At 36.9% G+C, this 233,544-nt stretch overlaps 1 protein-coding gene across 3 annotated transcripts; it reads right to left on the bottom strand.

Annotated features, from left to right (window-relative positions):
- Positions 1-36,881: 36,881 nt before the first annotated feature.
- Positions 36,882-229,353, bottom strand: BMPR2 (bone morphogenetic protein receptor type 2). 3 transcript variants are annotated; one of them, XM_014784748.2, is made up of 13 exons: positions 228,972-229,353; positions 123,779-123,949; positions 122,674-122,844; positions 76,413-76,523; positions 75,321-75,412; positions 73,191-73,421; positions 72,339-72,453; positions 68,136-68,296; positions 67,277-67,424; positions 61,561-61,697; positions 49,457-49,629; positions 45,963-47,239; positions 36,882-44,402 (listed from the first exon to the last, which is right to left on the bottom strand). In XM_014784748.2, the coding sequence occupies exons 1-13, from the start codon at positions 229,045-229,047 to the stop codon at positions 44,152-44,154; spliced, it is 3,114 nt and encodes a 1,037-aa protein (XP_014640234.1). In that variant the 5' UTR covers positions 229,048-229,353; the 3' UTR covers positions 36,882-44,151. The 3 variants fall into 3 exon arrangements, with proteins under 3 accessions (XP_014640234.1, XP_087291755.1, XP_087291756.1); XM_087435629.1 differs by lacking the exon at positions 228,972-229,353 and adding an exon at positions 157,554-157,707; XM_087435630.1 differs by lacking the exon at positions 228,972-229,353 and adding an exon at positions 157,554-157,707 and having other exon boundaries at positions 36,882-44,399.
- Between the last annotated feature and the right edge of the window lie 4,191 nt (positions 229,354-233,544).

The raw sequence follows: 233,544 nt of genomic DNA, 5'->3' as shown, positions 1-233,544 counted from the left end.
TAATTTAATCAGCTACTTCACAGTTCCCTGGTGTCGGAAAGATATCTACTACCTTACAAGTCTGTGAAGCGCCATAGTTTACAAAGGACCGTATTTGATCCTCACAATCACTGTTTGAGACACAACTGGACCAGCCATTCATCTTTTTGCCTAGTGGAGGGAACAAGTCTTTGTAGTATGGGCAAAAACATCTGGAAAGCAGGCAGTAACACCAATTGTAAAATACCTCAGGGGCTCCTCCCTAAGATAAAACAATGGTGGACCCATACCCCACATACTCACCTCTCAGGTGGTAATGCCTGCCCATGACCTCTTTTCTCTTTACTACTTTATTAGATGTACATTCCAGACAGATTTCATCTTGTAAAAACGTGGGAGTGGAAGGCACGGTATGATTCGCTCTGGACCTGAAATTCTACTGGGTACCTGGGCACTGTCATGGAAAGCCTTTGAAGACCCAGAGAAGAGATTCAGATCCCAGATCCACCACTTACTCTGTGACCTCGGATAAGTCACTAGCCAGTTTCCTTATCTGTAAAATGCAGTTAAACAATACCTTCTGCTTCATACAATGGTGATTGTTAACCAAGGGTTAAATGAGAATGTGGTGTGGAGAAGTGCTCAACACCCCCAGAGTCCCCATGTGGTTCAGAGGCCCACATCTCTCCTGATCACCCGCTCCCCTTTCTCCTTTCTCACCCAGCACAGAGAGAGGCCCCAAACCCTTAGCCCAGTAACCTGCCTTAAGTCGGCTGCTGCTCTGGATACACCTGACTTCACTGCCCATCCCACAACCTGGAGTGAAGGCAAAAGCAGCTTCTCAGGAGACAGGACACAAGGGAAACTGCCAACCAGATCCCTGCAGAGAGCTGTCTGCTCTTAAAGCAATGAGTAAGAGAGAAGATAAGCCTTTAAATAAGATGTCATGGAAGCCGTATCTAGCACTCTGTCCTGTTGATACATATTTACTGAATTAACCAAGGGAGTTCAGCAGCCCTAGTGTCTTAGGCTTCCTAATCAATTACTTTTGATGTCACCAAACTAGAGGCCTGTTTGTTGGTGGCGTGAGACCTTCAGCTTTTCTGAGCTAAAGTACTGATTTCAGCACAGAAGTTCATGAGATCAAAGACTTAAAGTGTTCTTGTCTCAACCATGAGTTCACCTTTTGCTTCTCGTCACATTTCCTATAGAAACTCAAACTCCACAGCTCCAGGAAATGCCTCTTTTTCATCTTATTTGATAGCTTACCTCCTCACTCACCAGTTTGGGGCTTAACTTTAAACAAATGAGAGCGCTTCAACTGAAGCAGGCATTAACCATTTCAGCCCCCTTTGTACTAATGGATATTTGTGATGACTTGTAAATGAAACTTTGAAGGTATGAAATCATCAAAGAATGCTAAAAAAAAAAAAAAAAAAAAAATGCTTGGATACCTTAGAACTCTTCAGTCTGTTTTTACGATTTAATGGCAATGCATGACAGCATCATTTACCCATGCCTTTGCTTCATTATCTGTTGTTGAAGATTCAAACAATGTGCTTCAAGGTGGTGTATTGGTCTTCAGTTTGCTAGTTTATCTATGCAGAGAGTCCTTGTGTTTCAAAGATCAACAAAATAAACATGTCTCCCTCTGGTTTAACCCTGTTCTTCTTAGGATGTAATTCAAATTTTCCATTTTCTCTCCAAGGTTGAAATGTGACTGTGTGAAGTTGAAGAAGCAACATACTGGAAGTGGTTTGTCTGTATTTAAACTCCAGAAGACAAAATTATTGATGGGCTTGTTTGTTTCTGCACTTTTTCAACTCTTTAAAATGATCTTGTTATGGTAAAGGAGACTGAGTTTTGAGAAAAGTTTATCTTCCTGTCATTTTTTTCTTCCTATAGTTTTAGTAGAATCATCTGTATCTTTTTATAAATCTCTAAAATGTCATTGAATGGAACATTATGCAGCCACAAAATGATAATTATGAAGTCATAAATTCCTTTCACTTTAAAATGGAAAAAATAAAAATTATGCATCCATTATAGCTGCAACAATACAAAAGTTTGTATGCATTATGAGCAAATATTGGAGGGTAAAATACTGGTAAGAAAATAAAATAGTCATTTTTTGTGTGTGTGAGGAAGATCAGCCCTGAGCTACCATCCATGCTAATCCTCCTCTTTTTGCTGAGGAAGACTGGCTCTGAGCTAACATCTATTGCCAATTCTCCTCCTTTTTTTTTCCCAAAGCCCCAGTAGATAGTTGTATGTCATAGTTGCACATCCTTCTAGTTGCTGTACGTGGGATGCGGCCTCAGCATGGCCAGAGAAGTGGTGCATTGGTGCGCGCCCGGGATCCAAACCCGGGCCGCCAGTAGCAGAGCGCGCGCACTTAACCACTAAGCCACGGGGCCAGCCCAAAATAGTCATTTTTAAGATGGGATTTTGGGAGGTGTTTTTCCACAAGAAATGTTATTATATGATTTCCTAATAAAAGGGGAGAATTATCAGAACTTCAATTGCTGAGTGATGTTCTTAAAATCTGACTGCTACTTCACTGAGACTTGCCTTAGACCATTTCCTCAAGGCCTTCCATGGCACCACACATTCCGGTTTTACTCTTACCTCTCTGACTGCTACTTGGTCACTTTTGCTGGCTCCTTCTCCATCTGACTCTTAAATGGTGAGAGGACCTCCGGACTCTATCTCAAGCCTTTCGTTCCACTCACTCCCTAGAATGATAGATTCATTCATGCCCGGAATTCCACTGACCATCACGCTGCCATCCATTCAGCTGCCTGCTTGGCGTCTCTCCTTGTATATCTCACAGGTATACCTTGTCCACAACTAAATCCATCATCATCCCACCACTCACCCACCGACAACACCTGCTTCCTCTTCCACTTTCCCATTATCTCAATAAACGGTGCCACTGTCTACTCAGGGGTCTAAATCAAAAACCTGGAAGTCATCTTGGCTCTCTCGCTCCCTCTCCTGCAAGTCCAATGAATCACTGTATCATAAGGACTCCAGCTTCTAAATCTCTCGTGACGCTGCCACTGTTCTCCAGACCCACCGTCTCTCTAGCCACGCCGCTCTCTTCTCTGGCCTATGCTCTTAGGCTAATCTAGCCAGTCTCCCGGGGTCGTCTCTGCCCTGGTCTGCTTCTCCAAGCCCCCTATTCCCCACCTTACTCCATTCCCCACATATCTATGGTGGTCTTTTAACAGCACAAACTTAATCACCTTACTCTACTGCCTAAAGCTTTCCGCTTCTCTTAGGATGAAGCTCCCAAGCCTGAGGCCACCGCCATCCCATGGCCACCTCTTCCTCTCTAGGCTCCAGCCACTCTGGTCTTCTTTGGTCTCCCCCACGTATTCCCTACTCTCATCCTGAGGCTTTCACACTTGTTATTTCCTCCGCCTAGAACACTCCTCACTCTCGTCACTTGGCCAACTCTTGATCAGTTTTAAGATCAGAGAGGCCTGGATTGTCTCGCTCCTCACTTAAATTAGCTTCCCTGGGTTTACAGTAACACCATACTTCCCTGTTGAAGTCATCATAACACGGTTATCTGTTCAGTATCTGTATTTCCTTCTCAATGTTAAGCTTTACAAGAGCTTGTTCCCTCAACCAATAGTCACTGGCAGGCTTCTGTGTGCAGAGCACCGTGAGAGGCATTGGCTCTACAGCAATGAACAAACCCACAGGCTCCTTGTCCTCTTGGACTTACATCTGCTGGAGACAGACAATGAGCAAGAGGCATGTGTGCACACACACGTAACCACACACATGAATAAGTTATCAACTGCAAAGTTCTATCAAGGAAACCATGGAGTGCCATGGAAGACAGGCAACAAAGGAGACCTAGCTAAGCTAGATAGGTCTTTTTGAAAAGGTGACACTTAGGATGAGACCTAAAAGATAAGAATGAGCCATCCATGGAAAAAACATCCCACATGGGGAATAGCTATATAGAGACCAAGAAAGGAAAAAGCTCTGTGTGTTTAAGGAACCAAAGGGGTTCAGCAAAGTGTCAGCAAACGGGAGAGTAGTTCGGAGATAAGATTGGAGATAGAGGCTAGATGATACAGAGATTAGAGCAGATCCCAAAAATAAAAATGAAAAGCAATCTAAGATTTACTGAAATCTATGAAATAAGTGCAAAAGGGAAATTTCCATGCATGGAGCTCAGTAAACGTGATAAAAAAAAGTCTTGATCTATCTATCTCTCCAAGTTCCACTCACCGCACCACAGCAACAGTCTCCACTCTCTCTTCTCCCTAAAAGTTACCAGGCCAGACCTGGACCTGGCTCCTCCTTCTCTGGCCTCATTCTGTCACCTTCAGGAGTCGGTTCCTGCTGCCTGACCCTACCATTTCTGCATCTCTACCAATTTATCCTGATCAGCACGACAGAAGCCCCAGAGCCCGGGGGTAGAGTCTTCCCAGAAAGGTATGAGAATGAAAGAATACTTATATTTTCAGTTTCGTTTGTGTTTGTTATCGCTGCTGTTGCTGTTGCTTTCATGCTGAGAACCCGCTCTGGCCACTGTGTAGAGAATGGCTCGTGGGAGCGAGAAGAAGCAAGGAGAGTGAGAAGCCTACTGCAAAGAAGTCTCAGCAAGGGGGAGGGCAGAGAGGAAAGCAGTGGATGGATTCAAGATTGGCCTTCTGGGTAGCGCTGATTTGCCTTGCTGGTGGTAGCAGGTGAGTGAGAGGAGCCATCAGGGAAATCCCCCAGGTCTCTGGCTTGGACATGTTGGTAGTTGGTCTGTTTATAGAAATGAGGAAGAGAGGAGGGAGGAACAGCCTTGGGATCGAAATCAGTCTAGGTCTGGACGTATGTTTGAGTTTCCTGTGAATTATTTAAAAGGAGTCATCGAGAAGGCAGCTGTGTGTATAAGACTCAAGTTCAGAGAGGGCAGGCCAGGAGGTATAAATTTGGGAGTTTTCAGCACATATGTTATTTGCAGCTGTGTGAGCAAATCAGCCCACCTAAAGACTTACCACTACTTCGCAGCCTTAGTACAGTGCCCGGCACATGCCAAGTGCTCAGAAACATCGTAACGTAAGCCCCCGTCTGCGTTCGGCACCCTTGTATCCTCGTGCCTCGCACAGTGTCGGCACACGGCAGGCACTCAGTCATTTCCCGTGAGTGGAATCAATGATTTAGCAACTGGAGCATTCACAGCGGTAAAACAGCCATCTCAATCCCGTGTCTCTTAGGCTCCAAAGACAATTTGCTCTCACTGTAGGATGGTACTCTGGTTCAGCAGACAGTCTCCACGACCTGGTGAGAAACACAAGGACATGGTATCCCTATTATTTAAATGAAGAAACTAAAGAGGTTACATGGCTTGCCTAAAACTAGAACCTGGGTCTTTTGACTCGTATTCCAGCAGTCTTTCACCATAGTAGGGATGACTTTCAACAGACCAGCAGCTGCTCTAGGTATTTTATACCTACCAATTAACTTATGCTGTGAAGAAAGAAAAAAAGAAAAACCAAATAAATTAGGTTTGGAATTGGTGAGTATTACCACTTACAATCTTCTACTATTCTGCCATGCAAGCTTTTCCACTAAGATTCAGCTCAAATACCACATGGCCTTTTCCGGTTCCCAAAAGCACGGTATTGGCTCCTTCCTCCCGTTGTTTATTGAGGTTGTGCTGTCAGAGATATGGTTCCCATTATACCAGCAGTTTTGTATCTTTTCAGAAATTCTTCAATCTTTGTACCAAGAGACACATTAATGAACAAAGGCGTGGTATAGAACAGTGTACACTGCCCATAGGGCTGTTCTTTCCTTTTTAAGAATTATAGTTATGTAATGCTTGTATGTGCATGCATAGAATATTTCTGGAAATTCTCCCAAGAAACTGGCCTCTGAAAAGAGGAACTGGGAGGGGTCGGGGTAGGAAGATGTTCTTTTTTATGCATACTCTATACTATTTTTGACATTTTTAAAGCATGCTCATGTATTCATTTTTAGCAAAAAAACACTTTTTAATGTAAAAAAATTAATGTCAACATTATTTTGGTGAACGCTAAAGTTTGAAATTAGGATTTATAAATGATAACTGCAGTCTTATATAAGCTTCAGTATCCAAAATATTTCTGTATTTTGTTTAGATTGACTAATATTGAGAAAGTTGTGATCAACAAAGATAAGTAATTGCAAATGATAACTGTTCTTTTAATTGCTCTTCAACTAGGAGATTCAGAAACTTGAAACAAGAGTAATGGAAAATGTTCACTGGAAAAAATAATAATCAAGTGGGGAATAGATGGAGATTTGGATGACACAAAAATGGCAGAATATTGATAATTGTTGAAGCTGGATGATAAGTATAGAATTGTTCATTATTCTATTGTTTGCTTTGTATCTGTTTCAAAGTGTCCATAATAGAATGTTTTAAAAATTGGTTTGCAAAAACAGCCAACAACTGCTCATGTGGTTTATTATAAAAGTCAGACAAACACAGAAAACTTACAAAGCTCTAAAGTCAAGGATCTTCCAAACCCTATCCACCCTGCCTGCATGTTGTACATTTATTTGCTGTTGCACATAGAATGTACATCAAGCAGATGAACCTGAACTTTGTTGTATATTTACTTGTGCTCAGCACATATGTGCTGTGGCTGCATAGTCACCTGTAGATTTTTCTATAAGCAGACATATGCAGACTGGATTTTAAAAAGGCAAATGTAAAGCTACACCTTTCTAAGTAATGATATGTTTACAAGAAATTCAAATATATGCTCAGAAATGACAGGACACAAAAAAGTTTACCTTACAGTAGACAACTAGTGGTGGTCCCAATGTATTAAAAGTTATTATATTAAATTAATTGATTTTATTACTAGGTTTTTATTATTAGGTTTTTTAGTATTTAAAATATATTTTAAAAATGAAAATCAGAGCAAACATTAATTCCACCCCTGAAGCACAGGGCAGTCTAAAAACGATTCCACTAGACTGTGGTAAACTGGAAGGCAGGAAATATATTTTATTCATCTCTGTCTCTCCAGCACCAAATACAATAGTTCAATGAATGAATATTGTTAATTGAAGGTATGGAAAAATTGATTTCTAAGCCCCAAAGTAATCTTATTCAAAATTCATCTGTGTTGATTTTTCTGAGTACACAAAGTCCATCCTCATTATAAACAATTCAATACATAAACTTTTAATTAGAAAATAAAAATACACAGTTCCCCAGTCTTTCATTTTTCTATGTACAAAGTAATATATATTTATAAGAATTTTTTTACTTTATTTTATTTTGTTATTATTATTATTTGTGTGTGTGTGTGTGTGTGTGTGTGTGTGTGTAAGATCAGCCCTGAGCTAACATCCATGCCAGTCCTCCTCTTTTTGCTGAGGAAGACTGGCCCTGAGCTAACATCCGTGCCCCTCTTCCTCCACTTTATGTGGGACGCTGCCACAGCGTGGCCTGAGAAGCGGTGTGTGGGTGCGCCCCGGGATCAGAACCGGCTGCCAGCAGCGGAGCGCGCACACTTAACCACTACGCCACGGGGCGGCCCTGAGAATTTTTTTTACTTTAAAAAATAGGATCACGTTATGGATACAAGTTTTCAAAGTTGTTTTTTGTCCTTTAAACATGGTATCTAGGACATCTTTTCATTTGGTGTACATCTAGATTCTACCTCATTCCTTTTAAAGGATACATAGTATTCTATCATTTGGCAGTACCATAATTTAACCAATCTCCTACTGATGGACATGTAGGTTATTTTCAGCTTTTTGATATAACATACAGTGGTTTAATGACATCTTTACACTTATACTTTGCATTCTTGTGAGAGTATTTTAAATTTAATGTTGTATAAAGCAATTTGTATACACAGATTAAGAAATCAAACAGCTTTTAGAAGGCGGATTTTCCTAAGTAGTCATTTGCTTCATTTTCATTTGCCCTTCCCAAACCCTCCAAAGAATTGTTAAACCTCTCTGGAAATGATTAGTGGTTTGTTTTTCGCTGAAGGACATCCTAATGGAGCCTTCTTTTCTCCTGCTGTTTACACAAGATTGGTTCTAGAACTTCTGCATAGCTGTCAGCCTGGGATTTCCCTTCACTTCTTGGCTGTGTATTTATCATGTACCCCAACCCAGGGTCTTCCACTTTTGTTTATTTCCTTGTTTACTCTTTGGTTTTGTAAAAGCTTCCTAAGAAAGGGTATAGAGAAGGTAAATTTTTTGAGACATTGCATGTTTGCAAATGTCTTTACTCCATCCTTACGCTTGATTGATGATTTGGCTTGGGAAGAATGCTTCCTCAGAAATGTGAAGACCTTGCTCCCTTGTCCTACAGCATTCCGTGCTGCTGCCGATCAATCCAATGCCATTGTGATTTCTGATCCTTAGTATATGATCTGTTTTTTCCTCTCTGGAAGCTTTTAGGATCTTCTCTTCGTTAATGGTATTCTGAAATTTCATTAGGCTATGCCTTATGTAGGACTTTTTTTTTTTTTAATTCCCTAGGATGGACACCAGATGTCAGACTGGAAAATGTTATTGTATTATTCTTTTTTTGTTGTTTTTTTTGGGTTTTTTTGGTGAGGAAGATCAGCCCTGAGCTAACATCCATGCTAATCCTCCTCTTTTTGCTGAGGAAGACTGGCCCTGGGCTAACATCTGTGCCTATCTTCCTCCACTTTATATGGGACACCGCCACAGCATGGCCTGACAAGCGGTGCGTCGGTGCACGCCCGGGATCCAAACCCAGGCCGCCAGCAGCGGAGTGCGTGCACTTAACAGCTACGCCATGGCCGGCCCACATTGTATTATTCTTTGATAATTTATTTCCCCTCACATACTAGCCCTGCTCTGCCCTGAGAAAATGACCCCTGTGGACTATAGACTGTGTCAGCTGGTTTCTGGTTAGGTTTGGCCAATGTGAGATCAGATCACAGGAAGAGAATGAAGTCAGAGTGTTTCTTCCCCGCTGTACCCCTGGTGTAGAGCTGCATCTCGGTCAGTGGCTCTGTCTCCCACTGGGAGGCCCTTCCTCCTTGGCTCCAGTTCTCACTGGGCTCCTCTTCACCACCTCCTCCAACCTCGCCCCCTCAGCCCTGGGAGTGTGACAGCCCCTCATTGTTGCTGATCTGTGGACACTATACACCTTGTCTGTTCCCCTAATCCTTCCTGCTCACACTTCTGTAAGTAGTCTCTTTGTGAAAATCTCTTTACCTAAACCATGTGGGGTGAATTGGATTTGCTGTTGGAACTCTGACTGTTCTCTCTCTCAGTCTCTCTCTCTCTCTCTCTGTGTCTCTGTCTCTCCATTTTCCGAGAAATATTGAGCTTCCTGGTCTAACCCTCTAATTTTCTCTTGTATTTTCCATTTCTGTGTCATCTCTTGGATCTACCTCCTGGGAAATTTCCTTGTCTTCATCTTCCAACGCTTCTATATGTTTCTTACTTCAGCAATCATGTTTTTCATTTCTAAGAGCTCCCTTTATTCTCTGATAATTCCTTTTAATTATAGCTTTCCATTGTTGTTTATTCATGTTTCATGGATATAATTTATTTTCCTGCGTTGTCTCTGTTTTCCCAAAATTCGTTTGTTTTGGTGTCTGCCTTTCATGACGGAGACATTCCTCAAGTGTCAAATGACTTTCACATAATAGCTGATTGTTGGCTCCATGTGCTCAAAGGGGGCTTGTCCCTTGGTGGGCTTTATTTTGGGGTCATCAAGCAGGAGTCCACCTGCTTCATTGTAGGGCCATCAAATGTCATTTCTCTCATGCTGTTGAATTTTTCCAGAAGAGAATCCACTAATTTCTTGTCTGGCATTCTTGGAGCCAAGTGCAGGAATAGGCTGAGCAGCTTCAAGTTCAGAATAGACGTTCATTTAACGGGAATATTTTTCTGGAAGAAATTCCTTGAAGTGAAATTGTGGTATCCAAGGGTATGCCTTTTAAAATTTGATAGATTCCAATGCAATTTTGGAATCACCCAAATAAAAAAGTTTAATGTGATTTAACAGAACCAAGCAAATGCATTTTATATGCTTTAAATGTCAGCAGAATTTAATAAAGTACTTTCCTTATGGAATTAATGTTCCAAGAGGTAAAATAGACTGAAATAAATTCTTCTTTTCCCTGGGTCCTACTTGGCTTCAGAATTAGTGCTAACACAGGCTATTTGAAAGATTAAATTTTTCATTTTCTGGAAAACAAAATTAGATTCTCCAAAAAAGCCATGTGATTGGTATTGTAGTAGAGGAAAAAGGAAACCTAGAAAGAGGTGCTTGGCCTCATTTATCCATAAGGACCTAAGGAAGTAGCAGCTAAAAAACAATTGCTTAAACCAGATGATCTTAGGTAATTGATATTTGAGTTTATGACTTAACTGTTTGTGGGAGATCTGATCTCAGGGTAGTGATTGCTCTGTAGGTTTTGAGAATAATTAGGGCAAGAAACTATTCAACCACACTCCAGAGAGAGGCAGGCCACAGAATATGAAGATAAGTTACTTCTAGAGTCCCTAAATTATACCCAGGTCATAACTGACCTGTAGGATCTAGCTCTATGCTTATCAAAGTAGGTTTTTCCTTTTTTAAAATTGCTGATCATCTTACCTCATTAGGTTGCTCCATATTTTGTCCTAAATTCCCCACTACATAGCAGACAGTAAGAAACTCTACATAAACTCTACTCCAGAGAGGCCAAGTCTCAGCCAGAAAGAGAGATTTCCCTTCCAAAATGATTACAAGGAGGTCTTTAAGTTTTCCGTCTCTATGGTGACAGCTTGATGGAGATGGTTGAGGACTGGTACACGCAATATGCCTTGCCCTGTCAAATTCTGTGACAACCATTCTACAGGAGCTCACAGACACCAATCATTGCTGTGTAATAGCAATCACTTTACCATTGCTGAACTGGAGCTAGGATGTCTTAACAGAGGGAAACGCAAGAGAGAGAATACATCCAATCTACATTGTACCTAACCATTCCTTCTTACCTATCCTTTTACTCTGTAGATATAGTTGAATTTTGCTTAAAGAAATGCAGTTGAATGCTATATATTGGCAAATGTACAGTCCAAGCACTGGTTCACAGTCAACAAAATTTGAGCTTCTACTATGTACCAGATACTGTGTTCTATTCAGATACTCACCACTATCAACAAGTATTTGTGAATGAGTGATTTTAAGAGCACTAGTATCACCAAGGATTAGCGCTCTCTTCTCTCAATTTCACTCAGCCATGCCAGAAAACAGAGAGCATTCAAAGGGCTGAGTGCTGAATCACTGCTCCTGTCACACACAGCGAGAAGGAGCCTAACCTCCCATTTATGTGTCTCCAGTCAGTTGGGAGAATTAACTGAGCCATGGTGTCCTGTGAGATGACTTAGGCAGCTAATATGTGAATAAACTTCACCACTTGCCCCTCCCATGTAGTGAAAGCAGAGGCCCACCCAGGCCTGGTAGTTAGAAAACTAAAATCAGACTCCTTGTTTGACTCAGCTCCTAAGTAGTCATGACACATGGAGCACAAAGACTTCTTCTTGGAGCTCTCTCTCTCGAGAGAGAAAAGGACTTCAGAGGACTAGCAGCTCTTTGACCTATGAACAATGACAATCACCTATCATGTTATTGTTTTATGGGGTTTTTTTCCAGCAATGTCCTTTTAAAATCTTCTCTACTAACTCCATTTTAAGTACATACTGTTCTGAGGGAGAGTTACAGCATAGATTACTTCTCACTATGTGCACAGTCTATTAATAGTAAGGATGAGAAAGAGGAAACCAAAAAGGAAGTTGAGTTCATGCTCAATATGTAAGTTAATAAAATGGCAATCCCACTCCTCCCTGTCCACAACCCAAGAGGCTCTGTACTAACCAAAGTCTTAGCTTCCCTCCTTTTCCCTCACTTCTAGCATGATTTTTCTTTAATGTGCTATAAGACTGGCGTTTCCAGTTAATTCTGGTCTTAGGAACTTCCCACAGTTTCTCATCACTTGCCTCAGTGTGACTCTACTGGTCCCTAAATCTTCTGTAACCCAAGAACGAAGGACTAGTGAGTGGTAATAACCTTAAACCAAATTTCCCCTTTTTCTTACTCTGGCAATTATAGCACTCTTCTGCCAGGACTCCAGATTCGAAGACGTAGGATGATGATAACAGTTTTGTTGACAGTTAACATCTGTTGAACACTCACTGTATGTCGGGCTCTGGGCCGAGCACTGTACACACTATAACACATCACACTCTGCAGCAGCTTCATCCGCAGGCCCTGCCGTCCCCGTTTCCGTGGGCAAGGGCAAGGAGGGCTAGCATTTTAAGTGGATTGTCCAGGAGTGTATGGCTAGTAAGCGCCACAGGCAGAGGGAAATCCCAGGGAGTCTGAATCTAGAGGTCGTACTTTCAACCTCTGCACAAGGATAGTTTTCTTCCCTACTTTTTGCCTTCAGAGATGCAGTCTAGCATAGGAGTTAAATACCTTTGGAGACAAAGTACCTGGGTTCAAATTCCAGTTTCTCATTTACAGTTGCATGATCTGGATTAAGTTATTTAATTTCTTCTCTCTCACACAGTTCTGTTGAAGTTTGAACTCTTAAATCATGTAACAAGCTCATAGAACACTCCCAGTGAATGTGGGCTACTGTCATTGTCCGAGGCTTGGTCAAGCCCTGCTGACTGGTTCCGTCTCATCCCTCCACTTCATCACCACAGCTGCAGCTCTAACCGGGCCCTGCCACTAACTTGCCCATCTTAGCTTATCTATAGCAGGAAGGTGAATCTTCCTGCGACAATTCCACGTGCCCTTTTCACGCTCGAGAACCTTCACTGGCTCCCTATCGCGAATGTTATCAGATCCAAATCCCTCAGCTTGGCCTTCAGGTGTATTTCTACAAATTCTCTTGTTAAGCTTCCTCATTCCCTCTCTACTCAAGCCCTTTTCACGCAGGTTGCCATGTGATTTTTTAGTTTGCATCTTTTATGTTTTCTGGAATATGACAGTGGGGCTGCCTTTAATCATTTAAATCCTTTGTAAAAATGTCCCTGGTTTCTCTAGGTAAGTATGTTAATATATTCAATTCAATTTGCAGTGACTATTCTTCTAAGAAACCTTTTCTGATTAACTCCACCCAAGCTTGATCATGCCAGTTAGCTTTTAAACATGTCTAGAAATACCCTGCATTATATTAATTTGTACTTGTTTGTGTAGTACTTTGTGTTTTTATGCATTCTCAAGTCTTCTCTTGGCAATTTTGTTAGTCCTCAAGGCCAGAGATCATGATTTTTCTTCCTTTTCAGCCTTTCCTTCATGCTTAGAGCAAGTGCTTCATAAATACTGTGGAGTGATTGACAGCATGAAATAGTCAATGCAGGAGAGTAAGGTCTGTTAGAGGCAAACAAAGTAATGTGATACTGGGCCTTATGTTCCTTTCAGTGCGGGTAACAAGTAGCTATGCGTTCTGCAGCTTTGCACATCAGGGCAATTTTCAGAATAAGGCAGGCCTCTTACCTCTGACAAACAGCACATCCTTTCAACAGCAGCCAGAAAGCTGATCTCTTGATTCTCCATTCCCTGGCGTGTAGGCATGTAAGGATGGGCTGCCATGACATGTCTAGAGGACTTTGCGGAGACAACACAAAGCCAGTAACCCCACAGTGGAAAGAGGAGTCAGGTTGCAACTAACTCCTCGTCCCCTACTGCAGCAGAGTCAGCAACCTGGCAGCCTTCCCTCCCTCTACTTAGAGAAAATGGTCCCCCTTCCAGGCACCGCCCTGGATCCCTGATCCTGAGGAGACCTTATGCCCTCTCTCCCATTTCCTCAAGAAGCAGAACAACATAGCATCCATGGATGCTGTCCAACTCTGGATGAGTGATAGAGGGGAGGAGGTCTAGAGATTTTCAAAGTAACACTTGAAATGGGACCCAAAGGAACTGAGTCATAGATCACCTTGAACCGTTGTGCCAATTACTTCTTTGGTAGAATGACAAATGGAAGATAACAATTGAAACCACTGAAATGCAAACTAAATCATTCCAGTTATACCAAACAGAGCAGAGAAGGCCTGTCAACATTCACTCAAAAAGGTAAGGGTGATCAAATTCCACGGGGCTTAGGTGTGGCCTTTACTTTAAAGGTGGAAAAAAATTTTAATTCTTCATAATTCAGAAGTGGAAACAGGTAGAACTATAGGATTTTAGAGCTCATGTTGTCCAAATTCCATATTTTATAAATGAGGAACTGAGGCCCAGAGAGGAAAATTAACTTTCCCAAGGCCACAGGAGTGGTGACACAGCCAAGCTGAGAGCTCAGGTCTCCTGACATTCCAGTACGAGGTACATCCGCTGAGCGGTAAAGACGCCTGCATCTGGGTAAGGCTCACATTCAGCTGAGGCCCAGAGAACATGAGTAAACATAATTCAGAAAGGAAAAGGTCCACGCCTACCATGCTGGGCCACAATACAACAGCCCATGTTTTTCTAAAAAGTCCAGTTTCTCTGATTTGCATGTTGATCTCATGTCCAAGTGGAAGAAAAAAAAAAAGCATGTGAAGAGAGAGAGAAAGAAGGAAAAAAGAAAAACAACACCAAACAGTATAACCTCAAGCAGAAGCAGTCGTCTTAGTAGCTCAGAGGTATTTGGTAGCAAACTGGGAGCCGGGAGGACCTGGATTCTCCTGGCTCTACCTCTGCCACTAACTAGCTTTGAAAGGTCATTTAACGTCTCTGGGCCTCAGTTTTCCATCTGCAAAATGAAGGCACTCTATAGTAAGTTATTTCTAAGGTCTCTTTTATCTCTAATATTTTAGAATAATATTAGAACAATATTCAAGCCTTGTGACAGTAACAGAATTTTATCATATCCAAGATTAGTAACAGCAAAATATGTATAAAATGAGGGTGGTGAGCAAGTAGGTGGTTGATTATGAATTCAATCAAACAGATATTTGTTATGTGCCTGCTCTATGCCAAGCCTAGGACTCATGGCCCATGCTCTCGAGGAGCTGTCAGCCTAGAGGAAAGACCTATAAGACTCTGTATTCCCAATAATCTCTTATCTAAGTGCTCTCCAGATCTGACGGAAGATCAAACAAAATACAGTCTGTTTAGGAAGGTTTTGCCGGAGGCACCTTGGTAGGCAACTTCCTGGTTTCTTTTCCCTTCTTACATGTCCGTCAACTCCCAGTACTGTGTTATAAGTAGTAAGACCTGACTGTCACTGCAAGAACCTGCCTGAAGAGCATTCCTAATTCATGCTCACTGGCCAGATGCATGGTAGGCCAGACACTGTAATATCAAAGCTGTTCACTGAGAGTGTTGTAAATAATAGATGTAAACAGTCATTAACTCAAATTCTATCCTGGGTCAAAGCAAAATGCTAGGAATCTGGAATTCATGCCCATTATTCTGCTCTGAAAATGGACAAATCCAAGTAGGTATCTGTTTGTTTGAGAAGTTGAGGGCAAGAAGTGGTCTATGGAAATAAGTGCCTCTGCAGAGGATTCTCAATTCTAGAGGTACTCTCAAGACTTGTCAGACGTGTCAGAAAGGTGCTTAACATAAGATACCCTCTCAGTATAAGACTGAATCTTCAAGTTCTGCTATTGTATACTACCTACTTACACAGGGTAGAGCGACACTACGTCCATCACCGCTGCGTGTAACAGCCAGGGGAATAGCTGCATTTCAGTTCACCAGACAACAACTTCTATGGCCGTGTAGGTCTACTAGCGAAAGCGAAAGCTTCGCGTGTGGAGTCATGCACACAGGTAAACTCGAATTACTTTATGTCTTAATTTAGGTGTTGTCCTTCTACTCCCACAGGACCTATTTTGTGCGTAAATTACCCATGTTACAGAAGTAGGGGAAAGGGGAAGAGAGGCAGGCCTAGAAGAAAATACTTGGAGTGGCAGGCCCAGCCTCTGAAAAAATAACATGCTTTAGAAGAAAAATATTTACAGTCAATTCTCCCATGAACGAGACATGAATAGGCACCCTCTGCCTCCTCAGCTAGAAATCACAGAGATCAGGACTCTGAACATATTCACCCTCCTCTCCTGGGGGAACCCACTCCATTTAAAAAAATGTTCTCTACAAGTTTGAAAATAGAGTTCAGAGCCTGTCTGGTCATAAGCCCTAAACCAAGATGAATCATTCAGTCCTAATGTCACTGGCTTCAGCAATGTCTTATGATTAAGCAAAAACCTTTCCAAACAGCCTCCAAAAAAGAATAAAAGTACACTGAGCACTTCACTGTGCATTAAATAAGCAGCCCGTTACTATACAGGGGCAAACAGAAACAGCGAAGAACACTGAGCAAGCTTTCCTACCCACTGGACGTCACCGCAGCAGCAGGAAGGCAGAAAGGGCTGTGGGAAAACCGCAGGACCGGAGGACCGTTCTCTGAAACCTGCCTCAGGCTCAGGGCGGCTCTCCCCTCGTCTTTCTTTTTGTGGGGTATTTGTGTCATCGGGGGGTTCTTTTAAAATATTGCACAAACTTGTGAAAAAATTAAAATGTACAATTAAGCAATAAATAAGTAAATAGAAATAAAACAAAGGAAAATCATCCGTACCATCCCCCAAATATAACTACCATTAACTTTCCAGCCATTGTTCTGTGCATTTGTATATATATTTCACACACAGAAAGAACAAGAATTGTACTACATATATTATTTTGTAGCCTGTTCTTTTTTTTTTTTTTTGTGAGGAAGATCAGCCCTGAGCTAACATCTGCCAATCCTCCTCTTTTTGCTGAGGAAGACTGGCCCTGGGCTAACATCCAAGCCCATCTTCCTCTACTTTATATGGGACGCCGCCACAGCATGGCTTGACAAGCGGTGCGTCGGTGCGCGCCCGGGATCCGAGCTGGCGAACCCCAGGCTGCCGCAGCAGAGCGCGCACTTAACCGCTTGCGCCACCGGGCCGGCCCCTGTAGCCTGTTCTTTTTGCTGAGCAACATACATCATGAAATTCTTTCCATGTCATAATATTTCTAGGGCTATTTTTAATGACAGTATTAAAAATTTGTATATGAACTAGAATATATGGATGTGCCATCGTGTGAATGCATCATAATTTATTTAACTAATTCCCAGTTCTTGGATTAGGATGTCTTATGGGCTGACTCATGTCTCCCTAGAATTTATATGTTGACATCCTCGCCCCAGTATCTCAGAATGTGACTCAGAAACCCAATTAGGGATTGGGTTTCAAAGAGGTAATTAAGTTAAAATGAGGTCATTAGCACTAACCCACTATGACTTGTGTCCTTATAAGAAGAGGAAACTTGGGGGCCCGGCCCTGTGGCGTAGTGGTTAAGTGCATGCACTCTGCTGTGGTGGCCCGGGGTTTGCAGGTTCGGATCCTGGATGCACACCGATACACCGCTTGTCAAGCCATGCTGTGGTGGCATCCCATATAAAGTAGAGGAAGATGGGCACGGATGTTAGCCCAGGGCCAGTCTTCCTCAGCAAAAAAGAGGAGGATTGGCAGTGGATATTAGCTCAGGGCTGGTCTTCCTCACAAAAAGAAAAAAAACGAAGAGGAAACTTAGACACAGATGTATGCAGAGGGAAGACTGTATGAAGATATAGGGAGAAGATGGCCGTCTACAAGCCAAGAAAAAACTAATCAGGCCAATGCCTTGATCTTGGGTTTCCAGCCTCCAGAATTGTGAGAAATAAATTTCTGTTGTTTAAGCCACCCAGTCTGTGGTGCCTTGTTATGGCGGCCCTAGCAAACTAAGAAAAGTTGTTTCCAATTTTTTCCAATTAGGAACATCCTTGTATTTAACTCTCTGGGCAAATGTCCAATTACTTTCTTGGAATACATTTCTACACAAGGATTGTTGGGTCAAAGGGTAAGTATCTTTTTGGGGCTTCTGACATGTATTGTCAAATTGCCCAGGCCAAGGGTGTGGTTTCCAGACTCTCCCAAGATCTCTAGTCTTCCAGATGCCAGAGTTTTCATAGGTTTTTCCTCTTTTTTCTAATTATGTGTTAATTTTCCATTAGGAATACATATTGATTTTGTTATAACAAAATATAGTCATTTTTAAAAAGCGGAAAGAGCCTTCTATAATATAAAAGATTTCCACATTTGCCTGAATTAAAATGAAGCTTACATGAAAAAGTGGTTTGAAGAGGCAAAACTGAAAGCTAATCAAGAGAATGAGAAGACAAGCCACAAACTGGGAAGAAATATTTGCAAAAGACATATCTGATAAAGAACTGTTTCCTAAAATATACAAAGAACTCTTAAAACTCAACAATAATAAACTGAACAAGCTGATTAAAAAATGGGCAAAAGGGGCTGGCCCAGTGGCGTAGTGGTTAAGTTCGTGCGCTCTACTTCAGTGGCCCAGGGTTTGGGGGTTCGGATCCCGGTCGTGGACCTACACACTGCTTATCAAGCCATGCTTCAGCCACGTCCCATTATATGAAGTAGAGGAAGATGGGCACGGATGTTAGCCCAGGGCCAATCTCCCTCAGAAAAAAGATGAGGATTGGCAACAGATGCTAGCTCAGGGCTAATCTTCCTCGTCAAAAAAAAAAAAAAAAATGGACAAAAGACCTGAACAGACACCTTACCAGAGTAGATATACAGATGGCAAATAAGCATATGAAAAGATGCTCAACATCATGTGTCATTAGACAACTGCAAATTAAAACAACAAGGAGACACCACTACCCACCTATTAGAATGGCCAAAATCCAAAACATTGACAACACCAAAAGCTGGTAAGGATGTGGAGCAACATTCATTGCTGATGGGAATGCAAAGTGGTACAGCCACTTTGGGAGACAGTTTGACAGTTTCTTACGAACTAAACATACTCTTACCATATAATCCAGCAATTGTGCTCTCAAATGAATTGAAAACTTATGTCCACCAAAAAACCTGCACACCGATGTTTATAGCAGCTTTGTTCATAATTGCCAACACTTAGAAGCAAACAAGAAGTCAACCAAGGATAAATAAACTGTGATATATCCAGACAATGGAATATTATTCCGTGCTAAAAAGAAATGAGCTATCAAGCTGTGAAAAGACATGGAGGAAACTTAAATGCATATTACTAAGAGAAAGAAGCCAATCTGAAAAGGTTTCATACTGTATAGTTCTAACTGTATGACATTCTGGAAAAAGCAAAACTATGGAGACAGTAAAAAAAATCAGTGGTTACCAAGTGTTAGGAGGAGGGAGAAATTAATAGACAGAACCCAAAGGATTTTCAGAGCAGTGAAATTATTCTGTTTGATACTATAATGGTGGATACATGTTATACATTAGTCAAAACCCACAGAATGTACAGCAAAAAGAATGAACTCTAATGTAAACTATGGATTTGGGGTGACAACGATGTGTGAATGTAGATTCATCAATTTTAACAGATGGACCACTCTGTTGTGGAAGGTTGATAGTGGGAGAGGCTGTGTGTGCGGATGTGGGGGGAGCAGGAGCTATATGGAACTTCTTTGTATTTCCCACTCAGTTTTGCTGTGAACCTAAAAATGCTATAAAAAATAAAGTCTATTTAAAAACAAACAACTAAAAGCTCATGGAGAGATGCATGTTGGATCAAGTCATTATTGGGAATCTGTCCCCCGCCAAACTTCCCATTTCAGTAATTCCTAAAGCCACCATTCTCCTCGTTACACAAGCCAGACACCTGGGCATCATTCCTAATGACTTCCCTTACTTCACTCTCCACTTTCATTCACTCCTACTGAAAACATATCTTAACGTTCTTTCCATCACTGTTGTCACTTTTGAGGCCAAGCCACCATTATTTCTTCAGGACTAGAAATAGTCTAACAGGTATTCTAGCTGCTATTCCTGCCAGATTTCAATCTGTTCTCCACACAGCAGCCAGAGTAACCTTTTTGCCCATCAAGCACCAAGAACACTAGCCTTCCTTCACCACTTTGCCTAATAGAGTTCTTACTCTCTCTCTGGATCTGGTTTATTTTCTTCATAGCCCTTTGAATTTTGTAAATTCTTATTTGTTTACTTATTCTCTGTTGATCTCCCCCACTAAGCCAGAAGCTCCATGAGAACAGAAGTTCATGTGTTCTGCCTTATAATGCATGTCAAACACCTGACACCAGGCCTGGCGCGTAGCAGGCAGCAGTGAACCAAGGGCGGAGCAGGGAGAGTACCCCCGCTTCAGGCGATGAGGGAGGCATCTAAAAACAATAATAAAAACCAACTCGGAGTTGGGTTGCTCTTTAATATCACCACCAGTCTTTAATTTTAAAAAATGTCAGTGATAGGATACTACCCCGCACCCCCCGCAAATTCTTCTCTTGATATAAATTCTGTAACAATTGTTGCTATTACTGAGTTTCACTAAGGAAAGCTTCAAATGAGCACATTTATATTACTTATGCTTCAATAAACATTTTATTTTACATAAAAGTTAATTCGGAGAATTCCCAGTTCTATAGCAGGATCTCAAGACATGCAGACTCAGAACATACAGGCATTTCAAGAGTAAGTTCACAAAAGTTTAGAATTGTTCTAGCCCATTTTGGGAGCGGTTCATATCTCAGACCCCTGTAGTACTACATATTCTTAAATTTAAACCATAGATTCAAAATAAATGATAGCATGCAACTGTAGAGATTAAGATACAGAATGATTTCTATTCTCTCACTCTACGTGATCAGTTCAAGTTTCATGCGTGTTTAAAATTTAAAACAGTGAAACAGAATGCACACTGCAAGATGTAACATTTTTATCTGGTTAGTGCATATTTTAGTTCATACATGAAATATTTTACTGAATTTGAATATTATCTTTACAATTGAAATGTATTCTTTTAAAGTTTTTGTTCTTGTTATTTAATAAGCTAAAATATCATTATTCATCAACAGGCCAATATATAGGCATGCTTTTAAAAATATATATTAATGTAAATTAAAAGTATCTATAACTTCTTTCCTTTTTTGTGATATTTATTTTACATAATCATATTATACATGATTATGTATATACAAAGTTCAATAAAACAAAGTTTTCACCCTCATATTTCTTTTCTGGCCATTATTATTGTTCATTTCATTTGACGATTCTTATTAAAAATAAATTGGTTGTATAGAGGAGGGAAGCTAAAAGATGATCTGCTCCAGGCTTCAAATACGTTAGCTATGACAATAACGGTAGGTGACCAAAACATATTTGTTGAATGAATGTATTAGTTGATATAAAGGTCACTAATACGTACGGATTTAATCTCTTTCCAAAATAACCAGGCTACTTACTAACTAAAGACACTGACAATTTTATTTCCACCTGGTAAAACCTATTTACTTACAGAAGACGCAAGACCAGACAAATCAGTTTTTTTCAAGAGGCAACCATATGTACCCAGAATATGACAATGAAGTCAAGGTTTGACCTAGGCCGTAGTCACAAAGCAACGGCCGTAAAATGACCCATAAAGTCTATGAAGTAAGCCACCCGTTTTGGAAACGCAGACTCCTGAGTTTACCAGGCAAAGGTGTAGAACTGTGAGAACGGAGAGGAGCACTGAATCTCCTGCAGGTAGCTCCCTGGGGAAAGATGGGAAGAGGGTTTTTTTCCAGCAACTAAGAGTAGGCAGCTTACTCAAACCACCACTTCCTTTCCCCTGTGACTGTGCCCTGCTGCGCTGCCAGGACAGTCAGTTCCCTACGTTTTGCCACTTCTAACTTCTGGGTAACAATGTAAGTAAAATGGATTTTGCCCTGCTCTAGGGTAGGGATCAAAAGGGGTTCTGGGCTTGGAGCTTTATAAATTCCAGTCACTGTTGCTGTTTTCTCAGTCTTAATTTGTCTGACTGTCTCCGTCTCTGTCTCTGTCTCTGTCTCTCTCTCTCTCTCTCTCTCGCTTTCACACACACACACACACGCACACGCACACGCACACACACGCAGAGGCAAAGAAATATTGTTGCCTAATCTCAGCTACAAAGGGGCTTTGGGTGTTGGCTCACACCTTTGAGATGTTGGTGCTGCCAAGGGTGGAGCTTATCTGAAAAATTCAAGGAACTGTTTGAATTATAAGGGAAGTTCTTGCTTTGTCTGTTTTAGTTGAAATGTAATCTTAAAAAATAAAGAGTCAGAGTCCAAATTGACTTAATTATTTTGAAATTTAAAAAGGGAGAGAGATTAATAAGTATGTTTCCTTTTTCCTTTTTTTAATTGAGGAGTTAATTTCCTTTCTATCTACCCACTATCTGTTTGGGGAGGAGTTTATTTACTTAAGCTAGAGGATAGTAGAAATGAAGCCCTTTAAAATTTGCTTTTGGGTGGAGACTTACTAAGAAAGGTGTAGGAAAGAGCAGTGTAGAATAACATGCCACAAAGTCATATTGTTACTTTCTATAAAATTGGCGGCTCTTACAGTGCTTCGATTTGCACATAGTTTACATCTCATCCTCTCAAATTATACAAGTGCATGTTAATTTGCATGATGTGTGTTACTGAAAACACTATTTGTACCAGAAGAGAGCCTATTTAAAAAAAAAAGTATTGGTGAATCCTTTTAACGGGAGAATCACTTGCTGTTCTATAAAGCGAGGTTTTCAGGTAGCAAATTTGCTTAAAGAGAGGCACACCTGTATACTGTATAATAAAACATACACCTTTTGAATTCTAGCCTGAATTTCACTCAAGTTTTGGTCTAACAAGCCAGTTTAGCAGGATTAGTAGCATCAATAATCTTCCCCAAAATAAAATTGTAAGTTATCCATTGTACATTAAAGTTGAAGGTGTTAAAGGTCTGATTTGGGCTCCCATAATTTAGGTGAACACAAATCAGAAAGGTTAGCAATAAATGAGGGGAGCATTTCAAAATAAGACGTGAGAAAAAGGCTAACAAGAAGGTGGAAGCGGCTTTCCCAGTTCGGAGAAAAAAAACACAGGGGAGATTTTACATTGACTTTGAAATTTATCTAGTTAAAAGCACATCACCAACCGTTTTCTTTGACATGAGCAACTAAAAGAATAACTATGCCAGGGTTACAAGCGGAAAAATTTTAGGTGAGAAACAGTCCCGACACGTCTTGACCTTGGAGGTGACGGACACTGCCACGAGCGCCTGACACCGTCAGCGGCGCCGGGGTCTCTGGTCCAGTTTGCAGGACGCTTGACTGAGAGCAAACGGTTTCTGAATGCCTCTTTTCTCGGTCCTACCGTTCTCAAAGGCTGAACTGAAACTCCTTCTGCCTTACTTCTTCTTTCTCAAGAGAGGCCTTCCTTTTCTACTTTTCCTGACCCTCTCTCCTACCAACTTAAAAAAAAAAAAAAGCATTAAGAAAGACAAGCCTCTACAAAAACAACCAAGCAGAGGTCAAGTGTGGGGTGATTTCTGATTACCCCATTTTGCTTGGTGATGCTTATATAATGAAAGTTCATTTCGGATTGAAAGAAAGCCATATTGGGACAAATTAACACAGCTTTAAAACTGTTTTTTTTAGGTAGCCATTTATCCCATGAATAAGTATTAGACCCTTATTCATGTGCAAGTTTCAATGGGAGATGGGGGAAGATGGAGAAATAAGGTAACGGTAGACTTCCTGTGGGAGAAGAAAAGTGCTCACCAGTGGAGCAAGCAGGGCTGGTTGCAGCCTGGGCTGCCTCTTCTCTCAGTTTATTCCATACGCCAAGCACTTCCTCTAGGCTCTTAGGTCCGTGTTACGACTGGGTTGGAAATTCCTGGACCTGGGGGCACAAACCAAAAGCTTACAAAGATTAAGAAGGTAATATAAATGGGTAAATCTTGTTAGGTAGGAGACAATTAGGAATTGCTGGGTTTTGAGTGAGTGCAGGTCCCAGCTAAAAGGCACTCAAATAAAAACGAATTTTAAATATTATGCAGGCCAAACAAAACACAGCTGGCTGGCTGAGTTCAGCTCTAGGCGCATCATGTTTTTACTGCTTTCCTAAGGAATAAGGATTCAAGTATTCCCCTCTTGTATGTCAGATATGTAAATGATACAGAAAATCCAAACCAATTAAGAGGACCATCTCGATAGAGCATGATTTACTGAGATTCTACATACCTTAGGAAAGGCTATTTCCAGAATTTTAGTCAAACTGTGAATTTAAACAATCCTGGTTCTGATTTCGTATTTCAGTTCTTCAAATCGGCTTCTGTATTTTATACAGAATATAAAATATTTTTATGTAAATTTCTTTGAAAGGGCAGAGCTTTCTTCCCCCTTAGGTCAAAAGTCAATTATTGCCCTTTTGGGTTCTTGCCAACACAGTCTATGTGAGAATATCATTCTTGATGTTACTAAGAATTTTCGTGTTGAAAGAGGTCCTGTTTGAAAACATGTGGAAGTCTTGAATTACTGTGTTACAGTAGAAACAGCTTTCAAATCCAAAAGGATTGCTGTTTGGAAAATGGGGGGAAATAATTTCTCTTTTGAGAATATGAGAAAATAGTGGCTCAGATTTAGGTAAAAAACAAAATAATATTGAAAATTATCCAACATTCCTGAAATGGATAACCTGAAGTCACACTTGAGTCAGATGTGATCTTGGATAGCTCAACACTCCCCTAATCATCTCGGGTATTTTGTTTTATCAGGATAGATGTAGTGATGTCTCATTCTTCCCTCACTATTTCGTTTTCAGCCTTAGTAAAGGAGATATGAGTAGCTGCAGTTACCACCTAAAGTTTCCAAATAAGTTATAATCAGGAAACTTTCTGTCGGTTTATACATCTGAAGGCATCTTAATGGAAACTTAAAGACAAAAAAGCTTTATAGTAATAGAAAAAATGGTACCCTTTTTCCTTCTTGTGATATACAGAGTAATACTGAAGGCTGTTTGACAATTCTGAATGTTGATAGGAATGCAATTTTAAGGTAGAAAATAATCAGAGGAGAGAAAATAATCAGAAATTGTTTCCTCAAAAAATTAAATATCAAAGAGGCCAGCTCCCTGGCCTAGTGGTTAAATTCAGCATGCTCCACTTTGGTGGCCCAGGTTCGGTTCCCAGGCACGGACCCACACCATTCATCAGCGGCCATGCTGTAGTGGTGTCCCACATACAAAAAAAAAATAGAGGAAGATTGGCATAGATGTTAGCTCAGGGCAAATCTTCCTCAAGCAAAAAAAAGAGGAAGATTGGCAACAGATGTCCGCTCTGGGCGAATCTTCCTCAGAAAAGAAATAAAGAAATAAAATAAATAAATAACTAAATATCAAGAAAGCCAAAGTCAATAATGGCTTAAAAAAACTAAAACTTGACTTTGCTTATAAAACGCCTTCACATAACTCTGCTAACCTTTGATAGGATCCTGGCAAATGCTAGTGTTCCAGGAACATGTTCAAACAACTCTGGATTAGACACATCTTCCAATGTCTCAGGAATTGTAAATTATATTTCACTGCAGGACTAAAGTGAAGTCATAACAGCGTTGTGTTTATTAAGTCCTGGCTTTGGTATTGGTGGTGTTCTAGAGAGAAGGGGTAACCTGTAGACTTTCTGCCTAGTGGTCCATACCTTCTCAGCCAACGCAAAGCACTGGGTTCTTCTAATGTAAATATTGTTTACAGAGCCTGTCCTGCCCGTTATTCACAATCAATAAGAAAACATTATGAAGCAGATTTGACAAGAGACATCTAGATACTGAAAAGAATGGAAAGGCCTCCAGTTGTTAGAACATGAAATAGGAGAGCCGCCTGGTGGTCAATGCATGGAGTTGCTGCTGGGCAGCCGAGAAAGTGATTTTATTGTTTTGTTAACATGACTGAGAAAGTAAGGAGTAAAAATACTATAGTAAAAAACAAAAAGATAAAAGCATTTAAATGAAGGACCTATTTTCCAAATCTACTTACTCTAACTCACTTTTTCTAAAACCATGCCTGCTGAATGTAGTTTATGGGTAACACTGGTACTCATTTACTTAAAATTCTCTGTATTTATATGTATACAGCACATCCACACATTCTCTCACTGCTTATCATTTTGGTCAATTTTAATCCTAAAAATGTGCCACAAATCTCACAGGATAACTTACTGAATGACCTGCCGTTACATTACTTTCAAGCACATAGAGAACTCAGATGAACTAAGAAGCCTGATGAATAGAAGTTAAATGAGAATCTACTTAAAAATTCTTAAAAAGACTATTTTGATATCAGTATATCAACCAATTAAAATTGGTGCTTCAGGGACAGAGAAAACTGATAAGACTCCCTCCCTGATGCAGAAGGCTGACAATCAAGCAAGAAGGTAAAGTGAACAAGGGCTATAAACTAGAGAGTAGGGGCAGAAGACAGACTGGAAAGGTGAGTAGCTGCTGCATGGCAGACAACGTGGAATTCCAGGTTGTGGAGTCTGAACTACTGGTGACCTGATGAGAGTATTGACGTGATGACTGGCAGCAGAGTACAAAATTGCTTGGAGCAGGGAGAAACAAAAAAGGAAGACTAAATGCCTATCGCAACAGCTCACAGTGGGGTTTTGAGACTCAGTTAAAAAGGTGCAGTGGGAGTTAACAGAAGGAGATAGATGTAGAGTCTGTACTTTAAAATTTTACTGAATTTTTAATTTTTACTTTTATAAATGTGAGAAAATGTGACTCCTAGAGGGCATCACCAGTGTCATGGATAAGTGAGTTCAATAACCTTATTTATTTACTTTAAAAACTAAATAAAATTTTTACCTTAGAAAACCCAGGTGGTTCTGAAGTTCTGCATGACATCTAAAGAGAATAATTCACTTTCTTAAATCTATTTCCCTTAGGAATTTAAGCATATCTTCCATGACATCTTACATAAAGTATTGATTAGTCCAACCTATGGAAAGGTTGCTAAGCAAAGGAAAACTTCCCTTTAATCTGTTCCATTTATTGCAGTTACAAAAAAAATTGAACACACATTTGAGATGCTTGTTTCCTTGAATAAGAAATAGTTTCTGGGTATTTTTTTAACCTTCCTTTCTAATTAAGTAGAGCGGGAAGGAAGAGCTCCAGGGTCGAGAAGTTAAGTTGGTTGAGGACTTGATGGGAGAGGGAAGCAAAAGAAGGTAGCTCCTTTTGGAAGACGACATATCTACAATCAACACAACCTCCTCACTATCTTTCCTTCAGCCACCATTTTAGGATGTCTTTTTGTTGCTGTTGTTCCTCCTAAGGCTGCTCTTGATACTCATTTTTATAGGGCAGGGACAGGGCCACTCCAAAATGTGCTAGTACAGTACTATGTGCAGCAAGTTGGTCTAATAAGGCACTCACTCAAAAAGATCAAATTGAACTTCTGTGTGACTTACTTAGGGAAGGCTCTGTTTTTGAAGGATTTCTACAGATAATAGGTGAAAGGTATGAACATATATATTTGGAACCAAAAATTTGAACACATCATGTCAAAACTGTTCTATTTTAAAAACCTATAAATGTAGTCCTCTCAGTTAGCTGCACATTCCCTGAGATTTTTAATTTCTCTGAAGGATGATCAGTCCTTTGCCAAATTAGAACATGGAAGTTATGGTCTTCATCTCTCCAATGCTCATCTTAGTGGTTCACTGGTCCCAATGATTTTCTTTAACCCTGACCCAATCTGCTTCCTCTTCCCTACCATCACTGACTGAACCTTGGGCCAGGCTCTTTTCTCTCACCAGTGCCATACTAGTCTCCATGTTTCTATTTTCAACTCCCTTCCTCTCAATCCATTCTTAATACCACCAGCTGAGTTACATAATCTGAAATTGCCCTGCTTAAATTCTTCCATTGACTTCCAGGATAGGTCTGAACTCTTAGCATAGCATGCTAGCCCTTCTGTGACACAGTCCCATCTGGGTCATTTGGGTTCCTCTGGGTCATGTCTCTCCATACTTTCTTTTTTTTTTAAAGATTTTATTTATTTATTCCCCCCAAAGCCCCAGTAGATAGTTGTATGTCATAGCTGCACATTCTTCTAGTTGCTGTATGTGGGATGCGGCCTCAGCATGGCCAGAGAAGCGGTGTGTCGGTGCGCGCCCAGGATCCGAACCCGGGCCGCCAGCAGCAGAGCGCACGCACTTAACCGCTAAGCCACGGGGCCGGCCCTCTCCATACTTTCACTTAGCTTTCACTTTCACTATACTTTTATCTAACATCCTCCCACTCCCCTGAAAAAGCTCCAGAGTGACATCAGCATAATGGCGGAGTGAGCTCCTCCCTTAGTCTCTCCCCACTAAGATACAATGAAAAGGACATTCACAAACCAACAGAGGACATTCACACAACACAATAGATGTCTGCGAGATCCATGCAGCCATATGTCTGAAGGAGGAGGTGCTGGACATCCTGGGAGGCAGTGGAAGGAGGTGAGGGGATCTCCTCTCCCTCCCTGAATGGCAGTGATCTAGGGTGCAGGACTACATGCAGAGGCCGGTGTGCGACTCAGAGAGGAGAGGGGGGAAAAGGCAGCCCTTTGCAGGAAAGCCTTCATTCTCGGAGTTGCCTCCTAGCCCGTGGGAATGCTCCACACCAAGGAGGCTAAGGAATCACGGGGGTGTCTTTCCCAAGCCAAGCAGCCCAGGAGGACAGATAGCAAGTGCAGAGTGGGAGCATCTGGGATTGCATGTGTGAAAGAAAGTGCCCTTCCCCCACCTCCCGCCTGACACACTAGCTTGGCCAGTAGGCCAGAGCAGGGGACTCCTGCCAGAGCGCCTGCATGCCTACGTGTGTAAAGCAGCAGTAGCCAGGGGGCAAATCCAGATGGGTTCCAGTTGGCACAGCTTCCAAAGGACAGGCCCAGCTGCTAGGGATCACGGCAGGCTCAGGATACACAGCTCCTGCCCCCAACCCGGTGGTGGCAGGTGGAATCTGCGATTAGATATGACCACAATGCGATGGCACAAGTCAACCCTATCAAATAGCATGAAGAGGTACATTAACACTCCAGACCAGAAAGAAAATGACAAGTGCCCAGAAATCAATCCTGAAGTCACAGAATTTTACAATCTAAATGAAAGAGAATTCAAAATAGTTATAAAGAAACTCAACAAGTTACAAGAAAACTCAGAAAGACAATTCAATGAAATCAGGAATAAAATTAGTGAACAGAGGGAATTCTTCACATAAGAGATTGAAACTATAAAAAACCAATCAGAAATGTTGGAGATGACAAACACAATGGATAAGATAAAGAAAAATCTGGAATCTTTAAATAACAGAGCTGACATTAGGGAGGACAGAATCAATAATTTAGATGACAGAAATATAGAAATGCTTCAGATGGAGGAGGAGAGTGAACTAAGACTAAAAAGATATGTAGAAATTCTCTGAGAAATATCCGACTCAATTGGGAAATGCAACATAAGGATTATAGGTATTCCAGAGGGGAAAGGGAGGAAGAAAGGAGCAGAGAGCTTGTTCAAAAAAATAGTAGCTGAGAACTTCCCAAACCTGGGGAAGGAGCTGGAGTTACATGTAAATGAAGCTAATAGAACTCCTAATTACATCAATGTGAAAAAGACCCTCTTGGGCCAGCCTGGTGGTGTAGTTAGGTTTGCGTGCTCTGCTTCAGCAGTCCGGGGTTCGCAGGTTCGGATCCCAGGCGTGGACCTATGCACTGCTTATCAAGCCATGCTGTGGCAGCGTCCCATATATAAAGTAGAGGAAGATGGGCGTGGATGTTAGTTCAGGGCCAATCTTCCTCAGAAAAAAGAGGAGAGTTGGCAACATATGTTAGCTCAGGGCTAATCTTCCTCACACACACACACACACACACAAACACACACAAAAGACCTTCTCCAAGGCATATATTAGTAAAAGTGGCAAAAGTCAATGACAAAGAAAAAATACTAAGAGCAGCAAGGCAAAAGAAAATAACCTACAAAGGAACTCCTATCAGGCTTTCAGCAGACTTCTCACAGAAACCTTATAAGCTAGGAGAGAGTAGAATGATATATACAAAATTCTGAAAGACAAAAACTTTCAGCCAAGAATACTCTATCCAGTGAAAATATCCTTCAGATATGAGGCGAAATAAAAACTTTCCCAGATAAACAAAAGCTGAGTTCATCACCACAAGACCCCCTCTACAAGAAATGATCAAGAACGCCCTCATACCTGAAAAAAATAAAAAAAAAAGAAAGGGTTTACAAAACCTTGAGCAAGGAGAGAAATAGACTGACAAAATGAGAAAATTGCAGCTCTCTATCAGAACAGGTTAGCAAATACTTACTTATAACATTAAAGATAAAGGGAAGGAAAATATCAAAAATAATTATAATCACTTCATCTTAATAACAAACTCACAACACAAAACAGAATAAGTTGTGACAACAATAACTTAGATGGGGAAAATGAAAGGGATGGAACCTGCTTAACTAAGGAAATAAGAGGCTATCAGAAAAGGTACTATCTCATCTACGAGATCTTTTATACAAACCTCGCAGTAACCACTAAACAAAAAATCAGAACAGAGACACAAATGATAAATAAAGAGAAAACTGAGAAAACCATCATAGAGAACCACCAAACTGAATTGGCAGTTGGAAATACATGGGACGAGAAATAAGGGAAATACAGAACAACTGGAAAACAAGTGATAAAATGGCAATATTAAGTCCTCATATATCAATAATCACTCTAAATGTAAATAGATTGAATTCTCCAATCAAAAGACACAAAGTGGCTGGATGGATTAAAAAACAGGATCCAATAATATGCTGCCTCCAGGAACATCTCTGCTCTAAAGACAAACACAGGCTCAGAGTGAAGGGATGGAAGATGATACTCTAAGCTAATGGCAAACAAAAGAAAGCAGGTGTTGCCATACTTACAGCAGACAAAGCAGACCTCAAGATAAAAAAGGCAATGAGAGACAAAGAGGGATAGTATATAATGATAAAAGGGACTTGCCACCAAGAGGACATAACACTTATAAATATATATGCACCTAATACAGGAGCACCAAAGTACATAAAGCAACAATTAACCTAAAAGGAGAAATTAACAGCAACACTATAATAATAGGGGACCTCAACACCCCACTTACATCAATGGATAGATCATCCAGACAGAAAGTCAACAAGGAAATAGTGGAATTAAATGAAAAAATAGACCAGATGGACTTAACAGATATATATATATATAGAACACTCCATCCAAAAACAGCAGAATACTTATTCTTCTCAAGTACACATGGAAGATTCTCAAAAATAGACCATATGTTGGGAAGCAAGGCAAGTCTCAATAAATTTAAGAAGACTGAAATCATAACAAGCATCTTTTCTGACTATAATGCTGTGATACTAGAAATCAACTACAAGAAAAAAGCTGGGAAAGTGACAAATATGTGGAGACTAAACAACATGCTACTGAACAACCAATGGATCAATGAAGAAATTAAAAAAGAAATAAAAAAATATCTAGAGACAAATGAAAATGAAAATACAGCATGCCAACTCATATGGGATGCAACAGAAGCGGTCTTAAGAGAGAAATTCATAGCAATAGAGGCCCACCTTAACAAACAAGAAAAATCTCAAATAAGCAATCGTAAAGTACCTAACAGAAATAGAAAAAGAAAAACAAACAAAGCCCAAAGTCAGCAGAAGGAGGGAGATAATAAAAATTAGAGCAGAAATAAATGAAATATAAACCTAAAAAACAGTAGACAGGATCAATGAAACTAAGAGCTGGTTCTTTGAGAAGATGAACAAACTTGACAAACCCTTAGCCAGACTCACTAAGAAAAGAAGAGAGAAGGCTCAAATAAATAAAATTAAAAATGAAAGAGGAGAAATACAAAGGATTATAAGAGAATACTATGAAAAACTATATGCCAACAAATTGGACAATCTAAAAGAAATGGATAAATTCTTAGACTCATACAACCTCCCAAAACTGAATCAAGAAGAAATAGAGAATCTGAATTGACCAATCACAAGTAAAGAGATTGAAACAGTAATCAAAAACCTCCCAAACAATAAAAGTCCAGGACCAGATGGCTTCTCTGGAGAATTCTACCAAACATTCAAAGAAGATTTGAAACCTATTCTTCTCAAACTATTCTGAAAAATTGAGGAAGACAGAACACCTCCTAACTCATTCTATGAAGCCAACATTACCCTAATCCCAAGGCCAGACAAGGACAACACAAAGAAGGAAAATTACAGGCCAATATCGCTGATGAACATAGATGCAAATATCCTCAACAAAATATTGGCAAACTGAATAGAGCAATACATTAAAGATCATACATCATGATCAAGTGGGATCGTTTAACATCTGCAAATCAATCAATGTGATACACCACATTAACAAAATGAGGAATAAAAAATCACATGATCATCTCAAGAGACACAGAGAAAGCATTTGACAAGATCCAACATCCATTTATGATAAAAACTCTCAATAAAATGGGTATAGAAGGAAAGTACCTCAACATAATAAAGGCCATATAGGACAAACCCACAGCCAACATCATACTTAATGGGGAAAAACTGAAAGCCATCCCTCTGAGAACAGGTACAAGACAAGGGTGCCTACTCTTGCCACTCTTATTCAACATAGTACTGGAGGTTTGGGCCAGAGCAATTAGGGAAGAAAAAGAAATAAAAGTTATCCAAATTGGGAAGGAAGAAGTGAAACTCTCGCTGTTTGCAGATGATTTTATATACAGAAAACCCTAAAGAATTCATTGGAAAACTATCAGAAATAATCAACAACCACAGCAAAGTTGCAGAGTACAAAATCAACTTACAAAAATCAGTTTCATTTCTATACTCTGATAACAAACTAACAGAAAGAGAACTCAAGAATACAATCCCATTTACAATTACAACAAAAAGAATAAAATATCTAGGAATAAATTTAACCAAGGAGGTGAAAAACCTATACAATGAAAACTATAAGATGTTATTGAAAGAAATCAATGATGATATAAAGAAATTGAAAGATATTCCATGCAAATGGATTGGAAGAATAAATATAGTTAAAATGTCCATACTACCTAAAGCAATCTACAGATTCAATGCAATCCCAATCAGAATCCCAATGACATTCTTCACAGAAATAGAACAAAGAATACTAAAATTCATATGGGGCAACAAAAGATCCCAAATAGCTAAAGCAATCCTGAAAAAGAAGAACAAGGCTGGAGGCATCACAATCTCTGACTTCAAAATATACTACAAAGCAATAGTAATCAAAACAGCATGGTACTGGTACAAAAACAGACACACAGATCAATAGAATAGAATCAAGAGTCTGGAAATAAACCCACACATCTATGGACAGCTAATCTTCAACAAGGGAGCCAACAACATACAATGGAGAAAGGAAAGTCTCTTCAGTAAATGGTGCTGGGAAAACTGGACAGCCACATGCAAAAGAATGAAAGTAGACCATTATCTTACGCCACACACAAAAATTAACTCAAAATGGATCAAAGACTTGAAGGTAAGATGTGAAACCATAAAACTCCTAGAAGAAAATATAGGCAGCACACTCTTTGACACCAGTCTTAGAAGAATCTTTTCAAATACCACGTCTACTCAGGCAGGGGAAACAAAAGAAAAAATAAACAAATGGGACTACATCAGACTAAAGAGCTTCTGCAAGGCAAAGGAAACCAGGAACAAAATGAAAAGACAAACCACAAACTGGGAGAAAATCTTTGCAAATCATATATTCGACAAGGGGTTAATCTCCAAAATATATAAACAACTCATACAACTCAACAACAAAAAAACAAACAACCCTATCAAAAAATGGGCAGAGGATATGAACAGACATTTTTCCAAAGAAGATATACAGATGGCCAACAGGCACATGAAAAGATGTTCAACATCACTAATCATTAGGGAAATGCAAATCAAAACTACAATGAGATATCATCTTACACTTGTTAGAATGGCTATATTACCAAGACAAAAAAACCACAAATGTTGGAGAGGATGTGGAGAAAAGGGAACGCTCATACACTGCTGGTGGGAGTGCAAACTGGTGCAGCCACTATGGAAAACAGTATGGAGATTTCTCAAAAAATTAAAAATAGAAACACCATACGACCCAGCTATCCCACTACTGGCTATTTATCCAAAGAACTTGAAATCAATAATTCAAAGAGATGTATGCACCCCTATGTTCATTGCAGCATTATTTACAATAGCCAAGACGTTGGGAGCAACCCAAGTGCCCAACAACTGACGAATGGATAAAGAAGATGTGGTAAATATGTACAATGGAATGCTATTCAGCCATAAAAAAGGACAAAATCATCCCATTTGCAATAACACGGATGGACCTTCAGGTTACGTTAAGCGAAATAAGACAGACAGAAAAAGACAAACACCATATGATTTCACTCCTGTGGAAGATAAACAAACACATGGATAAAGAGAACAGATTAGCAGTTACCAGAGGGGAAGGGGGTTAGGGGGTGGGCAAAAGGGGTAAAAGGACACATATATATGGTGACTGACAAATACTAATGTACAACTGAAATTTCACAATATTATAAACTATTATGACCTCAATAAAATAAAAAAAAAACAACAATCTTATAAGTGTGGATCAAAAAAAACCCAAAAGCTCCAACCTCTCAGGCATCTAGGGCTTTGTGGGTGCTGCAACTTCTGTTTAGAGGGTCATTGCTCATCTCTTGACTAACTCCTACTCATATTTTAAGACAGTTAGGAAAGTTGTCTCAAAAGGAGAAATTGCATCTGACTCATTAAGAGTGGATTAGGTATCCTTGCCATGTGCTTTCATAATACCCTGGAATTTCACTCTGTCACAATGCTTATGATCTGCACTATAATTTTCTCTAAATCTCCTGTGAGCAACTTGAGGGTGGGGCTGTGTCTTTTATCTCCTACTACAGTGCTTGCTACAATTAGGTGCTCAAAAATTTTTTTTTGATGCTGTCTGAAAAAGGAACTTACTGGTCACAATGGAAATTGTATTTTATTTGTGGTCTTGCTCATGCCCCAGTCCAATCACTCTCCTTTCTGATCTATCCTGCACACCTGTCAGTCCAAACTTCTTCAGATTACTTCTCTCAAGGCCCTTTCTTCCTAAGAAACTTTGGTCTCCCTGTTGTCTATGACAGCAAGTCCAGACACCTGCATCTGGCTTTCAGAAGTCTGACTATCTGTTTGGATCGACTTGTTCTGCTTTATCTCCAGTCCCTATTGCCCCTGATCTCCAGCCACTTCAAATATTCTGCCTTCACTTTTCCTATTGAAATCCCCCCCGTCCTTTCAAGACCTTCCTCAATAATCATTTCCTCACTGAAGTCTTCCTTGGCTCTTCAAATACATATGGAGCATATAGTTTACCACTTATTTGGGTACTTACATGTCATCTTCTTTGGATGGAACCATTTCCTGAGTAGGCCTTCTCTTCTCCACAAGATGTTTTAAATTCCTGGGGGGCAGGAATCATATCATACTTTTTGGTGTCTCTCAGTACAGCAATAATGATTCAATTTCAATGAAGTGAATAATGATTCAATAAATCATTATACCAATAAAATGAAAGCTGGCCAAATATAGAATTGGGACTTTAATCTGAAAAACACTGGAGAATAAAGGGGAAGATTAACCACTAGCTTGAGTTAGTCCATTGCAGAGAGGGATGTAAACTGGAAAGAAGGATCAGATAGGTGTAGGTGTATGTAAGAATAATTTTACTTGTGGTAAGTCGTTATTATAAAGGTTCAGCAGGTCATTATTACACACTTTACCCATGTTATATTTTCTCTAAAGACATTTAGTTATTATCTTGAATATTACATGGTGGGTTCTGTAGAGAACTGCAATGGTACCCTGTAACATTGTATTACATTTTAAGGTTGGGCATGTGAGTCCAAACGAAAAGGGTACCCCAAATCTATTATCCCTAAAATATTATTTAAGGTGACAACAGAGCCTATCGTGGTAGGCCATGCTTTGCCTCAAGCAAAAATTCCCTTGGCATCTTGGTAAGAGTGGTCCAGCACTGTTAAAATGTAGTCATCCTGCAGGGCCGGCCCAGTGGCTTAGTGGTTAAGTTCACGCACTATGCTTCGCGGCCCGGAGTTCCCGGGTTCGGATCCCAGGAGCGGATCTACGCACCACTTGTCAGGCCATGCTGTGGCGGCGTCCCACATATAGGGTGGGGATGCTGGGCCAGGGCCAATCTTCCTCAGCAAAAAGAGGAGGATTGGCAACGGATGTTAGCTCAGGGCTAATCTCCCTCACCAAAAAAAAAAAAAACAAAAAAAAGTAGTAGTTGTCCTGTGGATTGACACAGGATCCTGCTCCAGGATACTTAGCTAATACATTGAATTAATCTAGAGTCAAAAACAATGTGTTGCCTTCACAAATTCATCTTCTATTTTGACAAGGCATTCTAAAAATACAAAGATCTAACTGAAAAGATTATTTGATGATGTGAAGTACAAACACAATGTTAGGCCAATGTCTATTGTTTTGGTACCTGATAGCTTTTCAGCAGCCTCAAATTGCTTCATGTATGTTCCTGGCTACTCTATTTAACCACTGGGTCCTTTTCATTTTTATTTTTGAGTTTCTCTTGCCATAACCAGAGCATGAAAACTGTAGTTCAAAGCAAAATGGAAAATACATTAGAATCTCATCTTTACCAGTTCTGTAGCTTTAGGCAAGGTATATAACTTCTCTGAGCCACAGTTTTTTAATTTATAAAATGGGGACAATAATATGTATTTAGTAGGGTTGCTGTGAGAATTATCAACATATGTAAAATAACTAACACAGTACCTGACATATAGTAGGTGTGCAACTATTACTTTAACATTAGTTGATATTTTTTTTGATGTATCATACTGAGTAACGAAAGTCATATTAGATTGAACATTTATTATTCTGGTGCAAAATACTTAAAATATCACACTAACAATCATAATTTCTGGTGACTTCATAAAATCAAAAGATACAATTACTGTTGTCATTAATATGATCTTTAATAAATGGAATAATGCACCATTTTACAGCAAGCCTTTTTTAAACCGATAGAACTGTCTTAAAATCTCCTCCAACGTCTCTGTATCAATACAATCTTTTTATTTAGGTTTATATATATATCAAAGCATTTACTTACAATTATTCATAGAAAACTCTTTAGTGGCTTAATGTCAGCTTTCATAGTGGCATCCACAGATAATACAAAAGAAAAGTGATTTGCTTTATTTCATATTCACACTGACCCATCGAACACAACTTATACAGCATAGCAAGGTCTCAGACGGCTTATACAAAAGCAAAGTAACTGAGAGTAATTATTCATAAATTCATATATGATATTCTATCTGAATGAAGAGCAAAACACACCAACAAAAGATACCCGTTAACAAGAAAGAGGGTTCTGAGGAATTGCCAATATGTTTCAGCCTTTCTTATTCCAGAAAAGCACCCTCAGAATAGAATACTCTGTAGCTTGTTTCTCCTGTCCGTTTAGGAAAAGCATGGCAGCTACACGTCTCCATGTTTCAGCTACTACAACACCCTAAGAGTCAGTGTATTTCACAATTATCCACTTATCTTCATTTGAAAACTATCAACAGAAAACTAAGGATGATTCCAGCTTATACAAACACTTATACAATATAATCTCCATGGAAACATGACAAGGCATACAAAAACTGTTTAAATAAATAAATGTGACTAGAAAAAGAAAAGCCACAGAAGCCAAGCAATTCAATGTTAAACTGGGATCTATCTTTGAATTGCATCTTTTAGTAATTTAGTTTTCTTACTGTTAAGCTTCTTTAAAAATATGCTCCCCTATCACACTTGAGAGGATTGGTAATAAGGTGGAGAGCCTGAGCCAACAGACTGGTTACAAATAACTTCCCTGTGAGGGCTTTAAGTACACAGCATACCAATTTGAAGCTTGAACTTGTCTGATTGAAAGAAAAATTCTATTTGGATGTGACAGTGTGATAAACAGGTTACCATGGGTTACCCTCTCCAAATCATCCGAGCTATTACTAAAGCGATAAACGCATTAGTTCACTTTTAGAAGACAGTTTTATAATGTTAAATTACCTCTTGAGAAAATTTTATCTTAGAGGAACTACTTTATTAGGTTCTCCGTTAAAAAAAAAAGGAAACAATTTGTCCCATTACGTATAACCATTTAACCAAAGGACAGAAATGGTTTGAAGAAGGTGCTTCAACTCTAAGGCCTGAATATGCTGCAGCATGTGGCCAATTAGTTGAGTCATTTCCCTCTACTCAGTAATTATAGAATTGGGCAAGTTTTTATGATTAATGAAATCTGATATTGTCTGTGTAAGTTAAGTCAAATTATAAGATGAAACATTAAATGAACTGTGTTGCAAACACTTTAAATATTCAACTGGATCTAATTGTTTGCTAACAACCGAAGTTTTTCAATGTGCAAAGGGATGAAAGGGGCCCTGAGTTTTTAAGTAATATTATGTCTATAGAGTGAGTCTAAAACATGAAGATGTTTCTGAAATCTAAAATTACAAATAAAATAGAAAAAACCTACATGTTGCCTTTTAAAACAAAACAAAGGTTGTAGCTTAAAATACAGCTATTTGCTTAAAAATTGAATCATAAACTGGACGCCCTAATGATGTGATTTATTTCTAAAGAGTCCTTCTCTCTTAGCTAGATTTTAAAATCTGGGTTTCAAATTAAGTTTAAAAAATGAATGTCACAACATTTAATAGTTAACACTACAAACATCACAATAATAATGGAATTGGAATTTTCAAGGTATTATAGATTTATTGGGGGCATAATTTTAATATACAGCATAAATTCTTACTTTCAAATGTATTATCCATGAGATAAAATCCTAAATCATTTTCTATATGCACAAACACTAAACTTTAACCAGTCACTTAAAAGTTAACTGAAAGTTGTTGTAGTCCAGTCTATGTTGCAAAACAAAGATAAGTATTTCAAAAGTGGTCTGCAAAAATATTCATAGATAATACCCGATTATTGTAGGGTTTGCTTTTGAAAATTAATCTTGCATTTTGTGTTTAATATTTGATACAAAGAAATATGTAAAATGTTGTGGCTCAATCATAAAGCTAAGCTTGCTGCAATGTAGGTTAACAAATTTTAATGGCAAAATAATATACAATTCTGAATGCATGGCTTTTTAGTTATAACTAATGAGAAAATAAAATCATAAAACTCCACAATTTAATATAAAATGTTAGATAATACAAAACTTAAATTCAGTGCTGATTTGCTGACAATCTGATGGTTGGATCCATTGTCAAATGCTAACATCTTAATTCTCAATTCTATTCTATTAAACTATTACTTAACTGGAGTAATAAATTTGAATATAACATAAAATATAATTTTAGGTGTTCTTAAATACTATAAATACTTATTAAAATAGGACTGAGGAGAAAATGCTAAAGGAACCAAAGCAGTTTAGTCTGAAGATCTGAGACTCAGACGTTAATTGAGAAGCCTGAAGCATTCTAAAGAGTAACAATATAGGAGAGGATGACCAATTGCTTTCTTTTTTTACTACTGGATAAGAGAAATGGATGTAAAATGAAACAAGAGGGAAGCAGAATAGATATGAAGAAAACTTTCCTGACACAGAAGATTGCAGATAACCAAGGGATAAAGTCACACACAAATTAAGAGGTGATTGAAGGAAAGTAATGGATAGGTACACCAGAGCGCCCTGGGAGTTCCTCTTTTCTTGTATGTCAGTTTAATCTGAGAACCTGTAGAAAAGCCTTCTTTTGATAATATCATTTGTATAACTAGCTCAAACAGTGATTTGCCAGATTTACTTAATCAAGGAGTATGTTTAGGAGCAGATCATGCAAAGTAATTTTGGCTTAAGTTTGCATAGTTCAGAATCTAAAAGTTAAAATGAAATTTTATCTGCTGAAGAGCAAACTGACAGGAAAAGGTATGAATATTTAGAAACATCCCATCTGAAAAAGACTCTTAGGGCATATGAGGGAGTGTTACACCATTTCTAGAATAACAGGTCTAGATAATCAACTAACATGTGTATACAGATTTTATCTTTAAAGAGTTAGATTGGAAGATAAAGTAATAGATAAAGCAATCTGTGAACAGTTATGTAATAAGCTTTATATAACTGGTAATAAGTTCAACATAAATTTCTAAAAGGTTGTATAGAAATATAACCTCAAGTTCCAGGAGCTAACTATCTCCAATGCAATATTCATTTCCATAAATATAAAAAAAAGAAACAAGAAGTTTATTGAAATATTTTTTTCTATTTTAAATGACTTGGAAGAGAGAGGTTTACAGAGAATAGAAAGTTCACCAAATAGCTGAATCCTAACAGGTATTCTATTTGGCTTTAGAAGCCAAATTTGAAAACATTTTAAATAAAAATACTTGCCAAATTTTGTGATAATTCCCACTAAAACACATACTTGAGTGGTCCTTTCTTCATTTTCACATTCAGAACCAATGTACATTTTCTAGAACAAGTAGATACATGTAAGGAAGCTATACAAACTGCTTTCTCAAAAGGACATTATTCTTGTGTCCTTCCTACATCCTCCTCAATTAGTTCTCTGGATTAGTAATTTTCTAAAGTCACTAAAAGCAGAAATTTTCAAGATGGAGTCAAAGGATTGATGAGACTGAAAGTCCATGTTAAATTAATTCCTCCAAATCAAGTATAGAATCAATTTATGATAAAGTCTGTTTCCACAAGCCACCTTCTTTTTTTAAAAAACTTACTTTACCTTTAGTTCTGCAATATAAGAATGTTATGAGCGAAGAGAAGTGAAATGATTTTAAGATTAGTGATGGCAGATGTGGGATTGACTTTTGTCTTGAATTAGTGATTATTTCTCAAGCAACAATCAGTATAGACATGTCTACTCATCTTGTTATGTTTGCTTAACTTCTTTACTAAAGTTATTAAGGTATCTGGTTTGGTTTATACGCAAGACACAGTTGTGCTGGAATTTCTGACAAAATGTCAGTATTATTACACATCCTGTCATACAGCATGCAGGCAGTGTGGTATGGACAAGAGAGACATGGAGAAAGGTAAACCTAGGTTAAAATCCCAGCTTTGTCTACTACTAGATGTGGACTTCGGGCAAATTACTTAGCTTCTCTTAGCTTTAGTTTCCTCATCTGAAAAGTGGGAATATTAACTATAATCCTCATATGGTTGCTATGAGGATTACAAGAGATAGTGTATGTATATCCCAGCATTCAGTATGTAATAAAGGGTCAACTAGTATTATTTCACTCCTGTGCCTTCCCATAACTCTTTATACTGATATCAATTTTTTTTTTCGAATTTTGCATTTAAAAAGAAGGAACATTTTTAGGAATTATAATTAAATAATTTTTGTCTAAACACAATTCAAATCAAGTTCTTTCAATGACTAATTTCTAGTATATAATTAGAATAGCTAAGGGACTTTAAATATTAGACTTTGATTATCTATTATGATGCTTTTAAGGCTGTAATACTAGCTAGCAAAATGAATTTTAATATTTTTTCATTAACTGGCCTTTTATTCAAAAGGACTCAAATGCTTTTCTACAAGAAAAATTTTGTTCTAGCAGTTAAATATTAGCTTTAAGAAACACTATTATTAGATGAATAAAGTTAGCAAATACCTACTTTAAGTAATTTTGCTTGCTTGTATATTACAAGCAGACTTGAAAAGTAAATCAGTATGATATACAGTTTAATTTAAAATTTATTAAAATGATCAATACTTTCTACTTCTACTTTTTTAATAGTCTACTAAAAAAATTGGAGAAAGGAAATTGTTTTAAATATGCTTATATGAAATGGGAAACTATAAAGAGTTCTTTTAATTTGGTATATTAATTTTTGAAAGCATTTTATTATTAAACATCAAAAAATGTTGGAAAGCTTACAATCAACTGGCCCAAACACAAAGTATAGTAGAAGGTAAGATAACTCTTCTTCTGTCAGGAAAAGATGAGTTAGACCTTAAATGGTCATTTATCCTCAATGCTTCCAGTGGAGAAGGAATACAATTTATTTTGACTCAAAGATGTCCTACCAGTATTTGAAAATAATATCCTGAAATGCAGTTGAAAGACATTTAAAGGCAAGAGAACTAAGTGAAAATTTACTAGGGAAGATATAAATAATTTGTTACATAGATAAAAAAATAACTAAATGAAAAAAATTTTATGCCAGAAGACTGAAAAATATGTTAAGTGTATGAATCAAGAGAAGGGCCAATAAAACATAAAAGATGGAAATCCTGGGAACTAGTAAAATAATGTTAATTCTAAGAATTCAAATCTGTTCAGCAATCCAGTTGAATAGATGGTAAGTGTTGTAACATCTAACTCATAAGATCATAGCAGATTGCAAACAAGAGAAGGCTTATACACAAGTCAGTCATAAGTATTTTGGATAGCAAACTGGAAAATTTAGGCTATTTTTAGCTAAATGATAAAGACAGAGGAATACGAGTGAGAAAATATTGTTCCAGAGATAAAAACCTAAATCAGGAATTTGGGGATATGTGTTTTCCTCTTAGTTTTTTATCTTCCAGAGAAATCTTAGAACTTAATTAGATAATGTCTATTAAGTACTCTGAGAATCTGAAAAAAATAAGTGAGATCACCATTGTTTGCAAATTGATAGAAAATAATTTGTGCTTATAAAAAAAGTCCCTTATTTGACATAAAGTGCTTTATTTAAAAAAACTTGCAGAGGTTGTTTTAGAGATGATTATCAGTAATGAAAGAAGCAAAGGAAGCTTTAAAAAAATATGATTTGAAGGATACATGTTATCATTAAAAGGTATATTATAACATAATGTAAATAATAAATGCTGCTCACATAACAAAGATTATGTGAAAAATTAGCAAAAGAAGAAATTATGAAAATAGGATTTGTGAAAAAACACAAAGTTTTGATGAGAGAGGTAAGTCTCAGTCTGCTTAAAAATGACAGGTTTGGCAGCAATCCTTCCTTCCGCAGGGATCTGGCATGCCAGTTGAACGATTTTTCTACACGGTGTTTTAGGTCATGGGAAGAGGAATCATTTTCAGATGCAGTCAACAGGCTTTGCTTGGGAACAGAATAAAAAGATACTACAGATTCAAAACCATGAATTACTTTTGAAGTTATTTTAAACAGGAAATGTAATTTTATTTGAGTCAAAGATGGCCTATTCAGAGAATGAAGGCTATAACACTATATTGTCTTAACTATCTACCTACTTAAAAATTCCATATAAGTATAGCTGTATACGTTTTCTGATAAAAATGTGCTTCTTAAATAAATGTTGAACATGAACATACATATAAAAATAAAATAAAATGGAAAAAGGCTAATATTTGACTTCCTCTACTTTGTTCTACGCTCTCTTATGAACTTCCAAAACCAGAACCAAATATGTTTATTAAAATGCCTGGAAGGAGACATTTAGGATTTGGAAGGTTAAAAGAAATGGCATTTCAAATAAGGTTTTGGTAGTCCCTTCTTTAGAGCCCTTTGAGACAATTTTTCTGCATTCTCCATAAGGAGAAAGAAAGCAAGAAATCAGGTAGCTGCTTTCTGCCGTGCAAAAATTCACTGTCACAGAACTGACCAGCCCAAAGTATGGGGGATGGGGAAAAAATGTTCATATTATGGAAGAATGTGTGCTCTGTTAGGAAGAGAGCTTACAGGAAAGCTTATTTGTGGCCTATAGACTATTGCACATTCAAACAAAATACAAGAGAAAAGAATGTCCAAAAGATAATATGTTTAGGAACGTATCAACATATAAACTAGCTTGTGCCCAGAAATAAAACAGGGATACCAGACACCACTGCAGTCAAACCTGTCTTAATTTGCTTCTGTTTTAATGACCTTTAGAAACTGGTCCAAACTGATTATCAGCAATACATGTTTTTTGCTTTTTTTCTTAAAAAAATATTTTGAGACCACTTTTGATACACACACATATAATTCTGTGGTCATAGCAGACAAACATAACTTTAGCGAGACTAAACAAAAGTGCAAAACTTAAAAAAACAAAATTAAAAAATATGGAAGCATAAGCTAAATTTTTCTGCATAGCTGAAATCTATTTAAAGCAAGTCCTTGTTGCAGGGGTCAGAGGTGGTACTGACAGGAGGATAAAGCAGTTTTTTTTTTTAAAATGTCTTCTGCACGTTTAAAGGATGCAAAAAATAATTCCACTCCATAGGCTTGAAAATCTTTCACAGACAGTTCATTCCTATATCTTTAGACACCATGGTTGTGGCAGTGCCTCCTTCTGCAAGGTAAACAGCGGTGCTGGATTTGGAATGAACTGCCCTGTCACTGCCATTGTTGTTGACCTCACAGTCCAGTGGTTCAGTGGAGATGACCCAGGTGGAGGGGCGCCACCGCTTAAGAGAATAGGGAGTTTTCACACGTTTCTTGATCTTTTCACCAGATCCTGATTTGCCATCTTGTGTTGACTCACCTACTGAAAATAAAAGTACAAAAAATGAACTATATATTAAAAAACTACCAAAAAAAAAAAGTTAGGGTTGTAACATGAGAATAGATCAAATTAACACCTGCAGGAGGTACTAATGGACATTTCTTAAAATTCATGATGCCACACAATATTTCTCTATGTAAAACTTAGTGAACTTATTTTTGAGACTCTTAAAACCCAATATTTTTATAACTGGTTGGATTATTCTATAGGGCAAGGAAGAAAATATAGAAAAAACAAAAGAGAAAATTCAAAGTTCTCAGCTGTATTCTCAAAATCTTTTGGTTATTGGTAATGATCCTAACTTGGCAAAATGCATTTAATCATCCTACTTAATGCTCAAAGAGGATCAAACTTTAAAAGAATTTGGCATATAATATTTTCCAGAAGAATGACAGAAATGCTAGAGTACAAATTTTCTAGTAATTCCCCTTCCCATACCTGACAAGACATTTGACTGATATGGAGCCCTGCCAAAGGGTGTGTCAACTGGTCTACAATACAAGCCACTCAAGCAAGGGGCTAGATTCTACCGATTGACTTTTTTTTTTTTTTTTTTTTTTTTTAAAATTTTATTTATTTATTTTTTCCCCCAAAGCCCCAGCAGACAGTTGTATGTCATAGCTGCACATCCTTCTAGTTGCTGTATGTGGGACGCGGCCTCAGCATGGCCAGAGAAGCAGTGCGTCAGTGCGTGCCCGGGATCGAACCCGGGCCGCCAGCAGCAGAGCGCACGCACTTAACCGCTAAGCCACGGGGCCGGCCCTACCGATTGACTTTTGAGAGCTGAATTCCTTCAGCCCATTTTGTAGTCCTTGACAACAACCCCAAAACATGACTTTGTTTTCTTTCGTAAGTGCTGTAATATAATAATCTAAAAGAGAAATCATTGTGTATAATAATGACTGTTAAAGACTTTGGTGAGCTATCTTGTCTTTTGTTATAATCCATTTAGGGCCAGAAACCAAGTATCATTTGTTTAAGTTGCTAGCACCCATAGCACAGGAATGTGGGAGACTCAACACATAACTCTTGAAAAAGACGACACTAAAAAACCAAGAACAACTTTATAGTTTCTTTATAGTGACTTTTCTGAAATTTCCTCTGGACTTTTAAGATTTATTAAGGTTAGTCTGATAAAATCTAAATGTGTATATCATAGATATTAGTATGCTTAAAAAACTATTTCAAAAGTTATACTGGCATCATTTTACTTGGAGCTTTTAAAATGGTGAGTATTTATTTAATCTCAGCCATTCACAGCCAAGTATGTGAGTTGCATTATAAACCAGTAGCTACATAACGCAAATATTAAACTGGTAATTATTCTGACTATTGTGACATTATCTTTTTAATTATCAACCAAAAAAACAAAAAAAAATTACTTTTTTTCAACAAGAGTCTAATTACTTTTGAGGTCCAACCAAAAGGTGTACTTTGTTTCCAAAACTGGTAAAAATAAATAATTGCTAGTTTAAACACAATCTGATTCTATAAATGGTCCCAAAAGACAAGCAGGAGAGATTACATGATCCCTGCACTTACACTGCAAACTGCTGCCATCAAGGACATTTGTGGCTGAAAGATCCAGAGAATTAGGCCTCTGTGCTCTTCTGGGCTTTGATGGTCCAGGATCTGCTACTGTGCTTGGAACACACTGTGTAAGAGCATCTTGCTCTGAACATGGATTACTGTTGTTGTTATTGGAATTAGTTCGGCCACCTTCCAGTGGCCGTTCCCTCCTGTCCACGAGGCGATCCAAAACACCTTCATCATGGCCAGCCTGTTGCTCTCGTCTCAGTAAAGGTTCATGCTCATCAGGACTGGAATTAATATTCAGTCGGGTATCCTCACCAATGAATTGATTCTGCAGCATTTCTTGGGCCCTATGTGCCACTGTGTTGGCTGTCTGGCCAGGTACTGCCCCATTGGCATACTGGGTAGTGGCAACATGGGAGTTAATGCTGTGATTTCTACCTGCCACACCATTCATGGTGACCGTCACCACATGAGGTTCTGCAGCATTGATTGTATTCATCTTGGCAACTCCAGTTTCTACTTGTTTCAAGTTTGATTTGTGCTTGCTGCCAAATTTCAGCCGGGGCTCCTTTGTTGAATTTTTGGTGTTTAAAGGCAAACTAGTAGGTCTCTTAGGAAGGTTCTGTTGCTTGGGGAGAGGATAGATCTGAGCAGGCGGGACATCAGGAATTAAACATGCTTGGCCATTTGCAGCCTGTGTGAAGTCCTGCTGTCCAGTCACTTCTACTGCAAGCTTTATGAGTGGGTAAAGCAAGCTAGAACTGGTACTGCTCAGTGGGTCTGGCCCACTAAACTGTTTAAGAGAATGCTCCATGAGATTCTCATCAGAACTTTCCTTGAGGTTCTTATCAACTTCTTTTGGGTCCAGCTTGTTGGTCTCCAAGTCTTCTTCTGTCAGTTGTAAGCAGACAGGAGTTGGCCCAATTGGTTGTGAAACATTTGTGGCATGCAGATTTGTTTCATCTGGGTATGGCATCTCAGATATAGTGGTCATGCCAGTACTTGGAGTGAGGCCAGTGGTGTTTGTGGCTGTTGTGTTGGTGGACAGGCTGGTGACGCTTGTTTCGGGGCTGGGGATTCGAGCTTGTGCTTGCTGCCGTTCATAGTTAATTGAGTTTCGGTTCTTTTCCCCTATAGTCAAAGGTGTGCTGGACATCGAATGCTCGGAGGAAATATTCTTCACAATGCTATCAGTGTGATGGATAGAGTCTTCAATGTATGAAGAAGAAGAATAATCTGGATAAGGGCCAATCTTTGGCACACGCCTATTGTGTGAGAGGTTGCTTGAAGAAAGAAAAAAAGTGCCACATTGAGAATGTATATTTATGACACAGACTCTCGAAGTTGAACACCTCTGATTTTCAAGTATGAACCGTTTTTTATTTTATTCCTAACCCACATTATTCTAGAAGTTATTTAAAAATTCTAATCAAATAATCAAGTGTCAATCAACAACTTGTTAAATGCTGGTTTTATATGATTTAAGCCTACTGAAAAACCTATGTGGATCTAGATATGATTTTTATAGATGTTCATTATTTTTGTTTACATGAGTTAATTTAAAAATCTCTCCTATAGTTTTGTAACATTACCAAATATATCTTCATGAATTTTATACTTGTATAACCAGACATGAGTTTCATGAGAGGAGGAACCATGGTATATGTTTCTTTTATACTCCCATAATTCTAGATATATAGTGGCTACTTAAATATGTTACCAATTAAGTTGCAATGTCCAAATGGTAAAAAGAACATAAGCTTTTAGGTCGTTCCAAAATACTTCAATTAAAAGGCATAGTCTAGCAATGGATCATATCTTCCTGGGGTAGACTGAGCCATATCAATGAAAGCCCTAGACCCTAGAGTATAAGGCAGAATGGGCCACTCAGATAAAGGACCAAAGATTCAGAACTGCTCTCCAGTTATCAGGGTTCTTCACAGTCACTGTCACACCTAGACAGTGCGAGTTCCAGAGCACCATATGGTAATATATTCATGTTATTTAAAATAAAAGCCAGAGGTAGCTTTAACTAAAACAATCAAAGTATAAACATTGGGAACATTAGTAGACACAAGTGGTACAGGAGAAAAGCAGCAGCTAAAGGAGAAGTGCTATGAAGAAAGACTGATGAAGTTATGAGGGGAAGGTCAGGAAGGGGAAAAAGAAAAAAGCTCTTGTACTGCACAAGAAAAGGAAGTTAAGTAGGTATGGAGGGTAAGACTCAATACAATGAAACCTAGAGTGGAATGACTATGGGAGGAACTATGATTTAGGGGAAACTATTTAGCAATGACTGGAAATGAGAAGAAGCATGTAAGAAGTAGAGCTGAATGACCAAGAAGGCAAAAAATGGCCAAAGCAAGGTGGAGCATCAAGGGTTTCTTCTTACCAGTCAAGAAAAGTCTAAAAGCACTTAAAGTAAAAGTAGCTGACTCTTGAGAGAGGTACAAATGGCATACTAGAGCACATAGAAAATACGAGATAAGGGGAGGTGGAAGCAGAAGACTATCCTCAGATACGTATAAAGTGAGAAAATTTATATTTAGAATTCTTCGTCTCTACCTTCCTTGACTTTTTCACGTATAAAGGATAAGGGTTTATATGCTGAAGCTAATTCAACCCAAACATAAGTAGTGGAACCCAATTTTGGGCCTATAGTTCATAATACAAATTGCTCTATGAAACTAGAACAATTGATAACAGCAAAGAAAATGATTCAAGGATCAAGTGTATCTTTATCTCAATTTTCTCTGGTAACTCTTTCCTGGATGCTTTTCTGAAAAATTTTAACATGTATTAGCTAAAATGACAAATTTGTGGGAAGACTTTTCCCCCCAAATATGGAAGAAACACAGATGACACAGTCTGAAAGTTCCAAGTTTTGGGAATATTTTTAAAAAGCCCTTTTATTTAGAACCAAAAATCACCGTTCTAACAGAAATGCTTCATAAAATAATGTTCATGATGGGATGGAAAGACCTTACGAATTGCTTTCATGTAAAGGTAGGAGTAGCAGAGTCTATAAGGAAGAGCATTGAGTAGGAAGCCTGGAAACTTTAGTCTCCAGGGAAATAGTGGTTAGATACACAGGCAAGGTCATAGTTCCATTTCCTTTAAAACAAACAAACACAAAAGCAGGGGAAGGAGGAACAAAAACAAAAGATAAATGAGACAATATATGTAGAGGTGCTTATAAACTTTTGGGACTATGAAAATGTTTTTTAGTTTACCTTTATTATTGTAGGGAAGTTGGAACATTAATGAAGAAAGACTAATCTCTTCTACTATATCTTTAGATATAAGACAACACAGATTCCACCTTGTACTTATACCAAACAAAAATCTTCAGTAGAAGAACAGGAATATTGAAAGAAAAATTACAACCTTAGATTGTATGAGTTAATCATTGCACTATTAGATTGGTTTAGTAGTATTTATTTCCTATTCTCTGTTTGGTCTCAATATTCAATTCTGACTGATGGATGCCAAACCCTTACCGCTCATTCTGCATAGCAGTAGACATTGGATTGACTGTGGGGCTCACAGATTTGTTTCTTTCCCATATCATCATTAGCTCAGCCATCCTCTCCTCAGCACACTGTGCAGTAAGCCGAGCTTCTGCATCCTGGTCCCAACAGTCTTCGATTGTCTCCTTGAGTGATCTCACGGCCTGTAATAAAGTACATGTCAAACAACTTATCTTAAAAAAATAAGTATTGAGTTTTTTAGTGACATGAGGTAAAAGAAAAATCAGTTTTCTTTAACCAATATTTTACATAGCTATAATAAAATATTTTAGACTTCAGAGATTTGTAAAGGGTCACATTTCTCAAAAGGTGAGGAGCAAGTAAGCAAGCAAGCTATTTAACTTAACTCCTTGAAGAATTATCCATAAGAATGAAGAGCTGTAATAAGTTACACGTTTCTTCAAGGCCACAGGTTTACGTTGTTGTTGATTCACAGCACTGTTATTTCAAGCCATAGCCTCGAACTCCACTTCAAAAATAAGTTTTGAGTTTGATGGAATTTTGGCACCAGGCTATCTTCCATCTCTAGGTGAGCTTTTTCTCTTTTACTCCTAGTAAAGAGTGCTTCATTCCAACTGTAAAACTTAAACACTTGGCATTTTCTTTTTCTTTAAACTACTTTCAATAGCAGTATCAAAAGCAGTTCCATTCTGTAGTACTGATATATATCAGCAATGAACAATAGTCTCCCTTTGGGGAAAGTTGGTTTAAAAATCCTTTTAAAAAACAGATTTTTGTATACGTTGATGGACTGTCATCCAGAATCCTTTCAGACTTTTTTTTATGGATTTGTTTTTACCAAGCTTTTTGCCTATTGATATTTACACTTCTTGTGCCTTTAAAACACTTACTTGCAAAAAAGTAAGGCTAGGGTTGCCAGATATAACAAATAAAAATGTAGGATACCACTTAATTTGAATTTCAGATAAGTGAAAAATCATTTTTTAGTATAAGTACATTCCATGCAATACTTAATCTGAGTATTTTATCTGGCAAGCCTATTTTAAGCTAAAATTCTTATTAGCAATCTTGGCAACAGTTTTAATGTTTCCTAATAAATTGTGTTCTGTATCAAACAAATCTGAACACTGGACGTGCAGGAAATTTGATAATGCTCTTTCTGGGCACAAGCTCACTGCATATGGGCACCATGGCCCACCCCTGACACCATCTTCCCCACTCCCTTGGCTCTTCTGAGCTACTTCTGAGCTGCCTCAGTGCAGCATTGCTGGTTCCCCAATTCTGGCCAGAGCACAGATCAAAGAGTTTATTTTTTAAGGCTGAATTTTGAAATCTATTTTAATATATGTTCCAGGCTCTGACTGGTAAAAATTAATATTCAAATAACAGATAGGCATCAGTCAATTAAGAATCTCACTAAATAATAATGATCTACCTATTTCTAAAAATTTGGAAGACCTTGAAGAATAGATACTGATCATCTGGAATTTGAGGGGAACCGTGTACCTCCCTGAAGTGGAAGTTGGTGTTTATGTCAGAAATATAGTTGACTCTGTTATTTATGGTAGTCATATTCTAGAAAGTTGCTCTAAACACTGAATTACTAAACACTGAACCATTGCTCCTGGGGGAAGTACAGGGTTAGGTTCCTGTGAGCCTCTGGCCACAACATTTTTGTCAACTGATCAATATATAATCTTGTTTTACTTGTGTTTCTATTTAAAGACAACTTTTAAAATACATATTATCAATTTATTAACATTGCACTCATGGCCAATAGCACTATATCTCATCCCCTAAGGAAGCTAATCTAGCACACGTTTTCCTTCTTCATAAGGCACATCACAGCCTTCGTGTGCTTAGGAATACTACACAGTACTTCACCACTACACTTGGGGGCCATTTTAAACTGTGAAATCACCAAAAAAAAGCACAAAAATGTGAAAAATGAGGCACTAAAATTGCAAAAAGGACACTTGCTTACAGTATAAGAGATGAAACAAGAAGGCAGAGCACCTTTTTAGACCTCGGTTAAAAACGTACATCTGGTGACTCAAGTTTTCCGCTGCTTTGTGTATATCTATGAAGGACCATAAAAATGTTTTGAGTACAGTCATGTGCCACATAACATTTCGGTCAACGATGAACTGCATATATGATGGTGGTCCCATAAGATTAGTACCGTATAGCCTAGGAGTGCAAGTTTGCATAAGTATACTCTTATGATGTTTGCACAATGATGAAATTACCTAATGACACATTTCTCAGAATGTGTCCCCATCATCAAGTGACACAAGACTGTATTGATTTGGCGATTACAAATAAGTTTTCATAAGGAGTTGAATTCCAAATATGAAATCTGTGAATAATGAGGAAAGACTGTACAGGCATACCTCGGAGATATTGTGGGTTTGGTTCCAGACCGCCAAAATAAAGCTAATATTGCAATAAAGCAAGTCACATGGATTTTTTGGTTTCCGAGTGCATACATCTTTATTCTACACTGTAGTCTATTAAGTGTGCAACAGCATTATGTCTAAAAAAACAATGTACATACCTTAATTTAAAAATACTTTACTGATGGGGCCAGGACGGTGGCGCAGTGTTTAAGTGCACGTGCTCCACTTTGGCGGCCCGGAGTTCGCAGGTTCGGATCCCGGCTGTGCACTGATGCACCGCTTGTCAAGCCATGCTGTGGCGCGTCCCATATAAAGTGGAGGAAGACGGGCACGAATGTTAGCCCAGGGCCAATCTTCCTCAGCAAAAAGAGGAGGATTGGCATCGGATGTTAGCTCAGGGCTGATCTTCCTCACCAAAAAATAAAACAAAATAAAAATAAAAATACTTTATTGCTAAAACATGCTAATCATCATCTCAGCCTTCAGCAAGTCATAATCTTTTTGCCGGTGGAGGGTCTTGTAAAAAACGTAATATCTGCAAGATGCAGTATCTGCGAAGCGCAGTAAAGCGAAATGCAATAAAATGAAGTATGCCTGTATACAATGGATTGAAAACTGAATTGGATTTGAAGATAATAAATTCAGGAATCAACTGTAACTAACTTTTTGTGAAAAATATACTTCCAAAAACTATTTGCTGATTTACCTTAGTGGATTTTGATATTGGTTTGAAAAAATGAATTGGTCCCAAAAGTTATAAAACAAATATTTTTTCTTTTTCTTTTGAAATAATTTCACACTTACTTTTCTTCTCTTTCATGCCCTTGACATTCTGAAGATTATAGGCCAGAGGCGTTTTAGAACGTTCCTCAATTTTTCTGATGTTTCCTCGTGATTAGATTCAGAGTTTGCATCTTTGGCAGAAAATCACAGAAGAGATCCTGTGTTCCTCTCATTGCATCTTATTCTGTGGTCCAAATTTTGATTTGTCCCATTACTAGTGAAGTTAACCTTGATCAAATGACTGAGTTGGTATCTGCTAGGTTTCTCCACTCTGAAGCTCCATTTTTCCCTTTTGTATTCAATCAGTGCTTTTTCTATTTCAATCAGTATTCTTGAGGGGAAGTACCTAAAACCTCTGTAAATATCCTGTTCTGCATTCACCTTTTCACCCACTAGTTTTAGCATCTCTTGATGTTTCTTGGCTGAATTATTTCTATAATGCTTGCCAGTCACAATACATTTAAAAAATGATAGGGCCGGCCCGGTGGCGCAAGCGGCTAAGTGCACGCACTCCGTTGCAGCAGCCTGGGGTTCGCCGGTTCGGATCCCAGGCGCGTACCGATACACCGCTTGTCAAGCCATGCTGTGGCAGCGTCCCATATAAAGTGGAGGAAGATGGGCATGGATGTTAGCCCACGGACAGTCTTCCTCAGCAAAAAGAGGAGGATTGGCAGATGTTAGCTCAGGGCCAATCTTCCTCACACACACACAAAAAAGATAGTAAACCCATAATAGAAATATGGAAAAAGGGCACATAAACAAGAAATGCAAATGCCATATAAAATATGCAAAGATGCTCAATCTTATTTACTAATTTGAGTACAGTGTAGTAGTTAAAAATATTAATTCCAGCTTTGTAGTAAGAGCACCAGGTCAGCTAAGAGCCTGGCTTCAAATCTTGGCTCTACTACTTGCTGCAAATTAAAACAAGATCCCTTTTGCCTATCACACTAACAAAGATAAATAAAATTTTACAACACGAAGTGTTGGTGATGGGAAAGCAGGCACTTATATATTGTTGTTGAGAGTGCCATCGATTTGGAGGCAATCTGGCAAGAACAAATTTTAAATGTATTTACTCTTTGATTCGGCAATCCTACTTCCAGAATTTATTCCTCAACTATACTTATACATTTGCAGAAAATGCATGTATGAGATATTCACCACAGTGTCATTTATAACAGCAAAAGCTGGAAACTATCTACATGTCCTTTATTAGGGATCTGGCTAAAAACTTACAGTACAATGGATACTATGTAGCATCAAAAGAATTAGGAAGATGTATATGTTCCCAACTGCTAAGTAAAAATAGTAAGGTTAAGTGGGTATAGTAATTCTCATTTGTATGTTAGAAAAGGGTATAAAAACATATAGTCTTGAAATGCATAGAAATTTCTGGAAGTTTACTGAGGGAACTTAACAGTGCTTGTTTCTTCGGAGAAGCTTTTGGATGTCCAAGGTAAGTGGAAGAGTTTTCACTGCATATTTCTTGTATTGCTAAAAACAATTCTTTGTTTGAATTTTTACCAGATGCATGAAAAACATTTAATTTAATTACATGGCTTTTTTGAATAGGTAATATATGTATATGTCACTAAATTCAAAAGGTCAAAGAGAGAATACACTCTCCCTCCCATCCCTATCCACCAACCACCCATATTCTCTTTACAGACAACCAGTGTTACCAGTTTCTCGGGTATTCTTCCAGAGAAACTCTATTACTTTTTTATTTAAACACATACACACCACACACCACACACACAAATTTATAGTTTCATTCATGTTCCTAATTACTAAATATGAAGTACAACACAGTGAAGTGTACACACTGAAATTTTTCTAAAGCAAAGATTTGGACACCTTTCCACACAAAACTGAAAGGGACCTTTCCTTTTCAAAAACAGAGCACTATCTATTGTACAGAGTCCCATTCACCAACTGCTGGCCCAGAGGAGCTCAGAAACACCAAAATCCAAGTAGTTAAAAATTGAATATAGGCTGTTTTCTATATCTTGAGGAAATAGTGACATTGAATGAGGATAAATTTGTTACTTTTCATTATATAGTTGGGAAATAATTTGTTAAAATTCTTTATCAGGGGCGGGCCCCGTGGCTTAGCGGTTGGGTGCGCGCGTTGTGCTGCTGGTGGCCCGGGTTCGGATCCCGGGCGCGCACCGACGCACTGCTTCTCTGGCCATGCTGAGGCCGCGTCCCACGTACAGCAACTAGAAGGATGTGCATCTATGACATACAACTATCTACTGGGGCTTTGGGGGGAAAAAAATAAATAAATAAAATCTTTAAAAAAAAAATTCTTTATCAAAAATGAGACAGTGGGGGCCAACCTGGTGGTGTAGTGGTTAAGTTCAGATGCTCTGCTTCAGTGGCCCTGGGTTCACAGGTTTGGATCCCAGGCATGGACCTACACACTGCTTATCAAGCCATGCTGTGGCAGACATCCCACATATAAAGTAGAGGAAGACGGGCACAGATGTTAGCACAGGGCCAATCTTCCTCAGCAGAAAGAGGAGGATTGGCAACAGATGTTAGCTCAGGGCTAATCTTCCTCACAAAAAAAAAAAGAGAGAGAGAGAGACATAAAAAAATAAGACATTCATCGAGGCATTGTACTGGATGATGAAGAAAATCTGGTAAATAGAAACCCTGGTCCCTACCTCTAAGAAGTTTCCATTTTCAAGACAAAATCATTGTTGATGAATAATAATAGTAGCTGGGCTGAGTTCTTACTATATACTAGACTCTGTCCTAACTCATTTAATTCTTATATGAAGTAAGTATTATTATCATCCCCATTTTTCAGATGCAGGAAAAGAGGCCCAGAGGAGAAGTTAGGATACATGGCTAATAAGTGGCAAAGCTAACATCAAAGCCCAGATAGCATAGCTCCACGGTTTACAGATTACCCTAGGCTGACTGCCTCTAAACTATGCTGATAGAACACAGGCAGTTCCTAGTGGATAAATGGGTTCTGTTATAAAAGTTCCAAGTTAATTGTTTTTTTGAAGAAAATCTATTATAAGTTCCAAACAATGTTAAAATAATGGTTGGTAAGTCATTTACACAAGTAAATATTTAGAAGTAAACTATTAATACAAAATTGGGAAAAGGAAAAATTAGAAGAATAATTGAGAATTCAAAGAGGATGACTATAAACATGACTCTGAGGGTCTTAGAAACAATGATTTGGTCAGAGAAAGTTGTTCCAGAAATATATAACGCAAAGCTGAATACCCCAGAATAAGAAAAAAAGTAGCTAAGAGAAGATCAAGGAAATAAACTATACTGAAACAGGAGGATCAAGTCACCAATGGGGAGTTAAATGTCTTCAAACAAATACTGAGAAGGAATTTGATAATTTAGATGAAATGGACAAATTCCTTCAAAGACACAAACTGCCAAAGCTCATTCAAGAAGAAATAGATGTCTGAATAGTTCCTATACCTATTAAGGACATTAAATTGTAATTTAAAATTTTCCCATAAAGAAAACCCCCCTGGATGGCTTTACTAATGAATTCTACCAAACATTTAAGAAACGAATGCCAATTCTACACAAATCTTCCAGAAAATCTAAGAGGGGAGAAGATTTCCCAACTCATCCTATGAGGACATCAGTGAAAACGGCAGAGGAAGGACCTCCAGGGGACATTCCTCCTCAGAAGCACGAAAAAACCTGGTGAATCAATCTTACTGAAACTCTGGAAGTTACTCAAATGTTTACAGCAACCAAGTAAACTCACAACCAGGAGAAGAAAGGCCACTAACAGGGTAGGAGAACTTTGTGGTGTTTTAATTTAGTCTTGCCCCACACTCACCTTGGAGTGGTGGCAGATATGAAGATGGCAGCCTGTGTTCCCAATGTGGGTACCTGGTCCCAGAGGGAGCAGAGTGATCCTGTTCCCAAAGAATTATACTGTTTGTTCTGACACATCTATGAGTTCCCTGGAGGACCAATGCATGGGGCCTGTCTTTGTTTTGCCTAACTCAGAACTCTCTCAGGACAGAGAAGAGGCTATGAGTAAGTGGAGAACATTCCTCAAAAACATGGAAAGTCAAATGAACAAAATAAGTGCTATAGCCTGGGGAAAAATACAAAAGTTGAGGCACACAATAGAAATACCGAAAGTCACAGAGGAAAAGCTGGGGCATGAGAAACTGGAGAATAAGAGCTCTGAAAAGCTCCTGCATATAGGGGAACCTAGAAAAGCCATGCACAGGTCTGGGGCAGGACACATGCTCACAGAAGACCATAGGCTTCATAACTGCCTGGTGTTTAGGCTCAGCGCTAGCAGGAAGTGAAGGCTAAGGCAGAATTGCAAAAGGCCTGGATAAGTGTTAAAGGAGGGCCCCAATACAGAGCCAATCTGCAAAGACCTGGAGAATATTATCTTTTGGGGTTTTTTTTGTTTCCTTTTTGCCCATCATGATATTCAAAATGTCCAGTTTTAAACAAAAAATTACAAAGCATGTGAAGAAATAAGAAAGTATGCTCCATTCACAGGAAAAAAGAAATTTAGAGAAACTATTCCTGAGGAAATACAGTCACTGACTGGAGTTACTAGACAAAGACTTTAAATATGCTCACAGAATTAAAGAAACCATGGACAAAGAATTAAAGGAAACCAGGAAAATAACATCTCAACAAATGGAGAACAGTAATGAAGAGACAGAAATTATAAAAAAGGAACCACAAAGACCCTTCAGATCTCAAAAGTACAAAACCTGAAATAAAGAATTCACTAGAGTGGTTCAACAGCAGATTTGAGCAGAGAAGAAAGAATCAGTGAACTTGAAGAAAGAAAAATAAAAATATTTCCTCTCAGACTACGGTTTGTGTCATTCTCTAAACAGTGTTTTTATAAGGGCAGAGGGTTTTAATTTTGCTGAAGTTCAATGCATCAATTTTTTTTTTCATGGATCATACTTTTGGTGTTATATTTAAGAAGTCTTTGCCTAACTCAAGGTTACAAAGATTATCTCCTGTGTTTTCTTCTAGAAATTGTATAGGTCTATGATCTATGTTTGGGTCCCCGGCAGTTTTTAAAACTAGTTTTTACATTCATTAATATTTGGAAGATTTTGAGTTTTGCTACTACAAAAGTGTTTTTTAATTTCAATGCAACTATGAAGCAAAAAGGTCTTCTTTTAGACAAGAATATTTCTTTTTATAAACTATACATTTGCTGTCTAACTGTAGTATTGGATTATCATTGCAGAGAAGCAGTTCTATTCACTGTAGCACATTAGATTTAAATGGATCAGTTGGAAGTGAACCAAGCATTACTTATCCCTTACTTAGCAACCTAGTCTAAATGCGGAGTAAAAAGTTTTCAGGTAAATATGCATATGATGCATATCCTGTAATAGTAGGGTTGCCAAGAGATACTTCAAAATAATGAGTCCAGTTTCTCTGGTGAAATAAAACAATTTAAGGAAGATGAAGTTGTACTTTAGTAGATAAAATTTCACACAGAGATTTTTCTTTGAGAGATGCTCTACTGTGAGGCTGGCACACCTAATGCATCCTGGTAAAGGATTCAGCCTCTCACCTGCTACCAGGGACCTCTTAAAGATCTGTCCCAGTTCCCACAGCAGGGACTGCAGTTTGGAGGCAATCTTGGGCATACATGCTTGGTAACAGGTCTTCAATTGCCTCATACTTGAAGAAGAACTCAATCTCATTTGAAGCAGAAGCCTTCCTTGAAGGTAATCTACTGACAAAGATGATCAATGGAGAAAACAGTCAATCTCACTCTGTATGGAAATGTAACATCTCTCTAGCTGCTCTCTGACATGCCACCACCCATATAAGTCAGGATCCAGAATGAAAATATTCTCACCCTACCAAAACAACCTAAAATTAAAATGTGAAAATACATATTTAAATGATTTAAATTGCCTAATGAAAATTTTTTCCTTTTTGTTCTTTAACTATAATCAAGAAAATTATTCATATAAAGTCTCAAAAATTCCAATTTACACCTTCAGAGATAATCAAATTCCTATTACATTCCTAAAACAAGAACAGATTGCTATGGAAAAAGCAACCACCAAGAATTTCTAGATATTATAAATATGACTGTGGAAAGCAAAAATTTTTTTTTTTTTTTAAAGATTTTATTTATTTTTTCCCCTTAAAGCCCCAGTAGGTAGTTGTATGTCATAGCTGCACATCCTTCTAGTTGCTGTATGTGGGACGCGGCCTCAGCGTGGCCGGAGAAGCGGTGCGTCGGTGCGCGCCCGGGATGCGAACCCGGGCCGCCAGCAGCGGAGCGCGCGCACTCAACCGCTAGGCCACGGGGCCGGCCCAGGAAAGTAAAATTTTAATGAAAAGATAACTAATAGAATGGTAAAGGTGAAAAATAAACAAGTGATTTGAAAGGTAAAGCTGAGTAAATCTTGAACAATGTACAACAAAAAAAGATGGAAAATACAAGAAAAAAAATTGAGACCTGGAATGTCACATGGTCCAATATTTGTCTAATAGGAATTCCAGAAGGAAGAAATGGAAGAAAGGAGATAATTTTTTAAATAACATAAGAAAATTCCTCTGAATTGAAGAAATTTCTGAATTTTCAAACTGAAAATCTGTCCAGTGCAAAGCAAAATTTGTGAAAAGATCCATGCCTATATACATCCAAGTGAAATTTCATAATTCCAGTGATAAAGTAAAAGGTTTAAAGGCTCATAGAGAAAAGAAAACAAGAGGATAAAACAAAAAGACAAAAAGCAATAGAATGAGACTCGCTGGCATTGAAATTCTCATTAACATATACGGATGCCAGAGGACAATGGAGCAGTGGTTTCAAAGTTGTGAGGAAAATGATTTTGATCTTGAAACTATTACCCAGCCAAATTATTACTCAAGCGTGAGGGCAAGATAGAAACACTTATTTATTTATTTATTTTTGCTGGGAAAGATTTGCCCTGAGCTAACGTCAGTTGCCAATTGTCCTCTTTTCTTTTTTGCCTCTGCAAAGCCCCAGTACATGGTTGTATATCCTAGTTGTAAGTCGTTCTGGTTCTTCTATGTGAGCTGCTGCCACAGCATGGCAACTGACAGGTGGGTGGTGTGGTTCTGCAACCAGGAAGCAAACCTGGGCTGCCGAAGTGGTGAGCACCGAACTTTAACCACCAGGCCATCAGGGCTGGCTCAAGATAGAAAGTTTTTTTTTTTTTTTCTGCTGGGAAAGATTGGCCCTGAGCTAACATCTGTTGCCAATCTTCTTCTCTCTCTTTTTTTTTCCTCCCCAAATCCCCAGTACATAGTCATATATTCTAGTTGTAAGTTCTTCTAGTTCTTTTATGTGAGCCGCCGCCACAGCATGGCCACTGACACACGAGTGGTGTGGTTCCACGCCCGGGAACCCAACCTGGGCCACCAAAGCGGAGTGCACCGAATTTTAACCACTAGGCCATCAGGGCTGGCTCTAGAAACATTTTTGAACGTGCAAGGATTCATAATATTTACTACCCATGCACATACTAACAGACATTACTTAAAGAGGAACATCATCAAAGAAAAAATGATTTACAAGAAAGAAAATGAGACTTTTTAAAAAATGTTGCTTCATCGTAGAACCTATAAAGAAGCAAAAAAGAAAGAGAAAGAAAGATGGCAAAAAAATCAAAAAGAATCCAGTGGATGGTGACTTTTGAAACATTCTTCCTCAAGCAGCAGGGGCTTATAGTAACTAACATAGGATTTTTTACTTCCTTCTCTATGAGTCCAAGCACAACTCTGTGTTGTGCAGCGGATGACAACAAAATCATAATTCTGCACGATTCTGATGTTTTTATTTTATTTAAATTTTTAGATCAATCTGTAGAGAAAACAAATTAATAACAGATACAATATTACAAAACTAGGAGAGTGTAAATGAGAGATAAGAAATAAGAATAGATATAGTATTTAAAGTTATACTGGTAACCTCTGGAAGAGAAAATTAGAAACAAAAATCTCAGAACATTGTTAATAGGAGCTACTTCTGAAGAGTGGTGGTAGGCATAAGTAGTATTTTCCTTTTCCATTTACTTGTTTTATGCCTTTCTATTTAATTTGATTTTGTTTACCATGTATAGGCATAACTTTAATTCTTTTAAAAAATTGTTTAAAATAAGAAATACAAGGTACTGTGATCAATAAGGGATAATTCAATAATTATGATACACATATCATACAATGGAATACTGACCAAATGGAGACAAAGAGATACATCTATAGGTATTTACATGAAAAACTGTCCATAAGTAAAAAAAAAAAAAAAAGCTTCAGAAATGATAGTGGATAAGGAGATGACCCTACTTATGTAAAAAGAAAATTATATGAGAGAGAGACAGCATGGGTATGTGTGTGTGTATGTAAATGTTTGTAAGATGTTTTTAGTGCTGTAGCAACAATTTACTGAAATAGCGGGAACTTTCGAAGATATTTCAGCATTGTGAGCTGCATTTTTAATTAGCAGAATTTATAGGCTGTACATTTGTTTATTTTTAGTGTAGCTTAAATTTCTATTTTAATTTAATATTTAATTGAATATGTAAGTCTGCACTAATTAACATTTTTGGTACCACTCTCAAGAGAATAAGATGGCACTTCAATAATGTTTAACATATTAACATGTTAATTATTCCAGCTGTTACCCAATCTGGCAAACTTCAGACACAACAGTTAGTCTCTCTAAGTAGTATTTTATACTTGGAAAAAACTGAAACTGAACCAAAAAAGGGGACTTTTTTTATATTGAAAAATTTGAAAATGTAGAACATCATAAAAATCAAGTAAGTTGGATTTCTGGCATTAGACAACTCTAAAAACTACTAACATTATTAACAGTCTGTTTTTGCTTCAAACAACATTAAAACATATTCAGTTGTAAGTCCTCTTTTTAACAATTTGTTTTTTTCTTACCAGGCTATTTTCTTTCCAAGCTTCTGGGAACTTGGGTCTCTGTTTTTCCCTAGACACCAGAACCTGCATATCTTCAAAAGTGGGATGGTTTCCAACTTCTGTCTGAAAAGCCATCTGGTATTCTGGTACAGACTCACCTGTGTATTTTTTAAAAAGAAAGATAGAGTAACATTTTCAATTATGATAAAATGACAGAATAACAGGAATATTTCTGATACTAAGTAAGCAAAGAAATTGTGTCACAATCTTTTTTTTTTTTAACCCTTTCAGGCATATTTGGAAATCCTAAAGAGACTCTGTTGTGGGTTTAATGCATTATTAATAAATGCTTTACTTGGAATAGTCTCTGCTTGATGAATTAAATGGTAGTTTCAATGATGGATAGCTATTTTTAAATGGTTTCTAGTATTACTAAATGGGGGGGGAGATTATTATATATATAAAGCATACTTAATACTTGAAAATATGTCTGAATTCTTATCCCGTACAGGGATCAAGAGTGGTAAATATGAGGAGAAAGTCCAGGATCTAGTACAACAAACATGTCTGTAGAACTAAATATAAGTAGGTGGGGTTGTACAGTCACCATGTCTCATTATGTCATTGGTTCTATCATAGTCCATCCAGATTATATCAAATCTCACAAAAATGTTTATGATAATGGCTATTTGACATAAAAATCAATATACTAATTTTTCAAAAAATTCCTCTTAACAAGCAGTATCTAGATCAAGGATTTTTAAGTATCATTAACTATTTTACCATTGCTTAATAACCCTATTCATCACCAATAAGCACAATCAGCTGCTTGTGATGAGAGGCTTATGATTTTTTCAAAATGTGATCAAATTAAACTTAATAAACATATTAAGCCACCCTGAAGACCTCTGGGACCAACACTTAGAAAACCAATGGTCTAGTCAAAATCTTGGCAAAGAACACAGGAGAAATAGAAACTCTTCCTGCCTCCTTGGCCTTCTCCCCACCCCATTAAGATGGCAGGATAAATTAGAAGGAAGAACACCAGGATGGAGGATAAGACACTTAGGCTCTAATCTTGGCTTCGCCTCTACCTTGGAAAAGTCATTTAACTATTCTGTTTCAGTTTTCCTTTCAGCAAAATGGCAATGTCTGCCTTCCTTATCTCACTCACACAGAGATAATAGAAAAGTTATAATGACCCAGATAGACAGTACATTACGAAACATGTAATTTAAGTTTTATGTTTCAATTTGAATATTTGAAATATTGAAAACAACCTATAAATACTTGCCCTCCACCAACATTAAAAAAGATTTACAAAGATTAATTCCATAATCTATGCAGCATAGCCCAAATTATTTACAATATTGTACTATCTATAAATACAAGTGATATTTCACATACTCTAAACATTTAAGCAAATACTTATTTTTGATCAATTACCATCAACATTGAACTTGAAAGACAAAACTAAAGGATTTAATCCTGCCAGTTAATATATCACTTTCTTTCATGAAACCTCATATGATAAACCTCAACCCATACCATCTATGAACTCTAAGATATTTACTAGTATATTTTATCTGTCTCTCTGAGACATATATACAACACATATACATACATTCCAAGTGTTATTTATTAGTTATTTTTTCTTCAAATGCTGGTTCAGTAGAATAATTAAAAATTCACAATTTTATTTATTTGTTTTATTTAGGTCTAAATTATAATCAGAAAACTTGCTACATGAAATTGATACACAATCTTGTTTTGTGAATGGAATGACATTAAGAATTATCAAATTTCTACTAAATCTTCATGGTTCTAAATCTAATTGTTCAATAGATTCTTGTTTAGAGCTAACTTAGTATTAGACACTGGGGATACAAAGATGAATGTTAATGACATCATCATCAAGGAAGATATTAGAAGATATATTGGATTTCCTTAAAACTTTATAATCACTAGATTTCTCAAGGGAAGTTTTATAATCTCATTTTCTTTCAAATTGTCCAAAATAGATCAAATATCTAAGAATATCAGATCATTCCTTGCTTCTCACCTCATTTGCTACTTGTTAATTATGTCTCTAAGCAGTTAGGAACTTTTTTGGTCCCCTTCTTACATTACACGTGTTCTCTTTCTTCCTTTTTCTTTTTTTTTTTCTTTTTTCCCCCAAAGCCCCAGTAGATAGTTATATGTCATAGCTGCACATCCTTCTAGTTGCTGTATGTGGGACACGGCCTCAGCATGGCTGGAGAAGCCGTGCGTCGGTGTGCGCCTGGGATTGAACCCTGGCCGCCAGCAGGGGAGCGCGTGCGCTTAACCACTAAGCCACGGGGCCGGCCCTCTTTCTTCCTTTTTCTTTCTCTTGCTTTTTTTCTTCCTTCCTTCCTTTCTTCTCCCTCCTTTACGTAAATGTTGCAGCATTTCACTGTTCCTTTGTAATAAAGACACTTAATTCATTTATTTTTCTAATATTTTACAGAGAGAGGGAGCCTTCAGTACACAGTGTTTCCATTTAATAATAAAGCACGTACTGTATCTGGAGGTATACCATAGAAGTTTTAAAAAAATGTTTTGCAAGAATTTTATCATTATTATATGTTATTCTCTCTAGATTTATTAACATGTTTATGGGAATCCTTTTTTTTCAACTTCCACCCTATTTCATTCTTAAACTTTTTAAGAGTGCTCTGTATCCTCTGCCTGTGCTTTTTAATACTTTTCCCTCCCACACTCTAATATTTGTCCTCTCTGTTCCACAGAAACTCCTCTAAGAATACCAATGACCTCCTCCTACTCAAATTCAAAGATCATTCCTTAGTTTTATTTTTTTTTGATCTTTCAATTACGTCTATTGCTATCAATCCAGTTCTTAACACTGACTTCCAAGATACTATGATTTCTCAGTTTTCTCACTATTTTTCTCATCATTTGTTTCTTCTTTTTTTCTTTTTTGCTAAGGAAGATTCGCCCTGAGCTAACATCTGTTGCCAATCTTCCTCTTTTTGCTTAAGGTAGATTCACCCTGAGCTAACATCTGTGCCAGTCTTCCTCTATTTTGCACGTGGGTTGCTGCCACAGCATGAGTGGTGCAGGTCTGTGCCTGGGAAGCAAACCCAGGTCGCTGAAGTAGAATGCACCAAACTTCACCACTAGGCCACGGGGCAGGCCCCGATCATTTGTTTTCTTAACTAACCTACTTGGTGGGGAGGTCTCCCAATATTCAATTCAACAATTTTTCTCTCTCTTCATTTGTTCTCTTAGGGGAGTGCATCCACTTGTAAATTCTCAATTACCATCTTTATGTAGACAATTCCCAAATAATCATTTTAATCTTAGTTCTCTCAACATCCTCTTTATTCTTTTAAAATATTTCTTCAATCGTCTGTCAATATTCCATCCAAAAGTCTCCATAATTAGCTCATCTTTCCAACATAAACCAATATTTTTTCTTAAGTTCCTGGTTGCCACCTTCACTAGTTCTCAGATGTCTGAATATTTCTCAATTCAATAAACTTTCTTCCAGTTTCCAGAACCACAGATTCCTTCTCTACATTTTCTCTCACATGTGCCTATTTTTCCCCATTTCCATATCCAAGATTATAGGTATCTTAATGCAACTCTCCTTTTTTTTTTTTTAACAAACAGCCCCCAAATCTTTTTTTTTTTTTTTTGAGGAAGATTGGTCCTGAGCTAACATCTGTTGTCAATCTTCCTCCTTTTTTTCCTTTTTTCTCCCCAAAGCCCCAGGAGATAGTTGTATGTCATAGTTGTACATCCTTCTAGTAGTTGCTCTATGTGGACGCTGCCTCAGCATGACTTGATGAGTGGTCTGTATGTCCACGGCCAGGATCTGAACTGGTGAACCCCGGGCCGCTAAGCAGAGTGTGCAAACTTAACCGCTACAGCACTGGGCTGGCCCCTGCAACTCTCTTCTTTTTTTTAATTTTTCGCTCTGGTTAAATATACACAGCATAAAATTTACCATTTTAACCATTTTTAAGCGTACACTTCTGTGGCATTAGTGCATTCACAATGTTGTGTAACCATCACCACCATCCATCTCCAGATCTTTTTCTATCTTCCCAAACTGAAATTCTGTATCCATTAAATAATAATACCCTATTTCTTTTTCAAACTCCTTTTCGTTCTTTCTATTTCAATTCATCCTACATATCTGCTAAAATAATGTGCAAACAGGATTTAATTGGCTTTCCCTTTTCAAACATCTGATATGGCTCCTTATTATTGATTAGACAAAAAGCAATATTTATTCTTTGGAAGCAATAGTTGTTCAAAAAATGTTGCTGATGACAGTGTACCAATGCTGATATGAGAATCATTTTAGTCAAACATGCTTGTAAAAAAAAAAAAAATTTTGCATTAGGATATTTAAAAAAATCTGTGGCCACAAGCTCCAGTGATAGAAGTAAAAAGTTCCAAAAGGTCCAAAGTTCCAATACTACTGTGATACTACGGCATTTGCTGCTATTTCCAGAAAAACACTTCAATTGAGTACCCTGTACTTCCAATTAACTGGAAAATATACTTCTAAATAAGAACTGACAGACCTGTAGTTAATCTAAATAGTTATTAATGCATTTCATTATATTTTAGAATTATAAACTACTGTTAAATGCTCAGTTTTTTTTTTTTTTTTTAAAGATTTTATTTATTCAGTTTTTTCCCCCCAAAGCCCCAGTAGATAGTTGTATGTCATAGGTTCACATCCTTCTAGTTGCTGTACATGGGACTCGGCCTCGCGCTGGACGGAGAAGTGGTGCCTCGGGGCGCTCCCGGGATCCGAACCCCGGCCGCCAGCATCAGAGCGCGCGCACTTAACCGCTAAACCACGGAGCCGGCCCTTTGCTCACTGTTTTTAAAGCAAAAAAAATTCAACCCCATTATTAATCTCTATTTTTTTAAAATAGTTTCATTTCATAAATTTGGTTTTTTTGAATGTTTTGAATAAAACATTTTTCCTTTTTCTATGCTTTTATTGGTGTTATTCCTTAAGATAGAGACCATAGATATCAAATCATTTTGTACACCATCTAGAAGAATGCAACGCACATACTGGTAGCTAGTTTAAGTTTTTATATGACAATAATGACAGTGATGTAACCCTAACATAAGGAGAAAAACCATAAACTCATTTGGCTATTTCAATTAAGCCTCAAACAAGCATTCACATTAAATGAGTTGTTCTCTCATTGAAAGGAAGGAAGGAATGAAGACAGGAAGATAGGAAGGCAGGAAGGCAGGCAGGCAAGAAGGGAGAATAAAGAAAAAGGAAGAAAGGGAAAATGAAAAAAAGAAAGGAAGAAAGAAAGAAAAAAGCGTTCCAACGGATAATTAATTCACTGCTTCTAACTCTTTATTGGGTCAATTCAGGAAACACTGTTAAGTGTAGCTTATCAAATGCTCATGGAGGGCATAAGGAAAATGATGACTGCTAAGGCAGAGACCAAACTAAACACAGTTAGATAAGCTATTATGAGCCATCAATTTAATTGCACTCAGATGCAAACTTGGAATCTTTTTTAAAAAGTTTTTCCTGATTCACATGCTTCTGCTAATAGCATTTCTGAACACTAGATGGCAATGAACTAAAGATTTAAATGAAAGTAAAAACATACATAAAAGCTGACTTATTTAATATAGGTAGAAAAAGAAGATATGACTGCTTCACTTCAAAACATCTATCAATTTTTGACAGCAGTTCTCTTACCTGGGAAGAGGTCTGTACATCTCATAAATATCTCCCAATAGATTAGTCCAAGTGCATACATGTCTACTTGTTTCAAAGCTGATTCACAGTCCCTCAGGTTCACAGCTCCTTCTAGAACTTCTGGTGCCATATATCTGATTGTGCCAACCTGATAAATTAGAGTGATAATATTCCAAAACAGAATGTAGCATATTTTGAAGAGCATACATTAGACCAGAAGTTATACATAAATTGCATGTCAACAATATGTCAATGATATGTTATTTGACCCTAAGTATGTCACTGAACCTTTCTATACCTGATTTTTTATCTATAAAATACCCTTCTTGAATAAACTGTGGGTAAATCCACCCTACTGAATAATATTTATCAATCAAAAAGAATGAGCTAGACCTTCCTATGTATATCAATGTAAAAAAATCTGTAAGACAATGAGAAAACTGCAAAACAATATGTACACTATTTAATATTTTTAAAAATTCACAAAAACATATATACGTATGTATAGACATGTGTATGTGAATGCAGAGAAAAAGGTCAGAAAGGATCTGTTCCACAATGTAATAGTGTTGTCAGAAGGTGACTGTCCTATCTCAAACTTGGTAATTTTACACTTGCTTCAAAAATCAGTTCCTACAAACTTCCTCCTAGTGCTTGCCAAAAATGGGTTGAAATGGCAGTGATTTCCATAGCAAACTGATGAACTTTATGCAATGTCTTCTGTATTTCTTAATTTTGTAATTCCTAATTTGCTATAATTGGTAGCATATAAGGATAATTGTCCTGAGTAGTGCGTTTTTTAATGCAATTCATTATGTTTTCAAAGCATGTCAGTGTGATACCTTTTGTATTCACTCACCTCACTTATGGCTGCATTATCTTCTTCCCCTGGGCGCACCAGTCTATTTCCAGTCAGCCTCATGGACAATCCAAAGTCACTAATAACACAGGTTCCATCATTTTTCACCAGGACATTTCTGCTGTTTAAGTCTCGATGAGAAATTGCAGGTTTATAATGATCTGTTTGGATAATTTCAAATATTTATTAATGTTTAAGAAGCACTATTGGACATGAAATGAGCGTGCTGGTAATAGGGACTACATAAATAAAGAAGATAGTGTTATTTTTCTGCTCATTAATTTTCTAATAACAAAAAGAACATAAGAAATCAAAATTTCAACTCACAATCATCACTATTCTCATTATAATATATTTTACAACATAATTCCTGTTGCATGTGTAATTAATTAAGTTTTAAACATTCAGCTGCAACTAATAGCCAACATGCTGTTGCTTCTAATTTTAACACAATTTTTTTCCTCTTCATTTCTAGGGTAGCAAAAGGAGACAATAGAGAAAGGAATATTTGGTATAAACAACAACAAAAAAGTCAACTTATCTAAAATTAGTATCAATGAAAAACTGACATGCCTTCAAAATTTGTATATATATCTTATACTATTTGCCTATGGCTTAACAGATCAAACCTGTGACAGAACATCTCTGTTCCCTGAGGTTCAGCTATGTTTCTAAGCCTACCTCAGTTCTTCAAATCAAAATAGAAATAGTTTTACAATGGACTGGGAGAACAAGTGGCGGAGCTGGTATCTCTCAGCAAGATATGAAAATCTGTTTTCTGACTTTACAGAGAAGCAAAGCACTATTATACTCATTCCATTACTTGTTTATCACTAGACTGTATGCTCTATGAAGGTATAAAGAGAACATGTTTTACCTGAATTTGAAAGGCTTGGTATACAGTAAATGCTTCCTCACTGAAAGAATATCTAACCTAAGCACCACATCAAAAACATAACAAGTTTTTCCTCTCTATAAGGAAACCTTATGTAAATCTTAACCAAAACCATAACTCTTGAAATGAAAAAAAAATCCTATGGCACGATTTCTGAAATTTAAAATAACTCCCTAGGTATACAAAGAAATAGAGCAATCAGAACAAAGTCAATGATAAGTTTATTGAGTGTTTCTATTTAGGCACAAATAGACTCAGTATTTACACTTATTACTCTCATTAACGAGTATTAGACTGCAATTTCACCATTGAAACTAAAGAGAATAATGATTCCCGTGATATAAAAAAGAAAAATAAAGCAACAGCACAACTAGAAGAAAAAATAGTAGTTACTGAGTTTCTTTATCTAAGAGTTGATTTCTTTTTTTTTTTTTTTTTTTTTAAAGATAAGAGTTGATTTCTTTCTCATTTTCTCCCCTTCCGATTTCCTGGCCCAGCCTTCCAAAGCTTGTATTAACATGGCTCACCCAATCCCTAAAAGAGCTGCTTTTCTTACTCTGGATAAAACCACAACATAAGTATATGTGGTATAATCTCAAGTTGATATTTATATAAGAAATTATAGAGACACTGGAAAATGTTTGTACACTAATACCAAATCAATACTTAAACTAAAAGATCTCATACATCAGAGAAACCAGGCTAAGAATGGGGAGAACACGCAATGAGTCAATGAGACAACCAGAGGGGAAAATAGGGTACTACTTTCCACTACTACTAAAGAAAAAAGAGGAGAGGTAGGGAGCAAAGGAGGAAGGGAGCAAGGGAGGAAATAAGGGAAAAGAAGAGAGGACACCAATGCAAAGGGTATTACAGACTGCCCTTCTGAGACTTCTTTTCCCCTTAAAGTTCCCCTCAGTATTCATTTTAATCTGTTTTTATTTTGGGGGACAGGGTGTAGAGAAAGAAGTGGAATATACAATAATTTTGCCCTGGGCAGTAGCACTGCACTAGGCAAATATCTCAAAGGAAAGTAGGACATAGAATTATTTTAATTATGTTAAAAAATAAAACCTGAACAAAAAAATAGTCTCTGTGGATATTTATATAAACATAAACACACACACACACACACACACACACACACACACACACACACACACACAGAGCAAAGGACCTAGAAGGATGTACATAAACTATTTAATAGTAATTTTATGGTTAGGTTTGACTGACGTATATGTTCTTTTTTCTTAGACTTTTGTGTGTGTGTGGTAATAAGTTACATTGATATTATCACTAGGAAAAAAATTCATAGGGAGAACCAATTAAAAATAAATACACAGGTTCAACTCCTCCTTATTCTGAAGAAAAAACAGCTGAATAAATAATAATAGTAATATTCCTTACTACATAATTTCTATGCTAAACAGCAAAGTTACATCTGAAGATACTGGGAAGAATAGTTCTCTGAAAAAAAGTGAAATGACACTTTAAATGTTTTGAAATAGTATAGTATACTTGGAATATTTTTTTAATAACTAAGCAAAACCATAAATTCAAATAGTTACTATACTTTTGTTTTTTACAATAGCATATATATACTCAGTTTTACAAAAGCTTAACTATTTAGTGATAATATTAGGTAATGTTTGAGAGTAATATCTGCATTCAAATAAAAGTCATATTTGAGGGCAATCATTGTTTTCAGCCAGTGTTTGACTTGAAACCTTGCTGAATCATGCAAGCCTTGAAACGGGGGATTAGGATGGTATTTTAAGTTTGGTGCTAAGCCAGCTCTTTAAAGGAGTTATAATAATATTTAAGAGTAAGGAAATACACAGTCCAAATGGTTAATGTGCTAGAGCACTAAACTAAGTGCACCAAGATGCTGACACAGGAAATAACATTGGTCAATTCTGTATTCAGGAAAAGCAAGATGTCAAGATAAAAGAACTGATAAATTATTCAGGAGAAATTATTTATATATGAAGCAGCAGCTAGAAAAGATGATCTATGCTATTATACAAGGGAACAAAGATCTAAGAAATGGATACATTAAGGATTCTCTTCACTACAGAGGACAGAGAAACTGAAAAAACAATGTTCTGGTCTATAGTATGACAAGAAAATGCTGTAAGGGATGAAAGCTTGAGAAAGCACAAAGACAGATTTTGCACAGCAAAGCTAATTTAGAGGAGCCTGTGATGTGAAGTGTATTTTGAAATAAAGTGAGAAAGAAAATGTATTAAAGAGATGCTTTGAAGAATGAGCAAAAATGTGCATAAAAGCTGAAGAAAACTGTAGGTATAGTAAGGAACACAACCACACAGTTCCGAAACACTGGCAAAGACTGATTTCCCACCATGCATTCTCCTCTTCCTACTTAGTAACAGAACCCAATATTATCTGAGGCAGCAATGCACCCAGCTACAAAAAGACCTATATTCTCAGCATCCCTTGCAGCTAAGGGTGGTAGCTAAGCTAGGACTAAGTTCTGGGAAACAAAACATAAGCATAAGAGTGGGACTTCTGGAGGCAGAAGGGGCAATTCCTTCTACCTTCCCTCCCTTTTCCCTGCTGATTAAAATACAGCATGATGAATACTGAGGTGACCTTGAAGATGTAAGCCATATATAAAGCATAATGGAGGAGAAATATAGGAGCCTAGGGCTCTAATAATACCATGGTGCTGTCAAACCAATTTCAGACTGTCTCTCTAGTTTCTTAGAGAAAGAAAAGAAAAATTTGTTCTTATTGAAGCTTGTTATTCGCCCCCCCCATAGATTTGAGCAAACCAAACTCTAGCTCATAAAAAGATATATTTGGGTTTCATACTCAAGACCAACCAACCTATGGAATAAAGATACATGTGATGTTAAACCAAAAAACTGATAATGCATTGCAGTTCATTTAAATAAGCACAATAAATACAAGGAAAATATAACAGCCTAGCCACGAGGTTCTTAAGTCAGGTCCATAGGTGGACTTCAAAGGGTCTGAGAACCCCTAGAATCAAAGAACATTTTTTTAAAGTATGACCATATGTGTATCTTTGCAGAGAGAGTGTTCAGAGCTTTAATCAAATTCTCAACAGGATCCAGGACCCCTCTAGAGTCTTGAAGTTCTTTTTCTTATTCTTCCTGTTACATTTCAAATAAATTTCCTCATGCCAGATCGTTCAAACAACTGGCTAATAATAAATCTGCTATAATATAAAATATAGTTTCACTTTGAAGACATGAATAAAATTTCCCTTTGTGAATTTTGACCTCACATGAGTGTTATTCATCTTCCATTCATTGTCTTACCTCCTCGTGGTAATTCTGTATGAAGATAAGCCAGTCCTCTAGTCACAGAATGAGCCAGACGGCAAGAGCTTACCCAATCACTTGTATGGAGACTCAAATACTTGCATAGAGATCCCTATATAGAGGGAAAAATACAAAAAGAAAAAATAACAAAAAAGGGAATTAATTTACTTGAACATGAGGAGGTAAGTTAGCAGCCTTATAAAGGATTGCATACGTTAGGACTCCATAGAGATCTAATGAATTATGATATTTCAGAATCTCAACAGAGTTAGTAAGACATTTCTGTGGATAGAAAGAGGAGGAGGGGATGGAAAGGAGAATTTAAATATTATCAATTTTTATTTCTCCAAAATTAAAAATTATGCATGGTTATTTCATTTTAAATGCTTCTTTATCAAATTAAAATACAAAAAAAAGTCTTTCAGACTCTTTCTTTACATTGTATCTCTCACCAGTACAAATACAAATTATATTTTTATATTTTACAAGTAGAAAACAGAAGGCATTTGTAAATATGCATGTGTCAGTGCTACTCAAGGTGCTCATCCACAAACTACTTATTACCAGTCTGGGATAAGGAGCTTGCACCAGGATGAACGTCAGTCAAAGCACTGCTTGCTTCATCAAGAAATTATTGCTGAAGAGAGGGAGAGGGAGAGGGAGAGAGAGATGAACTAAACAATTAACTAGTGACTTAGCTGATTCACATTCTGGTGTGAAATCTTTATCTCATCACAGACCATTAATAACCAGTGTGCAAACCAGCAATGCTCTACATAACAGTGGTCCTCCTGAAAATCTGATTGACAGCTAATATAAATGTAAGTTTATTTTTTATGAAGAACTTACATTGGCATAATACTCCATCACAAGCAAATACTCCATGCGTCCATCTGCAGTGACTCTCTCATCTCCAACTATAAAGCGAGCAATGTTGTCATGTTCCATCAAAGGCACTCTGTAAATATTCTTCTCATTGATAAAATTCTGACGGTTTGCAAAGGAAAACACTTTTACAGCAACTGGACGCTCATCTAAGGAACCTTTATATACTGCTCCATATCGACCCCGGCCAATTAGCTGTAAATTGGTTTTGAAGAAAGCAAGATATTAATTCATATCACAACTAAAAAATCAAATTTACTAATTAATGAAGTATAAATCCATATGTATGCCACAGCTCTCTATTGCTTATTGTTCAAATTACTCCATTATCAAGAAGCTAATAAAGTCCATGTCTTAGATGGCTCAGGAAGCTCCTACCAGATCCAGCCTTCCCACAGATAACAACTATAAACTCTGAACAAAATTTGAAAAAGAAATCTAAGAGTGCTGGAGAATGAACAAATGGAGGTAGATTCTGAGGGGAGACAACACTTAGAAGAAAGAAATGACATAGAGTGAGCTACTGATTTTTATAGCTTTTAGCCTGAAAGCAGGCTGAAATCAGCATTGTGCAGTGAGCTAAAACTGCGATAGAAAATCCATAATCTTTCTGGCCTTAGGAATCAGAGTACAGAATTTGGGGCAACCACAGCTGTTGGAAAGTGAGGGAAGAATCCCAGAAAGAAGAATCAGAGAGGGGGAAACCCAGTGAATGCATGGGACAGACTCCAGCTAAAGATAAAATAACTGAAATGAGATTTGAGCTTCCGCCCAAGAGACAAGTTTGCAATTTGTCCAGCCAAGTTAATTGCCTACTAAAACAAACAATGAAAATGAACACACTTTGGAAGAACCTAACAGAACACAAGGGCTTCACAATATAACATTCACAACATCTAGGATACAATAAAAAATTACTCACTACACAAAGAACCAACAAAATGTAACCCATTCTCTTCATTTTTGGCTTCTGGGGATTTCTCTCACTTTTTACTGCAACAAGTTAGGGATTTATCATTATTTATTTAAGGATATTTGTTATATTTCATTCACTATTTCTAGGTTAAAATTTAACAAAGAGATAGATTACCCTTTAGAAAGGCTGTATCACTATATAGTTAAATCAGCAATGTTTGGGAGTTGTTTCTTTTACTCAGTCCAAGATAAAATCTTATGGTTTTAATTAGTATTTTTTTCAATTTAGTATGAAGTGGACATCTTATTATACATTTATTAGTCACACTTGCTTCTTTTGTGAATTGGCAGTTCATCTCTTTTGTCCATTTTTTTATGGATTGTTCTTTTATACTGATTTATACCAGCTCTTTATGAATTCATGTGTCAAAATAATTTTTTTGAATTTGGCTTTTAACTTTATTATATTTTTCTCCCAAATGGAAGCTTCTTAAAATATTGTTTTATTAATCAAATCTACCACATCTGTTATTTAACAATCTCTGGTTTGGGGATTATAGTTTATTTTTCCTAATAAAGATCATAAAAACATTCATCATGGTAAGACTTTTAACACACAATCTGAGATATTACCAAACGAAAATTAAATTCTACGGAATATATAATAGTCATATGTACCTATAAAATATATAATATATGCACAGACAAGAAATATTTATTTGGCATCTACTATATATTCCTTGCCTGGCAGATTCTTCTCAGAATTTCACCTGTCTTTATTCTCATACTCTGTACAAGTCAGTACTCAAACATCTTCTCCTTTCTAAATATACTTTCCATCTCCTTTCTAAATAAACTTTCTTTAATAACTTCCTTTCCAAAACTTGCTTATTTCCTTATCTGCCCTAGTTTTTTCCACAGCATTTACTACTACGTGAAATAATATACATTTGTTTACATGTTTGTAGACTCTCTCCCACTAGAATATAAGCCTCAGGAGGGATTATCTGTATTGTTTATCTATATTCTCAGTGTCTAGAATAGACCTTTGCAAAAAATTGATACTCAATAAATGCTCGTTGAATAAATGAATGAATGATTTAGTAAGTGAATGAAGTCACTGTCTCAGTTATACTACGAGAGTAGGAAGAACAGTCCATAATCTAAGAGCAATCTTACCTCCAACAGTTTCAGATTATCTAGGTCAAGAGAGGGCTCTGATGCTGCTGCCTCCATCATGTTCATACTGTGAAGACCTTGTTTACGGTCTCCTATAGAAATAGGAAAAAGAAGTTACTAATGTGTAGTTTTCTTAAAATGAAGATCTTTTTTTTTTTTTTTTAAAGTTTTTTTTTTTATTTATTTTTTCCCCCCAAAGCCCCAGTAGATAGTTGTATGTTATAGCTGCACATCCTTCTAGTTGCTGTATGTGGGACGCGGCCTCAGCATGGCCGGAGAAGCGGTGCGTTGGTGCGCACCCGGGATCCGAACCCGGGCCGTCAGCAGTGGAGCGCGCGCACTTAACCGCTAAGCCACGGGGCCGGCCCAAAATGAAGATCTTTATTACACTTTTTATTATATTAACAGTTAAAAACAAGAGCTACAGAAGGGTAGGCAGCAAGACTTATGCCTAATGTCAATGGGAGTAAAACTATGTACTAAGCCAGGAATCATCTATAAATGAAGATGAATGATGAATAACATGAAAGCTGAATTCTGGGAGATGGTTCCAACAACTGACCTAGTTTAAAACCCTAAAAAATTTGCATAAACATTAAAGAAAGTTTTATTAAAGTTATTCAAATGAATGAATGGGTGCTGATTTCCTAAAAAGCTCATCAAACCTAAAGTTTACTAGAACTGATTAGACATTTGACAATACTGAGGAATTACTATTCTTTTTTAGATGTGAACATGTTATGGTGGTTATATATATTTTAAGTCCCTATATTTCAGAGATAACACTGAAGTTTTTATAGATAAATGATATCTATGATTTACTTCAAAATAATCCAGTGGCATGGAAGAGTGTAGTGAGTGGGGCTATAGATGATATGTAGATGTGACAATTGTTGAAGCTGGGTGATAGGTATTTGGTAGATGTTTGAAACTTTTCATAAAAATTAGGAAAAAAAAGTTTGTTAAGAGAGAAGGATGAGAGCTACAGTAGCACAGAGATGTTTTTTACCACAGAGATTTTAAAAACAAGAAAATAAATTCTCATTAAATGGCATGTTTAATAAACAGTAGGATAAAAAGTGATATTTTTACCAGTCAGCATCCTGTATCCGAAGCATAAGGCAACTACCAAAACAGCTAATACAGAGACTGATGCCAAAGCAATGATTATTGTCTCATCTCGGTTAAACGGATGAGGTGGACCTAAAAGAAAACAAGTATAAAAATTTGGTCATCTTTTTTTTTTTAGTATTTTGTTAAATATTGACAGAAAGCTATATCAATATATAGTCAAATCAGCAATATTTTTGTATCAAAGGAAATGAAAGAAAAATATTTATTAATAATAAAATTTGGAATAATTGCAAATTATATACTTTTGTAACCATATAGATTATCTTATATAGATTTAGAACGCTGAAACACCAGTTAGTTGTGCTCCTAATTATTGAAATATCAACTATATCATGGAACAGCATAGACAGAATAGTATAATATTTAAGAGAACAGTCTTCAGAATCACACCTGGTTTTAAATCTTGACTATACCACTCTCTCAGTGGCCTTTAGCAAATTATTTTTTTCTGATCTTCAATTCTCTCATTTGTAAAAATTGTACTCTCTACCTCACAAGTCTTCCGTGAGGCTTAAATAGAAATCTGAGTATATATTATCTATGCCACAAATGATAGTTATTATGTTTATCAATATTAATATTATTATTATTAATAAAAACAGCATGGCTTTGTAGGCAGTTAAATCTGAACTGGACTAGAAACTCAGTTCTTCCACTTATTGTATGACCTTGGGAAAATTTCTTCACCTGTCTGAGCCTAAGTTTATTCACTTGCAGAAAGGGAAGACATATCTAAATCACAGAGCTATTACGAGCATGTTAACCATTTTATGTGTTAGTTCCATTCTGTGGATCAGATCATGTCTAGAGAAACACCCTTTAGGATGGATGCCCACAAACTGGAGCACATCCAGAAGAAAGCAAGTAGAATAGTGACAGTATGAGAACTGTGAAATGTGATGGGTAGAAAGAACTGGAAGTGTGTGAGGTGGAAAAAGAGAAAATTTGAGAGGATATAAGATAGCTGTCTTCACGTGGAAAAACGGACTCGTAGCTAGAGAGAATAAGAAGATTCAGTTAGTGCATGTTCACAGACAGCAGTTTCTAGCTCAGTATAGAGAAGAACTTATAGTTTATAAATAGAGCTGTCTAAAATGGAATGAGTTACCCTATGAAATAGCTGTTCATATTTTTTTAACCAGAGGTATTTATGTAGTGTTTGGTAATAATGACCAGAGGCTGGGCTTGATGACTGCTAATATCCTTATTTAATCATTCTTTACACTCAATCAAAATCAAGCATATCGTATTTTAAATCTTTCTCACTTTCAACATTATAATTATGTATTGTATCAAACTAGAAGCCTCTGTGGCAAAGAGTTCCTCTGATGGGCATTTCAGTTCTAAATGAATGCATTTGTCTCAGTCAAATTAAGCACAATTGAATTTTGAAATGTCAAAATAATATTTCTATAGAAGGATCTATTGAAGCACTGTAAAACTTTTAATCTACAAGACATTTATTGGAATTTAATAGACTTTAACATATTGATAATTGTACCTATTTTCAACATAAAGAATAAATTACAGGAAGAAAGCTACATATAAGAACTCATTTTACCATGAGATATCACTTCATACACACGAGGATGGCTATAATTAAAAAAAAAACCACAAAACAGAAAATAAAAAGTATCAGCAAGGACATAGAAAATTAGAATTCTTGTACATTGCTGGTGGAAATGTAAATGGTGCAGCTGCAGTAAAAGACATTTTGGAAGTTCCTCAAAAAGTTAACCATAGAATAAGACCCAGCAATTCCACTCCTAGGCATATTTGCAAAAGAACTGAAAATAAGTGTTCAAACAAAAACTTCTACAGGAATGTTCATGGCCTGACTAATCACAACAGCCACAAATGGAAACAACACAAATGTTCATAAAATGATAAATGAATAAACAAAATGTGGTTTATCCATACAATGGATATAAAAAAAGGTCACATATTCTATGACCCCGTTTATGTGAAATATCCAGAATAAGCAAATCCACAGAGACAGAAAGCAGATTAGCAGTTTCCAGGGACTGGGATGAGGGGGAAATCTGTAGTGACTACTTATCAGGTACAGAGTTTCCTTTCGAGTTGACGAAAACGTTTTGGAACTAGATAGAGGTAATGGTTGCACAACACTGTGAATATACTGAATGACACGCTTTAACATATTTAATTGTATGTTCTGTGAATTTTACCTCAATTAAAAAAAAACTACTTGATTTCAAAATTTGGCCAACCCAAAAGAGAAACTCTTATTTTCAACACACAAAAAACATAGATACACACACACACACACTATATAATAATCTATAGATTATTATTTTACTACAGATTATTAATTTACTATAGATTATTAGTATTTACTATAAGATATACACAAATATTTTACGTTTTATTGACTTATTCCGTTACTGACTGTCAGATCATTACTGACAGTCAGATACTTTGTTTTTTCTGGGTATCTGCAGCTTTCAACTATAGCATAAGACAATCAGTACCATTCCAGATTCATTATTATGGAAGCTGCAGTTCAATTAGATAGAATGAAATGTGATATTAGCAAAAGTTCCACAACAGAACAGTAAATTACTTACAAAGGCATTGCTTTTTTTTGTTTACACACATAAATCAAAAAATCTTTTTTTATTTTTTAAGGAAGAAAATAAATGTTTAACTTGGTAATTCTAAGAGTAGCATAGTATTTTGTTTTAAAAAATCAGCAAATAGATAACAAAAACAAATAACACTGCCACACAAAGCAAAGTCTTTTGAAAGTTGGAGTGAAAGAAGCAAAATCATACATCAGTACGATTCCATTCATATAAAGGTTTAAAAAGGGCAAAACCAAAATGTACTATTTGGTGATATATTTGTAATGCTAAAATTATAAAGTAAAAAAGAAACATTAAAGGTCATTGAAGAGCACTGGCAGGGAGGGACACAAAGGGGGCTTCTGCGGCTTCCTACAATCTTCTATTTCTTAACCTGGGTAGGGATTGCATGGCAGTCCACTTTATAATTTTTCCTCAAACAGAATAAATACGGTTCAGGCATTCTTTTGGAAGTTTGTTATATCTCAGGAAAAAAAATGAAAAATAAACTCATGATCAAAAAAATAAAAAAGGCACCACTAATGAGAGAAGACAATTATTCCTGGCTTAAAAGGAATTTTAAGTATCAAAATGACAAATGACTTACAATTTGGAAATTTAACTTACAGATGTTTAACATTTTTTGTTGTCGTTGTTGTTGTTGAGGATGATTTGCCCTGGGCTGGCAGCTGCTGCCAATCTTCCTCTTTTTGTATGTGAGCCGCTGCCACAGCCTGGCCACTGACAGATTAGAGGTGTAGGTCCATGCCCAGGAACTGGGCCCGGGCCACTGGGGTGGAATGCACCGGGCTTGATCACCAGGCCACCAGGGATGGCCCAAATGTTTAAAACTATTGTGAATTTATCTTCATGAATCCAAAATGTATCAGTAACGTAAACTAGTAATGAGATTATTTTTGTTTTACTATCTGCTGAGAATTTAGCTATGCTGGAAACACAAATTTAAGTCTTCTAAAATATGTCTTTCTTATTAAATAGAACAGGAATGACTGACTCAAAATGAAGTGGTAGATATAAACTACAAAGTCTATGAAATAAATTTGAAAATAAGCTGAAAGCACATAAGATGTGGCTCCCCAAAAGAGAGAAGATAAAAACTAAAATCTTGATAAACATACCACAGTTCTCAAGACCCATTAAAAAAGAATGCATCTGCACACATCAGAATGGCTAAAGTTGAAAAGACTGGTCATACCAAGTGTTGGAGAGGATGTAGAGGAAGCGGAACTCCTGAAACACTGCTGGTGAGAATGTAAATGAGTACAATCACTTTGTAAAACTCTCTGGCAGGATCTACTAATGCTAAAACCACCTCTTCTGAGGCCCAGCAATTCCACTCCTAGGTATTTTCCCAAAGGAAATGAGTGTACATGTCCATCAAAGGACATGTACAAAAATATTCTACCAGCTTTATTCATAATGGCCCAAAACTGGAATTAACACAAATGTCCATCTACATAAAATGAGATCAATAAATAGTGGTATATTCATACAATGAAATAACATACAGCAATAAAGAGTCAACTACAGACACGCTCAAGAATATGTGTAGATTTTACAGACAATATGTCGAGGAAAAGAAGACAGGTACAAAAGAGTTCGATGCTGCAGGATTCCATATATTGAAATTCTTAGCACCCAAAAAACTAAATGGTGATGATAAATGTGAGAATAATGGTTTCTCTAAGTGTAGAGGATATGGACCGAGAAGTAGTACAGCCCATATTGCATGGAAAAACTGTCTGGAATATGGAATATACTTAAAGTATATATCTTGAAATGGGTGGTAGTTTCACAGCAATATATGTCTACATATCTATACCTATATCTGTACCTGTATGTCTGTCTTTTGTCTGTCATCTATCTATCTATCTATCTATCTATCTATCTGTCTATCTATCACATCACATTAAATACGTACACTTTATGATGCACTACTTCAATAAAGATGCAAAAAAAAAAATCAGCAAATAATGCTCACATTTTATTTTATGGTCCATTAGGATCAAAAAAGAGAAAAGGTGGGAGATGACAAGTAGAAGGCAAAAGGAGAAACAAGGAGATAGTGGAAAATAGTGACATTTAAAGTAAAGTAGAGAGGCCCAAAGAAGACAGAAGAAAGGAAAAGAAAGACCAAAAGGGGTTCCATGGTGAATGCTGACTTGACATGGCTTGTTCTTGTCACATTCAGCATTCTCATATACCCCCTCCCCCTTAACACAGTTTCTCCTATTATTAATGTCTTCCATTAGTGTGTGCTATGGACTGAACTGCGTTCCCTTAAAATTCTTATGTTGAAGGCTTAACCCCAAATCTGACGGTTTTTGGAAATGGGTCTTTTGGGAGATAATTAGGTTTAGATGAGGCTGTGAGAGTGAGGTCCTCATGATGGAATTAGTGCCCTTATAAGAAAAGACAAGAGAGGGCTTACTTTCTCTCTCTCTCTACCATGTGAGGAAACCATGAGAAGGCAGCCACCTGCAAGCCAGAAAGAGAGTCCTCAACAGAACCCAACCATGCTGGCACCCTAATCTTAGACTTCCAGCCTCCAGGACTGTGAGAAAATAATTTCTGTTGTTTAAGCCATTCAGGTCTATGGTATTTTGTTATGACTGGGAAAAGGAGCAGAATGTGACCTCTCAAAATATGCCTCTTTGGCATAAGGATTATTTTGAGCTGGTTATTGTTTTTTTTTTTTTAATTATTTTATTGAGGTCATATTGGCTCATAACATTGTGTAAATTTCAGGTGTACATTATTATATTTCAGTTTCTGAATAGACTGCATTGTGTTCACCAACAATAGTCTAGTTTTTATCCATCAACATACATATGTGCCCCTTTACGTCTTTTGCTCTCCCCCCACCTCCTTCCCCTCTGGTAACCACTAATCTGTTCTCCTTAACTATGTGTTTATCTTCCACACATGATTGAAATCGTATGGTATTTGTCTTTCTCTGTCTGACTTATTTTGGTTAGTATAATATCCTTGAGGTCTACTTATTGTTGTTGCAAATGGCATGATTTTATCTTTTTCTAATGGCTGAGTAGTATTCCATTGTTTATATATGCCACATCTTCTTTATCCATTCATCTGTTGATGGGCACTTGGGTTGCTTCCACATCTTGGCTATTGTGAATACTGCTGCAATGACCATAGGGGTGCATAAATCTTTTTGAATTATTAATTTCATGTTCTTTGGATAAATACCCAGTAGTGGAATAGCTGGATCATACGGTATTTCTAATTTTTTGAGAAATCTCCATACTGTTTTCCATAGTGGTGCACTAGTTTGCATTCCCATTGAGCTGGTTATTTTTAAGAAATAACAGACACAGGAGAAGCTCTGAAAACCAAGTAGAAGTTACTCTTTTGTGAGAGACATTTACATTTATAAGGAAAATCTCCATTAACAAGGGTGTCTCCCTCTCTGTAACAGGAAGAGGAGGATGACTAAAACTCTAAAAACTCTTATCAATGGAGAAGGCAAGGACCATACCCTTGTTTACTATGCTTTTCCTGGTAACCTCCCATAACTAGTCCCTCCTGGCCCCCATCTTCTTTAGTTTTTAGCTGGAGATGGTATTTAAGGTGGTGGCTTGGGTGATTTTGGAGAGTTACTCGGTTTTCCTGGGTATCTCCCATGTATACAGGAGGTATACGTGTTATTAGACTTCTGTGTTATTCTCCTGTTATTCTTTTATTACAGGGTGGGTCTCAGCCAAGAACCTAGAAGGGTAGAGGGGAAATTACTTTTTCCTCCCTTACAGCTGCCTCAGCAGACTATAGTGTGGTACATTTGTTACAACTGATAAACCAATATTGATAAATTATTAACTAAACTACATAGTTTACATTAGGTTTCACTCTTTGTGTTGTATAGTTCTACGGGTTTTAACAGATTCATAATATCATGTATCCACCATTACAGAACATACAGGACAGTTTCGCTAACCTAAAAGTGCCCTGTGCTCCACCTATTCACCCATTACTCTCTGGCAACCACTAATCTTTTTACTATGTCAATAGTTTTGCCTTTCCCAGAATGTCACATAGTTGGAATAATACAGTATATAGCCTTTTCAGACTGAGTTCTTCCACTTAGCAATGCATATATAAGGTTCCTCCATGTCTTTTTGTGGCTGAAAATTTCATTTTTATCAGTGAATAATATTCCATGGTATGGATATACCACAGTTTGTTTATCCATTCATCTATTGAAAGACACCTTGATTCCTTCCAGTTTTTGACAGCTATGAATAAAGTTGCTATAAACATTTGTGTATAGGTTTTTGTGGGATGTAAATTTTCAACTCATTCAGGTAAATACTGACGAGCATGACTGCTGGATTGAATGGTAAGCCTATGTTTGGCTTTGTAAGAAACTGTCAAACTGTCTTCCAAAGTAGCTGTACCATCTTGCATTCCCACCAGCAGTGAATGGGAGTTCCTGTTGCTCCACATCCTTGCCAGCATTGGGTGCTGTCAGTGTTTTGGATTTTAGCCATTCAACAGGTTTTTTTAAAAATGGTATCTCGCTGTTTTAATTTGCAATTCCCTGATGAAATATGATGTTGAGCATCTTTTCATATGCTTATTTGCCATCTGTCTCTCTTCTTTGATGAAGTGTCTGTTCAGATCTTTTGCCCACTTTTTAATTGGACTATTTATTTTTTTATTGTTAAGTTTTAACAGTTCTTTGCATATTTTGGATACAAATCCTTTATCGGTTATATGTTTTGCAAATATTTTATCCTAGTGTGACATGTTTTTTCATTGTCTTGGTATGAGGGTATTGCTGGCCTTACAGAATGAGTTAGGAAGTGTTCCTTCCGCTTCTATTTTCCGGAAGAGATTGTAGTGAATTGGTATCCTTTCTTCTTTAAACATTTGCTAGCATTAAACAGTGAAATCATCTGAGACTGATGCCGTTTCAGAAGGTTATTAATTATTGATTAAATATCTCTAATAGAGGTAAAACTATTCGGATTACAAGTTTATCCCTGTGTGAGTTTTGGTAGATTGTGTTTTTCAAAGAATTGGTCCATTACATCTAAGTTATCCAATTTGTTGGCACAGAGTTCATAATATTCCTTTATTATCCTTTTGATATCTATGGAATCAGTAGTGATGATATTTCTTTCATTTCTGATTATTAGTAATTTATTTCCTTTCTCTTTTTTTCTTGGTAGGCTGGCTAGAGATTTATCAATTTTATTGATCTTTTTAAAGAACCAGCTTTGGGTTTTGTTGATTTTTCTCTATTAATTTCCTATATTCAATTTAACTGATTTCTGATATAACTTTTATTATTTCTTTTCTTCCACTTACTTTGAATTTAATTTGTTCATCTTTTTCTAGTTTCCTAAGGTGGAAGCTTTAGTAAATCACTAGGATTTATTATATATAAAAAAGGGATATACACAATTAAATTCAATTTCATCTAGTTAACATTTAAAAAAACCTGCCCCAAATTTTATCACCAATGTGACAGACAAAATATACTCAGATTTTTCATATAACAAGACTACTTGTTAACTGGATCAATAAAAATTCACAAGGCTACTATGAAACAAAAGTTTGCTATTTCCAAATTAGAAAGGCTGCATGTTTAAATGGGGGTTTTTGTGTTGTGTAATTCAAACACATATATGAGTTAATAAAAAAGATTCTTTAAGTCTACAGTATAAGAAAATAAAAATTAGGGGGCTGGCCCCGTGGCTTAGCGATTAAATGTGCGCACTCGGCTACTGGTGGCCTGGGTTTGGATCCCAGGCACGCACCGGCACACTGCTTCTCTGGCCATGCTCAGGTGGCGTCCCACACACAGCAACTAGCAGGATGTGCAACTATAACATACAACTATCTACTGGGGCTTTGGGGAGGAAAAGGGAAAAAAAAAGGAGGAGGATTGGCAATAGATGCTAGCTCAGGGCTGGTCTTCCTCAGCAAAAAGCGGATTGGCATGGATGCTAGCTCAGGGCTGATCTTCCTCACAAGAAAAAAAAAAGAAAAGAAAAATTAAATATTGAAAATTGTAATATTAATGTGACATTATGGATAAAACTATCTGCAAATGAGTAAAGACAACCAATGTTATAATTCCCAAAAGAATTAAACCACACTACTTATTTGAAAAGTGTGTTTTAAATTCAACCAGGAATTGGAAGTCATAAAAAATCTAGTTTTATTGAAAAACATCTATTTTTTAAACTCTGAAATATATGGACATTTTTAATTTTTTTTTTTTTTTTAAAGATTTTGTTTATTTTATTTTTTCCCCCCAAAGCCCCAGTGGATAGTTGTGTGTCGTAGCTGCACATCCTTCTAGTTGCTGTATGTGGGACTCGGCCTCAGGATGAACGGAGAAGTGGTGCCTCGATGCGCACCCGGGATCCGAACCCGGGCCACTAGCATCGCAGCGCGCGCACTTAACCACCAAGCCACAGGGCTGGCCCTAAATTTTAATAATATAAAATTTAAATTAACGTCCTTTAGTTTAAAAAACATTACAAATTGAAATTTAAAATGTAACAGAAGGTGTACTCTCTATCTTGAGAAACCACTATATTTAAAAAAGTATAGAATGTTTAACACAAATGAAAATTATTAAAGATTTTACATTAAGATTTAGCTTTCTAGGTTAGATAGTCTTGTTTTTACTACATTATGAAAACACTGTATATAGCTAAAGTGATGTATATTTTAATTTTATCAAAGTTTTATCACAAAATAGGAATGATAATCTTCCTACTCTGTATTTCTAGTTGCTAGATAGTAATTTCAACAATACCAAAATTTCTGGAAAAAGGAGAAAATTATGTGATAATATAAATAGTAAGGTTTCTAGAAATGTTGCCATTTGAAAAATTGTTGTTGTCACTGATATAAGCAATGAAACTTTCACAGTCTATGAAGAAAAGCAATGTCTTGAAAACACTACAAATGTTAACTATATGGTCTTTTTTTATTCAGAGGAAAGAAGAGATACTAAAAATTATGCTGCTTAAACTATGACAAACTATGACTTATCCCCTAGAATGTTTATTTTTTACTTATTGAAAAACCTCCTTTAGACTTATTTGGACATAGATTTTCAAAATTACTTCACATGAACTTTAAAAACAGAAGAAAAATAAACTGGTCTAGGTATCTATCCCTAAAACTTTTTCACATCCAAGTCTGATTTTTCTTAATATCTTTTTGAATCAGATGCCTATGTTCCCTTTTTCCATACATTTCTTTCTTTTTATTTAATTTAGATATAATTGACTATAACATTAGTTTCAGGGTACAACGTAATGATTTGACATACATTTCTTTCATATGTGCCATGAAAAACATTGTTAAGAAGAGTAACACAGGGCCGGCCCCGTGGCTTAGTGGTTAAGTGAGCGCGCTCCACTGCTGGCGACCCGGGTTCGGATCCCGGGCTCGCACCGACGCGCTGCTTCTCTGGCCATGCTGAGGCCGTGTCCCACATACAGCAACTAGAAGGATGTGCAGCTATGACACACAACTATCTACTGGGGCTTTGGGGGGAAAAAATAAATAAATAAAATCTTAAAAAAAAAAAAAAAAAAAAAGAAGAGTAACACAGCATTTTTTAAAAGAGTGCTCTCCATTTTCATCTTTGGAATTTTCTTCCCATACACTGACACCCTTCTGAGGATTTTAATGCAGGTACTTTCTTAATTATACCAGAAAGTGCCAATGAAAGACTGTTTGCTTGCTTAAGTTTTAATCTTTTTATTATAAAAACTTCCTACTATACACGAAAGTAGAGAGTAAATAGAACCTCCAAATACCTAACACTACACTTTAGCAACCATCAACATTTTGCCATCCAATGGAGAGTTTCAAACAAGAGAACTCACATGACGTCCTCAAATGGTCTGTTGACAGAAACATTGAGGGGTTGCTGTTGAGTGTTACTCCATTACCAGAGTAAAAATCAAGTCCACATGTGCGCAGGTAACTAGCATCATATTTAATCAATTTTAAAATACACATTAATCACATCCAAAAATCTCTTAAAGTGGGATGCATCATACAATTGATGGCACTTCATAATTATTTACTAGTGTTCTTTCTCAGTGGTAGAAAAATAATGGTAAGTCTTTCAACTGATGGCTTTTTAGATAAGATGAAATGATACATCACACCAGATACATTAAAATGTTTAAAAAAGGACCTCCAATTCTGCTTAGGGAGTAAAAAGACACAAGAGAATTTTGCTTCCATCCTAATAATAAGCCAGGACATCTTAGCAACAAGCCAGAAAACCTATAAAATCATAGCCTTTTCTTTAAATCTCACTAAGAGCTAAGGACACAGAGAGACCCAATGGATTAAATACTAGAATGTGACAAACCGTTTCTAAGAGAAGAGACCTAAGACTGCCTTTATCCTTGATGAGGCAGTGAGTGGAGAAGAACACCATAGAGGTGAGTATGAAGCAACAGCTGAACATTTAACAAATTCTTAAAGGCTGAGTACTGAATAGCATGACAGCTGAGAATACCTAGGGACTGCAGACACAAAGAAAGTTTGCAGTTACCTCCCAACTCTTTTCTACAGGCCTTCATCAAGTACTCACAAGTATGAATAGAGGCAGGACAAGAGAACAGAGAGAATCCTCTGAGGCATAGGTACACAGGGCCTGCTAAAATCTGAGGATAGGACAAGAGAGATGAGACAAACGTTCTGGGCACTCCAGGCCCTTACTGATTACAAGACAGTGTGCATCTCTGGCTGGGCAAGGGGCAGAAAAGTTTAGAGAGCTCTTTCCTGAAGTGCTGGAGTATAGGGCTTACCAAAGGCTGAAGGCAGAGAACTAAGAAATCTCACAAGCACTGAGATCCTAAACCCTACTAAAATGAAGGTTCATCCTGCCCTCAAAAATCATCTGAAACCTATAGGGAACTGAATCAAACTAAGGCAACAGCAAAGCCCAGATATAGCTCAGCTACAGACTACATTCACTTAGACCCTCAATTCTAGTGGCTAGACCCTCATTCTAGTGGCTTGACAAAACAGAGTGTATCCTTTTCTGAACATAAATGTTATTTATTTTAGATTCTTCTTTTACCTGCAATGTTCATTATTCAACCAAAAATCAAGATATGTGAAGAAGCAAGAAAATATGGTTCAATGTCAAGATAGGAAGCAATCAATAGAAACATTGCAGATGATGAAAATATCAGAGACTTTAAAACAACTATGATAAATGTTAAAGAATATAGAGGAAAAGGTGGACACATGAGTGAACAGATGCAAAATGTCAGATGAGATACAGAAATTATTAGAAAAGAGCCAAATAGAAATGTTAGAAATTAAATGTATGGTAGTGGACCTAAAAAACTCTTCTGATGTGATTATCAGCAGAAAGGACACAACTGACAAAAGAATCAGTAAACTTGAATACATATCAACAGAAATTATCCACACTACATCACAAAGAGAAAAAGAGAGGAGAAAAAAGAACAGAAAATCCAATATCTATGAGATAATATCAAATGGCCTAATATACATCACAGTAGAATGGGAGAGAGAGAAGAAATGGTGCAGAAGAAATATTGAAAGAGATAATACACAAGACTTTTCCAAAACTGATGAAACACATCAATCCATAGATTTAAGAAGACCCAGATAAATGCAAAAAAAATCTTACTGATGTACATCCTAGTCAAACTGTGGAAGATCAAAGATTAAGTATTTTTCCAATCCACATATAGCACTTTAAATGAGACTGGAATTACCATACCCACCTCTGTAGTCTGCTTCTTTTCAATGAGCATCATCCTGTATCATTAAGAACCCTTTAACACCCTAATTTAGGTTGTTTATACTTTATTGCTTTTAACAGAAGTTTGTGGGAGCTGGCCCAGTGGCATAGTGATGAAGTTTGTATGCTCTGCTCTCGCAGCACCAGCATTAGCAGGTTCGGATCCCAGGCGTGGACTTACACACCGCTCATTAAACCACGCTGTGGCGGCATCCCACATACAAAATAGAGGAGGATTGGCATGGATGTGAGCTCATGATCAGTCTTCCTCAAGAAAAAAGAGGAAGATTGACACAGATATTAGCTCAGGGCCAATCTTCCTCACCAAAAAACGAAATAAAACAAAAATTATAAAAGAAGCTTGTGAACATCGTTCTGTCTATTCATTGAGTAGTTCAAATCTTCTACCTGTTTATTGAATTTTTTACTGCTTATCAATTATTAGAAAGTTGTGTTAAAATCTTCTATTATAATTAAGAATTTATCTATTCTTTTAGTTGTGTCCATTTTTGGTTCATATATTTTAAGTATATGTATTATTAGCTCTATACAAATTTTAAATTGTTTTATCTTCCTGTTAAATTGAATTTTTGTCATTATGAAGTGACCCTCCTTGCCTCTGGTAATGTTTGATGCCTTAAAGTCCATTTGATTTGATACTAATATAGCTAATATTTGTGTATAATCCCCATCAATTTATTGTTTACCTTTCTGTATCCTTATGTTTTAGATGTTTCTCTTGTAAATAACCTAAACTATAATAGGATTATTAGTGTTTTTATTAAGATATAATTCATATATCATACAATTCACACATTTAAAGCATACAATTCAATGGTTTTTGGTATATTACATTATTAATTTTTAAAAATTGGGACAGAATACATATATCATAAAGTTTGCCTTTTTTTTTCCTTTGTTGAGGAATATTGGCCCTGAGCTAACACCTGTTGCCAATCTTCCTCTTTTTGCTTGAGGAAGAGTGGCCCTGAGCTAACATCTGTGCCCATCTTACTCTATTTTGTATGTGGGTGGCCACCATAGCATGGCTCATCTGTGCCCATCTTACTCTATTTTGTATGTGCGTGGCCACCATAGCATGGCTTGACGAGTGATGTAGATCTGCGCCCGGGATCTGAACCCCACGAACCTGGGCTGCCAAAGCCAAGTATGCCAAACTCAACCATTATGCCACTGGGGTGGGCCCTAAAGTTTGCCTTTTTAACCATTCATAATTGTACAATTAAGTGGCATTAATTACATTCACAATGTTGTGCGACCATTATCACTATTTTCAAAACTTTATCACCCTGAAGAGAAACTATGTAACCATTAAGCATTTTCCCCATTTTCCTCTTCTTCTGGCCCCTGGTAACCAACCTACTTTCTGTGTTTATATATCTGCCTACTCTTGATGTTTCATATAAGTGGAATCATGCAATATTTATTTTCTTATGTCTAGCTTATTTCATTTAGCATAATGATTTCAAGGTTCATCCATATTGTAGCATATAGGTTATCTTTTCATTTTATTGATATGTCCCTTTGAAGCACAAATATTTTTAATTTTGATGAAATCCAATTCATCTATTTTTTTCTTCTGTTGCTTGTGCTTTTGGTGTCAAAGGTAAGAATTTATTGCTAAATCCAAGTACATCCAACATAAAGATGTATCCCTGTTTTCTTCTAAAATACTACCGTTTTAGCTTTTATATTTAGGTTGTTGATCCATTTTGAGTTAATTTTTGTATATGGTGTGAGGTAGGGTTCAACTTCATTCTCTTGCATGTGAATGCTGGTGTTTTTAATTCAATCCAAACAATCTTTGTCTTTTAAATTGAATGTTTAATTTCTATTTACATTTAAGATAATTAGTGGTAAGTTACATTTAAGATAATTAGTGACATCTACATGTTTTTATGTACACTCTTATTTTAGACTATTTGCCCTTGCCCACCTGTTTTCTGGACAGTAGAAAGACCTGAGAATACTTTAACTTCATTAGTTACAACCCTCTCAATTATTTGTTATTGATGTCTTATATTTTAATACCTTTTTTTAAACTCCATGAACAACTATTATGAGCAAAGGTGTCGGCAAAGAGAACTTTCTGCTTTTAGTCCAAATTGGTACAACTTCTTTGGAAACAGTTTAGCCTTATCTACTAACATTGAAGATATACATATACTCTATGACTGAGCAAATCTTCTCCTAGGTATATACTTTGGAGAAACTCATGCACATGTATACTAGGACATACATTCAGGAATGTTCATCGCTGAATTATTCACAGTATACAAAAATTAAAAACCCAAATGTCTATTAACAAGAGAATGGACCAGTGGTATATTGTGCTAGATCCATACAACAGAATACTACATAGCAATAGAAGTGACTTACATTCATTATATTTAAAAACAAAAAACGCCAGAACTACAGCTTCACTCAATAACACAAACAAATCTTATGTTGTGTGAAGGAAGCAAGACACAAAAGAAGACGCTATGATTTAATTTATACAAATTTCAAAAACTGGAAAAATTAAACTATATTAAACACATAGACATATATCAGAAGATAGAGAAAGTATAAAGAAAAGCAAGGAAATGATTATCATAAGAGTCAGAATAATAGCTATCCTTAAGAGGGAAATATGAGTTGTGATTAGGAAGAGACACAACACAAGGGTCACCTGGGATGTTCTCTATCTTGACTTGGGTTGATGATACTTTATGTTGAACTGTCTATGTTTTATATGATATGCTTTACTATAAAATACTTATGCACAGAAAAAAGAGTGGAAGGAAATGCAATAAAATGTTAACAAAGATTATGAGTAATTTTTATGTATATATTTTCTACAATAAATATGTATTATTTTTATTTTAAGCAGAAGAAAACCCAACAACCATCATTTTAAAAGAACTCATATCTTGCTCTCTAGGAGTTCACAGTGTAGTACCAGTTTTTGTGTATAAGCTGTCGTCTTTATTAGCTGGGTACAGAATGTTCCTGCTTTGCTATAAATGAGGAATTATCCTCCAACATCCTACTTTTGTTGTCCCAGCTATTCTGAAAGTCTGAGTTTAGAAACGCTAGTATCTGATACATAAGATTTACTATAGAAATAAAAATTCTCATTAAACTCTATGCCAAACAAATTTAATAATAAAATGATAGTTTTCAACCTATTTTCCTTTGTCTACAAAATATAAACATATCACAGGCATCTTATCAATTTCAGTTTGTCACTTTTGAATCCCAGTTTATATTAAATAGCCAAGAGGTTTACCCAAAAGATAAGCTATCACCCTCTGCTCTCTCCTTATTCCCAAATGTTAAAAGATAAGATTACTAAAACAGGCACATAAAAAAATCAAATACACTGGGCTATCTACATCTTAAAAAAATCATCAACATAGGATAATCAAATGATTTCTTTAGAATAAACTAAAGAAGTAAATAAGGGAAGGGAGACAAAACCATTTAAAAGATGTTCTTAAGTACAGTTAAACTGTTTCACATAGTTGTGGGCTGTTGCAAAACCACTGAGGCAGATAGATCAGCCTGACATGAAACCAAAAGGTCTAGGATGCTGTTTATGAGCAGATTAGGGCTGATCATGAAGCCAACAAGAATACTGCAAACAATAGATTCTGTAAGGAATAAAAGCAGCTGTAAGTCAAAGAATGTTCCTCACATGTGTATGCCTGTTCAAACAGCAGCCTGTATAGCACTGTCTATATGTGGATGGCTTTTTTTTTTTATAGTTTTATTTATTTATTTTTTCCCCCAAAGCCCCAGTAGATAGTTGTACATCGTAGTTTCACATCTTTCTAGTTGCTGTATGTGGGACACGGCCTCAGCATGGCCAGAGAAGCAGTGCGTCAGTGTGCGCCCGGGATCCGAACCCGGGCCGCCAGCAGCAGAGCGCGCGCACTTAACCGCTAAGCCACGGGGCAGGCCCTGGATGGCTTTGTTAATGACATCTCCAGATTACAAAGCAATGACTAACATTAGAAATATACAATCAGGTTTTCTTCTGCAAAAGATCCATATTTTATTCAGCAAAATTAACAAACATGGCACTATTTTTAAAATAAATATTGGAATCAAACTCTATGGATGGCACCCATAAAAAAACAGGGGTCAGCAATCTAAATAAAAAGCCATCTTCTTCTGCAGTGGAATTCAATAGGTTTTGCAGTCATTATATGCTCTTCTACTACCAAAAGGAAACTTGAAATAGCTAAGATGAGAAGAGCTATACCCAATCTTAAAAATGGTAGTTGAGCCATAAACAAAGCTTGTAGGGGGTGTGATATAAACATGCTTCATAAGAACATAAGTGACAGTTTTACCTGTAACAAAAGGCAAGATAGCCTTGAGTGATATCTTCTCCTGTGTATGTCAGATGTAGGCAAACTATGAGAAAAACTACTGGGATAGAAATGAGAGGTACCACACCGTACACCTGGCCTAACTGAAGACCTTCTTAAGTAGGGAACTGGTGGCAAAGTCATATATTGATTATCTAAACCAATGGTGAGGAGTTGGAACTTAAAAGCTTTGAATAATCTTTAAAACAGAACACAGGGAAAGAGGTCTTTCCCCTTGACCTGACTCAACTGTTTAGCTGTGTAGGAAGAAACATGTGTACCAGGAAAATCTCTTTGATTGGGATACACAGCAGCTGGACTGATTTCTGAAATATGTGGGTTAAATAATTGCATTAATCAATTCATGTACATATAGTTTCTTTAACAAATGTACTTTATATTTCTCATTGAATATTTTAGAGATATCTAAACAACACACTCAAAACTAAGCTCCTTATCTCTACCTTTTTCAAAAAAAGGGTGATTTTCCTTGCCTATTGGCACCACTGAAAAATGATTAGTACAAGAGAGCCAAAAATGTTGAAAAAGAGGCCACTGAGTAACTACAATTAAATATGTTTTTTAACATGAATCATTTTGCATAAAATGCTCTTAAAAATACAATGTACATTTTTCCTGCCTTCCTAAACTATATGTTGGAGCAAATTTCTCTTCTCCATGACTAGGGTCATAATCTTGAGTATCAATTAGTCTATGGTGATATTCTCAGGGCCTATCAGGGATTCTCAGACCATTGAGTTTTTCTAAATTATTGCATCTACCATTTTTTCCATCTCATCCTTTGTCTGCTGCCTATTTTTGATATTGTCAATGTGATTGCCTTAATGTTTTTTATAATCTAGTTTGCGCTTTAAAGACAGATGGCCTAATTTTTTATAAATGAACGTAAAATGTAAGAAAACAGACTAAAAAGATTAAGGGATTTTTCTAAAAAATCATATGAGTTTTAATACAAAAATTTTGTAGCATCAATCTTGGCTGCTTATAGTGAAGAAACCTCATCATTACAGGCCTGGTACTGTGGCAGTCCATGAAATTAGACGTTATCAAGAGTCCACTGAAATTCTGATTCTCAAACTTCTCTTCCAGCATTTGGTATGAGACATTGCTCAGGATGTCAAAATAGATCTGCACTGCTAGAGCGCAACTATTGGTGCTTTGCAAGAGGCAAAGTGAGGCCTGTCTGGCTGGCCTTTTTTGAAGACATCAACCTGTGCACTATCCACGCCAAATTTGTAACAGTTAGGACAAAAGACATTTAACTAGCAAGCCGCACATGTGGAAACTGTGCTTAAGAAATACTATAACAAGAAACATTCCATTCTCAAAAAAAAAAATTTTTTTTTTCTCTTCTTGCTGTTATTGGTAGTTCTGAATGATAGCTATTTTTTCCCTATAGGGTCAAAAGGTACTTACCTAAGTATATGATTGTGTGTGGAAAATCAGGGGACAGAAGTCAGGTATTGGCAGTTTTTCCACTTGCATTTATATGTGAATTTTTAATATAAACGAGGTAATGTAAAGCATTAATGCAAGTCAAAATGTTTTAGTGAACAAGTTTCAGCAGTTCAACTTTATCACAGTTATAAATAAACCTGCTAAATGTTTCTAAACAATGCTAACATTTGGATTTTTAAAAAACAAATTTCTTACTGACAGCAACTAAGTGGTGTTTGTAGCATTTTTATCATACAGTAGATTCCCTCCATTCACTATACTTTTCTGAGTTGTCCTACATGCAAGTACATGTTTTTAATGTTGTTTGTCTTCTTTGCTGTTCCTGTAAGTTTGCTATTAAAATACACTAAACTATTTTTTTAAAAAGTGGTTATACAAGGTGACTTTTAAGGTTCTTCTAATTCCAAAATTCTAATGCCAAAATGAGTTTTCTAATGTTTTTTGAAGGCTCAGCATTCCCTTTGCTTTTAATCTCAAATTTACAATAAAAACGTAACATAACTTTTACATAAAAATATTCATTAACCCAAAATCTGAAAGATAAATTATTAATTCATATAACAGGGAGGATGAAAAAAGTATTAAAATAGATTTTTAAACATGTTAAAAACCATGCTAATGGTTAAGTATTTCAAATGAAAAACTTTCCAGGATATGTCATATGGTCTAAAAATATGAGATCCCTGAAAAACTGCCAGGAAAAATATTTCAATATGTGTTTTCACATATGTGTGCAATAAAGGGGGCCTTTAACCAGAAAACTCCTAGCTTTTATTTTTTGTTTCTTAAAAAAAAAAAAAGAGGACTTTTTTATACAAATATGCGCTATATATAATGCTATACCTGAAACCGTCTTGTTCCCCTGGCTCTAATAAATCACTTCTTCCTCCCTGTTAGCTTTCTCAGTTAAATTCTCAGCCAAATGTAAACACTGCTATGTATGCCTGTGTGCAATGGCTGGGCTTGTACAAGCAAGCACTTCCTGAATGCAGAACAGACAGGGAACGCTGTCTGCCTCATTGGAGCCTGGGATGTTTCTGTTTACAAATCCTGGAGCCAGGCAGGGGCCACTACTGGAGGCGTGCAGTCTGCTTCCTTGCTATACTCAGCCTTTGTCTGGGTCTGTGTCAAAGAAAGAACAACATTGTTGCATGTGCAGCAAGCAACAAAGGAAATCTTAAATATAACACACCAGTGGTCATGTTGGCTCCTTAATCTTTGACAACACCGTGTGCAAAGACAAATTAGGGATTAGGTTTTTAAAAAATATTTTTAAAGCAGTGTACTTTTCATAAAAGCTGAGAAAAACATTTAAAATCAAAATAATGTAATCAGAGTTGAATTCCTTAGCAAAATAATTCAGATTGCTAAACATCATTTCTGTAATAATGATATATTGTGCGGCTCAATGTTTTGAACAGATATTTTTACAAGGAATAAACAATGTTGATTTATTTTAATTAATATGTTTGGAATGGCAACTATACACTAATCATAATCAGATTAATGTTTATGTTTAATGTCCTAAAAAACAAATTGAGAGGAGGCAGATTTCTTGTTTGTTTTCTTTTCAAGTTGGTATTTTAAATTTAACATGCCTCATTAATCACTGTGAATAGATCTAGCTTGTAAGAAACAAACACAACAAATAACAACAATAAATAAAAATAGTTCATACTCTGCTGAGTCCAGGCATTTTATGGCTGAATTATAAAAGGAATAGTGGAAAACTAAGAGAGAGAGAAAGAGAAACAATCTGAGTTAAACCAAAAAAAAAAGGCTGGGGAAGAAAACACAGGATAGACATTCAATGCCTATATTTCTTAACTTCTAGTTTTGTAAGTATTTATAATTTTAGTTTCTTTAAAATAGCTGTTTTGTGATTAGAAGAGACTGAATTCCAGCATTTTGTTTATTTTATTAAAGAATGAATTAAAACTAACAAACAATTATATTTCATTAGAATAAAGTCATTAAATAAGAAGTATAAAAACAGCATTTAAGTAAATAAAGAATTTTTAGTAAACACAAGAAAAGAGAAGATAAAGACTAATCCGTAGACTATGCTACATTTTTAAAAAACCCACTAAAGTATAAAGAAAACACCATTAAATATGTTCTCAAAATATTTTTGGTATAATTCTACCAGGTCTTCATTATCTCTGTTCTGTTCAGATTTTGTTTTTTAGCTTTATACATAGACAAGATAAAACACAAAGTATTGTCACTCCATGTATACTTAATATGATAAAACAAAAGTACTGTCACTCCATGCATACTTAACACTTCTTAGAAAGCATCAATAACCTAACTGAGTACGAAAAGTCAATATGTGCCTAAATTAACACTAGAAAAATGGAAATCTAATCACTGCAATGTTTGTTATTTAAAACAACAACAACAAATAAAAATTCTTACAATACAGAATAAAACCAGAGTCAAATCACTCAGAGATCTCTAATCAATTTTCCTAACTGGTCTACAAATGATACTTCTAAATCCAGAATTCACACTGAAGACTCTTCTTCTCAGAAAATGACCACAAAATAATCTGACTATAAAAGTGGAAGTTATATCTTCCAGTCATTTGCTGACTAGAGAACAAAATATGAATTGCATTGTACAGATAACTCCCCTTGATTTGATGTTTTTTTTGTCTTATTTTTTGGTGTTTTTTGGTGAGGAAGACTGGCCCTGAGCTAACATCTGTGCCAATCTTCCTCTATTTTGTATGTGGGTAGCTGCCGCAGCATGGCTTGATGAGTGGTGTAGGTCCACACCTGGGATCCCAACTTGCACGGCTGAAGGGAAGTGTGCCGGTGAACTTAACCACTACACCACCAGGCCAGCCCCTGATTTGATGTTCTTTTAATTATGATAGTAACTGTGCTCACTCTTACAAGGAAAGCAAGAAAGATGTGTAGAGAAAAATAATTAGCTTTTTTCTATTAAATTTATGTTCATTTGTTTTCCAATTTTTCCAATAATTGTTTTCTTTCTTTTAAACCATTTTTTATTATAAAACATAACCCATATACACAGAAGTGTTTATAATACAAATGTACAGATTAGTAAATCATCATGAAGTAAACATTCATGTAGCTAACACCTGTGCAAAGAAATAGAACATCCAGGATCCCAAAACCTCCCACCTGCTCCTTCTTGGTCATAAGAGCCTTTCTCCTCCCCAGCAACAGCCACCATCTTAACTTCCATGATAATCATTTCCTTGCTTTTCTTAATAGTATTGCATTCTCTGTATGCTTAGTTTTGCCTATTTCTGAATTTTATATAAATGGAATTTTTGTGCCTTGCTTCTTTTGTTCAATAATATGTTTTGAACATCTAACCATGATGTGTGCAGATGAAATTCATTCGGGGTTGCTTTTCTATATAACAAATGCAGTTATTTTTCCTTGTAATGAGTCTGGGACTTATTATAATGATAATTAAAAGATCACTGTAGGGCCGGCCCCGTGGCTTAGCGGTTAAGTGCGCACGCTCCGCTAGTGGTGGCCCGGGTTCGGATCCCGGGCGTGCACCGACGTACTGCTTCTCCGGCCATGCTGAGGCGGCGTCCCACATACAGCAACTGGAAGAATGTGCAACTATGACATACAACTATCTACTGGGGCTTTGGGGGGGAAAAAAAAAAAGGAGGAGGATTGGCAATAGATGTTAGCTCAGAGCTGGTCTTCCTCAGCAAAAAGAGGAGGATTAACATGGATGTTAGCTCAGGGCTGATATTCCTCACAAAAAAAAAAAGATCACTGTAGGTAATCCCTATTAAGGATCATAGAAACATTCCACAAATGTATACATTTGGTTTTTCAGTAATATTTAGTACTTTTAAAGTCTCTAATTTTGGTGGCAAGAGAAAAATATTAAACACAGCAGACAAATAAAAAAAGCCTGCACATCCTTTTGCTGTTTCTAACGTTTTGGCAGCAGAAGCTGTAGCTAGCACCCAAGAAAGCCAGAGTTTTAATAAAAGATGCACTAGGGTAGGAATAGAGCAGAAAGAAAAGCTTGGAGATTGAGAGAGAGGATAGAGGGAAATATGCCTTACTGGACAGGGCTTTCTGAAATTAGAACTGTTCATAAAACCATCCTAAACACATATCTAAAACCACTGAAATCCTTAATGCATCTTCTCCATAGTTCCCATATTGTTCCTTTATTCCCTACCCTCAAAGCACCTACTGTATCTTATTTGACAGTTCTTTAACAGGCACCTTCTAAATATGCACATTTGGTCTTCCATGAAAGGATAGTAAAAGGAATAGTGTCTCCATCAGATCATCTGATTATTCTCATCCAAACTGTCCATAAATATTTGCTCAGTTCCTACAAACTCCACTCCTTAGATTGTGAGAGTAGGGAGGTAAAGTGACAGAATACCTAGGGCATTGATGAGGCCAAGGGAAATTTAGAGTGACTGTTGCTGGTACTACAGCATTCTCCAACACATTTCCCATCTCCTCAGCTCTTCTTTTTCCCAATCTCTCTCTTTTTACCTTTCCTTCTCCTTTACGTCTCTTTCTTTCTCCTTGCACATATTCCTGTCCACAAAACTGTCTTAGAGGTACCCACATGTCGTGCTTAGAAGCACTGATGACATTCTGGGCAATGCAGGAAGTTCTATTTTTAGTCCAACTCTTGGTTTTTAGTTCAACTCTTGGTTTTCAAACAAAAACAAAAACAGACAAAAAAAAATCTCTCAATTATCTTATGATCTCCGTGAGATAAAGGCGAGATAAAAGCAATTTAAATTTTTAAAAAATCTTAGTATTGTATCAAATTGCAAAACAAACCACATTAGTCTTTTTAAATGAGTGATTGTTCAATAGCTCCAATCTTTTAGATCCAACACTTCAAAAAATCACCAACTAAAAACACTGACCTAACAAAAAAGAAAAATTATTGATCCTTACAACTGACAGGCTATATACAACAATGTAGAAAATCACATAACTAAAACATTTGTATTAAAAGCTAGTAGAGTAATAAATAATTTTGATGTATACCATTTGTGGGTACATTCTGGATGTCCATTCTTAGATGCAACAGTTTTTACTTTAAAAGAAGTGAGGAATTTATAACATACAAAAAAAGAGTTGGTATTAAATATACAGGGGCTAAAAGAAATCTGCCTTTTAAGTTTCAAAAGTAACTCTTTCTGCTTTCTAAAATTCTCACTTCCCTATAATAGAAATATATCCATATTCTTGCCATAGCCTCATGGTAAACAGAATGTACCTTCCCACCCCTTGACTTTGAATTTGGCCATGTGACTTGCTCAGGCTGACGGGAAGTTAGCAAATATAAAACTAAGAGAGATCTAAAATATGCTTGGGTAGTTGTGTCTACACTCCTTGTAATCAAGTAATCTACTATGAGAAGAACTTATTCTGAGTAGATGCCGCCTCTTGATCCTGAGCCCCCGACAGAGAGGACCTGAACTGACCCTGCAGCTTAGAGCTGAGTCCAGCCTGTATCATGCAAATTGCAGCTAATTTACAGACCTGTGATCATGATAACATATGCTTGTCAGTAAAGCCACTGAGCTTAGAGGTGGCTTATTGATGAAGTATTATTGGCAATAGCTGACAAATATATGAGTATACCTACTACTGCCCATGTAACATCTCACAGATGTGTGCAGATATACACAACTTTCAGTTATCTAAAAATTAGACATTTAGGAATAATCGAGAATAAATTGTTTTTTAGTACTGCCCATGTTTTTCCTACAATTGTAGACATACTAACATCCAAACAGAAGAGTCTATAAGTAATGCCTATAACCTCACTAATAGCTATAGAATAAATTTTTAACATTGAAAAAATTAATTATATTTGTTTATTTAAGATAGAGCACTTCTGTTGTTTTGTGGGGTAAGACATGTAATACTCCCCAAACATCCACATTTTATTTACCTTTTGTGAGCTTCAGTTTTGCAAGATGGAAAGAGTTCTGAAGATTGATTGCACAACAATGTGAATATACTTAACGCTACTGAACTGTACACTTAAAAATGGTTAAGATACTAAATTTTATGTGTATTTTACCATAATTAAAAAAAAATAGTCTACGAAAATGGTTCTCCCTTTTTTGAGGAGACAACTTTTTATTTTTAAAATATCAAGGATCTATACATGTACTTAAAGACCAGAACTTGGTGACACAATTTCCAGTATTTATAAAATGCTTTATAGGTACTGTTAACACTTATTTCAGTGTATTTTTAATCTATGATAAAAGAAATAAAAATGTCAATTTCCTTTTCCTTCACTTCACAACACTGACCTCTGCTCAGCAGCTTTGGCAGCTGGAAATACCACGTGACTTGCTCAGTGGTTTGGCACTGAGATGTGTCTGATTAATTTTTTTTTTTTTTTTTTTTTTAAGATTTTATTTATTTTATTTTTTCCCCCCAGAGCCCCAGTGGATAGTTGTGTGTCGTAGCTGCACATCCTTCTAGTTGCTGCATGCGGGACTCGGCCTCAGGATGAACGGAGAAGTGGTGCCTCGATGCGCCGCGGGGATCCGAACCCCGGCCACCAGCATCGCAGCGCGCGCACTTAACCACCAAGCCACAGGGCCGGCCCTGATTAATTTTTTTTAAAGGGAAAAGAAGTGATCTTTTACTAAATAAAATACACTGTGGTAGACAAAATCTTCCAAAACATGGAATGGAGGCACTCAGGACAGATACTAAAAAGAAGTCCTTGGCAGTGAAATAATTGCAAACTACTGTTTTAAACATATGTATAAATTTCTATTGAAAAAATCTGTAAAAACCTCTTGTAAAATCTCATATAAAAAAACGAGTAGGGAAAATTCTATTTCATGGTAGCAGAAAGATGACATACAGAAAAAAATACTCCATATCTGAAACAGAAGGCCTGAATTCTGAATTAAACATCAGACTTTTAATTTCTGTGCCAATATTAATAGAAACCAAAATTAAAGAATGTCGTTTCTTTTCTCCATCTTAAAATATGTCAAAATAAGTCAACATGAATTTCTCTTCTTAATATATAACCATTCAGTTGTTGCTTTCTCATAACACTAAAGCAGTAGATCCTGTTGGGGAAGCCACTTTCACCAAGCCTGGCCTAGCTATGTCAGTCTTCCTATCAACATTAATTCATTTAACAGATGATTCAATATCCTGGAAATGCAGAGAAATGAGCAGAAAACATAGGGATACGCAATGAAATAGGTTGAGGATGTGTGGATATATCCTAGGATTGAAAGGTAATCAAAATAATTGGCAAAAGTATGAGAAAATTTAAATAATTTTAAAAATTACTTAAGACTTTATAGTACTTAGTAAACGAGTGAGGGAATAAATGCAAAGTGAAGTTGATAGCCAAAACATGGTCCAATGATACACATATTAGGGTGACTGTACCCCTGATAATGCAACTTCTCCTTGATAGTTTAATAAACACCATAGATTTGAGAATACGGATAGAATTGGGAGTAGAATTGTAAAGCTGGCAAAGAATACCTGGAAAATACTTCTCTCCTCCACCTTTTGCCGCAATTCTTACATGCATGTATTAACTCCAAAGCCCCCAATTTCCTGTCCCACGAACATTCCCCATTACCAATCAAATTTGCAAAGAAACGAAGCATTGAACAAAAACATAAAAACAAAATAACTTGTGCCCTTGTGAACCAATCTGAATTTCAGAAAAATGTTGGGTATCAAGCCATAAACAAAGATGATGAAACTAATCTAGAGATCACAGTAGTTAAAAGAAATATGGGATCACACTTTTCTTTCAAGCACAAGAAAATCTTTCAAATTCTTAGCTCTATTAGGTGCAACTGAAACTTCCTAGCATAAATGCCACTCTCTGGTGTACAGAACTATCCAAAAAGTCAGGTTTTTATCTGTTCTGCATTCATGCTATTTCTGAAGTTTAAATATCTTTTTTATTTTTTAATTTTTTGAATAGGTAATATGTTGACATAAATATCTTAAGATATTCATTGAAAAGTCTTCTTCACACTCCCAGCCCCCATCAACCCACTCTCCCCCATACACATACACTCATACATATACAAGTAACTACTATTTGTACTTTCCTGTGTATCCTTTCAGAATTTCTTTACATGTGTAGAAGCAAATTTGAATATGTGGTAACATCTACCCCTTCCTTCACAGTTTGCAATATACTGTGGAGATCTTTCTAAAGTAGTCCAGAAAAACCTTTTAATTCTTTTTTTAAGAGCTTCATACTATTCCATTATATTGTTGTACCAAAATCTTTTAATCTGTCCTCTATTGATGTACATTTAGTTATTTTTACTATTTTGCTATAATAGAGCAATGAATGACTTTGCTTACAACCATTTCAAATATATATGTATACATCTGTAGGACAAATTATCAGAGGTGGAACTACTGGGTTTGGAATTTAGAGATCCTAACTCCAAAAGAGCATAATGATTAAAAAATTAAAAATTTGATACAGTTCCAACATTCTGAATGTATTCTCTGGGTTTTTCTTTCCATTAAATGGATTAAGGAATGGAAAGTATAATATGCAGTGCATTTTAACACTTTAAAACAGTTGTTACTCACAAAACACATAAATGAACAGGAATGATCACATGTGCATTGTCAACCACAGTCCTGGGAGATCTCTGTATCTGTAATATCTGTTCCACTCAGTCTGTAATCACATGGATTGTGATTCAGTGACATTACCAAACAATCTGAACACCCTGCAAACCATGTCATTACCATGCACTGTGTCTTAGCTAATTATTTCTTATTTATTACCATGGCATGATTTAAAAAAAGGATAATCATTTTTAAAAAATGATTTTAGAACAACACAACCATTTGCATGCCTTGGGTGCTTAGACTTTCAAATACTTGGGCAACTGAGGTTAACTCAGGCCACTATATTATATTATATTATATTATATTATATTATATTATATTATATTATATTATATTATATTATATTATATGCTATGTAGAGCAGACTAAGGGTTGATTTATTTCCTAGAAGAAGTTATATAAACAAAAGTTCTTAAGAAATGTTGCTCAGAGATTTTGAAGCTGCCAAAGAATTTTTTAAAGATCTCATGCTGCTGCCCCTAGGAGTAGACGCCCATGGTGAGCCACAGGCATAGGGGTGGGCAAATGAAGTGGTGGAAAAAAGGGAAGCCCATGACAATATCCTGAGGATGTTTGTATATGTGCTTAAGAAAGCACATCACTACAGTCCAGGGGCTAGAGGCACTAAACTATGCCTGAAAGAAGGTACCAGGGAGCAGGTGGCAAAGAAAGATCAGGGAGCTGAAGGGCTGGGCACAGCTGGTTCTTGGGAAAACAAATAATGAGAGAGAGACAAAAGATTTCAGACTGGAGTAGAAATACCCCCTACCATTCATTTTTTGCCCTGGTCCATTTACTGTCTCTCTGTCAACCCCATTCTCCCAGAAAGTTACACTATGTAGCTAAGAAAAAACAATGTGATAGATATTGTGATACCTATTGTGATATGTAATAATTATAATAATGTGGCAGATAGATAAGACTGCCCCATAACACCCATTCTGCCTTCATTTTAGTGTGCCTTCCTGAAATGCAGAGGCTAGAAAGCAAAACACCTACACTTCCTAGACTTTTCTGCCGCTAGGATTTCAGATTTGATGTAGCTTCAGCCAACTGAATGCACTTATAAAAGATTTGGAAGGCAGAAGTGAAATGGATCCCTTCTTCTGCTGTTTCTAAAAGCAAACATAGCTGATGGAAACTTTTACTTTTTCTGTGGCTGTGTATTAGTTTCCTGTGACTGCTGTAACAAATTTATCATAACCTTGGTGACTTAAAACAACAAAAATTGATTCTCATGGTTCTGGAAGCCAGAAGTCTGTAATCAATTTCACTGGGCTGAATCAAGGCATCAGCAAGGGTGTGCTCCCTCAGCCTCTTCCAGCTTCTAGTGGCTGCTGGCATTCCTTGGCTTGTGGTTGCATCACTCCAATCTCTGCTTCCAAGGTCATATTGCCTTCTCCTATTCTCTATGTGTCAAATTTCCCTCTGCCTCTCTAAGGAAACTTCTGATGGCATTTGGGGATCACCCAGATAATCCAGGATAATCTCCTCATCACAAAATACTTAGTTTAATCATTCACTTCTGCAAAGATCTTTTTTCCAAATGAGGTAACATTTACAGGTTCCATGGATTAGGACCTGATAATCTTTGGGGAACCATATTTCAGCCTATCATATAGTGTATCAGCAGAGACATGTGTCCAGTCTCCCAATTCATGGGTACAGAAAAGAAGGTCATGAAGTATTCTGCTGATGCAAGGTGTGGCAGGTGTTGTAATATTCTGGAGATAGCAGCAGTAGTGGCGGTTTCCAGAATGTGATGGCTTCCTGATCATGAGAGTGGCAATATGGTTCTAGAGCAGTCAGCTTTCTGAGAAGAGATGTTAACTCCCTTGGCTTGGTTCTGTGGTGTGGCTTTGGAAGTCATTCCTGAAAGCTCAAGCTAGATTCTGTTTCTCTAGCCTAGTGGTCCTCAAAGTGTGGTCCTTGAAATCAACAGCCATCACCTGGGAACTTGTTAGAAATGCAAATTATTTAGCCCTACCACAGACCTACTAAGTCAGAAAATCTGAGGGTGGGACCAGCAATCTGTTTTAAAAGTCCTCCAAGTGATTCTGATTTATGGTAATGTTTGAGAATCACTGCTCATTTTTGGAAGCCTATCAACACTTCTGTAAGCAATTTGTTGTTCTTTCTCACAAAAACTAGCTAGGCTGGATTCTCTTTTAGGCAACTGAATCTTGACTGACCAGTTCAGAAAAGTATAGGAAGTATAATATCATCATTTGATGATAGTCAAATGCAGGCCAGTAAGTAAACTCTTCAGAAATAGGACATATGACTTTATATTGTATCCTCTGTATTAATTTCTGATACAGGGGCAGCCTCAGATATCATCCTTTACATTTATCTTACTTCATTTATTTTTGAACTATAACTCAAGTTTCATGGAAACCTAATCATTACTTATTATTGATACAAAAATTAACTATTGACTATCACAGGCATATTATTATGTTCAAATTCTTGTTAGTATTAACTCTGAAGTATGAACCTGAGATTACACAGAATTCTCAGTTTTCAGTCTACAAATTCATTAGAAGCTCCTGACCCAGGGTCTTCTTTAACTATTAAGTTCCTAGAAAACTATTACTAAATAGGGTAAGTTATTTTCAATGTTGGGCGAAAAAACTCTTGAAAATCACATTTATAGACTTACACATGTCAGGGTTTCTTTGCTTGAGTAAAATTTTATTTATAGAATATAATTAAAAATAGTCTGATCTTATGCTAATAAAAAGCTCTAATTAGGGCCAGCCCCGTGGCTTGGTGGTTGAGTGAGCGCGCTCCACTGCTGGCGACCCGGGTTCGGATCCCGGGCTCGCACCGACGCGCTGCTTCTCCGGCCATGCTGAGGCCGCGTCCCACGTGCAGCAACTAGAAGGATGTGCAGCTGTGACACACAACTATCTACTGGGGCTTTGGGGGGAAAAAATAAATAAATAAAATCTTAAAAAAAAAAAAAAAAAAAAAAGCTCTAATTAGACAGGTACATTTCTTATTAGGAAAAATAGGGAAATCAATTACAATAAGTATAATTTGTAGAGTACATACACTCTTTCCAAATGTAAGAACCATGGCAGTCCATAATAATACTTTTAAAAGTTCTTGATTCTAAGTGGAATGGTCCATTCCCAAAATGAGAAGAAAATGGAATAGATGGAGAATGTGGGCAGTAAGACTTCCATGTATGTTTCATTATTTAGTATTTCAAAATAATGCAGATATTTCAGAACTCATAGTGGCAAACAAGATAATTTCAAAAGAGATACAAATTCTGTGTCTGTTTTCTACTTTTTTTGTATGACATTAAGCTTTCCACTAGCATGGAGAATTAAGGGAATATATGTACTATATTTACATATATGGAATATATGTACTATAATATCCTTTCTTTCTCAAGACAAGCACTCTTTCTCCTATTGGGAGAGGCCTTTGAAAATGTATAGCAGGGCCGGCCCCGTGGCTTGGCGGTTGAGTGAGTGCGCTCCGCTGCTGGCGGCCCGGGTTCAGATCCCGGGCGCGCACCGACGCACTGCTTCTCCGGCCATGCTGAGGCCGTGTCCCACATACGGCAACTAGAAGGACGTGCAGCTATGACGTACAACTGTCTACTGGGGCTTTGGGGGAAAAATAAATAAATAAAATTATAAAAAAAAAAAAAAAGAAAATGTATAGCAGCATTTTTAAAGACTGTCACAAAGACATTTAGTGAGTGTAGACCAGGGATTTAAAAACCCTTCAACATTTGAGATAGTCTTGCACAACTAAGGTATTACCCCAAATGCCAATGGCAGCCCTACTGAGAAATGTTCTTGCCTTTGCCCTAGACACCAAAGCTCTCCTATAGAAAAAGAAATCTGGGAGAAGAAGGTAACACTACAGAACTTCTCATTAACACAGGACACTTTTTATATCTGGTGTATTAAAAACCTCTGCAGAAATTTGGGTCCGTCTTTAGAATACAAACAACTTATATCTTGAGTAGAAACAATGAATACTTTCGGAGTAGAAACACAGCTAGCTCCAAGTCCATACAGGAGGCTTGGAACTTCCTGAAGTTTTAGAGGGAGTTTAGCCTTGAGCAATAGCCAGAATCATAAAAAGATAAGAGAAATGCTGCAACATACGTTGTAATGCACCCCCAAAAATGTCATTTAAGTTATTCAAAGTGGGATATTTTATTGAACTTAAAAAAAAGCCATATTTAACAAGGAAGGAAATATTTTCACATAAATGTTAAAAAATACAGCAGTTACCATGTGCTTAAAAAAAAAAACTCTCTTTCAAGTATATAAGACCTAAAGAAAAGAACCTGATTTATTTTAAAGTCAAGCTCTACTAAGAAATGTCTTCTGTTGCTTATCATTTCACAGAGTATTAGTTACATCTAGGGTATTTTTAGAATGTAGGGAGACTGAATGTTTTATTCAACTAGCATAACCTACCTACGGATATTTCCTCTTCAAACAAGACATAATCAGGGAAGTTAGAATTTGAAAGTATATAATCACCTTGCACCTAAGTTATTAATTGTGTAAACAAATAAATCAAACAACTAACTAAAACACAAAGAGCCTTATCTGGATTTTAAATAATGGGCTTTCTCATGGGTGTTTATTTTTCTTAATAAAGGAAGTCTATTCATTTTCCCTGATGATGTGGATTTCTCAGCTCTTCTACGGAAAAACAATGTCTTACACATAGTAGAAGAGGATTAATACTTACTGACTTGCACTGAATAACATTTATTAAATATTACTATGTAAATTACCCAATACTGATAGAGGAAAACAAGGTCATGCAAAGGGTATGAGAAACACAAATTTATGCAAAGAACAATGTTTTCTGTGTTTGTCTGCTATAACGATTAGATGTAGATATGAAAAAAAAGCAGTAATGGGAAATAAAGTCAGGAATAGCGAAATGAGGCATTTGGTGGATGCTGAGCTGCCTAAATCTAAGTTCTAGATTTATATCTAAGTATAAGGGAAGTATAAGAAGCAGAATCACAGCATTTTGTGTTAGAACTTATTATATCTACTATAATTTCAGACAAACACCTATCGGATATCTCCTGAGAATACTTGGATTATTCAAATCACAATTTTTTATTATTATAATTTCTCATTAACTTCCTGTAGTGGTTGACTTATGGGCCCCCCAAAAGTTATGTCCACTTTCTATTCCCCAGAATCTGTGAGGGTGACCTTATTTGGAAAAACGGTCTTCACAGATACAATTAAGGATCTTGAGATGAGATCATCCCAAAAAGGATACAGTTCCATAGAGTATTCTCATAGAAAAAAGTTTCAGATGAAAACCAGTCATACTTAGGATCATTACATACATCTTAGAACTGTATAATTAAAAAATATGGAGGCATTTTATTCCAGGGATGCAAGGACAGTTCAAATCTGTAAATCAATCAATGTGATATACCATATTAAAAAAATGAAGGATAAAAATCATATGATCATCTCAATAGACGCAGAAAAAGCATTTGACAAAATTCAACATCCATTTATGATAAAAACTCTCAATAAAGTGGCTATAGTAGGAACATAGCTCAACATAATAAGGGCCATATATGACAAGCCCTCAGTTAACGTTATACTCAATGGCGAAAAGCTGAAAGCTTTTTCTCTAAGATCAGGAACAAGACAAGGATGCCCACTCTCCTATGGGAAATACAGGGTTAGGTTCCTGTGAACCTCTAGTCAAAATATTTTCGTCAACCCATCAATACATAACCTTCTCTTATATGTGTTTTTGTTTAAAGACATTTTTATTTAATATGTATACTGTATACTGTTGATTTATTAATACTGAACTCATGGCTGATAGCACTACAACTCATGACCAAAAGAAGCTTACCTAACACATGTATTTTCTCTGAAAGGTACTTTACAGCCTTCCTGCACTTAGGAACACTAGACAACACTTCAGCACTACACTTGGGGGCCATTTTAAACCGAAAAGTCACCCAAAAAATGCAAAGAATGTGGCACCAAATAGATTGTGAAAAAGACACTTGTTTACAGTATGAGAGCTGAAATATGAAGGCAGAGTGGCCTTGATTTACTTTAGCTGGGAACTTGCATGTTGGGTGACTCAGATTTTTTGTATTCTGTGCAAGTCTATGAATGACAGAGAAAGTACCACAAGTATTGATTATGAGGTTACAAATAAATTTTAGCAAGTACGAGAAGTCACAAATATGGAATCTGGGAATAATGAAGAGCAACTGTATTTTATTCATTTCTAAAAACCTTGAGAAGTCTATGCTTGGGCAAAATAAAGCAGAATATCCATTGTTTCAGAAATAACTTTTATAGCTTTTTTAGGGGGGTTACGAAAGATGCAGGAAATATCTTTGTTCTGTTTCTCAAGTAAAAAGACAAAGGAACCTGAAGACATTGCATGGGAATAACAATAACAATCTTTCCTTCAAATAAAAAAAGACCACTGATTATATGATCGCATATAATAAATAAAAATTAGCAGAAAAATGTCCTTCATGGCAAAAGGAGAATTAAATGAGGGAGGAGGTTTGTAATAATTGGTTTCTGAAAAGACTTAAGGACAGTTCTTTCCTAATCTTAACAATTTTTATTGAATATTTACTACATACTAAGTACTTTACATGCATTATCTTGTTCAATCTATACAAAAACCATATAAATTAAATACTATTATTTTGCATATGAGGCAATTGAGACACAAAGAGGCTAAGTAACCTGCTCAAAGTTATGTTTAGCAAGTAAAACAGCAAGGTTTTTAACCCAGGCACTGAGATTGACAGCAAATGCACTTAATCATTACGCTATACAATCTCCCAAAGAATCATGTGAATATTTTTGAAACTTTGTACCTCCCTCCTTCAGATGATCTTATTTTCTTAGCAGTTGATTAGGCTAATTTCATATTATGGCCAGAATAAAATGTACTTTTTTTTTAAGAGACATTTTGAGAAGTGCTTACAACAGTATTTTGAAGTTGTCAGTGCATTCCCAGCCAAAGTTGTGTCTGTTCAACTACTATCAAACATCACTTATCAAAAAGACAAGAAATAATAAGTGTTAGCAAGGATGAGGAGAAAAGGGAACCCTTGTGCACTGTTGGACTGTTGGTGAGAACGTCAACTAGTGCAGCCACTATGGAAAACAGTATGGAGGGTCCTCAAAAAATTAAAAATAGAACTACCATACGATACAGAATTACACTTCTGGGTATTTATCCAAAGAAAATGAAAACACTAACTAGAAAAGATATATACACTCCCATGTTCACTGCAGTATTACTTACAATAACCAACATATGGAAGTAACCTAAGTGTCCATCAATGGATGAATGGATAAGGAAAATATGGTATCTATCTATCTATCCACAATGGAATATTATTCAGCCATAAAAAAGAAAATCTTGCCATATGCAACAAATGGATGGATTCCAGGGGCATTATGCTATGTAAAATAAGTCAGAGAAAGACACTGTATGATCTCACTTACATGCAGAATGTAAAAACAAACAAAACAAAAAAAGCGCTCATGGATACAGAGAACAGATGGGTGGTTGCCAGAGGCTGGGGGTGAGTGAAAGAGGTGAAGGAGGTCCAAAGGTACAAACTTCTAGTTATAAAATAAACAAGTCATGGGGATGTAATGTACAGCATGGTGGTTACAGTTAATAATACTGTATTGCATATTTGAAAGTTGCTAAGAGAGTAGATCTTAAAAGTTCTCATCACAAGAAAAAAAATTTTGTAACTGTGTGGTGACATATGTTAACTAGACTTATTGTGGTGATCATTTCACAATATATACAAATAGTGAATCGTTATGGTGAACACTTGAAACGAATATAATGTTAAATGTCAATTATATCTCAATTAAAAAAACAACATATTATTTTGAAGACAGATGCTATTCAAATCACAGCTAGTTTCATCTTCGTTTTGAATGTATTTCAAGTATTTTCATGTAACTATGACTCTACTTTTTATGACATGTTGGCATCTGAAACAAGCAAATACTTATTAGATGGATAATCAGTTTTTCTATATGAAAATACGCAGAAAATTCTCAGCAACCAGAGAGATACTGCAAGGAAATGAGGCACAGTTAAGGCAGGTAGAGAGGAACACACATGGAACTGGAAATCATAAAAGAAAAGAAGAATTGTAGATGTTGAAATAAAGACATGGAAATTATTTTTTGATCTACATCCAAATTTGTCTAGTATTTCAGAAGACATTTATTTTTAAATGTCAGTCAATTTCACCATACGTGCTTTGGACTTAGATTTTATAGACTAAAAGCTTCCACTAAGTTTGTCAGTAAAGGTAGGTTAGTCAACAGGTTTTGCTTCGTTCGTCAGGACAATTAAGTAAATAAATTTTAAAAACACCAACATGAAGAGGGATTACTATTTTGAGAGAATAGGGGCAAAGTAGGTAAGTATAGGGTGGACTGACTTTCAACAGGGCAGAGCTACAAAACTCCAGAATGAAAACTGTCTGACCAACACCACGTAACATGTATAAATAGAATCTTGTCACTATTACATTAAAGAATTAATATTTTCTAAAGGATACATACTTTTCTCTATTTTCTTGTGCTGTTCCTTAATAAGTATAAAAAGGAACAACATATTCTGTTTTGCCTCTTGCTAAAATGCTTCATGAAGTACTAAGCAGAGACATTTAGCCATCATTTTTTCCCATTTTCTGTCTATTCAATCACTTTAATGCTGTCACAGAAGCAACGAAAACTGAAAAATCACTATAAATTCACAATAGCTAAAAACCTACCCGTGGCCCTATGCCAGTGTCAGCTTCTTGGCATGTAGGCTTTCTTTTCTAGCCTGGTGTGTGATAAAGACATTTGCTGCCAGACACTGAAATTTGAATTTCTAATCTTAACAGCACAGCATAAATTAGAAGGTGATTTCTTAAACCTAGCTTTAGATGCAATTCAATCTTTGTTTCTCATCAACTTGATCCAATCATCAACTTAATGAATAACGTAAATACAAGAAAATAAAAATATTCTTCATTTTTATACTGATTTTCATCCAAGAACCTCCAACACTAAACACAATGAATTAGGTTTAATTTTTTTAAAAAAGGACAAATTTTTGCCTGTTTTTCTACTAACTTAATTATCTTGTTTACTTTATAGTTAGGGAGGTTAATTATATCAATTTTAGAAATCTTATCAAGAAATTTTTCTACAAGAAGTGTCCAAACCTTGCAATAATTATAAACTTCTTTCAAACTCTGGGAATTTACAAACACAGCAGGATGAATTAAGGGTTTAAGAAAGTAAAAGAATACTGTAGATATAAATTCATTTACTTAAAGAATGACTTTCTTTTTAAACAGAGTAGGTATTGCAAAATCTCATGGTTGGAAGAGACTCAGAATAATATAGCTCACTTTCCTAAAGTGTCAGACTTCTGGTTTTAGGTAGAACGTGGACAGGCATTAGTGAAAGTTAATTTTCTTTTTTTTGTCTGATTACTGAAGAAGAAAATCTCAACTTCATGACAGTGTATCTCTATCACCTCTCAAATATTTGTTATTTTCCTCTTTGAAACACAGAGAAAGCAAGTTTCAAGTTTCAGACAATTTGGCAAGCAACAAAATCTAGCTAGTTAATAATTTGGTTTTGTTTTCATCTCATTCATTCATTCATTCATTCATTTAGGTGAGGAAGATTGGCCCTGGGCTAAAATCTGTTGCCAATCTTCCTCTTTTTGTTTGAGGAAGATTGTCCCTGAGCTAATGTCTGTGCCAATCTTCCTCAAAATATTTTATATGTGGGATGCTGCCACAGCAGGGCTTGATGAGCGCTGTGTAGGTCTGCATCCAAGATCCAAACCCGTGAACCCTGGGCTGCCAAAGCAGAGCATGCAAACTTAACCACTACGCCACCAGGCCAGCCCCTCATCTTATTTATTTATTTTTATTTTATTATTTTTTTTTGTGAGGAAGATTAGCCCTGAGCTAACATCCGTTGCCAATCCTCCTCTTTTTACTGAGGAAGATTGGCCCTGGGCTAACATCCATGCCCATCTTCCTCTACTTTATACGGGACACCGCCACAGCATGGCTTGACAAGCGGTGCATAGGTCCCTGCCCAGGATCCAAACCTTTGAACCTCGGGCTGCCGAAGCAGAGCGAGTGAACTTAACTGCTACACCACCAGGCTGGCCCCTCATTTATTTATTTTTAAATAAATAATTTATAAAGTTACCTTCTACTTATAATACTGGCTTTCCAATTACAGTAGTGATGGGAAGTTTCCTTTAAAATACACATAAATTTTTTTAATGAGATGATTTGAAAAAAATATTAAATAATAATGTGTCATGTGAATATAGATTTTGTAATACTTAGTGGTACACAGATATGATGAAATAATTGTGAAGGGGCCCTTGAATTTTAGGAAATATGATCATGTATTTTCAAAAAAACCTTTTATCTCCCCTTCCCAAACAAAGGAACAAACAAACAAATATAAACAGGCCCCTTGTTTGATTGTAGAGTAATAGTTAATAACAACTGAGTATAGAGAGTAATAGTTAAAACTAATAGAAAGTAATGGTTAATAACACACACTCTAGAGATGAAACACCTAGGTTTGAATCTTGGCTCTACCACTTATTAGCTGTGTGACACAGTACATTACATATCTATGCCTCAGTGTTCTCAACGTAAAATAAGAATATAACATGGGGCTGGCCCCGTGGCTTAGCGGTTGAGTGCACGTGCTTCGCTGCTGGCTGCCCAGGTTCAGATCCCGGGCGCGCACCGATGCACCGTTTCTCAGGCCATGCTGAGGCCACGTCCCACATACAGCAACTAGAAGGATATGCAGCTATGACATACAACTATCTACTGGGGCTTTTGGGGAAAAAATAAATAAATAAATACAATTATAAAAAAAAAAAAGAAGAATATAACAGTAACCGTTTCATATGTTTCTGTAAGGGTTAAATGTAAAGGCTTAATGCATATAGAACACTTAGAACAGCATCTAGCACACAGTGAGTACTCGAAATTGCTACTTAGCTTGTTTCCATTTCTTTATATATTAAATGCCTGCATTCCCTTTATATGTTTACTGAAAAGATACTGCTCAGTCAGTCTAATAACTCTATAATCCTGATAAAGTGAATTAAAATTTCACTACTAGATTTATCCCATCTGGAATAACTTTCTCTAAGAATCTTAAGTTTATTGTAAGTATTTTATGAAGCAAGACTCATTAAATAAATATCTAACATTAATGTCTTAAGGCCAGAAGGAAACAGAACTAAGAACAGCATATGTTGATATGTAAGGACAGTGCCTGAAAAAGTTAACTTATCATATGGGCACAACAGAGGGAGAGTTTCCTAAGAAAAAATAAAGGGCCTCAGAAAATAAGATCTCAAGAGAAGAAAAGCACCTCATCTTACTTAATTCCAAAATTGTGTCTAAAGCCAGGGCTACTTATAATTATGTACTAAACAGGTACAGAACTACTGGCTAGTATTTTTTAAGGTTCTCATATAACAGAAGCAGTCAAATATGGTACCTATCCCCTTAAAAATAAACAGCTGAAACAGACTCACCAGTTGAAGAGAAAATCTTTGAAAAATAATAATTGAGGTACAAAAACCTAGAATATGAGTTATCAATCCATAAATCTCCTCATCTCTAGCCAGTTTTGTCTTGGAGAAGTATCTGATAATGTGTTTCTGGTTGAACCCACGCTATAGGCCTCTGAAGGCAACCTCAGATCTGAACCTCAGATCAGGGGTTATAGCAAATTAACTGACACGGATTTCTAAATATCAGAAGTTCTTTTTTCCTTTTTTTTTGTTAAATGGTAAATCTTCTTAATGGAGGAACACAACGTGTAAACTATATTTCAGATGCTAGGTTTGGAGGCAAAAGGTTTTTTTTTTTGAGAACAGAGAGCTAGTGTCCTTACTGGCCAGAAATCAGTGGTGATCTATAGTCCAAATACAACCTTAATTTTTATGGCACACAACAATGCTCATGTACCTTTTTCCAACATTAATAATTAACTGCTGATATTTAATAATTTTAAAGATTTTATTTATTCAGCTTTTTCCCCCCAAAGCCCCAGTAGACAGTTGTATGTCATAGGTTCACATCCTTCTAGTTGCTGTACGCGGGACTCGGCCTCGCATTGGACGGAGAAGTGGTGCCTCCGGGCGCTCCCGGGATCCGAACCCGGGCCGCCAGCATCAGAGCGCGCGCACTTAACCACCAAGCCACAGAGCCGGCCCATGATATTTAATAATTTTAAACAGACATTTCATTTATGTCTCAACAAAAGCACCAGTGGACTTCCCACTCAGCTAAATTTTTTAGGAAACAGCTAGACTGAACAGTCTGCAGAGATTTCATTTATTTGTGCCCTATCTTGTTGCCTCCAAAAAACTATGTAAGGCAGTTTTGTAAGATTACATAAAATCTGGAATTTAAAAAAATTTAAGAACTAGAAGTAAGTGGAGTAACCTTCCTCCAATCCCGTACCTCTACATCAAAGTAATCCTTGAATGATTATAATGTGAGACTCTGTGGCTCAGCAAAATTACAGATACTCACGTATAGTCATGCGGTTACTCTGTCAGATATTCCCTGACAACTCCTCCCACATTATTCTTAAAGATCCACTACTATCATATGCTTTAGTTTCTATCACTAAGTACCTCATGGTCTTGAGCTTCAACTGAGGTTGGAAAAAACCCAAGGTTTTTCTGAGGAAAGAGAGGTATATCTTGTTATTCTCAGTCATCCATATATTCCTTCACTGCTGCTGGGTCTAAACTTACTAAATGTACAAGGTATAGCAGTAAGAAAGCAAGTAAATGTGGCTATGGATATTGTGTAAATGCATACTTGATGAGAAAGATAATTCCAGTAACAGCAATGAATGGTTTCGTCAGGAAGTAAACTGTCCAGCTGAAAACAATCTAGAGAGAAATGAGTAGGATAACAGAGAACACTGAGTACCCTCTTTGTTCCCTAGACCATAACCTCACTGTGTGGCCTTTAAAAAAGCCATAACCGGCCAGCCCAGCAGCACAGCAGTTAAAGTGTGTGCGCTTTGCTTTGGCAGCCCGGGGTTCGCAGGTTCAATCCCGGGCGTGGGCTGATGCACCACTTGTCAAGCCATGCTGTGGCAGTGTCCCATATAAAGTAGAGGAAGATGGGCACGGATGTTAGCCCAGGGCCAGTCTTCCTCAGCAAAAAGAGGAGGATTGACATCAGATGTTAGCTCAGGTCTGGTCTTCCTCACAGACACAAAAAAGCCGTAACCAAATCATGCATCGTTTTCTTTACCAGTATTAAAATATGCTACAATTGTACTTTTCAAGTAAGCTTCTTTGAAAATGGATCATGTAATAGCATCTATTTAGGAAAAGTTTTCCATATTCCTGCGTTACTTTAAAAATTAAAATCTGATGCTTCATTTTTTGGGAAGGGAAAGGAAAAGGGGAATGATTATGGCTTTTTTGTACTTTTGCCATGATGAATCTAAAATAAGGGAGTTGATTAATTTTTTTGTTTTTGTCTGCACTTGCTATCCCATGAACTATTTTGCCAAATTTGTCCTTTTAATTGAAAGTAGCAACCAGCTTTCAATAAACACCTGTCCATTAGTGAGTGAATCCATTAAATTCATTTTTTTCCAGATTAAAACAAAAAATCCTATTCCTTTCAAGCATTTGACCGTATTTCAGAATTTACACATTAGCACATATCTCGTTGCTTATTAAATTATTTATGCAGCAAACATTTACTGCATTCCCACTATGTGCCTGATATGCACTATTCACTGTGGAGACATAGAGGCATTAAAAAAAAGTCCCTATCGCCTAAGACTTTAGAGTCTAGTAGAAGAGACAGGGAGACAATTACAAATGTGTGAAAATTTAGCCTGCAACTTATTTGCAAAAGGTTCAGAAAAAATAGTGATCTGTACATTTATACAGAGAAAAGGAGAATAGTAAGGCGAATTTAGCAAAATGTTAACAATTGGTGAATCTGGGTAAAGGGTATATGGGAGTTTTTATAAGTCTGAAATAATTTCAAATTTAAAGTTTAAAAACATTTTTTGTTAAGTGTTAAAATATTAACACTTGACATTTATTGTCTACCAATACAATGACAGGCAAAAAGTTACAGGAAGATAAGCTATAAGTCAAATCTGCTAGAGAAGACAACCACTTCAATGACCATTCCTCCTGAGTAGCATGGTTACTCATTAGAACAGAAGGGTTTATTTTTGACTGAACTATCTAAATATTAAGGAGATATCTTCAAAGAGTTAATAGATGTGACAGCACTTTGAAGGTATAAAATACTATACAAATGCAAGGCTTTAACAGTATTCACGAAAATGTTATGTGAGGTATGGAGATAATGTTTCAGGGAACACTGAATGAGTAATGAACATTTTAACAACTTTATTAAGGTATAATTTACACACTATAAAATGAGCACTGAATTTTATTTAAAGATATTAAGGCTGTTTCCTTAGGAAGAGCCAAGGTTCGAAGATTAAAAAAAAAACTTACAATGCATATTAAATTACTATTTAAAATGTAGCTCCTGTCATCCCTATGGTATCAACAGAAACTGACAAGGAAGGGATGAAATGGCTAGATTTCAGACTGTTTTAAATCATTTTTCTCAAAACTAGTTAGCTTCATTATTGAGAAAAAATATTAGAAATGGACAATGAATATAGAAAACAAACAAAAAACGTGAACCTCACTAATAAAAACAATGCAAAAGTATTTTTCAAAATGATCTCAGCCAAGTTTTATTTTAATAATACTAATGCTGATAAAGATATGATGAATATGCCCTCCAGTATATCACTGATGGGAATGTGAACTGTTTCAACCACTGGAAAAGCAATCTGACAATGTATGAGGAACTTTTAATACTGTTACTATTTGATATAGAAATGACAATTCCAGGAATTATAATTTAATATAATGCTATATATACAAAGATGTTCATTTAATAAAAAACTAGAAACAGCCTAAATGTCCAAAGCCAAGGAAATGGATAAAGAAAATATATAGTTAATGGAATATTATACAAATATTAAAACTGATGACTATGACATACACAATAACCTGTAAAATACTTATTATATTATGTTAAAAAAGCAGGATCCAAAATGTATTTGTATCACTAACACAACTATACAAAAATTAAAGAGAAAAGACTGGAAATAAACATTAAAAATATTAACAATGGTTGTATATGGGTGTAGAGATTATTAAAGATTATTTTTCTCCTTTCCACTTATCTCATTTTTCCATTTTTCTAAATTAACAAGCAAGTATTCCTTTAATATTTTCTTATACAAGGAATACACAAATATTTTCTCATGTTAAAGATTCAAACAATACAAAAGCATAAGAATAACAGGTAACCTCCCCCATCAACAGTCACCCCAACTATCTGCCTTCTCTATCTTTGGTAAGTTTGCATCATGTTTTTAGTAACTTTTAAACATATGTAAATGTTTTTATTTGATGAATACTTACGTTAAATATTCAATAAATGGTATTTTTATAATGAAAAATTTTAAAAGAGAAAAAAAATCACCATTACCAAACTTGCTACTGATGTATTATTATATGACCATAAACAAAAAGTTCTGCTTCTTAATTTTCTATTTTAATTAATTTCTTTAAACTTCAACACTTAAAGCTATTTCTACTTTGGTCAAGCACATATTTACAGACTTAATGTCTGACATTCTGTATAATAGTGGTTATTTTTCTTGAGATTAATGCAAAAGCCAATATTCATCTTGTTTGCTGACTTTGAATTTACCTCATTGTTTTGTTTGAAGAACAAAATATATAAATTAGGTTAATGCTCCTAAATTAGAGCACTTGACTTAAAACACTTCCCCTTTTTATTGGTATAATATTACTGATTCCTAGTTGCCGATACTCCTGGTTTTGGTTCCAAAGAGTACAGTAAACCAAGATATCTAGGCAACAATCTGAAACGTAGCTGTAAAGATCTTTGAAAGGAACTTATGCACAAATTCACTTCTCCTCTTTCATCTAGCTAGACGTACAAGAGAAAATTGAGACCTTGTTTTGTTTGTTTGCTTGTTTGTGGAAAATAAATGTAGCCAACTCAGTATAACTTCGTAATAAAAGCTAATGGCGTTGAGTAGACAAAACTACATGAAAAAACTTCCTACCGCTTTCAGTTTAGTATTTCATCAACAAATCAAAGGAACTAACCCAGAACTGAAGATCTTAGAGTATGGACTGATAAAATCTGTTGACAGAGAGAATTCCTGAGAAGTGCTACATTTCAAGAAAGAATATATATTTTTAATTTTTAAAATTTTTTATTTGGAAATAATTTTAAACTTACAGAATAGTTGCAAAAATAGAAACAGTACAAAGAATACCCATATATCTTTACCAGATTCACTTATTGTTACCATTTTACCCCATTTGCTTTATCATTCTCTCTCTTCACACACAGATACACACACATACACACACACACATGCAGGCACACAGGCATGCACACACTCACGTAGATAATCTTTTTTTGAACCATTTCAGGGAAGGTTATACACATACATCATGGCCCTTTACTTCTAAATACTTCTCAGAGTATTTCCTAAGAATATGGAATGCTCTTATATAACTATAGCACCATTATCAGCCTCAGTAAATTTAACATTGAAACAATTTTTTAATCATCTATTTTGTCAATTGGCCTAACAATGTCCTTTGTCACATTTTTCACATCCAGTATAGGAGAGTTAGGTACTGCTTAGTTAAGTTTTTCTAGCCTCCTTTAATCTAGATCTTTCCTACAGTCTCTTTTTCTTATATGACATTGACTTTTGTGTGTGTGTATGTGAGGAAGGTTGGCTCTGAGCTAACATCTGTTGCCAATCTTCCTCTTTTTGCTTGAGGAAGACTGTCCCTGAGCTAACATCTGTGCCAACCTTCCTCTACTTTCTATGTGGGATGACGCCACAGCATGGCTTGATAAGTGGTGTGTAGGTCTGCGCCTGGGATCCGAACCTGCGAACTCCAGGCCACCGAAGCAGAGTGCGCGAACCCAACCACTAACGCCACCAGGCTGGCCCCGACATTGACAGTTTTGAAGAATACAAATCCCCTTTTTGTAATAGAACATTCCTAACTTATGGTTTGCCTGATGTTCGTACATGATTACATTCAGGTTATGTATTCTTGCCCAGATACCATGTCCTTCTCAGGGTATCATGGATGTCCATCTACCCTTTATTAATGATGTTAATCTTGATCACCTGGTCAAAGTGTTGTTCGATTTCCTCACTTTATAATTACTAATTTTTCCCCTGCAATATGTGGGAGACAATTTGAAACAATGCAAATATCCTGGCTCCTTATTGAAACTGGCCCTAGATTTAGGATCTTTTGATGATTCTTGCCTGATCCAACCCTCACCATTATGACTGCAGAATGATAATTTTTCAACTCCAGCACTCTTATATTTACCAGTTGGTACTTGGCATTCTACTATAAACAAGTGTCCTCTCTTCTCCCTTCTCTGCTATTGGCATAGACTCATGTATTCATTTTCCCTCTAATGGTTTACAATTTATTACTGTACTTTTTAGCACTCAGTCCCAAATTTAGCCGGTGGGAGTTCCTTCAAGCTGGCTAATTTGTCCTTGCGACAAGTCTCCATCCTATTTTTGGGCACTTCTTTCCTCACTTTCTAGTATTAAGAGATGTTTCAGGCTTATCTTGCACCTATCCTGCTCCAGTTCTAGAATAAGTCGTTTTTCCAAGGAGCCTCAGTTCCTTTGAGTGGGGAATGGTATTAGAAACTAAATCTGGGCATTACATTTGCTCACTTCTATTGGGGTGCTTTTGCTTCAACAATTAGAGCTTAAGAAGCATATGTAGGTATATATATACTTATATATACAAACACAAACACACGTATATAAAGATATACAAATATATACAGAAACATGTATACGCGGCCACACACACATGCACGTAACGCATACATACGCATATTTTTAAAGTCATAAGTCCATACTGATACTTTGCATTACAATCTATTCCTATAGGATTCTCTTGTTTTCCCCCGTTTATAACTGCATGTCCCTATTCCTTCAGTAAGAACACTGGCTCCCAAGAACATCAACGCATATACTCATTTTCTTAATCCTATAATATAATACATTTACAATTGTTTCCGAATTGCTTTGTCCACACTACTAAAAGACAAACCTTCTAAAAAGAGTTCAGTATTTGTTTGCAATTCTCCCATCTCTTACATCCCATCTCACCCAAAAGAGTATATATACTCAAATACTGTGTTTTGCAAAATCCTCAGATTAGTTCTTTCTTTTTCCCTTAAGTGTGATTATGATATTTATGTGAAATACAATTGGGGCTCATTTATTTCAGTTTGCTTTCAATTTGGGGTTTTTCCCCCTTCCCATCCTTCCTGATTTAATTTCACTTTTTGCATATGTAGAATAGTCACATGATTCCAGAAGTCATACAAAAAGCTATACTCAGAGGACTATCGCTCCTTCCTGTACCCCTTCTGCTCCATTCCCTCCATCCCTTGTAAGTAACCAACTTTGTTATTTTCTGGTTAATCCTTTCTTTGTTTATTTTTGTAAAGATAAGCTTTCTGTCTTACACAAAAGATAGCATACTATATATGCTTTTTATTCTCCTAATATCATCTCTAGAAATCACTCAATATCATTTCATAGAGATCTTACTCATTTGTTTCTTACAGCTGTATAGTTAGTACTCCATTACATGTATGTACCATAGTTTATTTCAACTAATCTTCTATTCTTGGACATTTAGGTAGTTTCCAATATTATGCAGTTACAAATAATACTGTAATAGATAACTCCATGCATATGTATTTTTGTACTATTGGAGGTGTATCTTCAAGACAAATTCCTACAAATGGGAATGCTGGGTTAAAGAGTAAAGCACACACGTAGTTTTCTTAATATCGCCAAACTCCCCTCCATAGGGGTTGGAAAGTACTATATTTTGATTCAAACTCATTTAGTAATATACCAATACCTTAGAAATCCTGGTGTACCTCTTTTGGATTTCAGATGTTAGCTAGATGTAGTCTCATGATGCTGGAATTCTCTCTCATTCCTGCCAAACCTGAATGTTTTTATATATTTTTAAATTTTGCAAATCTTTGGAGAAAGGAATTAAAAGGAAAAGTAAGTTACTTTAACTACTTACTGAGTGGTGTTGTGTCGGGAGGTGGAAAATTCTCAGTAAAGTTGACATTACACAAGTCTGTGCTACAGCAGCAGAAACGGTATGTTCCATTCTGAATTGACGGAGGAGTGGTAGTTACTACACATTCTTCATAATGACACTCCTGGGGATCTCCAATGTGAGACCAACATCCTACAAATCAATATTAATGTAAACAAGATAGGAGTCAACACAATAAACAAAACTAAAAGGAAAACAACTAAGAAATAATTGCAATCAATGTGACAGAGTAAGTACATATAAGTTATAAAACACTCTTGCAAATTGATAGGGAATACACATTTTTAAACAACAGAAAAATGGCAAAGTGTAAACAGGTATTTCATGGGGAAAAAATCCACCAACAAAATGTTTAACTTCATCATTAACCTAAAAATTATTATTAAAGCAACAGTAATATTTCATTTTTGTCTATCTATTAAATTGTTCCAAGTTTAAAAATAATATTACTATCATAACAAGGAGTCAGTAACACTTTCATCCACTGCTGGAGGGAATGTAAATGTACATAGCATTTCTAGACAGCCACGTGGTAACTTTTACGAAGAGCCTTTAAAATATTCATGTTTTACAATCTAATAATTCTAGTTCGAGGAATCTATCACAAGGAAATAATCAGATAAAATCAAAGATTTACATTCAAAGATGTTCACTGAAGCATTATGTATTTCAGTGAAAACCAGAAAACAACATCATGTCCAACCGCAGAATACTGTGTAAGTAAAGTGTGATGTATGTATGCAATGATTATTGGTTAAATGTTAAATATCGGCAGAGGTTAAAAATGTTTTCAAATAATATTTAAAGACATGGGAAAATGGTCATGATATAATTTAAGAAAGGAAAAATTGAGTATGAAATTGTTTATATAGTATTATCCTAATTTTGAAAAAAAAAATCAATTACCCTTTACAAATTTGGGGCTTGTGGGTGAATATATACATGGATATATACTTTTAAATTTACTGTTTTCCTAGAGAGGGTTTTAATATACCTCCACAACCTTTTTGAACAAACTTCAATTGTATGAAACAAAGTTACCTCAGGTAAGAAAAGTATTACTTGCCTTGTTTTACGAGATTTATGTCCCCTTTTGATTTCTCCCAAAGGCCATAGCAGGTACTACCTTTTGAACATAATATTGTTCCATTTTCATGAGAGATTCGACTCTCGCCTATCCCAAGGTCTTGTTGATATGGATCTTTAAATGCACATAGACGTTCTTGATTCTGAGAAGCTAAAATAAAGGAAATAAAAGAATGACATTAATTTTATGATAATCTTTGTAAAACATTATTATATAAAATCTTAGAGTCTTTTTTTGGTGAGCAAGATTGGCCCTGAGCTAACATCTGTTGCCAATCTTCCTCTTTTTGCTTGAGGAAGATCATCCCTGAACTAACATCTGTGCCAATCTTCCTCTATTTTGTATGTGGGACACCACCACCACAGCATGGCTTGATGAGCGGTGTAGGTCCACGCCCAGGATCCGAACCCGCGAACCCCTGACCGCCAAAGTGGAGCGCATGAACTTAACCACTACACCACCAGGCTGGCCCCTTAAAATCTTAGAGTCTTTTTGGATGGCATTGTAAATTTCCCTATTAAATCTCTAAAAAAGCTTGAATAAATTTGTAATTTTATATTTATTCAATAACTTCTTTTTGTTCAATAATTAATTTGTAACATCTAAACAAGAAGCAAACTTGAAAACTCATTTCCCAAAAGCAATCCTCTCTTACATAAATTATTCTTACCATTCTTTCTCCTATTAAATAATTTTGGTGTCCAAATAAAGAAATATCATCAAAAAAAGTCCCTGCTCTAATTATCAAGCCTTTAAAATAAACAAATTAACAAACTTAGAGGGCTGAATAATTTTGAGAAATTCTACAGTACTCACTTTATCATATTTTACAGCCAGTTGTGGAAAACTAAAGATACATCATTAGGCATGGCAAACGAAGGATGAAGAGAGTGACTACAAATGGGTACATGGTTTCTTTTTGGGGAGATGGAAATGTTCTAAAATCAGATTGTGGGGCCGGCCCCGTTGCTTAGTGGTTAAGTGCGCGCACTCCGCTGCCGGCGGCCTGGGTTTGGATCCCGGACGCACACCGACGCACCGCTTCTCCAGCCATGCTGAGGCCGCGTCCCACATACAGCAACTAGAAGGATGTGCAACTATGACATACAACTATCTACTGGGGCTTTGGGGGAAAAATAAATAAAATTATAAAATCAGATTGTGGTAATGGTTGCACAATTCTGTAATTTTATAAAAAAAAGAATTGTTCACTTAAAATGAGTGAATTTCAGGGCCTGCCCTGTGGCTTAGCGGTTAAGTGCGCACGCGCTCTGCTACTGGCGGCCCGGGTTCGGATCCTGGGTGCGCACGGATGCACCACTTCTCCGGCCATGCTGAGGCTGCGTCCCACATAGAGCAACTAGAAGGATGTGCAACTATGACACACAACTATCTACTGGGGCTTTGGGGAAAAAAAACGGAGGAGGATTGGCAATAGATGTTAGCTCAGAGCTGGTCTTCCTCAGCAAAAAGAGGAGGATTAGCATGGATGTTAGCTCAGGGCTGATCTTCCCCACACACACAAAAAAAAGAGTGAATTTCATGGTATATAAACTATACCTTAATAAAAAAACTAAGGCTATTAGTGGGAAAAATTACTTTCCATTATTAAAATTAAAAATAACAATATAATAGCCAGAAGAAAAAAATGCCCAATAATCCCTTATACTAAAGAGAGAACCCAATGTACTTTCAATGCCAATCAGTCTTTCTCCACATACATAATCTGATTTAACTAATTTCGATAGAACATTTGCCACATAATTTATCAGCTAACAACTATTTACACCAGTGCTGAGAATACCAAAGAAGTAAAAGGTTATTGAAAGCAACAGCTGATCTTTATTTGGTTTCTTAGACTTTCCTAATGTGTTTGACTAGCCAGAATAACAAGAGTCTAATACAATCAGCCAATGTACTCCTCATGGCTTCTGATTTATTTCTTTATTTTGGGTGTGTATCTTATTTAGTACGGCTTAATTCACTAGCACCTTAGCACTGGAGCTGATTTATTAAAATGTTTCCGAACCTAAAAAACTAAGGACCAAAATCTGGAGAACAAATGAAAGAGCCAACAACTGTGTGTCCAAGCCCATTTAGACACATGACTGCCATATTTAATACAGCAGAAAGCACCTTCGAAGTATTGGGCTAGGCAAATAGGGGGTTCACAAGTAGGAAATATAGAGTTCTACCCCTCAAGCATCTTATGTAGTCTGTTTGGAGACAGACAGTAATTTCCAAATTCAGCAATCAAAGATGGTAATTACTGAAAAATAAATGTGACTTGATTTCCACAATTTAAAACCACTTCAGGCAGTCTTCTAGAAGATATTTACTAATATCAATTAAATGGCCAAAAAACATAGTACGGTCTACTTATAAAAACTAATTCTAGGACATTAGCCTAATTATGATTCTACCATATTTTTACCACATGTTGTCACATATTCAAATTCCTTTAATGACAAGCTTAATTATATTACTAGATTATCTTGCACATTTAACACCAGTATTTCCTTAGATTATCCCCTAACCTGAAAACTTTAACAAATTATTGTGAAGATTAAAATCAAATATATTTCTATATATAAAGTACATATACAACACAAAGATCTATACTTAAAAGATTCAAACTACAAACAAAAATTCTATAATATAGGTCTGAAAAAGCATATCTATCTATGAGGCATAATTTCTTTTCCCTGTTCCACCCCATTTCATGACTCAGGTTAAGTGCTTCTTACCGACTACCAGATATTGAAGTTACACAACCCACTCTGTTTCCCTTTTTGTCTTGATTGTTAGAAAGGTCAGAATGAGTTTATGAATTTAATATCTCTAGTTTTCCATAACCAAGATATCGTAATTTTTTTCTCTCCTCTTCTTCTGTTATCCATTTTGACTAGAATTTTGTATTGAATACTAAGTTAATGAATAGGGATCTAACTGTACCTTGAAGTAGATAGATCATAAATAAATAAGTGCCTTATTCAATTTAAAAATAAAAAGAAAAGGTATACCCTTGTGAAAGAATAGATGCAAAATGAGTATTTTTGCTCTTCCTGGATTTCCTTCACAACTGAAAAGTAGCTAAAGGCCTGAACATGTGTAAATTTTTTAGTGCCATTATTAAATAATTTGACAACTGAAATCTAAAATTCTCCTTATAGAAGACAAAACAAACAAACAAACCTAACCTCCCCTGTGTCTCCTTCTCCTCCTCTCTCCGCCCCCAACTAAGCTGAACTGATTATCAAAGCAATAAATGTACAATTGGAGGCGAATGAATCCTATTTTTAATTTCCCTCGGTTTTCACTAAATAATTTTTTTTCTTAAAATAACTTCAGCCTACTTTTTAGGAATCATTTTATGTCAGTGGCAATCGTATAGGCCAACTGTAATTTGCTATTTTAAGAGTAACTCTTTCCAATTATGATTCAGCAAATTCTAATATAATATAAATTCTAATAATAATATAATGATCTAGCAAGAATTCCCTGGTCGAAACAAAGAAAAATCCATTTTATAAAATGGATTTTACATCCATTGTTTCTAGCTTTTTAAATGCTATTTGTTAAAATCAGTCTCAGCAATATCTCTGTATAAAGTTTTGAATTCATAAATAACGCAGGAAAAGTAGGGATGAAACAAAGAATACAATGAGAAACACTATAGCCTAGCAGTATCCTGTCACAGATTACATACAGAGACTTGATCATTTACATGTAGGTGTTCTAAATTTGTCAACAGCTCGACAAATTTTGATCAGTCAAGTATGGTCAATTAATTAGCTCTTTTAAAGGACATCCTTAACCAGGTACAGTGATTAAACATAGGTCTTAAAAAAATTGCTCTCCTCATTTTAAACAGGTGATATTTGGTTATAATAAGCACTAAAACAATTTTGATTAACATAACTACTAACATAATTAAACTGGAAATAGTCTCATCCAAACTGCTGACAGAGGCATCTTCACAAAAGCTGATCATGCTTAAAATCTGTTAGCTCCCTGATGCTCCTGGAATTAAATCCAGACTCTTCAGTTAACATATAAGGCCCTTCATGATCAAGACCTAAGAAGGCTGCATGATCACCTCTGTGGGCCCTAGGAACCTGTGTTCATGGGCCCCTTCCTCCACAAAAAAATATTAAAAATTATATTTTACAACTGTGTTGGTATAAAGACAATATATTAAAACTAGATATTAAAACATTTTCTTCAATCTAAAAGTTCTTTTCCTTCTGATTTTTAAAAGAAATTAAAACCTTTTCACGGGCCTTCAGAAACACTGTGGGCCCTAGGCCCTGTGCCTACTGTGCCTAATGGGTAAGTCAGCCCCGGGACCCAATCGACCTCTTGCTATTCATCCCATTCCTCCATTCCCGGTGTCCACCACACTAATACGCCAAGGCCTTTCCTGACCTTTACGTATAACGTTCCCCATATCCAGAAAGCTATTTTTCCTGCTCTTCAGTGAAGTCTGCAGACAGTTAAATGATGTGCTTTCTCTGCACTCCCAAAGCTCTTAACTCATAACTATTTTAGCATTACATGGCATAATATTTTATCTGTTCTCACATGTATCTCCCCCACCAATCTGGAAGCTGACTTCACTTGTTCCTAGAGCAAGATCAGTATTTAACTCATTTTATATAGCACTAGTCTCCAACAGGGCAGACAGTTTTCATATCTACATATATTGTACTCAATGTCATATTCCCATTCAAAGGTTAAAATATCTAGGCAATAATCATCTAGTCTTCTACCACTCTATGATAAATGAAGCTGTAAAATTAGTCTGGGTGTAGAGGCAACATCATATTTTCCCCAACATATATAGCCAAATTACTGAGAATACAATAATCATTTTCTGTTTACATATGCTTCCTGGATCAGTATTTGCTAATCAAATACAGCATTTAATTCCCAGGAACAGATGCGGCATGTCTGGAATACTCAGCTGTCTTGCATTTCCCACTCCATGATAAAATGCTATCAAGAAAGTAGAGTGTAAAGGTATGGCATAGTTTTAACATGTCTGCATCAGTTAACTGTCATTATAGATGTAAATCAGCAACATCATTATGCACACACTGAAAAATACTACTTATTTTCTTCTATGAGGGGAGGAGAGAGAGGGAAAAAATGGCTACTCTGAAAATATTAACTATTTGCCCTTTTCCCTTTTTACCAAATATTCTTACATTATTTAAATTTTCAGGAAAATATATTCATATATTACTTATATATTTCAAAAACAAAAGTGTCTGTACTTTTGAATTATTTTTACATTTAAAAAATTTTTATTTTTAAACTAATTATAGATGCATACATAGTGGAAAGAAATATAGAGGGAAGTCCAATGCCTTTCTCCTCAATGTGAACATCCCATATAATCACTGTACAGTCTCAAAACCAAGAAATTGACATTAGCAAATCCATAGAGCTTATTCAGATTTCAGCAGTTATTCAAGCACTCATCTGTGTATGTGAATGTAAATCTATGCAATTCTGTCACATACTATTCACAATCAAAATACTTGACTGTACTGTCATAAGACTCCTTCATGGAAACCCATTAGGCTCACCATCACTTCGTTCCCGTTTCTAACCAACAGCAAACTCTAATCTGTTCTCCAACTTGATAATTAATTATGTTTTTTCATGATTGTTATATAACAGAATCATCAGTACACATTCTTTTGAGATTTGCTTTTCTCACTCAGCAAAATTTCCTTGAGGTTCACCTAAGTTATTGCATGTATCAATAGTTCATCACTTTTTATGGAGTAGTAAGTATTCCATGGCATGGATTTACCATAATCTGTTTTAACTTTTCACACTTTTAAGGTCATTTGGGTAGTTTCCAGTTTTGGTATATTAGAAATAAAACTGATATGAACATTTGTGTACATGTTCAATTTTTAATTTTATTTATTTATTTATTTTTCCCCCAAAGCCCCAGTAGATAGTTGTATGTCATAGTTGCACATTCTTCTAGTTGCTGTATGTGGGACGCGGCCTCAGCATGGCCGGAGAAGCAGTGCGTCTGTGAGCGCCCGGGATCCAAACCCGGGCCGCCTGCAACGGAGCGCACGCACTTAACCGCTAAGTCACGGGGCCGGCCCATACATGTTCAATTTTAATAGAAATTTTGTTTAAAGTAAAATAAGAATAATATTCTAGAAAAATAAAGTATGGTGTCTGCAAAAAAGCAACTTGACATTAAGACCATGTGCTCTACCAAGAGAATACATTGTGCCCCATCATATACATTTGTCTATTAAAAGCTTACAAAGCATTCAAACTCCCTAACTTTCTCTGCCCAAGTAGTTCTAGTACTGGGAGAAACAGGCTTGTGCTATGGAATCTTGGTATAAAGAACATTTCACATAGTATTCCTTACATATAAACAAAGTAAAATGCAGTAAAATAAATACCAGTTAATTATGGCATTAAATATCTGAGAGGAGAGATTCCAGTTTGGGGATGTTTTTGTTGTTGTTTAAACAAAGACTAGTCCTTTGTAACAAGGTCAAACAGGCAAAGCGCCCTCTTTCCCTTCTGATGCCCGGACACCCAGAGCCCTTTAATGCGGAAACTTCTGCTGGCCAGCTTTTCCTAGAAGCATGCCAACGACAAAATTGATCTATCTATCTTTATCTCTGATTTCCTCTTCTCTACATTAAAAATGAACAGGCATTTGGAAAATAAGTTCTCACATGAAAAATGTGAATTTCACATTAAAAATGCAAATTAAAACTACAATGAGATACTTCTACACACCTACTAGAATGACTAAAATTTAAAAACAAAACAAAAACTCTTGACAACACCAAGTACTAACAAGCATGCTGAGACAGACGGGAATACTACTGCTGATGAAAGTGCAAAATGGTACAGCTACTGTGGAAAACAGTTTGGTAGTTTCTTGTAAGTTAAACATACACTCACCATTTAACCCAGTAATCCCATTCCTAGGTATTGACCTAAATGTAATGAAAATCTAAGTTCACACAAAAACTTTTATGTGAATGCTTATAGTGGCTTTATTTGTAGTGGCCCAAAATTATAATCCTAATATCCCTCAACTGAAGAATGAATAAACAAATATTACACAGCAACAAAAAGGAATGAACTATTGACATAAGAAACATCATGAATGAATTTCAAATACATTACACTAAATGAAAGAAGTCTGACTCAAAAAGTTATATACTATATGATTCATTATATGATATTCTGGAAAGGTAAAACTACAGGGATGCAGAATAGATCAGCAGTTGCTAGACATTTGGTGCGGGTGGGAGGGAGGAGTTGATTATAAAGTGGTACCACAAGGGAACTTCTGAGGGGTGGAAATGTTCTGTATCTTAATTGGGGCGGTAGCTACATGACTATACATTTGTCAAAACTCATAAAACTGTATACCAAAAAGAGTAAATTTTATTTATGTAAATTTAAAGTTAAATTTTAAAAGCGATTAGATGCAGACAATTATTTAATATGTATTAATGGATTAATATGTCAATCTCTTCTATATATATATGAATTTTAAAAAGGGACTTCTTCATCTTAGGAAACTATAAAAAGAAGGGTAAATTAAACCCAAAGCAAGTAGAAGAAAAGAAATACTAAAACTTTGTACAATAAAATTTTATTTGTATTCTAAAAAAAAAAGGGGGGGGGGTGGCCTGGTGGCGCAAGCGGTTAAGTGCATGCCCTCCGCTGCGGCAGCCCAGGGTTCGCTGGTTCGGATCCCGGGTGTGCACCGACGCACTGCTTGTTAAGTCATGCTGTGGCAGCGTCCCATATAAAGTAGAGGAAGATGGGTACGGATGTTAGCCCAGGGCCAGTCTTCCTCAGCAAAAAAGAGGAGGATTGGCATTGGATGTTAGCTCAGGGTGGGTCTTCCTCACAAAAAAAAAAAAAAAAAAAAGGCAGGAATCAATGAAATTGAAAACAAGAAATCAATAGGAAAAAAAAAAATCAATAAAACCAAAAGCTGGTTCTTTGAAAAGATCAATAAAATTGATAAGCCTCTAGCCAGGCTAACTAAGAAACAAAGAGAAAACACAAATTACTAATATCAGAAATGAAAGAGGGGATATTAGTACAGATCCCATGAACATTAAAAAGATAATAAAGGGAGGCGGGCCCCGTGGCATAGCAGTTAAGTTTGCGTGCTCTGCTTCAGTGGGCCGAGGTTTGCAGGTTTGGATCCCAGGTGTGGACCTACACACTGCTCATCAAGCCATGCTGTGGCAGTGTCCCACATACAAAATAAAGGAAGACTGGCACAGATGTTAGGTCAGGGACAATCTTCCTCAAGCAAAAAGAGGAAGACTGGCAACAGATGTTAGCTCAGGACCAATTTTCCTCACCAAAAAAAAAAAAAAAAAGATAATAAAGGAATATTATGAAAAACCCCATGTTCACAATTTTTTCTTTTTTTGTTGTTGAGGAAGATTAACCCTGAGCTAACATCCGTTGCCAATTTTCCTCTTTTCCTTTTTTTTTTTTTGCTTGAGGAAGATTAGCCCTGTGCCAATCTTCTTGTATCTTGCATGTGTGTTGCCACCAAAGCATGGCTGACAAGTGGTGTAGGTCCGCACCCGGGATCCCTAATCAGGAACCTAGGCCGCCGAAGCAGAGCGCGCCAAATTTAACCACTACACCATGGAGCCAGCCATTATGTTCACAAATTTGATAACCTAAATGAAGTCGACCAATTCCTTGAAAGACACAATCTGCCCAAATTCACACAAGAAAAAATAGATAATCTGAATAGGGCTATCTCTATTAAAGAAATTGAATCAATAATTAATAACCTTCCAAAACAGAAAGTGTCAGGCCCAGGTGGGTTCACTGGTGAATTCTGCCAAATATTTAAGGAAGAAATCATACCAGTTCTCTACAATGTTTTTCAGAAGATAGTAGCAGTGGGAATACTTCCTAATTCAATTGATAAGGCCAGCATTACTCTAATGCCAAAACCAAACAAAGATATTACAAGAAAAGAAAACTAAACAGATCAATATCTCACTTGAACATAGATGCAAAAATCATTGACAAAATATTAGCAAATCAAACCCAACAATGTATAAAAAGAATTATACACCACAACCAAGTGAGATTTATCCCTCGTATGCAAGGCTGGTTCAACACTTGAAAATCAATTAATATAGTCAATCACATAAACAGGCTTCCAAAAAAATCACATGATCATATCAATAGGTACAGAAAAAGCATTTGGTAAAATCCAACACCATTCCTGATAAAAACTCTCAGTTGACTGGGAACAGAGGAGGGCTTCCTCAACTTGATAAAGAATATCTACCAAAAAACCCCTCCAGCTAACACACTTAATGGTGAGAAACTTGAAGCTTTTCCCACTAAGATCAGGAACAAGGCTAGGAGGCTCCCTCTCATCACTCTTTTTAACATCATATTGGAAGTCCTAGCTAATGAAATAAGACACAAAAAAGGAAATAAAAAGTATATGGATTGGGAAGGAAGACATAAAACTGTCTTTGTTTGGAATATTAGTACTAAAAAGAAATGGGCTATCAAGCCATGAAAAAACATGGAGGAAACTTGAATGCATATTACTAAGTGAAAGAAGCCAATCTGAAAAGGCTACATACCGTATGATTCCAACTACACAACATTCTAGAAAAGGCAAAACTATGGAGACAGTAAAAAGATCAGTGGTTGCCAGGAGTTGCGGAGAGGAAGGGATGAATGGGCAGAGCACAGAGGATATTTTAGGGCAATGGAACTATTCTGTATGATACAATAATGATGGATACACGTTATTATACATTTGTCCATAGAACATACAATTCCAAGAGTGAACCTAAGACTGCTCTGAAAAATAAAGTTTAGGGGCTGGCCCTGTGGCCTAGTGGTTAAGTTTGGCATGCTTCACTTCAGCGGCCCAGGTTCGGTTCTCGAGTGGGGGCCTATACCACTTGTTGGCAGCCATGCTGTGGCAGTGACCCACATACAAAATAGAGGAAGACTGGCACAGATGTCAGCTCAGGGCGAATCTTCCTCGAGTAAAAAGAGGAAGATTAGCAACAGACATTAGCTCAGGGCAAATCTTCCTCAGCAAAAAATAAAATTAAAAAAAAATTTTTTTGAATAAAGTTTATTAATTAAAAAAAAAAAACTTCCAAGAAATGCAATGCTTTATTTCAAAAAGAAATCTCTGATGAAGAAAATTCAAGTACAAAGTAACTCAGTAGGGATGATTTTCAGGGATGTGAGAGGAGGGTGAGGGTTCTTGTGATCACACCACTCAAATCACATCTAAAAGGTGACTGCATAGTTTAACATACTGACGGTAGGATATTTATTATTTCTTAGCACACCAAAGAATTATTAATAGTTCACAAGAGAAAAATTCAGACTTTATATTTTGGATGATTTTTATTAGTTTTCCTATAATTTATGAATAGAGAAAAGAACAAACACCATCAGTACTGTTTGTTCCATTCACTAACTACAGAATTATATGCATTTAACACATCTTTAATTTTGTAATGATCACTGATAGATAAGAGACCAAACATCCAACCATATACTTTATCCTTCTCATACTCCATTTACCTCCTCTCTCTTCCTCACATCAACCTCTTTCTTATAACCACAAATATTCATCATGCCAATATCCTCAAAGAAATGCAGTCATACAAACATTTAATTTCACTATACAAACTCTAGGTATCACAAAAGTAAAAACTGAAGCATGTATGGAAAAATCTCCTATAAAACATTCTTCTTCTTAACATAAACCAGGCTCACTCTTCTAAAGTCATATCCACAAAGTAAATCTAATGTATGGAACACCCAACTCTGCTTAGGAGTGTGTTTATATCTACCTATTTATGTCAAATTAAAGAGAATTTATGTGTGTGTTCCTTTCAACTCAAATGAAATAAGTTCCTGAAATCTAGCTGGCTTATATTCAATTCTTCCAAGATAGTGATACCAAGTATATTTCTGAGACAGTGGGTATAAAGGAAGTCAAAATCATGAAGTATTTATCTCAAACTTAAAAATCTCTGTAGATATGTCAGAAGTTGAGAACCAGACCATGATAAATACCAGTCTCTAGCTTATGTTAAACCAATTCTTCCCTCATCAGCCATTAAAATGTACCACAACTGCTTTATTTCCAATGTCAGAAGAACTACCATTTTCTCTCATCTGCCTCTCTAAACCAGGATCAATAGCAATGGTTATAATAAAACACTGAAGATTTGTCTACCACCTTCAATCAATTCCTGCCTGAAGGGTGGCAAGACAAGGTTAAAAAAAAAATCTAGCCAATGATAATCTTAGAATGTGAAAATCAATTATAAGTTGAGAATACTTCTATATTGCGTTTCAAAAGATGTAACTTGATAAGTAGAAATCTTCTTGTAGCTTTGGTCAAAAATTTTATCCTTCTCAAACACAAACTAATTTCCTTAAATTATAGCAAACATTTGTTATCTTGAGACAGAAAACATTATACAGTTAACTGTTAAATGGAAATTACAATTGGTTTCTTAGTGATCCTTCTAAATAATCCTATGAGATGGGCATTATCATTTCAATTTTAAAAAGAAGGATACTAAATCACACAAAGGGATAAGGAAGTTATCCCAAGTCACCCAGCTATTAAGTATCAGGGTAAAGATTCAAATCCATGTTTGTCTGATTCCAGAATGCCTGCCAATTAGGCATTTGGTCAACTTATCAGAAAAATTTAGATTTTTAAAAAATTCTTTTTCTTTTGAATTTCTAATTATTTTCAATCAATTTTTTATATTTTAAACTGTTTATAATAGTAAAAAGCCAAAAGTATAAATAGTGATCATCTCTGGGTAGTCAGGATTGAATGTTCTTTTTATTTCTCTGCCCTTTTTAATTCTTTTTCTGTAATGAATGACATGCATTATTTCTACAATAAGAATTTTAAAACCAATTTAACAACAAAAAAATTAAAAGGATCTTAAATTTTTCTTTCTTTTTTTTTTTTTAGTGAAGAAGATTGGCCCTGAGCTAACATCTGTTGCCAATCTTCCTCTGTTTTTCGTATGTGGGATGCTGCCACAGCATGACTTGATGAGTGGTGTGTAGGTCCACGCCCAGGATCCAAACCCTGGGCCGCCGAAGAAGAGCGCTCAAACTTAACCGCTACACCACTAGGCCAGCCCCAAGGATCTGAAATTTTAAAAGGACATTTTTCATTCTTAAATTTTAATTATCATATTCTACTTAATAGTAATTTTTTGATGGATATTTGTTTAAAAAATATTTTCAAAAAAAAATATATTTTTTCAAGTATCAATTTACATTTCTAGCAAAGTATGCAAAGATAAAAATGGTAAAATGCCCAAAGAAACACACAAGTTTGCAAAACAGCCTTGTTGTTTCACTACAAATAATAACTGGAAAAATTACCCTTTAATTATTTTGTTATTTTAATAAACTTATGATAATTCATTTTTCAGTAAATTGCTTTTGATAAAATCAGGGAAGGTCATCTTTAATGAAGAACAGGAATCATTAAATAAGCTTGACCCTAGAGGGGCCTATTACTGCAATTCCCAACCTGTTGGACTTCAACCATGTGGGTACCCCAGAGTTGTTGCAAGAGGTCTGCAGGTGCACTAGCTTATCAAGCACCGTCTGTAAACTGACTGAGCACGTTGTCCTCAGATACAGCCAGAACTGTTTTGGAAATATAAGTAGATGCCATTGTGAGCAGTAAATGCCACTTTAAAGTACTGGTAAATTCAGCAATTACATATTTCTTTTTTCTCTTTAAAATTATTTTGACTAGATAATGCTTCACATGGTTTAAAAAAATATATAAAGATATACAGTGAAAGTTTCACTCATACCCTATTCCCATTTGCCTCATGTTCCTCTCCTCCCACTCCAGGAAACCACTTTTCTTAACTAAGTTACTTAGTTTCTTTATCATTACATATTTTCTAAATCAACAGATTCCAAAAGGCAGATGTTACAAAATTTTCTGATGTTAAAAAGGAGACTATTATTCTTTATTGCTTTGAAGAATGCCCCAAATTAAGGCATATATAGGTTTCCCCCACTATTCAAAAGTTCACTTTACGTCACTTTGCTTTTATGAAAGACCCACATTAGTACCTGTTTTCACTAACCAAAAGAAATCTGAAGGCAATTTTCGCTTTTATGATAAAAGGCGAAAAGCAAAAATAGCGTTCAGCATTTGTTTTGTAGAAAGCTGTTATAGAGACTAAGCAGTCAAGCATACTCTCATATTTCAAGCCTTCCACATCAGCCACAGCAGACCACAAACCTCGACCTTTGACATCGAGGCAGGCAGACATAGAAGAAGGTATAGACATTGGTGACCTGTCTGCCCTGATGGATTCAGGTGATAACTGTGAGATGTTAATAGATGACCCTCTTCCTCTCTCTTCTACACCCCTTCTCCTGTACCTCCCACCACCCCAACCTCCGATGACTCAGCCTAAGGCATCATTACCACCACCACCTCTCAGCCTTCCAGTGTGCTTGCCGTTTTCCCAATTCTGGTAAGTAAAACTACACTGCATGTACATTATTTCTACTTTATATAGGCTGTGTATGTATCATATCATTCCTGCTTTTACTATATGTTAGCGTTATTTTAGCTTTTATGTGTTATTTGGTATGATTTGATAGGTTATTTTTTGAGTCTGGGAACGCTCAAAAAATTTTCCCATATAAATTAATGGTAATTGCTTCTTCATTTCAGCTTATGAAACATTTCAGGTTTCATAAGAATGCTCTACTTTCAGATAGTGGAGGAAATCTGTACATAACTGAGAGGTTACAAGTAGTCATTCAATCCTGGCATTGTCAAAGAAAAGAAATGGAAACAGCCTGGTATACAATAAGTCATGGGCTTCAGAGTTGGGTGAACCAGGATTCAAATCCCAATTTCCCCACTTGCTTCAGTTTCTTAATTTGTATAAGAAAATATAAAAATTCCTAATTTGATGGATGGTGGGGGGGATTAAATGAGGAGATATTTATGTAATTCAATTAGCACAAAATATGGGAATAATTATTAATCTTACTCTCCATGTAATTCCTTTTAAAAATGGTTTTCAAAAATATTATGCAGCATGATATCATTTATATAAAGTTAAAAAAATCAACATAATACTTTAGGTTGTTTATGGATGTATACATCATGTGCTAAAACTATAGAGATATGAAAAAGGAGTCATACCAACTTAAGGAGACTGATTAGTTTTGGAGAGGAGGAAAGGGAATGAAAACAGAAAGCAGAGCTTTAATTTAATAAACATAGACATATTTTTTTAAACAAATCTAGAGCAAATATAATAAAATGTAACACTTGTTAAATCTTAGTCTTCAGTATCTGTCTCTGAGCGTTTGTACATTTGAAATACTTCACGCTAATAAAATTTAAAAAACATTTTTAAATGCTGAGCTTTTTCACATGACCACTTAAATATGCTAGACATGATTCACAGAACTAGAGCACTGAGAAGAACTTTAGTGTTAATATTTAATCTCTTCATTTTATAAATGAAGAAACTGAAGCATGGTAAAACAATGCATAAAAATAGAATCCCTTGAAGGAGTTCTTTGTGTGTGTGTGTGTGTGTGTGTGTGTGTGTGTGTGAGAGGAAGATCAGCCCTGAGCTTACATCCGTGCTAATCCTCCTCTTTTTGCTGAGAAAGACAGGCTGTGAGCTAACACCTGTTGCCAATCCTCCTCCTTTTTCTTCCCCGCCCCCCCAAGCCCCAATAGATAGTTGTATGTCATAGTTGCACATCCTTCTAGTTGCTGTATGTGGGACGCGGCCTCAGCATGGCAGGAGAAGCGGTGTGTAGGTGCGCGCCCGGGATCCGAACCCCGGGCCGCCAGCAGCGGAGCTCGCGCACTTAACCGCTAAGCCACAGGGCGGCCCCCTTGAAGGGGTTTTGAACACAGAATTGCTAAGACTAAAAAATCAGAAGGCCTGTCTATAGCTGAGCATTCGAAAAAAAAATGTATGAGGGGATGTATTCCAGGTATGCAAAGCTGGTTGAACATCTGAAAATCAATTAATGTAATCGATCATATCAACAGGCTAAAGAAGAAAAATCACATAATCATATCAATGGATGCAGGAAAAGCACCTGACAAAATCCAACACTCATTCATGATAAAAACTCTCAGCAAACTAGGAATAGAGGGGAACTTCCTCAACTTGATTTTGATAATGGAGGAGTCTGGAACGGGGTATATGTGAGCTCTGTACTCTCCACTCAATTTTGCTGAGAATCTAAAACTACTCTAAAAAGTAAAGTCTCTTTAAAAAAAAAAAAACGTATGGGCAGGGGGAGGAATGGAATGGCATGATGAAAAATTCGGTAAAAAATGGAATTACTATAATAATTCCATTTTTTAAAAGATTTAGACAGCCATACTTCGTATTTTGATTGGCATGTGTTGGTTAACACTAAGCACAAATTAATAGCTGAACAGTGGTTCCTAATTTAGGCAGGATCACCTGTGGAGGAAGGGTAGCAATTGGAAATGTGTGGAAGTGGTATTTTTTTTGTTTGTTTTGTTTTGGTTGTCAAAAGGACTGAGGGGTTTTCACTGGCTTTAACTCTAGTGGCCAGGGATGCTAAATATTCTGCAATATGCAAAACAGCTTTGCAGGTAAAAGAAACTCTCCAAAATGCTACCCCATCTCTATACTACGGCAATAAAAAAGAAATTTATGGTATGATTCCTGACCTTTAAGAAGAAAGAAAAAATTTAATCCAAATTATGTGAATATATATGCCGAATAACTAAGAGGATGTAAAAGGAATGCGATTTTTTCTTTTCTTTACCGTTACGTAGGTCAATTGAATCCAGTCTCAGTCAAATGAACTGCTGCTTCTGGGTTTAAAACTCGCATGTTTTCTTGCTTCCCCTTTATCCTGGAACCATCATTTTTATGCCAAAACTGTTAGCACAGCTCAGAATAAGCATTAGATTTTCAGAGGTAAAGCTTTACTTTAGTCCCTTTGCACCAGCATGGGAAGGGTGAACTAATTATAAATGCTTATAGATTTATTTTTCTTTTTTAATTCAACAAATTTATTAGCATGTGTCTAAATACTGTTCTCTTTTTATTATGTATTTATTCATATGCAGTGAATCTTTTCAATATAAAGAGTTTGGTCTTTTTTCAGATCAGGAAAATAATACTAATTTACATTTTGATAACTGTTTTCATTCCTTTTTCTTATCTCCATTTTGCAAATGACAGTTATATGATGGATCCACAGTCTCCAAAATCAGCACATTCTATTTCATCATTTTCATCTTTTACTCTGCTTCTGTAAGTGCTTCTCGAGGTCTTCTCCCAGCTAGACCTCTTATTCAATTTTGTAGTACCATGCCCGTTCTTTACTCCTTTAATACTAATTTTATTTTTTCTATTGAATTTTTTCTTTTTTTATTATAAACAATTTCAAACCACAGAAAAGTATAATATAAACCATAGTACCCACCACCTAGATTTAACAGATGTTAATACTTTGCCATATTAGCTTTGACTCTATTCTAAATGTTACATCTACACTTGGAAACTTATCTGGACCCCTCCATGATCCTGTTTCCTAACAAGTAACCACACTCATAAAATTTGTGTTTAACCTTTAAATCTATCTTTTTCTATTTTTACTACATCTTTATGCATGCATGAAGTATATTTGGCATTGTTTGAGGGTGTTTTTAAAATCTGCATAAAAAGGCTGGACATAGGATCCTGAAACATGCTTTTTTAAACATTATATTTTTGAGATTCATCAATATTTATTGAAGGATGTTCTTCCACCCTATTTACAAGTATTCTTATGATTTTCTTTTTCTTAATAGCATAGTTATTCTAATGCCAAATGCCAAACAATTTAAACACTGTGAGGGTTTTTTTGTTTAATTTCATATAATTTTTTTTTAATTTTATTTATTTATTTTTCCCCCAAAGCCCCAGCAGATAGTTGTAGGTCATAGCTGCACATCCTTCCAGTTGCTGTATGTGGGACGCGGCCTCAGCATGGCTGGAGAAGCGGTGCATCGGTGTGTGCCCGGAATCCGAACCCGGGCCACCAGCAGCGAAGTGCCCGCACTTAACCGCTAAGCCACAGGGCCAGCCCTAGAATCAACTTTTAAAAATTCTAAATAATGTTCTATTTTTCACAATATGTAGTTTTTATTATTTTTATTCAACAGAAATAAGTAGAGCTCTATTGGTAAATCATATTTGCCAAATAACTAAAAGTGGGTAAAAGAAGTAGCATGAGGATTCTGGAAGTGAGTAGCCAAGTGGTAGCTGACAAAAAGTCTGATAAACAAGTATGCAAAATACTAGAATTTCAGGGCCGGCCCAGTGGTGTAGTAGTTAAGTTCGCATGCCCTACTTTGGCAGCCCAGGGTTTGTGGGTTTGGATCCCAGGCACAGACCTACACACCACTTATCAAGCCGTGCTGTGGCAGGCGTCCCACATATAAAGTAGAGGAAGATGGGCACGGATGTTAGCCCAGGGCCAATCTTTCTCAGCAAAAAGAGAAAGATTGGCAATAGCTGTTAGCTCAGGGCTAATGTTCCTTACACACACACACACACACAAACTAGAATTTTAGGAAAGCAAAGAAGAGAGTTCACTTAATCAAAGGGTAATGCTTAAAGAAAAAAAAAAATCAAAGATTCTACCAGAGACAGTATGAAAACAACTTTATTTCTGGCAGCAGGATATCTTACTTTCTCAGTCCAACATTTTGAGAACAGCCTACACTTTTTCTATCTTCAAGATATAACATGTGAGCTAGGTCTATAAATATAAAACTCTAGAAATTGTACACAATTATAGAGAACAGCTTTTTCAAATTAACTCTAAAAAAGCTTTTGAGAACCTAGTGATAACCAATTTATAAACTGGGGAGATTTGGCAGACATAAAAATTGTAGTTATAAATAACAGTTTACTTATAGGCAGACACATACTGGAGAACAAAATAAATAAGAAAATTGGTTTGAAGAATGCAAAAAATTCACGTCAAATAAAAATGAAGGCAACTTTTTAAAATAAACTACAGAAAAATGTGGAGATGAAAGAAATGATTACTATTTTGTTGGCTTCTACTTTGAAAATATGTTAAACTCAGAGATATAGAAAGAATAAAGAGGAAGTTTGAAAGAATAGAGCAGAGGCCAAATTCTAACAGAGGGCATTAGCAAAGACAGAAAACAAGAGTATTAAGCATTCAAATTTTGAAAAAATCAGTTTTACAGATGTGGCAAATGAATGCTTTCAGCAGAAAGTATCATTACACAGAATTGGCCATGTGTTAGCATACCATTTAGGCTAAAGGTGTCCAATCATTTACTTTAGAAAAATGAAACTTTGTAACCTATCTTTTGCCCTTTGAGTAGAAGTGTCTCATTCTATTGTTTGATACTAGGGGAAAAAAATGAAAGTTTGACATTAAAGAATTAACACTTTTCCAAAGATCGCAACGGCTTATCCGTAATACTTAAAAATATATATAAATAAAACCATAGCTTGTGAAAAATATTGAGCTTCCTCTGGAAAAAAAAATATATTGTTGGGTCCAGCCCGGTGGCGTAGTGGTTAAGTTCGCGCACTCCACTTTGGCAGCCCAGGGTTTGCAGGTTCGGATCCCAGGCAAGGACCTACACGCCACTCATCAAGCCATGCTGTGGCAGGCGTCCCCCATATAAAGCAGAGGAAGATGGGCACGGATGCTAGCCCAGGGCCAATCTTCCTCAGCAAAAAGAGGAGGATTGGCATGGATGTTAGCTCAGGGCTGATCTTCCTCACACAAAAAAAAAAAAAAAAAAAGAAAAAAAGGAAGGGAGGGAGGAAGGGAAAAATACAAGTCAGCTTATACACTTACTGTTATTAGAAAGAAGAATTCATACTACTCTGCACTTTCTAAGAGATATCCACATGTGGGTATACTGTATGGTTTGCATGGAATCTCCAAACCCAGGCTCACTGTGGCTTGCAGAGATATATGAAAGGGCTTTGCAAAATACTATACATAAAGAAATAGACTTTCTGATGAGATCTGAAACAAGTAATTAGCAATACTACTTTAAAGTAAAAATTATATAAAAGAACACACCATGATAATAATATAGCTATTGGTAGGGTTTTAAAACAAAATTTTGCAATGAAACTAATCATTGCCCCTAAACAAAAAACTCTACCTTTTAAAAGGGTTCATTATAATGGGTTTTTACTGAGGAAAGCAGACTCCAAGTTAGAAGCAATCACAGCCTTGCCTCTTACCCAAAATACGATTCACCTCTTCCATATAATCCATAACAATCTTGAAAGGCCTCGCAACACTCTCTATATTAGTACAATCCAAAATAATTTTCTGGGGTGATGGAAATATTCTATAATCTGTACTGTCCAATACAGTAGCCACTAGCTATACAGTCATGTGCTGAATAACAACATTTCGGTTAACGAGGGACCACATATATGATGGTGGTCCCACCAGATTAGTACCCTACAGCCTAGGTATGTAGTAGGCTATACCATCTAGGTTTGTGTAAGTACTGTAGGGGAGGAAGAAATTTTCCTCTATCCTAGGTTCTTCTGGCTGGTCTAAGAAATAAATTGACATGAGACAAATTAACAGGAGAAAAACAAACAAAAGTTTAATAACATGTATACATGGGAGAAACCAGGGAAAACTGAGTGGCCAAAATCGTAAAGCCCTCACCTTAAATACCGTTCTCAGCTAAAGACAAAAAAAGATGTTGGGGGTGGGGAGAGTCAGGGATTTCAAAGGAAAGGAACGCAATTCACAAGTAGGTGACAAGGAGCAAACATTTGGAAAACAAGTGTTTGGCCACACAGAAACAGAAGAACACAGAGGGGAGCCCAACAAGCAGGCTTTTCTAGGTTCGTCCCTGTCTACCACCTAGTTCATGTTATGCTAAGGTGATAGCTCGCTTCCGGAGACAGATATTTTTATCTGAATTCTTTTAGGCAGTTAAGGAGGAGGTAATAAGAAACACTTTCTGAGTTTTTTGTTTCTTAAAAATAATCAGCCTAAAACAATCCTTATGTTAAAGAGACACATTTTGGAGTGGCAAATTTTGTTCCCCTTTAGTACACCCTATGATGTTTGCACAATGATGAAATCACCTAATGACACATTTCTCAGAATGTAACCCCATGGTTAAGCAATGCATAACTGGATATAGCTATTAAGCAATTTAAATATGGCTAACACAACTGAAGAACTGAATTTTTAATTTTAATTAATTTAAACGTAAATTTAAATAGCCACTGCTATGGACTGAATTGTGTCCCCTTCAAAATTCATATGTTGAAGCCCTAACCTCCACTGTGACAGTATTAAGAGATGGGGCCTTTGGGAGGTAATTAGGTTTAGTTGAGGTCATGAGAATGAGGCTCTCATGATGGGATTAGCGCCCTTATTATTAGTGCCCAGATAGCTTGCTTCCCCTCTCCCCGACCCCGCTCAGCCATGTGAGGACATAGCCAGAAGGTCTGCTGTCTACAAACCAGGAAAAGAGCCCTTACTGGGGAATTGAATGAGCCAGCACCTTGAACTTGAACTTCCCAGCCTCCAGAACTGTGAGAAATAAACTCCTGTTGTTTAAGCCACTAGGTCTATGGCATTTTGTTATGGCAGCTCGAGTTGACCAATATAGGCCACATGTGGCTAGTGACATAGTAGATAGTACAGTTCTAGTAGTTTATATAAATATACCAGGCACTATATATAAACAAAAATAGTTTGAGATTATACTCATTTTTTGCTTTTATTCTTTAAAGCACAATTGTAAACTGTTATGACAACACTGCTCCTCCAAAAAGACTTTCTTTTCCTAGCCTCAGAGCAAGTACTATAAAAGAGTGCTCAGTACCTTAATAAGTTACTAGGTTAGAAAAGGTCATCAGACTATAACCAAGCATTATATAACCAGGCTTCTTGCCAAATTTATTTCTGCAAATAGCCTTTTCTTACATAAATAGAAGTTTAAAACATTAGTATTCCAGTAGTATCTTGATATTTAAATCCTGTTTAATCAGAAATAAATAAAATAAAATGCATAGTGGTCTCAGTCTTATTCCAACATTCTGCTCATCTTCCTAGTAGAACTCCTTTCCAAAACTTATGATTAAAAGTAATCAACAGAATTAAAGATGTCAGGTAGAATTTCTGGAAATGAAGAGACTATAAAGTACGTACTCAAAAAAGCTGACCACAGTATCAACTGAGCTGAGATGCACAATTTGAGATCCACAATTTGGCCATGTCACTTCCTGGTTTGATTTTCATTTCCAAAATCCTTAAGAGGGTGTAGAAGGACCTGCATGATCTAGCAACTGCAGATCTTTCCAGCTTCATCCAGACAGCAGCCATAGAGTAGCTTGCTCTTTCTCATGCATTCTATTCCCTTTACCTAGAATGCCTCATTTACTTAACTCCTATTCATCCGAAGATTTCTTCTTCAAGGAATCTTTCCCTAATCACCCTAGACCAGTGAGGGGGGAACCCTATCAAATGCTCCACAGCATTCTATACCTCACACAATCTCCACCCTTCTTATTACTAGTAACGTGCCTGGCTTATTCACCAAATTGTAAGCTCTATGAGAGCAGGGGCTGAGTTTTTGTTCATCACTCTGCCTTCAGCATGTGGCATTATACCTGGCATTCAATATACATTTACTGAATAAGTGCATGATTGATATGTCTCCTTCCCCTATTTTTTGCCAAAGACAAGAAGTATTACTAGAACCAGTCTTTTTTAAATGAAAAAGGTAGGGCACATCAGCAAAATGAAACCCTATGTCCATACAAAAACTAGTACAATAGCAGCTTTATTTACAAAAGCCCCAAAATGGAAACAATCCAAGTGTCCATAAATTGGTGAAGTGATCAACAAAATGTAATATATTCATATAATACGACTGAGAAATAAAAGGAATAAACTATTGATACATGCAACAATATGGATGCATCTCATCTTCATTGTGCTGAGTGAGAGATACTACACACAAGAACATACCATATGATTCCATATATATGAAATCCTAAAAAATAAAAAGTAATCTAAAGCAGATCAGTGGTTGCCTGGTGCTAGGGCCAGAGGGAAAAACAGGCTACAAAAGGGCACAAGGAATCTTAGTGGGATGATGAAAATGTTTTGTATGCTGATTGTGGTGGTGGGTTTTCACGAGTATATACAACTATGAAAATTCATCAAATTGTACGGTTTAAACACATGCAGTTTATACCTCAACTAAGTCCATTCTTTAAAAGGCAGGAACACAGTACAAAGCTGTACACAAACAGCACAACATAGTTCAGAGGAATTTTTCATCCATGCTGTGAACAAATGATATATAGAGATGTTTACTGAGTCAAAGAATCTTATGCCTAACCTATATAAAAGCAGGTTCTATGGATGAATATAAATATTCCCTAAGTTTTTTTTGGCAGGAATTTTTTTTCAAGACCTTCACTGTCTATCTAAACAATCCAAGAGTCGCGTAACACCCATTTTTCAGTAGCTGTAACACATTTATCTGAACTGGAGAAGTCTAAATGCCTTATCTTTACCCTGGAACAAAGTTCAGGGACTAATTCTGGGTATGCTTGTGTGTTTGGCTTCTGTTTATCTAAGTGTCAAAATGAACTATCTAAAATAAACAACACAGGAACCTTGCAGTAATGGGGCAAATAACTGAACAACTGAAGCAACAGTATCCCTTTCCTAGAACACAAATTTCTCAGGATAAACACAATTGGGATTTCAGAGTAACACTACAACTCTATTATGAAACATACAAAGAGAGCATCGTAAGCTAACAGAAACGTCCCTCTAAATTTGGTGTAAACTCAAATTTCTAAATTCAATTATAATAAATCAAGTAAGGAAGTTTCTTATTTTTCCAATCCTTTCAAAAATGAAATAATTATCCCTTAATTTATATATTTCTTTATCCAGATTACAACAGATTAAACAGTCATTCTGCTGAGCATTCCCATAATGTCCAAGAGAGAGCAGAGTGGGAAGAAGATTACAATCTTGATAAGGTGCCTCTTTAGGATGTTCCTGAATTTGATGCTATGTCAGGAATCCCTGAAACCATCCTAGGGTTCAGTGATTCACTGGGAGGACTCCCAGGACTCAGCACATCATCATACTCACGGCTGTAATTACAGCAAAATAATACAAACCAAAATCAGCAAAGGGAAAAGCCATATGAGGTGATGTCCAGAGGAAACCAGGTACAAGCTTCCAAGAGTTTTCTCCCCATGGAACCATACAGGACGCACTTAATTCCTCCATCACTGAATTGTGACAACACGTGTGAAATGTTATTTAACCAAGGAAGCTCATTAGAGAGTCAGCATCCAAAGTTTTTTTGGGGGAGGCTGGTCATGTAGGCATCCTCTGCCCGGCACATCCAAAATTCCAGACTCCCAGAAGAAAAGGAGGTGCTCAACATAAACTAGGCATAGTAAACTACTCTTATTCAATTATAATAGACTCGTACAGTTTAGGCATAGTAAACTACTCTTATTATCAGCTATGAAATGGTGGGAACACTCCCCAAATCCAATTTCTCAGATGCCTGCCAAAGGCCAATCTTGTAAACAGATCTTTCTAAGGATAGCAAACATGCTATGTTAACTATTTTTCTGCATACATGCCTTAAGAGAAAGGCAACTAAAAGCTGATTAAAACACACTCAAACACACACAATCAACGACAACAACTGTGAGCTGACAAAATGTGTCAGGTAATCCAAATTCTGCCAAACAGCAATGAGATACATTGTTCTCTTCTAATTCACAGCAACAGTAGAGAAAAGAAAAGCAGACAAGCCAGGCTCAAGCCTCTGAGAGGCTTACATATCCTGGGGCCTGCAGAACAATCAGTCATTAAACAGTTAGTCAAATATTTATTAAGTGCCTGTTATACGCCAGGCACTGCTCTAAATCTGGAGATATGGTGTGAATAAGAGACAATATACATATATTACATAACAGACAGTGCCTCTACTCTCAAGGTGCTTATATTCTAGTGATGGAAACAGACAAGTCATAAAACTGTAAACAAATTAATATATAAGAACTTCATAGTGAGGCTTTGGATGACTCAGTTTTTCCTCCCATGTTGCAATCAGTGGTCATTCTCAGTAGCTACTCTTACAAAAAGAGTAAATTTTAGAATATCCTAAAAATATTCTTTATCTACATAATTTGCCACAGCTTTCCTGGAGAGCAACTTGGTGTTTTATATAAAAATTTTATTTATTTATTTTGTGAGGAAGATCAGCCCTGAGCTAACATCCACGCTAATCCTGCTCTTTTTTGCTGAGGAAGACCGGCTCTGAGCTAACATCTATTGCTAATCCTCCTCCTTTTTTTTTCCCCAAAGCCCCAGTAGATAGTTGTATGTCATAGTTGCACATCCTTCTAGTTGCTGTATGTGGGACGCGGCCTCAGCATGGCCCGAGAAGCAGCGCATCGGTGCGCGCCCGGGATCTGAACCCGGGCCGCCAGTAGTGGAGTGCGCGCACTTAACCACTAAGCCACGGGGCCGGCCCTATATAAAAATTTTAAATGTGGAGGCTCTTAAGCCCCAAAATTCCCTTTCAAATTTTTATAATAAGGAAATAAAGAACAAATATGTAAATATGTATAAGTGTACTTACTGGAATATCATTTATAATAGTAAAAATTGGAAATAATCTGTTCTCTACTGATAAACATTTAGGTTATCCAAATCATAGTATATATCAAAAATAAAATACTATGCACCTATGAAAAACTATTTAGATTTAATTTGCTGACATGGGAAAAAAATAAGTACAATATATTTTTAAATGGAAAAGACCATATAAACACTGACGTAACATAATCCCATTTTTGTAAATTTATGTGTAAGTATATGTGTGTGTGTGTGTGTGTAAAAAAGGTCTAGAAGGATATATTCCAAAATGTGGTGGGATTATGAGTTGGTATTGTTAAAACACTCTTTATTATATTAAACTAATATGATATCAAAACTGAAAGCATAATAGGCCTGTCATTATGGTTTATAGACAGACTATCAACTAGCAAAAACAGAAGCAAATGCAAAATTCTATAAATTAAAAATTATTGTGCATATTTAATCATACAGAATTCTCTCACTAGATATTAATTTTCTCAAGTTTCAAATTATTTATATAAAATTATGTTTGTATATCTTGAAGGATACCTATAAAAAAGGATCGAGACACTATCTTGAAGTATATGGTGATGGAATGTAGCAAGGATGTCACATATTTACTACTCTTTTAAAAATGTCTAATTCACTAAGAAAGTTATTTGGTTTTGTTTTTTAAAGATTAAAAAGCATAAGATATTCTTCTAAATAGAAATTAATTCTAGGGGTAAGGAAGGGTAAATAAAAGAGTGGATAGTTTGATTCAAAGTTATATTGATCACATTTCTAGTACTCTAAAAAAAACACTGGCAACCTCCATAAAAACATTTCTACCCAAAAGAGTCTCACATACAGAATACACTTAATAAAGTCTTCAAAAATCATGATGTAACTACATATATAAACATAAACACAAAAAACAACCTACGTAAGCATGTGAGGCAACTGGGACTCTCATAGACTGCTGGTAAAAATGCAGAACAATACGGCTACTTTGGAAAAGTTTTGGGCAGTTTTGTTTTGGTGAGGAAGATTGGCCCTGAGCTAACATCTATGCCAGTCTTCCTCTATTTTGTATATGGGACACGGCCACAGCATGGCTTGATGAGTGGTGTGTAGGTCCACCCCCAGGATCCAAACCTGCAGACCCCAGGCCACCAAAGCGGAGTGCGCGCACTTAACCACTACACCACTGGGTCAGCCCCGGGCAGTTTTTTTTAATAAAAGTAACATATACTTACCATGCCACTCAGCAATTTCCTTCATAAGTACTCTATGAAATGAAAACATATGTTCACACAAAGACCAGTATACAAGATATTCATTCACAGCGGTATTATTCACATTAACCTAAAGAATACTACTCAGCAATAAAAAGGAATGAACTACAGATACATGCAACATGAGGAGATCTAAAAAACATATGCTAATGAAATATGTCAGACACAAAAAACCGCACACTGCATGAAATACTAGAGACACTGCATGAAATACTAGAGACAAACACAAAAATGTCTAAATCACTATGAAAGTCATTTAGTTTTTGTTTTTAAAGATGAAAAAGCATAAAATATATTTCTAAATGAAGTTAATTCTACATTAGTTAATTTATTATACTAATTAATAAATTAATTTCACATATATGAAATACTAAAGATAGAATCATAGAGACAGAAAACACATCAGTGGTAGTCTGGAGCGAGGCATGAGAGCAGGAAGCAAAGGTAAACAGGCAAGAGAGAAAATTCTGAGGATGATGAAAATGTTCTTATTGATCATGGTGGTGGTTACACAACCATATTCACTTGCCAAAACTTAATAAGCTGAATACTTAAAAGAGTGAGTTTTATTTTATGTAAATTAAATTTCAATAATATACAGAAAAAAAAAAAGATAACCCAGCCATAACCTACTATTCACTACCCACCAAAACAAACCCCACTAAAAACATTTCCAAAGTCCTAAGTAAAATATACATGCTATTTGCTCAAATGTCATTATAATAAGAAGTATATCCACAATATCCACATCTATACACAGTATATGTATACCCATGCTCCCAGATATCTAAGAATATAAATTGTTAAAAGCAAGCCCTAGGCTTTTACTGCACCCATCTGTTCATTCATATATAAATTCCTACCAAATTATTTATTTATAAAGACAACTATATCTTTCATAATTCATCTATTCCAGAAAGAATAGAACAAATTAAACTGAGTGGGAAGACATTACTTCAATAAAACATGGTGTAATGGAGAAAGAACTGAACTAGGAATCAAAAGATGGGTCCTCCTAATGATATAACGGAACAGAGAAGTTTTGTTTGGTTTAAAAAGCAAAAGGCCAAACTTTTACATTGTCAATCTATCAACATTTTCTTTTTAGTTTATTTTCCCATCACACTAAATACAGAAAGGCCTTTTCCTTCCTGAGATTTGATGTGTTCACTTCTATTTTTTTAAAAATTTGATTAGTTCCTCCCCATTTTTTTAAGACTTTATTTTTTTTAATTTTTATTTTTTACTGAGGAAGATTAGCCCTGAGCTAACATCTGTGCCCATCTTCCTCTGTCTTGTATATGGGATGCCACCACAGCATGGCTTGATGAGCAGTACATAGGTCCGCGCCCGGGATCCGGGCCTGTGAACCCCGGACCACTGAAGCAGAGTGCACGAACTTAACCACTACACCACTGGGCCGGCCCCAAGACTTTATTTTTTCAGAGCATTTTTAGTTGACAGCAAAATTGAGAGGAAGGTACAGAGATTTCCCATATACCCTCTGACCCCACCCATGCATAGCCTCCCTCATTACCAACATCCTCCAGCACAGTGGTACATTTGTTACAACTGATGAACCTTCATTAACACATCATAATCACCCAAAGTCTACAGTTACTTTACAGTTCACTCTTGGTGTTGTACATTATATGGGTTTGGACAGATATATAATGACATGTATCCATCATTACAGTATCATACAGAGTATTTTCACTCCCCTAAAATGTTGACCTCTATTTTATTCTATTTTCTCATTGCCTGACTCTTTCTTTTTTTTACTGTATATCATTTTAATCCATTTGTCATTTATTTGTATGTATGATATGAAGTGAGACTATAAATTAACTTTTACCCAAAAGTAAACTAATCTTTCCATCTCCATATATTAAATAAATTTAACTTTACCACTAAAAACCAAACAAACCTCCCTCTAAAAAAAGCCAACACACCATAGGTCTTTTGGTCCTATCTCTGTCACCAATTAGGTTACAAAGTTACCTGAAACAAATTACATAATTTCTACATGTTTCATTCTTAAAAAAAAAAATAAAAAAATATGTTAAATTAAACTTTCTCTAAGGTCCCATCTAACTCAACATCTAGGATTATATAATTCTAAAAATTTCTTCACAGGCATATATGCCTGAAAATCTTTATTTCAAAAATAAACTAAGAAAAAAAAATACATAGGCCCGTGGCTTAGCAGTTAAGTGCACGCGCTCCGCTACGGCGGCCCGGGTTTGGATCTCGGGCGCGCACTGACGCACCGCTTGTCAGGCCATGCTGAGGTGGCATCCCACATACAGCAACTAGAAGGATGTGCAACTATGACATACACAACTATCTACTGGGGCTTTGGGGAGAAAAAGGGAAAAAAAAAAAAAAAGGAGGAGGATTGGCAATAGATGTTAGTTCAGCGCTGGTCTTCCTCAGCAAAAAGAGGATTGGCATGGATGTTAGCTCAGGGCTGATCTTCCTCACAAAAAATAAAAATAATAAAAAATAAATTAAAAAATAAAAATATATAAAATGTAGACACTTTATTTCATTCAAACTCATTGAAAAAAAACTCCCCGGAGAATTATTAAGCAAGATTTTGAGGCAATAAACCCATTTTTCCTATTTCAAAAATATAAATTTTGTAAAATTTTACTGAGTAAAGTTAAATATTATTGTGAATGACAAAACAGCAAAATCTAGACTGACAAAAAAGGATATGAACACAGAAAAATATTGTATTTCTCTCTCTAAGGCAGTCAAGTTATCAACCAGGGGCAATTTTACCCCCTAGGGGATATGTGGCAGTGTTTGGAGACAATTTTAGTTGTCACAACTGCAGGTGGTGGTGCCACTAGCATCTGTGGGTAGAGGCCAGGGATGCTGCTAAAAATTTTATAATACACATATACTTCCCCACACAAAAAATTATCTGGCACAAGATGTCAACACAAGGTATAAAAACCCTGCTCTAAGGGTATTACAATGCAATATATCTTCTGAGAGTGGGCAGAGAGACATATCAACAGTAGAAATATCCCCTACTTGGAAATACAAGCAAACACAAAGGCATATTCTTTCTTGCAACAATCTTGAAAAATCTTTTTATGTGAAATATTCAGGAAATTACAACGGCATCCACTAGGATGGCTAAAATAAAAATAAACATTAAAAAGTGTTGGCAAGGATGTAGAGAAATTAGAACCCTCATATATTGCTGGTGGGAATATAAAATGGTGCAACCACTTTGAGAAACAGTCTGGCAGATCCTCAAAAGGTAAACAGAGAGTTACCATACGACCCAGCAATTCCTCTCCTAGCTACGTACCCAAGAGAAATGAAAACACATATCCATATAAAAACTTGTATACAGATGTTCATAGCAGCATTCCTCATAAGAGAAAAAACTTAACAACAACCCAAATCTTTATCAACTGATGAATGGATAAATAAAATATGTGATATAGCCATACAATGGATTTTTGGATTAAAAAAAAAATGAAGTACTCATATAGAATCTCAAAGGACCCCGAAAAGACAAAACAATTCTGAGAAAGAACAAAACTGGAAGTCGCCCACTTCCTGATTACAAAACATTACAAAGATACAGTGATCAAAACAGTATGGTATTGACATAAAGACAAATATATAGACCAATAAGAAAGAGAATAGAGAGCCCAGATACAAACCCTCACACATATGGTCAAACGATCTTCGACAAGCATGCCAAGACTACACAACGGGGAAAGAACAGTCTCTTCAATAAATGGTGCTGGGAAAACTGGATACCTGAATGCAAAAGAAAGAAGTTGGACCCTTCCTTATCTTAAACCATATACAAACATTAATTCAAAATGTATTAAAGACCTAAACATAAGACCTGAAACTATAAAACTCCTAGAAGAAAACATAGGAGAAAAGCTTCATGACATTGGATTTGTCAGTGATTTCACAGATATGACATAAAAAGAATAGGCAACAAAAGCAAATATAGACAAATGGGACTACAGACTTTAAAACTTCTGCCCAGCAAAGGAAACCATCAAAAGGGAAAAGGCAACCCACAAAATGGGAGAAAATATTTGCAAATCATATATCTGATACGGGGTTAATATCCAGAATATGAAAAGAACTCCTACAACTCAATAACAAAACCCAAATAACCCAATTTAAAAATGAGAAAAGGATTTGAATAGACATTTCTCTAAAGATATATAAATGGCCAAAAAGCATATTAAAAGATGCTCAACATTACTAATCATCAGGGAAATGCAAATCAAAACCACAAGATTATCACCTCATACCCGTTAGGATGGCCACTATCAAAAAAACGCAGAAAATAATATGTTACCAAGAATTTGGAGAACTTGGAACTCTTGGGCACTGTTGATGGGAATGTAAAATGGTACAGCCACTATGGAAATGTAGGTATGTATGCAGGTTCCACAAAAAATTTTAAATGGAACTACTATATGATCCACCAATCCCACTTCTGGATACATAAGAATTGAAAGCAGAATCTCGAAGAAATATCTGCACACCCATTATATTAGTCAGCTCAGGCTGCTGTAACAAAATACCACGGACTGGGTGACTTAAACAACAGTAACTTATTTCTCACAGCTCTGGAGGCTGGAAGTCCAAGCCCAACGTGCTGGCTGATGCGGTTCTCCGATGAGAGCTCTTTCCTGGCTTGAGACAGCCATCTTCTCATCGTGTCCACACATGGCAGAGAGAGAGAGAGAGAGCAAGCTCTGGTGTCTCTTCCTCTTCTTTTAAGGACACGACTCTATCAGATGAGGGTCCCACCCTAACCTTTATGACCTCCTCACCAGCCCTATCTCCAAATACAGTCACACTGGGGGTGAGGGCTCCAACACATGAATTTTGAGGGGACACTATTCAGTCCATAGCACTCATGTTCATTGCAGCATTATTAGTAATTGCCAAGAGGTAGAAGCAACCTAAATGTTCATTGATAGATGAACAGATAAAGAAAATGTGGTATATACATAAAATGGAATATTATTCAGCCTTAAAAAAGGAACGAAATCCTGTCATATACTATCACATAGATGAGCCTTGAGGACATTATGCTAAAAGAAATAAAGCAGTTACAAAAAGACAAATATTGTATGATTCCACTTACATGAAGTAGCTAAAACAGTCAAGTTCATAGAAATGGAAAGTAGAATGATGACTGCCAGGAAGCTAGGGGGAGGGGTGGGAAGGTGTTGTGTTGTGGGTTTAGAGTTTCAGTCATGCAAGATAGGGGGGTTCTGGAGACCCGTTGCACAACAATGTGCATGTGGTTGCACACTTGCAAATTGTTGGGAGGGAGAATTTTATGTTATGTGTTTTTTGCCAAGAAAAAAAAAAGAAAGTACTGTTATACGCTATAACGTATGAACCATGAGGTCAGTCAAAAAAGATCACAAAGGGCCGGCTCTGTGGCTTAGCGGTTAAGTGCGCGCGCTCTGATGCTGGCGGCCCGGGTTCGGATCCCGGGCAAGCCCCAAGGCGCCACTTCTCCGTCCAACGCGAGGCCGAGTCCCACGTGCAGCAACTAGAAGGATGTGAACCTATGACATACAACTATCTACTGGGGCTTTGGGGGGAAAAAATGAATAAATAAAATCTTTAAAAAAAAAAAAAAAAGATCACAAATTATATGGTTCTATTTATATAAAATGTTCAGAAAGTGAAGATATAGAGACAGAAAGTAGATTGGTAGATGAGTACAGCTGGGATAAGGAAGTGTGTGTGGAAGGGAACAGAGATTAACTGCTAATGGGTACAGGGTTTCATGTTAAGGGGACTATAGAATACATTTGAGCTGTAAAGTCACAGAATCATTGAAATTTGAAGAAAATAATAGTTTTAATGTTCACTTAGAGTAACCCCCTTTATAAGAGAGGTTAACCCAGATAAGTTGTGACTTCCTCAAGAAAACATTTCCATTATCCCACTTTCGATATATTTTGTAATTTTTAAATGAAGTAAATTAATGACTATTCTACAGTAATCGAATAGTGTTTTTAATTTCAAAAAGATACTTATTGTAAATAACTCTGTTTTTGTCATCTCTGCTTTTCTTTCAGAGCAAAAGAGAGAAAATGAGGAGAGAATAGTTTGAACGACTAGTACTATGATTATTTTATATGTGGGAAAATATATAAATACTACTCAATGTGTATTTAATATCTTAAGAAGTATACAACATCTTTTCATGATTAAAACACTCAACAAACTAGAAAGAGAAGGGAACTTCCTTAACCTTATAAAGGGCATCTATGAAAAACCCACAACTAACACCATACTTAATGGTGAAAAACTGAAAACTTTCCCTCTAAGATCAGGAACAAGACAAACATGTTGGCTCCTCCACTTCCATTCAACATTATACCCGAGATTCTAGGCCAAAAGAAACAAAGGAAAGAAAGAAAAAGAAAAAAGAAATAAAAGACATCCAAATTAGAAAGGAAGAAGTAAAACTATCTCTATTTGCAAGTGACATGGTCTTGTACATAGAAAATACTAAGGAATTAGAGCTAATAATGAGTTCAGCAAGGTTGCCGAATACAAGATCAATATACAAAAATCAACTGAATTTCTATATGCTAGCAATGAACAATCCAAAAGTGAAATTAAGAAAACAATTCCATTTACAATAGCACCAAAAAGAATAAATTAGGAATAAATTTAACAAAAGAATGCATGATTTGTACACTGAAAACTACAAAATATCATTGAAAGACACTGAAGAACTAAATAATCAGAAAGATATCCATGCTCACTGATTGGAAGGCTTAATACTGTTAAAATGCCAATACTCCTCAAACTGATCTACATAACAATGCAATCCCTATCAAATATCAGTGCCTTTCTTCCAGAATTGATAAGCTGCTTCTAAATTCATATGGAAATGCAACGGATTCAGAATAGCAAAACAATCTTGAAAAAGAACAAAGTTGGAGGACTCACATTTCTCAATTTCAAAACCTACTACAAAGCAACAGTAATCACGACAGTGTGGTACTGGCATAAAGACAGGCATATGTATCAGTGAAAGAGAATTAAGAGTTCAAAAGTGAACTGTTACATGTATGGTCAATTGATTTTTGAGAAGGGTGCCAAGACAACTCAAAGGGGAAATAAGTTAGCCCTTCCAACAAGTGGCTGAGGATTCAGGTCATGATGGCAGCGTAGGGGGACTCTGAACTCACTTCCTGCCACGGACAAAACAAATTTACAACTACTCTTGGAACAATGACCCCTAAGAAAGAACTGAAAACCGGATAAAAAGAACCCCCACAACAAGGGACAGTGCTCACTGAGGTGGAAGAGGCAGAAATTCCTTTCTGGAGAGGAAAAAGCCATCTGCTAGCCCAGCACTTCACAGCCAGCTGGGAGCAATCTTAAGGTACGAAGCCATTCCTGGAGAAGTGGGGTGTCTGAGCAGGACAGCTTTGCCACTATAAGCAGCTTTTGGACTCAGCACAACCGAGACAAATGTCATAATATCTGGCTTTGCTGGTATTAACAATGGGGAATACCCTGAGAAAAGCTATCCGACATAAGGGGGAAAAAAAAGGCTGCCCTTAAAGGGCCCACGCACAAATTCATCCATTTCAGAAAGCAACCTAAAATCACCAGAAAGGTGCACAGTCCTTTGGTGAAAAGAGACTCACTTGATAGGCTCTGGGCGCATCTTGGTGAGAGGTGAGACCTCCGCAGGCTGCGACCACCTCCCCAGGGACTGAGACATTGGCGGCAGCCACTACTGTGACCTAGTACAGGAGTGCTGACACAGACGCTGGCAGATGCCATTGGAGTTCTTTGGCCTCTCAGTGCAGGGGTCTGCCCCACCCACTAGAGCACTGATTTAATCCAACACAGCCAGGCCAGGCAGCCCGCCCTAGGGACTGGACCCACCCAACAGCAAGCCCTTGGGCAACTTGTGGGCCCACCTCAGGCAGGCAGGGCGTGTGCAAGGGGCAGGCCTGTGTTGGCAGAGTGTGTGGGGTCTCTGCAGTGGGGCAAGTGGGTCTGCTTCAGTGGATCAGGGTGTGTGCACGGGGCAGGACTGTGTCGACGGGGTGTGTGGGCCTGCAGGCGGTGGGGCTTGTCAGCTGCAGCAGACTTGTGCTTCTCAAACAGCCACATAGGGAATTGGCCCCACCTTCCAAAGCGTGAAACGATTGCGTGCTCCCATGCCTCTGGTCAGCCCCACCCAGCTGTACTCCTGAGAGGGCTGACAACAGCCTTGCAGGCAGGAGGCCTATAGCAATTATAAGCCCCTAAGACGCAACCAGCCACGCTGGGGGCCTACTCACTTAACAGAAAAACTGCAACAGGAATGTGCTAATAGACCTTGCAGCCAACTGTGCTGGGGCTCCCCACGCCCAACAAGTGACTGAAGTGGATATTCATGCACAACTGGATATCCACGTTCAAAGGAATGAAGCTGGATCTCCCACTTCACACCATATACAAAAATTAACTCCAAATAGATCAGAGACTCCAAACGTAAAAGCTAAAGCTATAAAACTCTCAGAAGAAAACATATGTATATATATTTGTGACCCTGGACTAGGTAATAGTTTCTTAGGTATGACACCAAAAAGGCACAATAACAAAAGGAAAAATATGTAATTTGGATTTCATCAATATTAAAAACTTTTATGCTTCAAAATACACCATTCAGAAAGTAAAAAACAATTCACAGAAAAAAATTTACAAATTGTATAGCTCAAAAGACTAGTATCCAGAATATAAAAAGTCTTACAACTCAACCAATATGATCCAGCAATTCCAATCCTACGTATATACCCAAGAGATATAAAAACATATCTTCACACAAAAACTTGTACATGAATATTCATAACCATATTAATCATAATAGTCAAAAAGTGTAAACAGGGGCTGGCCCGGTGGTGCAAGCAGTTACGTGCGCATGCTCCGATTCAGCGGCCCAGGGTTTGCAGGTTCAGATCCCGGCTGAGCACCGACACACCCCTTGTCAAGCCATGCTGTGGCGGGATCCCATATAAAGTAGAGGAAGATAGGCACAGATGTTAGCTCAGGGCCAATCTTCCTTAGCAAAAAAAAAAGAGGAGGATTGGCATCGGATGTTAGCTCAGGGCTGATCTTCCTCACACACACACAAAAAAAGTGTAAACAACCTAAATGTCTATCAACTGATTAATGGATAAACAAAATGTGGTATATCCATAATAGAATATTAGGCAATAAAAACAAATAAATGACTGATACATGGTACAACATGGATGAACCTTGAAAACATTACACTAACTGAAAGAAGCCAGACAAAAAAGTTCACATACTCTATGATACCATTAATATGAAATGTCCAGAACAGGCAAATTCTTAGAGACAGAAAGTAGATTAGTGGTTGCCAGGGGCTGCGGGAAGGAGTAAATGAAGAGTTATTGCTAATGGGTATGGGACTTCTTTTGGGGATGATAAAAATGTTCTAAAATTGACTGTGGCGACAGCCGAACAACTCTGTGGATATGCTAAAAACCACTGAATTCTGCATTTTAAATGGGTGAATTACATGGCAGGCAAATTATTTCTCATAAAGCTATTATAGAACAGAATATTACATGTGAATAAAAGCTACTTTTATAAAACAATATATAACAAGTTAAAATTTATTTGCACCAACTGAAAATAGAAGAGGAAAAGATAGAAACAATCAGTTGAAATTCCTAAGAAGTAAATTTAAGGCTTTTGAAGAAGCCCCAAAAGAGATGCTAATTTACTAAAAAGAAGAATTTTCCATTTGGATAATATGGGAAAGCATGGAAATTAAAAAAAAGCAAGCTGAGTGAAGCACAATTCCTACTGCGAGACAAAATATTTTGCAAAGACACTAAAGAATTCTATAGTCATGGTTCTTGCAAAACTGCCAAGTTCGACAAAGCCAATTTGAGCTGAGGTTATTTTCAGTACAACAGAGAAACCGTACAAAAAGAATACATCATTTTCTAGGAACAGGACCATAAATAAGTTAGAATTACAAAATACTACTTGGAAAGAACCAGAGAAGTCAAATTTTCCATAAAAAAGCAGAAATTCATCCTACATGTAACATCTCTGATAGATGATCTACTTAAGTGTTTTCAAGAGCTCACTAATTCAAAAGATAGGCCATGTACTGTTGCAAAGCACAAGCCCAAGAAGCAAATGAGATCTCTTTATCAAGATAAAATACCTTTTTCATGAAAATGGCCAATTTATTATCACTATTACCAAAGATGTGCTACCAATAATGTGCCATTTTATAGTTAACTCACAAAAGTGTAAGAAATGCTTTTTTGAGTCATGACCTAGCACACACATTTGTTAGTGCTGAGGAGTCGATTCTGACTTCTAGTGACCCTGTGTACAGCATAGCAGAACCCTGCCTGTCTGTATTTTGCACCATCCTCTCACTTTCCAACGCTATATTAGACAGTGCTCCACAATGCTCCACTGCTATTCACAGGGTTTTCATGGCCAATTTTTTTTGAAGTGGGTGCCCAGGTCCTTCTTCCTAGTCTGTCTAAGTCTGGAAGCTTTGCTGAAATCTGTCCACTATGAGTGAGCCTGCTGGTGGCATAGCTTTTCAGCATCACAGCAACACACAAGCGCCACAGCATGACAACTGACAGACAGGTCGTGTGGTTCGTGACCAGGAAACAAACCTAGGCCACGGCAGTGAGAGTGCCAAATCTTAATCACTAGACCACCACTACTGGCTAGTACACATGTACATATAAGTGAAACAAAAACTTCATGAAACAATACTTTTTCTTACCATGTGCAATATACTAATATACTAATATTTCTTCTCTCTCTTTTTTCTTTTTTTAAATGCCAGTCAGAGCCCACAGATCAACTCAGAAGCTCAGGTGACAAAACTCTCAAACCACAATGGATGTATAGCTCAGTATAAATTATATGTTTTTGAATAAAAACACAGTAGTAAACATGGATTCTTATTGCTCATAACCCATCGGCTAGGTTAACTGCAACTGATTTTGCACTTACCCTCTTTTGCCAGGTGGCTGTATTTTTAATCAAATTAAAGTTCACTCCCATCCCTGTGTTCATTATTAAATTAAAGAACTTGGTGGCATAGGTGAGGATGTGGAGGGTGATCTTCCATTCCCTACATACATACAATACTGACATATATGCCCATACACAGAGGATAGATGGGTGGATACTTCCTAAAATTGATACTTTTTTTTTTTTTTTTTTTGGTGAGGAAGACTGGCCCTGAGCTAACATCTATTGCCAGTCTTCCTCTTTTTGGCTTGAGGAAGATTGTCCCTGAGCTAACATCTGTGCCAATCTTCCTCTACTCTGCATATGGGATGCCACCAAAGCATGGCTTGATGAGCGGTGTGTAGGTACACGCCTGGGATCCAAACCCACGAACCCCAGGCCACCAAAGCAGAGTACGCGAACCCAACCACTATGCCACCAGGCTGGCCCCAAATTGATACTTCTTTTGATTAATTTGTACATATCTGATGTCTGTGATCATAGCTATAAACTCTGTGTAACCATGTCTACAAATGTTCCTGAGAATGAATACAACCAGTTATCAGTTTGGGAAACACAAGTTCACTTGTAAATAATTTCCCTTAAGTTACATTCTCTCTCCCTATTTGTAATATGTTATCTCCATTTCTATCCTCAGAAAATAACAAATTCCAGCCTTTGCTAAAATTCAATGATCTATTCTAACAGGAAAAAAATATTAATTAACATCAACAATTGAAAATGCCAAGACATTAATTTAGGGTAGGCCCAGGCCCTAGAAGTAGAAAACCTTAGGACCTAGACCATAGTCCCAATCAGGAGAATGTTACCACAAAGAGCATCTTTGCTCTTCCTTCCAAGAGTTACTTACTATCCTCTGCCCTACCACAACCATTGTAGACACTGCCTCTTATGAAATGAACTTTAGTCTTAATCTCTGTTCTAGGGGTTCTAAGTCTAAAGGCTTTGAAATTTTGTACAGGTGAATATGTGCATTTTTTATGGGAAATGCCCATAGCTTGCATCTTAAAGGAAAAAATCTGGAGGCACGGCAGACACTGTAAACAAGGAAACCTGATGAATATCTCTTCATTTTCTAGCAGAGCTATCTGCTGTCCTGCAACTATATCACTTCTTCAAGGAAAAGGACTATGGCTTTTACCCGTTGAAACCACCGCGACTTCCCCAAAGAATATTTATTAGGTAGATCACAGAACATCAACAAAATTCACTATGAAACAAAGAAAAAGGAAGCATCAATTCAGGCTATAGACAATTACAGGCATACCTCAGATACACTGCCAGTTTGGTTCCAGACCACTGTAATAAAGCAAATCACACAAATTTTTTGGTTTCCCAGTGTATGTAAAAGTTACATTTACACTATACTGTAGTCTATTAAGTGCACAATAGCATTATGTCTAAAAAAAACAATGTATATACCTTAATCAAAAAATACTTTATTGCTAAAAAATGCTAACCATCAGCTGAGCCTTCAGTGAGTCGTAATCTTTTTGCTGGTGGGGGTCTTATAAAAAACACAATATCTGCAAAGCACAATAAAACAGGGTATGCCTGTAATCTAAAATACAAAAATATTGTTCATGATCCAGACCACTACTGGATGCACCAGCTGACAGGCAATTTGTCTGACTTGTAATGCCATAGCTATTGAAAAGATCAGTCTCTCCCTTGTCAGGAATTCAGGTGAGCCTAGAGACATTACCAGATTTCGGCAAGACCTTTAGATGACTGTTATTCAAAAGACTGGATTTTTTAATAACTCAGAGTTACCTTCAATCCTATTGAATTTCTTCATTGTCATTAAAGATCACGACAGATGACTGTATTAGTTTCCTAGGGCTCACGTAACAAAGTACTATAAACTGAGTGACTTAAAGACAGAAATTTATTGTCTCACAGTTCTGGAGGCTAGAAGTCCAAAATCAAGGTGACAGCAGGGCCATGCTCCCTCTGAAACCTGTAGGGGAAAATCCTGCCTTGGCTCTTTTAATTTCTAGCCAGCAATCTTCAGGTCTTTCTTGGCTTGTAGATGGCATCACTCCAATCTCCACTGTCACACTGTACTCCACCGTGTGTGTCTGTCTTCACCTCTTCTTGTAAGGACACCAGTCATATTGGATTAGGGCCCATCCTAATTCAGTATGACCTCATCTTAACCTGATTACATCAGCAAAGACCCTATTTCCAAATAAGGTCATATTCACAGACAATGGGAATTAAGACTTCAACTTGCCTTTTTGGGGAAATTCAGCCCACAACAATGACAATTTATCTACTAAAATGGTTATCTACAAGTTTATTTCTATATATTATTTAGATGTTTATATGCCTGTTTTCCTATCAGAATTACCACATAAGATTATATACTGCTGTATGCAGTGATCACTATCCCTAACCCTAGCTCATTAATGCCCTTTATAAGACAGTAATCAGAATGAAAAAGGAAAGATTACCCTATTTTCTGAAAGGTTCCTCAATTAACGAATACTATAAGAATGACTAACCTATTTCTAAGTGGAAGCTTATCTACACATCTTTACCGTAAACAAATTGCATTCCAACAAACTTCTTAGAAGAGTGAATTTCTATTCCAATTCAATGGACATTTTTTAGCCTAACTTCCATTAATGGCCCCTAAACATCTGGCATTAATAACCATAGATTTCTCCTTGGCTTTTAATCTGAATTTTTAATCTTGATTTTCTTTTCTCTCTGGTCATTTCTTAGTCTGTTTTGTAAGCCCCTCCAACTCTATGGACTCCCTAAATATTGGTAATCTCCAGAGTTCTATTCTGAACTCTTTTCTATTCACTCTACACTCCATCCCTTGAACAACTCAATAGCTTCAAATACCAGCTGTTCACTAATGATTTACAAATCTCAAACTTAAACCTTTTTCCTGAGCTCCAGACTAGTATATCAAATAATCTTCCAGACATTTTATCTTGGTAATTCACAACCATCTCACACTCAGAATTTTTCAAAATGAATTCATCACTTTCCCTCTCTCTCCATTTTCTAACCTGTTCCTCCTCTTGTAAACGAGGGTGAAGAGCGTTGTGGGAAGGGAGAGGGAGGAGGCAGTATAGTGTGGGAGGCAGTATAACTGGGATGCAGGATAGCGTGAAGGTTAAGAGCACAGACTGGAGCCAGACTGGATGGATTTAAATCTTGATCTCCAAGTTACTAGTTGTGTGATCTTGTAGTTTTAGCAGTGAACGTTTCTTAAAGTAAAAGTTAAGCGAAATATTATGACATCACTAGACTCTACCTTTATCTATTCTCTCGTCTTCCCCCTAAAATTCTCATCTCCTTGAAATTTTATCACTCAATACAGAGACGTTCATGTCACCTACTTCTCATGACTTCACTTCCACCAGGAACCACGTTCACCACCTAATTGCTAATTTCCAAAGAAAAGTTACATTACTAATAGCCCTAAAGAGCCTGGAGGTCCAGTAAAGACGAAATTTAGACATGGGCTTTGCTTGCCTCCAATCCGGCAGAGTTAACACTCTTGAACATCCTAAACAGCTGCTACCTTACCAGCTGGCAGAGGGCTATATAATTCCAGCCTCAGTAGGCTACGGAACAGGGTCAGGTCAAACTTCAAAGCAGCAAAGTACACTGAACAGTTAAGAATCACTTTATCATTTTAGTTTAAGAAAAACAGATCCGCTGCTGCCTTTGGTATGTTTTTAATTAAGATGTAAACTTGCAAAGCATATGCCAACACTATATGATAAAATGACTTTAATTTTTAAGATTAGAAACTGAGAAACAGAAAAGATGTACACATCTGTTGCACATTAGGTAACATCTAATCTAGGATTACTTTAGATTTAAAATTATAAAATCATAAAATGAAGAGTCAACATAGACTATAATTACAGAAAGAACGAGAGGCCATGACTTATGATCAACTCATTATTATTTATGCTAATGCAGAGTTTTTCAATCTCAGCACTACTGGCATTTGGGGCCAGATAATGCTTTGTTGTGGGGGCTGTCCTGTGCATTGTAGGATGTTTGGCGGTATCCCTGACTTCTATCTAATAAATGCTAGTGGCATCCTCTAGTTGTTAAAACAAAATTGCCTCCAGACATTGCCAAATGCCCTGGGTGATACCCTTGGTTTAGTACCACTGTGCTAATGGAATGAAACATCACGATATACAATAACCCCAAATAACTGGTAAGAAATAATTCATTACATGATGTTAGATATTACTCTTCTGCTTAGATGTGAATATGGGGAAGCTTTGTGATCTGAAAATTAATAGTATTTTAAACTATAAAGTGAAAACAAATCCTATACGAATTTTCTGACTGCATGAGCCCTTAAGAAGCCACCTCTTCCTGAAAGGAAGGGGAAGGAAACTAATATTTGTGATTTAAAATCTACTATATTGTATTGTATCATGCTAGTAATTTTATATAATTTATTACCTTTAATGACAAAAATCCTGCAGTAATAAATATATATAATACTTACATATAAACAGAATACTTCTGAAAGGATTAAGAAGCTGGTAACAATGGTTGCCTTGAAATATGAAGACAAAGAATAAGAGATCTGGAGTACAAAAATGTCAGTCAAAATTAGTAGTCCAGAAGCCCTACTTAGGCACTTATCTGACTTAAATAACTCATCATCAATTTCATTCTGTAGTGCAAATTAACTAAGCTCATTCAACAACTCTTGAAAATCCACATATTCAGAGTTTGAGGAATACAAAACTATGAAATAGCCCCTACTCTCAAGAAATGTACAATCTAATGGCAAAGACAATCATGTAAACAGTGAATCATAAAATAAAAAGAGTTTAACAATTCTTTTAACAACTATTGAATACTGCTATGGACTGAGGTGTATTCCCCCAAAATTCAACGTATTCCCCCAAATTCACTGTGACCCCCAATGTGACTGCATTTGGAGACAGGGCTTTTAGGAGGTAATTTATGTTAAATGAAGTCATAAACGTGGGTCCTAAACCAACAGCATCGGTGGTCTTATAAAAAGAGGAAGAGAAAGAGATTTTTCTCTCTCTCCACACCCACATACCAAGAAAAGGCCATGGGGGCACACAGTGAGAAGGTGGCTATCTATAAATCAGGAACAGAGCCCTCACCAGAACCCAACCATGCTGGCACCCTGTCTCAGACTTCTAACCTCCAGAACGATGAGAAAATAAATTTGTTATTTAAGCCACCCAGTCTATGGTATTTTGTTATGGCAGCCCAAGCAGATTGATATAAATACCTACTGTGCCAGACACTATACTAGAGACTAGAGTTTTTAAAAAGATACTTGAGGGCCGGCCCCATGGCTTAGCGGTTAAGTGCGTGCGCTTCGCTGCCGGCGGCCCGGGTTCGGATCCCGGGTGCGCACCGAGGCACCACTCCTCCAGCCATGCTGAGGCCGCGTCCCACATACAGCAACTAGAAGGATGTGCAGCTATGACAGACAACTATGTACTGGGGCTTTGGGGGAAAAATAAATAAATAAAATCTTTAAAAAAAAAATAAATAAAAATAAAATAAAATAAAATAAAAAGATACTTGAGTTCAAAAAAAAATCCTGCCCTCAAGGACCCCACTCCCTAATAGCTGAGAGAAACAAAGTACAATGTGGTAAATGCTCTAATTGAAGCAAAAACAAAAGGACTTAGACAAGCCTAACACTGTCTCATCCCTCTAGGGAATGCCAAGGAACATTTTTAAATGTGCACATCAAAGAAATGTAGCTTGTGCCGAATTTTGATAGATAAGTAAGAAATCACAAGGCAGGCCAGGAGAGAAAGAAATTCCAAGCAAGGGGAAAATTCCAAAAGCAAAAGTTTGGAGAGAACGTGTTAAGTTCCAGTAACCATAAATAGTTCGGTGTTGCTGGAATGCAGAGTGGGGAAGGGAGAGTAGTAGGAAATGATGCTGAAAATGTAAGCAGGAACCAGATGATGGATGTGCCATGATAAGGAGTTTAAACTTCATTTTGTGGGCCACAGGGAACCACTGAAGAATTTTAAGCAGGGGAATAAAATGAACAGATTTGTATTTTAGAACAGTACTCTGGCAGAGTATGAAAAAGAGATTGGGGGAGGGAGAGAAGAGAGGCATTGTACCAGTTAGAAAGCTATTGCAATAATCCAGAGAGAAAAATGATAAATGCAGGAACAGGGAGAAATAGGAGAAGGGAATGAATTAGAGAGATATTTATGGGAATATTAAAAATAGACCTAGCACAGGCCTTGAAGTCACACAAAATTTTAACATCTAACCTTGTACAAGTTACTTAGCCTTTTTCAATTTTAGTTCCCTCACCTGTATAATGGGAATAAGAAAAATCCCTCAAGGTTATTATAAGAGTTAAGAAATAATTTCTGTATGCTATATATGCTATAGTTATTTCTAATGTTAGATAATTTCCTTAGAAATTATAGGATTATCTTGATGTCTAGTTGGATATTCTGGTGGAAAAAAGCATGGAAGTTAAAAGAATAATCAAGAACCAAAGATCACCCCTGTATTTGTGGCCTAGGCAACAGGGTAAATAGTGGTGTCAATAATCTAGCCAGGAAATAAAGGAAGAACAGCGTTGGAAGCAAAAGTGCCATGACAAGTAAATAAAATGCTATGGGCACATGCAAAAACTTGCAGGTAGAGGCATGAGGAAAGATAGAGGATTTGTGATGGACCAAAAAAAGCCAAGTAAGATATCAAGAGGTACAAAGGCATTAAAGAACAATATGAACAGAACCACAGGAACAGAAACCATAAATTGTTAAGTTCTGAAGAACTAAAGAGAGTGAGTGTTTGCGTGTGTATGTATGTACGTATGTATATGTGTGTGTTAGGGAAGGAGTAACAGGAAAAGGTAAGGTTAGTAAGGTAGAATGTTATATGTTGTATAACATTGTATACATAACATAACAATGTATAAACTTTCGTCTGCAGACAGGAGGCTCCTACAGTTCTTCCCTGAGCATGTAAAAAATGACACTGCAATTACACCTCAGGAAGATTAGACTGCTCAAAATATGGAAGAACTGTAGTAGGACTAGACAGGCAGTGGGTGAAACAATAAAAGGTATGTTTTATAATGATGCAGTGGAGGCATAATAAAATTCTTTAACTAGAGAAGTGCTATGAGAATGGAAATCAAGGTGCCAGTGAAGTGAAGAAATCAAACTACTTCAGAGACATGATATTATAGGAAAGAAAAAGTTTTAAGGCTCAGAGGATAATGAAACGTAGTTATAGGCCTACTTCTGTATTTTTTACTTATCAATTTTATTTTGGGCTTACCAAAGTATTGCATGCTCACTATCAAAATTTCATTAGGGAAATACATAACATCCTATTAATCACCAAATGCAGTAAATCTTACTCCAAAATATCTCTAGACTCCACCTATATATACTAATCTCTATCCAATGCGCCATGCTAGTTCTGGCTATCATCATCTCTTGCCTGAACAACTTTGATAGTCTCCTTACTGGTTTTTCCACATCCTCTCACAATCCAGTCTGTATACAGTAACCAGAGTAATTTTACTTTTTAAAATAAGTAATACACGCACATAGTAATTTAAAAGTATACCAGGACATATACTTAAAAGTCTCCCCTTCATCCTAGTCCCGAAGCCATTCACTTCCTCGCTGTATCAAAATTTAACTAGATTATGTGCAGTAACAATCCCAAAATTTCAGTGGCTTTAAACAACAAAGGTTTATTTCTTGCTCTTTTGCTCCATGTCCTACTGGTCAGCAGGGAAGCTCTGCTCATCCTGATAACTCAGAGCCTAAGTCATGTATTACTTCCAGCCACACCATTTAATTGCTAATGTCAGACCATCCAGAATTTTTTTTATCCTCTTTCTGGCATTTCCTTGATTAATGATGCATCTTTTCAGATGTTATTAACCAACCAGGTTTCCTATTTTGTGAATTACCTATTCAAATCCTTTTCCATTTTTCCCTTTGAATTAAGTATTTTTTAAAGGTGTTTTTCATATTTTGGATAATAATCCTCACTTGATTATATATGTTACAAATGTCTTTCTCAATCTGTAGCTCCTTTTTTCACTTTGTGGTGTCTCCTGTTGTATAGAATTTTTAAATCTAATGTAATTAAATTTATTAACTTTCTTTTATTATTTCTGGGTTTTTGTACCTTTTTAAAGAAATCCTTTTCTAGACCAAGGTCACAAAGATAATATATTTTCTTCAAATTTTTCACATATAGATGTTTTTTCCCACATATAAGGATAGGTGTCATTTTTGGATCATTTCTAATGACCTTCCTCAGTATTAGATTTTTTTTCCCCAAACGTTTTAAAATTTGTTTACAGGCTCAGATTTTTTTGTTTGTACTCTCTCCCAACTCCCACTCACCACCTCCTCTCCAGCATATTTTCAGCTATGTCCCCCTTGATATCTATCTCTTGCTCTTAGTCCAGAACTAGGTTCTATAATGGTATTTTGACACTCAGACCCTGCAAAGATATTGGGGATGTTGCAGATGCCATCACAGATCAAGTGACCTTGGCTAAGTCCTGGTCATAAGGGTAAGTGTCTTCACTCTCATATTCCTTAGGTTCACAGTTTATGAAAAAATTCTTAGCCCCAAGAAGCAAGAATCTGTTCTTTTTTTGGCCTCCTTTCAAGGAGAGAACCTCCGGCTTCAAGCAGGGAGCCTGGTTCTGATCCTCTCACGGGATCACTTTTGGACCCTGTTAACCCTACAGGAACCTAGTTTGTGCTCATTATTGCCAGCTTCTGGCCCCAGAGTTTGGTTATATACAACATTTTGCTTTTCTAGTCCAAGGAGATGTTAAACTTGTTTTTGAGCTTAGGCATGTTATCTTTTAATATTACATCTGTCAATGCTGTTTTTGGAATCAAGGTCATATATCAAACCACGAAGTTAGAGACACTTTGCTAAAAATCCCTGAGTCATCATCTGGTCCTCATATCTTTGTTGCTACTTTCTTGCTAATATCTAGCTCCTTATCTTTATTATTTTATAACAATATACAAACTTCATTGATGATCACATACTGGAAATGGCAACTTGAAGAACTGTAATTAGTACTTCAAATTAGCTAAAGGATAAGATAAATAGTAGCTGTCACAAGTTTCTTTGAAAAAATGTTTTCTGCTTTTTGAAGTGAGCTTAAGAAAAACATCTAATGAACTTTAAAACGAGAGTACATGTTCTTTACTGTACACTTACCTTTCAAATTCTTGAGTTTTCCTCGAGCATTCCACATGCAAAAAAATCAACAGTTACCCCCACTCCTGCTTTCCCAACATCTATGAATCTTAGTGGAACTATCTTTTTTTTGGCAGGGAGAGGGCCAAAGACGGGGAAGCTTCTTATCTGTACTTGAACTCTGCTGCTACTCACCTCACTACCTCCAAATTCCTAAAATTCCGCTCCTCTAAGCACCTCTCAATCCTAAATGATAAAAAACTTGTTATAAAGGGGTAGCTTTACTACCAAATACTATAGAAAGTGCTAAGAGAGTACTAGATATACAGACTTAAGATTCTAGGGGAGAAAACCTTCAATGACAGGTAACTGTATGTCTGCAAACAAATATATCATTGCCTGGTTTTGAAAGAAAAACACAACTTCTCTTTTTTTAAATGAAGCTTGGTATAAACTTTTTCTCCTAAATTGGACCTCATACATAAAAAACAATTACTAAACATTGCCTTAAAAACTCTTCATCCTTCTACAGATGTTTTCATACTCCGGTGGGATATACAGAGTTACAAATGCATATTCAGGAATGCCAGCATCCTCCAACTTAAACCCAGAAGCTTTAGTTGGAAGCAATGTTTGAAAAGAATCTGGATGTGTAAGACAAAGCAATAAAATTCACTGAGTTTCTGTGTATAAATTAATTTCATTAATTGTGCTATCCTATTTAGTAGATATTCCCTTCAAGCTTAATTTTGCAATTGCTCAACATGTCTTGGCTATATGTATTTTGAGTAGAGGTTAGACTTTTTTTTTTTTTAGGAAGATTGGCCCTGAGCTAATATCTGTTGCCAATCTTTCTCTTTTTTCTCCCCAAAGCCCCAGTACATAGTTCTATATCCTAGGTGTAGGTCCTTCTAGTTCTTCTATGTGGGACACCACCTCAGCACAGCTTGATGAGCGGTTGAGTTGGTCCACGCCCAGGATCCGAACCGGCAAACCCTGGGCCGCTGAAGCGGAAGGAACAAACTTAACCACTACACCACCAGCCAGTCCCATGTTAGACTTTTTGATTATTGTCAAGGGTTAGACGTTTTTGTCTATTTTTTTCTTAGTCTCTTATTTTTATTTTTTGTTAGAGACTGCCTATTTCCTCTGTTTATTATAAGCAATAAGTAGCATTATGCAGTTAATTATTCAATTCTACCTCTAGGAGAAAAACTGGAAAGGATAAGTAAGTCTTTTTATGGAAATCTTCTGATTCCCTTTAAAGCAAATTCGTATCATTCCATTCTTTTATTTTATTTTATTTTTGTAAGGAAGATCGGCCCTGAGCTAACAACTGCCAATCCTCCTCTTTTTTTTTTTTTTTTTTTGCTGAGGAAGACTTGCCCTGGGCTAACATCCATGCCCATCTTCCTCCACTTTATACGGGACGCCGCCACAGCATGGCTTGACCAGCGGTGCGTCGGTGTGTGCCCAGGATCCCAACCCGTGAACCCCGGGCCATCACAATGGAGCTCGTGCACTTAACCGCTTGCGCCACCAGGCCGGCCCACCATTCTTTTATTTTTTAAAAAGAGTTTTTTCTAATTTCTCCCTGTACTTTTGGGGGGGGGGGGGAAGTAGTGAAAAGCTTAAGAATCAACAGGATACTCTTTTCTTCTGGAGACATTAGACACTCTAAACATGTAAGATCTTACTTAAGGAAACTGAAACTTTGCCATTTCACATTTCCCAGTAAAGACTACTTAAACATAAAACTCAAAAGAGAATCAACAAAAACTATCTAGAAAAAGTTATCCTAATTAGTACATGCCATTTTAAATCAATCATTCACTGAAGAAAAAAGTATTTAAATTGTTAAAACAAGAAAGTACATAATGTTGCATTTAACTTTAAAATGAAGGCTATTTAATTTTCAAATAGAAAGATGTGAGGGAAAAACTTAACTATTCCTACAATTTAACTGAATGCCAAGATACATTTACATGTGCTTTTATATAATATTTCTTAGGCAAAGCAAACAGTGTAATCTAAAAACAGTACAGACTTTGGAGCCAGACCTTGAATTTTGGCTATTATATTAGAAAATCAATTAATTGTGTCTATCCTCATTTTCCTCATCTATAAGGGTATGGATGCTTTTGTAGGATTAGATGAGAGAGGGATATATATAACACATATATAATTAATAATATATATAATATCATTAATTATATGTTTAATATTTAATATGTAACATAAATAGGTATCATATACATACATACACAACAAGCACAGTTGATTCTTGCATGTTCTATAAAGTTGCTGCAAACACTGAATTAGTGAATACTGGACACCTAGGAGAAGAAATACAGGTAGGTTCCTACAGCCTCTGGTCACATTTTCATCAACCAATCAATACATGAGGTTGTATTATGTGTGTCTCTGTTTAAAGATGTCTTATTTAATATATACTGTCAATTCATTAACACTGAACTCACAGCCAACAGCACTATAACTCATACTTGAATGAAGCTTATCTAACATAGCTATTTTCTCCGTAAGGAGAAAAGCTTTCTTGCATTTAGGAACACCAGACAACACTTCAGCACTATGTCTATGGGCCATTTTAAATAGTGAAATCACCAACAAAAAAAGCATGAAAATGAGAAAAATAGACCATGAAAAGGAGACTTGTTTACAGTAGAAGAACTGAAACAAGAGGGCAGAGCATTGCCTTGTTTAACCTCAACTGGGAACATGCGTATCAGATGACTCAAATTTTTCACAGCTCTGCATGTGTCCACAAATGACCACAAAAGTGCCACAAGTATCGATTTTGGGGTTACAACAAATTTTAGTAGGGAAATTCGCAAATACAGAATCCCTGAATAATGAGGATCAACTGTGCATATGTATATATACACACATAGGCAAACATGGCATATAGTACACATGCAGAAAATATTTTTCCTCTTCCTGCTTTAATGACATAATCTTAGAACTACCTATGAAATAGTAATTACTGAAGACACTGGACCTACCATAAGTATAAACATAGGAAAATAAGTTTGCACAAAAAAAATTTTAAATAGTGTGGTTAATGAGCTCTAGTTTTCCTTCAAGATTTATTATCTCCTGATTATAAAATTTACGAAACTAACAACTCTTGCCTGTATTTTTGAGAATTATATGTGCCAAATATAAGTAATATCTTAAAAGTATGACAGAGCATAACTTAATAAGTGATGATAGATTGGGCTACTATTCCTACCACAGGAAAAATATTGATATAACCTCTAGCAAATGAGAAAATACATCTGAGAACACTATGAATACTATAAAATACTACTAAAATTCAAAGTGATAATCTTTAATCTTGGCAAAGTTCCCCAGGATATAACAGATATTTTCTTTATATGACTTCAAGTAAAATAGTAAAAACTCAAGACATACATTCTAAGCTAAAGGGAAGAAAACTCATTCCATTTGGGACAAAGCGAATAAGACACTATTGTGCTACTATAATAGGAGCACTATTATAAATTAGCCATTTCAAAATGAGGTTAGTAGGTAATGTGGGAGTCTGAAATATGCTGTCGTCCATTTCCACAGACACTTAAATAACATTTTAGCAAGTAGAATATGTTGGCCCACTAGAGAATATTCAGAAAACTATCATTTGCATACCTAGGCTGGCTCCAACAAAATTCAACTCTTTAAAGCTGGAGCCCAAGGTATTAGACAGACAGGTGGCAAGACAGGGCAATTTTAGTGCATGTAACATTGAATTAGTCATATATAAATTGTGGAATAATAGTTGTATTCTAATGACCTTTGGACCCACACTCTAAGGTGGACGAATAGAGTTCTAAGTTACTGACCATAAATCGTATTTCTTATCTGTGATACTGATGGGGTTTAGGACATACCACTCCAAATATGGCACCTTGGCAGACTCAATATTTTAAGCTGAAGGAATTTGAGAAATAGCAGGTGCAGGAAGGACTCTCTGACTTCCCCTGTCTCCCATGAAGTAAGTCTTAAGACCCTCGGTGAGAGACGCCCTTCCTATCCCTGGAGGAAAGGTGCATCCTTATCTCCAAAGACAGAAGGGACAGCAAAAGGAATCCAAACGAACAGGCCTTGCTATGTTTCCCCCAGTGTATTACCTTTAACTCATATCCTTTTGTCCTATCACATTTTTCTACAACTTTCCGCTCTTCATCAAACCTAGTAAAAAAATAAAAATGCTCAGGCTTATCCACTTCTTTGGGTCTTCATTTCCTTATGAAGGCTTCCTCGTCATGTAAAACTTATATTAAATAAATTTGTATGCTTTTCTCTTGTTAATCTGTCTTTTGTTACAGAGTGCCAGCCAAGAACCTAGAAGGATAGAAGGAAAAGATTTTTCCTTCCCTACAATATTATTCTATGTTTGCAACATGTGACGGTCTGAACTTCAATCTAAGATTTCAAGTTGAACTGAAAATAAGCCTATACAGACAACGATAAAAACAGAAACTGAAGTAAACTGAGAATTCAATATCTATAATGATTGTTGTACCAAACAGTGTTAGAAACTGTTAAATCAATAACATTTGGGGACACTAAGATTTATGAGAATTAGCAACAAAAAGGAATCTTTTTAAATCCTAACTATCCTAGGAAGATTACTTTCCTGCTGTGCACAGATACCATACCAAAGCACAAGGTTTTTCAGAAGCTTTTATTTTAGCCATCCTAAAATGACATAGAGGCAGCACAAAAACACCTATAAGTGTGTTCAAGTACAAGTACAAGGGAAACCATGTAAAAAGTATGGCATGTTCACTCAAGAAGAGTTTTATTACGTCTAATTTACTGACAATTCTTTTTTTATGTTTTCAGATTAAACATGAGGACTGAAAAAGGATTTTAGGATTCACATAGAACAAAGCCTCTTCAAGCTCAAAAATCAAAACTTCCATTTCAAAAACTTCTGACACAGACAACTCCCCTAGAAATTTCTCGACTAGCCTATATTATATTCAGAGTACACAGACGTGTATATTCAGCTTCTCTAAGCTGAACCTTTCCATCTTGATCAACACATCCCACAGAAGTTCCCTCCAGCTTGTTCTCTCCTCTTCCCGACTTATTTGAAAACTTTTCTAACAGTTAACTGACTCTCTATTTTATCATCCTGCAATCTCTACACCAACAAGTTAAATGCTCCTAATTTTTCCCCAGAACCTCCAACCATTCTACCTATAGACCCTAGTCATTAATCTCGTCTCTTTCATTTACAGAGCTCAAACATCCAGACATTCTTTCTTCACAACCATTTGCTTCCTGTACTCAAATATAGCACCCTTCCTCTCTAGGTTGAAAATACCCTCAATCCACAAAGATTTTGGACAGAGGGGTTTTGTTTTGGTTTTTGACTCAAATGTAAAGGCTCAGTCTAAAGCTGGATTTATCTTTCTTTTCTTATGTCTAAGGTTTTTCTCAGGTCATGGAGTTCCTTGTTTTAGATTTAAGGATTTTATTTCCTAATTCTTATGGGGCAGAAATTTTAAAAACCATGACTATATGAACAAAATACTTAGGTAGAGGAAAGGACACCTTTCATGACAATTTTAAAGTAAAATCTGTCAAGGATGAATGAATCTGCCTAAAGAATTAACTGAACTTCAGTCATAAGGTTTGGTGACTTCACCATTTTATTACCTCAAGAACTCCTCCTACCACCTTAAATATTTTTAGAACTATAAGGGACACATACCTGTCTTTTCAACGTTTTATTTTGAAAATATTTTAAACTTACAGAAAATCTGCAAAAATAGTACAGTTTTTTACACAACCACAGTACAATCATGGAAACCAGGAAATTAACACTGATACAATACAATTAACTCATCTACAGACCTTATCCAAATTTCGTCAATTTTCCCACTAATGTCTTTTTTCTGGTTCAGGATTCAATCCAGAATCCCACAAACTATTATGTTTCCTTAGTCTCCTCCAATATGTGATAGTTCCTCAGTTTTGTTTTTTATGACCTTGAGACTTTAATTTTAAAGAAATGGTAAGTTATTTTATAGAATGATCCTCAATTTGGATTTGTCACTGTTTTCTCACAATTAGATTCGAATTAAGCTTTTCTGGTAAGAATACCATAAAGGTGATGCTGTGTCCTTCTCAGTGAATCATATCAGGAAGCATATGAGATGTTAATGTGTTACTTGGTTAGGGAGGTGTCTCCAGGTTTCTCTACTGTAATTAAGGTTTCCATTTGTAATTAAAAAAAAAAACATCTTGTGGGTCCGGCCTCGTGGCGTAGCGTTTAAGTTCCCGCACTCCACTTCAGCGGCCCAGAGTTCGAGGTTCAAATCCTGGGCACGGACCCATGCACCACTCATCAAGCCATGTATGGCAGCGTCCCATATACAAAATAGAGGAAGATGGACACAGATGTTGGCTCAGAGCCAATCTTCCTCATAACAACAAAAAACCTTGTGGGGAAGATACGTTGAGACTATGCAAATATGTATCTCACCATACTTTTACCCACTAATTTAGTATCCATTGATTGGTTCTTGTCTGCAACAAGAACCTGTGCAGTGCTTCCCTAATGACTTATTTCCATCATTCATTCTTCATTTATTAACTGAATTCTAACATAAAAAAGAGCTGTGCCTCAATGTTGCTGTGAACCTAAAACTGCTCTAAAAATAAAGTTTATTAATTAAAAAATAAAATAAAAAGAGCTGTCCCTTTTCCCTCATTTGTTTGTTTATGTTAGTATGGACTCATATTTATTTATTTTATTCTGTGGATTCTGAACCAACACTATCATTATTTATTTTGTCCCAGCTTTGGCCAGTGAAAGTGCCTTCAAGCTGGCTGTATCCTTTCAACATACCCACACCATTTTTTGAGCACTCCTTACTTTCCAGTATCATTAAATGTTCCAGGTTCATCTTGATTTCCCTGCTCCAGCCCTGGAATCAATCATTTCTCCAGCATTCCTTTTATTGGAGAATGTTGTTTAGAAACCCAGATCTGAGCAGCAGTGTTATCATTGCTACTGTAGTGTCATTACATCTAAGTCCTCTCAGTGGAGAGACTTAAGAATCTAGCTTTCATTATCCATAATATATTTACTTATTTGTTCAATACAAGTATACATTTAAAATGAAATTGCTAAAAGTAATTCAGAAATGCTAACCTATGCCTCTGTGAGAAAGAAACTTACTAACTAAAGTACAATATTTGTGTATAATATTTTTTGTGTTTAGCTTGATGGTTTTTCAAAGTAACAGGTTAACTGTTTTCTTTTCTACCCCCTTCAGTGTGATTATATTATTCATTTATAATACAATTAGGTTCATTTATTATTATTTATATACCTTTTTGAGTTCTTTCAACATCCTGTTTGATCCCAATGATTTATTTATTTTTGGAATCACATACCTGTTTTAATGAACATTAAAGGAGAGTACTTTGTCTCTTTGACTAATAAATGGGAATGGGAAGACAACTCATTATCTCCATGACAAAGAAACACTCACAATGTTCCTGACATTAATGAATCAATTCAAGACATTCCAGACATGTCTAGACATAGGACACTCCATCCCCCATATCCTAAAATAAAAATATAATACAAAATAGATAAAGAGATAGATAAAAAGAAACAACAATAACAACAAAAAGTACTTATACAACCATTGTTTGATGCTTTACCCTGTGTTTCCAAGATAGCTCAAGTGGAATGTGAAATAAAAACATGGGTAGACTTCCTGTTTCCTTATAGGTCCTACGCCCTATTTCCTGCTTCTTTCAAATCTCAAAGATAGAAGACTGATTACAGTGCCTGAAAATCCCTAATACAATTAATACTAATACTTACAAGAATCTAAATTTTTACTTATTTTAAAATCACTTGTTGCATGCATCCTCTGTGGCAGGCACAGTGCTAAGTGCTTTACATGCGTTTATCTAACTAAATGAGAGCTTTTGGGAAGACCCATTAACTCTGCTATGGTTCACACTGATCTGTTTCTTCCCTAGATTTTATACACTATTGTGCCAGTACAATCAACATCTGATGATAATGGAAAGCTAACAGTAAAAATTTGTCAAGACCAATCTTTTATGAGAAGCAATTTAACCTACTGATACAGATGAGTGGATATTTGATAGAGCTAAGAAGCAACCATAGATATATGGTTTCTGTGAGGAAGTGAACATATGAAATTATTTTGCCAGCTAGAACTGCAAAGCTTTTAAAAAGCACTTCATAGAAGGTATTTTATATAAGACAACCCACAAACTTTTGGACATCAAGGCCTAGCCATTAGATCTTTTAGCATTTTATTCACCATCCCAGATATAATTATAGTCAAGAGTTGTACATTGTTTTTATACAATAAATAGACTTAATTTTTCTCAATCAATCCTCTGTTTTCTTTATGAAATCCTAAGTTACAAGAACCTCTTCAAAAAAACCAGTTGCACAACTCCTGGGTATAATATTTATGCAGAATACAATGTGCATCCAGTATTATTAAGGAGAAATACCTGAACTAGATGGATCACACCAATATATACAATAACCAACAAGGTGCCCCAAATGGACAGAGCAAATATAAACATGGAGAATGATGCCTGAACAAGACTGCTCAGGTATACTAACCCAGACCTCAGCCACTACTATGATCAATTACAGCATCACCGTAGCTTTAAGTTTATTAGTCATTCTTGCTGTCCTTGCATAGTAGCTGAGGCACAGTAGTGATATAGCGAAACACGAATTACCAACTCACAACTTCTAACATGTGCCTAACTCCAAGTTGGAATAACACCACGACCCAAAAAGTCTGCCAATCTCTAGCACAGAGCTTTATTTATTCATTGATGCTCAACTTTGTATGGTTTCCCCTTAAAACTGGGGTCAACTCATAATGGATTAGTTAGCTGTACCTAGAGAGCAATTTTAGTTTGCTAAATATATTCTACACTCATGAAACTATGTTCACGTCCCAGAAAACAGAACAGTAAGACTCTTGTTCTGGCCTGGTTCTTAAATTCCTATTAAACTTCAATTTAATTCTGTGCAAATGGTTAATAGCATACAATCGATTTCCTTAACTCATTGGTTACAACCTGAGGTCCTTCTGATGACAATCTACAAAAGGACTAGCAAGGATCCTCAGAAAAATAACAATCTCCTCCCCAGCCACAGAGTACAAAGAAAATTATATTAATTCTCATCTGGAGAAGAGAGTGCTCACAGACCCAAGAGGCCATAACTTGCTTGGAACACAGAAGGCAATGGTGTTCTATGAAACATAAACAATCAAGGAATCCTATCATATCCTTTCTTACTCCTATTACTTGCCTGTTTTAGGTAACCACTTATGCTGAATATGATGACACAGAAGGAAAGGTAAAGATAGGGCAACCCATAATTCCTTTTCCTCTCAGTCCTTCCTTATTCATCAGTAAGCCAAAGGTAGGATGTTGGTACAATATGCATGTATCAAGAAGTAAAATAAAAACAGCTGAGTTAGTTTTGCACAGTGTTTCTACTGTTCTGGTAAAAACAAACTACACAGGCAAGTACAAGTTACAAAATATGACTGCATAATTTCAGTGATTCCACAAATTAGTTATTCTTATATTTACATTTTAAATGGACACAATATAAAAATGAATGGTAAAATTCATGCTAATGATTTAAATTTTTAATTTTTCTTTACTTAGAATGACATTAAACAATAAATTAAAAAAACCCTATGACAAATCAAAGGAGAAACTGCAGAAGAAAGGAAAAAGCTGTACATTTTAGTATCTTTAACAGTACTTTTTTCCTGCTTTTTAAACAAAGGGGCCCACATTTTCATTTTGCCCTAGGTCCCACAAATTATGTAGTATCCTGCCAATACTCAACCTTTCCATGTCTGGACTTATAATGAATAAATAAAAACATGATAGCAGAGGAAATGACAGAACAGTTACACAGTTTTAACTACTGTATCTGACTTTCTCTTCAGGCTTCAGGAACACAAAACTTCATTAGTGTCCAATTTATGGCATAATAAGAAAAAGCCAAGAACCAATGCTCTAAATGGAGTTCAATAAGTATCCAGACATAGTCTGACATAATAAAAGGAAGCCAGAGAAGGAAGGTGACAGCCTTTGATACAGCTTGAATCATAACAGTATTATTCTGCTTTATTAATACTATTACAGTAAAAATTTTGACCAAAAGTCAAGTTCTATGAAACATATTTCTACAAGCAGTTCTATGACATATATGCCTAACCATGCAGTAACAGAAATGTTAAAACATATCAAGTCAATTCCTAAGTTCAAATACTATCCAAATAATTTATCAAGTCAGATAGGAGTCAATACCTTTTAGAGTTAGAAAAGACCTTCAAGTTCACCTTCTCATTTTAATTTTTTTTAATTTTTATTTATTTATTTTTCCCCCAAAGCCCCAGTAGATAGTTGTATGTCATAGCTGCACATCCCTCCAGTTGCTGTATGTGGGACACGGCCTCAGCATGGCCGGAGAAGCAGTGCGTCAGTGCGCGCCCAGGATCCGAACCCGGGCCGCCAGCTGCGGAGCGCGCGCACTTAACCGCTAAGCCACGGGGCCGGCCCTCACCTTCTCATTTTAAAAGAACAAAATTGAGGTCTCAAAAAGTTAAATGCTTTACCAAGTTCACACAGTAAGAATGCAAATCCAGACCTTTTAGCTCCAATGTCCTTACTTGCCCAATACAAAATAGTGAATTAATTGAAAACAGTTTGCAGGTTTGTTAAACCAAATTAAATCACTATTTTATATTCCACTTTTAATCTTACGAAAGCAGAAAGAAGTTTTGAATTTTCTGATACTGAAAAGGTATCAAGAAAGTACAATATAAGATATCCTAGAGCTATGGCATAGTTCCCTACAGAAACTACACTGGCCAGTGTTCAAAAGGCAGTGTCAAACTACAATCCAGGACAGGAGGTCTGTATTAGTTTGCTAGGGCTGCTGAAACAAAAGCACCACAAACTGAGTGGCTTAAACAACAGAAATTTATTGCCTCCCAGTTCTGGAGGCTAGAAATCTGCTATCAAAGTGTCAGCAGGGTTCGTTCCTTCTGAAGACTAAGGAAAATCTGTTCCATGTCTCTCTTAGCTTCTGGTGACTTCCTGGCAATCTTTAGCATTCCTTGACTTACAGATCTCTACCTTCATCTTCACTTGGTGCTTACCCTGAGTGCCTGTGTCCAAACTTCCCCTTTTTATAAGGACACCAGTCATATTGGATTAGAGGCTCACCTTACTCTAGTATGACCTCCTCTTAACTAATTACACCTGCAATGACTCTATTTCCAAATAGGGTCACATTCTGAAGTAAAGGGGGTTAGGACTTCAACATACAAATTTGTGGGGGACAAAATTTAACCCATAACAGAGTTTTAACCAGAAATCCATCAATACACTCCAGGAGACCAATCATGAACTCTTAAATTGTTTACAATTTTGAGTGAGCATGTGCTTATGTGACTTGTGAGTGTATGAGAACACTTATGTGGGTCATGTTGAGAGAGGTTATGTAGATTTCATCAGATTCTTGCAGGAATACAGTAACCTGAAGGGGATACGTTCCAAGAACCCCAGTGGATGCCTGAAACCGCAAATAGTACCAAACCCTATATATATGTTTTTTCCTATACATACATACCTATGATAAAGTTTAATTTATAAATTAGGCACATTAAGAGATTAACAACAATAACCAATAATCAAATAAAACAATTGTAACAAAATACTGTAATAAAAGTTACCATAGATCTCAGCAACCTCAGCATATGATTTTTTTTGATACTACACCAAAACTTGACAAGTAGCAATTTCTTAATAGTTGCAAAGTGGAATCAGAAAACATATAGACGAACTTTCTATATGTTGTAAAATCCATTGATCTGTCTTGCCCTTTCAAAGGATCTTTTACTCATGCAGAATTTTATAACATCATGCATTGGCCATTTGGAAAATACTGGTTCACTGATTTATATAGGTCTTCCAAATGCTGACACATGTCATTATACATTACAAAAAAAAAAAATCACATTTGTTAATATCACCACTGGTCTCATTAGGAAAGTCTTTAAATATCAATCTCCTGATGAGGGATACAAGTTTTCCAAAATTTTAATTTTTCACTTTGAAAGCACAAATTTTATCACTGGCAATAAATTCTGTCAGTTGATTTACCTGAAATGACAAGATCACTTCGTTCATTTCAAGAAAATGTATGCCAAAATCTGAATAACTATAGTTTGTCTGTCAATTATTCTTTACAGTTAAAATGATGTTCCATGGAAAAGCAGCTGGTTCTGCTCTCAATTCAATCACACAAGTGCTTTTTTGTTCAAGATAACCACCATACTTTGATATGCAGTAGAAATACTTGTACTTTCCATTTTGCCACAGAAAATATTAAGAAGACAATTACTCAAAGGACTAGATTTAACAAAATTAATAATTTCTGTTTCAACTAAGGATATTCTTAAGTGAAACTGGTTTTTGTTTTTGACTGCAAGTTTTTAGTGAAGATCACAATAAAAACTAGTACAGTTTGGTGCGACCACCTTGACTTGTGCTAAGGAGCCAGCAGTTTTACCCATTACTGCTTTTGCACCATCGGTGCAAATATCAACACAGTGAAAAAAGCAAATAACATCTTAGAACTATTATGAAAATATGTTTGACCTCACAGATTCTCTGAAAGGATCTTAGGGACTTCTCAGGGGTCCATGAACCACACTTGGAAAGCCACTGAATTGATGTATTAGTACTATAGTGCAGATATCACTATCTATATGAAATCTTTCTCTCTTGTTCAAGTACTCATCTATATACTTACACACACACACATTTTTTTAGTGAAAAAACATTAGTGAAGTAAATGTATACATGAAAACACCAGAGGGAATGTCTTCTTCTTTGCAACTTTACTCAAATTATTCATATCTACTTTTCTTTTTTTTTTTTGCTGGGAAAGATTTGCCCTGAGCTAACGTCCGTTGCCAAGCTTCTTCTCTTTTTTTTTCCCTCCCCAAAGCCCCAATACGTAGTTGTATATTCTAGTTGGAGGTCCTTCTAGTTCTTCTATGTGAGCCCCTGCCTCAGCATAGCTACTGACAGACGAGTGTGTGGTTTGCCGCTGAAGCAGAGCACACCAAATTTTAACCACTAGGCCATCAAGGCTGCCTCCATACCTGCTTTTGAAGATGTTAAAAATCAAAACGTTCAAGTGTTTTCTAACACAAGCATTTAAGTGAAATAGTCTTACATACACAAATTTAAAAAAAAAAGTTAAAATCCCTGATCCTCTAGGTTTATAGATCCCTATAAACCTAAAAAGGAATATATATATCTACTTTACCACTGTATCATCAATATCTGTTGTTAATTAATTATTCATTCGCTAAATAAATAATGGTCATCTCTACGGGATACTCACTTATAAAGCCATATATCTGGTGAAAGACAAAATTTTAGCTCTGAAATGATTTTGAAAGAGTCATTTTATTAGGTTTTAAAATTGTATTTCTATGGCCCCATGGCATAGTGGTTGAGTTCAGCACACTCCACTTCGGCGGCCTGGGTTCGCAGGTTCGGATCCCGGGCGTGGACCTATACCACTCATCAGCCATGCTGTGGCAGCAACCCACATACAAAATAGAGGAAGACTGGCAGAGATGTTAGCTCAGGGCTAATCTTTCTCAAGCAAAAAAAGAGGAAGATTGGCAACAGAAGTTAGCTTAGGGCAAATCTTCCTCAGGAAAAAAAAATGTATTTCTAATCACAATGATTATAAGACTTACAAATTTGGCAAAAGAAATTCAAGTACCACAAAAATGTAAAAAATAGAAAGTAAAGGGCCTTACTATCTCACTCTTAAGTGGAGTGTACATCCACATCAATATAGAATAAGTAAAATGAGCAATAGGCTGAAAATTTTTTTAAAAACAAAAATATAAAATCTAAAGAATGTGAATAAGATAACCCTGTTATAATCTTGCTTTCTTAAAATGTCAAGCATTAACTTTCTAGAGGTATCATTTCTAATCAGATTTCTAATTTAAATTAAAAAAATAAGTATTACTTTGTTCAAAACTATACAAGGAAAAAAATGCAAGTCTCACTGTCAATATTGTTTCTCATTAACTGAAAAAATGGAAGGGCCAATAGTAGGAATGCTACTGTAGAATAAGTTTAGAGGGCTTTAAAGACTTAAGTTAATCCTAAGAGTCTACTAAACCCATTTGACACAACAAATACAGAAGTTACTGTGTAAAAGTCTACTCCATTCCCACCTCACTCCCTTTCCCACTTGCTCCTCTTGGGTCTCAGAGAAGGCTGGGGTCTAGACCAACTGAATGTCTGGCTATAATCCAACATTAGTTTAATGAAGTCTTGGCAACTTTTAGGCATTACAGCCTTCCCCTAAAAGAGAGGAACCACAGGCAAAACCGTGCTAACAACACAGCTCTTTACAAAAAGCACTCTTGAATCCTTTTTGCTACATGTTCATTTTAAGCAACCACCGTGATTTCCAACATTTTACTGCATCATAATTACAGAACAATCCTAAAATGAAAATGCAGATAGTTTTGGGATCATTCAGCAACTGAAATTAAATTATATTTATTTGTTAAGAAGCTGGCTTAATTAATACGTTGAGACTCCTTGGTTGCTGCAACATGATCCCTTAACAAATTTTTGTACACTATATGTGTTCAAGATTAACATTCTGGCTCACCTTTTTGCTTTAAAAATAAAACTCTAAAAATACTGCTCATTTATATCAACTCAAAAAGTTACATAATGAAGATTTATCATCTTTTTTTTTTTTTTTGCTGAGGAAGACCGGCTCTGAGCTAACATCTATTGCCAATCCTCCTCCTTTTTCTCCCCAAAGCCCCAGTAGATAGTTGTATGTCATAGTTGCACATCCTTCTAGTTGCTGTATGTGGGATGCGGCAGTGAGTCGGTGTGCGCCAGGGATCCGAACCCGGGCCGCCAGTAGCGGAGCACGCACACTTAACTACTAAGCCACAGGCCGGACCCAAGATTTATCATCTTATTGACTAACACCAAAGAAAACACTGACTAAATATGTATAATATATACTAAGGATTAGCAACCTATATAGAAAATGAAACCATTTTAGTGGCATGCAAAACTTGAAGTAAATGTGGCCTTATTGAAAGATATCTCCAAAATTCATTAACAAAACAAAATCACTTATAGCTATTCTCACTTCAGAATACCTTTCCCTTGAAATGCTTCAGCAAAGTTCTTAATACATGGTAATTGTTTTTATCAGCTACCAGAAAAATTTGCACCCACTGTAGTAGAAAACATCTATAACTGATTAAAAAATAATTTTATTTTATTTATTTATTTTTTCTTTTGAGGAAGATCAGCCCTGAGCTAACATCCATGCTAACCCTCCTCTTTTTTTGCTGAGGAAGACCGGCTCTGAGCTAACATCTATTGCCAATCCTCCTCCTTTTTTTTTTTCCCCCAAAGCCCCAGTAGACAGCTGCATGTCATAGTTGCACATCCTTCTAGTTGCTGTATGTGGGACACGGCCTCAGCATGGCCGGAGAAGGGGTGCGTCGGTGCACGCCTGGGATCCGTACCTGGGCCGCCAGTAGCGGAGCGCGCCCACTTAACTGCTAAGCCACGGAGCCGGCCCTAAAAGATAATTTTAAATTCACTTTTAGAGCCATGTTCATTTCAGATATTGCCACCACATGCCATCCAACTTTATGATTACATAAAGGGGGAGAAGAGATACGAGGTATTTACTGTTGGGAATCTTTACCAGTTCCCCCTCACTCACTACTGCTGAGTTGGGTGGCAAGCAAACAAAAGACATTTGCATACTCCATACGCTGAGTGACATCTAGCCGAAAGAAAGCTGCCAACCTTTGCCTGGCTTAGATAATAAGAATGTTATAAAATGTTCATTTCATTGTATGCCCCTTCATACAACTTGAATTTTTTTGCTTATGTGCATGCATTACTTTAGTTGTATTTTTTTAAGTTATTAGTTTAAACCTATTATCTAAATCAAGCATAATTTAGGAGAGTTCAAAACAGTATTAGAATCACAGATTGTAGAAGTAGAATTAATTTAAATAAGAAAAAGTTTGAAGTGATTTACATAAATAAAACAAAACTAATCAAAAATAAGTTTCACAATTAGTAGCTAAATTAAGAGAATTTCTCGTGATCAAGTTAAAGATTTTAAAACTATGCACTATTGAGCTAATTTATTTTGAGACTTGAGGATATGTATCATTTGTTATGAAAATCACCATGCAGGAATAAAAGCATAAATTTAAAAACTCTCATTAGAGGGGCCGGCCCGGTTGTGTAGCAGTTAAGTACGCGTGCTCCGCTGCGGCAGCCCAGGGTTCGGAGCCCGTGCACACACCAACGCGCTGCTTGTCAAGCCATGCTGTGGCGGCGTCCCATATAAAGCAGAGGAAGATGGGCACGGATCTTAGCCCAGGGCCAGTTTTCCTCAGCAAAAAGAGGAGCATTGGCGACAGATGTTAGCTCAAGGCTAATCTTCCTCACAAACACACACACACAAACTCTCATTAGGTATAGTACAACCATTATGTTCATTAACCATGAAAAGACAGCAATGTGTGCTATTATCATCTTCTACTAAAATGTAAAACCACTTCCTCTGTTAGTACTCTAAAAAGAACTTACTTTTCAGTCAAGGCATAGTTAAAAATCTGTCTTTGTATCATTCAATTTGAATCTAATTCTGCAGTCCAAGAATACATTAGCTGTATTCCCTAAAACATTAGCTAAAGCCTCAGCGCAGTTGAGGAAAGGCAGGATAGTCTATATTCTATAACTGCATTAAAGTATCCTTTCAACCTGCCTAAGTGGGCAGAGAGTAAAAAGACACTATACGTTACAAAGAACAGCAGGCTCAGCAGTAACAGAGTGAAAAAAAAATCACAAGGGACTTTGATCTCTCCAATTGTATTTAAAATAGCACTAGAAAGTACCTGATGGCCAAGAAAGTGCTTGGATATCTCCTTCGTTGCTCTTTAAGCAAATGCTGATAGAACCATTCCTAAATGTGTGATAGTCGTGTATCATCATTATTAGCATCAATTTTACCAACTAATGATAGTTGGTAATTTCAAAATATGCTTACAAATAAATAGGACCCGTATATAGTACTATAGGTCCTCAAGCCTTTACATGAAACCCTTATAACCAAATGTGTTGTAAATTCTGATTTTAATTTTAGGAAAGTATCATGTGAATATGCCATGTATTACACAACATTCCCATCAAGGTCTGGGGAAGTTCCCAGTAATTAAACCTACTAATATTTCTTCAGTAAAAAGTATGAATATTCACACTTAGATAAAAACTGTAAATAACTTTATATCAGTTCAAATCAGTTTTGCCACCAAATGAGTATGCTGCAAGCTAACAAAACACTTTTGATACTCAATTTTAAATTTCAAAATTTCGTAAGAGATGGTAAACCTATAACTAACATTCAACTAGCATTTTCACAACATTAATTGCATTTAATCATTTTTTAACACCTTAGGAACTGGGGGCTTAACAGAATTAAGTGAACATCACACACATTTATTAAGAACCTAAAAAGCAGTTCTCCTCCCTCACTTAAGAAATGCATAACTAGATCCACTGAATAAAATAAAAATCCACTAGATCACACTGACATAAACAAATGAGTAAAATAAATGGAGAGAAAGGAAAGTTTTCCCTTATGATATAATGACAATTAATAAATATAGAAGAAATATTAGGTTTAGAAAAAATCAGTTTGGCAAGAATCATCAATGAATGCTGAAACTGGATGAGAAACATGATATTCACATAGTCTCAAATATCTCTTCATAAGTTGCTTTTTAATTACAAAGGGAAAAATAATAACTTCATCTGGAGATACGACCTTAATCAAGTGATAAAAGTTAACATCAACAATAATGAGGCAAATTGACATCAAGTACCCCGATATGAAGCACTGAGAACCCAACATTTACATGTGTGGTATTTCTGCTAAAAACACATCACCTGACTTGAATCATGAGGCTACATCAGATAAATTCAAACTGAGGGACATTCTACAAAATAACTGATACGCACTCTTCAAAAATGTCAAGGTCTCAGGAAAGACAAAGAAAGACTGAGGAAGAGTCACAGATTAAAGAGCATAAATAGACACAACAACTAAACGTAATGCATGATCCTGGACTGGTCTCCTGGACCAGAAATTTTTTTTCCCCTTTGGCTATAAAGGACATTATTAGAACAATTACTGATATTTGAAGGTCTCTAGATTAGAAAATGGTATTGTATCAATGTTAATTTCCTGATTTTGATAATTGCATTGTTATGTAAGAAAAATGTCTTTGTTTTTTAGGAAATACACTGATGTATTCCAGGGGAAAAAGGCATCATGTCTGCAACTTACTGTCAAATGTTTCAGAAAAAGACAATATGGACATATAGAGAAAATGATAAAGCAATGTAGTAAAATGTTAACATTTGGGGAAGCCAGGAATTCTTCCCCATACATATAGAAATTCTTTGTATTATTCTTGCAACTTTTTATAAGTCTGAAATAATTTCAAAATAATAAAAAAAAATGTTATTGCGAACAACATCACTTATAGCTAGACCTAGAAGTGCTATCCCCTTTACCAGTGCAGTGAGGCTCATTACTCCAGAAAGACTCCATACGGCAGAGTATCCAAGGAACTATTTCATGGTAAGCTAAAGAAGAATAAGAGCATATAGGAGAGTATGACTGTTGAGGGTGCAGGATACTTACGGACACTTTCAAGCAACATTTCAAACTCTGCAGTAGTTATGGATTATGGGAACTATGAGCAAAATAAAAAGGACTGGCTTGGTGGCAATTAAAAATTCAACATGGGCCGGCCCCATGGCTTAGCGGTTAAGTGCACACGCTCCGATACTGGCAGCCGGGGTTCAGATCCCAGGCGCGCATCGACACACCACTTGTCCAGCCATGCTGAGGCCCCGTCCCACATACAGCAACTAGAAGGATGTGCAACTATGGCATACAACTATCTACTGGGGCTTTGGGTAGAAAAAGAGAAAAAAAAAAAAAAGGAGGAGGATTGGCAATAGATGTTAGCTCAGGGCCGGTCTTCCTCAGCAAAAAGAGGAGGATTGGCATGGATGTTAGCTCAGGGCTGATCTTCCTCACAAAAAATAACAAAAAAAAAAGAAAGAAAACGCAATAGCTTTTACCGAACATACAAGTTTAGCTGGACAAATAGCAAGCTGCAAAAGAGTTCAAAATAGCAAGGATATGGCCAATTATTACAGCTGAGAGCCTTTTTCTTCAGAATTCAGAAAGAGTCTGGCATCTTGTGTTAGACTCTGCAGCTCTCTCCATCTAGGTACCGAGCATACAGTGACCATGGTGCATGATATCATCTTCAAACTTAAAGTCAAGTCAAAAGTCAAACTTATCAAACTGTCTGGGAGCATCTCACCACTAGTAGTTACTGAACCAAATGGACAAACATTTAACGATATCAGGCCAGAAGTTCCCAAATGGAGCTTCTGTGCCCTCCTGAGGGAAGACACAGATAAACTATTACTCTTCTGGAATATCTGGAGGGCAGGTGGCAAATAAGACTAAGAACTCTGAGTTTTGTGTATTATTTTCAGGATCAAAAAAACTACTTAACACCTTAGAAAAGAAAGAAATTCTGACATATGCTACAATACAGATGAATCTTGAGGACATTACACTAAGTGAAATAAGCCAGTCACAAAAAGGCAAATACTATATGATTCCACTTATATGAGGTACTTAGTCAAAATCAGAGAGACAGAAAGTAGAATTGGTGGTTGCCAGGGGCTGAGGAGAAGGGGCAAGGGGAGTTATTGTTTAATGAGTATAGAGTACAGCTTCAGCTGGTTTCAGTTTTATATGATGAAAAGACTTATGGAGACAGACGGTGGTGATGGTTGCACAACATTATGAATATATTTAATACACCTAAACTGTACACTTGAAAATGGTTAAGATGGTAAATTTTATGTTATGTGTATTTTACCACAATAAAAAGAATTAGGTAATATAATGCTATATGTCAATTATACTTCAATAAAAAATAAATGAATGAATTGGGGGAAAACTACTTAACTCTTTCTAATGATTATTTAAAAACCATAATTAACCAATGTGTTCACTTTATGGAAATTCATTGATCTACAAGTTTAGGATTTGTGCACTTTTTCACATTTATGTTATACTTCAATAAAGCACACTTAATAAAAATTTTACTTACAAAAGAAAAGCAACCATTACTAAATGGGTCCCAATACAGTTGCTACCTTAACTGAATTCTCGCCCGTCAACCTCAGTAAGTGCTTGTCCTTCCACAGTAACTGTTGGGTGTGGCCACTGTGGACACTTGGGAGCAGTGGTTGTGGGGAAAGGTTGTTTTAACTGAAATTCAATAAACGAGAGATAATTTAATTTGATAATTTAAGGACGTATTTGAAATGTTAAAGTTTTTTATTTGTGCTTTTACTAAGTGCTTAGAGGTCAAGAGATACCTATTAAGACTTTCAGACAGGCAGACAAAGCACTGGAGTCGTTCAATGTGGATTCTAATGCCATCTGTGATACTAATCAGCTGTGTAACCTTGAGTAAGCCACTTAACCTCTCTGGATCTATTTTTTCATCTTTAAAATGAAGAAAGTTAAACTAAATGATGTTAAATTATCTTTGTTAGGATTCTTAGAAAAGGAATTTCACAGTTCAAGGAGCTTAACATGTAGACTTGTTTAATCCTAGGCTTGTGAGTGTATCTTCCATTCTTTGATGTTAGGCCAAGAAATGAGAGAGCTTCCCCTGTGCCTCTCTCCACCCCACAAAATAAACAATTCATTTTGACAATTCATCACTTTTGATTTAAAGTCAATTCATCTTGACTTTAAATTTGATTTTGACTTTAAACACAGTTTAAAATGAGTGTGTGTGTGTGTGCATGGGTGTGTGCGTGGAGGGGGTGTTGTGTGTGGCTTTCTTTCTTGAGAGACCATTTCAAATCTAAAGGGTAGAAATGAACTCAGAGACCAATTAGCTTATACCTAATCAAACTGTCCTAACAATACCTCCTGTTAATTGTAGAAACTGTCTATTCAGGTATCCAAGCCTGTCAGAAAAAATCAAATCAAGAAATTGGTTTTTCTTCAAAGTACTTTCTTCTGACACTTTTTTTCTGAAAATTACTGTAAAACTAATAGCCTAACTCCAGAAAAGATTACTGTTTCATTTAGAAAGTTAAAGTATCAAAAGAAAGGAAGAAAGTAAGTTAATGCTAATTGTAAAGAAAAGATCTGACACAGTACTAAATTTTGTGGGCAATGATTAACCAACTAACATAGAAAAGAAAATGAAGGGCCGGCCCTGTGGCTTGGTGGTTAAGTGCGCGCGCTGCGATGCTGGTGGCCCGGGTTCGGATCCCGGTTGCGCATCGAGGCACCACTTCTCCGTTCATCCTGAGGCCGAGTCCCACATACAGCAACTAGAAGGATGTGCAGCTACGACACACAACTATCCACTGGGGCTTTGGGGGGAAAAATAAAATAAATAAAATCTTTAAAAAAAAAAAAAAAAAGAAAAGAAAATGAAGGCGAATAAATGAATTATTTTTTTTTTTTTAAAGATTTTATTTATTCATTTTTTTCCCCCAAAGCCCCAGTAGATAGTTGTATGTCGTAGGTTCACATCCTTCTAGTTGCTGTACGCGGGACTCGGCCCCGGGTTGGACGGAGATGTGGTGCCTCGGGGCGCGCCCGGGATCCGAACCCGGGCCGCCAGCATCAGAGCGCGCGCACTTAACCGCTAAGCCACGGAGCCGGCCCTAAATGAATTATTATTTTCCTTTCTACTTTCCATTTATTTATTCTCTCTCAAACAGTTAACTCCTACACAATATTCACTTTGTGGCAAACAAGAAATAAAATAATACTTGAACTAAAATACCCTTTAAGTTTCAGATTCACTACTATGGAAACAAATGAGTTAGATACACAAATTATCTGACATTCCAAAAAACTCACAAAATCCCAAAGACATATTTTTTGTACTACAATTGTGTGTGTGATTTTCTTTCAAATATCAACATTTCCTAATATATCAATACTTAATATCAACAAATCCTAAAATGAGTACATCAAATCTAGTAACTGACTTTTAATTTCTGCTATTATAGAAGCCAATAATTAAGACAAACACCCAAAATCTGAGTGTCACTACTTACTCAGCAGCTAAAATATTCTGTACTAACAAAAATATGGCCTATGGTCTGGAAAATCTAAAAATTTTATGAGCTAAAATAAATGCCTTTTTATTCAATTATTCCATTTTTTTCTATGATTAGCAATATTACTATAGACCTTCAAAGATATTGTGGAAAAACCTAAGCATTCTACACCACTTATTTCCTTTTCAACCAAAGGACAACCAGGAAACTCCATCAACAGAATAACATTATGAGAAAAAAAGAGGTAAATTAAGCATTTCCCATAAATCTTCCTCAGTAATTTTTAAGTTACTAAATTTTTAACTATATAATTTGAAACATACAGAAAAAGTAGAGTCACTTTAGAGAAAACATCTTGAAGTATTTCTTATAAGTTCACATTTAGGCAATTTTAATATCTGAAAATTAAACACCATCTTTACTCTCTCCTTTTTTTAAATTTTATTTATTTTTTCCCCCAAAGCCCCAGTAGATAGCTGGACGTCATAGCTGCATATCCTTCTAGTTGCTGTATGTGGGACGCGGCCTCAGCATGGCCAGAGAAGCAGCGTGTCGGTGCGCGCCCAGGATCTGAACCCGGGCCGCTAGCAGGGGAGCGCGCGCACTTAACCGCTAAGCCACGGGGCCGGCCCTACTCTCTCCCTTTTAAAAACAATAAAAAGGAACTTAAGAAATTAAAACCACTACAATCCAATTCTGAGTCTCATTTGTGAAATGAATTTTTCATTAAAAAATTAATTATAGGGGCCGGCCTGGTGGCAGAAGTGGTTAAGTGTGCATGCTCCACTGCGGCGGCCCAGTGTTCGCCGGTTCGGATCCCGCTCGGGCACCGACACACCGCTTGTCAGGCCATGCTGTGGTGGTGTCCCATATAAAGTGGAAGAAGATGGGCATGGATGTTAGCCCAGGTCCAGTCTTCCTCAGCAAAAAAGAGGAGGATTGGCAGATGTTAGCTCAGGGCTGATCTTCCTCACACACACAAAAAAATTAATTATATTTCCTTTCACAAAAAAATTAATTATATTTCCTTTTTCACAAAAACTACAGCAGAGATGTGTTTCACTGAGTTTTTTCATATACTTTATTAATGCTACATTCTTGGCAGTTTGGATACTATCTTTTCATTTTTAATTATCCTGGGCATCATCAATGTATTTTATAATTTTATTTATTTATTTTTTTCCCCCAAAGCCCCAGTAGATAGTTGTATGTCATAGTTGCACATCCTTCTAGTTGCTGTATGTGGGTCGCAGCCTCAGCATGGCTGGAGAAGCGGTGCATCGGTGCGTGCCCGGGATCCGAACCCGGGCCGCCAGCAGTGGAGCGCGCGCACTTAACCACTAAGCCACGGGGCCGGCCCCTATCAATGTATTTTAAAGGATTTTTATATGACCCTGATATTCTTTAGAAAACAGACCCAACTTGGGCCGGCCCTGTGGCTTGGTGGTTAAGTGCGTGCGCTGCGATGCTGGTGGCCCGGGTTCGGATCCCGGGTGCGCATCGAGGCACCACTTCTCCGTTCATCCTGAGGCCGAGTCCCGCATACAGCAACTAGAAGGATGTGCAGCTACGACATACAACTATCCACTGGGGCTTTGGGGGGAAAAAATAAAATAAATAAAATCTTTAAAAAAAAAAAAAAAAAAAAAAAAAAGAAAACAGACCCAACTCATTTATATCCTTTCTTTCAAAGATATTTCCTGGAAGAAAGAGGAAATTATTATTGCCAGGGCTTGAGCATAAGACAGTACCACTGAGCCATCAAAGCCAAGTAATGGTTCCTTTCAACTTAGACCCTTCGACTCTTGATAAGAGCAACCAAAGAAGCAAGAAAACTTACATACTGTCAATGAGAAGATGAGCTCAGGAATCACAGACTACCGAATTCAAATCCCAGCACTATCACCAGCTAAACTACCATGGAGATTCACTTAATTTTTCTAAGCATGCGGTTTCTTAACAGATTCTGTACTTCATAGAGGTTGAAAAGATTAAAGAAGGTAACAAAACTGGCACAATGCCTCACACATATTAAGTACTCAAAAAATGATAGCTAATATGTTGTTATTGTTTAGAAATCTAACATTTAACAATTTATAATGTATATAGAGAGAAAGTGCTTTTCCCCTTTTGGACAGGTAATTTTAATTAAAATAACTGGAAAAGTCTAAAAAAGAAAAGGAGAGGGCCGGCCCTGTGGCTTAGCGGTTAAGTGCGCGCGCTCCGCTACTGGCGGCCCGGGGTTCGGATCCCAGGCGCGCACCAACGCACCGCTTCTCCGGCCATGCTGAGGCCGCATCCCACATACAGCAACTAGAAGGATGTGCAACTATGTTGTACAACTATCTACTGGGGCTTTGGGGGGAAAAAAAAGGAGGAGGATGGGCAATAGATGTTAGCTCAGAGCCAGTCTTCCTCAGCAAAAAGAGGAGGATTAGCATGGATGTTAGCTCAGGGCTGATCTTCTTCACAAAAAAAAAAAAAAAAAAGGAGAAAGTAAAAATTAAATTGATCGCATGGCCCAATATTTCAACTTCTTATGCTAATCTAGCTAAGGTGGTTTAAGATTGGTTACTTAATTTTAAATCCACATCTATCATAAAAATAACTTAAAATTGAAAGATATAGAGGTTTGTTTTATTTTAAAGGATACATGCCTACTATTCATCAAATCTTCTTTTAAATTTAAGTATTTGTTTTAAGTGATGGCTACTTCCTCTAATATTCCCCTGGTAAAAATAAATTTAAAATATCCAAGATTAACCCTGATAAAGATTTACTTTCTATCACTTCAACTATCTTCCCCATCTTAATTGTAAATATGATGTACCAAGGTTATGTATATGAATATACTTTTGTGTAGGATTTAAATTAAATCCACCTTTCAACATAAATACTATTACTGTAATACAAATGGGTTCAAAAAGATAAAGGTTCAAAAGAGACTGGGCAAAGACTAGTGAATTTTGTAACTTCTGGAAATGCTGTCTTAATAAAATTATAGGGGTAAATGCAAAGGGTTAAGAAATCTAGCAGTAAAAATGAAGATAAAACAAGGGGCAGCAAGGTCAATGTGTGTGTGTCTGTCTGGTGTTTGTTTCCTTGCTTTTTTGTCTTTAAGGATGGGGAGACCTGGTTATGATTCTATTGCTAAGTAAGGTAACAGGGAAGAGGATAGAAGGATATACTAATTCAAGATGACCAATAGAAGAAGAAGCAGTTGAAAAGAGTATATATCAGAGTGAAAGTGTTTATGAAAAAATGAGTTTGATGTACCAATTACTTTTCAAAGACTTTATGCATATTATGCAGATGTCTTGCTCTCATACAGGTATGGTAATAATTCCACATCTCTTGCTGACAGATAAAAATGGTAATTTATAGCAAATCCTCTCAACTTGACAAGCATTTTAGTCCTTTATAAAATATATCAAGCTTTTGATAACTTATTATAAACCAATTTGTATATAAAATGTACCAAATACATTTCTCCAGAGAACTGTCAATAATAGCAAGTGGCTTTTTCAGCAATTATGCTTCAATGAACCCTGCTTGACTGAAATCCAAAGGTCGTCTGGTAAGCAGTATAAGTATGGAGTGACTTAATGAGCTACATAAACCATGATGAAATATCATTTTGAGCCTGGAAATAATTACTGCACCTTGGAGTCTGAGGTCTTTTTAAAACTGAGAATTAGGGAAAAGTAAAAAATTTTAAACAGAAAATATAAGCTGAAGGAAAATATAAGCTTCACTCACTGGCAAAATTGACAGATCTTACACCTGGTGGAAAATGTGAAAATGCTGCCATTGTTCAAGTAACAACTGCCTACTTGTGTGTCTTCTTCACTCTTACTCCATTTCCCTCTAAAGTCTCCCACGCATGGATCTCTAGGAACACTGAAGGTACGGGAAATTTAGGAAATAGGTTTTTTTCCTCTTATATATTTGGTTATATCTGATATTACCTACTAACCTTTAGGTTTTGCTTCATACCTTCAAAAACATCAAATAGTTGATTCTGCCCATTTAGTTTTCTTTCGGTAAAACTTCTGCACAATCGTAATTTATGTCCCTCATCCCCAGGAGGAGGGCTACATGATACATTCAACCTTTAAGTAGTACAGTAATAACTACAGTAACTGCAGGACTAATAGAAAAATAAAGAAAAGGAAGTTATCAGGAAAAGAAACGTTGGATAGCCAATCAATACTACCCTAAAAGTAAGGGGAAAAACTTAAGTAACTGCTTCTCTCTATTAAGACAAATTCACATAGAATTTTTAATTATTAGACTAAACAGAAAACCTACACAGTAATACTTCAATAAGTGTAGTCTAGTATGATGAATATCATATTTGAGAATTAACATTCAGCCTATATTCAATACTAATCTATGGTATTATAAGTCAGGATGGTGACACACAAAAAAGGCACAATAGGGCTTGTGGAATTCTGTTAATGTACAGAGTACTGGTTATATGCATGTTTTTACTCTGTGAAAATTACTTTGCGAAAATTCACCACACTATGTATTTAGGGTTTAGGCACTTACCATGTACCTTAAAAAGTCAAATATAGATAGAATTGGCTCTTAAAAGCTAATCTCCAATTTTTTTGGACTTAACTGTTTTTCTTTATGAGTCTATAATCTTTAATATGTAAAATAACCTTTATTTTTCAAAATTAAAGGTCTGAGAAATAATAACGAATAATTCATTAATATTAATGCATAAATAAATAATAACGAACAATTAAAAGTCTGAGAATAATAATGCTGCTTCCCCCCCAAGAAAGTATTAACTTATAAATAATTCTCTTAAATCAAGATAATTTTTTAAAGGATATGAAAATTTCCTGTAGAGAAAACAATGAGGAAAAGAAATTTAATATATTGAGACTTGCAGGCTAGAAAAGCCTCTTCTGGGCCGGCCCCACGGCTTAGCGGTTAAGTGCGTTCGCTCTGCTGCTGGCGGCCCGGGGTTCGGATCCTGGGCGCGCACCGATGCACCGCTTCTCCGGCCATGCTGAGGCCATGTCCCACCTACAGCAACTAGAAGGATGTGCAACTATGACATACAACTATCTACTGTGGCTTTGGGGGAATGAATGAATGAATGAATGAATGAATAAATAAATAAAATTAAAAAAAAAAGAAAAGCCTCTTCTGAGAGGCTAAAAAGGAAAACTGATGGAAAACCTTTCTTTAAATGTATACTCTCTGTACATCTACTAGTTTTTAAATAATAGAAGAAAGCAAAGCCACTAAAGCTACATCTCTTGTGAATGTTTAGACATCTATAAATTAAAACAGAAAACTGTGTAAACTTTTGCTGCTGAGGTATCAAATTAGGAAAATAGACTCTGCCAGCTATGTCAGGTCTTCTGGCAGTTAACCATAAAATCTTTATTTCATTTAAATTCCACCCTAATTCTGCCCCTAATTATTTCATTGCCTTATGGAGCTTTCACTCTACTATAAGAGATCTTCATTGGTCAAACTCTGTTATTGCTCATAATTAAAGGTCCTAGTTAGAAGAATTTTTTTGATGAGACATTAGAGACTGCAGTCATGCCTACTTTTTTCTAGAGTCCAAGTATGAAAACTAGCAGCCTCCAATATTTGAAAGTGACTAAGGATGAAAAAAAGTTACACTGGTGAAAAACTACTAGGGATATATGAATGAGCACTTCTTTGTGATATGGGGGGAAAAGAGCACTATCACCAAAAAAAGAACAAAAATCTCAGTGATACACTGAATATGTGCCTACGTGGGGAAAAAAAGATTATTTCACATGCTTTAAATGAGAATACAAATGAGACATGACCCAAGTCTTCAAACATTGCAATAATAAGCCTTTTAAGAACACGACAAACAGGAAAGTCCTCATCTACAAAGGGCCATATGACTAGGAATTATTCTTGTAGTCTGTATTCTCTGCATCATAAAGGGAGTCCAGGGAGATGGACTCTACTCCTGTTCTTTGAATTACTTGAGGCAAAATACTTCCCATGTTTACATTTTTCCAATAAATAAAAAAGTACAGATAACACTAATACATATTTGTAGTGCTTACTGAAAACTTTAAATAACATGGATCTCTAAAATAAACATTTGAGGGAAATAGGTTTTTAAAACTAATTCAACTATACATTCTAAATCCAAGAAATAGTCTGCTAGTCTGCTATTTAAAAAACAGTAATATCACAGAAGTAGGAATGTAAGATACCAAAATGTTACCTGACAGTACTAGGGGGAAAATATTCAACCTGCCACCACCCTTGCCCATCTTGACTAACCAGTCTCCTATAGCTCCTCTGTAATCCTTCTCCACCTACAAGCCAAACTGATCTTTGAAAAATGAAAATTAGATCATGAAAGTACCCTGCTTAAAATCTTTCAACAGCATTTCCCATTTTCTCAGAATAAAATTCAAACTCGTCCATCTTTCTACCATGGTCTAAAAGGCCCCACAAGATTTGGCTCCTGCCTGCCTATCTAACCCTTGTCATCCATCTCTCCCCTGAGCTTACTACACTCTAGCCACATCAGTCTCCTTTCTGATCCTGTAAAATACCAACAAGCTCTTTCCCACATCCCAGCCTTTGTCCTTTCTGTTCCTCTACCTGGAATGCTCTTTCTGCAATTATTCACATATCTGGCTCATTTTAATCCTCCAAATATCACCTTGTAAGGAAGGCTTCATTGACTACCTTAACTAAAGTGGTCTTCACCAGTTACCCTCTACTATAGCCCTGTGGCATTTATCATAATCTCTAATTATCCTGTGCATTTATGTATTTACTACTTATTTATGATCTGTGTTCTCAACAAGTATGTAAGTGCCACTGGAGGCAGAGATCCAGATGCCTTGTGCATGGCTACAAGATACTATGATAGTCTCTTAACCTAACCTAATCTTCATAAATAAAACATGTAAAAGCTAGATTACAGAACGTAAGAGCTCATACCTATTTTGCTCAATATCTCCTTACAACACTACTAAACACAGGGTTCAAATGCCAGAAAACCACAAAAATATTCAAAAATCAGCAAGTGAGTATTTTAGTTTATTTCAGGAGTGTTACAAACTTGCCTTCTCCTTAAACTATCATGTCTTCAAACTTATTTTAACTGCTTCCCTATAGAAAAGCACGAGGCTCCCTGGATGGCTAAATGGCTTCCCCCGCTCCTTCGCTAAGTATACTTGGCAACATTAGGTACATTACAACATATAATTTGCTTCACACACAGCCTTTTTTTTTAATAGCCAGTTTTTTTACACGTCATTAGAAAAGAGCTGAACGAGAAATTTCCCCAAAAACACTGCAAAAGAAAATCTCTCAAGACAACAATATGAAAAAGCATTTTTAACTTAAATTATCTACACTTTTCTCTATAGAAATGTAGTCATAAAACACTGAAACCAGAGAATCATTTTCTCTTATTACTGTGATCTGCATAAAGGAGATTGCAGATCAAAAGTACTTAGGTTTAATAAAATATAGTATTTGGGGGGGGGGTTACTTTTTGACACTGCTCCCAACATTAGTATACTAAAGATTTAAAAAATCAATAAAGTTTCTTGCTCAAGAAAACTATAAAGCACTCACATCAAGGAAATATATTGTTGCTGCATCTGCAAAACCCCCAAAATTCAAGCATACGATATCTCTGATGAACCATTTAACACATAATATATCATATAATACATTAAGTAATGACTAAAATAGGGCTTCTACCATCTCTTTATGATACCCTCTGCCTTCTTTTATTATTTGCTTTTCTTTTTTTGTGAGGAAGATCAGCCCTAACATCCGATGCCAATCCTTTTTTTTTTCTTTTTTTGCTGAGGAAGATTGGCCCTGAGCTAACATCTGTGCCCATCTTCCTCTACTTTATATGGGACGCCACCACAGCATGGCTTGACAAGCGGTGTGTTGGTGGGCGCCCAGGATCCCAACCGGCCTCCGCAGCAGAGCGCATGCACTTAACCACTCTTGTGCCACCAGGCTGGCCCCTATTATCTGCTTTTCATTTCAAGTGTTCCCTCTTACCTGATTTAAATTTTGCAGTCAAATAAAGCAGATGTGACTAGATATCCTGAAAACTCCAACCATCAAGAATAAAAGTAGTGGGCCGGCCCCGTGGCTTGGTGGTTAAGTGTGCGCGCTCCGATGCTGGCGGCCCGGGTTCGGATCCCGGGCGCGCACCGAGGCACCACTTCTCCGTCCATCCTGAGGCTGAGTCCCACATACAGCAACTAGAAGGATGTGCAGCTATGACATACAACTATCTACTGGGGCTTTGGGGAGAAAAAGGAGGAGGATTGGCAATAGATGTTAGCTCAGAGCTGGTCTTCCTCAGCAAAAAGAGGAGGATTAGCATGGATGTTAGCTCAGGGCTGATCTTCCTCACAAAAAAAAAAAAAGAAGCGGATACCATTAGACAAAGTACTTAATCTCTGTTAGTCTGTTTCCCTAATTCTAAAATAGGAAAAAACTTATCTTTTAGCTATTTTGATTAGAGAAAAATATATGTAAAAACACTCGGCACTGAGCTTGACACACAGGAGGCATTCATAAAGAGGGATGTTACTGTTATTAAACAGTAGCTATTTCACTATGTTACTCTCAGTAGCATCTAATATAGTTCTCTGTATTCAAGTATTACTTTATTAATGTCACATATTTTTTGGTAAATCTTTTATACAACAGGTTCCTTTAAACAATAATGAAATATTCATTAGCTGCAGAAATTCACTGTTTTTCCAATACAATTCTCAAGATAATTACTGAGGACATGACTGTTGAATCTCACAGGACTCTCTCCAAACACCTTAACTAGATGCCATCTTCTAAACAACAAATTCTACAATTAGTGACCTAAATAAGTAAAATGGGCTGAAAAGATTTCAGGAATCAGCTCATCTGAGTGATAGGATGATAAATGCAACCCACAGTAATTTTAGTACTCCTGATTGTACTAACTTCCTTCTGATATTGTCATTTATTTAATTGTTCAGAGTTCTCTTTTCAAATATAATTCTTTACTTTTAGTAACAGCCCCCAAACTTTCCAATATCAAAGCCACTGTTTAAAAATGTCTGAATTCACAAACCTACAAGAGCTTACACAGTCAAAGAATGGCCTGCTTCTTTGGAGCCTACACCACTACAGAGATCAAACTCAAGGGCAACAAGCTAGGACAGTCTGGGTGGAAAGTGACAGATAATATAAGAGGAAAGTAAGTGAATTACTTTTTCTCCCTCTTCCCTCAGACTTCCCCTAACTCTGTCCCTTCACCTTTTGCTACCATTATTCTTTCCTGCATCTGTACCACATCCTGTGAAATATGACCACTAGAATGGAGGATTAGGATGACAAAAGTATTCCAGTTAATGCTACATATTGTCACACACCAACGGCAGAGAACAGGTTCTAACTCAAACTTCTTCTGAATACATTAAATGAATATACATTCTCAGGCATTTTAAGCCATTGATATTAGTCATCTACTTACTTATTTGATGCTCCCTCAACATTTATCAGCTAGAAACCCAAACAACCAAGGTTCTTAGCAATTTTTAAATTAAAATAATAGGTAAGGCTCTAAAATGTCTGGGTTCCAATGCTCAGGCTTTTTTTTTTTTTTTTTTTTTTTTACAAATCTTTCCTTAATTTTTTTTATTAATGTCTTAATAGTTTATAACATTGTGAAATTTTTGTTGTACATTATTGTTTGTCAGTCACCATATAAATGCCTCCCTTCACCCCTTGGGCCCACACCCCCACCCCCTTGCCCCTGATAACCACCATACAGTTCTCTCTGTCCGTGTGTTGGTTTATATTCCACATATGAGTGATATCATGTGGTGTTTGTCTTTCTCTCTCTGAATGCTCAGGCATTTTAAGCAATTGATATTAGTCATCTATTTACCATGACAAGCAAAAAATCTATTATGACATGTTAGAGAAATATATTTTAGACATTTCAAATTAACTGCCCCTAAATGATGCTTTTCACTATCCAAATCGGACAATTTCTCTACTTGGAATTCAGTGACTGAAAGACAACTTGGCTGTAAAAGCAGCAGCAGAGCGCAGCAGTTGAGAGCATGGGCTGCCTGTGTCTATATTCTAGCTCTAGCACTTATTACTTTTGTTGCCTTGGGCAACTTTCCCCATGTCTCTGTGCCTAAAATTTCTCATCTGTAAATAGGAATAATAATAGTGTCTACCTCATACTATTATTATGAGTTAATATATGTACAACACTAAGAATAGTTTCAGGTGATTAAATTATCTAAACATACAAAAAACTATAGACCTACCTACTACAAGATCAAATTTTTGGTAATTGTGGATATGGTGAAGGCTTTGCTAAGATAACACAAAACCCAGATGTCATAAAGGAAAAGATAAACAATTCTAATTGCATAAAATCATTTATATTATATAAATATCATCTTCAAATCAATAAGAAAAAGAAATCATTAGAAAAATTAATCTGATATATGAACAGTAACTCAGAGAAATACAACTGGCCAAAACCATATGAAAGAAAGCTCAGCTTCACTAATAATTAACAAGCTGCAAACTGAAACAAAATACCCTTTTGCTCTGGCAAAAATTGAAAAGGTTAATATTATACAATATTTAGAAAAGGTATAAGAAAATGGAAATTCTGATCTACTATTGGTAAAAATGGAAACTGACACAATCTTTTGGGGGGGAAATTTGGAAGATCATATCAAAATTTTAAATGTGTAAACTTTGATCAAATGATTTTAATTCTAGAACTATCCTGCATGAAAAATCACAAAAATTTGTGTACGACAGACTGTACAATATGATTCCATCTTTGTTTAAAAAACGAACTCAAATCACACACAGATGTTTATTTATAGTGCATAGAAAAAATTATGAAAGATTATACAGCAAACTATTAACAGTGGTTACTTCTAGGGAACAGGAGTAGAGAAAAAGTAAAGAGGGATTGGGTGTTTTTATTTTCTATACTTCATTATCATTTAAAAATATTTTTTAAATGATCTTGTATTACCATCTTAGGATTCTAAAAAAAAAGGAAGATTTTTAAAAGAAATAAAGTCAAAGTCTAAATGCAAAAAACAACTCTAAATACAAAGCAAAGTCAACACAATTTTATCTTAATACTTCCTATAGTCATCATGGTTCTGTTTCCCAAATTCCTTTTCTAGATACTTGGAAAGATCAAATTTCCTAGAGGTTGGGGGAGACCATGAGACTAAACAGTGAGTTGTAAGTGGAAGTGATGTGAATCTCTTCTAGGCAGACCATATAATTGCCATGAAATAACTTGTTATACTTTCTTTTATCTCAGGCACAGCAACTGGCAACTTTCAAGATGGTGGCCCTCCATCAACCTGGATCCCTGAATGATGAGCAGAGTACCTCTGCCAGTCTACAATGGAGGTACAGTGTGAGCAAGAAATAACCATTGCTATTTTAGAATAATCTAGCCTATCTGTAAATCATGTGTACGATACACTTCCATAACCCATACCTTAATACATTGGCTTTTAATTGCAAATAATTAGAATTTAACCTATTTTCAGTTAATGAATTTAATCTATTTTCATTAACAAGGTGTTGTGAAAATAAAGCCTATTAGCTGTTTAGCATAGAAATCTAAGCTGATTTAGGACAAATCTAAGACTACTGTCTTGCTCTTAAAAAAGAGGGATTAGCAACCAGGATCAGTAAAACTGAATTTCTCATATACCTAAGTAAATGAACAAAACAATGATTCCTAGAGAAGAGCTGAATAAATGGAAAAAGTTGGTGCTAAAGGCTAAACTAAATTTATAGATTCTTGATAACACTTCATCAAGCCAACACATTGGTTTAGCCAAAGGAAAAAATAACTAAATATCCTAAAAGAGTTATTGCCCATGAAAAACTTTGTTTCATTAAGTAACATGAATAAATTCATCTGATATTATTTGACTGTTCTAAATCTTGCCTTTCTTGTCATCACAATACGGCCCTTTGTGTAGTATCTAAATATAAAAAGTTTCTCTTCACACTAGAGTGGCCCCAAGGGGTTCTATCACTAACAACAAATGGAAACATTAAAAAGTTATCCTCAACTAAATATGTCATCATTACTCTTCTGATCTAACTGGTGCTCCTTTACAAAACTGAAGCTTTGAATCTTCAATGAAAATTTTTATTATCTACCGGCATTTGAACGCTATATATAAAACCAAAACCTAAAACATCTGTTGTCATTTACAGCAAAATAAAAGACTATAACTAAGATATAGTTCAGTCTGGGCAATTATTCCTGAATGATTAAAATGCCAGTAAGATTTTCAGATGCCTAAAATATTCCAAGTACTTTATACCTTCAGGCTAACACTGTATATATTATATTAATGCTTTGCTTTGGACTTGCAGAGGCCGGAGCTTGAATCCCAGGTCTCCCATTTACTCATTTACTCATCTGTAATAACAGGAAAAATAATAGTACTAATCAGTCTGTTTAGAGGATAAAGAGAGAACACAGTAAATATGTAAAGCACTTAGTATATACATTCTAGGTTCAAGAAATTTTCATGTGTCTCCTCCTTTACTCCCTCAATGTACAGATTTACTCACTAATTGTAGCCACTGTCAAATTATATTAAAATGAAGTATCTTAAATCTAACCTCTTCTAAAACATTTGATTTTCTGAATTTTTACTTCTTTGTTAAGTTAAAAGCACAATAAAAGTTGAGCAAGACAGAGATCAGCAGATGCAATCATAAGCAGTAGGGGCCAGACTATGTAGGATATTTTAAATGATTATGACTTTTATTCTGAGTGAGATGGGGAGGCACTGGAGAGTTTTAAGCAGAGAAATGTCATGATCTCACTTATGTGTGAAAAGGGTGACCCAGGACACTATACACAAAAGTTACTGTAATAATGCAAAGATATTAGAGAAAACAGAGGCTAGTGAAAAATTACAGGTGAGAGAAGATGGTAGCTTTGAGATTAATGTGGTAGCATTAAGGTAAGGAGCAGTCAAACTCCAGATATTGTATTTAGTCAAACTCTAGATATATGTATTTTGAAAGTAGAGCCAAGAGTTTTTGCCATCAGACTAGATGCAAGTGTGAAACAAAGAAAAAGAGGGGCCGGCCCAGTGGTTAAGATCTCACACTCCGCTTTGGAGGCCCAGGGTTCGCAGGTTCAGATCCCAGCGCGGACCTACACACCACTCATCAAGCCGTGCTGAGGCGGCGTCCCACATACAAAATAGAAGGAGACTGGCCCAGATGTTAGCTCAACAACAATCTTCCTCAAGCAAAAAGAGGAAGATTGGCAACGGATGTTAGCTCAGGGCCAATCTTCCCCACCAAAAAAAAAAAAGAGAGAGAGAGAGAGACAAGGATATCTTCCATTTTTGGCCTGCACAACCGGAATGATAGAGTTGCCATTTGCTGAGGTGGGTAAGAATATGGGAGGTACAGGCCTATAAAAAAAGCTTAGTAGTTCACTTTTGGACATATTAAGTTTGAGATGACTATCACACATCCAAGTGCAGATGCTTAATACACAGTTAGCTACAGCAATAGAATTTCAAGGAAAGAGGTCTGGGATGGAAATAAATTTGAAACTTGTCAGCCTCTAGACGCTATTTTTAAAGCCATGAGACTGGATGAGATCGCCAAAGGAGCAAGCGTAGACAGAAACAAGGTACAAGAACTGAGTCCTAGGACAACACACCATTTAGAGGTGTGAGTCATAAGGAAGAACTATCAAAGGAGATAGAGAAATAGGAGGAAAACCAAGAGTGTGGCATCTTAGAAGATAAATGAAGACAGTGTTTCAAGGAGGAAACAATGATCAAATTTGGTCATGCTACTAATAGGTCAAGATGAGAACTCAGAAATAAACCAAAACACAAGGACATATGCCCAAAACAATTCAATATGGCACTGTTTATTTTTTTAATTTATTTTTTTATTTTTATTTTGTTTGTGAGGAAGATCAGCCCTGAGCTAACATCCGTGCTAATCTTCCTCTTTTTGCTGAGGAAGACCGGCTCTGAGCTAACATCTATTGCCAATCCTCCTCCTTTTTTTTGCCCCAAAGCCCCAGTAGATAGTTGTATGTCATAGCTGCACATCCTTCTAGTTGCTGTATGTGGGACGCGGCCTCAGCATAGCCGGAGAAGCAGTGCATAGGTGCGTGCCTGGGATCCCAACCCAGGCTGCCAGTAGTGGAGCGCACGCACTTAACCGCTAAGCCACGGGCCGGCACATGGCACTGTTTGTTAAGAGAAGAAAACCAAGACAAGCTAAACATCTCCCGATAGAAATTAAGTAAATAATAACAAATAACACTCAATGGAATATTACACAGCTACCACTTGTGACATATTATTCCATGTTAAAAACTTTGAGATAGAATTAATAGATATTATACAATCACACTCATACAAAAATATATATACCTTTAAAAAAAATTAGAAGTAAATACACCAAAACAAAATATAGTGTTGGAGTCAAAGGATTATTGGTATTTTTTCTCTTTAATGACAAAAAAAAAAGGTCAACTATTTCCTCATCCAAAGGAAAGAAAAGAACTGGAGGGTTTGGATTACTGGTCAAATGTACATACATACGTACATATATATATATATATATATATACACATACATATATATATATATATATATCCCTTCACACTTACGTCATTTGTAAGGTCACATTTTGCTCTAAAACATCCTATTTTGCACTTAAATTGCTATGACAGAATGAAGGAATATTATCATGTATATTTTTGACACTGAAATTATAAGAGAAAACTACTTTCTTGAAAAATAAATGGGAAGATCTTCTGGCTTTAACAAACGGAAATTTCTCAGCCTCCATCTGCATCTAACCTTCCAGATGTAAATGTGGAATTGAGAAAATAGATACGTGTGTATAGGATCCTTCTACTCCCCTAAACACCCAACTCCATCTAAAATTATTATGGTCAATATCTCTGGCACAATACTTTATCACGTTCCATAATTCTTAAATCAAGTCCACAGTCAACACATTTAAGGTGAGAATGATTATACAAATTTTGTATTATATCTTGATAATTTGTGTAATGCATTTTAAGTGTTACTTAATATGCTCAAGGCAAGGTTAATGGATAGTGTTGCAAACTGGGACTGTACGTAAACTTTATTTTTTTTTAATTTTATTTATTTATTTTTTCCCCCCAAAGCCCCAGTAGATAGTTGTATGTCATAGATGCACATCCTTCTAGTTGCTGTATGTAGGACACGGCCTCAGCATGGCCAGAGAAGCAGTGCGGCAGTGTGCGCCCCGGATCCGAAGCCGGGCCGCCAGCAGCGGAGCGCACGCGCTTAACCGCTAAGCCACGGGGCAGCCCAAAGATTTTATTTATTTATTTATTTTCCCTCCAAAGCCCCAGTAGATAGTTGTATGTCATAGCTGCACATCCTTCTAGTTGCTGTATGTGGGATACGGCCTCAGCATGGCCGGAGAAGCAATGCGTCGGTGCGCGCCCGGGATCCGAACCCGGGCCACTAGCAGCGGAGCACACGCACTTAACCGCTAAGCCACGGGGCCAGCCCTGTACGTAAACTTCTACATTAGTTCTTTCGGAAATAATTCTCCTTACATCTTACTGCAATGTAATTTGACATAATATAGACTCTTAATAATTCTCCTTACATCTTACTGCAATGTAATTTGACATATAATATAGACTCTTAAAGTTTTCCATAGTAGAAAAATTGTACCTTAAATCTACTGCTTCCTTACATAGAATTTAAAAAAAAAAAATTATTTATTAGATGCCATAGTATTTCAAAGAAACAAGATAATAGGCCCATAATTTGAAGGAGATAAAGGATTGCCTTTTGTATAAATAAAACATATATAAAAATATACTTTGAATGCATCCCAAAGAATCAATGAGAATATACTCAACAAGTTTTAAAACATATTTAAATCCTTTTTCCCCCTATAAAAATATATACATTTTAAATTGTAGTTCTGGTTAAAACATATCACCATAAAAAAAGCAGGTTTCAGAGTTACACACATATATATGCATACACATGTACATATATGTGTATAGAGAGAGCATAATATCACTTTAAAATGTGTGCATGAAAAAGGGTTTAAAAGAAAATCAAGGTATTAAAGGTCCTTATATCCAGAGGAGCAGGATAATTTATTTTCCTTCTTTATTGTATTTTTATGAAATAAGCACGTACATTTTTTCATAAACTTTTATTTTAAAATAGTTTTTGTTCTACGGAAAAGTTGCAAAGACAGTACAGGTTTCTTGTACACTCCTCACCCAGTTTCCCCTATTATTAACATTTTACATTACTACAATACATTTGTTACAACTAAGGAACCAACACTGGTACATTACTATTAACCAAACTCCACGCTTTATTCAGATTTCACTAGTGTTTCCCTAATGCCCTTCTTCTGTTCCAGGATCCTATCTAGAATACCACATTATATTTAGTTATTTAGTTATGATGTCTCTTTAGGCTCCTTTTTTTTTTGGTGAGGAAGGGCAGCCCTAAGCTAACATCTGTGCCCATCTTCCTCCACTTTACATGTGATGCCACCACAGCATAGCCTGACAAGCAATGCATCGGTGCGCACCCTGGATCCAAACCCGGGCCACCAGCAGTGGAGTGCGCGCACTTAACCGTTACATCACGGGGCCGACCCTCTTTAGGCTCCTTTGGGCGACGACACTTTCTCAGACTTGCCTTATCTCTGATAACCTTGACGGTTTTGAGGAATACTAGTCAGGTATTTTGTAGAATGTCCTTCATTTCGAGACTGTCTGATGTTCTTCTCCTAATTAGTCAGACTAGGGTTGTGGTTTTTGTGGAGGAAAACCACAGAGGTGAGGTACCATTCTCTCACATCATATCAATAATACTATCAACATAACTAATCATTGATGATGTTCATCTTGATTACTTGAGGCAGTGTTTGCCCGATTTCTCCACTTTAAAGTTAGTTTTCTGCCTCTGTACAGTTTTTGAACAAGAAAAATCTAAGTATTTAAACTTTTCTTGTCATAATTTAATATCAGTTAATGAATACATTCACATGATTAAAAAATTCAACAGGTGCAAAAGGCACTGAAAAGTCTCCCTTTCTTCCCTGTCCCCTGGCTTCCAAGTTCCATCCCCACAGTGAACCAACGCTAATGGATTTCTTAATTTTATTTTATTTTATTACTTTTTATTTATTTATTTTTGTGTGTGAGGAAGATCGGCCCTGAGCTAACATCTGCCAATCCTCCTTTTTTTGCTGAGGAAGACTGGCCCTGGGCTAACATCCATGCCCATCTTCCTCCACTTTATATGGGACGCCGCCAGAGCGTGGCTTGACAAGCAGTTCGTCAGTGCACCCCCAGGATCCGAACTGGCGAACCCCGGGCCGCTGCAGCAGAGCGCGCGTACTTAACCACTTGCGCCGCAGGGCTGGCCCCGATTTCTTAATTTTAAAAAATGTAACTTCTAGTTAGGGTTCAAACATGATGAACGTGTTCAGAAGTCACTCTGGTTCAAGCAACTTTTTTTTTTTTTTTTTTTTTTTGCTGAGGAAGATTCACTCTGACCCAGCATCCACTGCCAATGTTCCTCTTTTTCCCTTTTTTACGTGGGCTGCCGCCACAGCATGGCTGCTAACAGACAAGTGGTGTAGGTCCACACCCCGGATCTGAACCCAGACCACTGAAGCAGAGCAGGCCGAACTTAACCACTAGGGCACCAGGGCTGGCCCTCAAGTAAAATTTTTATAGTGATTTAGGAATACCTTACCTATATGTGTTTCTATAAAGAAAAAAATTATATACTTCCAAAATACTTCTATCTCTTCTCTCCCCTTCTATACACATGCAAACACATCTTGTGTTTTTTATATAAGAAAGATGAGTCATAGGGCCGGCCCCGTGGCTTAGCGGTTAAGTGCGCGCGCTCCGCTGCTGGCGGCCCGGGTTCGGATCCCGGGCGCGCACCGACGCACCGCTTCTCCGGCCATGCTGAGGCCGCGTCCCACATATAGCAACTAGAAGGTTGTGCAGCTATGACATACAACTATCTGCTGGGGCTTTGGGAGGAAAAATAAATAAATAAAATCTTTAGAAAGATGAGTCACACCAAGAAATTTGGCACAAGAATTCAAATACAGTGTCCAAATTACTTATTGATCCATTCCAGCATTCCCAAAATAGAATGTACTAACATATTTCACAAGCACTACATCAGTGGTTCCAAAAGGAGTTACCTATTAGGATCACCTAGGCAGTCTTCTATTAGGATCACCTAGGCAGTCTTTTAATAGTCACATGTCACAACCCCATAAGACCTAATGTATCATTTCATTCCTTAGGGTTGGGAGCCAGGCCAGGCACATCTATGTTGAAAAAGACCCCCAAATAATTATGATATAAACCTGTGATTATAAATGGAAGCTCTAAATTAACTGTATACATCAGTGGTTCTCAAACTTTAGGGTACATCAGAACATCTAGAGGACTTGTTAAAACACATATTGCTGGGTCCCACTCCCATAGGTTTTGATTCAAAGGCCTGGAGCGGGGCTCAATAATATGCATTTCTAACAAATTCCAAGGTGATACAGATGCTCCTAATCCAGGGACCACCCTCTGCAAACTACTGGCCAGCACCAAATAAACCAGTACTTTTCAAAAACCTTCATAAAATCCCCAGAGTTAGGGAAGTTGTTTCCAAACATAGCATCCACGACTAATATGTTGGTTCAACCAATATCATTCAAGAGACATTTATTATGGCTGTGGTCTCAAAGTGTAGAATTCAAACCAGCATTATCAGCAACTCCTGGAACTTAAATGCAAATTTTCAAGCTCCACCCTAGACCTACTCAGAAACTCAAGGGGTTGGGCCAGCAATCTGTGTTTCAACAAGCCCTCCAGATGATTCTGATGCATCTTAAAATTTGAGAACCACTGGAATATAGCATACCACCTTGAACTCTGCTAAGAAAAGGGTATATAAAAACTACTTTCCTTCAAAAAGTTTACAAATATGACTGGGGAAATAAAAAAGATAACTTTTCTAGGGATACACCAAGTACTAAATGAGTAGTATGGCCTTAAATTCCTCCAAAACTCAATGAAAGGACAGTATTAAGGACTTAGGGAAAATTCAATTAAGAATGTAAAAAAAGGGTTGTAACCTGGTTGATGTCCTAAGCTAAAAAATATTCTAAAACAGTTTTACATACACGAAAAAGTTAATTAAAATATTTCATGCAAGAAAGCTGACATATTTAAATAAGTATTAATAAAGCTTCTTTTGCTATCATTTACCTCTTTGTAACAAACATTTTTAAATGTTTGTTTGCTACCATAGGACTTTTACTTGTTTGGCCAGCAATAATATTTATATTATTATATGTAAAGTTTACTATATCTTTCATTTGCTATATTTTTCTATGTCTACTATATCTTTATTTGTACATATCTATGCCTTTCATTTGCTTTATTTTCACATATAAACACAAGCTGATTGAAAGGAAAAGAAATAGCCTACTCATTTTTAATAGCTATTTCCCTTCTCGTCTGCCAAATAATCAACACTCCAAATAAACTTACATACAACTAAAATGTATAATGGTAAAAAACTAATATAGAAGATTATGTCAAAGACAGTCCTGACTAATTAAAGAAAATGCTTATTGACATAGAAAAGTGCTTATTATGTAAAAACAAGAAAATAAATCAGAGAAGACTCATTGTGGTACTTCACCTAATGCAGATTAATTGACAGGAAGGAGGGAAGGGAGAGAGGTCTTAAAAAGTAGGACTATACACTTTTAGAATATGTTCAAACTTGAGCAAATAGACTGCTATATATATAGGTTGATATATGTGAACCTCATGGTAACCACAAACCAAAAACCTACGATAGATACACAAAAAACAAAGAGAAAGAAATCCAAACACACCACTAAAGAAAACCATCAAACCACAAGGAAAGAGACCCAGAGAAGAAGAAAGAACAGAGAAGAACTGGAAAAACAACCAGAAAACAACTAACAAAATGGCAATAAGTACATACCTATCAATAATCTCTTTAAATGTAAATGGACTAAATGCTCCAATCAAAAGATATACGATGGCTGAATGGATTAAAAAGAAAAAAAAACCAAGACTCATCTATACGTAGGAATACAAGAGACTCACTTCAGATCTAAATACACATACAGACCGAAAGTGAAGGGATGGAAAAAGATATTCCATGCAAATGGAAACAAAAAAGAAAGCTGGGGTAGCAATATTCATATCAATTTAAAACAAAGACTGTAACAAAAGACAAAAAAGAACAGTACATAATGATAAAATGGTCAATCCAGAAAGAGGATATAACATTCATAAATATTTATGCACCCAACATAGGAATACCTAAATACATAAAACAAATATTGACAAACATAAAGGGAGAAGTTAATGGTAATACAATAATAATAAGGGATTTTAATACCCCACCTACATCAAGGGAGAGATCATCCAGACAGAAAATCAATAAGGAAACACTGGCCTTAAATGACACATTAGACCAGATGGACTTAATATATACAGAACATTCTATCCAAAAACTGCAGAATACACACTCTTTTCAAGTGTACATGGAACACTCTCCACAACACATCACATATTTGGTCACAAAACAAGTCTCAATAAATTTAAGAAGACTGAAATCATATCAAGCATCTTTTCCAACTACAATTCCTACAAAACTAGAAATCAATTACAAGAAGAAAACTGGAAAAAATACAAACACATGGAGACTAAACAACATACTACTAAGCAACCAATGAGTCAACGAGAAAATCAAAAAATACCTTGAGACAAATGAAAATGGAAACACAACTTTCAAAAATCTATGGGATGCAGCAAAAGCAGTTCTAAGAGGGAAGTCCATAGCAGTACAGCCCTAGTTCAAGCAACAAGAAAAATCTCAACTGAACAATCTAATTTTACACCTAAATGAACTAGAAAAAGAACAAAGCCCAAAGTTAGTAGAAGAAAAGAAATAACAAAGATCACAGCATAAATAAATGAAATAAAGACTAAAAAAGAAACAACAGAGGGGGCTGGCTCGGTGGCATAGTGGTTAAGTTCACACACTCCACTTTGACAGCCTGGGATTCACAGGTCCGGATCCCAGGTACGGACCTACACACCACTCATCAAGCCAAGCTAAGGCAGCATCCCACATATAAAATAGAGGAAGACTGGCACAGATGTTAGCTCAGGGACAATCTTCCTCAAGCAAAAAGAGGAGGATTGGCAACAGACGTTAGCGCAGGGCCAATCTTCCTCACCAAAAAAAAAAAATTTTCAAGTTTCCGGAATAAAAGCAATAGAAAAGACCAATGAAACTAAAAGTTGTTATTTGAAAAGATAAAATTAAAAAAACTTGATAAGGCCAGCCCCGTGGCATAGTGGTTAAGCTTGGCACCCTCTCTGCTTCGGTGGGCCAGGTTCATGGGTTAGGATTCTAGGCATGGACCTACACCACTTGTCAGCCATGCTGTGGCTCCCACCCACATACAAAATAGGGGAAGACTGGCACAGATGCTAGGTCAGGCCTAATCTTCCTCAAGCAACAAAAGAGGAAGATTGGCAACAGATGTTAGCTCAGAGTGAATCTTCCTCAGGAAAAAAAAATTGATAAACCCTTTAGCCAGACTCATCAATAAACAAAGGGGGCCCAAATAAATAAAATCAGAAATGTAAGAGAAGTTACACTGACATTACAAAAATACAAAGGATCACAAGAGACTACTACAAACAATTATACACCAACAAATTGGAAAACCTAGACAAAATGGATAAATTTCTAGAAACACACAATCTTCCAAGACTGAATCATGATGAAACACAGAATCTGAATAGACCAATTACAAGTAATGAAATTGAATCAATAATTTAAAAACTCCCAAAAAACAAAAGTCCAGGACCAAATGGCTTCACAGGTGAACTCTACTAAACATTTAAAGAAAAATTAATACCTATCCTTCTCAATTTATTCCAAAAAGTTTAAGAGGAAGGAAAGCTTCAAAGTCATTTTACGAGGCCAGCATTATTCTGATACCAAATGACAAAGATACCACAAAAAAAGAAAATTACAGGCCAATATCCCTGATGTACACAGAGGCAAAAATCTTCAACAAAATATTAACCTACCAAATTCAGCAATACATTAAAAGGATCATATACCACAATCAAGGTGGTGTATGCAAGGATGGTTCAACATCTGCAAATCAATCAACATGATACACCAAATTAACAAAATGAAGGATAAAAATCATATAACCATCTCAACAGATGCTGAAAAACCATTTGACAAAATTCAACATCCATTTATGATAAAAACTCACAACAAAGTGGGTATAGAAGGAAGATGTCTCAATATAATAAAGGCCGTATATGACAAATCCATAGCTAACCTCATACTCAATGGTAAAAAGCTGAAAGCTTCTCCTCTAACATCAGAAACAAGACAAGGATGCCCACTCTTGCCACTTATATTCAACATAGTATTAGAACTCCTAGCCATAGCAATTAGGCAAGAAAAAGAAGTACAAGGCATTCAAATCAGAAAGGAAGAAATAAAACTGTCACTATTTGCAGATGACACCATGTCATATATCAAAAACCCTAAAGACTCCACCAAAAAACTACCAGAGGGGCCAGCCCCATGGCATAGTGGTTAAGTTCGGCGTGCTCCGCTTCATTGGCCTGGGTTTGCAGGTCCAGATCCCAGGCACAGACCTACACCACTCGACAGCCATGCTGTGGTAGCAACCCACATATGTAGAGGAAGACTGGCACAGATGTTGGCTGAGGGCTAATCTTCCTCAAGCAAAAAAAAAAAAAAAGAGGAAGATTGGCAACAGATGCTAGCTCAGGGCGAATCTTCCTTAGAAATAAATAAATAAATACAGGGGCCGGCCCCATGGCTTAGCGGTTAAGTGGCGCGCTCCACTACTGGCAGCCTGGGTTTGGATCCCGGGCGTGCACCGATGCACCGCTTCCCTGGCCATGCTAACGCCGTGTCCCACATACAGCAACTAGAAAGATGTGCAACTATGACATACAACTATCTACTGGGGCTTTGGGGAAAAAAAAGGAGGAGGATTGGCAATAGATGTTAGCTCAGAGTCGGTCTTCCTCAGCAAAAAGAAGAGGATTAGCATGGATGTTAGCTCAGGGCTGATCCTCCTCACAAAAAATAAATAAATAAATAAATACAGTATTAATTAAAAAAAACTATTAGAACTAACAAATGAATCCAGTAAAGTTGCAGGATACAAAATTAATGTACAGAAATCATTTGTGTTTCTATACACTAATAACAAGCTATCAGAAAGAGAAATTAAGAAAACAATCCCAGGGCCAGCCCGGTGGCGCAGCAGTTAAGCGCGCATGCTCCACAGCGGCCTGGGGTTCGCAGGTTCGGATCTTGGGTGTGCACCAACGCACCACTTGTCAAGCCATGCTGTGGCGGCGTCCCATATAAAGTAGAGGAAGATGGACACGGATGTCAGCCCAGGGCCAATCTTCCTGAGCAAAAAGAGGAGGATTGGCAATGTACGTTAGCTCAGGGCTAATCTTCCTCACACACACACACACACAAAAACAAAACAAAATCCCACTTACAACTGCATCAAAAAGAATAAAATATCTAGTAATAAATTTAACCAACGCAGTGAAAAACCTATACTCTAAAAACTATAAGACACTGATGAAAGAAATTGAAGACAATACAAATAAATTGAAAGATATACAGTGTTCATCGATTGGAGAATTAATATTGTTAAAATGTCCATACTACCCAAAACAATGTACAGATTCAATGCAATCCCCATCAAAATACCAATGCATTTTTCACAGAACTAAACAAAGAATCCTAAAATTCGTATGGAACCACAAAAGATCACAAACAGCCAAAGCAATCTTGAGAAAGAAGAACAAAGCTAGAGGTATCATGCTCCCTGATTTCAAACTATACTACGAAGCTGTAGTAACCAAAACTGCATGGTACTGTTACAAAAACAGACACACAGACAATGGAATAAAATAGAGAATCCAGAAATAAACCCACACATATATGGTCAATTAATCTATGACAAATGAGGCAAGAATATACAATGGGGAAAAGACAATCTCTTCAATAAATAGTGTTGAAAAACTGCAAGGCTACATGCAAAAGAAAGAAAGTGGACCACTATCCGACACCATATACAAAAATAAATTCAAAATAGATTAAACACTTGGATGTAACATCTGAAACATAAAACTCCTGGAAGAAAATACAGGCAATCCGCTCTTTGACATCGGTCATAGGAACACTTTTTTAGATGAGTCTCCTCAGACAGGGCAACAAAAGCAAAACTAAACAAATGGGATTACATCAAACTAAAAAGCTTTTCCACAGTGAAGGAAACTATCAACAAAATAAAAAGGCAACCTAATGAATGAGAGAAGATATTTACAAATTATATATCCGATAAGGGGTTCATATCCAATATATATAAAGAACTCACACAACTTAATATCAAAAAAAGACAACCCGACTAAAAAATGGGCAGAAGACTAGAATAGATATTTTTCCAAAGAAGATATACAGATGGGCAACAGGCACATGAAAAGATGCTTAACATCACTAATCATCAAAGAAATGCAAATCAAAACCACAAATGAGATACCACCTCATACCTGTCAGAATGGCTATTATCAAAAAGACAACAAATAACAAGTATTGGCAAGGATGTAAAGAAAAGGGAAGCCTCGTGCACTGCTGGTGGGAATGTAAATTGGTGTAGCCACTATGGTAAACAGTATGGAGGTTTCTCAAAAAATCACAAAGAGAACTACCATATGATCTAGCAATTCCACTTCTGGGTATTTATCTGTGTATTTATTTACAAAAACACTAATTGGAAGAGATATATGCAGCCCTATGTCCGCTGCAGCATTACTTACAACAGCCAAGATATGGAAGCAACCTATGTGTCCATCTGTAGATAAATGGATAAAGATGTGGGGGGAGGGGTGCATATATATATATACATATATTTGTAAAACGGAACATTACTCAGCTATAAAAAAAGAATGAAATCTTGCCATTTGCAACAACATGAATGGACCTAGAGGGTATTATGCTAAGTGAAATAAGTCAGACAGAGAAAGACAAATAACTTACGATTTCACTTTGTATGGAACCTAAAAAATAAAATAAATGAACAAACAAAACAAAACAGAAACAGACTCACAGATACAGAAACAGACAGGAAACAAACTAGTGATTACCAAAGGGAGGAAGGGTTGGGGTGTAGGCTAAATAGGTGAAGGGGATTAAGAGGTACAAACTTCCAATTATAAAACAAATAAGTCATGGTGATATCATGTACAGCATAGGGAATACAGTCCATAATATTATAATAACTTTATATGGTGACAGATGGTAACTAGACTTATCGTGGTGATCATTTTGTAATGTATATAAATAATGAATCACTATGATGTGCACCTGAAATTAATAGGATATTATATGTCAATTATACTTCAATTTTTTTAAAAAAGCAGGACTACAGAACTTATATGGTCATCACAAAGACCCCACACACTCTGACAACTACCTCAAAAAAGAAAATTTCTTCAGAAAACTCTATCGATGACCCTTCAACTCCTTTATATGTTTCACATTTCAGCAAATTGGAACAAAGAAAATTTATTTTTTTCTACTTCTACTTAGGTTACATTTGTCACCTTCATAAGCATAACTCATTGTGCTCACATAGTGCTGAATATGAAAGGATGCTAAATTATCACATCTCTCAAAAACAATGCAGAATAATCACATCTTTACCTCACATCTTTCAAGATGATATTACTCCTCATTGATAAAGATTGTGAAATCTCTTGGCAACACCCTATAAGTCTTTAGTTAATGAAATTCCTTCTGGGTCCATTAGCTGTATTACTCAAAAAACATCCTATATGTTTTCATGTAAATGAATATTTATGGTACCTATTTCTAAAAGAATAGTGAAGTGAAAGAACAATGAAACCTCCAAACAGACATGAAAACACAAGAGGAAAAAGCAACACCCATAACAAACGTCAGTAAACTAATCTAAAAATGAATCAAAAAAAGCAAGGAGGAGCGAAAAGAAAATTAATTATCAAAATTTAAAGGATAGCAAATTTCTCTTCATTTTTAGAACTTGATCTCTAATCAAAAATGTTCTACAAAACAGTGTGTTATGATAAGGCTTCAATAACAGAATTCTTTCTTAGATGTTTTAAACCTTTTTTTAATTAGAGGGAAAAAAATCAAGATTGCCTAATCCTGTCAACTAGTACAAATGTGAAACAAGAAATCAAAACACAGAAAACAAATTCATGATTTACTAAACAGGGATTACTACATGCCAAGTCCTATCTAAACACCATATCTATAAGGGCACAACAGAAATTCCCAAAATATTCCTGATAGTTTACTTAGGGCTGGTCAATTGATAAAAATTATTTTACCTCACATGTACCATAATAAAAGTTATTTTCAGTTTATCTCACTGAGGAAGAAATAAAATGCCTACTAACAAAAATCTTTAAGTTATTCTTTTGGGTTTGGTGATAAGTTAAATATAATAATAAAATCCTCTTCAACAACGTATGTACTATAAAGTTAAATTTAAGTAATCAGTTATTCTGTCAGCTTTTCAGAATGGGAATTGTTAAATCAATAAAAATCACTACATCATTAGTAACAAATTTAAATGCCTTAAGAATAGCAAAAGTACGGGCTGGCCCCGTGGCTTAGCGGTTAAGTGCGTGCGCTTCGCTGCTGGCGGCCCGGGTTCGGATCCTGGGCGCGCACCGACACACCGCTTCTCCGGCCATGCTGAGGCCGTGTCCCACATGCAGTAACTAGAAGGATGTGCAGCTATGACATACAACTATCTACTGGGGCTTTGGGGGAAAAAAATAAATAAACAAAATTAAAAAAAAAAAAAAAGAATAGCAAAAGTAAATTCATGGGCCGGCTCCGTGGCTTAGCGGTTAAGTGCGCGCGCTCTGATGCTGGCGGCCCGGGTTCGGATCCCGGGCGCGCCCCAAGGCACCACTTCTCCGTCCAACCCGAGGCCGAGTTCCACATACAGCAACTAGAAGGATGCAAACCTATGACATACAACTATCTACTGGGGCTTTGGGGGGAAAAAACTGAATAAATAAAATCTTTAAAAAAAAAAAAAAAAAAAAGTAAATTCTTCCATCATTTTAACAATAAACACAAGGAAAAGAGTCCACCAAATTATTCAAAATACTGTACTAACCAAAGAATAAAATACCTGGGAATAAATTGAACCAAGGAAGTGAAACATTTGTACACTAAAAATTACAAAACTGCTGAAAAATTAAAGAGGACCTAAATAAATGTAAAGATATCCTGTGTTTATGGATAGGAAGACTTACTATTAAGATGTCATTACTACCCAAAACAATCTATAGATTCACATAATCCCTATCAAAATTCCACAGCCCTTTTTTTGCAGAAATGGAAAAGCCAATCCTCAAATTCACATGAAAGTGCAAGGGGCCCTAAATAACCAAAACAATCTTGATAAAAAAGAACAAAGCTCGGGCCAGCCCCGTGGCTTAGCGGTTAAGCGCGAGCACTCCGCTACTGACGGCCCGGGTTCGGATCCCAGGCGCGCACCGACACACCGCTTCTCCGGCCATACTGAGGCCACGTCCCACATACAGCAACTAGAAGGATGTGCAACTATGACATACAACTATCCACTGGAGCTTTGGGGGAAAAAAGGAGGAGGATTGGCAATAGATGTTAGCTCAGAGCCAGTCTTCCTCAGCAAAAAGAGGAGGATTAGCATGGATGTTAGCTCAGGGCTGATCTTCCTCACAAAAAAAAAAAAAAAAAAAAAGAACAAAGCTGGAGGACTCATACTTTCTGATTTTAAAACTTACTACAAAGCTATAAGAATCAAAATAGTAAGGTACTGGCATAAGGACAGACATATAGACCAACAGAATAAGATTGAGAGTCCAGAAATAAATCTATATATCTGTGGCCAACTGATTTTTGACAAGGGTGCCAGTTCCATTCAATGGGGAAAGAACAGTCTCTTCAACAAATGGCACTGGCACAATTGGATTTCCACATGCAAAAGAATGAAGGTGAATCCCTACCTCACATCATATACAAATGTTAACTCAAAATTAATCAAGGACCTAAGTATAAGAGCTAAATAATAATTTTTTAATTACTGGAAACAACTCAGGTGTCCATCAAGAGATGAATGGATAAATAAAATGTAGTATATACATACAATGGACTATTACTCAACCTTAAAAAGCAATGAAATTCTTACACATGCTACAACATGGATAAACCTTGAAAACATTATGCTAAGCAAAATAAGCCTAGAACAAAAAGACAAATATTGTATGATTCCACCTACATGCGATAGAGACAGAAAGCAGATTAGAGGTTACCAGGGGCTGGGAGGAGGGGAGAATTGGTTATAGAGTTTCTGTTTGGGGTGATGAAAATGTTTTGGTGACAGTTGCACCACATTGTGAATGTAATTAATGCCACTGAATTGTACAATTGCAAGTGGTTAAAATGGCAAATTTTGTTACGTATGTTTTACCATAATTTTAAAAAGTTAATAATGTAATATACCAAAAACCACTGAACTGTACACTTTAAGTGGATGAATTGTATGGTATGAGAATTATATCTCAATAAAGCTGATAAAAAAATTTACTAAAGTTAAAATGGCATTAATTAGATCTCACTGATTTAGAATGTATGCTAACCAGGTCAAAGGCTGAGCTGAACTAACCCTGGCATTATTTATTTTAAAATTAAAATGAAAGATAAGATTTAGAGAAGTTTAACCTTCTTAACTAAACTTCTATTTAAAGTCTACTCTGTCATTTCCAACTTTAAAATTCTAGGATTCCAACTATTTTAAAACCATCCTTTATATCTAGTTATAGATTATTATTATATTTTCATTAAAGTATATCCCTAAAGAGCCTTTCTTTACATCACTCTTGTGGTCCTAATTCAACATAGATAATCAAGACATAAAATGTATTCACAAAAAATTAAGTTACATTTCTTTCAAAGTAGAGCTTTTATAATTTCAGAATACCCCACAGTTTTCCCCAACCTAAGCTAAATTCAAAGACTATATACTCAGTAATAACCAAATATATCATTCAAAGTGCTACACACTTACTAGTAACTAAGTATACCACTGGATTTTCTCAAAACATAAGCAAAAGTGCTACAAGTACTATAAGCATCATGTAGACCAACCCCCTTACTTTACAAATGAGGAGACTGACACCAAAAGAGGTGATCTGTGCAAAGTAAATGGCTAATGGTACGACTAGGAAGGAATTCAAATCTTTCTAGCTTCCAATTCAGGTTGCCTGTTTGACGTAGAAATCATCTACTTTCAGGGATAATTAAAGCCTGGGAAAGGAGTAACAATAAGAGAAAAGTGTACTCAAGACAATCTAAGGGAGATTAAAAACAATTTTAGGGAGAAGAGAGGATGGAAAAGATACAGAACCAGGGAAATGCAAACTCACTAAAGTCAGAAGAGGAGAGTTTCAAGGAAGGGGTGACCAAAACAACTTCAGTAGAAAAGTCAAGAAGAACAAGATTGAAAAGTGACTGGATTTAGTAATTAGGAAGTCACTGCTGATCTAATACACATCGTGGGGTGAGGCACGGCAAGAAGTTGAGGATATGGAAGTCAAGAAGTGTTCACTGCTCTTTCAAGAAGCATGGCAGAGAAGAAAGATATAAAAGGAGGGTGGAGATCAGTTAGAAGGCATACAGGAACATAGTCTCTTCTTCTATGTTGCAGAATACCTACAGGAATTTCTCATCCTGAAAGACAGGCAGAGAGAAGAAATAATACAACGCTAAGGGTTTGCAAAATACCTACCCTTGCTTCAAATAGCAGGAGATCTAATCCTCTTTCAGAAAATGATATGGGCTACAGCATGACACATTGGGGGAGGAAGGGTGGCCTTATTTTTCTTTGTATCCACCAACATTTAAAAAAGAACCTTGCGGGGCCAGCCAGCCGTCATGAGCGGTTAAGTGTGCGCGCTCTGCTGCGGAGGACCGGGGTTTGCCAGTTCGGATCCCGGGCACGCAGGGACACACCACTTGTCAGCCCATGCTGTGGCAGCGTCCCACATAAAATGGAGGAAGATGGGCATGGATGTTAGCCCAGGGCCAGTCTTCCTCAGCAAAAAGAGGAGGATTGGCAGATGTTAGCTCAGGGCCGATTTTCCTCACAAAAAAAATAAATAAAATATAAAGAACCTTGCACAAAGGAAGCATTAACAAATGTTTGTTGACTGGACATTTTAGTTCTCCTTCCGTATGTTATCTATTCTGTTAATGCCCTCCTACCCTTCTAGCTGCTCCCATGGCTGCATATTGGAATAGAAACTGGGTCTCAAACACTTTTGGCCAAACACTTGTTGTATTAACTACAATTAAGAGCAAGAAATAAATGTTGTATTCTAATAGTTCTGATAAGGCAATGTATTCAAAAACATTCATGCCATTTATTTACAGGCTTATTTCTAATTTTTTTTTTTTTTAATTTTTATTTATTTATGTTTCCCCCAAAGCCCCAGTAGATAGTTGTATGTCATAGTTGCACATCCTTCTAGTTGCTGTATGTGGGACGCGGCCTCAGCATGGCCGGAGAAGCGGTGCATCAGTGCGCGCCCGGGATCCGAACCCGGGCCGCCAGCAGCTGAGCGCACACACTTAACCGCTAAGCCACGGGGCCGGCCCGACAGGCTTATTTCTAACCTCACACAGACAATACATATATATGTATTCTTGTAATCCAGTAGTCTTAGCTGTCATATCCATCTCAGACCAAAAAAAAAACCAAAATTAAGTCTACCGCACTCAAAATTCTACCAGAGTTATCTTCATTGGTTCTGGAAAGGATTCAAAGACTAGACCATTTAACTAGAAGGGGGAAATAGCTTGGTAATATGAGAGTCTCTTCAACACGTGTAAGTGCTACCTAAGATGGTCAAAATTTATGAATTCCTAGATATCATAGCACTCATATTTATTTTTTTCCAGCAGACATCAATCAAATCAGAATACAATTCTTCTCTGGTGGATGGAAATTTAATATATGCAATTTATCCACCTGGCAGGCTCCATGGAATATTAATTTGTAACTAAAACCAAATAATTTTATCTAGTCTAATTTAGTTTAGCACTAATTTTTTTATCTATATTTCATCAACAATTATCCAAATTTACTAAAAGTAAAACCACTTCCTTTTACTAACAAGTAATTTTTCTTTTTGGCAGAAGGAAAAGGAAAATAAAACGGCCGAAATAAAAGTACAAGCTAAATGAACATATACAACAGTGGGTGAGCAAAGCACCTTTCATTAAATAACATATCACCTTGAAGATCAAGAATAGGCAAGAAAAAATGGTGCATATTTTAAGAAAAAGGTTCTAATTACTTAAAGCATAAAATAAGAAATTTTTGCTATCAATGTTGACTGAATAAAAAATTCAGAATAGGTTATAATTAGCACAAAAAGTTAAAAAAAATAAAATAAAACCTGAGAGTTAGAAGGAATCTTAGTTTCAGTAGTTCTCAAACTTTAGGGTACATAAAATTTACCTGGGGAATGTTTGTTTAAAATGCAGATTCCCAAACTCACTGTCCAGATATTTAGATTAAGCGGGTCTGGGTTGGTGCCCAGAAATCTGCATTTCAAACATAATCTAGTCCAATCGCATAATATTACAACTGAGAAAACTATGTTAAGTAATCTATCTGCCCAGAATCACACAGAATCCAGGTCTCATTAACTCAAGACAGTGGTCTTCCTACCATACCACCTAAACTACTTTATAGTTGAAGGAACTGGGACAAAGAAAGAATAAATTACTAATACATCTTTTGAGTAAGTGAGCAATCTTAGAATATTTCCTGGCTCCAATTCCTTTTTATTATTCGTTCATTTAGTATTTTTTAAACATCTTCTATGTGCATAGGAATATGGTAGATTACAAAACAATTCAAGATATGAACCCTGTCCTCTAGAAGCAATTATCAGTTGGGAGGACAAGGCAAATACATAAAACTGATATTCAACAGCAAGGCAATATACGATTAAGTGCCAAAATCAGTGGTATGGGCAGTTATAAAATTAACTGATTTACACTGACTTCACTCTGTACATTTTATAGTTAGAACTTACCCGTCAGAGATCAATATTCAATTTCTTTTCTTTCACTAAGAAAGCTGGCCTTTAATGAAAGAAAGCTGTTGTCCTTGTGTGGAATAAGCATCTCTCTCCCCACATTTCATACACACACCAACACCAAACACCACTACCACCACATCACCCCACACGCCAGGATAGCTTTTGTAGAGAAAGTTGCTGTAATTTTTATGCAAAGGCCTAATTAAGAGTTTGGCCCTGTTCAAATGGTAAGAGAAGGGTCCCTTCCTGGACTATCATCCTGATTGTTATGCGGTATATTGAAGGTCCCAATTGTTCATTCCCCCACAACAGTATTAATACATCCATATATTACCATGGCCTCGTTATAGGCAAAGTTGTATTTTGCTAGCCCTCGTCTTTGGGCTTGGCCAATGGGATGTTACAAGAGCAGAGTCGGGAAGTGGCTGGTGGATTGGGCTTGTCTTCTTGCACTCGTGTCGTTGCCATGAGACAAGCTTCCCCGAGAGAGATGTTACCCTTCCCTCCAGCCTAAGCACCAGAATGTAACAGTGGAGCAGAATAAATGCTTATTGCTGTAGGCCACTATGATTTTGTGGTTGCCAGTTATTATGCAGCAAAAGCTGAATCACGATATATAGGAAATCCAAACAATCAAAATTGATTATATAAAGCAGTGGCTCTCAAACTTGCCTGAATGATAATCTTTTGGATTTTAAGTTTTAAAAAAATATATAGGTCCCAGAGAGATCCATTCAGTATATCTAGACTGTAAGGCCAGAAATATGCATTTTATCAAGAACCACAGATGATTCTGTTGCAGTGCTCTCATCTTGAGAACATTAAAATAAAGATTACTAAATTTCCAGTTCCCCGACAATATTTAACAGCTCAAGAACACTAACTAAATAGGTGAATCTTGCTTTAGCCAATGTGTGTGTTCCTAAAGAGATGTACGTAAAACTGAAATCTAGTCAAGTGAATTATTTCAAATGTAGGTAGCAGCAGCTGACACTGACCAGGCAGAATCAGCTGACACTGATGCCAGTTCAGCCATAAACACATCTGAGCCAGCCAAGGAGGAGGAGGATTATGATGTGATATAAAACCCCGAGTTCCTTCAGAGTGTCCTGGAGAACCTTCCAGGCGTGAATCCCAACAATGAGGCCATTTGAAATGCCATGGGCTACCTGGCCTCCCAGGCCACCAAAGCCAAGAAGGACAAAAAGGAGGAGGACAAGAAGTAAGACTGGAAGAAAAGGGTAGCCTGCTCAGGGGGCTACATAGGGTGGAGTGGGATACACGGTTAGATATGTTATCTGCAACCATTACAACCTAAATAAAACTTGGTAACTTTGTTTCTTCAAAAAAAATTTTTACAAAAGCTGACCCTTAAATAAGTACTGCTTTGGCTTGTATCCTTTTATTAAAATTAAGAATTCATTTATAAACCAAACACACCATATTTTTAATAAATTCTCTTTTTTTGCATACCAACTGTTCTTAGAATTAACGAATCCAAGAACTAGATAGAGTAAGTGAGAAAGAGGGATTCAAAAGAAATAGAGGATTTATTCATGACCCCAAAGAGGGATGTGGTATACTCAGTCTTCCAGTATTTTTTTCCTGTTCAGCTGCACTATTTGCACCTGTCTGGTTACATCACTGCATCTATGTATCCCAAATCCACACAGGTCTCTAGTCACTTGGCACTTACTGAAACTGCACTACCCACTCCAATATTAGGCAAAGCAGTTTTATACGTTTAGAACCATGACATCTGCATAACCAGTGCTGTACCCAGAGTCAAGGGCCCCTGCTTCTTTTCAAAGGCTGATCTGGTGAAGGCACTACTCTATCTCATGTTCCCAATTAGAGTGAGAAGCTGCTGTTGTTATCATTAATGTGGTAGGAAAGGGTGCAGGCTATAATCCTGGTTCCACAATTTACTGACTCTGTGGTGAGTTATTTAAATTCTCTGTACTTTACTCACCCTCTCTGTAAAAGGCGCATAATTAAACCTAGAGTACAGAATTGTCATGAGGATCAAATGAGAAAATACATGTAAAGCTATTAGAATAGTTGCTGGTGCATAGCAAGCACTCAATAAATACTAGCCATTATTATTATTGTTATAGCTCTGAAATCCAGCTTCACAAATTTTGGCATCTGGTGCTATGTAATATTAAAAAACAAAAGACTAAAACCACTTTTAAGCAGTGATTCTTTTTTTGTGTGTGTGTGAGGAAGATCCGCCCTGAGCTAACATCTGCCAATCCTCCTCTTTTTGCTGAGGAAGACTGGCCCTGGGCTAACATCCATGCCCATCTTCCTCTAGTTTATATGGGACGCCGCCACAGCATGGCTTTGCCAAGCAGTGCGTTGTGCGCGCCCGGGATACGAACCCGCGAACCCTGGGCCGCTGCAGCGGAGCGCGCGCACTTAACTGCTTGCGCCACAGGGCTGGCCCCTAAGCAGTTATTCTTTTAATCCGCCCCTTTTGAGGGACATTATTCTAATATTTTATTTACCAAATAGAAATTAAGTTTATTTTTTAAATCAATGTTCTTTCTCTTACTTTTCTCAGTTCTGACCACAAAATGACAAGCCTGTCAACTGTAAATGAGAATCTACATTCTAAAAAGCTCAAGAATAACAAAGAATATTGAAAAGTCTATGCTCTGAGATTTCTGCTCTTAGAATGCCTGCTTAAGCTTAAGGCCTTTTACTCTCTTGATATTTTCCAGTAACCACATGGCTTATGGCTACAGAACTTAAATAGCTAACACAATATAAACAAATCTAGGAAAACGTTGCTCATTTTTACCCCAAAAAGAATTGTGATGATTAATAATATTAAAATATCACTTTCAAAATACATTTAATTCAGAAGTTCAAATTATTTTAACACAACCATATACATTTATCATAAACAAAGTAGACACTAATCAAAAATATCAAAGGCACAAAAGAAAACTTCAAATTCTCTTTCAGTATTTTCCCAATGCAGACTTTGGAAATAAGCAAGCAACCTGTGTCTAATACAGCAATGAGAAATTTATTGAATGTGAAAAGTACACACTAATCAAAATAAAAAATTGGAAAGCTGTTGTTCTTTACTCACTTTTAAATGCATAATCTATTTGGCCATCCGAAACCAAATTTAAGAATTATATGTATAATTCACTCTCGAAAATTTCTAGAACCATATCACCAAAAGAGTGCTTGAAAAATAATTGCAAACGGAACATGAGGTTTTTTTCCTAAGGTGTCTGAGAACTAAAAACAAAATATCCTAAAGCAAGAACGACTACATTTCCCTTTAAGCTTCAATAAAACGTCAAAGAACTTTCAGGACTTGAATCTCCTAGAAGTCTGATGTGAGGTCAAAGTTGTCGCAATGACAGGAAAGCCACTAGATGCCAGATGACTAAATGCAAAGTTATCGAAAATACTTCTAAGCCCAATAGTAATTCCAAAAGCATATAAAATACGAGCGTCCAGATTGAAAAGACGGTAACAGAATTACTAAAATATTCTGGAACAAAATAATACTTATAATAATAACACCGAGCAGTATTATACAGTGTATTAAGAATCTCATAGTTCTGGCTTCCTCCACATTTATTCAATTCATTCGGTAACGTTTTTGAATAACGAAAGTAACATGGATTCCCAAGAGTGATTTAAATTTAAACATAAGGTTCAAGTGCGTGTTCTATAGTTGATGCTCTCTTTACTGTAAGCCAAATCCGCCTCTTTACAAGAAAAATTTACAGCTGTTTCCAAATTTCTCATAACAGACCCTGTTCACTGCGGATTAAAATATTATTTTTAATCCCTGCATTACCTCACAGCTAAAAATGTCACGATACCACACCCAAATGTCTTTTTCGCCGTGGGGGCACGGGGGCCGCGCGTGGGGACACGGAGCGGGGACTGGAAACGGCACGGAAGCCGGGGCTCCCCCGGGCCGGCGGCGCAGGACGCCCTCCCCCGCGCAGGCCTCGGCCTCGGCCGCTCCCCCCGCGCCACCCCGGCTACTCACCGGCCGCCGCGCTGACCAGCAGGACGGTGCAGAGCAGCGCGGGCACCCGCCAGGGCCGCCGCGGCGGGGGAGGCATCCCGGAGCAGCCCCGGAGCGGGCGCGCAGGGCCAGGAAACGGGAAAGGAACGGCGGGCACTCGGAGCGCGGCCGGGCCGGGCTCCCTCGTCCGACGGCCACGGCCCGAATCACGGCGCGGGCTGGAAGGGCAAACGGCAGACGCGAGGCCCGAGCGGCTGAGCTCTCATGCCGCGGCAGGCACCCCCTTCACTGCTCTCCCCCGCGGCGTGGGGGCTCCGCTCGCCCGGGCCGGGGTGCCGCGGCCCCCCAAACTGAGGGCATGTCCGTGGGGAGGGGCAGGAGACGCGGAGAAGGCCCCGCAGGCACTTCCCTCGGAGTTTCACGATATCAAAGAAAGAGCCGGGTCGGGCGCGAACATAGCCGGGCGCCGAGCGGGAAGGGCGGGATCAGAACACGGTCCCGGCGGCCGGGCAGGGCGAAGCCGGGCGGGCGGCGGCAGCGCCCGGCGGCCCGAGGCGCATCCCCGAGGCTCCCGGATGGCAGGATTCCTTTAAGTTTCGCTTCGGTGCTTCCTTCACTCCGATTTCGAGAACAACAAATCCTCTTCCTCGACCGGATCGAAAAAGGAGGCTGCCTCCATGGACAACCCGCAGCCCGCACGCCGGGCGGGGCGCTCCGCGAGGGGCAGGCGGGCCGGCCGGGGGGCTGAGGCGGCGGGGCGGGGGCGGCGGGCGGCGGGGAGGTGCCGGGAGGCTGCCCTCTCCAGCCCTCCCGGGTGCGCGCCTCTCTCTCTTTTTCTGCTGCCGCTCGATCTCGGCTGAGGTAAATTCCACCGTGAAAGCCTCGTCTTCTCCCGTCAATGGCTCCTGTGAGCGAATCAAAGCCCCCGAGGAAGCCGCCGCCGCCGCCGCCGCCTCGTTCTCCCGCAGCTCTGGGCTCCGGGCGGAGCTCGGGCGTCGCGGGGCGAGGGCGGGGGGCGGCGGGAGGGCGGATGTAGGTGGCTGGGGAGGGGGTGGGCGGCGAGGCGACGAGACACTCCGCGCCCCTCCGGGAAGCACTTCCAGTGGCTCCGAGCAGACCAGACACAAAGGGGGGAGTCGCCGCAGCTGCCAGTCTGCTGCGCTCCCGGTCACCGGAGTCGCCCCGCCTCCGCCGCCGCCTCCGCCCCCGCCCCCTCCTCCGTCTCCGGCTCTTCCCGGCCCTGTCTGTCTCCGGCCTGTGGTGCAGCGCGGGCGGCGGCGTCGCGAGGAGCCCCGCACTGCGCCTGCGCGCTCGCGGCCCCGCCCGGCCCCGCCCCTCACCCCTCGCGCCCGGCAGGCCGAGGCGTGCTGCGCGGCCCTCACGCGGCGTGTCTCCCGAGACGCCGAGGGCGGGGTGGGGCCGCCGGCCCGCCGGGGCAGCAGTGGCGTCTCCCGACTCACACACGCGTTTCATACGTGCACGCTTGGGATGTGCGTGTGAGTTTAAGCGAGGGCGGCCACATCTTTTGTCCAGCCTTTGGCAAACTCCTCCGGGCTCGGTGGCTTAGCCCCTGACTGAGGCGTCTTGTCTCCCCCGGGTCCCCCGGAGTAAAACCTGGGGGGCAGGGCTGCCCCGTGGTTTCTCGGGGCCAGAGCCGGCCTCTCCGTCGCCCGAAGAATCCAGACGGGACCCGCCTTTCCCAGAACCGGAGACTGGCCTCCTCGGGCTCCCGGCACTGACTCAAACAAAAGCCGGAATTGGAGAGACCACCCCTGAATGGATGGTGCTGCTCTTATCGGTGGCCTGCTTCCCGCAAGCACCCGTTCCCGTAGCCCTTCTGAGCCGACCGGAAGATGGAATGTTTGAAAGGATGCGAAGCCAGGAAGAAAACTCTTTCTTTTAAAATTCTGTCCACTGCCCTGCTGTGTGTGCACGTCTGTCTGTGCAGCGCGGCTCCCCACTCGAGGGTGGGCCTGTATTCCCGGAGGCTGGGGGCCTGAGAGGCTTCGTAGGGTCTGTGCAAGGAAATTGCGTGAGGAGCTGCTGCCTCAGGGAATGGGTGGGATCGAGTCTTCGCACCCAGGGAAATGAGAGGGTCCTGTAGGTACCCAAGCTCCCTTGAATCCGGAAAGGATCTTTTCAGTCGGTTCTGTTGAATTGCAAAAACCCAAGCAACCCGTAGAGGGGAAGGGATTCCTCCCCGCGCCCTGCAGCCCTCACACAACGCTGCGGGATCAGGTCGACTTGGGTGGGATTTCGCTGGAGGAGAAGGGAGAGGGCGACGTGCGTGGCGCCATGATCGGAAGTCTGGGTTTAATTCCTAGCTGCGAGGTGGAAAATTTGCGTGGGAGGGCGATCTGAGAGGCGAGGTCTAGGCTGCTTTTTCCTACTAAGCAGAAGGGTTATTCTGAAGGCTGGTTTTGCTGGTCTTTCCTTCTGACTAAGGGCAGTCAGTTCCAAAGATACGTTCATAGATACACTCCTCAAGTCACAGTCTGCCTGCTTATTCAAGTCCCCTTTTATCTCTTTATCTGAACTTGGTGTAAATAAATCTCCACGTTCCTTAAACTAGTTGCTGCTATCATACTAAATATCTTCTATAATTAGAGGTTGTGGTAATACCAGCCCAGGACTCTCAGACTCTTTTTAGTGGAAATATTTTTTATACTGTTTACCCTTAAGGCAGAGAGAAATTTTTCTGTGTAGTAAAGTCCCTTTAAAAGGAAAAAAAAAAAAATTAGAAGGAGCATATGCTTTGATTCGTTAGCTTTATTACTTTATTTTGTTTTGCCCAAAAGGCCTAAATAAGAAATTGGTATTGTTTTACCATTGACTTTTGAAGAAAATAAGATCTAGCACTCAGAAATAGGATTTTAGTATGTTAGAGGTGCAGAAAGTTTATTAATTGGTAGTATACTGTTTTTCTCAAAGTGGGATCAAGTACTTGACTATTCTATTTTTATTTACATAAAAATTTTCCTAAGAAACAGTAAGTACCCTATACATATTATAAAATGTGTGTGACAAATTATATAGAAAAGAAGAAAGGGTCCTAGGAAATTCACATGAAAAAAAAATGTGCCACTGACTTTATAGGAATAATTAGTAGACAACTAGGTAGGAAACCCTCTTCCCTTTTCTGTTGCTCCTTGTAATACCTCAGTTGGAACATGTCTGTTCACTCGCTATGACAGAGAACATCAGAGAAGAATTAGAACCTGGCAATCAGTCTGTCCACTAAGACAAGACAGACAATGCAAGTCAAGCTCAGGTGAGAACAAAGCATGGGCAGGACAGGCAAGGTTTGGTATCTCTACTAGTTAGGATAGGCTAGGTTGTAACAACCATCTCACCATTTGTTTTTTGCAACAAAGGTTTATTTCTCACACATGTTACGTGTTTGATACAAATCATCAGGAAGCCTACTGCAAGTGGGGTTCGCTGGAAAGCAGATCCTGAATCTCTGAGATTTGCATGCAGGAGGTTATTGGGTAGTGTTCTCAAGAAGAATCTCTGGAGACAGAGGGTCACAAGATCTGCAAAGAGAGAAGTCGAACTGCAACTCAATTGCAACTGAGTCTTCAGCCAGTTCTGCAGGGAGATCTGGAGCTGGGATGGCCCTTCAGCACTGTCCTAAATTGAGGCGGGGGGCCAGCTCTCTATACCCTCACATCAACCAGTCATTGCAAATGGGCTGCACCCAGGGAAGGGAGGTGACCCTTGGTTGAGAGGGCTCTCTTTAGCCAAGAGCAACTCCCACAGAGGGACTCAGCTGAGAGCAGTCAGCCACCAACATCTCCAGCAATTGGGAGAGGTTGAGCTTTAGTCCTAAAGGGTGGATCTGGGGAGCTCAGCACAACATGCCCTACATGGACTCTGCTCATTGTAGTCACTGAGGTCCCCAGACTGATGGAGGCTTCACTGAGATACATGTTTTCAAGATTGCCACAGTGGGGATCATAAAATTTAATTACTAGTGCTGCCGTGTGTTGCTCTAGCCATTAAAATGCTTCCATCCAAAAGCAGTATGCTTCGCTTCCATTCACATTTTATTGGCCAAAGAAGTCACATGACCAAACCTAACTTCAAAAGAGAAGGGAAATGTGATCCTATGCCGTGTTACTAGAAGGAGGAGAACATGAAATTTTGTGAACAACCCTAATGACTACCATGGTGTCCAAGGGGAAAATAATCCCCAGTACTCTAATCACCAAGAGCCCAACAAGTGGGAGAGGAGGGTCTTCTAACATATGGGAAAAACTCGAGGGTAAGGAACCGGGAAATGAGGGGAGCAACACATAAATCCAAGACTGATGGATTATGGCCCCTCATGGATCATGTCTTTCCTCTCAGGTGGAAGACTGGCGAAGGCAGTCTCAGGAGGGGCTAGGGGGACTAAGCAGCTTGTTAGTCAAGGATTGGAATAAGGACCAAGGCAGAATCCCTGTTACGTGAATGAGGACAAATAGGAGTTACCTGCATTCAGAGATACTGAATACTTCTAAGAACAAAACTTATCATCATAAAGGGGTGATATCAAAGAAAAACTCTTAACTCTGGAAGAAAAACAATAGAGATGCCCAGAAGTTAGCAC

This window comes from Ceratotherium simum, chromosome 9 (assembly GCF_057802395.1).
Source record: "Ceratotherium simum simum isolate JZ-2026a chromosome 9, ASM5780239v1, whole genome shotgun sequence".
Taxonomy (NCBI): Eukaryota; Metazoa; Chordata; class Mammalia; order Perissodactyla; family Rhinocerotidae; genus Ceratotherium; species Ceratotherium simum.
The sequence above is the reverse complement of the archived record's forward strand: the minus strand, read 5'-3'. Positions and strand labels throughout refer to the sequence as shown.

Excerpts from the sequence above, each read along its gene's own strand:
- BMPR2 (XM_087435629.1), bottom strand. The coding sequence starts at position 157,692 with ATGGCATCTGCCAGCGTCTGTGTCAGCACTCCTGTACTAGGTCACAGT. Across the intron at positions 72,454-73,190 it reads TGATGGAGTATTATGCCAAT|GGATCTCTATGCAAGTATTT; the intron begins GTAAGTTCTTCA and ends CCCTCTATATAG. Across the intron at positions 49,630-61,560 it reads CTTGGAAAGAAAATAGCCTG|GCCGTGAGATCACTCAAGGA; the intron begins GTAAGAAAAAAA and ends ACTTTATTACAG.